General features: G+C 45.4%; 1 protein-coding gene across 2 annotated transcripts; it reads right to left on the reverse strand.

Moving 5' to 3' along the window:
• Window positions 1-28,010: 28,010 nt before the first annotated feature.
• On the reverse strand, window positions 28,011-213,146 carry EOGT (EGF domain specific O-linked N-acetylglucosamine transferase). 2 transcript variants are annotated; one of them, XM_068253834.1, is made up of 16 exons: window positions 213,104-213,146; window positions 89,310-89,519; window positions 72,828-72,928; window positions 70,865-70,973; window positions 70,690-70,784; window positions 62,700-62,804; window positions 52,844-52,950; window positions 47,667-47,770; window positions 39,533-39,625; window positions 37,881-37,952; window positions 37,688-37,774; window positions 36,952-37,020; window positions 32,583-32,644; window positions 31,638-31,757; window positions 28,924-29,026; window positions 28,011-28,261 (listed from the first exon to the last, which is right to left on the reverse strand). In XM_068253834.1, exons 2-16 carry the CDS (start codon window positions 89,502-89,504, stop codon window positions 28,115-28,117), a joined length of 1,569 nt encoding a protein of 522 aa, XP_068109935.1. In that variant the 5' UTR covers window positions 89,505-89,519; window positions 213,104-213,146; the 3' UTR covers window positions 28,011-28,114. The 2 variants fall into 2 exon arrangements, with proteins under 2 accessions (XP_068109935.1, XP_068109934.1); XM_068253833.1 differs by lacking the exon at window positions 213,104-213,146 and adding an exon at window positions 95,224-95,720.
• Window positions 213,147-270,687: the final 57,541 nt, after the last annotated feature.

Here is a 270,687-nt window from a genome sequence, read left to right on the forward strand (position 1 = left end):
CATAACTGAAGCAAGGAGGATATGGAGACTGACATAATTACTTTCTTTTAAGCAATACTAGTTGCCTGGCTATCCTGTTGATCCTCTGACACTAATATTTTTAGCTAAATTATTCTTTTTTATTTATATAGCACCAGCATCTTCCATAGCACTGTACGTAGTACAGAACAAATATTGGGGAACATGTGTACATGAGAAGTTCAAGACACTGTACAACCATGACATCCAGCAATCTTGCTGGATGTCATGTTTGGATGTTTGTTACTCAATCACACAACAATGGCTGAACGGATTTGAATGAAATTTGGCAGACATATAGTACATTACCTGGAATAACATATAGGATACTTTTTATCCCCATAACCAAAATTTGAGCGGAGACAAATACAAATTTCACTGGAAAATGTACACTGCAGCCATTCTTACACTGTTAATGGTAGGGTTCTCAAACTTTGCACAGTTGATCACTGGGTGACTGGGATTAATATTCTGAAAAGTGGGTGGAGCCTACATAAGCCAATCAAAATTCACCTATTGATTTTCAAGGGGAATATTTAATTGCTGCCATTCTTGCACCATAATGCTCTGCCAACAAGATGAAGCTGGTTATTCCCAGGATACACTTAACATTTGGTGCTCGGGCCTTTTCCTACGCAGCCCCTACTCTATGGAACTCACTTCCACAATCAGTACGAGAGGCTCCTTCTCTGGACAGCTTTAAAAAAAGGCTAAAAACTCACCTCTTTTCCCGAGCCTTTGAGACTGCATAATGCAGGGTCACAGCGCTTTGAGTCCCCAGGGAGAAAAGCGCTATATAAATATTATTGGTATTGTTATTAATGGCACAAGCCTCAAACCTGGTACAGTTAGGTGACTGGGGTTAAAAATTCAGAAAAGGGTGTGGAGCCGCAAACAGCCAATCAGATTTGTTTAATTTCAATGCAAATTATTGATGCCAAAGACTGCAAAGCTCACAAACTTGGTCATTGAGTAATTGAATAAATTGGGTGTTAGGGTTAGAAACAGTGGGCACGGCCAACGCCAGCCAAATATATACCTGGCCAATGCCGGGTCATCAGTGGGCAGAGACAAATACAAATATCGCTGGGAAAATGTAAACTCTAGCCATTCTTACACTGTTAATGGTAGGGTTCTCAAACTTGGCACAATTGGTCACTGGGTGATTAATATTCAGAAAAGTGGGTGGAGCCTACAAAAGCCAATCAAAATTCACCTATTGATTTTCAAGGGGAATATTTCATTGCTACCATTCTTGCACTGTTAATGGCACAAGACTCAAACCTGCTACAGATGGTCATTGGGTGACTGGGGTTCAAATTCAGAAAAGGGGGTGGAGCCACATACAGCCAATCAGATTTGTTTCATTTCAATGCAATGATGCCAAAGACCGCAAAGCTCACAAACTAAGTAATTGAGTAATTGTGTGTTAGGTTTAGAAAAAATGGGCAGAGCCAACACCAGCCAAATACATACCCGGGCAACGACGGGTCATCAGCTAGTATACTGTAAGTACAAATACATACATAGCTAATGTGTCTGAAATACCACTAGAATTGGTACATGTTCATATGGTAAATTACATCAAAATAAGAAACAATAGGAGGCAGTCCCTGCCTTTGCAAGCTTACAATCTAGAGTTATAGCCCCTGAGCAAGCATGCAGCAGATCAGGTATTTCTTACATTATTGTCAGATTTTACATTAGCTGCATGTTTTTTCTGGTGTGATTCAGACACTACTGCAGCCAAATAGATCAGCAGGATGCCAGGCACTGGTATTGTTTAAAAGGAAATACATATGGCAGGCTCCATATTCTTCTTACTTCAGTTGTCCTTGAGGCCCCTCTTACACTTGACTTCCAAGTGTGAATTGTGTTACCTTGTTTTTTTTTTTCATCAACCAAAAGTGTTTATTGAGAAAAGATTATTACAGTATAAAATACAAATGTACATGAAAGGAGAAAATAATGGACATTGTATGAAGGCAACCAGAGGGTATTTTACAGAGTAAGCCATCTACACATTGAACAGGTATGTATTAAGTGGACTTGTACAAAAGGGATATGAATTTTTGTGCCAAAACAAGGTTACACGCAATAGAGACAATAGCAGGTAAAAGACAATAGATTGGGTGGGTTTAGTGATTTAACCATTTATCCCATACTTGATTAAATTTATTTGGGCATTTTCTATGGGCATAAACCAGTTTCTTATAAGGCAAATGTTTACGCACTCTAGTTTTCCAAGCTTCAATGGTAGGAAGGATAGGAGATAGCCACCTGAAGGTAATACATTGCTTGGCAGCAAATAGGGATTCCATGATCAGAATTTTGTCAAATTTAGGGGTGTCTTCATGTAAAAGATTAAGGATACATGTCTTGATATCTGGGTCTACTGGAGATCCCATCAAGTCATGTAAGAAGTCAGTGACTTGTTTCCAAAAATCAGCGATGGGTGGGCATTGCCAAATAAGATGGAGAAAAGAAGGGTTGTGGGCTGAACATTTGGGGCATGTGGCGGATGCAGAGGGAGAGAATTTTATCAGTTGGGACGGGATTAAGTAGCTTTGATGTAGGGTATAGATTTGTGTTGCTCGCTAACGCATGGAGAGACCATTTTGGGGGTGGAAAGGCAATCATCCCATTCCTTCTCGTCCAATTGGACTCCCAATTGGGTCCATCTGGACAGGGAGTTCTGAATTGTAAGGGTAGACTGATGTTCCAGAAGCATCGAGTATACTATCCCTATATGGTGCTTCATTGGGCCCTCCTTAAGGGTCTCCATAATAAAGGAAACATTAGTGTGGGGTAGGCCCAGGGGGAACTGGGCTTTGAGAGCATGTTGAAGTTGTAAATACATAAATTTGAATATTGGTGGAAGGTCAAACTGTTTTTGGAGAGTATGGAATGATACCAGGTTAGCATTATGGATAACTTGGCCGAGATATATAATACCATTAGTTGGCCAGAGATTGGTGTTGTCAATGTGGGTCAGTTCAGGTAACTGGGGATTGTGCCAGAGGGGGGTGTAGAATTCTTTATTTGAGGAGGGGATTATTTTATTTGCTGCCCGCCAGACCCTAGAAGCTTGAAGAAGGATAGAGTTATTGGGAGAGTTTCCAGTTAGATTCTCTTTTAGAAGGGCAAATTGTTAGAAATGGAGCAGGGTGAAAAACCTAAGAGGTCAGGGGATTGGAGAGAGTTGGACACAAACCAGTGTGCCAGCTGTTCCAATTGAGAGGCAATATAGTAAAGGTAGGGATCTGGAAGGGCCAAGCCCCCAGAGGAAGTAGGACAATGCAGTATATTAAACTTGAGCCTCGCCCTGGACCTACCCCAAACCAGTGAAAGGAACATGGATCTAAGTTTTTTGAAAAAGGATTGGAGGATATAAATTGGAGAATTATGTATAATGTAGAGTACTTTGGGGAAGAGAACCATCTTGATCAGATTAACACGTCCCGACACTGAGAGAGGGAGTTTAGTCCAGGCCGAGGCTTTGGCCTGAGTAAGGGATAGAAGAGGGGCAACATTATTTTGATAGTACATTTGAGGATCCAGGGTTACAATCACCCCAAGGTAAGTAAAGGAGGTAACAATTCGTAAAGGACATGGCAGGGGGGATGTGGAAATCTCCGGATCATCTAGTCCTAAGATGACAGATTTGCTCCAGTTCACGGAAAGCCCGGAGCAGCATCCCATCTCGCTTATTAGGTCAAAGGCAACTTGGAGGGATTCATTAGGATCTGCAAGGAACAGAATGGTGTCATCTGCATATTGACTTATTTTTTCTTCTATATTGCCTATGCGTAGGCCTTTGATTCTTCTATCCGCCCTAATTTTACAAGCTAGTGGCTCTGCCGAAGGGGCATATAATAACGGGGATAGGGGGCAGCCCTGCCTGGTTCCTCTATTGATTAAGAAGGGGTTGGAGAAGGTTGAATTTGAGCAAACTTGGGCCATTGGTTGATTATAAAGAATGCTGACCCATTTAATGAAGTTATCCCCAAACCCAAATCGGGCCAATGTGGCTAAAGAAAAGGCCATTCAACAGCATCAAATGCCTTGGCGGCATCAAGAGATACCACCACTCTTTGACCTTTATTTGTATGGGAGGCTTGAAGATTGGCGAACAGGCGCCTACTATTCAAGGAGGTCTTTTTTCCCGGCATAAAACCTGTTTGATCATTATGGATGAGAGTAAGTATTACTTGGTTAAGCCGGTTGGCCAGGATTTTTGCTAATATTTTAACATCTTGTGGTAATAAGGAAATGGGTCTAAAAGAATCACAAAGTGTAGAATCCTTGCCGGGTTTAGGTAGGAGAATAATTTATGCAGTACGCATAGAGGTGGGGAGCATGCCTTTTTTAAAGGCGTGGTAAAAGGTTTGGAGTAACGAGGGTGCTAAGATGTCCGCAAACCGTTTATATATTTCACCTGGAAGGCCATCAATGCCAGAGGCCTTGCCATTGGGGAGAGAATGAATTGCGATCTCTATGTCTTCTAGTGTAATGGGGCCCTCTAGCATTTCCCTGTGTTCTGGAGCAAGTCTAGGGAGGTTAATTTCTGACAGGAAGATTTCAGCATCAGATTGATTAAAGGGAGATTTAGAAGCATACAGGTCCTTAAAGTATTCAGCAAATCTATCATTTATAGCAGAGGAACCGGTGAGGAGAACACCAGAGGAATCCCTGATGGCCGGGATAGAGCTCAAGGAGCTCTATCCCGGGCCATCCTGGCAAGAATTGTACCAGTTTTCTCACCTTGTTCGTAGAAAGATTGTTTATAAAAGAAATTCTTAGCGTGGAATTTTTCAGTGAGTATATCAGCTGAGTTTGTGCCCGTTTACAAGCATCGAAGTTCACCCCAGAGGGATCTGCCAGGTAGTTTTGTTCCAAGATAGGTATCTGTTGTTGGAGGGAAGAAATAGATGAGTTGGTTTCTTTTTTGAGATGTAATACCGCACTAATAAGAAGACCCCGCAGGTGGGCTTTAAAACAATCCCAGATAAGGGACCGGTTCACAGTATCTCGGTATATATGGAAGAAGGTTTGCAGTTTATCAACCAGCCAGTCCTCGGAGGTGAACAATGAGAGCCAGAAGGGGTTAAACTTCCATAGGAAGTGTTTGGGGGTGTCATACCATTGGATGAATACATAAACTGGGGAATGATCGGAGGTAATTCTGGGTAGGGAACCTATGGAACCCACTAGGGGGAGCACATTAGCTGATACTAAAAAGTAGTCTAGTCTTGACAGAACATTATAGGAGGTGGAAAAACATGTAAATTGGTTTTAGGAGGGGTTAAAGTATCTCCAGGCATCATATAGAGGAATTTCAGATAGGAGGTTGGCGAATGGAGTGTTCTTTGAAGAGGCTGGTGGGAATTTGTCTAAAGCAGGATCACATAATGAGTTAAAGTCTCCCATCCAGATATTGGGGCAGGAGGGTACTGTTGAGACAAAGTGGATGCCTTCTCTGAGTAAAACAGAGGAGTATGGAGGAGGGATGTAGAAAGCCAATATATTTATAAGCTTATTATCCAGAAGGCCATGAGTAAATACATATCTTCCATACTGGTCTGTCTTAACCTTAATTGGGTGGAATGAAAGAGAGCGGTTAAACAGTAGGGAGACTCCGCGGGAGTATTGTGAGAAAGATGAATGGTATGCTTTTCCCACCCAGCCTCTCTCCAAAGCCTTAACCTTATTTCCTGTTATATGAGTTTCTAGGAGGGCCAATATGTCAGGTTTTTGTTTTCGCATAAAGCTCATAACCAGGGAGCGCTTAATTTGGTCATTTAGACCACGAACATTCCAGCATATTATTTTAATACTTCTATCACTAGTTGCCATTCAAATACCAGAGAGAGATTTTGAAAGGTAGGATTCAAAAGACCAAGCATATAAAATACAATAGGCAGTAGGTACACATGAGGTTAATGAAAGTAACATAGTATAACACGGCTGTCAACATGGCAGCCATTCCCAAAAGAACACCCTGTTCCACAGCAACCAGCATGTGGAACTTTATACCCAACAATATAACGGAGAAGGAAGGAAGATAAACGAGCTGGAGCCAAAAGCCAGTCAGACTCGTTTATTTACACTGAGATCTTGATGATAAATACCAAAGTATATAGGTTCTTATTTTGGTGGGGTAGTGGCGGAACACTGCGGGAGAGACCCGTCCAGGTAGGGTACAGCAGCTGCTTAGCTTCAGCTAGGGTAACATGTGTAGGGAGGGGAAATTACGAGGTGTTTCCCTGTGGTAACTCTCATTGAGGTGAAGTACAGAATAGTCCATTTATAAATGGGGGGGGGGGTACACGAAGGATGTGGACGCCATGTTGGAGGCTTGCTTCTGAAAAAAAAAAAAATGAGAGGTAGGCAATAGGCATGTTCCTGGAGTTAGGTAACGGCGAAGGCTACCAGTCCAAAAAACTTATAGACTCAGGATGCAGTTGGAGCCTAATAAAGGTAGCATACTGTCGCTAGTGCAAATTCCCTATATAGAAGGTATTGAAGTTTTAGTCCATTTATAATACAAGCCCAGAAGAGAGCTGGTGACTGTAGACCGCAGCCTTATGCGGGCAGGGTAACATCAAACACGGCAGCCTACTGCGGCAGATAGAGCAACACGAGCCGTTAGTCCATATGTCACGAGAAACGAACATTCACCTTGGTGAGACCGTAAACACACAGTGCAATGTAGGATAATGAGAATACTTTAGGATAACTCAGCAGACCTTGACATTGGCACGATGATGTTGTTTTTCCCCCCGAAGAAGAGATGAGTAGGACAGTCTCACAAAAAACATGGCCACTGGCTGCAGGGTAGGGAAGAGTGTAGTTGGCGCCCAAACAGGCATGGGGGACTGTAGGAAGACATATGGCAGTAGGAGTTGCAAAGCAGAGAGAGGTTTAACAAATCACATGTGGGTCTAAGGCAATAAGGATCCGCGAAGATGGGGGTGGTGTTACAGTACCTTAGCGCGGTGGTGAAGCCGGGTCTCGATTCCTCGGGCGGTTTTCAAGCCAGCGGATTATTTCTTCTGGTTCAGAGAAAAAGTGAACTTTACCGTTATCGGTGATCCGGAGCTTTGCAGGGTATAACATGGCATAGGGGAGCTGAGCATCTCTCAGCTTCCTCTTTGCTGTGGCGAATTTGGCGCGCTGCTTTTGGACTTCTACCGAAAAGTCAGGGTAAAAGGAGATCTTAGTATTTTCATAGGTAATCGACTCCTTGACTCTTGCAGCTCTCAGTACCGCGTCCCTGTCGCGGTAATTCAGTAATTTAAAGATGAAAGTGCGCAGTGGAGCACCCGGAGGGGGAATCTTGGGGGATATTCAATAATAAAGGCCTTTGAGAAAGTGTCTTCTCCAAAGAGGGATGCTAGGAGTGATTCTGTAAACTACTCAGGGTCATTTCCCTCTACCTTTTCAGGGTGGCCCACGATGCGTAGGTTCGAGCGGCGCTGCCTGTTTTCTTGGTCCTCCTGTCGATCCATGACAGCTTTCAGGCCTTTCTGGGAGCAGCCCATCTCCACCTGTAATGGTCTGACGGAGTCTTCCAGGGCACTGATTCTACCTTCAGCATCGGAAACTTTGCTTTTCAGATTACGGAGGTCCTGCCGCAGAAAAGAGACATCCGTTTTCACCTCGTCCAGGGTGGAGGTGATTTGGGAGAGGCTTGACTGACAGGCTGTGATTACTTTTAGCACTTGGGACAGTGTCGGGCACTTCTGCTTAACTGAGGAAACAGAGTCATCGTCTGAGGCAGGTTGTGACACCGAGTCGGCGCCATCTTGGTCCTCATGGCGAAATTTTTGTAGCTTCTGGAGAGCTTCTGACGGCCGGGAAGTAGCCATGCTGCGCTCCTGCAGGGTCAGGGGAGCTTACAGGGTGCAGAGCGATCAAGAAGGAAAGAATCCGCCGCTGTTAAAATGGGTTTCAGGATGTTGGTGGACGGGAGCTCTGTCGCAGCACGTCCGCACGCCGTTAGGTTCAGGCCGCGCCCCCGTGTTACCTTGTTTGACCACAGGTTAACGCAACTACAATGCAAAGCAATGGGGCCTAGCACACTTAACGGGGCGTGTAGGTGGGAAGGGGGGAGGATGGCGCTATGCATATGACCCGGTCAGTGCACTCTGCTGCAGGGTCATATGAATGAAGATTTTTGCGTTGCAGTGTGATGGGGGTGGAGCATCTCAACGCGCCATGTGCTGGACACAGCCCTCCATAGCCCACAGGGAGAACAAGCCCACAGGGAGAACTCTTCTCTGTCATTTTTTATCACACAAATGAAAAGATGAAAAATAGCCTTTGTATTGCTATTTGCTAGTATTTACTGGAAATATCTGTGGCTTTTAGAATTTTAGCTAACTTTGATAGTTGTCCAGTCAGGGAAGCATGGAGGGGAGGGGGCAGAGGGAGAAAGGAAGGTGGTGTTTGGAGGGACTTGATCTACATGTAAAGAGAAACTAAAAAAATGGAAGGGTAAAGGGAGCAGTGAAGAGGATGAATAAACGAGGTGTAAAGAAAAAAGGAAAGAGTGGAGGATAAAGAAGGTAAGAAATGTAGAGGTACAAGGCAAAGTGGAAAAAAAAGATTGCTATGGTGGAAAAGGAGGGGGGGGGGGGGGAGGAATGTGTGGACAATGAGATAAAATGAGAAATGAAGATGGGGGAGCACCGATTTAAAAAGAAGGAATAAAGAAGAGGGGGGGGGGGGGGATATTGGGGAAGAGAAGGAAGTGATATGGAAAGTATGAGGAAATCATAAATACAGAAAGAGAGTGATGGGTTAGGTGTCAGATAGACCAGGAGGAGAGAAAATCTATAACAATATTTATATATACAGTACATAAAGTTTTCCTATGGCGAAAGTAATAAAATGCCACTGACCCAAATAGATGCAGCTTCCAATGCACCCAGCCAGGCTGGCATTTAACGCCGAGAGATTAACCCTGCGCTTCGTATTCCATGGAAGACAAGCCGGCGCATCGTTGTGCAGGTGGAAAACTCATTGCCTGGCCTCCTGCTAAGAAAAACTGAGAATCATCTCTCTCTGGGATGGATCTCACTCGCTTTAAAAGTCTAATGAAAGAATTTATTTCCCTCACTCTGAGCACCAGGCCTAATGGCCAGGAATAGGCCATCGCTTCATAAAATGGCTTTTCAGGACAACATCATCTCTGCAGCTAATTGGTGCAGCTCTCCCCTGAAATACATACAAGCCTGGCATGAAGAGAATTATGAACACGTCTGCTTTTCACAATGTGTTTACAACAGAACTCCTTCCTACCTCTCTCCATCACACATATCACTGGATCACTCTGCAAACTGCACACCACCCAAAGCGGAGTACATGTGCCTGTTTGTAATAGGTACAGTACAGTGTAAGCTCTTCTGGGTCAGGGACAAGTTTGAATTAATAAAAGCACACCTGAAGGGAGAGATATATGGAGGCTGACATTTATTTCCTTTTAAACCAGGGGTGTCCAGCTCAATCATATAAGGGGCTAAAATCTAAAATGTAGTTTAACCACCCTGGCGTTCTGATTAAATCGCCAGGGTGGCTGCGGGAGGGTTTTTTTTAAATAAAAAAAAAACTATTTCATGCAGCCAACTGAAAGTTGGCTGCATGAAAGCCCACTAGAGGGCGCTCCGGAGGCGATCTTCCGATCGCCTCCGGCGCCCAGAATAAACAAGGAAGGCCGCAATGAGCGGCCTTCCTTGTTTTGCTTATATCGTCGCCATAGCGACGAGCGGAGTGACGTCATCGACGTCAGCCGACGTCCTGACGTCAGCCGCCTCCGATCCAGCCCTTAGCGCTGGCCGGAACTTTTTGTTCCGGCTACGCTGGGCTCAGGCGGCTGGGGGGACCCTCTTTCGCCGCTGCTCGCGGCGAATCGCCGCAGAGCGGCGGCGATCAGGCAGCACACGCGGCTGGCAAAGTGCCGGCTGCGTGTGCTGCTTTTTATTTCATTCAAATCGGCCCAGCAGGGCCTGAGCGGCAGCCGCTGGCGGTGTTGGACGAGCTGAGCTCGTCCAGACCGCTCAGCTGGTTAAGTAGCGTTTCACATTGTTTATTAAAGGGAAGGTTCAGGGAGGGTGGTTAAAAAATACAAATCAATTTCCACTTACCTGGGGCTTCCTCCAGCCCGTGGCAGGCAGGAGGTGCCCTCGCTGCCGCTCCGCAGGCTCCCGGTACCCGACCTGGCCAGGCCGGCTGCCAGGTCGGGCTCTTCTGCGCTCCAAGGCCCGGCACTTCTGCGCCCCACACCGGTGGCCTGCGCAGTACAGCCCGGCGGACGTCCGATGACGTCAGCGCGCCGGCGTAGGACGCAGAAGTGCCGGGCCTTGGAGCGCAGAAGAGCCCGACCTAGCAGCCGGCCTGGCCAGGTCGGGTCGGCCACCGGGAGCCTGCGGAGCGGCGGCGAGGGCACCTCCTGCTTGCCACGGGCTGGAGGAAGCCCCAGGTAAGTGGAAATTGATTTTTATTTTTTAGCCACCCTCCCTGAACCTTCCCTTTAAGATTTATTAAACCATCTCAAACTAAGCAAAGTAACTATATTGACTGTGGGGGCCTGCTCCTCCCCCGTCTCCGGAGTAGCGCAATGGGGCAGTTTAATATTTATCGCTGGAGAGATACGTAGAGTGCACTTCCTCTTGTGCAGACTGGCCCCGACGGGCCGAACTAACGGGACCCGATACCGGAGCTGGAGGAAGCGGAGGACAGCAGTGCGGATGGGGCTAGAGGAGGCCATAGGTATGTATAAAGCGGTAAGTATGACTGATCTCTGGTACACTTTAAATATTTTTATGAAATAAAACTAATGACGGTATATAGGACCAGCAAGGTGTGGAAGATAAAATTACATGTTTTGCTTAGGAATTCCAACTGAAGTGAGAGGAATATGGAGACTGCCATATTTATTTTATTTCAAAAAATACCAGACGCCTGGCAGTTCTGATGATCTATTTGGCTACAGCAGTGTCTGAAAAACAACAGAAACAAGCATGCAGCTAATCTTGTCAGATCTGACAATAATGTTAGAAACACCTGATCTCCTCATGCTTGTTCAGGGGCTATGGCTAAAAGTATTAGAGGCAGAGAATCAGCAGGGCTGCCAGGCAACTGGCATTGCTTAAAAGGAAATAAATATGGCAGCCTCCATATTCCTCTCACTTCAGCTGTTCTTTAACGCCTACATAGACATGGAGAGTTTTTTTTACATACTCTTATCCTGATCAGTTTATGCCTGTAAACAGTTACATGTATGTTACCGAGAGGGGGGCACAGTTATTCCTGGGGGTGCCAGTGCCCCAGTGTAGCACTGCCACTGGACAGAGATGGATTAAGATGTAATGGGACCCTAGGCAAAGAGGTATGTTTGGGGCCCCCTTGTGGTCTTTTTGGTAAGCTATAGTGGAGAGAGGTCAGAGAAGGTGGCTGGTGGGCCCCTTGACACCCATTAGGCCCCAGGCGCCTAGGTTGCCTGGTGGATGACCCTGATCTGCCACTGGATACCAAATAAGATGCAAATATTTCAGCTTTGCATGCAGCTTGGAATGGAGCCAAGCAAATACAGCATCTGCATCTCATGTATTATCTCTACCACAGGACACTGTCAGAGGTCTCGTGGTGGAGTCCACGCCCTCAGCTGTTTTGGTGTCACAAAGGACATCGGCACAATATTATGCAGTTGGATTTAATGTTGTGGCTGGTCAGCTTATTCTTCTACAATAGAAATACAGCTGAAAGAAGAGAGAGGATAAGATTCCAGGGCATGATTACAGCCAGGCATTGATGGATGCTCACCTGAGGTATACGCAGTGTTTTCTGCTGACCTGGTTTCCGTGCAGCCAGTGCCAGCTACAGATCTCTGTCCCCAAACAGCGAATGCATGATTGATCAGGAGTGGGGACTCCCAGCATGGAACTGCACAGGAAATTCTTACAAATGTGAGAATGAATCAGGTTAGCGACTGACCACAATCTGTCATGGCTTCACAGGGCCTGCTGGGAAATTCCGCAGAGTGAAGTCTTTTTACACATTAATCAAGATTATTTAATAAAAGTGTTGGCGGCAAAGTGCTAAGCGGCACCCTTATCATCCATTAGCCAATCTAGTTTCAGTAAAGTGAACTGTAATTGGTTGTGAATGTATACTTCAGGTGCCATTAAAGGAGAACTCTGCAATGCATTAAATTAAAATATCATCTTGTTTATAGAACTAATGGCAACTAATATGTGAATATTTTTTTTTATTACTTCTAATATTCTTCAAAAAGTTTGAAAACTCAGATACAATTGAAAACAATTGTATTGATCCTCCTCTTAAAAATGATTTTATGTTTAAAAACTAGGTTCACAGTAGGATGTTGCATTGTAAAGTTGCAATGCAACATTTTCTTCTGAGAAAATTAAAAGAGGAGGGAAACTTACCATTGACCCGCTTAAATACTCTTTCTCATAATTGGATTCACCTGTGTATGTAGGTCAGGGGTCACTGAGCTTACCAAGCCAATTTGAGTTCCAATAATTAGTTCTAAAGGTTTTAGAATCAATAAAAAGTCAAGTGCCCATATTTATGCACCTGCCTAATTTTATTTCAACTATTATTGCGTACTCTCTGTAAGTCAAATAAACTTCATTTCACTTCTCAAATATCACCGTGTGTGTCTCCCATATGATATATTTAACTGACATTTTTTTTTATCATAACAACCAACGATTTATACAGGAAAATCATGACAATTAACAAGGTTTCCCAAACTTTTGCATCCCACTGTATATACACACATACACTAATACTGTATGTGTGCATGTACAGGGGTTGGACAAAATAATGAAAACACCTAACATTTTGGCATCATAATCTTTGAACATGTTTTAAGCAGTCAAAACATGACATGTTACATTGTTTTTTGTTTATTGTTTTTGTTATTTGATATGTTTAAATAATTGTGGGGTTTTTTACAGATATTTAAACAAAAGTTGGTAAAAATTTATAAAAATGGCAGATCTCTCAGACTTTCAAAAAGGCCAAATTGTTGGTGATCGTATGGCAGGCACTACTTTAACAGAAACTGCCCGAATGCTTGGCATTTCAAAAGGGACTGTCTCAAAAGTAATGACTGCCTTTGAAAGAGAAGGAAAAATGTACTCAGCAAAGCACAGTTGTAGCCGAAAGTCGAAGTTGTCTGAGAGAGCCCGTTGGACTCCAAATCGAATTGTTAGAAAAACTCGCAAGACCACGGCTCCTAAAATAACTGCAGAGCTGAATAAACACCTAGAGAACCCAGTTTCCACAAAAACTGTTCATTGGGAACTGCACAAATCTGGAGTCCACGGAAGAACTGCAATTAGAAAACCTCTGCTCTCAAAGACAAATGTTTCAAAGCGAGTGGTGTAGAAACCACTAGAATTGGTCCCTCGAGCAGTGGAAAAATGTGATTTTCTCTGACGAATCATCATTTACCTTATTTCCGACCTCTGGCTGAGTGTAGGTTTGGATGAAATGCTTCTTTCGGCTGTCTCCAGACTGCCTTCTCCCAACTGTAAAACATGGTGGGGGTTCTGTGATGATCTAGGGTGCTATTTTTGTGAAATTCACCAATGATTTCCCTTCATCGAAGAATTAAAAGCCATGACTATTTAGGAATTTTGGGCGACCAAGTTCATCCCATGGTTCAAGAACTGTTTCCGGAGGGGAATGCCATCTTTCAAGATGATAATGCCCTAATCCATACAGCTAGAATTGTTAAAGAATAGCACGAGGAACATTCGAATGAAGTTGAGCATCTCATCTGGCCAACGCAATCCCCAGACCTCAACATTATTGAGCATTTATGGTCATTATTAGAGATTCAATTAAGAAGTCGATTTCCGCCGCCATCGTCTCTAAAATAACTGGAGGGTGTTTTAACTGAAGAACGGGCTAAAATTCCTTTGGAAACAATTCACAATTTGTATGAATCAATACCTCGGAGAAGAGAATTGAGGCTGTAATTGCCGCAAAAGGTGGACCTACACCGTATTAAATATATTTTGTTGATTTTCAAGGTGTTTCCATTATTTTGTCCAACCCCAGTATATATATATATATATATATATATATATATATATATATAAATTACCAAGGGGTGAGCAGCACAAACCAATTTTTTTTATGCAATTCTATGCAAAGCATGCACGCAGCGCTGGAGGTCCCCAGACTCCATAAGAAATATATAAGTACAGAGGGGCTGCAGCACACAACAGGAAAACAGTGACAGGGGCTCTTGGTTACGCTTTAACGCGCTTAAGCTCACCAACTGCGCCAAAGTGTCCCCAATCTGGTGAGTCCTACTCTACCATGCAAAATGCCAGTTTTTATAAGCAGTCTAGTGGGAACTAAACCAAAAACCCTAAAATGTCAACTAGATGGGAAAAAAGGAAATTAAAAACACCTCACCCTTCACCTAGCTACCAAACGAACTCTCTTAACATGTGCAAAGCACTCATTTATATACTTAACTGTGCTAGAGGTGGGCGTGGTCATGCAGGCTCACAGGGGAAAATTATAAATAAATTACCAAGGGGTGAGCAGCACAAACCAATTTTTTTTTATGCAATTCTATGCAAAGCATGCACGCAGCGCTGGAGGTCCCCAGACTCCATAAGAAATATATAAGTACAGAGGGGCTGCAGCACACAACAGGAAAACAGTGACAGGGGCTCTTGGTTACGCTTTAACGCGCTTAAGCTCACCAACTGCGCCAAAGTGTCCCCAATCTGGTGAGTCCTACTCTACCATGCAAAATGCCAGTTTTTATAAGCAGTCTAGTGGGAACTAAACCAAAAACCCTAAAATGTCAACTAGATGGGAAAAAAGGAAATTAAAAACACCTCACCCTTCACCTAGCTACCAAACGAACTCTCTTAACATGTGCAAAGCACTCATTTATATACTTAACTGTGCTAGAGGTGGGCGTGGTCATGCAGGCTCACAGGGGAAAATTATAAATAAATTACCAAGGGGTGAGCAGCACAAACCAATTTTTTTTATGCAATTCTATGCAAAGCATGCACGCAGCGCTGGAGGTCCCCAGACTCCATAAGAAATATATAAGTACAGAGGGGCTGCAGCAAATTTATAATTTTCCCCTGTGAGCCTGCATGACCACGCCCACCTCTAGCACAGTTAAGTATATAAATGAGTGCTTTGCACATGTTAAGAGAGTTCGTTTGGTAGCTAGGTGAAGGGTGAGGTGTTTTTAATTTCCTTTTTTCCCATCTAGTTGACATTTTAGGGTTTTTGGTTTAGTTCCCACTAGACTGCTTATAAAAACTGGCATTTTGCATGGTAGAGTAGGACTCACCAGATTGAGGACACTTTGGCGCAGTTGGTGAGCTTAAGCGCGTTAAAGCGTAACCAAGAGCCCCTGTCACTGTTTTCCTGTTGTGTGCTGCAGCCCCTCTGTACTTATATATTTCTTATGGAGTCTGGGGACCTCCAGCGCTGCGTGCATGCTTTGCATAGAATTGCATAAAAAAAATTGGTTTGTGCTGCTCACCCCTTGGTAATTTATTTATAATTTTCCCCTGTGAGCCTGCATGACCACGCCCACCTCTAGCACAGTTAAGTATATAAATGAGTGCTTTGCACATGTTAAGAGAGTTCGTTTGGTAGCTAGGTGAAGGGTGAGGTGTTTTTAATTTCCTTTTTTCCCATCTAGTTGACATTTTAGGGTTTTTGGTTTAGTTCCCACTAGACTGCTTATAAAAACTGGCATTTTGCATGGTAGAGTAGGACTCACCAGATTGGGGACACTTTGGCGCAGTTGGTGAGCTTAAGCGCGTTAAAGCGTAACCAAGAGCCCCTGTCACTGTTTTCCTGTTGTGTGCTGCAGCCCCTCTGTACTTATATATTTCTTATGGAGTCTGGGGACCTCCAGCGCTGCGTGCATGCTTTGCATAGAATTGCATAAAAAAAATTGGTTTGTGCTGCTCACCCCTTGGTAATTTATTTATAATTTTCCCCTGTGAGCCTGCATGACCACGCCCACCTCTAGCACAGTTAAGTATATAAATGAGTGCTTTGCACATGTTAAGAGAGTTCGTTTGGTAGCTAGGTGAAGGGTGAGGTGTTTTTAATTTCCTTTTTTCCCATCTAGTTGACATTTTAGGGTTTTTGGTTTAGTTCCCACTAGACTGCTTATAAAAACTGGCATTTTGCATGGTAGAGTAGGACTCACCAGATTGGGGACACTTTGGCGCAGTTGGTGAGCTTAAGCGCGTTAAAGCGTAACCAAGAGCCCCTGTCACTGTTTTCCTGTTGTGTGCTGCAGCCCCTCTGTACTTATATATATATATATATATATATATATATATATATATTGCAGTATACTGCAAGTTTTTATTACATAGTGAATTATCTGCACTCCAGTCTGGGATTCTCACAGATTTTCAGCATGTGACAGGCAGCTCCCTCCGCCTCAGCCTCACAAACTGCATCACATACAAGCTGAAACTGAGAGCAGAGACGCTGTCTGTGAGGAGTAAACAAAGCACACAGAGCCTGCAGGGGGTGTGCATAACTTGTATTTATTACAACAGAGGCAGCTCCTTCCTCTCTGGGTCGACACAGTTTGACAAAGAAAAGAAGATATATTACAGAGACAGTGCAACTAGAAAAGGCTGCAGTAGTCCAGACCACATTAGAACAGGTATAGGAACTTATAGGATAGAATAAGGGTGACATTTTTGTTACAGAGTTTCTTTAACATTGGAAAAAGGGAAATTTGCAAAGATGGGCCGGTTCCTCCAGCTTTGATCAGATTTGCAATGGAAAATCAGTCAAAACCTGCTGCTCTGCATAGGTGCTTACTGCTGATTTAATTTTAACTGGACTATAGTAAATGGAGATTTTGCAAACTTGCCTGAAGCTGAGATTTTAACCACTTGCCGACCGCCCCCAGCCGATGGGCGGCGGCAAAGACTGGGCCTAAACGACCGCAATACGCGTGGTTATGCGGCGATCGCGTCATTCATGACCCGATCAGCCGCCGGCGACTGGCTCCGCCCCCCTCGCGCTGTATCCCGCCGGCCGTTCGGAAACGCCGGCGGGTTACTAGCACCCGGGATCGCCGCATGTAATATGTATAATAGTCTTTGTAATGTATACAAAGCCTATTATACTGGCTGCCTCCTGCCCTGGTGGTCCCAGTGTCCGAGGGACCACCAGGGCAGGCTGCAGCCACCCTAGTCTGCACCCAAGCACACTGATTTCCCCCCCCCCCTGCCCCCTGATCGCCCACAGCACCCCTCAGACCCCCCCCCCCCCCTGCCCACCCCCCCAGGCCACTGTTAGCACCCAATCACCCCCCTAATCACCCATCAATCACTTCCTGTCAATGCTATTTTTTTTAACCCTAAACTGCCCCCTGCTCCCTCCTGATCACCCCCCACCCCTCAGATTCTCCCCAGACCCCCCCCTCCTGTGTACTGTATGCATCTATCAGCCCCTAACCTGCCCCTTGCGGGCAATCTGATCACCCACCCACACCAATAGATCGCCCGCAGATCCGACGTCAGATCACCTCCCAAGTGCAGTGTTTACATCTGTTCTCTACCCTAAACACCCACTAATTACCCATCAATCACCCCCTATCACCACCTGTCACTGTTACCCATCAGATTAGACCCTAATCTGCCCCTTGCGGGCACCCAATCACCCGCCCACACGCTCAGATTGTCCTCAGACCCCCCCTTATCAATTCGCCAGTGCATTATTTACATCTGTTCTTCCCTGTAATAACCCACTGATCACCTGTCAATCACCTATCAATCACCCCCTGTCACTGCCACCCATCAATCAACCCCTGTCACTGCCACCCATCAATCAGCCCCTAACCTGCCCCTTGCGGGCAATCTGATCACCCACCCACACCATCAGATTGCCCCAGACCTACCCTCAGATCACCTCCAAAGTGCATTGTTTACATCTGTTCTGCCATCTAATCACCCACTGATCACCCATCAATCAGCCCGTCACTGATACCCATCAGATTAGACCCCCTAGGGCACCCAATCACCCGCCCACACCCTCAGAACGACCTCAGACCCCAGCCCTGATCACCTCGCCAGTGCATTGCTTGCATCCATTTCCCCCCTCTAATCACACCTTGAGACACCCATCAATCACCTCCTGTCACCACCTGTCACCCCCTAGCACACCTACCCATCAGATTAGGCCCTAATTTGCCCCGTGTGGGCTCTTGATCACTCGGCCAAAGCCTCAGACCCCCTTCCGATCACCTCCCCAGTGCATTGATTGCATCTATTTTCCCCTCTAACCACCCCCTGAGACACCCATCAATGACCTCCTGTCACCCCCCTAGCACTCCTATCCATCAGATCAGGCCCAATACAACCTGTCATCTAAGAGGCCACCCTGCTTATGACCGGTTCCACAAAATTTGCCCCCTCATAGACCACCTGTCCTCAAAATTTGCAGATGCTTATACCCCTGAACAGTCATTTTGAGAAATTTGGTTTCTAGACTACTCACGGTTTTGGGCCCGTAAAATGCCAGGGCAGTATAGGAACCCCACAAGTGACTCCATTTTAGAAAAAAGACACCCCAAGGTATTCTGTTAGGTGTATGATGAGTTCATAGAAGATTTTATTTTTTGTCACAAGTTAGCGGAAATTGATTTGTATTGGTTTTTTTTTTTTTCACAAAGTGTCATTTTCCGCTAACTTGTGCCAAAAAAAAAAAAATCTTCTATGAATTCACCATACTCCTAACAGAATACCTTGAGGTGTCTTCTTTCTAAAATGGGGTCACTTGTAGGGTTCCTATACTGCCCTGGCATTTTAGGGGCCCTAAACCATGAGGAGTCGTCTAGAATCCAAATGCTTCAAAATGACCTGTGAATAGGACGTTAGGCCCCTTAGCGCACCTAGGTTGCAAAAAAGTGTCACACGTGGTATCGCCGTACTCAGAAGAAGTAGTATAATGTGTTTTGGGGTGTATTTTTATACATACCCATGCTGGGTGGGAGAAATCTCTCTGTAAATGGACAATTGTGTGTAAAAAAAAATCAAACAATTGTCATCTACAGAGATATTTCTCCCACCCAGCATCTGTATGTGTAAAAAATACACCACAAAACACATTATACTACTTCTCCTGAGTACGGCGGTACCACATGTGTGGCACTTTTTTGCACCCTAACAGCGCTAAGGGGCCCAAAGTCCAATGAGTACCTTTAGGATTTCACAGGTCATTTTGCGACATTTGGTTTTAAGACTACTACTCACGGTTTAGTGCCCCTAAAATGCCAGGGCAGTATAGGAACCCCACAAATTACCCCATTTTAGAAAGAAGACACCCAAAGGTATACCGTACGGAGTATGGTGAGTTCATAGAAGATTTTATTTTTTGTCACAAGTTAGCGGAAAATGACACTTTGTGAAAAACACAATTAAAATCAATTTCCGCTAACTTGTGACAAAAAAAAAAATCTTCTATGAACTTACCATACTCCTAACGGAATACCAAAATGACCTGTGAAATCCTAAAGGTACTCATTGGACTTTGGGCCCCTTAGCGCAGTTAGGGTGCAAAAAAGTGCCACACATGTGGTATCGCCGTACTCAGGAGAAGTAGTTTAATGTGTTTAGGGGTGAGTGGGAGAAATATCTATGTGAATAGACAATTGTGTGTAAAAAAAAAAAAAAAAATTGTCATTTACGGAGATATTTCTCCCACCCAGCATGGGTATGTGTAAAAATACACCCCAAAACACATTATACTACTTCTCCCGAGTACGGCAATACCACTTTTTTGCAGCCTAACTGCGCTAAGGGGCCAAAAGTCCAATAAGCATCTTTAGGCTTTACAGGGGTGCTTACAATTAGGCCCCCCCAAAATGCCAGGACAGTGAACACACCCCACAAATGACCCCCATCTTGGAAAGTAGACACTTCAAGGTATTCAGAGAGGAGCATAGTGAGTCCGTGGCAGATTTCATTTTTTTTTTTGTCGCAAGTTAGAAGAAATGGAAACTTTTTTTTTTTTGTCACAAAGTATCATTTTCCGCTAACTTGTGACAAAAAAATAAAATCTATGAACTCACCATGCCTCTCACTGAATACTTTGGGATTTCTTCTTTCCGAAATGGGGTCATTTGGGGGGTATTTATACTATCCTGGAATTTTAGCACCTCATGAAACATGACAGGTGGTTAGAAAAGGCAGAGATGCTTCAAAATGGGAAAATTCACTTTTGGCACCATAGTTTGTAAACGCTATAACTTTTACCCAATCCAATAAATATACACTGAATGTTTTTTTTTTTATCAAAGACATGTAGCAGAATAACTTTTGCGCTAAAATGTATAGGAAATTTAACTTTATTTGAAAAATGTCAGCACAGAAAGTTAAAAAAGTCATTTTTTTGACAAAATTCATGTCTTTTTTGATGAATATAATAAAAAGTAAAACTCGCAGCAGCAATCAAATAGCACCAAAAGAAAGCTGTATTAGTGACAAGAAAAGGAGGTAAAATTCATTTAGGTGGTAGGTTGTATGAGCGAGCAATAAACCGTGAAAGCTGCAGTAGTCTGAATGGAAAAAAAAGGCTCTGGTCCTTAAGGGGCGAAAAGACTGTGGTCCTCAAGTGGTTAATTAGGGCTCTTTCACATCAGACAACCGTTCTCCTGCACGCGTTGTCTGCCTGCGGCGTGTCGTCGGGTATCTGCGGTGCAACGCAATCAGCGGCGGTAGCTGGTAATTAAACCCAACGGAAAACGCCGGCTCGCGGGTGCATTGGAGGAAAAACTGCACCCGGGTGCGTCGGAACCGCAACGCATCGAAACGCAGCGTCGAGTGTGAAAGGTAAAATGAAAGTCTATGGACTTTCATCTTACCTTGGTTAACGCAAACGGCTGCCGTTTGCGTTAACACACAAAGGCCTCAATTCACTAAGCTTATCTCCTGTCTTTAATAACTCTTCTAGAGTTGTTACCATGGTGATAAGGCATGTAGTATTCAGGGAACATTTTACCTCAGGCAAGCCTAAAGTTAACTCTTCTGTCTTTAAAGGGACTCCGAGCTCAGACTAAAAATAAAATTTTAACTTACCCGGGGCTTTCTCCATCCCAGCCCTGGTCGGGACGTCCCACGCCGGCCTCCTGGCTCTTCTCCCGGCGGCTGTCCGCATAGCGCGTACAGGCCGGTCCCCCGGGCGACACTGGCGAGTGTCGGGCCTTCTCCTTCCTTATACGTCACGAATGACGTCACACGCCGGCCGCCGCGCGTCATGACGGCGGCCGGCTGACAGCACGGTGCATGTGCGATTAAACCGCGCATGCGCCGTGCTGTCACGCCGGCCGCCGTCATGACGCGTTGCTGCCGGCGTGTGACGTCATTCGTGACGTATAAGGAAGGAGAAGGCCCGACACTGGCCAGTGTCGCCCGGGGGACCGGCCTGTACGCGCTATGCGGACAGCCGCCGGGAGAAGAGCCAGGAGGCCGGCGTGGGACGTCCCGACCAGGGCTGGGATGGAGAAAGCCCCGGGTAAGTTCAAATTTTATTTTTAGTCTGAGCTCGGAGTCACTTTAAGTTAACTCTTTAATCCTTAAAATAACTCCAGAGTTAAAGACAGGCTGTTCATTAACTGCGTGTGAAATTAACTACAGAGGAGGTAAATTAACTACAGAGGAGGTAAATTAACTACAGAAGAGGTAACGTAAGGAATGAAGAGATAAGATAACTCTCTTACTGTGTAGAGGTAAGTTTTCTCTTGCCTTATTATCTCCAGCATGATCTTAGTGAATTGAGGCCAAAGTCTGCCGTAATGTGAAAGAGCCCTTAGAAAATAATCTAAAATTTACCATCTCATAAACATGGCAGAAGTGTGCCTGCTTCCATGGAGATCTTCTGGAAGAGATCCTGGTTTCAGGAGATCTAGAGGTAAGTGATATGGCGACATCATCACGCTCGGGCCATATGCAATGAACTTTTTCTTCTGTGTTTTCTCCTAGGTGATATTTTTAAACTTCTCAATAAAATGCATTTTAAGCCACCAGAAAGCAACAAAATAAAACACTTTTTCACCTACTTTTTTAGTTGAAAAGTGCTGGAAAGTTATTTTTTAATTAAAGATGAAAAATTATCTTTTGGGAGAAAACTCAGGTGTAATATGGCCCTCTGTCTCTTGGCTCACAGGAACACTGCCCACAAGTAACTACAAATATTACCCAATATAAAATACCGGTACTTTATTTGTGCCTGAGGCTCATCTTCTCAAACCTCAAAAAATAACACCAGATGCTTAATCAAAGTTTTTATTTATTTAGTAGAAACAGATTTTGTCGGGACCTTAAGAAAGACAACATACATAATACAATTTTAGCAAAAATCAGAAATCCAGGAATTTATAAATGGTGTATCAAATATTCATCCTATAAAACCATAGTCATAAAAACACAAATGTAGAGATAAGACATATTTGGCCCCGTGAAAGTGAACTTACTTCATTGTTTGTGCCCACAAAAGCAAAGTTGACTTTTGCAGACTTACCCTCCTTTCTACAGTGCTTGTTTTAAAGAACGAAGCTGAAAAACTTTTTACTGCCTGGTCTTCATTTAAAAAGGTTACAGGAAACTACCAGGGCTATGCCCCTCCGTGCCCACCTGACCATACAGCAACCTCTGGACTGCAGCACAGGCTAACTTATAGTAAGGTGGGCAGGCAGGGGCTATCACCACACTCACAAAGCTACAGTCCCTACTGCTCACCTGGTCATACACTTATGGACAAGTGGGCCCAAATTTCCCGGCTCCAGGCATGCTTAAGATTTACGAATGTGGTCCTACTCTGTGTACCAAAATGAAGACGCTCTTGAACCTGTGACAGCTGTCTGCACATTCATGTTTCAAAACAAGTGCTGCTGAAAGGATGATAAAGCTGCATAGCATGCAGCCTTTCCTTCATTGGGTATTGTCATGTTTGGCCATGGTTCACTTCAAAGAAGTGCAAAGAATAGGCATTATGTGCAAACAAACCACCCACAGACACCAATCACATATTAGCCTTCAGCAGTTTAAAACAGCCAAAATTGTTAGAATTATATAATACTTGTTCTTACAGTGTCAGCAAGTTCCAGCACAAAGAAGGAATATAGCACTCAATCTCTCTCAGCACAGGGCATAGTGTGAAAGTGGACCTGTAGACACAATTAACAAAGTCAGCTACACAAGGTCTGTGTACATACCTTTGATGGATGTCGCCCGTCAGGGATCAGGACCCGATCCCCTTGGGTGACATCACTGGGCCAGGCTGCACAGATACGAGTTAGTTGTGCAGCTGACGACGCGCTGTAATGCTATGTGGGCAAGCGGAGAAACGATGGAACAGCACGTGCATGATGCCACGTGGTGAAGGGGAGTGGCACAGACAATAGGATCGGGCGTCGTGGGGGTGAGTTGATCCCCCGGGCAGATTCCTTGCGGTTTGGGAGTCACTATACACATGCCTTATTATCGGCCGAGGAGGTCGTTATCGGCCGCCTCAGCCTACTTTAGTCAAGCATGTGTACGAGCCTAAAGACCTTCTTTATTATCAACACAGGAACATCAGTGTTGTGTCAACATATTACACAGTGCTTCACAGTCATATATATTCCTGTTCTCCAGAAGGGTTCACAATCTAATCTCTTTCTATTGCCAAGTAATGGGAGCCAGTTAATCTATACATGTAGAAAGGCCAGAGTATTGCCCTGGACAACAGCAAATGATTGCCGACTGGCTGCTAGGATCTGCCACACTTTACCTCACTCTATATACCTTATTGAGTTTGCATTTATAAACAGGATAAACACTGCAACCGCTGTACACTTAACAGTGAAAATAATTGGCACTTGAATAATAAAGTTTCAAAATTTCCAACAAATGGGGTGATCAACCTTTTGATCCAATCATATTATCGAATCGGAGTAGAACTGATACTGCAACATGGCCTTTCTTTCAATCGATTTCTGACCGAACTCTCGGCTGCAAGGGCTAGATTGGTTGTGGAGAAGTAACAGCGTTTGATTTCCCGATGACTGGCTGACCCCCGGCGGGTGTGTGTTCCTTCTGACCGAGGTGAATGGTGAGTGTTAAAGGCTCATATTTTACACTGGCGTGAATCTTTGCCTCTTCCTTTTTTTCAGTCTTCCTAATTAGGGCTATGTCAGACCACCAATTTCAAAGCTTAAATTTGTAATGATTTCTGTATACAGCTACAAGGTTCTACTGATGTGACATACGATAGCTGTAAGCTGCAATGGATAACATTAGCAGCAACTGTCGCAGATTTGATGCTGCCACAGATCTGTGCGTGTGACACACACTTGGAGATCACAGAATGAGCCAACCGCGCATGTGGTTTATCAAAGCAAAAGGTGTAATAAAGCATTGCTGGGTTAATTTCAAACAACCAATCAGGTACTGAGAAAAGGTGCAGCCCATGACCGCATGTTCAAATTCTTCACAGTTAAATGCCACTGCTCTTTGCAGCACTTTTTCCTCAGCATCCACCTGCACTGTTAATCATTTTCTTAACTTACAGGCATAAGGGCTAGGACCCAGTGCTTTTCCAGCGAATGCCTATCAGCAGAGAGCTTCAACTGTGGAAGCCTATGGGGGTGATTCCACTTGAAGCATTGTGATCACAGAGCGATCATGGAGCGCTGCCTGCAGCATTTTGGGGGCAATCCCAAAGCCAGCTGGCTGCAGAGCTAAATCACTCCAGGGAATTGCAATTAAAATGTGTGGGACTTCCGAAATTAAGAAAGCGAAAGCATTTTTGCGCTTTTCTAAAAGCTATGGCAGTGGGTCACAGCTCTAAGACCTACAAATAAAAGGTCCGACTATGACTGGCACGCTGGAGTCAGTTTGGAATGAGCAGACTAAAATCGGCATTGCGACCTGATTCCTTGGCCGACATTGCAAGGCTGAGGCTGTACAGATGCATCGTTAGCCTTCAGGCTAGTGACTTGTTCTGTTGCTATGCTGGGGGATGGAAGAACGATGGAGTGATGCAGGTGTAACGACACGTGGAAGCTGAGTGAGTGCGGAGAACAATGGTCTTGGTCTAATCGATACGCCAGCCTGATCACAGGCCGAGCCGTCAGCAAGCATCGAGGATCACTGTACACACGCTAGATTCTTGGCAGAGGCAGTCATTGTCAGCTGCTCCAGCCGAGTTGTATCTAGCATGCATGAGGCTTAAAGGAGTTATCAGACGTTTTTAGGTGTCAAAAATCTCTTTATTTGGCACAATTAACAGCAGTTAAGCAAAAAATTACAAGAAGAGGAATATCAGACGTTTTTAAAGAAAGGGAGTGCTACTTACCCGGGGCTTTGTCCAGCCCCAAGCTCCCAGCCTGTCCCTCGCCGCAGCTCTGCCGTCAGCTGTTCGTCGCCGCTGCCTCCCGGTCTCCGGCAATGACATTAGGACAACCTCCAGATTTGCCTGTACTGCGCCTGCGCGAGTGGCGCTGTCAATCACCGCCACGTGGACCAGAGCATACTGCGCATGCGCAGAACTACTGCGCAGTACGTTCCGGTCCACGTGGCGGTGATTGACAGCGCCGTTCGAGCAGGCACAGTCGGCCTGACGTCATCGCCAGGGACCGGGAGGCAACAGTGGCGAACGGCTGATGGCAGGGCTGCTGAGGCGAGGTACACGCTGGGAGCTTGGAGCTGGACGAAACCACGGGTAAATAGCACTTATTTTCTTTAAAAACGCCTGATAACTCCTTTAAGGGAAGTTGATGTCATAAAGCTTGTACACGGAGGGAGGGGAGCATGGCACAAGAACATACCTGACAAGCTCTTGTTGAAAAGGAACAGTGAGGTTGTGCATGAATCAGGGAGCCTCTGGACGTCCTACTAAGGTACGTATCTAACATTTACCTTTGTTTTATTACAGGTTCACTTTAACCTAGGTATAGAAGCTAAACAATCGCTAAGTGATTGTTAAAGCAGCAGCTCTTGAAATGAGCCCTGTACAGAGACTGTGTACATCTACAAGTTAGTAGCCTGTTCTGCACTTGGAAGTGGAAAGAGGGATGACGAGTGTAATTAACATCTGTGACAAGAACAATAAAAAACAATATGTTCCTTGTCTAGTGATCCATCAAAATTAATCACCAAGCAAAATTGTGGGACCCGAGTCCGGATAGTAGATTTTTGAATGAAACGATCACAAATGCATAACAAAAATCTAACCTCTGTGTGTATGTGCTATCTTTTATTTAAGGTTATTTTTTCGATTTTCCTTTTGATGTGCTATCTGCCACTGTTAAAATAAACCTACCATTGAAATGATACTGTTCTGAGACTTTTCATTTCTTTGTCATTGGACAAACTTACAAAATCAGTGAGGGGTCAAATAATTATTTCCTCCACTGTATATATATATATATATATATATATATAATATATATATATATATATATAATGTATATGTATGTCTCGGCATATAAACATATAAATTGTATTTTTTGCATTAAACAAAAATTATTACAATAAGAATATCATCTACTGTAAACATGAAACCTACATTTTAGACCTCGTTCACATAATTTAGTGGAGATGGACATGCGATCGGAATGCAACGCGTATGATTGCACACCATCTATGCTACAGAATGCATCTCCGCTGCGATGCCCGAAAAAATGCATGCAGCAGTGCAATAGCGCATCGCGCTGCTGCGCAGCGCACACGGAGGGAACAGTAGAAGTGCTGTCTATGCCCTTCTACCGTTCTTACATGTCGCACACTATACACGCTGCCAAAATGAGCACAGCAGTGTATATAGTCTGAACGAGGCCTCAAGGACAAAGTGTCTGGCATCACAAGAGAAAAGCATGGGTGTCTGATAACTACCCCATACTGTTCCCTATGGAGTGAATTACAAAACTTGCCAGTCAAACCATCAGGTAGATCTCTAACATACATATACATTTAATTCATGATGTTTAACATTTTCCTGATTAAAAATGTATATATTGTTTTTTTTAAAAGCAAACCAGAAAACAAAATAACATTCTAATATGTGTTTTGCATGGCGTTGCTCTACCTTATATAAAGTAGTCACAGGAATATGTGGGCTTCAGGGTCCTCCATTCCCCATTACAGCTGCCAAGAATTATTCGAATGGCAGCCAGTCGACCATCAATGCCTGCGGGCTACAAAGGAGCTTATTTGAACTGGGCACACATGGGTTCATAAACTGCATATGCCCAGTAAAAGAAAGCGCTGATGCACAACTTGTAAACTTGCACATACCCAGTTCAAAATGTACTCATTCCCCTGCACTGCAAGTGCATGAACCTGTGTATGCCCAGTTCAAATGTGCACCTTCAAGGCTTGCCACACTTCCGGTCAACAGACTGCCAGTCTATTAACCATCAGCTGTAACCAAGAACCATGTTAACCCTGAAGAAACTACCATACATACTCCTGCATAGGCCCACCCACAGATAAGCTCATCCCCGATCCTTTGGCCCCTAAAACATAGGCCAAAAGCTGCCCATTAGCCGTCCCTCATTGTACCGCTGTGGCCCCCATGCAGACAATAAGTAGATACAGTATACAATACATGCACGTAAGCATTTCTACCTATCCTCGCTGCCACAAGTGTCAAGCTCACGTGTGTGTTTTTGGGGGGGAAGGTACCCTTTAAACATGGTTATCCGACGCATACGGATAAATAAACACCTTACTAGCAGAACTGATTCACTGCCAAAATTCAGAACTTCTTCATAAAGGTGGCTTATTACATTTCAGTTATGCAATAAGGCCTTTCAGCTGTTTACATCACAGCATCTGGGAAGCAGCAGTTCAAGTCACCAGCAGCTTGCTCTGTATGAGCGAGCCGAAGGAAGGTTTGGGATGGTGGCAAGGCATAAAGGTAAAAAAGAAAAAAAAATTCCCACGATATAGAATTCAATTCAATAACGGAACATTTAGAACACATATAAATAAATAAGTTACCGTTAAATAAAATAACAGACTTGCTTTCTTAAAATTGACAATGTCAGTGGTTAAAGTTCATCATGTTGCTTTCGAAATGGCCACTTTGGGTGATGAGAAACGTAATCTGCCGCCGAGCCCACCAATCGCATAAATTCTTCCACATCAAACGCATAGTTGGTGAATTTCGGGTGCTCTCCCAAAGTCGGGTGATGTCCCTTCATAGGACGGTATAACAAGATATGTCATTACATGAGATAACAAGTAATCATGTACACAGGAATAATGTAACTTCACTAAACAATCTGCTGATTGCTAGACCAACATAAAAATACCACTTTAGTTGAGGAAAAGCGATCCCATCAGAGGGAGGGAATAGCAGCCCTGGTCCCAAGCCTTACCACTAAATGAACCAAGAATATGAACTGCAGGCAGGGCCATAAGCCCTCTCAGAAGTGCAGGGTACTGACTCTAGAGGGGAGGGCAAGAAGGTGGAGACAGAAATATGGGATATATGAAACCGTGTGATAATGCATGCCATATGGAGTAAGGAGCGCAATCAGCTGGAGGGGGGCTTTAGGGAGAGATTTCACTCATATTGGGGAAAGAAGAAGATGCCTACTCAGTTAAAAATCTATACATCACAAGGGATTTTTCTGTTATTTAAAGGACACCTGGAGAGAGAAGTATTCCATATTTATTTACTTTTAAACAGCAAATTGCCTGGTTGCACCCCCCCCTCCCCCCCCCGGACTACACTGACACCTCACAGGCTGCACTGACTCCCCACAGGCACTGAGATTCCACAAACTGACACCCCCAAACTGCACTGTCTAGTCCTCCTACATTGTGTAAATGTCACAGCCAGTCCTGGATTTACCTTATCCTCAGGAAAAACCTTGTTGGCATTCTCCCATGTCATGTAGTGAACTCCGCGAAGCCTTGCCAAATCCAGGTAACACCTCTCATCTTCACAGTTATACCTGGAAAATTCATATAATCCACATAACTGGTCTACCCATCAAAAGCCTGCAAACTTAGCCAAAATGTAAAAATCCTTGGTTACAGATTAATGCAACTCTCATCCAAGTTGTCGCTGAATAATACAAAATGCATTAAAAAAAAGCGGAAAAAAACTGCGCAGTACTATTCTCCGCTGGAGAGAGATGGAGAGAGCGCACTGTGCTTGCTCAGACTGGCCGAAGTCACAGGACCCGGTACCACAGCTGGACTGAGGACGGCGGCGTGGGAGCGATCAGTGCAGATGGGTCTGGTGGAAGCCTCAGGTAGGTATAAAACTTTGAGTATTTTTCGTCTTTGGCACATTTTAGATGAGGAACATAACATTGCATTCCAGCATAATAACCTTATACTATCTGTGAAACATGGTGGTGTTCTGATTTGGGCATGTTTTGCTGCATCTGGGCCTGGACAGCATGCCATCATTGACAGAATAATTCTTAACTATAGCAAAGACTTCTAAAGGTTAATGTGAATACAGTACATCTGACTGAGAACTGAATTAGAAGAGACAGTCATGCAGAAAGACAACAATCCTAAACACACCAATTGATCTTCCAAAGAATGAGTAAATTAAAATACTGGGCAGGAATCCACAGATTTTCACTTTCACATGGTCACTTGATGCTGCCACTCATTTATAGAGAAACCGTGACCAAGAATTGAACTTTATCCCAATCAGTAGCTGATACTCCCTTTCCCATGTGAAATCTTTACATTTTCAAAAACGGATCATCAGGGGGCTCTGTATGGCTGATATTGTGGTGAAACCCCTCCCACAGTGCAATGTCAGGACAATGGTCCATACAGTTTCCTGTCTGTGAACCTCATTGCATTGTGGGATATGACAGCTGTTTACAGCTGGGTCCAACTGCCAAAAAAGCAAACAGCATCTCCTTCCACTGATATCTCTCCTTCCACTGAATGTCAGAATGTAAATCAGGGAGAGGAAAGATATTACAATGGGAAAACATTGACTAAATGATTTATACATAATTATTGAAAAAAATGAAGCAATTTTCTATTACATTATTTTCACTGGAGTTCCTCTTTAACTCTAAATCAGAGTAACCTAAGTGGGGCCTGATATTATAAATCATGTTCTCTTTTTATCCCGAAATTCTTCAAATCTCAATCTGGAAAAACAAGTCAGATCTATGGATGCTTTTGAGAAAGTATCAATGATGTGGCATTTTTATGATTTCTGAAGATCCCTTGGCCTGTCCACAGATCACAATCCATCTAGCTCCTTACTGCTTTGTGACATTGATTCAACTCAGAAATTATTGAACTTGACTCAATGTATCTCTTTTCTATCCCTTAAGGCCCTAAACGCCCATCAAACAAGATTGATAATGTAATACTATACCTGCACTACGTCAGGTTTACAAGAATTACTAATAGGGGTAAGGGACCCTGTCACTATGATTAATGCCTGTGGATTATCAGAAACTTCATAAGCAAACACACAGATCTGGTGTGCCTGCTATCCCGATGACCCTGAACACAGGGCTCATGGGAACTAAGCTCAGTGCTTTATTTTAGGAGTCTATAAATATGTATAAATCATTCCACTGAAAGGCGTCATGTTAAGCCACTTCCAGAAATATGAATATAACCAAAGACATATTTTAAGAAAGAATTGTACTAGAAGTTATTTCATTCTAATGTGCTCCTATAGAAAGTTTCTTGTTGAATTACTAAAGACTTCCAGGCCAAATGCCTATAATATTTTACTGTGGGACTGTGCATAAAGAGTTGTTTTTTCCCTTCAGCAGACTGGCTCCAAGAATCCCAGCCCAGCACAGCTGCAACAAAAATACATGTACTTAAACTTTTTACACTGAGAAAAATTCATGACCTTCCTTCACTACTTTCTGCCACTCACCCTCAGTCCCTTTGTTCCCAAAAGGCCACGTTAGCCTTGTTCACACGCAAGACTGTTCTCGGCTAAGAGGGGTCGCTTCTGCCAAGAATCTAGGTTGTGTACAGTGGGCCCCTAACCTCTTTGATTATAACATGTGCACAGTGGCCCTGACCTCCCAGACTCTAGCATGTGTACAGTGGCCCTACAGCCTGGGATGCTTTAGCCAAAAATCTTACAAGTGTACAAACACCTCAGCCACCCTTGGTGACTCGGCCAATGATCAGTATGGAGGATCGACTCAGCAGAGCACTGGCCAAGGGCTCTGTTCTCCCTACTCAACCTGCCCCCTCTGTGTCCTCTGTCATATGCCACTGAGGGCTCTCCCCCACCCCCTGCATAGCAACAGAATACACTGCTAGCCAAGAGGCTAGTGACATGTCTGTACAGCCTTTTCTCCCCCCTGCTATACAAGGGCTGTGATCTTTAGTGGGGAGTGTGGTCCAGAGAGGAGGGCAGCATCTGGACAGCAGGCTCTTGGAAAGTGCAAATGACATTTTGAATCCCACTCTGTACACAAGATATTCTAAGTTAGTATGTTTAGTCATTACCTCTCTGTACGAGTTCTACAACTTTCAGTAAGCACAGGTATTCGTAAAACCGTACAGGCATTCTTCTGTGGTATTTGCAATGCTGGTGAAAGTACTCACAGTTCAAACACAACAGCCCAGTCTGGTAAAAACAATAAATGTGTCAGCCCGGCTCCATGCATCCCAATAAATATATCAGAGTTATGTGTGATCTTCAGCTGTTCAAGGAATCCAAGAGACCTAATGAAAACAAATAACAGAGTGTAAGATAAATGTACGAGGAAGCAAGCTGTTATTAGTGATCCACAATCTGCTTGGTTCTCATCAACAATTTCTGGCTCATTCAGTGAAACACTCTATTCTAAATTCAATAATTATACTGACTCTTACATAAGCCCAGGTACATTTAAGATGCCCATACAGTTACTGTTTTTGCAGCCCGATCGACCACCCGATTTGATCATTTTATTAAATCGGGTGAAAATCTGTGCTGCAACATCTCTGCCTGATCGATGATTCGACTGATTTCAGGCCAAAATCCCTCAAATGCGTTGATCGGACATGAGTTCCCCTGCAAAAGTGCTCTATCGTGACATCACACACACATCACATGACACACGTGCCACGTGGATGTGCTCAATGGTGACATTGAAAGAGGCCATGAGTCACGGGAGCAGTTCAGATGAAATTTTACACAGAAAGGACTCCAGGGGGAACAGACATTTACTTTAGGGGAGTGGCCAGGCAAGCAGTGGAGGCGGCAGGGAATCGGTCTGCAGTGTATAGGCAGGCAAAAGATCTCTCTCTTATCAGATTCGATCAAAGAGACATTTGATTCTTGATCGATCTGCACCTTTAGATTTCTGTTTTTGACTATGCCATCTGAATCTACCTGGTTAGACATTCTGACTTTACCACTCCTGGCCAGCTTTATATGGCAGTTTCAAATGTTGTACAGAACCTTAGAAGAAGATCACTGTAAACAACATAAATCCTTCACCAATAACAGCGGTCTTGTCCCGCGCAGCCCCCCCCCCCCCCTCTCTCGACATCTCGGTGACGTACCTATACTTGTAATCCACAACTTGTACTTGATATAGGGGAACTGTCTTCAGTGCTTCAACTAGCTGGAAGAATAAAAGGGAATAAATTGCACACAAGCATATACCATATACTGTACACACAAACACACTAAAACAGTGAAAAGGTGCCACTGCTGTTTGCCGACAGGTATATTCTGGAACAAATAAGTGATTCTACTAGAGGACGTTCAGCAGATATATAACAATCAAAGCAATTATTCTTGTCAATAGATGATTTTGGCACGACGCTGGAAAATAGAATTGCCGCTTGGCTACGCCTTTTCCCAAAAGGCAATGCACTGCTACACTAGGAGAGTGGACTGCTTGGCACCTTCATAAGTCACACTTTTAAAAATATTACATAATTATTGTTTTTGTTTGTCAGTTGATTTTTTAGGTTGAGGCATGCAGGTGAGGAAACACTTTATTTTACTGGACATGGGAGCATTTTTTTTCCTGGATATGGACTTAAACAATACCTACACTGTAACACTGTTTCCGATCACTTGTGCACAACATCGATCAGAAAAACAATCGGTAATCAGATCGGACTTTTTGGAAATAATCGAATCAACCCATCTATCTGATGGGAAATTGCATGGTGTGCACCACCCTTAAGATTGTCAGCTAATTTCTTAATAAGGCCAGTTATTTATTATTTATTGTATTTATAAAGCGCCAAAATATTACGCAGAGCTGTTTACAATGTGTTTATTAAAGGACACCTGCGAGATTAATTTAAAAAAAAAAAAAATCAGATACTTACCACAAGCCTCTGGATACTAATGAGACTTCCCTCGTCCCCCTTTACAGCCCCGCACCAGCATTGGCTCCCCTGGAGCAACAGGCAGCATAATATTTACACAAGGGCAGTATCAGCTTCCTACTCAAGCGCTTGTGAAATTTGACAAGCCTGATCGGGTCCGCTCTAGAGTGGACACGATTGGGCTTGACTACTTCCGCTGGATCCCAATAGGGAAGTTGGTACTGCTCCTGTGCGAGGCTCCTGAAAAGGAGGTCTTTGGGGGGGCCCAGCGCTGGATCCCCTTAGGTGAGGAGGAAGGGGAAACCCCTTTAGGATCCAGAGGCTTCCTTCACCCGAGGCAAGTACCCCCCCGGGACACTTTTTTTCCCTTCAGGTACACTTTAAATGTCTTGCACCAATCTACATGTACCAAAGTCCACATCAGTTTGTAGGGATGTCAAATTGCAAATACATTTGAGATGATGATGGAGCATTATGCTAATTATTATGCTACATGCTAGGCCTGAACGATTTTAGGGAAAGATTGAGCATCGAGCGATTTCTGTCCGAAATCACGATTTCGATTCGATTCACAATTTTTTTCCAATCAAGCTTTGTTCCCCCTCTGAGCCTCTTTGTGCCCCCTCGTACCTCCTCTGTGCCCGCTCTGTGTCTCTCTGTGCCTCCTCTGTGTCTCTCTATGTGCCCCCTCGTGTCTCCTTTGTGTCTGCTCTGTCTCCTCTGTGCCTGCTCCGTGCCTCCTCTCTGTCTCTCTATGTGCTCCCTCGTGTCTTCTCTGTGTCTCCTCTGTGCCCACTCCGTGCCTCCTCTGTGTCTCTCTATGTGCCCCCTCTTGTCTCCTCTGTGTCTTTCTATGTGCCCCCTTGTGTCTCCTCTGTGTCAGCTCTGTCTCTTCTGTGTCTCTCTGTGCCCGCTCCGTGCCTCCTCGTGTCTCCTCTGTGTCTCTCTGTGACCGCTCTGTTTCTCTCTGAGCCTGCTCCGTGGTGGTGGAAATTTACAGTCCTGGCCCTGCATACCCCTGTGACCATGCTTACTACTTTAGCCCCTGGCTTACGGGCCTAGTCCAGTACTGGTGAACAGGAACCAAGTGGTCAGCTAGGGGTGGCCCAAAGGATGGGACAGTGATCAGTCCCCGGATACATAAAGGACTAAGCACCGTTGGTATGGTGGGACACAGGCAGGACACAGTGATGCTAGCAGCAGGGTTTCAGCCTTAGCAGGCCTGGAGGAGCTGTAGCCCAGCAGAAGTAGCAGTGCAGCGGCATCCTGATTTTCCATGGCCGCAGTGGTGGAGCATCGGTGTTCTGGTTCCCTGGGCAGCAGGGACAGCGGGACCCATAGATGGCATCGTCAGGGTGTCAGCCAGCAACAGCAGCTGCGGCATCCTGGCCGTGCTTGCTAGATTCCTGCACTGATCTGTAGTGGCAGGTTTGCAGTTCCAGATTCCTCCTGCGGCTGCGATGTGACAAGCAGGCAGCAGCGGAAAAGCGAGGGCATCCCTTGTGGTTCCCAGCAGAGGCAGAAGCAAAGCGTCCTGTATCACCTGGCGGCTGCGGGGAGCATCCAGCAGCGGTGTTGAGCGTGCACGTGGGCTTGATCAGCTGGCAGCCAGCAGCCATGGTGGCACCACATGACAGTGCGGCGGTGGGCGGAGCCGTACGGAGCAGCACAGCGGACGTCGGGGAAACCCGCAGGTGCTGACAATCTCTAGATCGTCTTGACAGGTACCGAGGTTTCGGTTGAAAACCGTGAAACCGTTCAGCCCTACTACATACTTATGCTAACTATTATGAAATTCTATTGTAAAATGAATCAAATCTTGCAGTGGAAGCATTTGGCTGGTCCATTTTCAAGCTGCATAGATTTGCAGTAACATTAGCATAATTCTGACTCATCTTTGAATCATTTGTATATTTCAAGTAAAGTTGGCCCTGACCCAAAACTTCGAACCAAACGCTTTTTTGATGTCCGTGGCACGGGTATATTGGGAAATAAAAATGCCTACAGACGTCTGCTGTAGGTGGAAGTAGTTCTCTACTAAAATGCCTTTAGATGTCCGTGGCGTACGGATGCAAAAACACTAAACACCTAAAGATGTCCGTGGCAGTCTAAGGGTTAATCACGGTGGCCGGCGTGACAGTACTGCGCATGCGCGATTAAACCGCGCATGCACAGTACTGTCATGCCGGCTGCCGTGATGATGCGAGGCGGCCGGCGTGGTGACGACAGCCGTGACGTTTAAGGAAGAGGAGCCCGACACTCGGGCCCAGTGTCGCCCGGGAGCTGCCGGGAAGCCATTTCTGGACAGGCCCAGGGAGAAGAGCAAGATGGACGCCGTGGGACCTCCCGACCTACGGTGGGCTACAGAAAGCCTCAGGTGAGTACCAATTTTTTTATTTAGAGGTCAGAGGTCTTTTAATCAGGAAGAAACATGCTTCTTATTTTGTTCTGTTTATATGTATTTTATAGGGAATTAGAGTATTAAAAAAAAGGATTTGGCTTGAGGAATGCCCTATAAACTATATGAAAGGAACACAACTATGTAATGAGTAAAAGTTTATTTCGGATCCACTTTAAAGGGAATCTGTGGCGAGTTGGATATGGAGGCTGACATGTTTTTTTCCTTTTAAATAATAACAGTTGCCTGGCTGTCCAGCTGATTCTCTGCCTCTACTTTAAGACATAGCCTCTGAACCAGTATGCAGTTCACAGGTCTATGACAAATCTGACAAGATTAGCTGCATGCTTTTTTCAGGTGTGTGATTCAGACCCTACTGACCAGAAAGATCAGCAGGACCGCCAGGCAACTGGTATTGCTTAAAAGGAAATAAATATGGGCAGCTTTCATAGGTCTTATACCTCAGGTTCCTTTTAAAATAGCAAAAGATGAGTCCTCAAAAATGGGAGTGGTTTCCCAAAAATGGTAGAGCAGACCACCATGTTTGACAGAGCAAGTTAGTACAAGGGACCTTAACGTTGTGAGGTGCAGGTCTCACTTAAATTACTAATAGAGAAAGTGTTTGCACCAGGGAAGGACAAGTGAGAGTGTCCTTGCTATTTTTGTCTGCATACGCTGGCAAAATACACCAACTGACTCATAATATAAATTCTAAAATTTCCTTCCAAATCTAATTCTTCAAAAACAAGAAGGAATGCTCCTGCTGATTGATGAAAACAGTGATTTTTTTGTCTCTTACTTAAAGTGAAAAAAACATTTGCCCATTTAATTACCTGGGGCTTCTACCAGCACCCTGAAGTCCCCCTGCTTCTGTGCCATTATTCTGTGCTCAGCCGTTCCTCCGCTGTCCCCCTCCAAAATCTGTCTGACTCCCGAGTTGCTGGGTATTCGTGGTACTGGCAGAGTGTGTCCGTAGTCGGGAGCGGTCTGCGCATGCATGGTAGCAATTTTTGCTTACTGTGCAGAGCTCGTCCGTCAATGGGAGCCCAATGGAGGTGGACAAGGAAGGGACGGAGAAGTGCGGGATGATGGCGAGGGAACAGGAAGGCTTCAGGGGGCTGGATGAAGCCTCAGGTAAGTAAATGGGCAATTAGCTTTAACAACCAAAAAGTAAAAATGAGTTCATACCTTGTCCAAATTTAGTATTTTCCGGAACTCTGTACTTCGTATTAGAATGGTAATCCGGACTTTTTCCTCCTATGGCCGAAAAGTTTTACTTGGTTAAAAATTAGACTTCTGGCAAATTACCATATTTTTCAAAACACAAGACATGTGGTGGCCCCTTGCAGCGATTGCAGTGGAGGAGACACAAGATGTAGGAGTGTGCCAGGAAGGGCTTCCTCTATGCTATTATTTTGCAATTGCCGCATGTTACAGAAAGCCTTGCGGGGGGTGGGGGGGCATAGGCGCCACTGGGATTCAGATGTGCTTTTACACAACAATTGCTTTGGGGTATACAGTTACAGGAGCCTTGGGGCGCACTAAGTTTAGTATATTTTTTCCCGTTTTTTGTCTCCTAAACCAAGGTGTGTTTTATGGCCAGGTGCGTCTTATGGTCCAAAAAATATGGTATAAATGTATATTTCAAATAGAGGTTTTATATGTTATAAAAACAGCATAAACACCAGGATTTAAGTCAACTGGTTGCCAGCCAAAACAACTGCTTTTAAAAAGTTCATTCAGAAATCAAGTGTCCCCTGATATAAATTGAGAATACTTTTAGTGATCCATGACCATTAATAACTGAACCTCTACAGTATTATTATTTCTGTACTATAATTTAGTGATGGAGAAGCTGAGAAGACTCAATAGGGAAGATATCACTTTCACTTCCTGCGCTAGAAAGGAAACTCCCACCTCATACCTTCATCACTTCCTGAGAGATGTTCAGCCGGTGAAGCACATGTTGGGAAAAAGCTTGGAATAATCCAGTGCCGCGACAGTGCGAGATCTATAAACACAAAACCTGCTCAGATTTATGGCCATATTAAAGCATGAATCCTCTCTCTTCAAACAATGAGTCTCTTGTCATCCATGATCACATGCAACCAGCTTACCAGTGGTGTGTTGTAAAAAAGGCCATATCTCATCCTTGGGAGAAGTGCGAACACCGCATCCTTGAAGCAGATCTTAAAAATTAAAAAATAATATGCATGAGTTCTAATTTTTTCACTTAGTGCATGTTCAGTGTGACTTAGGGCAAGACATGTAAACCAGTTGAGGGGTGCAGATTAGTTGGGGGGAGTTGAAAGTGAGGGGAAGATAAGAGAGCACAATGTAGGGTACTAGAAGAGGTGCATGGAGGGGGGAGTAGAAGAATAAGTGTGGTCTCCTAAAATCTTGCCTCTTGGAACCATCCCCACCCCACCTCTTTTCCTGCTTATATTGTTGGGCTTTGAGGAATTTGGCCAGTTGCCCGAACACCCAAAAAACATTAAGGGAACTATTTAATAGTGCTGCCGTTACTACATTAATTAACGTAGAAGCGGCTGCACTATTAAAGTATCATGGTCACTCTACATAGAATAAGCAAGTACTTCAAAGGAGCGCGCATCGCTGAAGAGCGCACACTGGGGGAGATTTATCAACACATTACCGACAGTTTTTTCTTCTTAATCTGTTCTAACCAGCAGGAAGAACAGTTCTGCATGATAATAAGAACCTTCTTAAATCCTTGGTAATAGTTGCAATTTAGCGTGGATTTCTAGAGCTGCACTACAGTTAAGGAAAGTGCAAATCCATCCCTAAACTGGCGCAGATTAAGAAGTGCTTTATAGTAGTTCTACAGATGTAGAATTGCAGGCTAGACATGATTTGTGTGGTGCTCCCCCCCCCCCCCCTTCCCCTGCTGAATTCCTCCTCAGAGCCTGCTGCTATCAATACAGCAGGTGTGTTGGTTACCTCAGCAACAGCAATTCCCCTCACACACTGCACTGTCTGAGAGACTCCACCTATTTTACAACAGTTTTAGAAGGAATCTGCACCATTTAGTGATTTCTGAGACCGTTCTGCATGGATTTCTAAAAACCTACTAATATTTTGTCTCAGACACTCTTGATAAATGTCCCCCACTATGCTGACAGCAGCGTGCGCTTGCTGGATTAACCTGCGCAGTTTAGCGCAGTAAATGTTCATGAATCAACCCCAATGCATATTACCTGGCTTTCCTGATCCTCTGCCTTTAATGCTTTTAGCCATAGACTCTAAACAAGCTTGCAGATCAGGTGCTCTGACTAAGGGCCTGTTTCCACTACACGCAGATTGGATGCAGAATGGATGCAGAAAAACTCCAATGAATGCCTATGGGCCTGTTTCCACCAAACGCGATTTTTCTGATGCAGATTTTCCCATAGACATTCATTGGAGTCAGTTTTTCTGCATCCAATCTGCGTGTAGTGGAAACGGGCCCTCAAGAGAGGGAAGCCTCAGTATCCTATTAAGGCTTTCCTCACTATTCCATTGTCCCCATCGCTGAGCTCGGCCCCACAAAAGATTAGCAACAATTGTCGCTAATCACATCAGGGCCGCGCAGCTCCAGATGAGAACCAACAAGCAAAAAAACATTCTTGGTCACCTTAGGAATCTGATTAATTGATTGCTTCTGTGGAAAGGTGATATGGGGCAAAATGTAACACTCTTCTAGACCACATGCAATCTTGGAGAAATTAAACATCAGTGATTTATAAATATGTGATTTAAAACTATTTACCCGTTTTGAATCGTATGCTTTCAAGTGAATGACCTCATGGTCAGTAAATGCTTTCCATGTCTCACCAAACAGATCTCCATAGCCATAGAAACTCTGCAATCAGATGAAGAGAACATTGATTTACAATTCTTTTCTGTGCATATGAAACAACCCAGCAGCCTGTGCCCTGTGGAATGCTTATGTACACACAATGCCAAATTATTATTTCAGATAGGCCTTGTGTGTGGCTGCCTGAAACTGGAATAAGGGAATGCCTATATATATATCTCAGTCCTCACTGACTACTCTTAGAAATGAACACCCCTGTTATTGTGCATCTACACCATACAATATTTTGTCCGATTCAATTCGATTAGATTCGATTCAATCTGACATGTCCGATCGGGATTCGATTCAATTTGCCATTGCAAAATAATGGCAAATTGTATCAAATCCTGATTGGACATGTCAGATTGAATTGAAATGAATTGAATCAAATCGGACAATAAATTGTATGGTGTAGATGGGGTTTTACACTGCGTGTATTCAATGTCACAAGCACATTATACCACTGCCAAGAACAATAAGGTACACCTTTATCAACTCATGACCTTCCGGGGGCAAATGAAGCAGGCGCTAGTACCTCGCAGACACCGCACTGATATGCGGAAGTGACGTCATATGTCACTTTTGCATCTGCAGCGCAGTGTCTACAGGGGTTACTATGCGCCCGCTTCTCACTGGTCGCTGGCTGATCGGAGTTCTGAGTAATGCTGCCTGTTACAAGATAGGCAGCGGGTACAGACAGGACAAAGCAAGCGGGCGGCGCTGATCTAAGGTCTGACACATCACGGTGAGTGGGGTGGGGGTCCCTGTAACTAACTAAACTGGGGGGCACCTGTCACCACTCAAAATGTTCTGCAGACGCCCATGGTAATGGTGCAAGCCAGAGAAGGGTCGAGGTAGGGTTAACATTTTTCTTTAAAATTGGTTAGTTTTGGACAAATGATGGTGAAAATCCGTTTTAGATACTGCATCAACATGGAGTAGGTTAGTGTTAGGTACAGGGATGGGGCAGGTCAGTGCTAGATATCAGTAAGGGGCATGTCAGTGCTGATATCAGTAAAGAGCAGGTCAGTGCTAGATATCAGTAAGGGGCATGTCAGTGCTAGATATCAGTAAGGGGCAGTTCAGTGCTAGATATCGGTAAGGGGCATGTCAGTGCTAGATATCAGTAAGGGGCAGGTCAGTGCTAGATATCAGTAAGGGGCATGTCAGTGCTAGATATCAGTAAGGGGGAAATCCGTGTTAGGTATCAGCAAAGGGCGTGTCAGTGTTAGGCCTCACGGAAGGGCAGGTCATGGATAGGCATTAGTAAAAGGCAGGTTAGAGTTAGTTATCAGGCAGGGGTAGGTAAGGTTTAGGAATCAGGAGGGAGTAGCTTAGTATTGGGTATAAAGAGAGGGTAGGTTTGTTTTTGAGGTCAGGAAGGGAAGCATAGTATTTGATATTGAGAGAAGGCAGTATTGTGTTAGGGTATGATAGAGGAAGATATCAGGAGGGAGTAGGTTAGGCTTAAGTATCAGGTGGGTACAGGTTAGTGATGGCTATCAGGAGAGGGCAGGTTAGTGATAGCTCTTAGGACAGGACAGGTTAGTGATAGCGATCAGGAGAGGGCAGATTGGTAATACCAATGAGAAGAGGGCAGATATCAGGAGAGGGAGGTTAGTTATCAGAAGGGGGAAGGTTAGTGTTAGCTATCAGGAGAGGGCAGGTTAGAATTAACTATCAGGAGAACACAGGTTAGTGTTAACCATCAGGCGTGGGCAGGTTAGTGCTAGCCATCAGGAGTGGGCAGGTTAGTGCTAGCCATCAGGAGTGGGCAGGTTAGTGCTAGCCATCAGGAGTGGGCAGGTTAGTGCTAGCCATCAGGAGTGGACAGGTTTGTGCTAGCCATCAGGAGTGGACAGGTTAGTGCTAGCCATCAGGAGTGGGCAGGTTAGTGCTAGCCATCAGGAGTGGGCAGGTTAGTGTTAGCCATCAGGAGTGGGCAAGTTAGTGTTAGCCATCAGGAGTAGCCAGGTTAGTGTTAGCTACTGTATCAGAAGTGGGCAGGTTAGTGTTAGCTACTGTATCAGAAGTGGGCAGGTTAGTGTTAGCTATTGGGAGAGGGCAGGTTAGTGTTAGCTATTGGGAGAGGGCAGGTTAGTGAACGCCATCAGCAGAGGGGATGTAAGTGTTCGGTATTTGTAGGGAGTAGGTAAGACTTCAGTATCATAAGGTAGCAGGTTAGTAGAACTTCGTCACCAAACTGGTGTATTTTTAATATGTAAGAATTTGAACTGCAATATTACACAGTGACTTTGCTGGAAGAAAGGCTGCTTTCTTCACCAGGCTTTAGTTTGCGCTACTAGATCTACACCTTGATTCTGAAAGCTGGAACTTTTTCTTTCATAGCTCTTTCTTAGCGCTTTGTCAAATATTATTATTTCCAGGTCTACTGTGCTTGCCAAATAACTAAAATATTTCTGCCGCCCCCACTCTCCATTAGGTTAGAGTTCGTTATCAGGCAGGGGTAGGTAAGGTTTAGGTATCAGGAGGGAGTAGCTTAGTATTGGGTATAAAGAGGGGGTAGGTTTGTTTTAGAGGTCAGGAAGGGAAGCATCGTATTTGATATTGAGAAGGCAGTATTGTGTTAGGGTATGATAGAGGAAGATATCAGGAGGGAGTAGGTTAGGCTTAAGTATCAGGTGAGTACAGGTTAGTGATGGCTATCAGGAGAGGGCAGGTTAGTGATAGCTCTTAGGACAGGACATGTTAGTGATAGCTATCAGGAGAGGGCAGATTGGTAATACCAATGAGAAGAGGGCAGATATCAGGAGAGGGAAGTTAGTTATCAGAAGGGGGAAGGTTAGTGTTAGCCATCAGGAGAGGGCAGGTTAGAATTAACTATCAGGAGAACACAGGTTAGTGTTAACCATCAGGAGTGGGCAGGTTAGTGTTAGCCATCAGGAGTAGCCAGGTTAGTGTTAGCTATCAGACGTAGCCAGGTTAGTGTTAGCTACTGTATCAGAAGTGGGCAGGTTAGTGTTAGCTATTGGGAGAGGGCAGGTTAGAATTAACTATCAGAACACAGGTTAGTGTTAGCCATCAGGAGTGGGCAGGTTAGTGTTAGCCATCAGGAGTAGCCAGGTTAGTGTTAGCTATCAGACGTAGCCAGGTTAGTGTTAGCTACTGTATTAGAAGTGGGCAGGTTAGTGTTAGCTATTGGGAGAGGGCAGGTTAGTGTTAGCTATTGGGAGAGGGCAGGTTAGTGAACGCCATCAGCAGAGGGGATGTAAGTGTTCGGTATTTGTAGGGAGTAGGTAAGACTTCAGTATCATAAGGTAGCAGGTTAGTAGAACTTCGTCACCAAACTGGTGTATTTTTAATATGTAAGAATTTGAACTGCAATATTACACAGTGACTTTGCTGGAAGCAAGGCTGCTTTCTTCATCAGGCTTTAGTTTGCGCTACTAGATCTACACCTTGATTCTGAAAGCTGGAACTTTTTCTTTCATAGCTCTTTCTTAGCGCTTTGTCAAATATTATTATTTCCAGGTCTACTGTGCTTGCCAAATAACTAAAATATGTCTGCCGCCCCCACTCTCCATTATTTCTGAACTGGCAGGCTGTCCCTCGGGACCTTGGGGTGCAGCTGGGGGGAGGTCCGGCAGGATATAGATGGACCTTATCACCAGCAGCCAGTTGGTTCTATGATGAGGAAGGATATCCACCCACTCAGCCTGCTGGGTACCATGCCAGATTGTATCAAAAGGAGCAATTTTGATTTACGCTCTGCAGCAATCTCCTGAATTATTGAGGTGTGCAGGCTGCTCTCCACACTGACTGGCTGCTGTGTGGGAGATACAATGACCACTATAGCAACGATGCCGGCTATTGTCATCTGCTAATGGCCATCAACTCCCACTCCCATACAAGCCGCACATGGCTTTGTTCCACCTGCCACACAACTTCACAAGTGATCTGCTCCGGCTCAGACATTTTACTGTGCTGTCACCTTTCCTCATCTGTCATGTGTTTGTTATGATAATCACATTTATTTATGCCCAGTGATAATGAGGCACATCGTATATATTGGTAGCTCTTCCAAGCAGTAAAACTGAACATTTGTCCATTTTACAACAGCATTGTGAAAATCACTTGCACTCCTCCTCAGACTAATGGCCACTTGTAACCCCTCTGGAATAACAAAATAACCATATAGTCATTAAAACCCAACTCTGGCAAGGTTTTAAATACACAATCTGACAGCTTAATAAGCAAAGGGCCCAAGTGTGTGCATCGAAGGACGTCTATGCTCTGCAGCTTGTAAATTTAGGCGTATGAGTCATTTATCTAAATAGCTTAAAGGACCACGATCATGAAAAATTGTAAAATTGAAAACATACATACAAAATGTACAATTCTCCCAGAGTAAAATGCACTATACATTACTTATACATTCCTATGTTGCAGTCACAGTAGGGAGTTCAAAAGGTGACAGATCTAACAGATTTTGAAATAATCAGTCTCCTCAATGGGGATTCTTAGAATTTCCTTTCTTTTTTTTACAAAAAGCACTCTCTGAAAAGGATCTATATAACGATACCAGCCATCTATCTACTCGTAGTACACTATTTTGGCAATTGGACTGAGCAACTGCAGTTCAGTAAATGCTTATATAAATACCAGAGAATCTCTTATTAGGAGATGGATTAGTCCGAAACCTGCCAGACGTCCATGATTACGCACCCGCTGCTGGGAGCATCAGGCGCAGTAGGCCCTTACTGCGAATGCGCAGGATACTCCCAGTGGCGGGAGCAATATCGAGGGCGTCCCTGTCATCTCGCCGCCAGGAAACTTGGGCGCAGGATACAGCTGGTATATGGCTGTATATGGGTATCCTGCTGCTGCAAAAGTTCCCAGCGGCATAAATACTATTCCCCCTCTAGGTCCACGTGGAGAGTGGGAAATTATGTAATTCAGCTTCCAGCTATTGCTGGAGGCCGAATTACAGGGTCTTCTGACGGCGCCAAAGTTACTCACTGTGCGCCGCTATAGCCGTAATTGCTATTATGGTCTATGGTGGCGCAGGCTGCGGCCAAATCTCCTGTGCTGTTATTACAGCGCTTGTGATCGAAGTCGCAAGCGGACAGTGACCGGAGTGGAAACTAAACTAAGACAGCGGTGGACCGGCGGATCGTTCCAGGATGCAGGATGACACAGGCACAGGGTGGCTGCAGGGGACTGGTGGAAGCCTCAGGTAAGTTAAACTTTTTTTTTCGTTTGGTTAAGGTTAAGTACATCTGTACTGAGAGGGATATGGGAGCGGACACACCGTATATACTCGCATATAAGCCGACCCGCGTATAAATAGAGGTACCCACTTTTCCCCCAGAAACCAGGCAAAAAGTGATTGACTCACATATAAGTCCCTTTCCCAAGTATAGCCCCCTCCACAGCAGCCAGACGTGCCCCCAGTCATTCCTTTTCCCCATAGCCAAAAGTGCCCCAAGGATAATACAGCCGTTTCAAGACGCCACCAGATGACATCAAAGATATGAGACACAGCGACTGCCACACAGGAAGAACACCCAATCAATGCACCGCTAACATGTTGCTTGCTCACTCCACTCCACAAGCCATGGGACATAGGTAGTCTTGAGCAGTGCACTCTGCACACTATGTTGCAGGGGATGGGGGCACGGACACAGCAGGGAGCCAGCTGGCAAGAGCAGGATCATTAGTGCAAGATCCTTTCACTCCTCTGCCAGTAACAAAACCTGCTCCACCATCCGTTCTGCTCCACTGACTCACATATAAGCCGAGGGGGTAACTTTTTAGATTATTTTGTTGTGCTGAAAAATTGGACTTATACGCGAGTATATAAAGGTATATATTTCCTTTTAAACAATGCAGATTGCCTGGCTTCCTGCAAGGCATCTGTCTAGCCATAGACCCTGAACAAGCATGCAGACAAGAGGTTTCTGACTGAAGTCAGACTGGATTAGCCACATGATTATTTCAGGTGTGTCATTCAGACACTACTAATGTCAGAAAGTTCTGCTGGACTGCCATGCAACTGGTATTGTTTACAAGTAAATAAATATGGCAGCCTCCATATCCCTTTCAGTTCAGGCGTATTTTAACTTTTGTGAGATACTGTATATATTCATGACATGTCCTTTAAAATGGAATGCTCAAGATATTTCCATACTCCATTTTAAGAACACATGATTTTGTCAGTATCAAAAAAATGTTTGCCATAGTTATTCATTACGTCCTCAGTAACTGTAGCTATGGTTTTCAGTGCTATAACGTAGCTTGAATTGCACAGTGTGGCCCTGCTTCAAAAGCATTCCTCTCTCGCAGCAGTGAATCCAGTGGTACTGCATAGATTTGGCATCTTACCAGCCTGTGCGCTCTCGCTCTGATTAAGAATACCATCAGCTCATAACAAACAGGAGACTTTGCTTCCTGTTCTCACGCTTAAGAATAGGCAGACATATAACCCTCAAAAGTATTATTTCCTAAAATAGCTGCTTTATTCATAGCTACCTTCTAAGGAGAAATATTTGACAAGCATTAAAAGCATATTATCATCCTAAAAGGGGAACACTGACTCTCAACTCAGTCAGTACCTACAGTCTAAATAGCACACCCATTTTACCTAATTTGGGACCAATATGCTCTGGCCTCTTAAGGACCCTTTTTTTTTTAGTTTTAACTATTGGTGTTTCCGAAGTGGTTAACAGAGCAACTGAGGTTCAACCTTTCCCCTCTGAAGTCTCTATGCAGCAGCTGTTTAAATGGTACAACATTAAGTTCCTTCCACTGGCCTTTTCCAATACAACTTTCATTTACATTTTAGAAATCGCCCTAAAAGCACTTGTGCAATGTTTTCCTATAAGAGTGTATGTACCATTTTCTGAGCGCTTTGGCTCAATGGAAGGTATAGTGAAAATCTCAAAGCGCTTGAATAGCGATTTCCCGGGCGGTTTTATGAATAAATGCATTGTATTTATTCATTTCTGGGTCAAACAGTTCACTTCCTGACTAACGTCAGGAAGTTAAAAAATGTATTCGCTCAGCTGAAGTGCTTAGAAAGGTTTTCTAGGTGCAAAGCGCAGGGAAAAGTGCTTAAAAAAAGCTCAATAAATCGTTCAGCGCTTGCGATAGCGTTGGCAATTTATAATGGAAACAAGGCCTAAAAGGGACCTAAAAGGAAAAAAATATTGCAGCCTCCATATCCCTCTCACTTCAGGTGTCCTTTAAAGGATACCACAACTGACATGTGGCATAATAAGATAGACATGGGTATGTACAGTGCCTAGCACACAAATAACTATGCTGTGTTCCTTTTTTTCTTTCTCTGCCTGAAAGAGGTAAATATCAGGTATGTAAGTGGCTGACTCAGTCCTGACTCAGACAGGAAGTGACTACAGTGTGACCCTCACTGATAAGAATTTCCCCCTTTTTTTATCTCTTTCTTGCTCTCAGAAGCCATTTTCTTCTAGGAAAGTGTTTTATAGTTGGAATTTCTTATCAATGAAGGTCACACTGTAGTCACTTCCTGTCTGAGTCAGGACTGAGTCAGCCACTTACATACCTGATATTTACCTCTTTCAGGCAGAGAAAGAAAAAAAGGAACACAGCATAGTTATTTGTGTGCTAGGCACTGTACATACCCATGTCTATCTCATTATGCCACATGTCAGTTGTGGTATCCTATAAAGGAGAACTGTAGTGAGAGGGATATGGAGGCTGCCATATTTATTTCCTTTTAAGCAATACCAGTTGCCTGGCAGCCCTGATGGTCTATTTGCCTAAAAAAGTGTCTGAATCACACCAGAAACAAGCATGCAGCTAATCTTGTCATATCTGTCTAAATTTGTCAGAAACACCTGATCTGCTGCATGCTTGTTCAGGGCCTATGGCTGAAAGTATTAGAGGCAGAGGATTAGCTGAATAGCCAGGCAACTGGTATTGCTTAAAAGGAAATAAATATAGCAGCCTCCATATACCTCTCACTACAGTTCTCCTTTAAAGCAATTTACAATACTCTCCCCCCCTTCTGCAAGTTTGCCTCTAATCATTGTTTTGTGCTACTTACCGTGTCCCACATGACAACCTGAATGTCGGTACTGAATGAGTTGTTGACATGCTGAGTTAAGTAAAGATTGACAAAATCACAAAAATGGTGGTACATGTTTACACCTGCAATCAAAAAAAATATACAAAACATAAAACTACTAGAGAAACCATGTATATATCAAGTTATAGAAAAGATTTGATCCACAACATTCATATTCTAATATTAGAGGTAGTTTTCACATTGCTGAAGTTGTGAAAAAAGGACAATTGAAGTGAGTGATATGGAGGCTGCCATATTTATTTCCTTTTAAGAAATGCAGATTGCCTGGCTGTTCTGCTGATACTCTGCATCTAATACTTTTAGCCATAGACCCGGAACAAGCATGCAGATCAGATGTGTGACTTAAGTTTGACTGCATTTGCCACATGCTTGTTTCTGGTGTGTGATTCAGACACTACTGATGCACTGGCATTGTGCTTCTATATCCCTTTCACTTTAGTTGTCCTTTAAAACGTGCAACTCTACTTTTGTATAAAAATATATATATTGCATAGGTCATAGATACAAAAAAAATGAAGTATCATCATAGTTTAGTCTGTAGTCAACTATTATTTTATGTATGATTCACAGCAGTCATAGCACCAGTACAATGTTTGATGGACGTATCTATTCAAAGAGTTTTTAACATCCAAATTTCTTTCTGCAGTCAGAATATTCATGTAGCCAGTGCTAGTCACTTTCCCTGGGAATTCACAATGCTACATGCTTGCTCACGGCTACAGGATTACAACTTCCTAGAGCACAAGGCAAAGAGAGAAGTTAATGGTAATGGTTGCTCCAATCTCTGCATTACACAGTTGCCCTTGAGGGAATGGTACTGTATTTGATTTTTTTTTATGAAAATGGCATCCCATTTTAAAGAGAATGAATAGTGGTATCAGAGTACATTTGTTCTAATTGCATTTAGCACTAAAAAAATATATTTATTTGTAAATTAAAACATGAACTTGCATAATAAGGTTTTATTGAAAAGGACTTTATAATGATAAAAGTGTCAGCAGAACATAATGAAGAATGTCAGATACAAAAAAAAAAAAAAAAATTAAGTTAGCATGTTGCTTCGCTGTAAACACACTAGATTTCCCTCAGCTGAAATGATTACTGTTGATGCTTTAGTCGGAAAACAAAACAAGTGCCCCCTAATAGAGGTCCGTCCGGTCGGATCACTATTCCCAATACTTGTTGTTTCCTGTAGAACCTTAAAGCGGACCTGAACTCAGAATGTGCTCTCAGTTCTAAAAGAAACAACAGCATAATAACCTCTACAGAAAAATACTTTTTTGCTACAGCCGATACAAATCCTGCAATAAATCTGCAATCTATCTAATTACTGCTTTCATGGAGGCACACATAGGGTTAACATCCTGTATTTGTGTCAGGCAGCTGGTGGATCCAATTACAACTTATGCTTAGTCACAGATCAGGGGGAATTATGCTGGATCCACACGGTGCGTTCGCGCACTCGATTTCCTGCTTGATTCCCATCGATTCGTTTATTTCCAACATGTCCGATTTGGATTTCGATGGATTGCTAGGTCGATTCGCGTGCAGAGTATGCCAAATCAACCTAACGATCCATCGAAATCCAAATCGGACATATTGGAAATAAACGAATCGATGGGAATTGAGCGGGAAATCGAGTGCGCGAACTCACCGTGTGGATCCAGCTTAAGACAGGCTAAACTCTTGAAATACATACACAGGGTGCATTTCTATATGTGAAAGAATTTAGGTCCTTTAAAAAGAACGTTCAGCCTCACAAAGACACTCACCCTTCTCCCCCTCCCCTCTTTACTGTGCAGTACACGCTGCTCAGCCAGGGACAATTCTGTCTTTAGTACGATCATTTCCAAACTGCAGCCCATATGCATCTCCAAAAATCATTCTAGGTGACAAGACTGTTGAAGTGATTCTCAAGCACAGGAAGCATAGCATGTCAACAGGTGTCATGTTGTGCAGTTGTATGATATATTATTATTATTTATTTATAAAGCGCCAACATATTCCGTGGCGCTGTACAATGTAAGAAAACAAACAAGGGATACATAATGATACAGACAGTGATATACATCAAATATGAACACTGATACAAGATACAGCACTGCTGATTACAATTTGATTTAACATGAAGACTAAAATGTATATATGTCTAACAGTGTGCAAGCAATTAAATTAATAACATTCCATGACACAAAAGGGTGAGAGCCCTGCCCTTGCGAGCTTACAATCTAAAGGAATGGGGTGGAAACAAGAGGTGGGGAAGTATACAGTATATGTACAGGCAGTGCGTAATTAGGTTATTTAGTGGGTGCATGGCCAAAGCTAGAGAATATGCTTGTCGGAAAAGGTGGGTTTTGAGGGAGCGTTTAAAGATTTCAAAGGTGGGAGAGTGGCGGATGTGTTGTGGAAGGGCATTCCAGAGGAGGGGTGAGGCACGTGGGAAGTCTTGTACACGTGAATGTGAGGAGGTAATTGTAGCAAAAAAAGACTTGGAGGAAAGATACGGAGCACGTATACCCCAGGAAATGTAAATACAGACTGATTCAATGTAGAAGAGGATAGAAGAAGCTCGTGTGCAGACCTTAGATTGCGGTTGGGTTGGTATCTGGAGACTAGTGAGGAGATGTACAAGGGAGAGAGATTGTGGAGAGCTTTGTAGGTTAGGGTTAAGAGTTTTAACTGAATCCTCTTATTAATTGGTAGCCAGTGAAGAGCTTGACAGAGAGGGTCAGCAGAGGAAGAGCGAGAGATGAATGAGTCGAGCAGCAGAGTTCAGTACAGAATTGAGCGGTGCTAGTCGGTTAGTTGGAAGTCCACCAAGCAATATATTACAATAGTCCAATCGAGATATAATAAGAGCATGTACTAACATTTTGGTTATGTCATGGGAGAGAAAAGGTTGGATACGTGCTATGTTTTTCAGTTGGAAGTGGCAGGAGCTGGTTAGGGAGTTAAGGTCTGGGGCTGAGAGGTACAGTTGTGTATCATCTGCATATAGGTGGTATAAGTTACCAAGACCGTGCATGTAGATGGAGAAGAGGAGGGGCCCAGGTACAGAGCCTTGAGGTACCCCTACAGAGAGAGGATGTGAAGAGGAGGCCTGATCTGAATAAGAAACAGTGAAAGACCTTCCAGTGAGGTAGGAAGATATCCAGGAGAGAGTGAGGTCCTTTATTCCTATAAATGAAAGGATCTGTAGGAGTAGAGTGTGGTCGACAGTGTCGAATGCTGATGACAGATCTAGAAGGATGAGTATGGAATAATAGCCTTTGGATTTAGCTGTGAGGAGATCATTAGCTACTTTAGTGAGGGCTGTTTCCGTGGAGTGGTTTGGCCGGAAGCCAGACTGGAACTGATCAAGCAAGGAATTTGCAGATAAATACTGACTTAGTTCAGCATGAATGTGGCGTTCAAGTAATTTAGATGCAAATGGGAGAAGTGACACTGGGTGGTAGTTAGCAAGTTCGGTGGGGTCTAGAGATGGTTTTTTAAGTAGTGGTGTTACAACAGCCCTCTTGAGTGAGGATGGAAAAATTCCAGTGGAGAGGGATAGGTTAAACAGCGATGTTAGGGCAGGGATGAGGGATGTTGATAGCTGTGGAATGAGATGTGATGGGATAGGATCCAAAGAACAGGTGGTTAGATGGGATTTGGAGATAAGGGAAGAGAGCGAATGTTCGGAGAGTGGAGAGAAACTGGAAAGAGAGCAGTCAACAAGAGGAGTGGAGATGTCTATGTGGAAAACACACTACGGATTTTTGCAATTTTATCTGTAAAGTATGTTGCAAATTCTTCAGCTGACAAGCATGAAGGAGGAGGAGGAGGGGGTAAACGGAGAAGGGAGTTGAAAGTACTGAACAGGCGCTTTGGATTGTGCAAGTGGGAGGATATGAGGGAGGAGAAGTATGATTGTTTTGCAGAAGAGAGAGCGGTTTTAAACTTGTTCAACTCTTTTTTGTAAGTAATGAAATCCTCATTAGTATTAGTTTTTCTCCAACGGCGTTCAGCTACCCTAGAGCTCCCCTTTAGCGGTTTAGTAGCTTTGGTCAGGCAGGGTTGGCGACTGACACGGTGTGGGCGAACATTGGTGAGGGGTGCGATTGCATCCATGACTTGCGTGATTGAGCAGTATATAGGAACCAGATGACGCTTGTACCTTGGCAAGTCAGAACTGTGGAGGCATCTGTGTAAATGCAGCCTTATGATCTCCACACCAGCAAATAAGGCTCAGTGAGTCCCGTCTTTGCCGCCCTAAAAGACGCTCCAGAATATAAGACGTACACAGGTTTAGAGGGCAGAAACCAGGGGAAAAAAATATATACTAAACCTGGTGAGTCCATGTTCCAGGAGCATATTGTACATGTTATCCCCAAATGGTGTCCTCCTGTGTCCCCCATGTCTACCCATATGTCTTCCTGTGTGACTAATGTGTCCTGTGTGCCCCATGTCTCCATGTGTCCTCCTGCTTGCCCCGTCTCCCCCATGTGTTCTACTGTGTGCCCCGTCTCCACCATGTGTCCTTCTGTGTGCCCAACCTCCCCCATATGTCCTTCTGTGTGCCCCCCGCGTGCCTCCGCTATCTCCCTTGTATCTCATGCCCCCCCTCCATGTGTGCAATGGCAGCAGCTTACCTAATACATGCCGCCACGAAAACTGCAGACACCAGTTGTCTCCAGGCTGCTTCCTCTTGTGCGCGGCTACTGATGACGCAATCAGTACAAGCCGCGCACTAGAAGAAGTGGAATGGAGAAGATGAGCGTCTGCAGTCCTCATGGCACAATGTATTGGGTAATCCGCTGCACACATGGAGGGGGGACACGAGATACAAGGGGGATAGCGGAGGCACAGGCAAGGAATTCCCGACGTGGCGAGGGCCGTATCGGCGGGTGTTCGTAAGTCGGGGATTCCCTGCCTTTGAGGTATAAGATACAGGGACTTTTTCTCCCCATTTTGGGGTGGAGAAAAGTGTGTCTTATACGACGAAAAATACGGTATTTAACACTTATCTTAAGAACAAAGATCAAACACTGATATGAAGCCTGTAAATTCAGGCTAAAGAAACAAAAATATAACACAGAAGCCCTAACAAATAGCACAACGTTGACATTTACTTAGCTACCTTAGAGAAGGTTTACCTGCATCCAGCTTCATGAAATATGTTGGTTTATCAATTATAACATCACAGTGCCCATCTTCTATAGGCCTGAAGGGTAAAGAGCTGTACGTCTGCAATTCTGCAAACCTGGGATAAGAAAAAAAGACACATCTAAGTTGTGACTTCATTTACAGGACATGGGATAAGGCTTCCAATTCAATAAGCTCTAAGCAGACATCTAAATTAATCCTCATGATTTTCCTGTATAAATCGTTGATTGTTACGATAAAAAAAAAAATGTACGTTAAATATATCATATAGGAGACACACAGAGTGATATTTAAAAAGTGAAATGAAGTTTATTGGCTTTACAGAAAGTGTGCAATAATTGTTTAACCACTTTACCCCCGCCCGTACGAATTTCTCCGTCCCTTTTTCCATCCTTTAACCCCCAGGGACGGAGAAATCCGTACTTTGCGCACTCCCGCCGCTGCCCGCGCTCCCGCTCGTAAACACGCCGCCCGCCCCTAGTAAACACGCCGCCGCCCGCTCGCCCGGAGATCAATGAACGGGAAAATCCATTCCCGCTCGTTGATCTAAGCCCCGCAATGATCCGCTGCTCTCCGATGAGCAGCGCGATCATTGTGAAAAGTAAACACTTACCCAGCCTCCAAGTACTTCCTCCAAGCTTCCGGAAGGACGCTTGGAGGTCGCATTAAAACAAAAAGTTACTGTGGCCATCTTGTGGCCAAATAGTAAAACTACACCCTACACATTTTTCACATACAAATAAATTACTTTTACACAAAAAATTAACTCATTACCTCCCACACTCCCAAATTTTATTTTTTTTTTGTAATAAAAAAAAAATTAAAAAATGTACAATAAAAAAAAAATACATAAATAGTTACCTTAGGGACTGAACTTTTTAAATATTTATGTCAGGAGGGTACAACACAGTTACTTTATAAACTATGGGCTTGTAATTAGGGATGGACGCAAAACTGAAAAACCTTTATTTCCAAATAAAATATTGGCGCCAAACATTGTGATAGGGACATAATTTAAACGGTTTTATAACCGGGACAAAAGGGCAAATACATTTCATGGGTTTTAATAACAGTAGCATGCATTATTTAAAAACTATAATGGCCGAAAACTGAAAAATAATTAATTTTTTTCCCACATTTTTCCTATTTTCCCATTAAAACACATTTAGAATAAAATAATTCTTGGCATAATGTCCCACCTAAAGAAAGCCTAATTGGTGGTGGAAAAAACAAGATATAGATCGTTTAATTGTGATAAGTAATGATAAAGTTATAGACGAATGAATGGAAGAAGCGCTGAAAGGTGAAAATTACTCTGGTGGTCAGGGGGTAAACCCCCTCAGTGGTGAAGTGGTTAAATAAAATTAGGCAGGTGCATACATTTGGACACTCTTGTCATGTTATGGATTCCAAAACCTTTAGAACTACAGTGATGTGAAAAACTATTTGCCCCCTTCCTGATTTCTTATTCTTTTGCATGTTTGTCATACTTAAACATTTCTGCTCATCAAAAACCATTAACTATTAGTCAAAGATAACATAATTGAACACAAAATGCAGTTTTAAATGATGGTTTTTATTATTTAGTGAGAAAAAAAGCTCAAAACCTACATCACATCACTGTAATTGTTGGAACTCAAATTAGCTTGGTAAGCTCAGAGACCCCTGACCTACATACACAGGTGAATCCAATTAAAAGAAAGAGTATTTAAGGGGGTCAATTGTACGTTTCCCACCTCTTAATTTTATCTGAAGTGTAGCAACATGGGGGTCTCAAAACAACTCTCAAATGACCTGAAGACAAAGATTGTTCACCATCATGTTTTAGGGAAGGATACAGAAAGCTGTCTCAGACATTTCAATTGTCTGTTTCCACAGTTAACATATAGAGGAAATGGAAAACCATAGGCTCAGTTCAAGTTAAGGCTCGAAGTGGCAGACCAAGAAAAATCTTGGATAAACAGAAGCAACGAATGGTGGCAACAGTCAGAGTCAACCCACAAACCAGCACCAAAAACCTATCACATCATCTTGCTGCAGATGGAGTCACTGTGCTTCGTTCAACCATTCGGCACACTTTACACAAGGAGATGCTGTATGCAAGAGTGATGCAGAGGAAGCCTTTTCTCCGCCCACAGCACAAACAGAGCTGCTTGAGGTATGCTAAAGGACATTTGGACAAGCAAGCTTCATTTTGGAATAATGTGCTGTGGACTGATGAAACTAAAATTAAGTTATTTGGGCATAACAAGGGGAGTTATGCATGGAGGAAAAACAACACAGCATTCCAAGAAAAACACCCGCTAACTACAGTAAAATATGGTGGTGGTTCCATCATGCTTTGGGGCTGTGTGGCCAGTGCAGGGACTAGGAATCTTGTCAAAGTTGAGGGACGCATGGATTCCACTCAGTATCAGCAGATTCTGGAGACCAATGTCCAGGAATTGGTGACAAATCTGAAGCTGCGCCAGGGCTGGATCCTTCAAGAAGACAAAGACCCTAAACACTGCTTAAAATCCACTAAGACATTCATGCAGATGAACAAGTACAGCGTTATTAGAAAAAGAAGGAACACCGAGAACCCAATATAGTGTAGTAAGTAGAGTAATGGGTAAATGGAAAATTATATGACTGATATACTCACAAGTCAGGGTTACCGTATAGGCAACCACTGTATAGGCAGGTGAGGAGATTAGACCTGTCCTCGTTTAGGATTAAGATGTTGCTCTCTGTAGATTAGGAGAAGAAAAGGGGATTCGACCCCTCCACCAGGGGTGGAAACTGATATTATAAGGAGAACAGAGGCACCAAAAGAATAAAAACATATATCTAAAAGTTATAAAATTCCTCAGGAGGTGGTGGTGGACTAGCCTCCCCGAAGTAGACATGATACTGTCGATTTTAGTACAAACAAGTTTATTTATATACTCCAACATACAATGCAACGCATTTTGCAGGTACATCCCCACTTCTTCAGGCAATAACGAAAAGGAGTACACACAGTGCAGTCTTAAAGAGGAACTCCAGTGAAAATAATGTAGTAAAAAAAGTGCTTCATTTTTACAATAATTATGTATAAATGATTTAGTCAGTGTTTGCTCATTGTAAAATCTTTCCTCTCCCCGATTTACATTCTGACATTTATTACATGGTGACATTTTTACTGTGGGCAGGTTATGTAACTGCTCCTAGCTGTTCTGGCTGTTACAGACAGCTGTAAACAGCTAATTCCTGTCTGTGAACATTGTTACATTGTGGCAGTTTGCCCAGAGTACCGCGGCACTCAGAGCTTCTTGTGGGAGGGGTTTCAGCACAAAATCAGTCATACAGCGCCCCCTGATGGTCTGTTTGTGAAAAGCATCATATTTCTCATGTAAAAGGGGGTATCAGCTACTGATTGGGATAAAGTTCAATTCTAGGTTGGAGTTTCTCTTTAAGGTCACGATCATCAGAGGCGCTTATCGTGACCTTAAGACTGCCCTTTGTGTACTCCTTTTCGTTATTGCCTGAAGAAGCGGGGATATACCTGCGAAATGCGTTGCATTGTATGTTGGCGTATATAAATAAATTTGTTTGTACTAAAATCGACAGTATCATGTCTACTTCGGGGAGGCGAGTCCACCACCGCCTCCTGAGGAATTTTAAAACTTTTAGATATGTTTTTATTCTTTTGGTGCCTCTGTCCTCCTTACAAGTACAACGTTATGGAATGGCTATCTCAGTCCCCAGACCTGAATATCATTGAAAATCTGTGGTGTGAGTTAAAGAGAGCTGTCCATGCGTGGAAGCCATCAAACCTGAATGTACTAGAGATATTTTGTAAAGAGGACGGAGTGGTCCAAAATAACTTCAACCAGAATCTAGACTCTCATTGGAACCTACAGGAAGCGTTTAGAGGCTGTACATTTCTGCAAAAGGAGGATCTACTAAATATTTATTTCAATTCTTTTTTGTGGTGCCCAAATTTATGCACCAGACTAATTTTGTTTAAACAATTATTGCACACTTTCTGTAAATCCAATAAACTTCATTTCACTTCTCAAATATCACTGTGTGTGTCTCCTATATGATATATTTAACTGACATTTTTTATCTTAACAACCAACGATTTATAAAAGAAAATCATGACGATTAACAAGGTTGCCCAAACTTTAACATCCCGCTGTATAGGCAAGAATTACAACATACAGTAAAACTTCCGTTATCAATACTGGAGTTTCAGGATGCTTAAATCTACTATTACACTTCTTTATATTTATACAGTAATAAACATCTCTTACATTTTAAGTCTGTGACATTTTAAGTTAAACAGAACCTACGATAAGCAGTAAAAAAAAAAAAAATTCATACATACCTGGGGCTTCCTCTAGCCACCTTCGGCCTGATCGCTCCCTTACTGACCTTTGCCTTCTGGATGCTCCATTATCGGTTCCGATAACTTCGGCCAGTTGGCGCAAATTGTTTTTTACTGCTCATCTCAGGTCCACTTTAAAGAGACTCCGTAACAAAAATTGCATCCTGTTTTTTATCATCCTACAAGTTCCAAAAGCTATTCTAATATGTTCTGGCTTACTGCAGCACGTTCTACTATCACCATCTCTGTAATAAATCAACTTATCTCTCTCTTGTCAGACTTGTCAGCCTGTGTCTGGAAGGCTGCCAAGTTCTTCAGTGTTGTGGTTCTGTGATGCTTCCCCCCCCCCCCCCCCCCCCCAGGCCCCTCTCTGCACACTGCCTGTGTATTATCTAGATTAGGGAAGCTTCTCTCTTCTCTCTTATCTTTTACAAGCTGGATAAATCCTCCTCTGAGCTGGCTGGGCTTTCACATACTGAGGAATTACATACAGGCAGAGCTGTACTGCACTCTGCCGGAAGAAACAGCCTGACACTTCAGTGGAAGATAGCTGCAGGGGGAAAGAAACACACAAATGATCTCTTGAGATTCAAAAGGAAGGGTGTATACAGCCTGCTTGTGTATGAATGTATTTTCTATGTGTGGACATACTGTACATCAACCTACTTCCTGTTTTGGTGGCCATTTTGTTTGTTTATAAACAAACTTTTTAAAACTGTTTTTAACCACTTTTAATGCGGCGGGGAACGGCGAAATTGTGACAGAGGGTAATAGGAGATGTCCCCTAACGCACTGGTATGTTTACTTTTGTGCGATTTTAACAATACAGATTCTCTTTAAGCCTGACCTGTGTCTTAATTTGTTTTTAATTATTGTTTTTAACATTAATACAGAGTTTATGGGGAGTATAAAATGTGGGGTATAGTACTGTTTTTTTTAGCTAGGCTCTCTCAAGCAACCAGAAACTACACTTATCTGGAATCAGCCAATCTCTGTTGGTGGCGGAAATTGGGGTTTTAACTATTAGTGGAAAGTCAAGTTGTAATTTTGTCCAGCCTGCCCTCTGATTCAGGTGGCATTGAAGAAAGCTTCTAAACTCTCCAACTCAAACTAAAAAGACAGTAAGGCAGCATCTGAGTAGCATTACTGTCCCCAAATAGCCTCCCCAATACTTATACTTGTGAGGTGGCCACTCCATTTCCCTTTCTATTGCATCCCTAGAGTACCAAGCAGGAAACCCACCTAATGATGTCCTTGTGCAAACCATGCTAGGGAACAGCTAAGTGTATCAGGCTCTTCTGGCACTCCTGTTCCACCATTGTAACAATAAAAAGGCAATAGAGAGTGTATTAGAGCAGTGTTCCTCAACCCTGTCCTCAAGGCTCAACAACAGGGCATGTTTTGTGGAAATCCATAGAGGTAGTTAATTAGCTCTGGTGAGACACTAATTACGTCACTTGTGCATGTTTGTGGTTTTCTGCAAAACATGTACTGTTGGTGGGCCTTGAGGATATGTTTGGGGAACTCTGTATTAGAAGGGGGAATAGCCTATGTCGATCGACAGAGGAGAGGTGACTGTGTTTATATAGTGCTGACATCTTCCGAAGTGGTTACAAGGTATATATTCTTGTCACTAACCGTCCCTCAGAGGGGCTCACAATCAAATCTCTAGCATAGTCATACGTCCAGGGCCCATTTTTAGGGGAAGCCATTTAAAACTTATCAGTCTGGTTTTTTTTGGATGTGAGAGGAAACTGGAGTGCCCGGAAGAAAACCAGACAGACACAGAGAGAACATACAAACTCTGGCAGATAGTGCCCTGGGTTGAATTTGAACCAGGGAGCCAGTGCTGAAAAGCAAACGTGCTATCCACTACGTCCCTTTATGAACTATAGCAACTAGAATTCTGCACAAAGTGAAATCCTATAGGTTACTACAAGGTACTTCTTTTGTATAAACACAGGGATTTTGAGCCATCTTATTCCACAGCACAAACCTTTTTTAATTCATTCTCACAGCATCTAAACCTTTCCTCCACTCATTTAGCTTCTCGGAATTTCCAGGATTGGAGTCATGTTCCTGAAGCAGTATTATGTTGTATAAATTATAGTGTCTTCCAGCCAAGACAATCCAGCAAACCAATGGGAAACAAGAGCATCACCCAAGCAGGAAATACTTACTTCCTATTGGATGGCCCCACCAATGCTACTTTGTGTGTCAGTGAAAATGAATGCAGTTTCTCTTCCACACAGATAACAGTATTTGAGGCTTCCACTTAAAAAGTTCTCATGAAAATTCACACACCCTCCTGCAAGTGCAGCAGCCTGCAGCTCAAGCCGTTAATCAATTGCAGCTAAAATGGAACGGCAGTACTGACATTGGATTTCTGTCTGCAGCAGGTAAAAGAAATTAATTAGGACTTTTACAATCTGACTTTGATTTATACCTCAGGTGGTTAATTACAAAATGCTTCTTTGTTGGGAGAAAAAAACCTCCATCATATGAAGCAACACAAGGTTACAATTAGTTCAGCAGGGCTTTAAATGCTGTGAAAGTGACACTCCATGATGCACTGCATCTGTATGCAGCTGCCCCATCAGATGACCTGCGGTGGGGTCACATAATGACATCCTCACACTTTATTCAGCATGATCTACAACAGGCACGTCAGAGATTAAATCTGAGACATAAAAGTCCAGAGAAAAGCAGTATAATGACTGCTAGATACATTGGTGAGTAATAGTTTCAGTACTATTGAGTAATACCGAGAAGCTATATGTGAATGGGAAAGCTGTTCTGTTGCCTGGAACTGCTCTTTGAATTTGAATTCCAGGCACACTAAACTGTGGACACATGGTGGCCAGTGTGCAGCTCAAAAAGTCATATTTATATAGAGTGGCTAAACCTGTGGCACCCACCATTAATCTGGATTAAGGAGCCACACAAAAGCATTTCTCAGGGGAGACAACAAGAAGGTGCTGCTAAATTATCTGCTTAGGAAGGTTAGAGCAAATGTGGTGTTAGGCATTTGGTCAGTACACCTGCTGGATTGATATCGCCCAACAGGGATTGGGATTGCTAGGCCAAGGCTGTCCAGAGGCACAGTTAGCCTATGATGTGTTCTGTGGCAATGCAGGGGGCAGAGTGCCTAGCGAGTGGTGCAGACGTGAGTTTACCCGGCAGGTGCGGAGTAAAAAGCGATTGCCCATTGATCGGCCGAGATGATGGCTGGCTGGGTGTTACTGTAAACACAGGTGCCCCTGATGAGTCACGAGGGAGTGACGAAATAGATCGGGCGGGAGGTTGGACATACCAGGAAGTGAAAGGCCGGTGCAGGCGGTGGTGTCTGCAAGCTGAGTGGAGGGGGAGCTGGAGGACCCAATACAAGCGGAGCCCTAGCAGGCAACGTGGGAGAGCCCGTAAAACTCTATGTGTGCAATATCTTTGGAGAATGTGAGTGCAATTTTATAATTAAAGTTTTAAGTGTTATACGGAGTTACGCTATGCAGGCTATTTCTTTGAGGTAATATGCATGGATAATGTGGAGAATGATGGTAGCCTAAAGGGACAGCATTAAAGTGGTACCAGGATCCTGAAGTACTGAGGCTCCTGGATTTGTGCATGGTTGGCCAGTCTAGCAGTGGCCAATACATCTGGTGAGTCTGTTTACTGTTGGGTGTCCATGGTGATGGTGGCACGAGAAACCAAGATACTGCATAAGCGGACTTTTATGTGATTTTCATGTGGACTTTTATGTGAATTAGGATGTGCACTTAAACAATTGTGTACAAGTTTTCTAGGTTGTGCCTGACCTTGTGGTAGCGTACTCCGTCTGGACTTTTTATTTCTTTTTAGCTATAGCGTTTTGATACATTTTATATACTGTAAACACGCTGGATCATCAGCTGAGTCAGTCATTATTGACCGCCTCAGCTGACTTTAATCTAGCGTGTGTACGGGCCACTGGGGTAAGGTTATGGTAATCAGATGTTAATTGGTTAGATTAGGACCCATTTCCACTGAATGAGACTTGAGGCAAAATGTGAATGAGTTTCGCTCTAGAATGCATTTGGTAAAAACGCAGATGCAGCACAAACAGCCAATGGAAATGGGCCCTTAGTGATCATGGTAAATCAGGAAATAGGATAAGATTAGGCAGTGTTTTAAAAGCGTGGTTAGATTTTAAGTCCCTACTATTCTTACTACATTGAGGGGATCTTCACTATCCTTGTAATCTAGTTCTTGTAAAACTGTACTAAAAATAAAAAGCTTCTATATACATAACTTTTTGTTAAACAATGTCTGTAATGTGACAACCACTGCTCCTTCCTGTAGCCAAATCATGGTACACCTTCCATTTGCCAAATATGGAAAGCTGCAACGTGCTGATCTGCTGCTAATACTTTGTCCCCAGTGGAAGGGGGGTGTGTTGTGCAACAAATCTCCCTCCTGCATTCTGATTGAGAGGAGTGGCAGTTCAGCCGTGTCAGCCGTTCCAGAAGGCCTCAGAACACAGCCAACAAAGAGATTTGAAGCTATGGAGCTCAGCAGTGGTCATGTGACTCGGTTACCACTGAATTAATGCGCTTATGCAATTTTTTGTTGTATTGTGGCATTAATGCCAATATACAAGGAGACAGAGAAGGCCAACGAAAAAAAATTGGGTAAACAGCAGCTTTGAGTGTAAGTGAAAGGTCAGGTTAGGGATAAGTATTCGAGTGGGAAAGCATCAAGGTTAGGAACAAGGTGAAAGTTAGGACTGTAAAAAAACAGGGTTAGGGGGGTCAGGAAGGGAGTCAATGTTAGGGCTCAGCCCGAGAGACGGAGAAGGTAATGGTTAGGTATACAATTATCAGAGAGACTAGGAAGTAAGTGCGTATACACATGGGGAGGGGAGAGTTAGTTTGGAGACAGGTTACAAAAGCCTACATAAACTTAAAGTGTACCCTAGCCGAAGCTCGGGTACACAAATTAGATACTTACCTTCAGAGAGGGAAGCCTCAGGATTCTATTGAGGCTTCCCTCTGCATTCTAATATCCCGTCGCCAAGCACTGTCCCCCGGAAAATTTGCGACAAGGCATTGCCGCTAATAAGATTGGGGCCGCACAGCTCCTCTTCCTTATTCATGTCCATGCAATAACAGACCGAGCCCGTCCACGCATGCGCCGTGAGACGGACCCGCGGGCTCAGTGGTACTGCGCATGAGCAGGTGGGCTTGCATGGCTACAGCGCGGCCATGAATAAGGAAGTGGAGCTACATGGCCCCAATGTGGAGGGGGGCTGTGCTCTGCAACAGGGGGCTTTAGATATGCGAGGGAAGCCTCGATAGGATCCTGAGGCTTCCCACTCTTCAGTGTAAGATCTTGTTTTGAAACCAAGCTTCAGCTCGGATTCACTTTAAGATATTGCGGTTATGCTACCTTAGAGGGTATCCAAGGCATAAACAGTTCAAACATGTTCTGCATAGCTATTTAAGTAGGGGCACACTTACCAAGACTGTAGAGGACTCTTCCGATGACCCTGAGACTGCAACCTCTGAGAGTCCAACTCACAGTGGCCTCCAATCTCACCTTCCTGGATAAAATCCTCCTTAAATCTGGAGAAGTATAACATTATTATTATTATTATCACATTCTGCAGTTTTGTACAATATAGGGAATACACACAGCGTACATGGACAAACAAGGGAGGTGCAGGTAACATACAGTACAGAAATGAACCAAAGGGGTACCACATGGAGACCCACTGAGTGTTATCCTAGCAAAACTGGATAGAATTACGATTACAAATAATTACGTTTCAGGGGTGCATAATGTATATATGGGATGTATGGCCAGCTCCACCTTTAGATAGAGAGGGATTGATTGCCTGTGCCCACACACCGCACATTGATTTCAAACAGATTTCAGCATGAAGCCTATTGGAAACCGCCATGCTGCTGCCTGCCAGCCCCTCCCCCCCCCCAATGTATAAGTGTGCCCCCCGTGCTAAATGTTAGAGGCCAATGTGACTCCGGGCCTCCTCAGTTGTTCTGCATCATCACGAGTGCCTGTACTACATTACTCGACACGTGTAGGGACGCGGACGTCACAACATGTGCCTGTGTCACATGAAACAGGAGTTCACAGTGACAGGCAGCGGATGCGGGGACACTGCCATGGGGTCCATTGGCCACCGCTAATCCGTTATATCGAACTCCGTTACAGCCCCACACCTGATCAAGCCCTTGCGACCAAGGTTTTTCCATCATTTACAATTGACCCATTTGAGAGATTTTGGCCAGAAATGGATTGAAAGATCAATCGGGCAGTCATGTTGGGGCATCAATTCACTTCTGATTTGATAAACTTATCAAGTAATGTACAGGCATCCTTACTGTAGAGAGGACAAGACAATGATGGATACACAACTGGCTGGATACTCCTAGGTCAGATTATATGCTTGCTTAAACCTCCTTTAGAAGGATTTAAGGGTAGGTGAGTACTGATTACATTTTGGAAAGGAGTTGAGAGAAGAGACTGTATGCAGGAGTGAGAAAAGATAACTGTGGATGAATAAAAAAATGCCATTAGCAGATCAGCAGTAGCACTTTCAATAGTATTATACACTTTCTTTAAAACATAAAGAATCTCCAAGTATCAAATCCTTGTGCAAGAAGTGATGTCCACAATGCATCCTTTCATGGTATTAGGAGAAGTAGGCAATCAAATGATTCCTTTATGTCCTTGTAAGACAGTTTCAATTATAAAACTGATGGTCTACAGCACTTACTTTAAATTTTCATAAAACATGTTTTAACTCGAACTTCCCAACTGAATGTGAAAATTCTTTTTAGTTCCAGTGCATTTATAAAATTGTGGATGAGGGGGCGCATGCGCGGCGCTCACGAGGCATGACGTGTCTTGAGTGAGCTCCGTCGGCAGTCAGGAACAAAAGACCCTTTTCTATAGCTAACACGGATGCTTCGACCCTCTACCTGCACCCCGGCTTGCATGATATGACACAGAAGGGAAGCCGATCCTCAAAAGGCAAGAAAGCACGATCTCAAGGGACTTTTCCAGCTCTTACTTCCTCCCGGGCCTCCACGAGGAGTACAACCAAGATGGCGGACGTCACGCAATACCTCGCCTCCCTCTACCAAAACGAAGCAGTGCCAGACAGATGGTTCGTTACGAACGCCCCCTCGGAAAGTCCAGCAATCTCCCCCTTGGGACAGGCAGGAACTCTTGGCTGATATCGGCAAAATGCTCAAAACGGAGCTAGCCACAGCGGTAAAGGACATCTCGGCACAACTACACGAAGTAGGCCAGAGGGTAGGAGTCCTTGAGAACCGCATGGACAGATGCCCTTACTGATGACAAGCGACGTATTGCTGATCTCGAATCATGGGTTGAGGCTGCGGAGTCTAGGCTTGAGGATTACGAAAATCGAGCTAGACGCTCTAACCTGCGCATCCGCGGCCTCCCCGAATCTTTTGAGGCCCTCAGGGAAGTAGCTGTTAACTTGTTCTCTGCATTCCTTCCACAAGTTGACCCGGAGATGTGGCGGCTCGATCGCATACACAGAGCCCTGGGAAAACCGAAAACCCCGAACACCCCACGAGATGTTATTTTAAAATTACACTACGGGGAGATGAAGGAACAGATCATGACGGCTGCTAGAGACCTGGAGGACTTACCTGGGGTCCCTTCGTCTACATATCTATGCGGATCTGTCCCCGGTCACCCTACAAAGGAGAAGGCTGCTTAGACCGATCACTCTTTCACTTACCCGAGAAAGAATACGCTACCGATGGAATTTCCCCTTCGCTTTGACCTTTACCTTGGGAAATTGCCTTCACTCCATTAAAACCCTTGAGGAGGGCAAGTCTGTGCTTCAAGAGGCTAACATCCCAGTTGAAACTCTGGAAAATCTCTCACTACCGCAGCGGGGGCCCAGGACTCGGAGAGAGTGGTCTGAGGTGACCTGTCGGTCTCCTAGCACGTAACTTTTAACCTTAAACATTACTTCTATCACCACAAGTCACCTTTTGCCTTATGTCTCTAGACTTGAATCTCCTATCTGTAGCTTCCGGACCCTACATACCCGCTGAGGCCCACCGCGGCACTCCACGATGAGACTCCAGCTTTGCAACTGTCTCACCCCCGAGCCCCACCATGCTTCCTAAGGTATATACATGTGCTCTATCTTAACCTGGGAACCTCCAAGTTGTGCAGCTCCTCTCGCCATTAAGCTCAACTATGACTCTCTGCTATACTACGGCCATTCTATTTGGCACGTTATGGGCCCATGCGAGACTTACAGGGGTTGCTCCCCTTCTTTTGTGCTATCCCTAGGAAGCGACATTGGCTTTGTACATGATTGTTACCACAGCGTTGAACTATAGCCTTGCTTGTTTGTAGTCTGGGGTGGTGCCTGTAGCGGTTCGTGCCCCCCTGCCCCCCCCCCCCGGTGCCCTTCGGGCCCCTGGGCCTGGGCTCCTAGGTGGACGAAGGGAAGGATCTCTACTGTTTATGGGTACTTGTGGGCCCGGACTTTATTTACATTTCTCCAATTTCACTATGTTTGATTAAGGTTTCCTTTTCATGATGTTAACTGTTTTGACTTTTGTATAAAAATTGTTAGATCTCTTTGCTGGGGCTTGGCTGGAGACTCGACCCATACGCCCGATTCAGGCGGGCTGGCCCGTGCGGGGGGGGGGCGCCCTGGGGGGGGGGAGGGGGGGGGACTGGCCTCCCCCTCTCCCTTGCTTTTGTGGGCTTCCGCCCGGTACGGGCCCGCCCTGGTACATATCGCAGCTTCCACTGCTTTCTTTTGGCTCGGGTCTGGGCCATGCCCACGCTCCTTTGCTGAGGTTGATAAAATCCACAGTTTATTATATGGTTGGTCTATGTTCCTGACTGTCAGGCAATGTTGTCCCTCTGTAGAAGCCTTAAGGGGGATTATGTATCTCCTCTGGCTTTACATCATGTCACTAAGTGACATACTAGCGTGGCCTGTTGCGCAACAGGCTGCTCTAGATACTCCATACACCAGAATCCAGGGTAACTTACTGCACTCCTATCCCAACAGGGTTAACTACTCTATCACTCATGCTGTCTCATATACTCACTTCATTAATCTAGCATTATTCTCTCAATTTATCAATGGTTTTGACAATTCTGTCACATAATGTTAGGGGGTTTAATGTCCCACAGAAAAGGAAAAAAGCGTTTCTAGGCTACCAAAAACATAAACCTGACATAATCTGTTTACAGGAGACTCACTTCTCGGCATCATCTTTCCCTCAATATCTATCTCGCCATTATCCAAAATTCTACCTATCAAACGCCCCCTCTAAACGCCGGGGTGTAGTCATCCTGATTCATAATTCCCTTCCACTTGACATCTCAGAGTCAGTTATAGATCAAGAAGGCAGATTTATCATCATAAAAGCTACCCTCCACGGACAGCAAGTATATCTCATTAACAGCTATTCCCCCCCTAAGTCAGCTTTTAGAACCTTCCAGCTCATCCTTAACAAAATTGACCTGTCTATTAATGCACAAATAGTTTGGTGTGGAGACCTCAACTTGACCCTAAATGACTCTCTTGATAAATCCAATAAATCGCCTGGTAAACTCTCAAAATCTCAGCGGGCTTCCCTGAACTCATCTCTTCAAGCAGCATCTCTAGCTGACTCTTGGAGAGAGCTTTATGCTGCCAAACGAAGTTATACTTACTTTTCCCCACTTTTCCCCACCTCACGGCTCTATTTCCAAAATAGATCATATTATTGTTTCGACCGTACTAATCAGGGCCCTCCTGTTTCTTAGACACATCCACGTCCCATGGTCAGATCATGATATTTTGCTGCTTGGGATTGACCTGAACTCCTCTCTGAAGCTTCAACGCACTTGGAGATTAGACGAATCTTTATTATTGGACCCCTCAGTTGCATCAGACATAGCTGAAAAGATCCAATACTACTTCTCTGAAAATGACTCAGAAGAAATCTCTCCTCTTACTTGCTGGCTAGCCCACAAGGCAGTAATCAGGGGCCATTTAATTAAAGCAGCTAAAATACGGCATCGTAAAAATACTGAGTCTCAAGCTAATCTAGAACATAGGCTCCATAGACTTACCGTATACTCATAAATCAGCAGTCCCCCAGTAGATTTATCTCTAAACAGATTGCAGATCTCCGCCTTCAGCTAGATATCATCCTTTCTAGGCACGTGGAGAAAGCCCTTACCTGGACTAAGGCACGCTACTACAAATACATAAACAAACCAGATGCCTGGCTAGCTAGAAAATTAAGACAGCAGGAAAGGATTAATGCTATCCATAAGATCCAATTATCTAATGGGCAAATCTCTAGTGACCCCTCTAAAATTTACCAAACCTTTCATTCCTTCTACTCTAAGTTATATAATTCTCCTGTCAGTGACCACTTGGTAGAAACTACAAAATACTTAAGACAAATCGCCCTTCCCAGGCTGACTACGGAAGCTCTTAAGTCCCTTAACGCTAAGATCTCGGAAGAGGAAGTGTTCGAAACCATTAAATTCCTCAAGAAGGGTAAGGCTCCTGGCCCGGATGGCTACACCTCGACTTACTATAAAAAAAATTCAGAGATTTATTAGTAACCCCACTAACTAAATTACTAAATTTCCTAGCCAAATCATCTCATAACCCCCCCCCCCCCCCCCTGAATTTCTGGAAGCTAAAATTACTCTTATCCCCAAGCCAGGCAAAGACTCATTACAAGCTAAAAATTACCGACCCATATCATTGCTAAATCAAGACTACAAAATACCAACTGCAATTATGGCTGCCCGTCTTAATAAATTTCTGCCCGGGCTGGTGGGGAGGGACCAGGTGGGGTTCATACCAAACCGTCAGGCATCTGATAACATCAGGCGTACACTATTGTTAATCCAACATGCTAATCTTCACAAAAAACCTCTAGTTGTGCTTAGTCTAGATATTGAAAAAGAATTTGACAGCCTCACCTGGTCCTTCCTCCTAGCGACGGTCAGAACACTGGGCATTTCAGGCACCTTTCATAATCTGATCGAACAAGTGTACTCCCAACCCTCTGCAACTCTTAAACTGCCATGTGAGTCTCCCGCAACAATCAACATCTTTAGAGGAACCCGACAGGGATGCCCCCTGTCGCCAGCCTTGTTTGCGCTAGCCATGGAGCCTCTGGCCTCACACCTGCGCATGGATCCAACCATTCAGGGTTATGGCCTGGGCAAACTGCAACCCAAATTTAGCATGTTTGCTGATGACATTTTAATGACAATCCAAAATCCCTCCTCAACTATCCCCCACCTACTACAAGCCCTCAAGAAATTTGAAACAGTGTCCGGTCTAAAAGTAAATGTGGACAAGACAGAAATGATCTCATCCAATATCTCTCACAATGAGATTACACAAATTGCGTCCACATTTAAATTCCAATATCATCCACACTTCCTCAGATACCTGGGTGTTAACATATGCAACTCTAATTCCAAATTGTATGAATGGAATTATGTCCGGGTTATACCAGGTTTGATCAGAGATCTAGATGCTTGGCATACTTATAAGCTATCTTGGACAGGTCGTATAGCTGCGGTCAAGATGACCCTCCTCCCTAGACTAACTTATTATTTTAGAGTATTACCCATCCCTCTTATGCAGAGAGACCTAATCTTACTCCAAAAGAAAATCTTTGCCTTTATCTGGGATCACAAAAAAACACGCATTCCCAAATCGTGTATGTTTTTGCATAAGACTGATGGTGGCCTTTCCGTTCCTCACCTAAAAAAATACTTCATTGCCTCCCAAATTGCTCAAATTCCCCTAATCTATGGGGGAGATCAGATGCCTGCTTGGGTAGAAATTGAAAATGAAATGATCTTCCCATACTCTTGGAAGGGGTCCTTGTGGGCCTCAACCGCTGGCCACAAAAAATTGAGGGCTATTTCCCCCTTGACATATCACACTCTTCTTCTCTGGAATAAAGTTCGCTACCCGCTTAAGCTCCAAACCCTAGTGCCTCCACTTCTCTCCATCCTGCACAATCCTGATTTCCCTAGTGGTACTAATCAGAGTGCCTTCACCTGGTGGCTATCACACCATATACAGACCCTACAGGACTTTCTAATAGATGGTAAAATACCCACTGGCAGGCAGCTGATCTCTAGACACAACATTCCACCTTCAGAACATTTCAGGCTTTGCCAAATATTACACTACCTGCGTACTTTCTCAGTCCACAAGCCAGATAACCCCTTCACACACTTTGAAGTTACATGTAGATCTGACCCCTTCCAAAAAGGTCTAATCTCTCTACTTTACTCTATTTAAAACCAACCTAACCGGGAAGAAAAACCCCCCTTCATAACAAGATGGGAAACTGACTTGGGCTTTGAGCTAAATAATGAGGAATGGGAAGAATCCTTCACGACCCTAGCCAAAGGTAGCCTCTATAGCACCCACATCGAAGTCTCATTGAGAATTCTCCATAGGACATATTTTACCCCTCTTCGCCTCCATCAAATTGACTCTGCCAACTCTAGGTCTTGCTTCAGGGGCTGTCACGCAGATGGATCTATGGCCCACATTTTCTGGACTTGCCCTAGAGCTGACAGACTTTGGTCCAAAATTAACACCCTTCTCACAAGAGTCTTTAGCAGACCTATTTTTAAGGACTCTCGAACCCTACTATTAGGCCATAAACCCTCTCATATGACCCGACCAGAGCATAGACTCACGCAACATATTGCTAATGTCACTAAGGCTCATATTGCAGGCTCTTGGAGGACCCCACTTCTATCTTTTCAAAATGTTTTGAGAAATATAGACTCAACCATGGTCTCGGAACGTATTAATGCCAGGATAGATGACAAATTAGAAAACTTTGAGAAGACGTGGCTACCATGGATAGTCTTCAGGGGACTGTCTGCCTTTCTTGCCTAGACTCTTTCCCAGTAACTACCCCCTCCTCTTCCTGGGAACTGTAACACCCCTAACTCTCTCAAGCTCATACAATCCTCTATAGTTATTAATAGCGGTTCCTAAATCTACACACATGAGACTGTATCCTCACTTAACCCAGAGTCTTATTTGCACTATTTGACTGCTTATTTAGCAACAACTGGCACCCACACCCTGGATTCTAATCTCTACATTACCTTAATATGCTATTGATATAATACTTTTCTTGTTATTTTTCTCTGGCTCCTAATTCAATTTCTATTATTTATGACTCATATGATACATGGCTTTGTTCATCCTTTGGGACCTGCGTGTCCTATAGGATGTTTTTGTAATCTGTTTACCTATCTGTCGTTAATTTTGCTAAATAAAGAGATTTTTGACACCTAATAAAATTGTGGATAATTCTTTGATTTTAGCCTGGCCAAACTGAAAGCTGGACGGTCCCATGTCTGCAACTGGAACATTTAAAAGCACATACACACAGTAATTGAAAGGAAAAGAACGTTGACCTGTCTGGGCCTCTTCTTGGCTTCCTCAGGTCCAGGTATAGGTTGGTGGCTCTGCAGTGCTGGAGGAACGTGGAACAGGCCAACAGTGAGTCACCCTAGGAAAGAATTGTGGCAGTGATTAAATATTTTGTACTACGGTTATCAGTGACGGAACAAGCCACAGAAGGATACTAACCTGTACATGAGGATGACACAGGACCTGAGTTTCTTCAATTCTCTCCTTAACATATCCAAAGTCTGCCTGTTTCCAAAACACTTCCTGTGCTTCCTCGAGGTTCTTGGCCCTTAAAGAGAATCTGTACTCTGAAATTCTTACAATAAAAAGCATACCATTCTATTCATTATGTGCTCCTGGTCCCCTCTGTGCTGTTTCTGCCATTCTCTGCTGCAAACCTGGCTTGTAATTGCCAGTTTTAGGCAGTGTTTACAAACAAACTAACCAGCTTCTAATAGGCTCAGCTAAGCAGAGTGTGTTAGTCACACAGAGCCTGCAGGGGGTGTGTACAGCTTCTAGCTAATCACAAGCAGCCCTGCACATTCCAGTCTGACTGCCTCAGCCTGACTGTGCCGACTATAGAGAGAAGATTAGATCATATAACAGAGATAACACAGCTACTGTGCAATTAGGAAAAGCTGCAGTAAGCCAGACCACATTAGAAAAGGCATAGGAACTTATAGCATAGAAGAAATAAAGATAAACAATTTGTTACAGAGTCTCTTTAAGAAACAATCAGACATTTAAGTACACATGCAAACGTCATGCATGATATTAATGTGTAGGACCTGTTATACGTTGAAATTTGAGAGAGACATAATAAAAGAAGCACAATATGATTGGACTAATAAAAATGAATCTCAACTCACTTGCACTGAAAAATGATACTGCATGAAAACTGCTCGGCAATCTATCATCCTAAAAAATTAGTAAATTGCTGAGTACTAAAAGTACCTATGGTATCTCATGTCACATGCCAATTCAAGTACGGTTTATATAAAGCCTTAGATAGTTATGTATCTTAAAAGTGATGAGTGGTGTCAATGAAATTTGGGTGCGAAACTGGGAAAGGAAAAATAAAATACCAGGAGCGCCAGATACTGTAGCATTTCTAGGCAATGAATATGAGAAAAAAATACTACAGTACTTACAAACCTGGGTTGCTATAAGGGCCCTTTCTCACTAGGGGGATTAGCGACTCCAGCTAATCGCTGAAGCGCTGGCGCTTTTTTAAGCGCTTGAGCAATAATAACTATATGGCAGTGATCTCACTGCTGCGATTGCCGCCAATCGCAGGCGTTCTGGGATTAACGGCAATCGCAAAACATGTTGCCTGCAACATTTTGCCGCAATTCTTGAGCAATTGCAGTACAGTGCTTAAACAAGCGCTGATCACAATCGCTCTGAATCGCGAGTGTCCAGTGATTTTACCGCGCTAATCGCAGTAAAATTGCCCACGCAAAACGATAGGTTTTTCTACTTTGTAGTGAGAACGGGCCAACCACAGAATCAGGCAGGTAGAGAACTCCTTCTCCACATAGATTGGGTATCCTTTTCAGCATAGGTTGGGTCGCACCCCAGAAAAAGGACCAAAAGTGACATCCAGGTGTGTGTGTGGGGGGGAGGGCCTTGGGAGGAAGCGTCCCAATGTAGTATGCAATGGGTAAACGTGGGTAATGAAACATTCTTACCTCAGGTAGGAGGTTTAATGATCATTTTATTGGACACAGCAAAAGACGTTTTGTGGGAGCTGCCCGCTTACTTAGGTCTACAGTTGTGTCTTATGCATGCACAGACTGGGAGTGCCTATAGCTGTCGCTCCATACTTCACTGTGCTACTCATAGTTTAGAAAGGCTGGGGAAGACAAGACATCACATAATTGACCTGAATGGGTGGAAGTGTCAGTGTGGCCATGCTGAGGAAGAGCAGACACTGGTACATACACTGTAATGAATGTATCTTAAAAGGTTATACTGTGTTATAGAAAACCACAACTCCCATTAAAATAGGTGTATAAAGACAAATATAAAACAAAAGAAAACAGAGGCAGCTGCCTATCCTGGAGAACGTTTAGGATCTCCAGTTTTGTATTAAACTGAATGTACTGTATATAAAACCCGTCTTGGGCTATAGAATACATACCAACCAAAGTCAACTCCATAGCATTCCGGAAAGTTAGGCCTTTGATCCTTTCTGCAGAACTTTTCATAGCCCCAGCAAGATTCCTGATGTGTCAGCACTTTCTAGAAACACAATGAATATCTTATTTATATGTACAGTAGAATTTCAATGAAAATACACTGAGGTGATCATCTAAAACATGCAGATGTTGTATGCATATTGTTTTATTGCTGAATGTCATACAAAGATCTCTCTCTTTAGACGCTTCCATTAATCTTGTTTAACCACTTCACAACTGAGGGGTTTTACCCCTTGAGCACCAGAGCAATTTTCACCTTTCAGCTCCTTCCATTCATTCGTCTATGACTTTATCATTACGTATCGCAATGAAATGAACTATATCTTGTTTTTTTCGCCACCAATTAAGCTTTCTTTAGGTGGGACATTATGCCAATAATTATTTTATTCTAAATGTGTTTTAATGGGAAAATAGGAAAACATGTGGGAAAAAAATCATTATTTTTCAGTTTTCGGCCATTATAGTTTTCAAATAATGCATGCTTCTGTAAATAAAACCCATGAAATGTATTTGCCCATTTGTCCCGGTTATAAAACCGTTTAAATTATGTCCCTATCACAATGTTTGGCGCCAATATTTTATTTGGAAATAAAGGTGCATGTTTTTCAGTTTTGCATCCATCCCTAATTACAAGCCCATAGTTTATAAAGTAACAGTGTTATACCCTCTTGACATATATATTTAAAAAGTTCAGTCCCTAAGGTAACTATTTATTTTTCAAACAATTTTATTGATAACAAAGTAAGGCATCCAGTCCACAATCGCATTGCATCATGATCAGGCAATGAACAAAATACAAAAAATGCAATATACATCTAATAGAGCTTCTTTTAGAGTCTTAATCAGGCTATTTACTTGTTCGAAACAGAAACAAAGAGAGGAAAAAACATATCTTATGATACATTGCAGAACTCATTAAAGAGTAACATTTTAATCATAATGCAAGTGAGCGGAGAAGAGATTATAAGAAGGTTATTGATGCCAAATTTATATCTTATATCTTGAGTTAAAAAGTTCAAGGTAGATAGGTAAATGGGGTTGCCAGTTATATGAAACATAACACTTTATAGCCTTATACAGAGGAAGGGAGGAAATAACACAAATCACTCTCTAGAATGGTGGTTAGCCAGGAGATGTGTAAGTCCTAGAAGGACCCATACTAGTGCTGGCGGAAGGGGTAGGCCGTATAGGTGAGGGCATAGCAATGGATCGATAGGTGTCACTTTCCTGGAAAGCAAACCACTGCGTCCACATGATAAAGAATTTCTCTGATTTCTCCTCTTTGGAGTGTATCAGCTCCTCCATTTTGGCAATATACCGTAATCGATTTTCTGGAACCAGTGGGAGAGTGGGGGTGGATCAGGATCTTTTTTACATTTCAGAGGGATACATGCTTTAGCGGCATTTAGGATTTTTTGTAAGATCGGAGACTTTCTTTAGATAAATGTAAAAGAAACACTTCTGGTTTCCATCAAGACATTCAGAGGCAATTTCCTTGATGAGAGCATGTATCTGTCTCCAGAATGGAATGACTGCCACCAAATGTGGAGCAGATCACCTTTTAGCTCACCACATCTCCAACAGAGATCTGATATTGAGGGGAAGAACCGGTGTAGAAGAACTGGTGTCCTATACCAATGGGATAGTAGTTTGAAATTCGTTTCTTGTATTACTACACTAAGGGAGCTTTTATGTGTCATGATACATACTTTCTCCCAGTCTTCATCCTTAATCGTAATCTGTAACCTAGTCTCCCAGTCATCTTTAAAAAGTACATTTTGTCCCTGGGATAAGTCTAGGAGTAGACGGTACATTTCCGAAACTACATGAGTTTGCTGAGATTGACGGAAGATTATTTTTTCAAAATCTGTCAATTTCCTATTTAGGATAAATGATTTGCTCAGGGAGAGGAGAAAGCTTTTGAGTTGTAAATATTGCCAAAATGGGGGACGCTGTGAGGAGTCTTGAGATAGTGTATCAAACCTTATCACTCTATTATTGACCCACAAATCCTTTATCAAGAGATCCTGTAAGTTTAGGATATTTTGGAGAAAGTTCGAGTCATTCCCAGGTGGAAAAGCTTTCCTAAACCTTATGGAAGAAAGAGGACCGATCACAGAGGAAAGATTAGTTTCTTTACAACACCTTCCAAACCCAGAGAGGGTGGGCCAAATTGTAGGATGTGTTTTAAGATCAGAGTAATAGGAAGCTGTTCTGTCTAGGTCTGAGTTCCAAGGCAACCAAGACATGTCACATGTGCAAAATTGTTTCTCCAATGTCACCCAATCTTTATTAGCTTCGTTACAGTGCCAGTCAATTATTCTAGTCAAGTGAGTTGCTTGATAATATCTCCAAAAATCTGGAAGACCTGCCCCCCCCCCCCCCCCCCCCTATCTTTGGGGTATGTCAGCCTAATTCTTTTGAGCCGAGGGGGTTTACTTCCCCATATGAACTTGGACACAAGACCCTGGAGGGAAAGGAACCATTTTTTTGGGAATGTAGATTGGTTGAGTAGCTAGGTAGTAGAGTATCCGAGGAAGTGTGGTCATTTTAATACTGGCCAAACCAGAAGAGGGGTTTATCAATCCAATGTTCCAGGGTGTGTTTCGTAGAGCGTATGAGTTTCTCAAAGTTTAGTCGGAATACCTCTGAAAATTTGGAGGGGATCTAAATTCCCAAGTATCTAAAGCTCTCTGATGCCCATTTAAAGGGGAAATTTTGCTTGCAAAGGGAGTACACATTCTGAGGAAGGGTGACGTTCAGTCCAAAAGACTTACTAAAGTTAATTTTTAAGTTTGAGATGACCGCAAAGTCTGCGAACTCTATTAATAGATTAGGTAGTGAGATTAAGGGTTGAGTGATGAAAAATATCATCAGCAAAAGCTGCAGTCTTATATTCTTTTCTCCCAATGAGTACTCCATGAATGGAAGTGTTGGCTCTTATTGCATTTAAAAAAGGCTCTAGAGAAAGAATGAAAATGAGGGGGGACAGGGTACATCCCTGCCTTGTCCCGTTTTTAAGACTGAATTTCTCTGAGAGGGTACAGTTGACTTTGACCTAGGCAGAGGGATCACTATATAATAAACCAATCCAACTTCGCATGTTTATACCCAGGCCCAAATCAGCCAAAAGGCTAGAAATGTAGTCCCATGAGACACGATCAAAGGCCTTCTCAGCATCGGTGGAAAGAAACATCCCTTCCATCCGACGAAGAGAAAGCCAATGTTGGACATTTAAGACTTTAATAGTGTTGTCCCTTGCTTCGCGTCCAGGGACAAAACCAACCTGGTCTACTGTAATCAGGGATGGTATATGAGGAAGTAATCTGTTGGCCAATATCTTTGCAAACAGCTTGATGTCAACGTCTAGCAGAGATATTGGCCTATAACTTTCACATGCTAAAGGATCCTTTCCCTCTTTGGGTATTACCGTGATATGGGCAGCCAAAAGTTCTGAGGAATGTTTCTTATCTTTGGTAATGTTGTTAAAAGCGTCAATAAAGTGGGGAGCTAGGATGCCTTGGAAAGTCTAATATTGTGTCGTGAAGCCGCCTGGACCCGGGCTTTTCCCTGTAGCTGTTTGCTTCAGGGCTAAGGTAACTATTTATGTATTTATGTATTTTTTTTATTTAAATTTTGGTTTTTTATTACAAAAAAAAAAAAAATGGGGAGTGTGGGAGGTAATGAGTTAATTTTTAGTGTAAAACTAATGTATTTGTATATGAAAAATGCTTTAGGGTGTAGTTTTACTATTTGGCCACAAGATGGCCACAGTAAATTTTTGTTTATGCGACCTGCAAGTGTAGGAAGTACGCTTGCAGTGTTAAGAGGCTGGGAAATTTTTTTTTTCACAATGATCGCTGCTTCTCATGGAAGCAGCCGATCATTGCAGGGGGCTTAGATCAACGAACGGGAACGGTTTTTCCCGTTCATTGATCTCCGGGCGAGCGGGCGGCGGCGTGCACGAGAGCGCGCGCACGAGCGAGGGCAGCGGCGGGAGCGCGGAAGGTGCGGATATCCCCATCCCCGGGGGTGAAAGGATGGAAAAAGGGACAGAGATATCCGCACCGATGGGGGTAAAGTGGTTAAAGAGGAATGATAGTGAGAATAACATAATGAATAAAAATGGCATCAATATTCATTTATAAAATTACTTAATATAGGTAAAAGGCTGCGCATCCCTGACCCAATACTGTACAATTGAATGGTTAATCGCTGTGGCGCACACCGCCCCCCCTGGACTAAAATGTACGCCCGCATCCAAACAATGCATTACTGGTCTATGGAGAAATTTTAGCTTCCATCATAGTTTTGCATGCAAAAATATAGATATACTGGACATCTGCACCAACGTTGAGGTAAATCTCAAAGTGAGCGCTTGCTTTGTTTCCTGCTGTCTGTATTGAATGTACCGTATTTCGCGCCGTATAAGACGCTCCGGAATATAAGACGCACCCAAGTTTAGAGGGCAAAAACCTGGGAAAAAATATATATATTAAATCTGGTGCGTCTATATTCCAGGAGCGTCTTTGTACATGTTGTGTCCTCCCGTGTACCTTATCTCTCCACCTGTGTGCCCCATCTGTCCTTCTGTGTGCCATCTCCCACATGTGTCCTCCTGTGTCCTCTCCCCCATGTGTCCTGTGTGCCCCTTCTCCCCATGTGTCCTGTCTTCCACATGTGTCCTCCTGTGTCCTGGCTCCATGTGTCCTCCTGTGTCCTGGCTGGCTCCATGTGTCCTCCTGTGTCCTGGCTGGCTCCATGTGTCCTCCTGTGTCCTGTCTCCATGTGTCCTCCTGTGTCCTGTCTCCATGTGTCCTGGCTGGCTCCATGTGTCTTAACTGGCTCCATGTGTCCTGGCTGGCTCCATGTGTCCTGGCTGGCTCCATGTGTCCTGGCTGGCTCCATGTGTCCTGGCTGGCTCCATGTGTCCTGGCTGGCTCCATGTGTCCTGGCTGGCTCCATGTGTCCTGACTGGCTCCATGTGTCCTGGCTGGCTCCATGTGTCCTCCTGTGTCCTGTCTCCATGTGTCCTCCTGTGTCCTGTCTCCATGTGTCCTGGCTGGCTCCATGTGTCTTAACTGGCTCCATGTGTCCTGGCTGGCTCCATGTGTCCTGGCTGGCTCCATGTGTCCTGGCTGGCTCCATGTGTCCTGGCTGGCTCCATGTGTCCTGGCTGGCTCCATGTGTCCTGGCTGGCTCCATGTGTCCTGGCTGGCTCCATGTGTCCTGACTGGCTCCATGTGTCCTGGCTGGCTCCATGTGTCCTGGCTGGCTCCATGTGTCCTGGCTGGCTCCATGTGTCCTGGCTGGCTCCATGTGTCCTGGCTGGCTCCATGTGTCCTGACTGGCTCCATGTGTCCTGGCTGGCTCCATGTGTCCTCCTGTGTCCTGTCTCCATGTGTCCTCCTGTGTCCTGTCTCCATGTGTCCTGGCTGGCTCCATGTGTCTTAACTGGCTCCATGTGTCCTGGCTGGCTCCATGTGTCCTGGCTGGCTCCATGTGTCCTGGCTGGCTCCATGTGTCCTGGCTGGCTCCATGTGTCCTGGCTGGCTCCATGTGTCCTGGCTGGCTCCATGTGTCCTGACTGGCTCCATGTGTCCTGGCTGGCTCCATGTGTCCTGGCTGGCTCCATGTGTCCTGGCTGGCTCCATGTGTCCTGGCTGGCTCCATGTGTCCTGACTGGCTCCATGTGTCCTCCTGTGTCCTGGCTCCCCCACGTGTCATTCTTTGACTGCCTCCCCGCATGCCTCAGCTTTTCCCCTCTATTTTCCTCCCTCCATGTGCGCATCTCAACCCGCCCCCCGCGTCTCAGATATGCCCGCTGTAAATCCTTCCCCCCTGTGTGGGCAATCACTGTGCCTGGCTCCCCCGCGTGCCTTAGCGTTTCCCCTCTATTTACCTCCTGCCCCCCTCCATGTGCGCATCTTCCCGTTCCCCCCCCCCCCCCCCGTGTCTCCGATGTGCCCGATGTAAATATTTCCCCCCTCCGGGTCTGTAGCTACAGCGGCTTACCTAATACATGCCGCCGCGAAGTCTGCAGACAGCCGGCTACTCCATATGTTTCCTCTACTGCGCGGCTACTGATGACGCAATCAGTACAGGCCGCGCAGTAGAGGAAACATATGGAGTAGCCGGCTGTCTGCAGACTTCGCGGCGGCATGTATTAGGTAAGCCGCTGTAGCTGCAGACCCGGAGGGGGGAAATATTTACATCGGGCACATCGGAGACACGGGGGGGGGGGGGAGATGCGCACATGGAGGGGGGCAGGAGGTAAATAGAGGGGAAACGCTAAGGCACGCGGGGGAGCCAGGCACAGTGATTCCCCACACAGGCAGGGAATCCCCAATGGCGGCGGGGCGGCGGTTTATAGCGGCGGGCGTTCGCAAGTTGGGGATTCCCTGCCTTTGCCGTATAAGACGCAGGGACTTTTTCTCCCCATTTTTTGGGGAGAAAAAGTGCGTCTTATACGGCGGAAAATACGGTAAGTTACACATTTTAGCATAGCAGCTGCCAGGGTAAAGACATTTGCTTTTAACTTAGGTCAGTTTAGTGTTAGGACATCTGCTCTGGAGATTTACCTCAACATTGGTGCAGATGTCCAGTATATCTATATTTTTGCATGCAAAACTATGATGGAAGCTAAAATTTCTCCATAGACCAGTAATGCATTGTTTGGATGCGGGCGTACATTTTAGTCCAGGGGGGGCGGTGTGCGCCACAGCGATTAACCATTCAATTGTACAGTATTGGGTCAGGGATGCGCAGCCTTTTACCTATATTTTGTATCCACAGTTCTGTAACTACCAGGCTAGCAGCACCCATTGTGCTATCCTGTTTTGCATGGTAAGTATTTAGTTTAGTTTTGCATATGTTTTGCATCTGTCTGATTGCTGAGTGTGTATTTGAGCTATTTAAGCGGTGCATATGAGGTGGTGAGTCATTCAGATGCGGCCCATATTGGTGAGCGCTTGCTTTGTTTCCTGCTATAAAATTACTTAGTCAAGGTTTGCCCATTCTAAAATATTTCCTTTTCCCGATTTACATTCTGAAATGTATCTCAGGTGGTGACATCTTTACTCCTGTGAGGTGCAGCTCTCCAGAATGTTTGTTTCTGAGAATTCCGAAACCAGTGAAAATAATGCCTGGTCTCCCAGAATGCTTTGGGAGGAGAATTCCCCATAGCTAAACAGCCTAGGCTAAGCATCACTGGCAGGGCGGGGCTACATACAAGTATACTGCAATATATAGACAGAGGAAGTGTTTCTGATGCTGAAACCAGGAAAATTGCTGAAAAAGTGGGTATCCTGTATAATTTACTACATTCCACAATACAGTATGTCACTACAGTGCCTCTTTAAAAGTACTCCTGATATGAGCAGTAGTGTACCATTTATACTTACCTGGAGCTTATTCCAGCCACATGCAGACCACCCTCCGTGGCTCCTCCGTTGTCCCTTGGTCAGCTTCAGAAATTTTGGCAGTCACGGCCCATCGCACATCCGTGGCCAGGAGCTTCTATGCCTGTGCGATAGTATTAATAATCCTATGTAATAATTTGCAAGTGTCCCTGCATCCTGCTTTGTCCCTGTGTCAGTGCTTTTTTGCACTGCGCATGTGCAGGGACGCAGAGACACCAAAGGCTTGCAGGAGAGGACGGGGCCAGAAGCGGCGGGCTAGTGCGGGCGCTTGCTCAGCAGGCGCGCATGTGCTGTGACAGATCTAGCCTATTTTTAAGCGTGCTAAGGTCTAGTAGTCTTATAATAGAAGTATTGCACAGACGCAGAAGCTTGCACAACAGACCTCAACTGGCAAAATTTCTGATGCTGACCACAGGACAACAGCAAGAGAGCTGAAGGAAGCCCCATGTAAGTATAACTGGTGCACTTCTGTTCATCTCTGGTGCACTTTAAAGCGGGATTAGCACCACAAAAGTCAAATTTCAAGAGCAACTGGTCTGAGTGTATTAAGTGACAAAGATGCTAATCCTGCATTCAAAACTTTACTGCTGTTATGGTCTGGAGTTATCACATATGTTAGGAGCACTGGCCCTTCAATTGCCGTTGCATGCGGGGGGGAGGGGGGGTTCTTTTGATCTATAATATATTCCTCCTCTTCCCTTTATTGGGACATAATGACATAATGCTGGGTATACAAAGTTCGTTTCTGCTCTTGATCATTTTTGCCGCTCGATTCTGATTTCTGAAGTCGATTTTCTTATCTTCTGCTCGTTTTTCTTATCTTTTTCCATTCACTTCTATCAGAAACCGAGCAGCAACAGAATCGAAAGGGAGATCAGACATATCGGAAATTATCTGTCGAACCATCTAATCACCTAAAAAACTAATCGTGTATTCCCAGCATTAGACAGTGCACTACCTAGTATAGACCTCAGTGGGAGTGTCTGAAGACTCTGGGAGGAGGGCGGGTAATAGATACACAATTAGTAAGAGGAGAAAAAAAAAAGTGAGAGAGGAAATTATGTCAGGAGGTCAATGGTAACCAATATGGAAACTGTCTAGAATAGGATTCGGTACTTACGTATTATACCGTCTGAAGAGTTTGGCAGTTCCTTGTTTAAAGGGAACCTGAGAGGGAGAGGGATATGGATGTTTCCTTTTAAACAATACCAGCTGCTTGGCAGTCCTGCTGATCTCTTTGGCTGTAGTAGTAGCGGAATCACACACCTGAAACACGCATGCAGCTTAATCCAGTCTGACTTCAGTCAGAGCACTTGATCTGCATGCTTGTTGAGGGGCTGTGGCTAAAAGTATTAGAGATGCAGGATCAACAGGAGAGTCAGGAAACTGGTATTATTTTAAAAGGAAAAATCCATATCCTTCTCAGTTTAGGTTCCCTTTAAGTTATTTTTGCTCCATTACCAAGATTTAACCCTTTTTGAAAAGCTGAAAGTCCTGGCTTTTCATTACACCAGGTCCCGTGTCAATGCAATGCTCCGTTGCCAAGTTAAAGGGCTTTGAAGGAGGGTGTGTCCTGCATCTTGAGAGGTGAAGAGGGTGTATAACTGGTCTCCATCTTAATAGAGTCTCCAGCCCCGGCCAGTAACACACAGAGAGAGGTCAGGAGGGTGTATAGCTTGTTTGCTCCTTTGTCTTCTGTAATGCGACCCTTCCGACAGCGGGCAACATTTTAGGGGTGCTGCTGATCATCAATGTCGGGTTTGTCCGGTACTTCTGCAAACACGCATTGTGCAACCAAGATGCAGGGGAACACTCCTCCTTCAAAACCCTTTAACTTGCGTTACACTGACACGGGACCTGGTGTAATGGAAAGCCAGGACTTTCAGCTTTTCAAAAAGGGTTAAATCTTGGTAGTGGAGCAAACAAAACTTAAACAAGGAACTGCCAAACTCCTCAGACGGTATAACACGTAAGTACCTAGCATTCTCTGCTTTTCCTTTATAAAATTCACAGGAATCATAACGTATACAGTGCAATACATGTTATGTAAGTAGAACTAGTATTTATCTACTTTTATACAGTGGGATGCGAAAGTTTGGGCAACCGTGTTACTCGTCATGATTTTCCTGTATAAATCATTGGTTGTTATGATAAAAAATGTCAGTTAAATATATCATATAGGAGACACACACAGTGATATTTGAGAAGTGAAATTAAGTTTACAGGATTTACAGAAAGTGTGCAATAATTGTTTAAATAAAATTAGGCCGGTGCATACATTTGGGCACTGTTGTCATTTTATTGATTCCAAAACCTTTACAACTAATTATTGGAACTCAAATTGGCTTGGTAAGCTCAGTGACCCCTGACCTACATACACAGGTGAATCCAATTATGAGAAAGGTCAATTGTAAGTTTCCCTCCTCTTAATTTTTTCTGAAGAGTAGCAACATGAGGGTCTCAAAACAACTCTCAAATGACCTGAAGACAAAGATTGTTCACCATCATAGTTTAGGGGAAGGATACAGAAAGCTGTCTCAGAGATTTCAGCTGTCTGTTTCTACAGTTAGGAACATATTGAGGAAATGGAAGACCATAGGCTCAGTTCAAGTTAAGGCTCAAAGTGGCAGACCAAGAAAAATCTTGGCTAGGCAGAAGCGACGAATGGTGAGAACAGTCAGAGTCAACCCACAGACCAGCACCAAACACCTACAACATCGTCTTGCTGCAGATGGAGTCACTGTGCATCATTCAACCATTCAGCGCACTTTATACAAGGAGATGCTGTATGCGAGAGAAAGCCTTTACTCCGCCCACAGCACAAACAAAGCCGCTTGAGGTATGCTAAAGCACATTTGGACAAGCAAGCTTCATTTTGGAATAAGGTGCTGTGGACTGATGAAACCAAAATTGAGTTACTTGGGCATAACAAGGGGCGTTATGCATAAGGGAAAAGAACACAGCATTCCAAAAAAAACACCTGCTACCTACAGTAAAATATTGTGGTGGTTCCATCATGCTGTGGGGCTGTGTGGCCAGTACAGGGGCTGGGAATCTTGTCATAGTTGAAGTACATATGGATTCCACTCAGTATCAGCAGATTCTGGAGACCAATGTCCAAGAATCAGTGACAAAGCTGAAGCTGCGCCGGGGCTGGATTATTCAACGAGACAACGACCCTAAACACTACTCAAAATCCACTTAGGCATTCATGCAGAGGAACAAGTACAGCATTCTGGAATGGCCATCTCAGTCCCAAGACCTGAATATAATTGAAAATCTGTGGTGTGAGTTAAACAGAGCTGTCCATGCTCAGAAGCTATCAAACCTGAATGAACCAGAGATGTTTTGTAAAGAGGAATGGTTCAAAATACCTTCAACCAGAATCCAGACTCTCATTGGAACCTACAGGAAGCATTTAGAGGCTGTAATTTCTGCAAAAGAAGGATCTACTAAATATTGATTTCATTTCTTTTTATGCACCTGCCTAATTTTGTTTACCGAATATACTCGAGTACAAGTCGACCTCGTGTATAAGTCGATTCTAATATTCAACCCTCTTAAGCTGTAAATGTTTTATTTACTTAAGTATAAGTCTACCCAGCAAAGTTAATGGCTGCACTTGAGGCTCAGGAGGGGTTAATGACTGCACTGCATACAGTATTGCAGCCATAAACTCCTCCTGTCCCTTAAGTGCAGCCAATACCTCCTCCAGGCCCCCAAGTGCTGCAATTATTCACTTCCTTTTATGCAGCCCAGTATTTCCCTCTGCCCTTTCCTTGTCAATGGTTGTGGCCAGGACATTCACACCTGTGTTTTCTTGGCATTTCCTTTCCTCAAAGTATCACTTACCACAGGGTAAATTGCTGCAAATGGGAATGTCACTAATAGTATACACATTTCTTAACACTCTCAGTGTTACTTGTGACTCATGTACAAGTCGACCCCTATACTTTTATGAAGTGAATCAGACCTAAATTTCTAGACTTTTACTCGAGTATATACAGTAACCTCCTTAGCGGTAACCCCAAGTCAGGCTCAGGACAGAAATCTGCAGCTCAGAGCGGTAATCCCGAGTTGGATCCATCTGAGAGTTGGAACGCGCAGGGATTCCGCAGATCTATCTGTCAGTATGGTTTTTAGGGTCTAAAAGCTTGAGAAAAAATTGCAATGACAATAAAATCTGGAAATAATCATACCGCCAGGGAGGTTAACCACTTGAGGACCCACCCTTTACCCCCCCTTAAGGACCAGCGCTAGTTTGATTGATCTGTGCTGGGTGGGCTCTGCAGCCCCCAGCACAGATCAGGGTGCAGGCAGGGAGATCAGATTGCCCCCCTTTTTTCCCCCCTATGGGGATGATGTGCTGGGGGGGTCTGATCTCTGCTGCCTGCGAGTGGCTGGCGGGGGGGGCACCTCAAAGCCCCCCTCCGCGGCGAAATGCTCCCCCTCCCTCTCCTACCTGGCCCCCTGTGGTAAGCCGGGCTGCACAGGACGCTATCCGTCCTGTGCAGCCAGTGACAGGCTGTCTCCTGTCACATGGCGGCGATCCCCGGCCGCTGATTGGCCGGGGATCGCCGATCTGCCTTACGGCGCTGCTGCGCAGCAGCGCCGTACAAATGTAAACAAAGCGGATTATTTCCGCTTGTGTTTACATCTAGCCTGCGAGCCGCCATCGGCGGCCCGCAGGCTATTCACGGAGCCCCCCGCCGTGATTTGACAGGAAGCAGCCGCTCGCACGAGCGGCTGCTTCCTGATTAATTAGGCTGCAGCTGGCGACGCAGTACTGCGTCGCTGGTCCTGCAGCTGCCACTTTGCCGACGCACGTTATGAGTGTGCGGTCGGCAAGTGGTTAAACAATTGTTGCACACTTTCTGTAAATCCAATAAACTTCATTTCACTTCTCAAATATCACTGTGTGTCTCCTATATGATATATTTAACTGACATCTTTTATAGTAACAACCAACGATTTATACAGGAAAATCATGACGAACAAGGTTGCCCAAACTTTCGCGTGTTTTTTTATTTATAGGTTAGCATGGGTGTCACTTGTTCTTTAAAGATAGCAAGGATATACAGATTACACATCACTTGACTGCATATCAAGATTTGTAATGGAACTGAGTTAGCATGCTGTCATTTTTTTAATCAGTTCCCACTACTTTACAGAGTTACCAGGGCAATGCCGACTTTGACTTGTTCACACAAGGAGTGTTTTTTCTCAGGCATGACACTAGTTCTACAGGCCTATAATACATACAGACCAAACAAACAATGGATATATTTTACATTCTTTACTTTCAAAACAGCCAGGCTTCATGTGTTTTGTCAACAGTGAGGGGAAGACACACCCTGAAGTGAAACTGAAATGTACCTGCATTTCCCATTAAGACAGGCTGCATCTCCCCAGCCTTATTGTCTGATTTCTGCACCACAGCACAGATCCGCAACAAGGTTCTCCAGCACCCAAGGCTGAGACACCAAAGTGCGCCCCTCCATCCCCCCCACCTCAGCCGTCACTCCCTGATTGATATTAGAATAAGATTGGCCCCCAGGGCACCCCAGCCAGAGAATGGGTGTGGCCAAGCACCAGAATGTGGGTGTGGTCATGGATAGAGCCAAAATTTACATAAACTTAACAGCGGTCAAAGTAGGCCTGCCAAGCAAAATGTTGGATGAAGCCCCTTCTCCTTTAATACAAAAAACAAAATGCAGCATATCACATAAATAGGTTGTGTCACTTAAACGTAACTAGGCAGAGTTAACTGGCTTTCACCTGGGCAGGCTGGTCTGCTGTAGCGTTATCTGGCAGTCCCCCCCTCCCCTCATAACATTCCCTGACCTTCTAGTGGACCCCATGCTCCCATGGGCACCACAACTCCCAGCATGCCCCCAAAGCAGGACCACAACTCCCAGCACGCCCCCATAAATGTATCACAGCACCCAGCATGGCACCACAGCACCCAGTATGCCTACACAGAGGCACCACAGCACCCAGCATATCCCTGATTGATGCACCACAGCTCCCAGCATACCCGCCATTGAGGCACCACAGCTGACTCTGCCAGGGAGACATTAGGGGCACCCCAGAAAAGATCCGGGGCACGTGCCACTGATCTTTGGGGCTAGCAAAGCCCCTGCCACAAGGCATCTAGGCAGGTGTCTGGGGCCTAATAAGACGATGTACAAGAGGCATTATTGTGGGGAAAAAAACATTTCTCAGCTTTTATTTCCATTTGAGCAAAGAGTGTGCAGTCCAAAATTATTCATACCCTACACAAACTGTCACAATCTGTGGGAAAATCCAAAGTTCTATACCATTCCAAATAGTCCAAGCTGTTCTAAAGCATCCTAATTACCCTGCTTAATTAGGAACAGCTGTTTAATCAACTCAGCAGGTGAAAAACAGCAGCTCTCTGCAGTTGGTTTGTGGACAGTCATGGCTAAGACAAAAGAGCTCAGTGAGGACCTGCAGCTGCACGTTGTGGCTGCTCACAAGTCAGGAAAAGGCTACAAGGTAATTTCTAGTTATTTTCAAGTTCCAGTGGCTACAGTGCAAAGTATTACTAAAAAATACAAGATGTTCCGCACTGTGGAAAATCTCAGAGGACGTGGTCAGAAGCCAAACGTGACACCTCTGCTGGCCAGGAGGATAGTGAGACAGGTGAAAAAGAATCCAAGGATCACCACCAAGGCCATCCTGGTGAATCTGGGCTCTGCTGCTGGTAATGTCTCAAGGCAAACAATTCAATGGACACTGCACACTGCTGGGTTCCACAGATGCAGACCAAGGAGGATGTCACTTTTTTCAAATAAGGCACACAAAAGCTCGCTTGGCCTTTGCAAATTGCTCATCTGGGCAAAGAAGAAGACTTCTGGTCTTCCATGTTATGTCAGATGAAACAAAAATAGAATTGTATGATCACAATGATGTTTCCTTCATCTGGAATAAAAAGGAGAAGCCTTCAACCCAAAGAACACCATCCCCACTGTCAAACATGGTGGTGGGAACCTAATGCTTTGGGGGAGTTTTTCAGCCAATGGACCAGGAAACCTAATCACAGTAAGCGGCACCATTAAAAAAGAGCAATACATGAGGATTCTCAACGACAACATCAGGCAGTCTGCAGAGAAACTTGGCCTTGGGCACCAGTGGAGATTTCAGCATCACAATGACCCAAAACACACAGCAAAAGTGGTGAAGAAATGGGTAGCAGACAACAACATTAATGTTTTGGAGTAGCCCAGCCAGATTCCTGACTTGAAACCAATTGAGAATCTGTGGAGAGAGCTAAAGATCAGGGTGACGGCTAGAAGACCTTCCAACCTGAAAGATTTGGAGCTCATTGTTGAAGATGAATGGGCAGAAATACCTGTGGAGACATGCAAATTATAGGAAGCATTTGATTGCTGTAATAGCCAATAAAGACTTTTCTATTGATTATTGAGAGGGGTATGAATACTTTTGGACTCGACACTTTTTGCTCAAATGTAAATAATGCCTCTTGTACATCATCTAGTCTTTTGGGAGACACCTATGTTATTTCCCATCAAAAAATTACTTGCTGGTTGAATAAAAGTAACTTTAAGTCAAAATTTGCCAGGGGTATGAATAATTATGGGAAGCACTGTAGCGGGTGTGAAGGGGCTCAAATGCCACCTTCTCTGACTCCACTCCCACCTTAGCTTACCAAAAAAAACTATCAGAATGAGCCAAAGGTAGTACCTTGCCTTGAGCCCCATTTTTTTCTTAATCCTTCTCTGATCACAGACAAGGATCTACAGAGACACCATAAATTCTTTATCCTAAAAAAACGTTATTTGCTGCTAAACAATGTATAGCTTCTAAGGTGGCTACAGGCGTTACAATAAAAAAGATCTGATTTTACAGCAATTCAATTAATATAATTCTGTTGTACAGAGGAATCGAAAGCAAATTTCCAGGGTTTTTCTCTAATCAAACTCAACAGTGGCGTAGCAATAGGGGGTGCAGATGTAGCGACCGCATCGGGGCTCTTGGGCTAGATGAGCCCATCCCTCAAACACAGTATTAGCTCTTCGCTGGTCCTGTGCTGATAATATTCACTCATATAGTTGATTTGAATAGTAGTGATCATTAACACACAGTTTCCCATTCCCTTCTTGCACCTCTGACACTATGGTTGTCCTTGATTGGTTTTGGTGTGTTGTATCAATTGTTATCTATAGCATGCTTGGGGGGCCCCAATGCTAAACTTGAACCGGGGGCCACAGCTTCTTAGCTATGCCACTGAAACTCAAGCAGGACTGGCAGAAATTTCTGTACAATGTTTTTAGAAGATTGAATGGTGTAGGATAAATTGTCAATACCTTTTTTTAAATAAACTCCTATGGTTAGGGGGAAAGAAAAACACTGGCTGGCCTGGTATGACAGTGACAATGGATAGCCCAGTACAACGTGGACATTGGTTGGTGGGTATGACATGGACACTGCCTGTCTAGGTACCAGGGCTGTGGAGTTGGAGTCGGAGCAATATATGGGTACTTGGGAGTCAGAGTTGTGGTTTCATAAACTGAGGAGTCGGAGTCAAATGATTTTTGTACCCACTGCATAGCCCTGCCAGGGATCTAGAGTCACAGTTGAGGGATCAGAGTTGGAGCAATTTTGGATACCTGGAGTCAGTGATTTCATAAACTAAGGAGTCAGATGATTTTGTATTGACTTCACTTCCCTGTTTGGTACGCTATGGACACTGGGCTGGCCTAGCATGACATATGACACTAGCTGTCTCTGCATGACCAATGGCACGGACACTCGCTGTCACTGTACAGCATAGAAATTGGCTGTTCCTGAATGACATGGACACTAGCTGCTACAGTACGACAGAGACTCCACGGGCACTGGCTTACTCTGCATCACCTATGACATGAATACTGGATGGCCCTGTATGACATGAAACACTGAGCTCTAGATAACATGAACATTAACATGCCTTGTATGTTTACACTATAAGGAACTTACTCTAAAGGGACAGCCTGGATCCTGTGCGCAGGCGGCAGCCACTTCCTTATTATTGTACAGGAAATACGGTATGTGACTTGATGGCAGATTAATATTCTTATAATCATGGGAGCCATTGGTGGCTGAGGACACAGACTCACAGGGGCTGGCAAGGCATACTACATGTACCAGCAATGCAGAGACTAGATTCAGCATGACAAGATGCAGTTTCTGAAAAATAAACATAAAATGCAGTTAGAGACCAATACAGATAGATCAATGGACAGGTAAATCATTCAGCCCAAAAAAATCCAATGCTGGCAACACAATGGCAGATGGACATTTAAATAGTCATCATATTGTTTTTTTCTCTACACCTAACTGGATGCTTGAAACCACTTGTTAGATTGGTACACTGCTAATCTGCCGAAAATATGAGCCAAAAAGTACCCACAGTGCAAGGGGTTTAAGGCAGCAATACACAACAACAACAAAACAACATTTGTAAAGCACTTTTTTTCCTGTAGGTCCCAAAGCACATAACCTTGTCTCAGATGTGTAAAAAAACAAGGGAAAAAAGGTTTTGCGATCATAAATGCCAGACTAAACAGGTGGCTTTTCAGTTTTGATTTAAACATGTCCAAGGTTGGAGTGGTCTTAAGTTTGGCAAGGCATTCCAAAGGGTAGGGGAAGCATGACAGAAAGCTTTGGCTCTAAAGGTTTTTAGTTGGACTTTTTGGGTGTTAAAGTTATTGGACCCTTTGATCCGAGGTTGTGGGAGGTGTCACGCAGTTGCATCCTACAGGTATCTGGGGCCTAGGTCGTGTAGTGATTTCAATAGTAACAAGCCAATTTTAAAAAGAATTCTCCATTTTATGGGGAGTCAGTGTAGTTAGCAAAGGATTGGTTTTATGTGGCAATTGCGGGATTGGCTTATAAACAGTCTTCCGGCATCATTCTATACTAGCTGCAGGCGGTGTTAGGGCTGGTGCACACCAGAGCGGTTCTGTAGTGTTTTTGTTACAGAAGCTGTTCAGTAACAGCTTTACTGTATCAATATATGAAATCTGCTACACAAATATGCTCCAAAAAATGCTAGGCATGTTTAGAAAATCCCTCTAAATATGCCTACAATCGCTCTGAAAATCTGCTTCAAAAACCTCAAGCGTTCCGCAGATCTGCTAGATGTTTTTGTTGTGCACTGGGCCTTAGTCTTTATTTGGAAGTCCTGCGTAGAGGGCATTGCAATAGTCCAGCTGCCGTGATGTGATGAAGGCATGAATGAATGAGGTGCTTAATTTTTGCAATATTCCTTAGGTGAAAAAAGGAATGTTTCACAACAGCTAAAATTTGATTCCTGAAGTTTAATTCAGTAGACTTACTTGCACACAGTATTGGAGCTAGTAAAGTCTGAGTTCTCTAACCTCAGTGGTGTTGAGCATGTCTGGAGTGGCTTTGCTGTTACGCTAGGTACACACCATACAATTTTGTGTTAGATGGTTCGATAGATAAATTCCTTCATGTCCTATATTATTTCAGATTGACTTTCTGATTGATTTCTCACAGAAGTGAATGGAAATTGATAAGAGAATCGAGCGCAAAATAGAACGGACGGAAAATCTAAAAAAAAACGCATCGTGTGTACCTAGCATAAGGCGTTCTCCTTTATCATCGGAGGTCAGCATACCAGAACTGATGTGACATGATGAGATAAAACAAGGAAGCTTATACCGGTAATACTATTCCTACTAAGAACTTGTCTGAGTCACCCTTTTTTTCATTGCAATGGACAGTCAAATAAATGCAGCAATTGCCCTATTTAAAATTAAAGGAACTCTATCAAACCAAGTGTTCTAACATGACAATGTACAAATAATGTCTAAGTAGCTGTGCAAACATTTTCCTACTTTTCATGTTAAATATCAGAGGCAAAAGCCGTAATTCATTGTGTGCAGATTTTAGCTACGTTTGGAATGTCTCATTTGCAGAGGTATGAATCTGTAAGAATCTCTGCAACCTGACATGCTAAGAACAGTGTAATATTGAAACAGATTACCTGACAGGCTTTTGTTTTCATATATCAGGTTTCACACACAGATGTTTATGTTGTACATAAGATATTTTTCCTGCTCTCTGTGAGAGAAAGCTCTGCCTGTCTCTGACGGAGCTCTCTGCACTCATATAGTTAATGATGCACTGTGAAGGGAATCCCCTCTTCCCTCATAGCTGAGTCTGCATTCAGAATTTCAACAGGCTGCCCTTAGAAAAGTGTGAAATGGATTAGATAACGCTAACAGAGAGATAAGGATTAGGATGTATATGTTACGGCCAGAACCCGAAGTCTGGCCACTTCGGGTTCTGGCCGGTCACAACGCAAAGTGGCCGGCTGATCCGGCCAATATACGAAATGCCTGGGAATTTCGGACTTTGGCCGGCCAGAAAGCGTTGTGACTTACCTTGGCCGGCCAAGTCCCGAAGTTCCCTGCACCGCTCCCCCGCCAGCTGCTCTCCTCTCCCCACCGCCAGCCAGGAAGCCCCGCTCCTCCCCCGCTGCCGTTCTAGACCTCAGATCAGGGCGACCGGCTGCGGAAGCAGAGAGAGACAGAGCAGCTCACGCGACCCGTCACCCGCAGGACGCATACACTTCAATGCAGAAGTTACATCATTGAACACTTCCGCATTGAAATGTACGGGTCCGGACGGGTAGCGCGCGCGCGCTGCTCTGCCTCTCTCCACCTCTCTGGTCGCCCTGATTGGAGGTCTGAGTACTAGTGCTGGCACTGGCAGCCTCCAGGAAAGCCCCCCCTCAGCCCAGCAAAGCACTCCAGCCTAAAAGGCACCCAGCAAAGCCCACCCCCAGCCATGCAAAGCTGCCTCCCCCCCACCATGGAAAGCACCCAGAAAAGACCCCCCAGCCATGCAAAGCTGCCCCCCACCATGCAAATCACCCAGCAAAGACCCCCCAGCCATGCAAAGCTGCCTCCCACCCACCATGCAAAGTGCACAGCAACAAAGCCCCCCCCCCAGACCATGCAAAGTGCACAGCAAAGCACCCCCAGCCATGCACAGCACCCTGCAAAGACCCTCCAGCCATGCAAAGCCCCCCCCCCCCCCCCCGACCATGCAAAGTGCACACCAAAGCACCCACAGCCATGCACAGCCCCCCAGAAAAGACCCCCCCCCACCATGCAAAGCGCCCCCAGCAATGCAATGCACCCCCAGCCATGCATCCCCCCTCATCTGTGACTAATCGCCACTGTAATTTGATCTCTCCCCCTGTCACCTGACTGCCACAGCAGAGCAGCTAATTTAAAAGCACAGGATGTTAACAATATGTCTGCTCCCAAGAAAGCAGGATGTAGACACACTGCAGATTTATTGCAGGATTTGCATCAGCTGTAACTAAGAAATGATTTTCTTTAAAAAGATTATTATGCTGTTGTGTGTATTTCGGAGCAGAGAGGACGTTCCGAGTGCCATTCATGGTGCTGGGCATGGTGCAGATTTCTTCCTTTTGGGCTTTGGCCGACTGACTTTGGCCGTTTCTAGAACTGGCCGGCCAATGTCAGAAATTCCCAGCATTTTGGACTTTGGCCGACGTCAAATCGGCCAGTTCTAGAAACGGCTGGCCAATTCTAGAATTGGCCGATTTCTGGTTTTGGCCGTAACATATAAACCAAATGCACTGCCCAAACATTTATTATCTCAAATGAAAAAAACATGTGGATCGATAGTGTCCCTTTAAACAGAAGTCAGAACACTTCTATTTGGCTAGGAAACATTGCTGATAACAGTTTAGGAATAAAAAGTTCCAAAGGTTTTGCAGCTGAATAAACCAGATTCTATCTCACACTGTCACAACTGCCTAGAACAGGCATGGGCAAACTCGGCCCTCCAGCTGTTACGGAACTGCAAGTCCCACAATGCATTTGCCTTTATGAGTCATGACTGTGGCTGTCAGACTCCTGCAATGCATTGTGGGACTTGTAGTTCCGTAACAGCTGGAGGGCCGAGTTTGCCCATGCCTGGCCTAGAATCCAGTCTTACAAACTCAGGTTAGATACATAAAGAATATGTTGGCGCTTTATAAATAAATAAATAATACCTATGCAGCAGGAAGGCTCTGAATACCATAGAGCAGTGATGGCTAACCTTGGCACTCCAGCTGTGACAAAACTACAAATCCTATCATGCCTCTGCCTTCCCGAGTTTTGCTTAGAGCTGGCAGAGTATTGCATTGCCTCATGGGACTTGTAGTTCCACCACAGCTGGAGTGCCAAGGTTAGCCATCACTGCCATAGAGCCTTCCCAGTCCTCAGTCTGTCATTCCTATGCCGTCCCCCATTGAAGTGAATCGACCCGCTCGGTCAAATAGCTCTTCGGCACTCCTCAGGCAGCCTTTGGAAGTACTTGTGTCCATGTGGACTTCCAAAGACGAGTGCAACCGGGCTCAGGCATGCTTAGCTCAGATGCTCTCTTCTTTGGGAGTAGTCGGGGGTCATCAGTACTTCTGAAGGCTGCCTGAGATGTACCGACGACTCAACCGGTCACATAACTTCCAACTGGGGACATGCTGGAATGACAAGGCGGACTGAGGACTGGAAGTTTTCTCACTACAGGTGTGCTTTAACCACTTGAGGATGGTGGGCTTACACCCCCTAGCGACCAGGCTAGTGTTTCCTAAATAGGCCACTGCAGCAATAAGGCTTTGCTGCAGGGCCGTACAACTCAGCACACAATTGATTCCCCCCCCCCCTTTTCTGCCCACCAACACAGCTTTCTGTTGGTGGGCTATGATCGCTCCCAGGATGTTTTTAGTTTTTTTTTTTTTATATATATATAAATACTTATTGTGGTTTTTGTAAAATAAATATAACTATTTTATTATTATTTTTATAATCCTCCCTTCCTCCCGCCGCCAGCCTATGACAGCTATCAGCTGTCATAGGCATCGCTCCTCTCTCTCACAGGGGGAAGCGCTGCCTTAGATCGCAGCGCTGTACAGTGTTATTAGATGGGGATTTCGCCGTGTTCGCCGCTGGGAGACTGATAGCGGAGCAGAGCTCCGTCATTCAAGTGGAGATGTGCGCGCATTGGCGTGTGCGATCTCCTGCAAGACCCCTCTCCAGGACTTGAAGCCAATTGGCGTTAGGCAGTCCTGGGGCTGCCCATCGACGTGACGCGGTCGTTATCAGGTTAAAGGATAAGCGAGGCAAGCAACTAAATCTATTTTTACTTACTTGGCGCTTCTTCCAATCCCTTGAAGTCATTTTGGTTCCTCTCCGCAGCTCCAGGCTTCTCCGGAGTGCCACTGGTAGCCTCTGAAGGTCAACGACCCCCAATGGTTTGGCATCTTCTACACATGTGCAGGTGTGCATCCGCACCACACGAGGACATGCCCACGTCACCGGGGAGTGTACTAAGCCTGTGCGGTCATACTGCGCAGCCACAGTACGCTCCCGATGATGTGGGCATGTTCGCTCACATGTGCCAAAGATGCCGACCCACAAGGGTTGGCGATCTTCAGAGGTTGGCAGTGGAACACCGAAGAAGACTGGAGCAACGAGGGACCTAAATGACTTCTAGGATCTGAAAGAAACTCTCTCTCCCCCCCCCCCCCCCTCAGCAGAAGAGTGCTTCTGTACAGTACTGAAAAGCAAGCACCGATTTACAGCAGCTCAGCATGGAACAAAGAATTTTTGCTTCCATACAAGTCAGTCATGTAGGAACTAATACATGTTCATTGCACATGCAGGCAGATATGGATGAGCAGCGAGCACAGCCACTGATACAGAGAGCTATAAGCGAGATCTTATACAGCAGGAAGATTGCATGGCAGTGATTGCTCCGTGCAGACAGCGCTGAAGCCATGGCTGTGATGAGGCTGTGCACATTGCAGGCAGGATAATCGGCTCTGCTCCCCATCCCCCCTCACCTGCTCCCGGCTCCTGCTCACTATACAGCAGCATCCCCCTCTTCCCGGTGGGTACAGACAGAGGAGGAAGGGCAATCCGGAAGCCCGAGGAGGAGACGAGGAGGCGGGGTGCTAAGAAGCGAGGGGCGGAGCTATGCCATGTGCAGAATGCCAGATGCTTGAGAGACCTGCACTGCAAGGAGTGGGTGAAGCGATTCAATCAACAGCGGCTGTAGGCAGAAAATAAGGGCTCTTTCACATTAGGGCAGACTTTCTGCGTTAACGCAAACGGAAGCCGTTTGCGTTAACCAAGGTAAGATGAAAGTCCATAGACTTTCATTTTACCTTTCACACTCGACGCTGCGTTTCGATGCGTTGCGGTTCCGACGCACCCCGGCGCAGTTTTTCCTCCAACGCACCCGCGAGCCGGCGGTTTCCGTCGGGTTTAATTACCAGCTACCGCCGCTGATTGCGTCGCACCGCAGATACCCGACGGCACGCCGCAGGCAGACAACGCGTGCAGGAGAACGGCTCCTGTTCGCGTTGTCAGATGTGAAAGAGCCCTTCACGCTTTGCAACAATGCTGATGATGATATGAGTGCTTTACACAATCTCCTCCAATGAAGCGTCTCTGCCTGTGTAATAAGAAAACTCCTATTGTTATTGAAGTGAACCCGAGCCGTTATTTTGCTTTGAAATTTAAGTAGGGAAAATCACAAAATAAAACTGAATGTATGTTCTACAAACCAATTAAACATTTTTGTTTTATCTAAACACAATAGGGTCAGGTGAGTATATCCAAAAGCGTCAATCAATGAGGGCTGATTCACGCTTGTTTTAAACATATCCGTAGGATTAGAGATGGTGGCTAACAGCTCGCCAGCGAACATCTATGGGCAGCCTGGCCCTGTACTACTTCCGAGTCACAATGTCCCGCAGTAGTACGCGTGTCCGCACGCGTCCATTAGTATGCATGCCCAGGCCCGCCGGTGCGCGTCCTTGACTGTGCGCCTGTGGCCAGGCACGCTTCGTGACATCATGCGCAAAGTGTGCCCGGCCACAGGAGCGCAATCAAGGAAGCGCACGGCATGCGTACTAATGGACGCGTGTGGACACGGGCATGCATACTACTGAGGGACATTGCGACACGGAAGTAGTACAGGGCCAGGCTGCCCATAGAAGTTTGCGGCGAGCAGCTCGCCTATGAGGGGAACTGTTCGCATACATCTCTACGTAGGATACATTTTTAAAGCTCTGCAGAAATGCAGGAAGTGGATCCAGAGGCGTAGCTAGGATTTTCAGCGCCCGGGGACAAAGACTATTAATGCGCCCCCCCAAAGTCAAGGTTGCGCCGTGCCAAAGAGGGGCGTGGTCACATAATAAATGTGGGCGTGGTTATGGGTGGAGCCAAATGTATATGGAGGTTAGCAGGCTCACGCTCACCCACCCTCCCTCAGTATGTACCTTCCAGCATGTTCCAAGACAAATTCAGCAATCATGAGCCCCCCCATCAAGACAAATTCAGCAATCATGAGGCCCCCAACATAACCAACTCAGCAATCATGAGGCCCCCAACAAGACAAATTTAGCAATCATGAGGCCCCCAACAAGACAAATTCAGCAATCATGAGGCCCCCAACAAGACAAATTCAGCGATCTTGAGGCCCCCAACAAATCATGAGGCCCCCAACAAGACAAATTCAGTAACCATGAGGCCCCCAAAAAGACAAATTCAGCAGTCATGAGTCACATAAATAGACAGCATTTCACATAAATAGGTAGAATGCCCCCTTAATATGGTAGACACCTCTTACCTGGCAGCAGTTCTCCAAAATACACTCAATCTGACGTGGTTCCCCAAAAATAGGTAGCCCCAGGTCTATAGTTGTCCCCAGAATAGGTGGCCAGCAGTATAGATGTCCCCAGAATAGGTGGCCAGCGGTATAGATGTCCCCAGAACAGGTAGCCAGGGGTAGAGATGTCCACAGAACAGGTAGCCAGGGGTATATGTGCCCAGTATATGTAGGCAGGGGTATGTGTGCCCAGTATATGTAGCCAGAGGTATATGTGCCCAGTATATGTAGCCAGAGGTATATGTGCCCAGTATATGTAGCCAGTGGTATATATGCCCAGTATATGTAGCCAGGAGAATAATATGTGCCCAGTATATATAGTCAGCTGTATATGTGCCCAGTATATGTAGCCAGGGGTATATATGCCCAGTATATGTAGCCAGGGGTATATATGCCCAGTATATGTAGCCAGGGGTATATATGCCCAGTATATGTAGGCAGGGGTATATGTGCCCAGAGTAGGTAGCCAGGGGTATATGTGCCCAGAGTAGGTAGCCAGGGGTATATGCCCAGTATATGTAGTTAGGGGTATATGTGCCCAATATATGTAGCCAGGGGTATATGTGCCCAGAGTAGGTAGCCAGGGGTATATGTGCCCAGAGTAGGTAGCCAGGGGTATATGTGCCCAGAGTAGGTAGCCAGAGGTATAGGTGCCCAGAGTAGGTAGCCAGGTGTCCCCCTCCCCAGCAGGAGGGGAGCAGCGCAGAGAAGAGGAAGAGCCGCTCTCTCTCCCTCGCTGTCCCCTCCAATGTCTGTCCGGTGGCTGGCAGCGGCGGGCGGAACTTACCTCCGTCTTGTCGCAGCGCCGGATGGATCTGCCGCTACTCTGGTCTGGTCCCGGAGCAGCGGCTGCGCACCCGAACTTCCGGCCGCCGCTGGAGCGAGACGGAGGTGAGTTCCGCCCGCTGCTGCCAGCCACCGGACAGACATTGGAGGGGACAGCGAGGGAGAGAGAGAGCACCTAAGGTGAGGGAAGGAGGGGGGAGATGGCCCCCCTTCCCCACAGCTCTCTCTCTTGTCTGCGCTGCTCCCCTCAGCCCCGCAAAAAAAAAAAAAAAACCCGAAGCTCAGCTGGGCGCCCTTGGGGACCCGGCGCCCTGGGGCACTTGTCCTACCCCGACCCCCCCTAGCTCCGCGCCTGAGTGGATCCTATGTTAAAAATACGACCCGCTTTCACTCGTGCAGAAACATGGATCGCAACACGAATCCGTGTTGCACAGGAAGAAAATGTAGTGGAGAGTCGTGATTTGACACTTTCTCCGGACTGGAAGGGAAACCGTGTCCAAAGCAAGCCTATGAGAATGGACACTGTCTGCTCTCACTAGGCTAGTCGCCACATCTGCATCGCCCGTTGTCTTCGCATCCACGCCGCTGCCGTGATGTAATACGTGTCCCGCTGCCTATCGCTGCCGCTAGTCCATTCTGAACTTCCTGGTGGTCGGGTATTTTCCATTGAGCTGCAGCAGACCAATGGGAATCCTCCGGAACATGGAGAATTCTCATTGGTTCATGTTGGATCAATGAGAATTCTTCCTGTTGTTAGGGAGACTTGGCCTGTTGCAGCCTATGCAGGGCCGGATTTGTACTTTCCAGTGCCCTAGGCCCGCTGTCACCGACCGACCGCTGGTTTGAATGGGCTCCCTTCTGTTTTGCTGCTTTGCCACCTGTTCAACAAAGAAGCAGTGCATGCTCTATCCACTCCATGTAATGTCACCCTCCTGCCTGGATGCACAGCAGTGTTCTGGGCTTGCATAGTTCAGAAATGATGCTCATGTATGAGCAGCACTTGTCAAGTATGCATAACCCATAACACTCCCAGCCTCAGCTGCTGTGCACATCTGTACAAGAGTGTGAAATTACAAGGAGCCCTTAGTGGACAGCGCTGCTTCTTTGGCCTCTGTGTGACTGCCTGCACTCAGAGCCACAAACAGGGGACAGTGCAGCTCAATGGAGAGAAGCCCATCCAAAACAGAGAACAGGTAAGTAGAAAGATCCTGAACTAAACACGCTGGCATAGATGTAGTGTAAAGCTAGGTACACATGATGCAATTTTCTGACAGATTTACTGTTAGATCAATTATTTCCTCAGGTCTGATCTTATTTCCGATCAAATTTTCAATCAATTTTCCTTTCACTTCTATGAAAAATCACTCAAAAAATCGATTGGAAAGCAGATTGGTCATGTTGGAAATAGTCGATCTGACAGTAAATCTGTCAGAAAATTGCATGGTGTGTACCTAGCATAAGCTCAGGTCTACTTTACACCGTGACCATTTAGCACTTAGGGCAAGTTAATACAGATCTTAAAATCAGTCAGTAGGAAGTTTTGAAGGTTTTTTTCTTTTTTTTTTTAAATAAATAAATTACTATTTATTGGCTAACCAAAAGAAAAACAGTGAGCCTTTGGCTAATAAGCCGTATTCAGACTTTGTTCCTGTACACAAGATGTTAGGGCACACAGCTATAAATACAGTCAACAGAAGATGCATAGATTGTTATGTAAATATAAATAAATGTAATACAGTTGTCATCCTGTTTCAAAACATTCCGCTTTCACTGAAGGCTAACACAGTACAATGCTTTGCTGCTACTAAAAAGTCAGGAAAGAGTTAAACTGTAGCACAAAGAATGTTGCAGTTTCCTAAGGAAAAAAACAAACCATACATTTAAAGGGGAACTGAAGAGAGAGGTATATGGAGGCTGCCATGTTTATTTCCTTTTAAGCAATACCAGTTGCCTGGCAGCCCTGCTGATCCTCTGCCTCTAATACTATTAGCCATAGCCCCTGAACAAGCATGCAGCAGATCAGGTGTTTCAGACTTTAAAGTCAGATCTGACAAGAATAGCTGCATGCTTGATTCTGGTGTTAAGCAGATACTACTGCAGAGAAATAGACCAGCAGGGCTTCCAGGCAACTGTTATTGATTAAAAGGAAATAAATATGGCAGCCTCCGTATACCTCTTACTTCAGTTCCCCTTTAACAGGTCTACTCTGAGGTCTTTAAGAGCACTGACCAGTAATAAATCTGACATCAGTCTAGGGAGAGGAGAGCTGATAATTTCTGTCCGTGAATGCGTGCATGAAGCAACTAATCCAAAATCAAAAGTTCACCTACTTGACCCCAAATATTTTCTTCTCACAGCAGCTAGTATGTCCTCACCCATCATATAGAGAACAGGATCATCAGGTGACAGCAGATGATGACTGTCATCACACACACTCTGCACAAGTGAGAGAGATGCAGGGATCTCGGGAATTCAGGCAGACCAGAGCAAAACAGGAGAGATGATTTACTTTGACATGTGACCTCTTATCTCTCCAAGTCCTGCGCCCTGCTGATTTTTATCACCATAGGCCATTGCCTGTATGGCCTTCCCAGAAATCCGGCCCTGAGCCTATGGAGAGCTATACTTCTGCTGGCCCCTGGGTTGCTGAAGGGACCGAGCGCGGGACAAGCGGCGGCGGCGAGACAGGTGAGCATCGATGCGCATGGGCCAATGTAGCGGTGCTGCGGACACGGAACAGACGCTGGTGTATTTGCGCAAAGTGGATGCAGAATGGACGGAATGCATCCGCCTCGCGGATGTGTGTTCCGTGTCCATTCTGGATCCGCACAAGTGTGGATCGAGCCTAATACAGTAATCATACCTCCCAACTTTTTGAGAAGAGAAAGAGGGACATTTAAGCCACACCCCTAATCACACCCCCAATACAATACAATAACATTTCTATAGTGCTTTTCTCCCATAGGACACAAAGCGCTTCGGCTCTCTTTTAGATTCATTAGTTGGTAGTTGGATGAAGTATTCACACAACAAAAGTTATATTTCTGCAAATGCCAAACTGAACAGGTGGGTTTTCAGTCTGGATTTGAACACGTCCAGAGATGGTACTGCCCTGATCTGTTGTGGTAAGGAGTTCCAAAACATAGGAGCAGCATGACAGAAGGCTCTGGGACCAAAAGTTTCCAAGTGGACTCTGGGTATGACTAGATGAACCTGTGGATCTGAGATTGCGGGGATTGCTACGCAGCTGCAACATTTCTTTCATATATCCAGGGCCCAGATTATTTAGTGATTTAAATGTCAGTAGGCCAATCTTGAATAGGACCCTCCATTCTATAGGTAGCCAGTGAAGGGAGTGCAGGACTGGCGTTATGTGGCAGTGACGGGGTTGGTTGGTAAATAGTCTGGCAGCAGTATTCTGTATCAGCTGTAGGCGGTACAAGTCCTTTTTTGGAAGGCCAGTGTAGAGAACATTTTAGTAGTCCAGTCGGGAGGTAATTAAGGCATGAACTAAGGTTGGTAGATCTTCTGGGGGGATGAGGTGCTTGATTTTTGCGATGTTCTTCAGGTGAAAATAGGATGATTTCACCACAGCAGAGATGTGAGTTCTGAAGTTTAAATCCCCATCAATTAGAACTCCCAGGCTACACACATGATCAGAGCTGTGTAGATCCATGCCTCCTATTCCCAGTGGTGAAGACTGCAAGTTAAATTGTTTTGTTGTCATGCGCTGTCCTCCGATCAGAAGGACTTCAGTTTTGTCTGCATTTAGTTTCAGCCAGTTGTCACTCATCCATTGCTGTAGTTCGCATAAGCAGGCGTTTATAGTTGGAGTTGGGTCTGTCACACCAGGCTTGAAGGAAATATATAGTTGGGTGTCGTCCGCATAGCAGTGGTATGTCAGGCCATGTTTTTGGATTCGTTTTCCAAGCGGTAAGATGTAAATAGTGAAAAGCAGGGGAGAAAGGATTGAGCCATGTGGCACCCCATACTTAAGTGGTACAGAGGTGAACAGGAAGGGCCCCATAGACACTTTTTGGGTTCTGCCACTCAAGAAGGATTGGAACCACTGAAGAACTATGCCATCAATGCCGCAGTATTCTTGTAGCCTGTTTATCAAGATGTCATGGTCAACTGTATCAAAGGCTGCAGAAAGGTCTGCTGAGATGTTTCCTGAAGCCAGACTGGAATTTGTCATAACTGTTGTTTTGTAGGATTTTGACTTCTAGCTGGAAGTATACAGCTTTTTCAATTAGCTTACCCAGAAAGGGAAGGTTAGAGACAGGTCTGTAGCTGGTCATTGCATCTGCGTCCAGGGAGGGTTTTTTGAGGAGAGGATTGTAAGGAACAGTTTAGAAGTTTGAGGAATACCGGTACAAATAGGTCAGGGCAGTTCAACATGAACTGTGTTGGGCTAGGACCCACGTCACAGGTAGTTTGACGGAGGTGAAGGAGGATGCTTGATGTGACTTCTTCATCAATTTCGTTGAAGTTTGACCAAGGTGATATGTTGTCTCTGCTAATGGTCTTCGGTGCTAAATTAGGCTCAGATGCTGTAAGTTGGATGGCGGACCTTATAGCGGAGACTTTGTCTGAGAAGAAATAGGCAAATTGGTCACAGAGGTCCTTAGAAGACTGGATATTACGTTTGCAGAGTTGCCGGGTTGCAGAGTTTTTCCACTGTGCGGAACAGTTGGGCTGGTTTGTTAACTGCGTTTGCTATCTCATGTGATAGAAAGGATGACTTTTTCTCAGTGATTACCTTTCGGTAGTTCTTCAAGTGGAGGATTAATGCATGTTTGTCTTCTGGGGACTGATATTTGCGCCACAGTCTTTCAAGCTTTCAGCCTTGTCTTTTCAGCTCTTTTATAGAGTTATCAAACCACTGTGCATGATGATGTGGAGTAAGATATTTGGTGCGCAGAGGAGCAATGGTCTCAAAGGTGGAGGACAAACATTTGTTGTATTTAAGCACCAGAGTATCAGGGTCCGAGCTGGAGTCAGTCAATTCATCAAAGCCGAGGTTATCTCAGATATGTTGTGGTGTTAGCCCTTTTAAGCGGCGATATTTTATTTGATTCTTGAACTGGTGTTTGACAGCTGGTGTTGAGAGGGACTGGAGAAGTGGATAGTGTGATGATATGACCAGGTAACAGGATTAATTTCCACACTGGCTATTGACAGCCCAGTATGGAATGTAAGGTCCAGAGTGTGACCTTTCTTGTGAGTGGCAGAAGCCCAGTTAATTTATGGCACAAGGTAGCTCTATTCCTAATTGCGAAGAGGGGTCATCCACCCATGTACTGAAATCTCCAAGAACAATCCATCTGGGGTGCTCCAGTATTAGGTTGCATAGGAGATCTACAAGTTCTTTAACCACCCTGGCGGTATGGACGAGCTGAGTTCGTCCAGGAAAAACATGCAAAAAGCGGTAATGACGAGCTGAGCTCATCCATGCCGCCAGGGAGATTTTCTGTTTCTCTGTACCGCCCGCTGCACTTTTTACTGATCAGAGGGATTCCCCAGGATGGCTGGATGCCTGTCTGCACACTGTGGTTAGCGATCTGTGCTACCCTCAGCGTGCAGAACAAGCATCCACCCACCCTGGGGAATCCCTGTGCAGCCAGCAGGGCAGAGAATGTGCTGGCTGCGTGCAGGATTCCTCTTTCTCTGTGGGCGGGTGGCAGGGTGTCCCTTCTATGGGGGGGTGGGGGTGGGATGTCCCCCTCCTGTTCAGGCTGGTTGGGGACTCCGTCTTTGTGTGTGTGTGTAGGGATGTCCCCCTTCTGTTCAGGCTGGTCTGGGACTCCTTCTGTGTGTGTGGGGGGGGGGGTTCCCCTTCTAAGCGGGCTCGTGGTGGCCAGTCGGGGACTCCCCCTTCTGTGCGGGGGGGGGGGGTGTCCCCTTCTATAGGGGCTGGGGGTGGCCTCTCCCTCCTCTTCCCCCCTCCCGACCTCCCGTGCTCCCCCCTCATTCCCCGTGCTCCCCCCCCTCCCCGGCAGAACCCCTGATCTACTCACCTGAGGGCTTTCTCCTGCGCTGGCCGTGATGGACACCCTTCTCCTCCCTTAGCGAAGTCCCGGTCTCTGTCGTTACACTTACGAGGTTCGGTGACGTCACCAAGCCTCGTAACTGTAATTACAGAGAACACGAGACTTCGCGATGGAGGAGGAAGTGCACCGCTTCCGCCGCAGGAGACAGCCCTCAGGTGAGTAGATCAGGGCTTCTGACAGGGGGGGGGAGGGATTGGGGGGAGAGGGGGGGCACGGGGGATCGGGAGGGAGGATGGAAGAGGAGGGAGAGGCCACCCACAGCCCCCATAGGAGGGGACACCCCACCACACACAAGAAGGGGGAGTCCCCGACCGGCCACCACCAGCCCGCATATAAGGGGGGTACGGGGATCGGGACGGGGGGGGGGGGGCAGAGACACCCACAAACCTGGCTCCCTATACATCTGCCTCCCTAGACCTGGCTGCACATCTGTCTCCGATATACCTGGCTGCACATCTGTCTCCTATATACCTGGCTGCACGTGTCTCCTATATACCTGGCTGCACATCTGTCTCCCGTATACATCTGGCTACACCTGGCTCCCCTATACATCTGGCTACACCTGGCTCCCCTATACATCTGGCTACACCTGGCTCACTATATACCTAGCAAAACATCTGGCTCACTATATACCTAGCAAAACATCTGGCTATCTATACCTGGCTAATACCTCTGGATAACTATACCTGGCTCCACATCTGGCTAATACATCTGGCTATACATCTGGGTCTTATACACACCATTGGCATGCTGATCCCTCATTGTGTACCTCTGATAGCTTCCCCAGTGCCTTCTTCCATGTCCCTTGGCAGATTTTGCTTCTCCCTCAGCGATCACATGTCCCCCGTCGATCGGCGTTGATGACACCAGGGTTACACAGCGTCATCAACATCTCACAGCAAACACTTTTTTTTTTTTTTATTGAATTCAATACAATAACCTGTATTGAATTCAATATACAAAAACAATTGATTGCAAAAAAAAAACTGTTTGAAAATTATTGGAAATTAATTGAACCACTTTTTGCATGGAAATTCTGGGGAAATAGAACGCCAGGGTGGCTACGGAATGCCGGATCCTTTTCTGGTGGGAGGTAGATCAGCAATATGTTTATTTTTTTATCAGCTTAAAGTTGCGCCCCCAAGCATTCAAACGAGTTGATAGGTTCTACAGTAAGTGGTCTGATTTTCAAAGCTGATCTAAAGCAAAGTGCAACCCCTCCACCCCTGCTTTCTTTCCTGTTGCAGTGTTTTACGGAATAGTTTGTTGGCACGGTGGCCTCCAGGGTTGGACCAACTGGTTCAGAAAGCCAGGTTTCAGTCAGGCAGGCCAGATCAGAAGACTACTAGATCATGTATGATTGCTGTTTTGTTGTTTATTGATCTGACGTTACAGAGAACAGCCTTGATGGTGCTACCCTGGGAGCTGAGGTCTGTGATTGAGGACTCCAGGAGGGAACAGTCTGCAGTGAAGAACGTCTTTTTCCACGTCCTCGGGACCCTCTTTTAGTCTTTCTGAGGATTCCAACAGACTTAAGTAGAATTATTGTTAATTCGTCAATTGGATACAGGGTCGGACTGGGCCACAGTAGTACAGTTTTTTCCCTCGGTGGGCCCCCCCCCCTCCAGGTCTCTGGTGGGTCCCCCCCTCCTTGTCTGACAGAGCTCCAATTGCTGCCTGCAGCTAGTGTTGGGCGAACAGTGTTCGCCACTGTTCGGGTTCTGCAGAACATCACCCTGTTCGGGTGATGTTCGAGTTCGGCCGAACACCTGATGGTGTTCGGCCTTTTAAGTTCGGGTTCGCCCCGAACTTCTGTATGCCCCCGAACAGGGCCGAACAGGGCCCCTGTTCGGGCGAACAGGGCCCTGTTCGGCCGAACAGGCCGCAATACGGCCCCCCTATGGGGTCGCAGGCATAAGGGGGGAGCATGCCCCGATCGCGGGGGGGGTCGGAAATTCCCCCCACCCCCTCCGCTAGCGCTCCCCCCTCTGCCCGCTTCCCCATAAAAAAAGTTTAAATCAAGTTCAATAGTAGTGTACCTGGGCTGGTGGCATTGGCTGGCAGTGGAGTGAGGAGGAGGAGGAGTCCGAGTAGCAGAGTGACGTTGAGGCCGGGCAGCGGGCGGTTCAGCGCTAGTACCCTTGTGGTACTTCCGCCCTTTCTCTGACCTCACGTCCTCTGCATACGAGGGTACGCATCACGCGTACCCTCGTATGCGTCATCACGCAGAATTTCCGACCCCCCCCCGCGACCGGGGCATGCTCCCCCCTTATGCCTGCGACCCCATAGGGCCCCCAAAATGGGCATGTTCGGGGGTCCCATTGACTCCCATTGAGTTCGGCGTTCGGGCCGAACATGCCGAACATCTGGCCCATGTTCGGCCTGTTCGGCCCGAACCCGAACATCCAGGTGTTCGCCCAACACTACCTGCAGCACAAAAATTCTATTCTCAGTGCTGTAATCACTCATGCTGAGAGCAGCTGCGTAGCTAAGGAGCTGTGGGCCCCGATGCAAGTTTTACAATGGGGCCCCCTAAGCACTCTATACATAACAATTGATACAGTGCACCAAAACCTGCCAAAGACAACCACAGTGTCAGAGGTGTAAGAAAAGGATGGGGGACAGCTTGTTAATGATTACCACTATTCAAAATATCTATAGAAATGATTATTACCAGCACAGGACCAATAGAGAGCTAATACTGTAGTTGAGGGAGGACACTTCGGGGCCCCTATGGCCCAAGGGCCCCGATGCGGTCGCAACCTCTGCGGTCGCAACCTCTGCAAAGTAGGACATTACTTTATATTGAAGGAGGGGACTCTATGCAAAGTTTTTCTGGGCAGCAGTGTCTCTGAATTACAATGCTGCTAAGATCATGTACATTTGGCTCTGTCCACAATACATCATGACCACGCCCACCTTCCGGCGCATGGTCACGCCCTTTTTTCACCGCAATCATGGGATGTGTGGGCTCCAGGTTGAAATTTCTTTGGTGGGCCCCCAGTGTCCCAGTCCGACCCTGATTGGATAAATATTTCTTGGTTGGTATACAGAGAGAAGTGTCTCTGCTTAATATTGATGTGTACACATTAGAGTGGACAAAAGAGACAGCTCACAGCTCCTGCTGAGATAGACTCTGTTTAGAGTCAAGGTGTGAACTTTTTCAGCTCCAGCTTTGGTATCCTGCAGAGATCAAAGGGCCTGTAAAGACTGAATTGTCCTTACACAGAGATGTATGGATGGGCAGCATGGATTTGAAAACACAGTCCCTTATTTAGGAGTTTGAAGATATTATATATAACATACATAGAAAAATAGTCTACTGAGCATAGATGCTGTGGAAAATCGATGAAAGTTACTCACAGGATGGATATACAGTGGAGAAAATAATTATTTGACCCCTCACTGATTTTGTAAGTTTGTCCAATGACAAAGAAATGAAAAGTCTCAGAACAGTATCATTTCAATGGTAGGTTTATTTTAACAGTGGCAGATAGCACATCAAAAGGAAAATCGAAAAAATAACCTTAAATAAAAGATAGCAACTGATTTGCATTTCATTGAGTGAAATAAGTTTTTGAACCCCTACCAACCATTAAGAGTTCTGGCTCCCACAGAGTGGTTAGACACTTCTACTCAATTAGTCACCCTCATTAAGGACACCTGTCTTAACTAGTCACCTGTATAAAAGACACCTGTCCACAGAATCAATCAATCAAGCAGACTCCAAACTCTCCAACATGGGAAAGACCAAAGAGCTGTCCAAGGATGTCAGAGACAAAATTGTAGACCTGCACAAGGCTGGAATGGGCTACAAAACCATTAGCAAGAAGCTGAGAGAGAAGGTGACAACTGTTGGTGCGATTGTTGAAAATGGAAGGAGCACAAAATGACCATCAATCGACCTCGCTCTGGGGCTCCACGCAAGATCTCACCTCGTGGGGTGTCAATGGTTCTGAGAAAGGTGAAAAAGCATGCTAGAACTACATGGGAGGAGTTAGTGAATGACCTCAAATTAGCAGGGACCACAGTCACCAAGAAAACCATTGGAAACACATTACACCGCAATGGATTAAAATCCTGCAGGGCTTGCAAGGTCCCCCTGCTCAAGAAGGCACATGTGCAGGCCCGTCTGAAGTTTGCCAATGAACACCTGAATGATTCTGTGAGTGACTAGGAGAAGGTGCAGTGGTCTGATGAGACCAAAATAGAGCTCTTTGGCATTAACTCAACTCGCTGTGTTTGGAGGAAGAAAAATGCTGCCTATGACCCCCAAAACACAGTCCCCACCGTCAAGCATGGGGGTGGAAACATTTTGCTTTGGGGGTGTTTTTCTGCTAAGGGCACAGGACAACTTAATCGCATTAACGGGAAAATGGACGGAGCCATGTATCGTGAAATCCTGAACGACAACCTCCTTCCCTCTGCCAGGAAACTGAAAATGGGTCGTGGATGGGTGTTCCAGCACGACAATGACCCAAAACATACAGCAAAGGCAACAAAGGAGTGGCTCAAGAAGAAGCACATTAAGGTCATGGAGTGGCCTAGTCAGTCTCTGGACCTTAATCCAATAGAAAACCTATGGAGGGAGCTCAAGCTCAGAGTTGCACAGAGACAGCCTTGAAACCTTAGGGATTTAGAGATGATCTGCAAAGAGGAGTGGACCAACATTCCTCCTAAAATGTGTGCAAACTTGGTCATTAATTACAAGAAACGTTTGACCTCTGTGCTTGCAAACAAGGGTTTTTCCACTAAGTATTAAGTCTTTTATTGTTAGAGGGTTCAAAAACTTATTTCACTCAATGAAATGCAAATCAGTTGCTATCTTTTATTTAAGGTTATTTTTTCGATTTTCCTTTTGATGTGCTATCTGCCACTGTTAAAATAAACCTACCATTGAAATGATACTGTTCTGAGACTTTTCATTTCTTTGTCATTGGACAAACTTACAAAATCAGTGAGGGGTCAAATAATTATTTCCTCCACTGTAGATGGCCCGAATGGTTCGCCGGCAAACGGTTCCTGGCGAACTTCCGGGGTTCGCGATCGCAGAGAACCGTGAACTTTTCCGGAAGTTCGGTTCGCCCCCATAGTGCATCATGAGGGTCAACTTTGACCCTCTACATCACAGTCAGCAAGCACATTGTAGCCAATCAGGCTACACTCCCTCCTGGAGACCCCCCCCCCCCTCCCCCTTATAAAAGGCAGGCAGCATCAGGCATTGGACTCACTCGTGTGCCTGCAGTAATTAGAGAAGGGAGAGCTGCTGTGCAGAGACTTATAGGGAAAGCTTAGTTAAGCTCTTGTAGGCTTCTTAGCTTGCTCCTTGCTAATTCTTATTGCTAAAAAAAAGCACTCCTCAACAGCTCTTTTGAGAGCTAATCTTGTTCTTGTGATCTATTTTTGTGTGTGTGTGTGTGTGTGTGTGTGGCCCACTTGCATTATATACAGCCCTGTTAGGCTAGGTTTTCATTTGTGCGGCGGCATGCGTCTTGCGAGACGTGATGCCGGCACAGCTGTTGCCTCTCGCAGCCGAATCCCTCTAGCCGTGCTATGCACGGCTATGGGATTCGGACAGCTACGGACGAAATTATGCTGCAGGGCCTCAGATTTTTCCTCGGCCACGAATTCGGATGGCTCTCATAGACTTCTATAGGCTGCTGAAATCCATCCGAATTCGTGGGCGGGGAATCGGCCTGGATTCGCAGCAGTGGAAACCCGGCCTAAGTCAGTCACGGCTGGCCTTTGGCCCCTTGGTGGTATAATTACTACTGTGCCAGTGCCAGGTGCACATTATTATACCCATCACTGCATATACCTACCAGTTGTTCACAGTGCACCCACCTACCTGTGCCTGTCCGGTACCTGTGTGTGTGTGACAGGTGCACATTGTAATACCCATCACTGCATATACCTACTACCTGTTGTTCACTTCAGTGCACCCACCTACCTACGTGAGCGCACGCAGTGTCACTGTGCCTGCCCGGTACCTGTCTGTGTGTGACAGTTGCACATTGTAAATGTAATACCCATCACTGCATATACCTACCTGTTGTGTTCAGTGCACCCACCTACCTACGTGAGTGCACGCAGTGTGATATACCACTCCGTGCATACCTGTTAACTGCACCTGTGTGACTGCACATTGTATTAGTCAAGTCAGTGCATACCTTTCACTTCATCCCCCTCAATAAGGACAAAACAAAAGGCAAAGGCAGGCCACCTGGCAGGTCTGTTCGAGGTTGCGCTGTCGTGATTTCGTGTGGCCCTCGACCAAAGTTTAGTGTTCAGAAGAAGGCACATGCCATCAACCCCCAATAATGTCAGGACATATTTGACTATTTAACACAGAACACCTCATCTTTCTCAGCTTCCGCACGGAAGTGACATTTCTTCCTCCTCCTGCCCTGATTCTGGCACCCCACTTAACACTTAGTTGGCCGCCACCACCAAAGTGCCATCACCCCAGGGCTCAGCGGTGTGGAAATGTTTGTGTGTGTCTGCCTCAGATGAGTGCAATGCCATCTGTACTCTCTGTCACCAAAAATTGAGCTGTGGAAAGACCAAGACCCGCGTAGGGACAATTACCTTACGAAGGCACATGATTACAAAGCACAAACTGCAATGGGATGACCACCTGAGGAAAAGCAGCACACAAAAGCAAAGCCACACACTGCAGTGGAAGATACCAGGCCGCAATTTTTTCTCAAAAAAGGCGATACCTAAACTGTACCGTGATGTTGAAAGGCAAGTGGTGACATCTCTGGCACACAGCGTTGGGTCAAGGGTCCATCTGACCACGGATGCCTGGTCTGCAAAGCACGCTCAGGCCTGCCCAAAGACTAAGTCAGTCCCCACACACAGCAGCTCTGCCTGTACACCGTATGACTGCCTGCCTCAAGACTAAGTCGCTCCCCACATAGCATCTCTGCCCGTAGGCCGCTTGACTGCCTTCTCCACCACCGCCAACAGGGTCCAGGACCCCAGGTGGATTCCTGAATTTTTAAGGCCCCGGCTAACAGCGGCCGCTATACTAATTTTTCTGGTGTGTGTACATGCCTGCCTAATTTTTTGGGCTGCACTGCAGCTGCAACAACAAAACAAAAGGCATGTACATGTGCCAATTCCCCTTCGTGATCAATACCTTGCCGCGGTGAAGGGGCTTGCGTATCACAATGAAGCAATGACCGACGGCTATATGAGTGTGTCGGGGGGGGGGGGGCACACCCACGATAATAAGGTCGTTGCTTCATTGTGGACAGACCAAATTTGATCAGCTGGACAGTCACTGTTCTGTCATTTAGCTACCTCAGCCTGGCGACCATATGGGCTGGAAAGCCACCATCACCTGCACTCTCGTCATGGTGCGCACCAGTCCAGCACGGCCGTCACTACACATACAGCTGTTTGCAGTCACTGCATACCTTTCACTGCATCTTTGAATGCACATTGTATTATACCTGACAGTCAGTGCATACCTTTCACTTGAATGGATGGCAGGCTTGCCCTCCATAACAGATTCTCGTTAAAGGATTCAAAGTCAATTCATCTCATATACAGCAGGGCCTCGAAAGTCCTCCTGTATTGTTACTTTTGGTCACTACCTTGGGACGTGCATGCCATGCCTGCTGCCTTCCTTGGATGTGTGGTAGCCGTTCCTGCTCCTTTGCCCACAGCGTGCCTGCTGCCTTCCTTGGATGTGTGGTGGTGGTAGCCTTTTCTTAGGCTCCCACTCCGGACCGGAATCGAACCAGGATTCCCCGGCCATTACCCATGGTCACCATGCTACTGAGAAAGTACCATTGAAAGTTTCACACAGTTGAATGAATGGCAGACTTGACCTCCATAACAGATTTTTGTTAAAGGCAAGTGGTGTCATCTCTGGCACACAGCGTTGGGCGAAGGGTCCATCTGACCACAGGTACATTACTTATACAGCAAATGGGTCCTTACTTGGATGTGTGGTGGTGGTAGCCAGTTCTCAGGCTCCCACTCCAGACCGGAATCGAATCCTGATTCCCCGGCAGCACGGTGGCGTAGTGGTTAGCACTCTCTCTTTGCAGCGCTGGGTCCCAGGTTTGAATCCCAGCCAGGTCAACATCTGCAAGGCATTTGCATGTTCTCCCTGTGTCTGCATGAGTTTCCTCTGGGCACTCCGTTTTCCTCCCACATCCCAAAAACATACAGACAAGTTCATTGGCTTCCTCCTAAATTGGCCCTAGACTATGATGCATACACCATATGACTATGGTAGGGACAGGGGTGGACTGACAACTCATGGGGCCCCTGGGCAATAGGAGATTATGGGGCTCCAATCCAGTGTTGCCAACCTTTCATGTTATTTACTGACAAAGGATATTTTTACTGTAAAAAAAAAAAAACTGCACCGCGTGCCGAAAAAATGGGTACGGTCACGCAACAGAATGTGGGCGTGGTCATGGGTGGGGCCAAATATACATGACCTTAGCAGTGGTGTAAAAGGTCTGCTTGGGAAGTTTGAGCTCTGCCATAGTGTTTCCCCCCAAAATACATGTAATCTGACAGCATTTCGCCAAAAATACACGTAATTTGGCAGAGGTTTCTCCAAAATACAGATAACATGGCAGTAGCGGTTCCCCCAACATACACACAATTTGGCAGCAGTTCCCCAAAATACGCATACTCTGGCAGCGGATCACCCAAAATACATGTAATCTGGCAGCAGTGGTTCCCCCAAAATACACATAATCCGGAAGTAGCATTTCTCCAACATACACATAATCTGGCAGCGGTTCCCCAAAAAACACTTAATCTTGCAGTAGTTCCCCAAAAAATATGTGCCCCCAGTATAGGCAACCAAGGTCTATAGGTATCCCCAGTGGAAGTAACCAGGTCTATAGGTATTCTCAGTATAGGTAGCCAGGTCTATAGGTGTCTCCAGTATAAGTAGCCAGGTCTATAGGTGTCCCCAGAATAGATAGCCAGGGTGTCCCCAGAATAGGTAGCCAGGTCTATAGGTGTCCCCAGTTTAAGTAGCCAGGTTTATAGGTGTCCCCAGTTTAGATAGCCAGGTCTATAGGTGTCCCCAGAATAGGTAGCCAGGTCTATAGGGTGTCCCCAGTATAAGTAGCCAGGTCTATAGGTGTCCCCAGTTTAGAAAGCCAGGTCTATAGGTGTCCCCAATATAAGTAGCCAGGTCTACAGGTGTCCCCAGTATAAGCATCCAAGTCCATAGGTGTCCCCAGTATAAGTAGCCAGGTCTATAGGTGTCCCCGGTTTAGATAGCCAGGTCTATAGGTGTCCCCAGAATAGGTAGCCAGGTTTATAGGGGTCTCCAGTTTAGATAGCCAGGTCTGTAGGTGTCTCCAGCATAGATAGCCAGGTCTGTATGTGTCCCCAGAATAGGTAGCTAGGTCTATGTCTCCAGGGGGTGGCAGCGCAGTGAAGGGGAAGCAGGGCACTGTACAGCACTGCGTAATATTTGGGCGCTATATAAATACGTAAAAGAAATCAATAATAACTGGTCCTTTCTATCCTGGTTAGTTTCAGAAAAATGACAGTTTAAAAAACATTTTTCTTTGTATTTTTAAAATCGATTTTCTCAAAAACCACAAGGTCTTTTTGAAGAATTTTTTTTTACCATGTGCCCACGATTATCCTTAACATATGTTGCAATTTTGGTAGGAATTGCATGTATGGGGGCTTTGCTATTCACTAGCAAATTTGGCACAAAATTATGCGTAAATTCATGCGTTAATTATGAATTCTTACAATTACGTACTAAATTAATTACGCTTTTCTCCAAAATTTTGCATTACAATGTGTAATTGTGAATTACGATGTGTAATTATGCATAGGTGTAATTTCTGCTCATCACTAGTTCCGAGGTGCTTTCGTCTTCTTTGCCAATACATATGATTAGCCAGTAAATGCAGTAATGAATTTCTCTGTGCTCGAAGGCAGGCTTGCCAGTGTAATTACCAATGCTGTATGTTGTTTCGATTCTGTATTTTGTCTCCAATTCTGTATTTTGTATATTGGTGTATACCATTTGTCTGTATTATTATGTACCCCATGTTAGTTTCTTACTTTGTGCCACGAAATATGTTGGTGCTTTATAAATCACTAATAGTAGACCCCAGTCTTTTGGTGGACAAAGTGTTTGCAATTTTGCAACCGATCAACCATCTGATTCGATAATAATTATTGGATGAAAATTGGTGCAGCAACAAGCATGCCTAATCGAGGCTGAAATTGGGCTGAAATCAATCAAATGTATCAATCGAACATGCTGGGAAATCTCGGGCCGATGTGATTGATCAGGTACACAGCGGTAACAGCGTGATATTTCACAACCTTTGAATATGACGGAACCCCTGGCCACTATCCCCAAATGTTATATGTGCCCCCAGTACCCATGCATTAAAATATCTCACTTGTCCGCTGCCACCAAGAGTTCAGCTGTAGTTCCGCATTCGCTCCCCACGTGCTGCCGGCTTATAGCACTGGCGCGTGTGAACAGCAACGGAGATGGCAACGCAGCGTCGCGAGGCTGTTTCCCAAGATATTTCATGCTGAAGTCTATTGGGAATCGACCTGCAGTGTATGGGCAGCCAACAGATCTGTCTCTGAAAGAGAGCTGTCTCCTGGTCAATTTGCCCTAACATCACTAAATGTATGGGCACCTTAAAGAAAACCTGTAATGAGAAAAAGTTTGCCTGGGGGGTACTCACCTCGGCTGGGGGAAGCCGGCAGATCCAATTGAGGCTTCCCCCGTCCTCCTGTGTCCCATGGCGGCAGTGAAAAAGCTCCTGGAACGGCAGAGATGTAAATATTTACCTTCCTGGCTCCAGCGCAGGTGCAGTATCGGCTCTCCGCTCGGAGATAGGCAGAAATAGCCGATCACTGTCGGGCCGCTCTACTGCGCAGGTGCACGTCTCCTGCACTTGCGTAGTAGAGCGGAACCGACAGAGATCGGCTATTTTCGCCTATCTCTGTGCTGAGTGCCTCAACAGCGCCCCCGCTGGAGCCAGGGAAGATAAATATATTAGCCTTGTCGAGCTTGTCAAGCCCAGATTGCGGGACACTTCGGGGGAGGCAGCGCTGGATTGCCGGAAGCCACAGCAGAGGGGGAAGCCTCATTGGGACCCTGAGACTTCCCCTTACCGAGGTGAGTACCCCCCAGGGGACTTTTTTTGTTACAGGTTCTCTTTAAGGACTCATTATATAGATCTTTAGTTGCATTTTGCCCAGATCTTTTGATTTCTCCTCAGACTTCTGAAAAATGTTCTCCGACCTGCTTTGCTTTTATGTGGCCCTTTCTTGCTTGTTATGCGATAAGTACTGTATATCTTTCTGTTACCTCTCCTGTTATTCTCTTGGTGGCTCTATTATTATGGGAACAGACCAACCAATTTTCATAGTTTCTTTGTGCATTCTTTCAAATAAAAGCTTGTTAAACAGAAAAAAATCTTGGCTCGTGTAAATCTGTTTTTTTTTTTTTGCCAAAGAATACACCCCATATTGGCAAATACTAACCAATACTTCATTTTTAGTGTGCACCCAGCTGTGGAGGGACAGTGAGAAGTCTGTGAAGCAAACAATGGTTAATACTGAGCTATTACCAGCCAGCAGATGTTGGTGTCATGTGGCACTCCAGCTGGTGGGGACTTGTAGCAGAGCTCCACACAATCTGACATCCTACTAAACTAAACTGGCATGGACATTACTACGTATTTAGGTTCCTATTATTTTCCGTACAGTTTTATATTGCATTATATTCTGCAGACTCAATAAAAAAATACTCGTCCCGTGCCAAAATAGAGGTTGTGTGTCTGCAGTCATATGGACAACACTGGCGGTGAGAACTTCAGTAACCTTTTTTTCTCCGTGGAGAGAGGGGAAGCGAGGCCAGACACTGGAAGTGGAGTGATGCATGGTCTTCGGGATGGCCTCGCGGGACAAGGCAGCGCAGGTAAATATAACTTTTCTTTACACCAAAGCTTGAGGATAGTGTTAATTAGGACGAGATCCACTTTAATAATAGAAGATATTTAAAGTGACTCCGTAACAAAAATTGCATCCTGTTTTTTATCATCCTACAAGTTCCAAAAGCTATTCTAATGTGTTCTGGCTAACTGCAGCACTTTATACTATCACAGTCTCTGTAATAAATCAATGTATCTTTCCCCTGTCAGACTTGTCGGCCTGTGTCTGGAAGGCTGCCAAGTTCTTCAGTGTTGTGGTTCTGCTATGAACTCCCCCTTCCAGGCCCCTCTATGCACACTGCCTGTGTATTATTTAGATTAGGGCAGCTTCTCTCTTCTCTCTTATCTTTTACAAGCTGGATAAATCGTCCTCTGAGCTGGCTGGGCTTTCACATACTGAGGAATTAGACAAGGGCAAAGCTGTTTGTAAGGAAGAAACGAGTAGCCTGAAACTTCAGTGCATGAGAACTGCAGGGGGAAAGAAACACACAATGATCTCTTGAGATTCAAAAGGAAGGGTGTATACAGCCTGCTTGTGTATGAATATATTTTCTATGTGTGGACATACTGTACATCAACCTACTTCCTGTTTTGTTTGTTTATAAACAAACTTTTTAAAACTGTTTTTAACCACTTTTAATGTGGCGGGGAGCGGTGAAATTGTGACAGAGGGGAATAGGAGATGTCCCCTAACGCACTGGTATGTTTACTTTTGTGCAATTTTAACAATACAGATTCTCTTTAATACATCCAGAGCAGTTTTGGAAGATCACTTATCATCACCAGCCTGGAAATGCCTTGGTAAATGTAACGAATAGCGGAAACGCCGCTGAGGCAGTGAGCGGTATGGCGGCGGTTTCCGCATCACAGGCGGCGGATTCCACCGCGCAGTTACATGCTGGTGTTTTGCCTGGTCCTTCACTGACTCACAGACTGAGGGCTACGCGCGCGCGTGCCAGGCGGCAGGACCTTTATGCGAATAGAAGGGGAGTCAGCTGATCGGCCGGTCAGCTGACTCCAGCAGTGCTGCTGATTGGCTGAGTGACTGGGGCGGCGCTGTGGAACGCTCTTAGTATATATAGTACCTGCCTGTCAGTTGCTCGGCGTCTGCTGTTGCAAATGCTGCGTGTTAGCACTCAGACCTAGTCAGATCCTAAAGTGTGCTAGAACCGGCAGGAGCTGGGGATCCACACTTAGTCAGACTTATTGATAGCTTAAAGTACTAATTGAATTGTATATTTGTAATGTAGAGTAAACACAGCGCACATATACTCTTCTTAAAGGTCGATAAACTTCTCCACTCCTCCACCTGTATGCACTCAAAGTGCAAAATAGAGCAGACAGGGAGGCTTTTAGTGGAGTATGCACAAGATTTATTGCTGGATAAAAGGTACAAACAGGCAACCCGAGGATATCATGTATCTTTGTTGCCCGCTCCTGTCCCGACAAGTTTCGGCTACTGCCGTCTTCAGGGGATAAAACTTTTATCCCCTGAAGACGGCAGTAGCCAAAACTAGTCGGGACAGGAGCGGGCAACAAAGATACAGGTTCGAGTAGAGGGGCCATAGTACCACATCAGGTGGGAAGCGATACCAGCCAGGGAGGGTCCTAAGTGGATTAGGACCCTCTTAAAGTAAGTGCCTATCCTCGGGTTGCCTGTTTGTACCTTTTATCCAGCAATAAATCTTGTGCATACTCCACTAAAAGCCTCTCTGTCTGCTCTATTTTGCACTTTGAGTGCATACAGGTGGAGGAGTGGAGAAGTTTATCGACCTTTAAGAAGAGTATATGTGCGCTGTGTTTACTCTACATTACTGACTGCTTGGATGCTAGGATTCGTCCTCACATAGCAGCACTGTACTGACTTTATTTGGGGCGCCACGGTTATTATTTTGAATTGTATATTTGTTATGACCTTCTGCTAGCCCTGACTACTCTTCTGCTTACTTAATCTGTACCTCTGCCTATCTGATCTTGTTGTCGACTCAGCCTGAACACTACTCTGATTTGGCCTTCTGTCTTTGTACTGTATCTGTCCGTCTGTTGCCGAACCTGCTTGCCTGACTCTCCTACCCTCACCAGTGAGTTAGTCTCTGGTGAGGGATTCTCACTACAGTTTGATCACCTGCTCCTCAGGTGATCAGTTGCTGCAGGATAGTCTTAGTCACCTGCTCCTCAGGTGATCAGTTGCTGCAGTATAGTCTTAATCACCTGCTCCTCAGGTGATCAGTAGCTGCAATACAGTCTTTATCACCTGCTCCTCAGGTGATCATTTATTTCAGCACAGTCGTCATCGCCTGCTCCTCAGGTGATCATTTGTTACAGCACAGTCGTCATCACCTGCTCCTCAGGTGATCATTTGTTACAGCACAGTCGTCATCACCTGCTCCTCAGGTGATCAGTTGTTGCAGTACAGTCTTTATCACCTGCTTCTCAGGTGATCAGTTGTTGCTATACAGTCTTATCACCTGCTCCTCAGGTGATCACTTACTGCTGTACAGTTTTAGTCACCTGCCCCTCAGGTGATCACTTGCTGCAGTATAGTCTGAATCACCCGCTCCACGGGTGAACTCTTTGCTAGTTGCATCTCCAGCGTGCTGGAGAATTTATCCCTATCTTCAATAAAGATATTCCCCACTACCAGCTCCTCTGGTAAAGTGGGTATTTGCATCTGTATTACTCTTGCACCAAGCACCTTTCTGTACATCTGGTTGTCCGGTGTCTAGCTATACTCGCATTATTGGTGATTCTGCAGATCACCACATAATCAGGTATAGCATCTGTATTATTGGTGATACTGCAGATCACCAATAATCAGAAATATCTGTTCTTGCTGACACCAATCGTTACAGTAAAATAAATGCAATCTATGGCAAAGGTCTAGAGTCAGATCAACCAAAAGGCAAACTAGGCAGATGACTAGGGCTCTGCAGGTTTTGAAAAGCCTAGCTGCAAACTTCTCAAAGGCTAGGTTCACAGTGGTCAGTTGCAGTCGCATGCATTATAATGCATTATAATGACTGTGAACTGCAATGTAGGCTGGACATAGACTTTAATACAAATCCTGCTTTCACCGAGCCAGAATAACATGATCAGAAGAGATTATTATTATTATTATTTATTGTATTTATAAAGCGGCAACATATTACGCAGCCCAGAGATAGCCCAAACCTCCGATTTTTGGTTCGCGAACCTCCCGCGGATGCTCGGTTCGCGCAAACTTTCGCGAACCGCAATAGACTTCATTGGGGAGGCGAACTTTGAAAACTAGAAAATTTATGCTGGCCACAAAAGTGATGGAAAAGATGTTTCAAGGGGTCTAACACCTGGAGAAGGGGAATGGTGGAGTGGGATACACGCCAAAAATCCCCAGGGAAAAATTCGGATTGGACGCAAAGCAGCGTTTTAAGGGCAGAAATCACATTAATTGCTAAGTTGCAGGCCTAAAGTGCTTTAAAACATCTTGCATGTGTATACATCAATCAGGGAGTGTAATTAGAATACTGCTTCACACTGACACACCAAACTCACTGTGTAACGCACCGCAAACAGCTGTTTGCATAGTGACAGCCGTGCTGGACTGGTGCGCACCATGGCCAGAGTGCAGGCCGTGGCGGTTTTCAAGCCCATATGGTCGCCGGGCTGTGGTAGCTCAATAATAGCACAACAGTGACTGTCATATAGCCGGCAGTCATTGCTTCATTGTGATACGCAAGCCCCTTCACCGCGGCAAGGTAATGAACACGAAGGGGAATGGGCACATGTACATGCCTTTTGTTTTGTTGTTGCAGCTGCAGTGCAGCCAGAAAAATTAGGCAGACATGTACACGCACCAGAAAAATTATTATAGCGGCTGCTAGCAGCGGTCTTAAAAATTCAGGAATCCGCCTGGAGTCCTGGACCCTGTTGGTGGTGGCGGAGAAGGCAGTCAAAGGCCTGCAGGGAGAGATGCTGTGTGGGGAGCGACTTAGTCTTGGAGCAGCCAGTCACACGGCGTGCAGGCAGAGGTGCTGTGTGTGGTGACTGACGTAGTCTTCGGACGGGCAGTAGCCCTCCGGGATCCATGCCTCATTCAATTTGATAAAGGTGAGGTACTGAACATTTTTGTGACTTAGGCGACTTCTCTTCTCAGTGACAAATTACAATGCCTCCAGCTGCGCTGAATGTCCTTTCTGACAGGACGCTTGAGACAGGGCAAGACAGAAGTTGGATCGCAAATTGGGACAGCTCTGGCCACAGGTCAAGCCTGCGCACCCAGTAGTCCAAGGTTTCATTGCTGCTCATAGTGTCTACTTCCACACTTACGGCCAGGTAGTCAGCTACCTGCCGGTCCAGGCGTTGGTGGAGGGTGGATCCGGAAGCGCTAAGGCGAGGCGCTGGACTAAAGAACGTCCGCATGTCTGACATCACCATGAGATCGTTGGAGCGTCCTGTCCTTGCCTGCATGGACATGGGAGAAGGATTACTGGCAGTGGTACCTTTATTGCGTTGTGCTGTGACCCTTAAATGCATTGTAAAGCATAGTTGCCAGCTTGTTCTGCATGTGCTGCATCCTTTCTGCCTTCCGGTGAGTTGGTAACATGTCCGCCACTTTGTGCCTATACCGAGGGTCTAGTAGCGTGGCCACCCAGTACAGCTCATTCCCCTTGAGTTTTTTCATACGGGGGTCCCTCAACAGGCTGGACAGCATGAAAGACGGAATCTGCACAAAGTTGGATGCACAAGTACTATCCATCTCCTCTTGCTCTTCCTCAGTGACGTCAGGTAAGTCCTCCTCCTCCCCCCAGCTACGAATAATACCACGTCGAGCAGCACAAGCCTCCTGCAATGCCTGCTGTGGTTGTTCTTCTGCGGCCGCCTCCTCCTCCTCCTCCTCCAAAGAAACACCTTCCTCATCATCTGAGTCTGACTCCTCTTCCCCACACGACTCTTCCTCCTTCTCCCCCCTCTGTGCTGCCGCAGGTGTTGAGGAAACATCTGATTTGGATGTAAATTGCTCCCACAACTGTTCCTGTCGTAACTGTTCCTCTTCACGCTCCTCCACAGCTTGATCCACCACTCTACGCACAGCACGCTCCAGGAAGTAAGCGTATGGGATCAAGTCGCTGATGGTGCCTTGACTGCGACTCACCAGGTTGATCACCTCCTCAAACGGCCGCATGAGCCTGCATGCATTTCGCATCAGTGTCCAGTTCGGGGGCCAGAACATCCCCATCTCGTGTCCTTCTACTGTAATTTTACAGGTACTGGGTGACGGCTTTCTCCTGTTCTAGCAGGTGAGAGAACATGACCAGGGTCGAATTCCAGCGAGTCAGGCTATCACATATCAAGCGTCTCACCGGCAAGTTGTTTCTCTGCTGAATGTCCGCAAAGTGTGCCATGGCCGTTTAAGACCGCCTGAAATGCTAACACAACTTCCTGGCCTGCTTCAGGACGTCCTCTAAGCCTGAGTACTTTGACACAAATCTTTGAATGACTAGATTCAGCACATGTGCCAGTACATGGGCCTGATTCACAAGCGGTGCAAACACTTTGCACGCCTGTGAAAAGCCCTTTATCACGCCTAAACCTAGTTTAGGCGTGATCTGAAGCAACTCGCGTGAAGCTCCCTTGCGCAAAGTTTTGCGTGCGCAGCGCACCGCGCTTTACGTACAGCGCCCATTAAGCCCTGCGCGCGGGAGCCTCGCGTGAGTTACAGCACAAAGCGCTGACGCTGACGGTGGTGACTTTAGGACTGCGTGTACTGGGTGTGATTCTTCATATCTTTACAGATTGGAATCTGTGGTCTCTATTTGGACTCACTTGTGATATACATATATACTGTATGCCTCTGAAGAAGCGATCTTTGATCGTGAAACACGTGTCAGGCAGTCGGTTTGGTTGTTATGTGGAATTCTGGAAAATTTTGTCTACTTGTGTGTCCGCAACTATGAAGACTCTTTGATATGAAGAAATAAAAAAGACAAATATTTGTTCATTTAAAGCCCCATTTTTTGCTGTGTTGGTTAAAATTGATATTTAATTAGGGGTGGAACTGTACTGTGGAGTTTTATCTGAAACGTGTTGTACAAAGCGCTGATAACTTTGCTAGTGCAAAGGTTATCACGCCTAAAGTCTTTTAGACGTGATAACTGAGTTATCACCGCTTTGTGAATCAGGCCCCATGTGTCAGCTTTCCCAAATTGTCACACACCACGTTGCCGATCTCCAGCTGGTGCGGAGTCAGCCACTGATCCACCTGTTTGTTAAAGTGTAACTGTCAGGCATAAAATCAAAAATCAATTCTTTATTTTTATCTGGTAAACAAGTAATAAGGATGCTAACAGCGCAATCCAAAAGTTAAAATCTCTATTACTTTTCTTGTTGATAAATGATCATTCCCCAGTTTACCTGACTCTTATTTGGTACACACAAAATTTGAGGGGGGCTCAGCGCACCTCTGATTGGTGGCCATTCGGAGGCGGCCTGGTGATGTGCTGATCCACCTTTGCACAATTTTGAATTTTTACTTGGTAGCACACCCAGGCTATGCATATGCATAATGTAGGATTAGTTAGTGTTAGGGCCCCTCCCATGGGGGATGACTTCTTTGCAGTGGGAGGGACGAGTACTTAATAAGTTGCATGCAAGCTATTACGGAAACCAACATCCTCCAATGGTAAACAGGTGCATTTTATTTGAATGCTGGGTGTGTATTTTATCCCACTAGTGGTGCTTGCACTCTCAAGCAGGTAGTCATAAGGATGCAATCTGTTTTTAAGTAGCGCTGTTCCTTTCCTCGCCATGTACAAATGTAACTAACTTTGGTCAGCTGCTCCCATTTAATAGCATTGCTTATTGATGTTTATGCAGAGCTTCTGTTTGGTTTCAAGGTGCGTTTGTAGTTTCTTGGGGGGGCTTAGCGCACCTCTGATTGTTGGCCATTCAGAGGCGGCCTGGTGATGCGCTGATCCACCTTTGCGGAATATGCAGTGATGAGGTGGGTGCACTGAACACAACAGGTAGGTATATGCAGTGATGGGTATTACAATGTGCACCTGTCACACATAGACAGGTAGCGGACAGGCACAGTGACACTGCGTGCGCTCAACTCACGTAGGTAGGTGGGTGCACTACTGCACTGTGAACAACAGGTAGGTAGATATATGCAGTAATGGGTATTACAATATGCACCTGTCACACACAGACAGGTAGCAGACAGGCACAGTGACACTGCATGCGCTCAACTCACGTAGGTAATTGGGTGGGTGCACTGTGAACAACAGGTAGGTAGGTATATGCAGTGATGGGTATTACAATGTGCACCAATCACACACAGACAGGTAGCGGACAGGCACAGTAACCCTGCGTGCGCTCAACTCACGTAGATAGGTGGGTGGGTGCACTGTGAACAACAGGTAGGTAGGTATACTGTATGCAGTAATGGGTATTACAATATGCACCTGTCACACACACAGGTAGTTACTGAATGTGATGGGCCTGGCAGTGGCACACACACACAGTATGAATTATCAAGGCTGTCTATGCAACACAAGTGTCAATGGGACACACAGAAAAAAAATAGATCACAAGAACAAAATTAGCTCTCAAAAGAGCTGTTGTGGGGTGCTATTTTAGCAATAAGAATCAGCAAGGAGCAAGCTAACAAGCCTACAAGAGCCTAACTAATCTTTTCCTATGAGAGTCTGCAGCAGCAGCAGCAGCAGCAGCTGTCCCTTCTTTATTTACTGCAGGCACACAAGTGAGCAAAATGGCCAGCGGTGCCTGCCTTTTATAAGGTGAGGAGTGGCTCCAGGAGGGAGTGTAGCTTGATTGGCTACAATGTGCCTGCTGACTGTGATGTAAAGGGTCAAAGTTGACACTAATGGTGCATTATGAGGGCAAACTGAACTTCTGGAAAAGTTTGTGGTTCTCTGCGAACGCGAACCACCGGAAGTTCGCCGGGAACCATTCGCCCGCGAACCGTTCGGGCCATCTCTAGTGATCAGTTGCATATGTATGGGCAGTGAGTTTACATGCAGAATCATTCTACAGTGCAATTGTCCACTGTGAACAGAGCCTTAGGCTAAATTCAAGGTGGTCTGTTGCATAATGCATGCGTTATATTGACTGATAACTGCAATAGAGACTGGACATGGATTTTAATACAAAGCCTGAATGCAGCGAGATAGAATAACGCAATTGAAACAGCGCAGTACTGTAAACAGCCCCACAGAATTGTATGGGCAGTAAGTTAACATGCAGAGGTATTCTGCAATGCAACTGAGCACTGTATACTAGCCTTAGCCATTGCTTCCATCTTGCTTTATCAAAAAGTACAGGTGGCAAGCAGAAGGAGCCTGCTATCCTGCCTAACACGCCATTTCACCTTCACCTGTCTCTGCTAGTGCCTCGCGGAAAATCCTCCTGTCTTATATTCTGAAAAATATAGTATGCATGTATGCATATTGATGGTAGCCATAATTACCGGTATGTTATAACGATGAGACAGAGGCACCAATCACGATACAACAATTTTAACCACTTCTGCCTACAGTGTTGTTAATTATGTATCTGAGCAACTTTCACGTCCCATTAATTCGCCAATAACTTTATCACTACTTATCACACTGAAATGATCTATATCTTGTTTTTTCCGCCACCATTTAGGCTTTCTTTGGGTGGTACATTTTGCTAAGAATTATTTTATTCTAAATCCATTTTAACAGGAAGATTAAGAAAGAAATGGAAAAAAATTCATATATAGTTTTTGGCCATTATAGTTTGAAATGAATAAATGCTACCGTAATTAAAACCCATGGTTTTTTTTGTCCATTTGTCCCACTTATTACACCATTTAAATTATTATATTACACCATTTAAATTTACACAATGTATGGCGCCGATATTTTATTTGGAAATAAAGGTGCATTTTTTCAATTTGCGTCCATCACTATTTACAAGCTTATAATTTAAAAAAATTATATTAATATACTCCTTTGACATGCATATTTAAAAAGTTCAGACCCTTAGGTAACTATGTTGTGTTTTTTTTTTTATTGTAATTTTTTTTTTTATTTTTTATTCGGCTAATTTTTGGTGTGGGAGGTAAACAGCTAACTTTAAATGTAAAATAATGTATGTGTTTGATAAAAAATGGATGTGGGTGTAGCTTTACTATTTGGCTGCAAGATGGCCACAGTCAAAAAGTCCTGGAAGCGATCGATCTCGCTTTCAGGAACTAGAAAGAAGAGGTTAAACATTTTTTTATGCAGAAGAGGCCGTCGGCTTTTCGGATATTTCCATTCATTGATCTGTGGGCTATCGGCAGGCAGCGGGAGCGCGCGTGGGAGCGCAGGATTGAGCGCCTCAGGCAGTCGCAGCAGCACAGCCTATCTGGACGAACATATTCATCCAGATAGGCTCAAGTGGTTACAATTAATAAAATAGGGGAAATAGTACTCATCTCCCCATAGAAGATTCAACATGAGATTAGCATCAAAAATTCTTTAATAATGTACTCCAAAATATGCAACGCCCACTTCCTCAGGCAGTAGAACAGGAGCAGCTGTTTTAGTAGCAGAGTGAGTGTGGTTTGAGTATAACTCTCTACACTACTCCCTTTGTTTGAAAGTACTACACTATAATGGGCTCTCGATTCTTCCAATATACTGTATCTTACAATTAGCAGTAGTTATGGCTGTAATCACGACCCGAAATCAAAATCATAATGTAATTTCTATTTGTAATTACTATTACGATTGTAATTACAGCAATTAAGACATTAACGAGGCGTAGTCGTAATTGATTGACCATTACGACCATCACTTGCAGATACCAATTCAATGGAGGGATCCTCAATGCTGGTAAATTGGTCTAGTACAAAATGCTGTTGTCATCCATTTTGGTAGCTGAGAGACTCGCTTTTTGCAACAAAATACAATTTAATTACCTATTTTCTTTTTTTTTATTAATACTAGAGTTCCAGGTGCTATATTTGTGTTTTGAGCAGAGGGTTAATGATTGTCTGAAATTAATTTAACAGTCTTGTAAAAGAGAAGAACATTCTGGCCTAGTCACTAAGCAAAATTATGAAGCAGGAAGCACAGCCTGAATATTCAAGCACAAACATATGTGAAAATTACTGTATATACTCAAGTACAAGCTGAGTTTTTGAGACCAAAAAAGTGGCTCAAAAGTGGGGGTCTCGGCTACTGGAGTCAACAACTCAACATGTGTGGTAGAGCCCTCCCTAGAGTGTCTCCCAGCATTTGTAGAGCAAGTACACTTCTCACAAGTGCCATCTTCTCCATATGTGGCCAGAAATATTGTGCGAGCGCAATCTCCGTGCAACATGTGGTGCGGGGTCTCCCCCCCCCCCCACCCTTCCCCTCCCCTCCAGATCTCAGCAGTATTTAAGCTGAGGCTGTGTCCTCTTCTCTCCGGCATATGCAACATGTGCTCAGCAGAGCAATTTAAGTGTGTGTTGTGTCTGCCCTCTCCTTCTCCCCAATCAGAGCAGTACCATCATTTATGCTGAGGCTGTGTCCCCTTTGCTCCCCGGCATATGCAACATGTGCACATTGGAGAAATTTCAGTGCCTGGTGTGTATTCTCTTCCCCCTGCCAGGTCAGAGCAGTATTTAAGCTCAGGCTGTGTCCCCCTGCTCTCCGGAATAGGCAGAGAGTGCACGGCAGAGCTTTAATTTACCAGTCCATGCCGCCGGGAGGAAGGGGCACTCACGGGAAGTAGACATGCTCTGCATATGCTTGGGAACATAATCTAGAGCTAAAGGTATAGAGTGGAAGGCATTTGCCACTCACACCCAGGCTACCTTGTTTTTAAGAGAAAGGTTTTTTTTTTTTGGGGGGGGGGGGCTTATACTAGAGTATATACAGTACGTTACGCAACGAAAGAAGGCTGTTGTAATAATAAAACATGTGCCCTGGTTACGGCCTTGTTCCTACTGGATACCAGTTTCCACCGAGTTCCACATCTGCAAGAAATTGCAAGTGTATGTGGTTCCCTACTGGAACCCATTTATTCCCTTCCCATCAGTGCATTAATGCTTTTGAAATGCAAATGCGCACATTTTCATGAAACAAAAAAAAACAATGCATGCAATTCAGTGCAAAGTTGATTACACAAAGAGTTAAAAAAAAAAAAAAATCATGAAAACTATATTCTGATAAAATACACCACACATATATATATATATATATATATATATATATATATATATATATATATATATATATATATATATATATATATATATATATATATATATATACATTGTAACTTTAAGCTATTTTCCAATCTTTCTTTCTATTCTGTTTTTTTATTCTATATTTCTTCTATCTTGATTGCAGTCATCTCACATTCAGTGTCACACTGACCAGGGACCCTGGTTTCAGCATGTTTAAATGTACTGCCCAAATTCAAATACCCACTTTACAACACTCGACGACCATAGGCTTACAGCCCCCTAAAGACCAGGCTATTTTTCACAATACAGGGCTGTGCAGCTTGGTCAGGGTGCTGCACAGCCCTGCAACTTAGCACACAGCTGCATCTTATCTCCTTTTAGTATCCCTGACAGGAAACTATGACGGAGGTCTCTAATCGCTGCTGCGATCTATGTTTTTTTTTATGCTGCTCTAAAGGGAGGCCTTTCCCTCCCTCCCCCTGTGCCTTCTTAATCGCCAATGGGCGGCGATTGGCACTTATCCCCGCCTCTCATAGGCACCAGCCTATGAGAGGGCGCCATCTGACAGCCAATCCGGGGACAGCCGTGTGCAGGAGATCGCAGCGCTGTACAAAAGGTAAACAAAGGGGAATTACTTCCCCTTTTCGGCGGAAAACAGCCTGCTAACCGTGATCGCGGCTAGCAGGCTGATTACGGAGACCCGTGCGCCATCGTTCCCTGGGAAACTGCAGCCCCAGGACTTGACGCCTATTGGCGTTAGGCGGTCCTGGGGCTGCCGCCGCGTTCACGCCCATTGGCGTGACGCGGTCGTTAGGTAGTTAAAGGACAGCTGAAATGAGAACAATATGGAGGCTGCCATATTTATTTCCTTTTAAACAACACTATTTGCCTGGCAGTCCTGCTGATCTATTTGGCTGCAGTGATGTCTGAATCACATCAGACACAAGCATGCAGCTAATCGTGTCAGATCTGACAATAATGTTCGAAACACCTGATATGCTGCATGCTTGTTCAGGGTCTATGGCTAAAAGTATTAGAGGCATAGGATCCGCAGGCTAGCCAGGCAACTGGTATTGCTTAAATGGAAATAAATATGGTAGCCTCCATATCCCTCTTGCTTCAGTTGTCCTTTAAGTGAAAATTTGGATTCATGTGACCCTTTTGATTTAATATATTTATGACGGAGAGTTTTTATGATAGCTGGTTAAGTCTGCTCACCACTGTAATAGTAAACTAGGCCCATGGTGATAGATTATTTGCCGTAATTGTCAGACCATAAGACGCACTTTTTCTCCCCCAAAAGTGTGAGTGTGTGTTTGTGTGTGTGTTTGTGTGTGTGGGGGGGGGGGGGGGGGGTTCAGTGCTTTACATGGTCCGAATAATACATATTTGGCTCGGTGCAACTGCCTTTTCAGCATCCGCCTCTAATGACCAAGGCAACTTTAAAGTAGGAGGCGCCTAAGCACGATGGAGTGAGGCTGTGAGAGCTCTGTCTGCAGCCCAGATAGCAGACATGCTACTGACCTGTCACTCACACCCACCTCCCAGGGGAGCTCCTACCATACAAGGCAGTCCTGCACCTGAGCCCGCCCTTTACCCACCACCTGTCCGACACTGGTGCATCACAGGCAATGGCCAGGATATCTTGGGCCTTTCTATGCACACTCCTCACCATTACACTCCTTCACCGTGCAGACACAGGGGCATCTCTACCCCGGGGAGATTGAGAGATGGGAGCTGAGCTGGGACAAGGTCTTCCAGCACCTAAGGCTGAGATACCAAAATGTACCCCTCCATTCCTCCCACCCCAGTCGTTACACACTGATTGCTATCAGACTATGAGGCACCCCAGGGCCCCCAACCCCCCCAACACCTTAATCTCTAGTTATCTGGCTTGCAGTCACTGCCATGTATCCCATTTTCTTATTTCTCTCTGCTTCCAGCACAATAGGGGAATGATAGCTGAGTGAGTTGTGTGCCCCCTCCTACACTGCGCCCGAGGCTGGAGCCTCTCTCGCCTCGGCCTGGCCCTGGATTGGAGATGTCTTGCAAGAGTAAGAATGCACCCAGCTGCCATCTGCATTTGGGATTCAGCGGAGGAAGAGTCTTTCACAATGGAGCCACCACGCTAGACTGACAGAGGGGGTGGAGGAGGAGTACCGCCAGCACTTTAGTGCTTGTCAAGTGCTACCGTGGCATCAAGGGTCAAAGAAGCACACGGCGTGGAGAGATACACTGGGGGAATACATTAACTGGGGGGATAACTTTAAGTAAAGGGAGATTACTCTAAGGCGGGGGTTACTTTAACTGGGTGCATTACTGTAACTGAGAGTGGTGTTACTTTAACTGGGGAGATTGCTGTAACTGGGGGGATTGCTGTAACTGGGGAGATTACTGTAACTGGGGAGATTACTGTAACTGGGGGGATTACTGCGACTGGGGGGAGGGTTATTTTAACTGGGGAAATTACTGTAACTGGAGGGATTACTGTGGCTGGGGGGATTTATGTGGCTGCGGGGGATTATGGAGGCAGTTTGGTGGGAGAAGCTCCACAAGACACCACTGCACCATGGACGCACCAGGTTTAGTATATTTTTTCCCTAGTTTTTGGCCTCTAAACCTTGTTAGTACAGTTCATGTTAGTGTGACAGACAATATTCACAGAAAAGTAAAAAAAAGTGTTACAGAGCATGTAGTGAGGTTACAGAGAGCCACAGAGATTTTCTGAATTAAGCCTACAAGCCTGACAGTGAGTCCACTGCAAAGTAAACCATTGCCTTCTTAAAACGGAAGGTGTTTTAACATATTATTACTTCCATGTGCCCTAAATGCATGGCCCACTAGCTATGTATGTCAGGTATAACAAAATATATAATGACTATTCAGTTCATTATGTTATTGATAAGCATGAGCCGTACAGAATTCAGTTTTAGCCAGTGAGATAACACTTTCTGTTGCGCCCACACCCACCAACATCGAGTTGCATACTCCCTGGTAATCCTTGCTTCTTGAAATACTCATCCATAAATGGGTTTAGGAGACAATGCAGAGAAGAAGCCACCTAATACATGATCTCTGGCCCCACCTAGTACTACCTGAGGTCATCATATCCAGTGTCACTGTGAATGGAGTGTTTAAGGTGAAATAAGATCTACCGGTAATATAGGGACATTCCTTTAGGGAAAAAGTAAACTTACTCTGGGAACTATGTATATTTCAGGAAATACTGCTACTCTATCTTTACTGCACCTCACTGTTCAAACTAAAAACTAAGAATTGATTCAGGGAAAGGGGTCGTGAAGCAGTTCATCATCTAGTGTATGGAGGAGTTATAGGAGAAAAATGTATTTGGCTCAGGCGATCAGTAGAAGTAACATTTGTATTTTATAACTAGCTAAAGTTTTTGTTTTCCCTTCAAAAGTTACCACTAGCAAAAGTGTTCACCTCCTTAGGTGCTTGATCAAACTGTGATATCTCAATGACATACAGGAGTGGAGAAATAAAGAGGGCAGAATTAACTTTAAAGACAATGCTGTATAAAAGTTGAATTTTGCCTGGAAGAAACTGCTTAATGTCAACACAGCAACACAGCAGGAGGTATAAAACACCTTCTAATGTTTCGTTGAAACTCAAACCAATACCAATTCTAAGCAAGGAAAAGTAAAATTAAAAAAAGTGTTTAACCACTTCAGTACTAGTGGTCTCTGCCCCCTTAAAGAAAACTTGTAACAAAAAAAAGTGCCCGGTGGGTACTTACCTCGGGAGGGGGAAGCCTTTGGATCCTATCGAGGCTTCCCCCATCCTCCTCCGTCCCACGGTGGTCTTGCTGTGCCCCTCCGAACAGCGAGCACGTAAATATTTACCTTCCTGGCTCCAGCGCAGGTGCAGTAGCGGCTCTCGGCTCAGGATAAGGCGGAAATAGCCAATTCCTGTTGGGTCCGCTCCACTGCTCAGACACAAGTTGCTGTGGCTGCGGCTGTTGCTTCGTAGGGGCCCAGCGAGACCACTGTGGGACGGAGGAGGACGGGGAAAGCCTTGATAGGATCCAGAGGCTTCCCCCTCCCGAGGTAATACTCCCCAGGGGCACTTTTTTTGTTACTGGGTCTCTTTAAGGACCAGAGACCGCTGGTACCAGAAACCGCCGAATCGCCGCACATACCCGCTGCTGCCACCATCTACGTTGAACATCCATTGCCTCAAGCCACCCACTCTGCCGTCTCTATGACGGCAGAGCTCTGTGAGCTGGTCAGAAGCCGCTTTCATTGCCTCCTGACCGTGATCAATGTAAGCCAATGGGAGTTGCTTACATTGATGACAGGGTCAGGAGCCAGTGAAATCGGCTCCTGACCAGCTCACAGAGCTCTGCTGTCATAGAGACGGTGGGGTAGAGTGATGCAACAGGGAGACAGCAACGAGATCGACGAGAGTGACGAGAGCGGTGAGAACGTGCGGCAGTAATGGGAAATCTACGCCCTGGCAGGTATAATAGCATAAAAACCGGGCATAGATTTCAATCACCACTGTCCGGTAGTGGTTAAAATAACTGATTGAGGCTGATTTCACATATGCGATTATCTTGGGGCATGAGAGCTCTGGGCAGGACAATCACACCACCAGTGAAGCTCGAATGTACCCAAATTCGTTTCGAGTACATTCGAATTCGGGTCCGGGTCAAATTCGGGTTCGGCTGTGATCACGACCAGTAGAATTCAATTTGAATTCGGACTGTGATCGATAGTTGAATTCGGGTTTTACCCCGAATTCGTGATCACGATTTCGGATGGCTTTAAAGCTATTTTTTTTAAAGGGAAATCACTATTAAATAGGTGTAATTAAAAAAAAAAAAAAAAAAGATGGAAAACTTTTTTTCTGCATTTCTTGTTTATTCTTCTTCACCTTCTTATTTTTCTTCTCTCCATCTTTTTCTTCACCGTCTTCTTTTTCTGTTTTACCATCTTCTTTCTCATCACCATCATTTTCATCATCTTCTTCTTCTTCACTGGCACCTGGTTCTTCTTCTGGGTTATCCTCACTTGGTTTTTCATCTTCTTCTTCACCTGGTTCTTCTTCGTCTTCTTCTTCATCATCATCGTCTGGTTCTTCTTCTTCTTCATTATCATCTGGTTCTTCTTCATCATCTGGTTCTACTTCTTCTTCTTCTTCATCATCATCTGGTTCTTCTTCACCTGGTTCTTCTTCTTCACCTGGATCTTCTTCTTCTTCCCCAGGTTGTTCTTCTTCTTCTTCACCAGGTTCTTCTTCTTCTTCTTCACCTGGTTCTTCTTCTTCTTCCCCAGGTTGTTCTTCTTCTTCACCAGGTTCCTCTTCTTCTTCTTCACCTGATTCTTCTTCTTCTTGTATTTCTTCACCTGATTCTTCTTCTTCACCTGGTTATTCTTCTTCTTCTTCTTCTTCACCACCATCTTTTTTGTGTGTGTTCATATTCTTCCACTTGTACCCAACTTAATATTTTTTTCCCTTACAGAACTGAACTGTTGTAAAATTTGTTCTTCAACAGCATAGCTAAATTTGTAGCGTAATAATAGCTAGTAGGGATGCTCATTCGGATTCCGCGGAAATGCAATTTCCGAAATTCCAATCGGAAATTGCATTTCCGCATCAGAATGCGGAAATCGGTAATGCTAGTGCATTAGGCGGATTTCCGCCGGAAATCGCGGAAATTCCACCCGACTTTAACATCGATTTTCTCAAAAACTATAAGGTCTTTTTTTTTGCATCTTGTTCAGGAGATTCTGTTTAACAAACACTGAAAATTTGGAGTTTCTAGGACTTACGGGGGCTTTGCTATTAACCGCTAAAGTCTGCGGATTTTTACTGTAATGTAAATGAGGAAAATAGGCAGATACAGATTTTCTGCATTTTACATTACAGTAAAAATCAAAGACCTTATAGTTTTTGAGAAAATCGATGTTAAAGTCGGGCGGAATTTCCGCGTTTTCCGGCGGAAATTCCACATCGGAATGCGGAAATTGGTAGCGGAAAGCGGAATCGGTATTTGGCAATGGCGGAATGCGGATTTACCGCGGAATCGGAAATTGGCATTTCCGACCATCCCTAATAGCTAGTGGCACATGGCAGCAGTGCATAATTCTGCAGACCCTGGCGACGGGAACACAGACAGCAGGAGGTGAAATGTGGCAGCAGGAGGAGTGACGTGTGGCAGCAGGCAATGCAACGGGCTATGGTACCTAGCGTTGGTACCATGGCTGTAATAATAAACACCATACAGCAGGAGGTTCCAGACAGCAGTCGTAAAGCCCACCTTGTGTCCAATACTCAACTGGGACAGCACAGTTTTCAACCCAGACATCTCAGTATTTTTTTTAAAATGTAGCTATTGTAGTGGCGTAATAACTATGGCACATTACAGCAGCGCATAAGTCTGTGGACTCTAGCGGTGGGAACACAGACAGCAGGAGGTTAAATACAGCAGCAGCAGGAGGAGTGACGTGTGGCAGCAGGCAGTGTAACGGGCCATGGTCCCTAGCGTTGGTACCACGGCTATAATAAACACCATACAGCAGGAGGTTCCGGACAGCAGTCGTGAAGCCCACATTGTGTTCAATACAGAAGTGGGACAGCACAGTTTTCAACCCAGACACCTCAGAATAATTTTTTTTCACACAAGAACAGAAATAGTAGCTGCTGGCTAGTGGCAGCCAGCAGCGCATAACGGCGTGGACCCTGGTAGTGATGGTGGGAACACAGACAGGAGGTTTAATGCAGCAGCAGAAGGACATACATGGCAGCAGGCAGCCTAGGCCATGGCACCTAGCAGTGGTACCAAAGCACCTAAAGAAAAAACAGGCCAAATTTGCAGGGGACTGAAGGTTGATGTTGTTCAAAAATAATTGCCAGGCACCTCATGTCCCCCTGTCGCTGACAACAGGTGCCTGGAACGTGCCTTCAATCCAGGCCTGGTTAATCTTCAGGAATGTGAGTCCGTCCACGGACTCTGTGGACAGACGAGAGCGCTTCTCAGTGACCACGCTACCGGCCGCACTGAAGCATCTCTCTGACAGCACGCTGGAAGGGGGGCGAGACAGGACTTCCAGGGCGTACTGCGCCAGCTCACTCCACATCTGCATGCGCTCGACCCAGTACTCCAAGGGGTCCACAGGCTCCTTGTCGCCGGTGTCAAGCCCGTTGAAGGACCCCATGTATTCGTCCACCATCCGGGTCAGGCGCTGACTGTGACTTTGAGAGGAGGATGCTGCTGCACGCACCTCCTCTCTTGGCTGCTCTACCATCAGGTAGAGTGCCTTTGTCAAGGCCCGCAGGTCTCCTGGGCGCCTGATGCTGCTGCTGCTGGCTGCAGGCACCGGCTGCTTTGCTGGCTGGACCGGGACAGAGGGGGTGGAAGGCTGGGGGAAGGCTTCTTCCAATCGCCGAACAAGGATCTCCTGCAAATCCCTTGTTCGCTGCTCACGGTCTCCAGCAAGCAGGAACTGAGCCACCCTCCCCCTCAGCCATGGGTCCAGGATCATGCTGCTGCAGGCGTCCTCCCTCGCTAGCATCTCCTTAACCATGGGGTCTGTGCGCAGGCACCGCAGCATGTGCCTTGCCATGGTGAACAGGGCGGTCCTTCCAGCAGAGACATCAGGGTCAGTGGCCTCAAGTTCGCTGTCCTCCTCCTCCTCTGGCCCCTGAGCCTCTTCCTCCTCTCTCCACCCTCTCACCACTGCTGCTGCGCTCCGTTGTTCCCCCTCAACAGCAACATCCAGCACCTCCAGCTCCTCCTCCAACAACTCAAATTCCTGCGCAGAAGTGGACTGCGCAGGCGGCTTCTGTTCCAGCTGCTTCAGGGCCTCCTCTCCCACATCCATCAAATCCCACAATGCCCTGTCCAGCAGACAAACAAAGGGCACCCACTGGCAGAGGGATGCCCTTGCTCGCTCACCAGGTTGGTTCCCTGCAGGAAGGGAGCCAACACCAAGCATACCTGCTGCATCTGCCCCCCCTGCACGTTGGAGATGAGCTGGAATTTGGTGGTGCCGGCGACAGTGGCCTTAACGATGTAGCAGTGGACAATGGACAGCCCTCCTCTGCTCAACCAGCCGCTCCAACATCGCCAGGGTGGAATTGCAGCGAGTTGCCACATCGATCACTAGCCGGTGTCGTGGCAGGCCATCGTGCTGCTGAATGTCAGCCAGGTTTGCTGCGGCAGCGGCTGAGCAGAATCAATTTTCCGAGCCGCTTCCAACAGATCATCCATCCCCTGGTAGGTGCGCATGAACTTCTGCACCACCAGGTTCAGGACATGGGCCAAGCAGGGGACGTGGCTCAAGTCTCCCCTGCTGATGGCAGCCAGCAGGTTTGCAGCATTGTCGGACACCAACAATCCGACTCTCAAGCCTCTGGGGGTCAGCCACGTGTTCTCCTGCTCCCTCAGGTAGCGGAGCATGTTGGCTGCTGTCAGGCTGTTTTTCCCCAGGCTGACCATCTCCAGCAGCGCTTGGCAGTGGCGGGCCTTAACGCTGCTGTTGATGCGGAGTCGCTTGGCGGTGGGAGCTGCTGCTTCTCCCCTGACCCCGCGTGGTGGCACCACATAGTGGACAACTGGTGCCGTTGCTGCTGCTGATGTGCCCGAAGATGGACCTGCTGCTTCCTCGCTGGCGCATTCCACCAGGCTGACCCAGTGAGCCATGAAGGACAGGTAGCGGTCTGTCCCAAAATGGCTGCTCCAGGAGTCCATGGTTATGTGGATCCGCTCACTCACGGCGTGATCGAGCGAGTGGCCCACGTTCGCCATAGCAAACCGGTGCAGTGCTGGGATCGCCGTGCAGGAGAAGTAGTGGCGGCTGGGGATTTGCCACTCCAGGATCCCATACTGCAGGAGCATTCTCATGTCACTCCCCTCCTGCATTAAGGAGTATGGCAGGAGCTGGGAGCACATGGCCCGGGCAAGCAACCCGTTCAGTACCCGGATGCGCCTGTTGGTGGGAGGCAGAACCTTGGTCACACCGGAAAAGGACTCACTGAGCAGGGTCTGGGGGCGTTTGCCTGCACGGGAGGATGAGGAGGCCACTGTGGAGGGAGCAGATGAGGCCACTGAGGACTGGCTGCCCGGGGGGGGGGCAGTGACTTTCTGTGTTTCTGCTGCTGATGCTGGATGAGCAGGAGGGTGGGATGCTGCTGCTGCTGCTGAAGTCTGTGCAGTGGCTGTCTGGCTCTGACCACTGCCTGCGCCAGTGTCCTTCACCTTCATATAGTCACTGTACTCCTCAAAATGTTTTGTCTCCAAGTGGGTCTGCAGGCACGAGGTACCCAACTTGTTGAGATCGCGACCTCTGCTCAGCCGGACTGTGGCAAACGGCACGGGTCTTGTCGTCTTCGCACTCTGAGCCCTCAACCAACTCCTCTGCCTCAACAACCCCTGCATCAGGCCCCTCCTCCTCCTCCTGAAATTCCACCTGTTGTGCGCCGCCAACAACAACCTCCTCCACCACAAACTCCTCCTCCTCCTTGCATCCCCCCAACATCTCCTCCTCAAGCTGGGCAACCACATCCATCAAGTCGCTCGCGGTCCCGGGTGTCAAGAGCGCACTCAGTGAGGGTAGGCTGTCCGCTGGGGTCGACGTGACTTCAAGCGGTGGTGGAGGGCGCCTGCTGCTGCGGACCGGAGTGCTGGTGGTGGCACTGGTGTCCCTGGCGCTGGAGGTCTGGCTGGAAACGGTGGCTTGCTGCTCCACCATCATTTCCACCACAGCCTGTGCCTGACTCTCCGCAATGGGCCGGGGACGACGACCCAAGGCAAAGATGGGCGCAACCTGCTGCTACTGCGCCCCTGCTCCCTCCTCCACAACTCTGCGGTCAGTGGCTGGCGACGGACCAGTCACAGACCTGCCGGCAGTGGCTTTGGCAATGGCATTTCCTGCTGGGGCCTCTGCCAGTCATCGTACAATTATACAAATACAGCAAGAAAAACAAAAAAAATATACCTGTATATTACCAGAAAATGCCATTTTCACAACAAAGACATGGTATGGGAGCTCATAGTAAAATAGTTTCTTATTTTATGCAGAAAAGTAAAACTTCAATAAAATAATGAAAAAATAAACAACACAGATGACCCACTTTTCCTTAGGCTCTTTTCACACTGGGGCACTGTATTACTGCACAACAAGATCACAGCGCACCTGAGAGGAAATGTTGCATCGTTTGGTATGCGCGTGTTGTAACACATCCAGTAAAGCATATACCGTAAGCATTAATTCACGAAGCTGCGCCCAAGCAACGCAACTTAAATTGAGCAGCGTGAGTTAAAAATCCTGTGCGCAAGCATCGTAGCATGCGCTGCTTACGCCAGCTCCTTTAATCTCACCCTCAGCCATGTTGGGTCCAGTGTCTTTGTAGGATGTGATCCCCGCACTTTGATTGACACAATAGGCTGCCTGTCACGTGTCAGCAGCACTACAGTGCACAGGTTTTTTAGTTTGCGCTGTTCAATTAAAGTTGCGCTGCTTTAGCAGCATGATCGCGCAGGCGCAGTAGCTGCTGGCCTCGCCAGGAACAACGGAGGGAATCCGTGGTCACCAGAGCTGCAGCGGGGGACAGATAGGCTGCCAGGGGCTGGAGGAGGCCCCAGGTAAGTAGATCTTGTTTTTTTTTTCTTTTTGCTCGGATGTATCCTTTAACCACTTGACCACTGAGTGTTTTTACCCCTTTAGGACCAGAGCAATTTTCACCTGTCAGCGCTCCTCCCATTCTTTCGCCAATAACTTAATCACAACGACTTGATCTATATCTTGTTTTTTTCGCCACCAATTAGGCATTCTTTGGGAGGTACATTATGCTAAGAATTATTTTATTCTTAACACATTTTAATTTGAATAATTAGAAAAAAATGGAAAAAATTCAGTACAATGTATGGCGCCAATATTTTATTTGGAAATAAAAGTGCATTTTTTTCAGTTTTGCGTCCAGCACTAATTATAAGCCCGCAAATTTAAAAAAAAATCACAGTTTTGTACCCTCTCCACACACCTATTAAAAAAGTTCAGTCCCTAAGGCAACTATTTATGTATTTTTATGTAATATATATATATATATATATATATATATATATATATATATATATATATATATATATATATATATATATACACACACAATACAGACCAAAGTTTGGACACACCTTCTCATTCAAGTTTTCTTCATTTTTATGACTATGAACATTGTAGATTCCCCCTGAAGGCATCCAAACTATGAATTAACACATGTGGAAGTATAGTACATAACCAAAAAGTGTGAAACAACTGAAAATACATCATATTCTAGGTTCTTCAAAGTAGCCACCTTTTGCTTTGATTGATATAAATGTTTGGGTACTATGGGGGAGTGTGGGAGGGAAATTGTTAATTTTAGATGTAAATGTAGGTATTTTTATTGAATAAAATGCTTTTTGATGTAGTTTTACTATTTGGACACAAGATGTCCTCAGTCATAATTTCCAATTCACATACATAAGGACGTGAATCGGAAATTATGCATGCACAGTAACAACAGAAAGATACAATGAATGCAGGCGTCTCATAGACACCGGCATTCATTGAATTGGGGACTTAGATTAATGAATGGGAACTGCGTTCCCATTCATTGATGTCCCCGATAACCGGCGGGAACGGTAGCAAGCGCGGCTGTGCGGAAGCGTGCAGTGGCTGCCCGCTCCCATTGACTAACTTTCACGGCCCTGGTACTTCAGATGAAGTTTGCCAGGCCGTAATTATACTGCACCTGCTGCAGTAAGTAGTTAAAGAAGATCTGTGATGAATTTACAGCACATTAAAATAAACATATTACTGTTTCCTCCATTATTCCCATCTTCATTTCTCCTATTTTCGCTGCTCCCTGCTGCCAATAAATAACGTAATTAACCCATTCGCGTTCCGTCGTTTTCACTTGAGAAATGTTCACCTCCCATTCATTAGCCTATAACTTTATCACTACTTATCACAATAAACTGATCTGTTTTTTCCGCCACCAATTAGACTTTCTTTGGGGGGTACATTTTGCTAAGAGCCACTTTACTGTAAATGCATTTTAACAGGAAGAATAAGAAAAAAACGGAAAAAATCATTATTTCTCAGTTTTCAGCCATTATAGTTTTAAAATAATACATGCCTCCATAGTTAAAACTTACGTATTGTATTTGCCCATATGTCCCGGTTATTACACCGTTAAAATTATGTCCCTATCACAATGTATGGCGACAATATTTTATTTGGAAATAAAGGTGCATTTTTTTCCATTTTGCATCTATCACTATTTACAAGTTTAAAATAAAAAAAATATAGAAATATATCATCTTTACATTGATATTTAAAAAGTTTAGACCCTTAGGTAAATATTTACATGTTTTTTTTTATTGTAATGTTTTTTGTTTTTTATATTAAACATTTTATTTGGGTAGTTTTGGGAGGGTGGGATGTAAACTATAGGTTTATAATGTAAATGTGTGTTGATTTTTTTTTTTTTTTACTTTTAGTTGTAGTTTTACTTTTTGGCCACAAGATGGCGGCCATGATATTGTAATGTTTTTTGTTTTTTATATTAAACATTTTATTTGGGTAGTTTTGGGAGGGTGGGATGTAAACTATAGGTTTATAATGTAAATGTATGTTGATTTTTTTTTTTTTTACTTTTAGTTGTAGTTTGTGTTTACATGACGTCACTCTAAGCGTAACATACGCTTAGAGCGACGCATGGGGGAGGTAACAGCCAGAAAAGGCGCAGCTTCCGAGAGAAACTGTCGCTTTTTCAGCGGGGGAGAGGAATCAGTGATCGGGCACCATAGCCCGATTCACTGATTGCCTGGCTAACGAACTGCAGGCCGGGAGCGCGATCGGCCGCGGGAGTGCGCGGCAGCGCGCATGGTTCCTGGACGTAGTTTCTACGTCCAGGAACCAAAATAGGTTAATAAAATATAACTTTTAAACCTTTGGGCAAGATGGGTGCGATGTAAAGTGCTTCCGGGTCATCACATTCCACACAGTCTCCCTGTACTGCTGTGCACGAGAGCTGAAGCCACCGGAGGCAGATCTCCTCCCTGCTGTGAGCCTCACTGGAGTGAGACAGATCTTCCCCCTGCTAGCTGGAGCACACAGAAAGGTCAGTGATGACTCATCAGATGACGTGCAGCAGGGGGAGGGAGAAGCAGATAGCAGGAAGGAACAGCTGCTGTATTGTCTGACTCTTCCTGCAGCACAATATTAGTCTACTTGACACATAATTAGAAAGGAGCAGGAGAGAGACAGCACAGCTGTTTCTAAACAAGACAAGGGAAAAAAGATTTGTACTTATAAAAGGAACATATCTCTTCATTTAAATTGCATTTTGAAAAAGGGCCACAGAACCCCTTTGCCTGTACATTGCACATCTAACACACTATCAGGGCAGTTTCTAGGCTAAATTTCACCCAGGGCGAGGGTGTAACCCCCCCCCCCCCCCCCCATGGAGCCCGGCATAGGTGCCCTCAGTATAGGTTAGCTACGTAGGTGCCTCCAGTATAGGGTAGCCTGTATAGTTGTCCCCATTATAGGTTAGATAGGTAGTTGCCCCAGTATAGGTTAGATAGGTAGGCGCCTGCAGTATAGGTTATCTACGTAGGTGCCTCCAGTATAGGGTAGCCCATATAGTTGCCACCAGTATGAGTAAGATAGGTAGGTGCCCCCAGTATAGTTTAGATAGGTAGGTGCCCGCAGTATAGGTTAGATAGGTAGGTTCCTGCAGTATAGGTTAGATAGGTAGGTTCCCCCAGTATGAGTTAGATAGGTAGGTTCCCCCCAGTATGGGTTAGATAGGTAAGTTCCTGCAGTTTAGGTTAGATAGGTAGGTTCCCGCAGTATAGGTTAGTTAGGTAGGTTCCCGCAGTATAGTTTAGTTAGGTAGGTTTCCCGTAGTATAGGTTAGATAGGTAAGTTCCCGCAGTATAGGTTAGTTAGGTAGGTTGCCGCAGTATAGGTTAGTTAGGTAGGTGCCCGCAGTATAGGTTAGATAGGTAGGTTCTCCTAGTAAAGGTTAGTTAGGTAGGTTCCCGCAGTATAGGTTAGTTAGCTAGGTTCCCGCAGTATGGGTTAGTTAGGTAGGTTCCCACAGTTTAGGTTAGATAGGCAGGATCCCGCAATATAGGTTAGTTATGTAGGTTCCCGCAGTTTAGGTTAAATAGGTAGGTTCCCGCAGTTTAGGTTAAATAGGTAGGTTCCTGCAGTTTAGGTTAAATAGATAGGTTCCCGCAGTTTAGGTTAAATAGGCAGGTTCCCGCAGTTTAGGATAAATAGGTAGGTTCCCGCAGTTTAGGTTAGTTAGGTAGGATCCCGCAGTTTAGGTTAAATAGGTAGGTTCCCGCAGTTTAGGTTAGTTAGGTAGGTTCCAGCAGTTTAGGTTAGTTAGGTAGGTTCCAGCAGTTTAGGTTAGTTAGGTAGGTTCCCGCAGTTGTGTGGCAGGCTGGGGGAGCGGACATAATAGTTACAGCTCACCTCCTTCCGTCGAACCCGCGCTGCTTCAATGTCCTTCCTTTCCCGGCATCTGTCTCAGTAACAGCGCTCCCTGTGATGACATGCGGTACGTCATCACAGGGGGCGCTGTTACCAGGCGACGGACGCCGGGAGAGGAAAGACATTGAAACTGCGGGGGAACGGCTGGAGAAGGTGAGTTGTAACTATTATGTCTGTTCCCCCCGCTCCTGCGCCCCCCTCCTGCCGCAAAATAAAGCGCCCCGGGCGATGGCACGTGTCGCACGCCCATAGAAACGGGGCTACACACAATGCAAGTTATTCCCCTGTGTTTTTACAGGATGTGCAATGCAATTCCCAGTGTGAAACTAGCCTTATTGTCTCAGAGACACATTTCTACATCTCAGCCATGTGCACTATTGATTATACCAGTACTGTGCATGAAGGCTACTAGTGTTGCATGTAGGCTGTTTAATGTGTACACTGTTTATGTCAGTTCATTATTACCTTGTTTTTCAACATATTTCCAGCTTCATATAGTTATATGGTACATACTATATAGTGGTCCTATCTACTGCTTATATTCCTTTCACAGTTAGATATAATACTGCAGTGCACTTACAGTAATAGGTGCATTCTGTTCTGTCTGCACACTCTTCCCAGTAACAGGGCCGGCGCTTCAATAGGGGCAAACTGGGCATTTTCAGGATCCTAGCCCCTGACAAAATGGAAAAGTGACCTAACACAGCTGTGCCCAACCTACGGCCCGCGGGCCATTTGTGGCCCGCGAAGCCAGTTTCTGTGGCCCGCGCGGTGTCTGCCTGCGGAGGGGGAGAGGATCGGGTGGTATTGCGTTGTATCAGCACTCGGCGGGACGCGCATACACCAGCGTGTGCTCGTATTCAGCCCCGGGTAGCGCTGGGATAGTCAGAAAGCCTAACTCATTGGTTACTGCAGGAACCTTCCTCCAATAGGAATTAGCCTAATTCCTATTGGAGGAAGGCTCCTGCAGTAACCAATGAGCGAGGCTTTCTAACTATCCCAGCGCTACCCGGGGCTGAATACGAGCGCACGCTGGTGTATGCGCGTCCCGCCGAGTGCCATACTACGCAATACCACCCGATCCTCTCCCCCTCCGCAGGACACTGCGGGCAGACACCGGGGCACACGCTGTGCCAGCCTCCTCAGCCCCAAACACAGAGCTGCCAGCCTCCTCAGCCCCAAACACAGAGCTGCCAGCCTCCTCAGCCCCAAACACAGAGCTGCCAGCCTCCTCAGCCCCAAACACAGAGCTGCCAGCCTCCTCAGCCCCAAACACAGAGCTGCCAGCCTCCTCAGCCCCAAACACAGAGCTGCCAGCCTCCTCAGCCCCAAACACAGAGCTGCCAGCCTCCTCAGCCCCAAACACAGAGCTGCCAGCCTCCTCAGCCCCAAACACAGAGCTGCCAGCCTCCTCAGCCCCAAACACAGAGCTGCCAGCCTCCTCAGCCCCAAACACAGAGCTGCCAGCCTCCTCAGCCCCACACACAGAGCTGCCAGCCTCCTCAGCCAGCACACTACAGGCCACTCTGATACCATTGCTGCATTAATCTGCCCTGTGCATACACCCAGGTACCGTACTGGACTCTGATACCATTGCTGCATTAATCTGCCGCAAACTTCTCATTAAGAAAATGTGCATCAAATGGTGAGTACAACAATTCTTGTCGTTTTCTTCCCATTTCCAACACCATGTTAACTGTTACTAGAAAAACGTTAAAAGTTTTTTACATCGAAATTTTGTATGCATGTGTTCCGGCCCTCGAGATTTTTCTTGATTTGAAGTTCGGCCCTCGGGCCAAAAAAGGTTGAGCACCACTGACCTAACATGTTTCATACAAAGACCCGTATCCTATTCACTTTTTCCTAAATCTTCTCCAAGGAGATATTTTTTACACCTTATCAATAAAATAAATGTAAAGTTCCCACCAAGCAAGAAATTACTCAAGACAAGTTTGATATTACTTTTACACCTACTTTTTAGTTCATATTCGATTGCTAAGTGCTGAAATCTTATATTTTAGATAAGATGAAAATGTATCTCCTGGGAGAAAACCCTTAAGAAAATGTTATTGGATGTGGGTAAAAGTGTCCTTATTCACAGCCAGTAAGTGGCCTTATTCAGGAGAAACCAGACACAAGCACATAAAGAACATATACACTCCACATAGATAAAGTCCAGGCTGGGAACTGAAACCAGGACTCTAGTGCAGTAAGACAAGAATGGTTTTCTTGTCTTACTGCTGTATATAATTATCTTTATACATTTTTATTTATATTAAACTCCATTGCTTATAACAAATGAGTATTACATTCCTGTCCACACAAACATTTCATGGACTATAGCACCATCTTGTGGCCAAAACCAATAACATACTTCATACCGTAAATAAAAGGTTCGCATACAGTATGTGACACTTTCTCTTATGTACACAGCCTATCAGTTCAACTATAGCTTGATTACAGATGAAAGCAAATTTTTTTTTCAATTATCAATATTTATAATTCTCCTTCACTTTTAAATCCTTACATCAGCATGAGTTTGAGGCCCTTATTCAATTCACTCTTTCCCTTAAAGGATACCAGACCCCAACCGGCTCTGCTAAAAAAAAACATATTGTGCTGGTGGAAGGGGGTTCGTGGTCAATCGCCGCTGCGTCCCTCCGTTCTCCTGTACTAAGGACCGCGACTCATAGCAACCTTTGACCCGGACATACTGCGGCGTCCTTGTGCAGTATGTCCTTTCTGCTCCTCTGTGACCACGTTTTTTTGACTTTCCCTATAGACGCGTACGCAAGCTCCTGTCTTGCTGGCGACCCTCATGTGCACTCCACAGCCCTCTGCAGTTCTTGCACGGCGCAGTATTTCAATACTGGTTGGATGGGTCAGGAGCTAGAATGGATCCAGGAACGGGGAGAACGGAGGCACACAGCTGCGAACGGAGGGAGCGGTAAGTGACCACAACCCCCCTCCCACCAGCACAATATGTTTTTATAGCAGAACCGGTTGGGCTCTGGTATCCTTTAAGTTTTCTCCTAGGAGATACATTTTTCCTCTTCTGTTTTAAATAACTTTTTAGCACTCTGCAATTGAAAAAATACCAAATAGTAGGTGAAAAAGTACTGTCAAGACTTCCGGTTCTGGCGCCCGCGCATGAGGAGGTAGAAGAGAGAGCTCCGGCCAGCCGAACCCCAAATCAGCCACATACAGCAGTTAAACGCCCACCCGGAGCGCACACTAATTCTCCGGAGACACCGGAGGTAACAGGCGCACGTTTCAGCCGGTGAATGTAGCGATTTCTCACTCGCTCCAGCAGCAACACCGCAGACGGTGCGCCTTCCAACATGGCGGGTGGGCACTCTAAGAACAGGCCTGAAAATCCTCCTAAGTCAGACAGCCGCAAACAGGATCAGAGACCAGCAGAATAAAACTGGGACTCAGATGATGACGGATCCTCGGCGGAGGGTAAGAGACACACTGCGCAGATAGATTATAAGAAGCTGGCAGCTGAGATGAGAAGGGTATTGCTCCCGGACATCAATGACACTATTCAGGAGGCCATTACAATCTCCCTTAAGAAAATCCATAAGGAGCAGCAATCGCAGGGGAGAAGACTTGTGGAGGCAGAGAAGAGAATATCTGATTGCGAGCAACAGCTAGCAGTTGCAAATGAAGATATAAAGACCCTCACTAAAGCAAACTCAGAAGCGCACCCTAGAATAGAAGATCTAGAAAATAGGTCGAGACGTAGCAATGTCCGCATTGTAGGTCTCCCAGAAGATATTACGCAGACTGAGCTGAATGCCATCTGTACAACGGAGATCCCAGCGCAACTAGGCCTTGCAACTCCTATAAAAGTAGAAAGAGCCCACAGAGTAGACCCTCTAAAGCCTAAATAGCAAGCTAAGCTACCGCGTATGGTTATGGTTAAATACCTGGACTTTGCGGACAAGGCAACCATCATGATGGCATATAGGGCCTCGCACCAGGACCTGTTGATACAGTCGCATCCCATTAAGTTGTTCAACGACTATTCAGCAGAGGTCTCACGCAAGCGTCAAGCATTTACTAAGGTTTGCAGCGAGCTCTTTGATAAAAAATTTAAGTTTACTTTGGCATATCCTGCTGTGCTCAGAGTCACTGACTCCAACAGTAAAGTGCATACCTTTCATGCCCCTGACCAAGCCCTCTCCTTTCTAAAACACATGGCGACGCAAGAGCAAGATGGCGATGACTCACACAATGACTGAACTTAGCAATGCCTCCTTGAGAGTTCATATTTGCAGTGTTTTCTCTTTATCTTAACCGATATTCTTATCTTCATCAAAAAGTTTTAGTGTTATATTCTGTTTAACTGTGGCTGTTTGAGGTGTATATCACAATGTTAAAAGGCCTTTTTCCAACTTAGCAAATTAGTGTGATACTGGGGTTCGTGGAAAAGGGAGTAATGAAAGCTCGGGGAAGAAGTGAAGTTATCTACAGTTGGTTATGGGGGGTATGGGTTTTGGGGGGAGGTTTTTTTACAGAGGGAGGGAGTTTTTGTTGGGGTGTTTACTCTTGGTCTCTCCACAATTCAAAAGTAAATGTTTATAAAACAAATCTGGTTCTTACTATCCTGCACCTGGTAAAACTTTTATCTGCAAACGAAAAGATCACATGAAGGTGGTGTCTTGGAATGTAAAGGGGCTGAGGTCCCCAAATAAAAGGTCTAGAGTCTTGAAGCATTTGAAAAAGCTAGGTACTGACATTGGATTGCTACAAGAGACACATTTGTCTGGCGATCAGTTTCAGTACATGAGAAAACATTAGGTAGGTGCAACGTATGGCTCCGCAGCCGTACAAAAGAAAGCAGGGGTAATGATTGTGTTGGGAAAACGCTTACAACATCAAGTAGTTTCAACTGAATGAGACGCCAATGGTAGATGGATTAGACTGGAAATTCAGGTAGTTGATCAAAAATGGGTGATATACAATATTTATGGCCCTAATGGTGAAAATAGGGAATTTTTTAAAGAGCTCCTTCAAAAAATAAACAATGAAACTACACGTTACCTAATAATAGCGGGAGACATGAACTCAGTGATAAATTCTAGAGAAGACAGGAGTCCCCCAATCTTACGTACTAGAGAGTTTCAGACACTAGGCTTCCACCTTTGCTGGAGGCTACAGGCTTGATAGACATATGGAAATATTATCACCCTTTTGATAAACACTTCAGTTTCTATTCGCCATCTACAAAATCTTTTTCTCGTATAGATATGTTTCTGGTACATGACACTGTTAGAGATAAAGTCAAGGAAACAGAAGTGGAGGACATATTGATATCAGACCATGCCCCAATTACTTTGACGTTGTTAGATACCCTGACAAGACCAAAACAAACAACCTGGAGATTCCCATCCCAATTGTATGGTGATGAAGCCTTTGAAGCCAATCTGAAAAATTGGTGGCAAGAATTTTATTGTGACAATAGACAACACAAAGATACTCCTTTCCTCATGTGGGAGACTGCTAAAGCGGTAATTAGAGGCAGAATCACAGCCTACCAAGCTACAAAAAAAAAGATGTTATATAATACTTATCACGCTGTGATGGTAAAAGCCAAAGAAGCATATCAAAGATATACAGAGACCCCTACAGAATTAAATAGAAAAGCATGGCTCAAAGAGAAACTAACGGCAGATATGTGGTTCAAGGCAAAGGCTGATGTCAATAGGTCTTATATGGAGCTAAAGTGGTTTAGACAAGGTGAGAAATCAGGTAAAATTCTAGCAAATATAGCGAAAGCTCAGGATATTATAAATAGAAAGCCCATTACTCTTAAAAACGCTAAAGGTCAATTACTAACAAATCCCCAGGAAGTCTCCAATGTCTTTTCGACATACTTCCAAAAAGTATTCTCCAAATCCAGACAGACAGTGGAAGGACTAGAGGATTTTGTAAAACAACTGAAGCTCCCTAAAATTAGTCAAGACGATCAAAACTATCTCAATGCCCCCATTACCGAAGCAGAAGTCCTAGCTACCATCAAAACCCTTAAAAACTTTAAAGCCCCGGGCCCTGATGGATATACTGCAGAATTTTTTAAGATTCTTAAGGGAAAATTTGTTCAGCCTTTAACTGGGGTTTTCAACAAGATTTTAAAAGATAAGCAATACCTACCCACTGGAACACGTGCCTATATTAGGCTTATTCCTAAGGAGGGAAAAGATCCAATGGACCCCGCATCTTATAGACTGATATCCCTGTTAAATCAAGATACAAAAATTTTCTCGAAGATCCTTGCATAGAGGCTGGCCATGATCCTCCTAGCATTAATACATCCCAACCAAGTAGGCTTCATCAAGGGAAGAGCAGCGGTTACCAATGTTAGAAAGATGATGGTACTGTTGGAGCATGTCAGGGCATTCCCCAAATCCAATAAACATGCAGCAATACTTTCATTGGATGCTGAGAAAGCATTTGACAATGTGGAGTGGGACTGGCTTGACATGCTCCTCCGGGCTCAGGGATTTCAAGGGGCCTTCCTTAAAGAGAATCTGTATTGTTAAAATCGCACAAAAGTAAACATACCAGTGCGTTAGGGGACATCTCCTATTACCCTCTGTCACAATTTCGCCGCTCCTCGCCGCATTAAAAGTGGTTAAAAACAGTTTTAAAAAGTTTGTTTATAAACAAACAAAATGGCCACCAAAACAGGAAGTAGGTTGATGTACAGTATGTCCACACATAGAAAATACATCCATACACAAGCAGGCTGTATACAGCCTTCCTTTTGAATCTCAAGAGATCATTTGTGTGTTTCTTTCCCCCTGCAGTTCTCATGCACTGAAGTTTCAGGCTGCTCTTTTTTCTCCTGCAAACAGCTTTGCCCTTGTCTGTAATTCTTCAGTGTGTGTAAGCCCAGCCAGCTCAGAGGACGATTTATCCAGCTTGTAAAAGATAAGAGAGAAGAGAGAAGCTGCTCTAATCTAAATAATACACAGGCAGTGTGCATAGAGGGGCCTGGAAGGGGGAATTCATAGCAGAACCACAACACTGAAGAACTTGGCAGCCTTCCAGACACAGGCTGACAAGTCTGACAAGGGAAAGATACATTGATTTATTACAGAGACTGTGATAGCAGAAAGTGCTGCAGTAAGCCAGAACACATTGGAATAGCTTTTGGAACTTGTAGGATGATAAAAAACAGGATGCAATTTTTGTTACAGAGTCTCTTTAATGCAATACAAGCTATATAAGCATCACCGAAAGCCCAAACTTTGGGACAAGGATGCATGTCTAACCCCTTTCCCTTGGAGAAGGGGACAAGACAAGGCTGCCCTCTATCGCCACTTTTATTTAATCTGGCATTGGAGCCTCTAGCAAGAGCATTGAGGAGGGCCACAGCAGGGGTAAAATTGGGGGATAAGGAAATTCAACAGTGCCTATTTGCAGATGACATAGTCTTGTTTCTTGTCGACCCTTTGAAACAGGTTGCTTAAATTTTCAGTCTAATCCTTAAAATAGGATATTGGTCGGGCTTTAAGGTGAACAAAATGAAAAGCATACTTATGCCACTTTCCAAGCTGGCTGATACTAGAGCTTGGGGATCCCTAGGTATAAACGTAAGTCATACCAGCATTAGGTACCTTGGACTTAACATTACCAGAGACCCAACCCAGATCTATACAGCAAATATCGCTCCCTTAGTCAAAGATGTTATTGCCCAATTAAACAGATGGAATCAGCTACCCCTGGGCTTGGCAGGTAGGGCGACTTTAATAAAAATGTTCTCAATGGGCAGATTACTGTATCCATTACAGACTCTTCCTCTATTATTTAAACATAAGGATATACAGGATATTAATACTGCTTTCGGAAAATTCTTATGGAAAAATAAAAAGCCTAGAATTGCTCTTCAAAAGTTAAGGGCGGGGAAAGACCTGGGGGGCCTAAATTTGCCTGACCTAAGACTATATAATCTAGCCACCCTGCTACGCCATGTCCAGGACTGGCTATTCAGAACTAGCAATTTTTCTAATTATGCCCTCGAGGCTGAAATGGCCTTACCATGGAATCCAGTGGGTTTGCTCCACTCAAAATTCCCTACTATACCGCCTTGACTTAAATATAATAGAGTGTCTTCAGAGACACCATACAAGCCTGGAGGGCAGTCAGGAAATTACTCAAACTACCCTGCTTAGTATCTAAGCACATGCCTCTATGGGATTGGGGAAACCCAAATTACCCACCAAGTACACAACAGTCAACATTTTATCAGTAGGAGAATAAGGGACTCTCAAAAGTAGGGGGTATGTTTCACTCGGATAAGGGTTCCTGGTTAACCTTTTCAGAACTAAAAAGCAAATATGGGATACCAAAGGGGGATTTCTTGGCCCACCTACAGGTTAAGTCTATGGTCAACGGGCAGGTACAAAATATTAAGTCTATAGCCATTCCTAATGCTTTTGATCAGTTATTCGGACCTCAAACGCCTCACAAAACGCTCTCAGATATTTATGCAGATCTTATTATTATCGGATTATTATTAAAAGTGTGGTTTTTAAATATGCTAAAGAACAACTTTGCAAGCCATGGAGAAAGGATCGTCTGGGAGAGGGCTTAGCGGAAAAACTTCTAAAGGGCCATGAAAGATTCAAATCACTGATTACGTCGGAAGCCTGGAGAACCTCTAATCTTCTTCTCATTCATAAAGCCAAGTATGCATTCAACATAAAATACGGACATCCTCCCTCACACTATCATCCATGGTGCCCAAAATGTAAAGCACCAGAAACGAATCTACTACACTGCTTATGGGGTTGCCCTTTTATCGAACACTTCTGGGACAAAGTTTTCAGGTATGCAAACATACTTTGCAAAAGAGAATTTACCAAACAAAGGGACGCATGTATTTTCAACTATTCTGAAACCACAGAACGCAACCCAAAACGTATCCCTTCGGATCTCTTCCAGATAATTTTAATAGTGGCAAAAAGACTCATATTTCAAAAATGGATCAGCCCACATCCCCCCTCAGTTACTAATCTCAAAGAAGAGCTCCTAAAACTCTTTCTTATGGAAAAACTGCACACTCTACAGCAGTGGTCCTCAAACTAAGGCCCGCAGGCCGAATGTGGCCCCTTAAGGCTTTTTTACTGGCCCCCACACAAATAAATATATTATAGATGCAGTCAGCTACATCTTTAAATATTGGTGGTCTGCATATAGAATGAAGCCAGAAATCAGTAATTCGCTGGTTTCCAATTAAGTTCCACATCAGGTGACACTGTTGTTCAATTGGACTGCAGGTTGTCAGCTGGGTATGCTTCACTGTCTGACCCACGAAGACTTCTACATAATTGTATGTATACTCCGGCCCCCCAGCAGTCTGAAGTATGTTGACCTGGCCCTCGACCCAAAACGTTTGGGGACCCCTGCTCTACAGGATAAAGAAAAAAGATCAAACAAATTTTTCAAGATTTGGAAATGTTTTATTCAGCAAACTTTCACACAGCAAGAAATAAATTTGTTGATGGAACACTTCAAATACTCCACGTGGTACTGCACAAATCAACTGATGGGTACATTAGGGGCACTACAAATTTCAAATACTTCAAGTATGTGATCTAGCGTTTATAACTATAAGACTAGCTTGTGCTGCTTTGAATGACTGTGTTAAGCAAGATATCTGTCAGGATAGTTTTTCCTCAACTTCATTTAATGTCAAACCTTCTTTTTGTGTTTGAGTGGAGAGGCCAGGGGTGAATATTTAGGGGGGTAAGGGGGGAGGGTATGAGGTGAGGGACAGGGTTAAAATATTGTGTATCATATCTGACAACTTGTTACCTGCGGTTTTTATTATGCACTTCTGTATGTTTCAACATATGCATAGACATGTCGCTTGGGAGTTGGGCGTATTGACATACTATGCAAAAGTCTTTTGTAAAAATATGTTTGACAATATTTAATAAAACATGTTTAAAAAAAAAAAAAAAAAAGTACTGTCAAAATTATTCAAAGTATTTTTTTTTTTTGCTTGTTGGTGGCTTAAAGTAAACCAGAGACTTAAAAATAGGTAGAATCGATACTTACCCGGGGCTTCCTCCAGCCCCATAAGCACGTGCGAGTCCCTCGCCGTCCTCCCACGGTCTGCCGTTCAGCCGGGATCAGCCCCTGTGACTGGCTTAGTCGCGTCAGTCTGGGTCTACTGCACATGCCATTGGCGTGGGCAATTGGGCCATATGCAATTAGCCAAACTCGCCATCAATATGCACTGGTGGGTTCTTAATAACCATTTCAGCCCGCGGGGATTTTTCACCTTATGCATCAGAGCAATTTTCACCTCCCATTCATTCGCTAATAACTTTATCACTACTTATCACAATTTAGTGATCTATATCTTGTTTTCTCCGCCACTAATTAGGCTTTCTTTGAGTGGTACAATTTACTAAGAATTATTTTTTTATACATGCATTTTAACAGAATTAATAAGAAAAAAATGGAAAACATTCATTATTTCTCAGTTTTTGGCCATTATAGCTTTAAAATAATCCATGATACCATAAATAAAACCTATGTATTTTATTTGCCCGTTTGTCTCAGTTATTATACCATTTAAATTTTGTCCCTATCACAATGTATGGTGCCAATATTTTATTTGGAAATAAAGGTGCATTGTTTCCGTTTTGCGTCCAACACTATTTACAAGCTTATAATTTAAAAAATCTTCGTAGTATACCACCTTCAAATGCATATTTAAAAAGTTCAGACCCTTAGGTAACTATTTATGTCTTTTTTTTTTTTTTTATAGTAATTTTTTTTTCCATTAAAAATTTTATTTGGGTAATATATAGGTGTTGGAAATAAACAGTTAATTTTTAATGTTGTTATATTTGTAAATTGTAATGTAAAAAATATGTAGATGTAGTTTTACTATTTGGCCACAAGATGGCCACCTTCATTTTTTTTCCCTCCTTGTGCTTCTCGCTAAGCGGTACAAGTGGGATGCGGAAATGTTGGCGCGGGAGTGTGCAGAAGCGCGGCACCGCAGCAGAGCAGCCGCCCGGACGTGAGCTTCACGTCCGGGTGGCAGAAATGGTTAAATTAGACAACGGGAGTTGCAATTGAAGTCAACAAACACCTCCAGGCAGTAAAGTACTCGCTTGGGTGATAAATATAAGGAAAGACGCCGACAGCCCAGTATAGTGTAGTATGTACTGTAAATTGTGTATGGCAGGTAAGTATAGGTAGGTTATACTCACAAACGAGGGTTACCGTCCAGGTAACCACTATGAAGGCAGGTGAGGAGATTAGACCTGTCCCCACTCAGGATTGAGAAGTCGCTCTCTGTAGATCGGGAAAAAAGAAGAATTCCCCTCCACCAGGGGTGGAAAATGGGTGATAAAAATGCCCAGTGAGTTCCCTGCGACCCCTCCCCCCCCGGAAGCAAAAATACTTCCCGTTACCCATATGTTTACATTTTTCCTCTGCTCTGAGCAGATAAATAGTCCTCTGGGAGCATCTGGGAGCCTCTTTTACTAGAGACCTCAGATGCAAGAGATTTAAATAGGTAAAGGGAGTCGGTTCTGATTTACCTATTTAAAATGAAAACACATACCTCCATCAGTCCCGTCTTGCTGCATGTCCCATGATGCTCCTCTGCTCCATCTACCGTGGGCTCTCTGTATATAGTTGTCACGGAGCCCCGGCAAAGCACCTTTGAGCCTCCCACAGCCCCTGTGCACAAAGCACATTTGAGCCTCCTGCCGGGGCACCCCATTGGTCTTTAGGTTAAACTAATAGAAATCCTCCTTGAGGAGGTTTTTCATTGGTTTAGTTTAACCTTAAAGGAAACGTCCAATGTAACGGAAAAACAAAAATCCACTTACCTGGGGCTTCCTCCAAGCTCTAGCCCCTGGTAGCTGTCGTGTGCCCTCGCCACAGCTCCGTGGTTCCCGGTCTCCTCCAGTGCAGATACCTCACCAGGTCAGCTTCCAGGTCGGCTTCTTCTGCTCTCCAGTGTGTGGCTCACGTGGTCACGCTTTAGAGATAAAAAAAACGCACACCTTAATCCAGTGGTTGCTGGTGTGGGATCCTCAGTAATTGTAATCCACAGAAAAGAAGTATGGATCTGCACACAGACTTATGCAGGAACAGTAAAACCTTTATTGTCCCATCACGCATGTACAATAATCGGACCGTATGTCTGTCCTAGCTTTGACAAAGAGGACCTCTCTGGCTCCGAAACGATCATAATACAGTCAGATCATTGTACGTGTGTGATGGGACAATAAAGGTTTCACTGTTCCTGCATAAGTCTGTGTGCAGATCCATACTTCTCTTCTGTGGATCAAGTGGTCGCGCTGACGTCATCCAGACTGGATAACGTCAATGCGACCACGTGAGCTGCACACTGGAGAGCAGAAGAGGTCGGCATCTGCACTGGAGGAGACCGGGAGCCACCGGAGCTGTGGCAAGGGCACATGACGGCTGCCAGGGGCTGGAGGAAGTCCAAGGTAAGTGGATTTTTGTTTTTCAGTTACCTTGGATGTATTCTTTAAAGAGACTCCGTAACAAAAATTGCATCCTGTTTTTTATCATCCTACAAGTTCCAAAAGCTATTCTAATCCTTTCTGGCTTACTTCAGCACTTTCTGCTATCACCATCTCTGTAATAAATCAACTTATCTCTCTCTTGTCAGACTTGTCAGGCCTGTGTCTGGAAGGCTGCCAAGTTCTTCAGTGTTGTGGTTCTGTGATGCATCTCCCCCATCCAGGCCCCTCTCTGCACACTGCCTGTGTATTTTTTAGATTAGAGCAGCTTCTCTCTTCTCTCTTATCTTTTACAAGCTGGATAAATCCTCCTCTGAGCTGGCTGGGCTTTCACATACAGAGGAATTACAGACAAAGGCAAAGCTGTTTGCTGGAAGAAACGAGCAGCCTGAAACTTCAGTGCATGAGAACAGGGGGAAAGAAACACACAAATGATCTCTTGAGATTCAAAAGGAAGGCTGTATACAGCCTGCTTGTGTATGGATGTATTTTCTATGTGTGGACATACTGTACATCAACCTACTTCCTGTTTTGGTGGCCATTTTGTTTGTTTATAAACAAACTTTTTAAAACTGTTTTTAACCACTTTTAATGCGGCGAGGAGCGGCAAAATTGTGACAGAGGGTAATAGGAGATGTCCCCTAACGCACTGGTATGTTTACTTTTGTGCGATTTTAACAATACAGATTCTTTTTAAGACCAATGGGGAGCCACAGTGGGAAGCTTAAAGATACTTTGCCCGTGACAACTATATACAGAGAGGCAGAAGATGGAGCGGAGGAGCAGCATGGGACGTGCGGTGAGACGGGATCATTCAAACAAGATTTAAAGGAGAAGAAAGAAAAAAGAAGTGACAGATGAATTAAAGGGGAAGAAAGAGGAAAGCAAAAAGAAGTTCCTAACAAATTTTTCTGTAATTCTTTCTCTTTTTGTTCGTGTCTATTGCGGTAATAGATTCAAATTTAATAATGTTCATTTTATTAGTTCATAAAGGAATTGATAATTGCTAAAAAGAAGAGAAAAGAAACAAGATAGGGGAGCAGAGATCATTAGGCTGGCAGAGAGGTTGTTTGGCAGATTTGAGCTTTCCAACTTTCATCCTTAGCCATACTTCATACATCACAGTCACATTTATGTCTGAGAGGCCCAGCTCTGTGGCCCACCTATGTGGGGTTTCAGTTAGGCCTCTTCCTCCAGAAACTTCATATTCCTCAAGGGATTACTTCCAAAAATCCCATTATCCAGTATACTTTGACCACCTGTCAGGTCTATTTGTCTGTAGAGATGGCCCGAACGGTTCGCCAGTGAACTTCCGGGGTTCGCGATCGCGGAGAACCGCAAACTTTTCCGGAAGTTCGGTTTGCCCCCATAGTGCATCATGAGGGTCAACTTTGACCCTCTACATCACAGTCAGCAGGCACATTGTAGCCAATCAGGCTACACTCCCTCCTGGAGCCCCAACCCCCCCCCCCCCCCCCTTATAAAAGACAGGCAGTGTCAGGCATTGGACTCACTTGTGTGCCTGCAGTAATTAGAGAAGGGACAGCTGCTGTGCAGAGACTTATAGCGAAAGCTTAGTTAGGCTCTTGTAGGCTTCTTAGCTTGCTCCTTGCTGATTCTTATTGCTAAAAAAGCAACCCTCAACAGCTCTTTTGAGAGCTAATCTTGTGATCAATTTTTGTGTGTGTGTGTCCCACAGACACTTGTGTTGCATAGACAGCCTTGGTAATTCCTACTGTGTGTGCTACTGCCAGGCCCAGCACATTCAGTGACTACCTGTGTGTGTGACAGGTGCACATTGTAATACCCATCACTGCATATACCTACCTGTTGTTCACTTCAGTCCACCAACCTACCTACCTGAGCGCACGCAGTGTCACTGCGCCTGTCCGGTACCTGTCTGTGTGTGACAGGTGCATATTGTAATACCCATCACTGCATATACCTACTACCTGTTGTTCACTTCAGTGCACCCACCTACCTACGTGAGCGCACGCAGTGTTACTGTGCCTGTCCAGTACCTGTCTGTGTGTGACAGGTGCACATTGTAATACCCATCACTGCACATACCTACGTGTTGTTCACAGTGCACCCACCCAACTACGTGAGCGCACGCAGTGTCAGTGTGCCTGTCCAGTACCTGTCTGTGTGTGACAGGTGCACATTGTAATACCCATCACTGCATATATCTACCTGTTGTTCACAGTGCACCCACCTACCTAGGTGAGTGCACGCAGTGTGATATACCACTCCGTGCATACCTGTTAACAGCACCTGTGTGACTGCACATTGTATTAGTCAAGTCAGTGCATACCTTTCACTTCATCCCCCCTGATCTGGACAAAACAGGTAGAGGCAGAGGCAGGTGCAGATCCAGAGGAAGGCCACCCGGCAGGTCTGTGCGAGGTCGTGCTGATGTGATGTTGTGCGGCCCTGGACCAAAGTACAGTGCTCAGAAGAAGGCACATCCCATCAACTCTCAAAATTTTAAGGATGTGGTTGACTATTTAATACAGAACGCCTCATCTTCCGCAGCCACCAGCGCTACTACAAGCACCACATCCGCTGCATTTGACAGTTCGCAGGAGTTATTTGGTGGGGAAATCACTGATGCACAGGCATTATTGTTACAACCAGATGAAGGCGCTAAGCAAGTTACACCACCTCATATGTCTGAGTTAGGCGACACTATGGACGTAACATGTGAAGAGGAGGATGATGAAGTACCTGCTGTTGGTGCAGTTTTGGAGGTGTCTGAGGCAAGTGAAGCTGGGCAGGATGATTATGATGATGACGATGATACGGATGCAACATATGTTCCCAATAGAGGAGATGAACAGGGGGACAGTTCAGAGGGGGAGTCAGAGAGGAATAGGAGGAGACGAGTTCCTGAAAGAAGCAGGGGGAGCTCGTCATCAGAAACAGCTGGTGGCAGTGTCTAGCGCCATGTATCGCCACCTATCGACAGCCAGCCAACATGCCCTTCAACGTCAGCTGCTGATGCCACCATAGTGCCATCACCCCAGGGGGGCTCAGCGGTTTGGAAATTTTTTAATGTGTCTGCCATAGATCAGAGCAATGCCATCTGTTCTCTCTGCCTCCAAAAATTGAGCCGAAAGGCCAACACCCACGTAGGGACAACTGCCTTACAAAGGCACATGGAGAAAAGGCACAAACTGCAATGGGAAGAGCACCAGAGGAAAATCAGCACACAAAAGAAAAGCCATCCTCCTTCTCCTCTTCCTCCTTCAGGTGCAGCATCTTCAGCCGCTTTCTCCCTTGCACCTTCACAGCCACCCTCCTCTACTCCACCTTGAGCGGTTCCGGCTCCTCTGCCCAAAGCAGCCAGGTGTCTGTGAAGGAAATCTTTGAGCAGAAGAAGCCAATTTCTGCCAATCACCCCCTTGCCCGGCATCTGACAGCTGGCTTGGCGAAACTGTTAGCTAGCCAGCTGTTACCATACCAGCTGGCTTTCCGTAAATTTGTGGCCATTGGGACACCGGAGTGGAAGATACCAGGCCACAATTACTTCTCTAAAAAGGCGATACCCAAACTGTCTTTAGTGTATATGGATAAGCGCTCAAAGACTTGCTTGCACATCAATGATAAGTGAAGTTGCAGAGAAGATAGCCCCCCTTCGGGTAAGGACTCACCAGATGTCGCGGCCTTCAGGGCCCGTATTCACTTCTGGGGTATTGGCCACCCCGCAACCTCACTGGCACTCCACTGACTGCTATTCCAGATCTGTTTGGGCAAATAAAGTGCTCCACATAGCGTAAAAGCGTAAAGGATTTATTCAAAAATCTAAAAGCTCTGCCAGCTAAGGCAGGCAAATCCAAAAGTAAAAGTACAATCAGCAGCCAGTCGCCTTACATAGAAAACCGTCACTAGAGCGGGTCAGGGGGAGCAGGGATCGAACTGTGCTTACCTAGCGGAAAGGCGTACACCTCTGCCGCCTCGTTCACCCTCAGTGTCTATAGGGGATCCCCGCTGGCTAATGCTGATAAAAAGCTCCTCGCACATACAAACAGCCGCGTCCGGCTGGCGCTGTGCGTGTGACGGCACTCCGTAGCTCCGCCCAACGTTTCGTTGCCTTAGCAACTCATCAGGGGTATGGAGCTATGGCGAGTGACGTTCTTATATGGCTATTGCGCATGCGTCCGCCCTTCTGCATCAGCTTCAGGGAAAAGGAGCATTGCTCCTACGTTATCTCCAACCTCGGAGCCTGCAAATGTATTAATTTAAATCGTGCGCTTGCGCACTCTACACTGAGGGTGAGCGAGGCGGCAGAGGTGTACGCCTTGCCGCTAGCTAAGCACAGTTTGATCCCTGCACCCCCTGACCTGCTCTAGTGGCGGTTTTCTATGTAAGGGGACTGGCTGCTGATTGTACTTTTGCTTTTGGATTTGCCTGCCTTAGCTGGCAGAGCTTTTAGATTTTTGAATAAATCCTTTACGCTTTTACGCTAAGTGGAGCACTTTATTTGCCCAAACAGATCTGGAATAGCAGTCGGTGAAGTGCCAGTGAGGTTGCGAGGTGGCCAATACCCCGGAAGTGAATACGGGCCCTGAAGGCCGCGACATCTGGTGAGTCTTTCCCCGAAGGGGGGGCTATCTTCTCTGCAACTTCACTTATCATTGATGTGCAAGCAAGTCTTTGAGCGCTTATCCATGTACACTAAAGACTTTTGATCGATGGCACACGCATCTGGGAAGAGCGCTTCCACTATCTTAATCTTGTCCATATTAGACTGATTAGTGGTGTTTTTGCTTGCCAACTTGGACCGTTTTAGTCTTATATGAGCGCAGTATCGGGGTGTTTACTGTTCTGACGATATATGTTTATTGATACAGCTGCACATATATGTTATGGAGATTTTTGATTTTAGATCCCACAGGGATATTGATCTGGATGGATCCTATTTTCGGTAAAGAGACTGAAACTAGGGGAGTACTAGATCAGAATTTCAGGAAGTTACAGAATGTAATGAGTAAGGAATTGACCACTTGGTGGGATATTGCCACTTTAAATAGATATCACAAAAAGGGTATCATCCCCAAAACAATTAGATGGGAGCTGGAACTTAATAATGGTGAAAGTAACTCAGAAAACGATCAGGAGTGGGAGGAGTATGCCAACAAGTGCAGGCTGGGAGCAATTGAAATTATGATTAAAAAAGAAAAGCAAGAGATTGGATAGGATTGGATGTGAAATAGAGGAGCTTAAAGCGGTATTGGAACCTTTTAAGAATACTGAAGAGTTTAAAGAAAAATCAAAAGGCCTGCATGATTATCTCAAGAAAAATGAGAGATCATTGATTCTTGATAAGCAGCGGAAGTTTGCACAGGACTGCAAGCTTTTCAAGAACCATATGGCCTATAGGTGGCAGATACGCAAAAGGGATAAGGTGAACTCTGTGCCTGATAACTCACAACATACTAATATTGTTCCCCACAATACACCTAGGGGTGGGGCTATTCCCAAATGACCTGCCCCTAACCAACCGTTACCCCCGGTCCAAAGAGGAGGAGGGAGACCCTATTATAACCCAGTAGCCCCAACTTGGCCGCAGGGGGGAACCCCAAACAGGAAACCTAAATATCCAAGACATCCAGGTGGTGGACCACCACCGCGATCCTATTACCCCAATCATACTCAATTTGACCTGTGAACGCAGGGCATGGGTACCATAGGCCCCAAAGGCCTAATTTGAGGCCTCACTATGGGGAAATACCTGCACCTAGCCAGCATGGGTATGCTATCCCAGTGCATAACAGATTTGAATCTATTGGTGAACAAACAGATGATCCTTTTCCGTGGGTTTACCCGAGGCCCAGATATCGGGATGTATCAGAGGGGGGAGTGGGGGATACCCCGAGGAATACCAACAAAAGAAGAGCCGAAGAGGATGCAGAGGGGGGAGAAGGGAAGCGAGAAAGACGACAGTAGGTCAAGGGATCTTTAACTTGAGTGGGACCATCTTGACATCGCAGCAGGTCAAACTAATTGATAGAGGATTAAAAAATGCCCCCACCCGTAATATGGACAAATTTAATGCCTATATTGATGTACATAGGTTCACCAGAAAGCTCAACATTAACAAATATTTCCTCAAAAAAGAGGGACCAACAACTAGACTCAACTAGACTCAACCCCCCACAAGAATACAGACATACCAACCTGAGAAACAGGTCCGTCTTCAATCTTCCTGACTATGATACGGCCAGTACAGTAGAGACCTTTAAAACCATGGTGCTGAGTGACCTTGAAGGGATCAGAATCCCCAAACATGATGATACCATTAATGCCATGGTTAAGGACATACTTAAAGATAAACAGCTAGTGGTGCGTCCAGCTGACAAGGGGGGAGAGGTAGTTATACTGAGTAGGGACCAATACTCCACTGAACTCAATCGGTTGGTTGGTGATGAGCAAACATATTCTAAATTAAGAGGGGACCCCACCAGAAAGTATTATGAGGAACTAAGAGACATATTAAAAAAAGGACTGGGGGAGGGGATACTTAAGGATAAAGAATATGAGTATTTGCTGCCCTCTGCCCCAAGAATCCCCGTGATCTACTATACCCCTAAGGTACATAAGGACGCATTGAATCCGCCAGGACGTCCCATAATTAGTGGGATGGGTTCGATTACCCACCGACTTGGACAGTATTTGGACGACATGTTACAAGTAGCAGTTAAAATGATACCGAATCTGCTGAGAGACAGTAAACACACTTTGCAAGTACTTGAGAGCCTACAGATCACTGAACAAACGCTGTTGGGTACGGCGGACGTCTCGTCATTATATACTTGCATTCCACACGAACCAGGACTGTCGGCAGTTAGGAAATACTTGACTAGAACTGACATGAAAAATGAACAGTGCAATTTTATCCCGTGTTTGCTGGAATATGCACTTAAAGAGTAACTGTTAGCCCCAAAACTGAAAATGAAATCTCTCTTGCAATCTTTTATTTACTATTTAAATGAGCCAAAAAGGCATTGTAGAAGTTAAAAATCAATATAATTATTTTACTATGTATCCTTTTACCCCAGCTCCGGACGCAAAGCCGCATAGCAGATACTGCTGAGCATGCATAGCATGCCTAGCTCTGCCCGACCCCCCTCTCCCCCCCAGGTCCAGGTGCCGATATATGCTCACTCCAAACAGCTGACCGCTCTGACACGGAGAGAGAGCGGGAGCACTTCCAGCGCAGCCACCGCAGAGCAGCCACCGCCGAGTCACATGTGAGAGATGCACGTGCATCTCTCACATGTGACTCGGCGGCGGCTGCTATGCTGACGATACCCAAACTGTACCGTGAAGTTGAGAGGCAAGTGGTGTCATCTCTGGCACACAGCATTGGGTCAAGGGTCCACCTGACCACGGATGCCTGGTCTGCCAAGCATGGTCAGGGCAGGTACATTACTTACACAGCCCATTGGGTCAACCTGGTGACCGATGGCAAGCAGGGAGTATGTGGCTGTGCAGCGGACCAACTTGTGACACCTCCACGGCTTGCAGGCAGGGCTCCTGCCACCTCCTTGGCTGAATGGCAGTTCAACTCTACTCGTGCTGCAATCTCCTCTCCAGCTACACAGCCCCAACTCCCCAGGGCCTATGCTGCATGCCAGGTACGACGGTGTCACGCCATCTTAGACATGTCTTGCTTCAAAGCGGAGAGTCACACTGGAGCAGCTCTCCTGGCTGCCCTTAACAAACAGGTGGATCAATGGCTGACCCCGCACAAGCTGGAGATCGGCAATGTGGTGTATGACAACATCAGCAATCTCATTTCCGCTTTGAATTTGGGAAAGCTGACGCATGTACCCTGCATGGCACATGTGCTGAATCTAGTCATTCAAAGATTTGTGTCAAAGTACCCAGGCTTAGAGGAAGTCCTGAAGCAGGCCAGGAAGTCGTGTGGGCATTTCAGGCGGTCTTACACGGCCATGGCACGCTTTGCGGACATTCAGCGGAGAAACAACTTGCCGGTGAGACGCTTGATATGTAATAGCCCGACTCGCTGGGATTCGAAACTGGTCATGTTCTCTCGCCTGCTAGAACAGGAAAAAGCCGTCACCCAGTACCTCTACAATTTCAGTAGAAGGACACAATCTGGGGAGATGGGGATGTTCTGGCCCCCGAACTGGACACTGATGCGAAATGGATGCAGGCTCATGCGGCCGTTTAAGGAGGTGACCAACCTGGTGAGTCGCAGTGAAGGCACCATCCGCGACTTGATCCCGTACGCTTACTTCCTGGAGTGTGCCATGCATAGAGTGGTGGATCAAGCTGTGGAAGAGCGTGAAGAGGAACAGTTATGGCAGGAACAGTTGTGGGAGCAATTTTCATCAGAATCAGATGTTTCCTCAACACCTGCGGCAGCACAGAGGGGGGAGGAGGAAGAGTCGTGTGGGGAAGAGGAGTCAGACTCGGATGATGAGAAAGGAGTTTCTTTGGAGGAGGAGGCGGCGGCAGAAGAACAACCGCAGCAGGCGTCGCAGGGGGCTTGTGCTGCTTGACGTGCCCGTGGTATTGTTCGTAGCTGGTGGGAGGAGGAGGACTTACCTGACGTAACTGAGGAAGAGCAAGAGGAGATGGAGAGTACGTCTGGATCCAACTTTGTGCAGATGGCGTCTTTCATGCTGTCCAGCCTGTAGAGGGACCCCCATATAAAAAAACTCAAGGGGAATGACCTGTACTGGGTGGCCACGTTACTAGACCCTCGGTATAGGCACAAAGTGGCGAACATGTTACCAACTCACCAGAAGACAGAAAGGATGCAGCACATGCAGAACAAGCTGGCAACTATGCTTTACAATGCATTTAAGGGTGATGTCACAGCACAACGAAATAAAGATACCACTGCCAGTAATCCTCCTCCCATGTCCACGCAGGCAAGGACAGGACAATCCAGCGATCTCACGGTGATGTCGGACATGTGGACATTCTTCAGTCCAACGCCTTGCCTTAGCGCTTCCGGATCGACCCTCCACCAACGCCTGGACCGGTAGGTAGCCGACTACCTGGCCTTAACTGTGGATGTAGACACTGTGAGCAGCGATGAACCCTTGCACTACCGGGTGCGCAGGCTTGACCTGTGGCCAGAGCTGTCCCAATTTGCGATCCAACTTCTGTCTTGCCCTGCCTCATGCGTCCTGTCAGAAAGGACCTTCAGCGCAGCTGGAGGCATTGTCACTGAGAAGAGAAGTTGCCTAAGTCACAAAAGTGTTCAGTACCTCACCTTTATCAAAATGAATGAGGCATGGATCCCGGAGGGCTACTGCTTGCCCGAAGACTAAGTCAGTCCCTACACACAGCATCTCTGCCTGCACGCCGTGTGACTGGCTGCCTGCCCCAAGACTAAGTCGCTCCCCCAACACAGCACCTCGGCCCGCAGGCCGCTTGACTGTCTTCTCCGCTACCACCAACAGGGTCCAGGACTCCAGGCGGATTCCTGAATTTTGAAGGCCGCTGCTAGCAGCTAGTGTTGGGCGAACATCTAGATGTTCGGGTTCGGGCCGAACAGGCCGAACATGGCCGCGATGTTCGGGTGTTCGACCCGAACTCCGAACATAATGGAAGTCAATGGGGACCCGAACTTTTGTGGTTTGTAAAGCCTCCTTACATGCTACATACCCCAAATTTACAGGGTATGTGCACCTTGGGAGTGGGTACAAGAGGAAAAAAAATTTAGCAAAAAGAGCTTATAGTTTTTGAGAAAATCGATTTTAAAGTTTCAAAGGGAAAACTGTCTTTTAAATGCGGGAAATGTCTGTTTTCTTTGCACAGGTAACATGCTTTTTGTCGGCATGCAGTCATAAATGTAATACATATAAGAGGTTCCAGGAAAAGGGACCGGTAATGCTAACCCAGCAGCAGCACACGTGATGGAACAGGAGGAGGGTGGCGCAGGAGGAGAAGGCCACACTTTGTGAGACACAACAACCCAGGCCTTGCATGAGGACAAAAAGCGTGCGGATAGCATGCTTTGTACCGCCATGTAGTCATAAATGTAATAAAGATAAGAGGTTCCATAAACAGGGACCGGCAACGGTAACCCAGCAGCAGCAGCAGCAGCAGCAGCACACGTGATGGAACAGGAGGAGGCGCAGGAGGAGAAGGCCACGCTTTGTGAGACACAACAACCCAGGCCTTGCATGAGGACAAAAAGCGTGCGGATAGCATGCTTTGTACCGCCATGTAGTCATAAATGTAATAAAGATAAGAGGTTCCATAAACAGGGACCGGCAACGGTAACCCAGCAGCAGCAGCAGCAGCAGCAGCACACGTGATGAAACAGGAGGAGGCGCAGGAGGAGAAGGCCACGCTTTGTGAGACACAACAACCCAGGCCTTGCATGAGGACAAAAAGCGTGCGGATATAGCAGCAATGCTTTTTGCCGCCATGCAGTCATAAATGTAATACAGATGAGAGGTTCAATAAACAGGGACCGGAAACGCTAAACCATCCCAGATGTTCATCGGTCATGTTACTTGGTTGGGGTCCAGGAGTGTTGCGTAGTCGTTTCCAATCCAGGATTGATTCATTTTAATTTGAGTCAGACGGTCTGCATTTTCTGTGGAGAGGCGGATACGCCGATCTGTGATGATGCCTCCGGCAGCACTGAAACAGCGTTCCGACATAACGCTGGCTGCCGGGCAAGCCAGCACCTCTATTGCGTACATTGCCAGTTCGTGCCAGGTGTCTAGCTTCATGCCCGGTTTCAGGTCCAGCGGTGCCAGCCACAAATCCGTCTGTTCCTTTATTCCCCTCCAAATTTCCTCCCCTGTGTGCCGCTTATCCCCAAGGCAGATCAGCTTCAGCAACGCTTGCTGACGCATGCCAACAGCTGTGCTGCACTGCTTCCACGATCCTACTGCTGCTGGTGCTGGGTTAGCATTTCCGGATGAGGTACAGCTTTGAGATGCGTTGGAGGAGAAGGAGTCAGAGAGGTAGGTGCTGCTGTTGTTATCCAGCTGTTTGCGGCGTGGGCAACACCCGCGCCGTAGCAGGTGAGGAATCGCTGCCAGGCTCCACAAGGTTCACCCAGTGCGCGGTAAGGGAGATGTATCGACCCTGGCCGAACGCACTCGTCCAGGTGTCAGTGGTGAGGTGAACCTTGCAGGCAACGGCATTCTTCAAGCTTCGGGTTATTTAGCTGACCACGTGCTCATGCAACTCAGGCACTGCAGAGCGCGCAAAGTGGTAGCGGCTGGGAACCACGTAACGTGGGATGGCCACTGACATCATGCCCTTGAAGCTGTTTGTCTCCACCACTCGATATGGCAGCATTTCGCAGGCCAGAAGCTTGGCTATGCTGGCTGGCTGTTACTGCCACGGCCCGGGGGTCATTTGCTGGCAATTTCCTCTTGTGCTCAAACATCTCAGAGACAGACAACTCAACCGTAGCGCTGCACACCGAAGGGCTGTTGGTTGTTGTGTTTGATGAACACTGGGAGACCTCAAGAGCACTAGTCCGGAAAGTGACAGTGTCAGCATCGTCTGATGTTTGTGAATGTTGTGAACCACGCAATGGCTGGGCTACTGCTGCTGCTGAGGCGGGTCTGGTGGTGAGTCTGGTGAACCCAAGGGAGGCAGTGTTGCTGGTGGTACCCTGTCCTGCCGCGTTTGCCCACAGAGTGGGATGTTTGGATAGAATGTGGCGGCTCATGCTGGTGGTGGAGAGGTTGTTAATACTTTTCCCCCTGCTCAGGCGGGTCTTGCACACCTTGCAAATCGCCATGGTAACATCCTCAGTGCAGTCTTCAAAGAAAGCCCAGACTTTAACTGGCTGAGGACTCGGACCTCGTGCGTGATGTGCTGGTGCTGCTTAACCCACTGCTGGACGCTTGAGAGGTCATCCAAGTAATTATCTGGTCCTGTTCTTTTGGATCTGTGAGGGTTGTTGTCCTGGACAACATGGGCAGTATTGAGTGGGTTTTCTTGGGTGCTCCCCTGTGGCCTGTACGTGAACCGTCAGGGGAAACACCTCTTCCCTTGCCCCTCCCTCTTTCACCGGATTTCTTCCTCATTTCACTTATCCTTAAAGTACACGCTGACTGGCAGCAGTACAGTGGCAGTACAGAAATGCTATACAGTGGTGGGTGAGCGGTGTACCACTATTGTCAGCAGTGACACAGAGCACAATGCTATACAGTGGCGGGTGAGCGGTGTACTACTGTTCCCAGCAGACACAGAGTGGAAGTAAACACAATGCTATATAGTGTGGCTGAGCCGTGTACACAGAGTGGCATTAAACACAATGCTATATAGTCTGCTATATAGTCACCCCGAACAGGGTGATGTTCTGCAGAACCCAAACAGTGGCAAACACTGTTCGCCCAACACTACTGGGAGGGAACGCAGATTTTAGTACCTAAACACACGATACAACATGTTTTCCGGGGTCGGACTCTGAGGCACATACAGATGGTCCCGATCATCATCCTCATCATACAACTCTTCTCCTGAGTCTGACCCACCCACCACCTCTGCCACCCCAACATCCCCAGACACAGACCCCTCATCGTCCTCAACATTAACTTGGGATGCTGGCCTGAGCCAGACCTCCTCCTCCACATCAGGCCCCATCATCTCCTCAATGGCAGCCCTCATTAATCGCTCTGGCGACGGACTGATGGACACAACGTTCTCCTCCGGGGAGGGCTGCTGCTGACCACTGGCTGCTGGGGTGGATGTTATAGCTTGCGTGGGGCGTTGGCTGTTGCTGTTGTTGGGAGTGCTGCTCACAGCGGAGGTCTCTGGGGAACTCATGTTGAGCTCATATAGTGGTTGACGGTGAGTGGAGTATTACTGATCCCAGCAATATACACACTGACTGGCAGAGTACGCAATGCTATATAGTGTGGCTGAGCGGTGTACACAGAGTGGCAGTAAACACAATGCTATATAGTCTGGCTGAGCGAGCGGTGTACTACTGTTCCCAGCAGAATCAGAGTGGCAGTAAACAATGGTATATAGTCTGGCTGAGCGGTGTACACAGAGTGTCAGTAAACAATGGTATATAGTCTGGCTGAGCGAGCGGTGTACTACTGTTCCCAGCAGAATCAGAGTGGCAGTAAACAATGGTATATAGTCTGGCTGAGCGAGCGGTGTACTACTGTTCCCAGCAGAATCAGAGTGGCAGTAAACAATGGTATATAGTCTGGCTGAGCGGTGTACACAGAGTGTCAGTAAACAATGGTATATAGTCTGGCTGAGCGAGCGGTGTACTACTGTTCCCAGCAGAATCAGAGTGGCAGTAAACAATGGTATATAGTCTGGCTGAGCGGTGTACACAGAGTGTCAGTAAACAATGGTATATAGTCTGGCTGAGCGGTGTACACACAATGCTATATAGTCTGCTATATAGTGTCAGTAAACAATGGTATATAGTCTGGCTGAGCGAGCGGTGTACTACTGTTCCCAGCAGAATCAGAGTGGCAGTAAACAATGGTATATAGTCTGGCTGAGCGGTGTACACAGAGTTTCAGTAAACAATGGTATATAGTCTGGCTGAGCGGTGTACACAGAGTGTCAGTAAACAATGGTATATAGTCTGGCTGAGCGGTGTACACAGAGTGGCAGTAAACACAATGCTATATAGTCTGGCTGAGCGAGCGGTGTACTACTGTTCCCAGCAGAATCAGAGTGGCAGTAAACAATGGTATATAGTCTGGCTGAGCGGTGTACACAGAGTGTCAGTAAACAATGGTATATAGTCTGGCTGAGCGGTGTACACAGAGTGTCAGTAAACAATGGTATATAGTCTGGCTGAGCGGTGTACACAGAGTGTCAGTAAACACAATGCTATATACTCTGGCTGAGCGAGCGGTGTACTACTGTTCCCAGCAGACACAGAACAGTAAACAGAATGCTATATAGTGTGGCTGAGCGAGCGGTGTACCACTATTCCCAGCAGACACAGAACAGTAAACAGAATGCTATATAGTGTGGCTGAGCGAGCGGTGTACCACTATTCCCAGCAGACACAGAACAGTAAACAGAATGCTATATAGTGTGGCTGAGCGAGCGGTGTACCACTATTCCAAACAGACACAGAACAGTGAACAGAATGCTATATAGTGTGGCTGAGCGAGCGGTGTACCACTATTCCCAGCAGACACAGAGTGGCAGTAAACAGAATGCTATATAGTGTGGCTGAGCGAGGTACACAGAGTGGCAGTAAACAGAATGCTATATAGTGTGGCTGAGCAAGCGGTGTACTACTATTCCCAGCAGACACAGAGTGGCAGTAAACAGAATGCTATATAGTGTGGCTGAGCGAGGTACACAGAGTGGCAGTAAACAGAATGCTATATAGTGTGGCTGAGCAAGCGGTGTACTACTGTTCCCAGCAGTGACACAATGACAGGGGGGACCCTGGCTAGCGTGGCTGGAGCGCGAACTACCCTGCCTGCCTACCCAAAGCTAAACCCACAGACAAATGGCGGAGATATGACGTGGTTCGGGTATTTATTTACCCGAACCACGTGACCGTTCGGCCAATCAGAGCGCGTTCGGGTCCGAACCACGTGACCCGTTCGGCCAATCACAGCGCTAGCCGAACGTTCGGGGAACGTTCGGTCATGCGCTCTTAGTTCGGCCATGTGGCCGAACGGTTTGGCCGAGCACCGTCAGGTGTTCGGCCGAACTCGAACATCACCCGAACAGGGTGATGTTCTGCAGAACCCGAACAGTGGCGAACACTGTTCGCCCAACACTACTAGCAGCGGCCGCTATAATAATTTTTCTGGTGCGTGTACATGCCTGCCTAATTTTTCTGGCTGCACTGCACTGCAGCTGCAACAACAAAACAAAAGGCATGTACATGTGCTCATTCCCCTTCGTGATCATTACCTTGCCATGGTGAAGGGGCTTGCGTATCACAACGAAGCAATGACCGACGGCTATATGAGTGTCTCAGGGGTGGCACACGAAAGATAGTAAGGTCGTTGCTTCATTGTGGACAGACCAAATTTGATCAGCTGGACAGTCACTATGGGCTTGAAAGCCGCCATCACCTGCACTCTCGTCATGATGCGCACCACTCCAGCACGGCCATCACTACACAAACAGCTGTTTGCAGTCACTGCATACCTTTCACTGCATCTTTGTGTTATGCCTGGCAGTCAGTGCATACCTTTCACTTGAATGGATGGCAGACTTGCCCCGTTAAAGGTAGTAAAGTCTATCAGTGTCATATACAGCAGGGCCTCGAAAGTCCTCCTGTATTGTTATTTTTGGTCACTAACTTGGGACGTGCATGCCATGCCTGCTGCCTTCCTTGGATGTGTGGTGGTGGTAGCCGTTTCTTAGGCTCCCACTCCGGACCGGAATCGAACCAGGATTCCCCGGCCATTACCCGTGGTCACTCGCAATGGCAGACTTGCCCTCCATAAAGGATTCTCGTTGCAGGTACTGAACAGTAAGCAGAACAAGTATTAAAAAAAAATAGATGTAAGCTTTAAAGGGAAGGTTCAGGGACAGTTGGTAAAAAATAAAAATCCGAATCCACTTACCTGGGGCTTCCTCCAGCCCGTGGCAGGCAGGAGGTGCCCTCGGCGCCGCTCCGCAGGCTCCCGGTGGTCTCCGGTGGCCGACCCGACCTGGCCGGCGGCCAGGTCGGGCCTCTTCTGCGCTCCATTGTGCGTTCCACGCCGGCGCGCTGACGTCATCGGACGTCCTCCGGGCTGTACTGCGCAGGCTCAGAACTACTGAGCCTGCGAAGTACAGCCCGGAGGACGTCCGATGACGTCAGCGCGCCGGCGTGGAACGCACAATGGAGCGTAGAAGAGGCCCGACCTGGCCGCCGGCCTGGCCAGGTCGGGTCAGCCACCGGGAGCCTGCGGAGCGGCGCCGAGGGCACCTCCTGCCTGCCACGGGCTGGAGGAAGCTCCAGGTAAGTGGATTCGGATTTTTATTTTTTACCAACTGTCCCTGAACCTTCCCTTTAACAATGGTAGAGAAAGAACCATCGAAAGTTGATAAGGCAGTCAGACATTACCTGACATCACTGAGTGAGGAAGAGCAATCTCGCCATGGTGCGCACCAGTCCAGCATGACCGTCACTACGCAAACAGCTGTTTGCGGTGCGTTACACAGTGAGTTTGGTGTGTCAGTGTAAAGCAGTACTCTAATTACACTCCCTGATTGATGTATACACATGCAAGATGTTTTAAAGCACTTTAGGCCTGCAATTTAGCATTCAATGTGATTTCTGCCCTTAAAACGCTGCTTTGCGTCCAATCCAGATTTTTCCTCTGGACTTTTGGAGTGTATCCCACTCCGCCATGCCCCCTCCAGGTGTTAGACCCCTTGAAACATCTTTTCCCTCACTTTTGTGGCCAGCATAAATTTTTCTAGTTTTCAAAGTTCGCCTCCCCATTGAAGTCTATTGCAGTTTGCGAAAGTTCGCGCGAACTGAACTTTCGCGGGAGGTTTGCGAACCAAAAATCGGAGGTTCAGGCCATCTCTAATCCTATCTACACTGGAGCAAATCCATCAAATGTCAGAAACGTTACATCTGTGCAGGGGGTGATCCATTGGTGACAAAGTATTGTTACTATTTTTTTTTCTTTAGGTGGGGGGAGTGGGGGGATTGGTATTATGCAGGCTGCATTGATTTAGTGAGTGAGATTAATTAAGATGGCAATGTTTTTTCTTGTGCTAGGGAGCGGGGGGGGGGGGGGGGGGGGTATGGGCGGGGGTGCGGATGAAGTGGGGGGGGGGGTGCGGAAGAAGTTGCAAGTGCTATAATTATTAAGTGTGTTTGTTCTTGGGGGGGGGGAGGGGGTGGATATTATGCAGGCAGCATTGAGTTTGTTTTGAAGGGAACATTTTTTCTAAATTGTGTGTGAAACAGTACAAGTAGGCACTGGGAAATTTGGGCGCAGCATGTGTTGCCATAAGCCGTAATGGGAATTATGGCTATAACGGCGCTCAGACAGTTATTGACCACTGTCAAATTACGAACCCCAAATTAGTTATTTAAAAACAGCATAATTCAGCCGCCAGCAATAGCTGGATGCCGATTTACGCCTTAACCTGGTGTCCATGGCAACCTAGAGGGGGAATCTATATATATATAATAGGCTAAATCCCTAACCTTCAAGGAAGAAGAATTAGCACCCTGCCCCCAGGGCCTGTCCAAGCAAGAAGAAGGGGCCGGTCCAAGCTAGAAGAAGAAGTAGCGCCCTGCCCCCAGGGGAGGTCCTACACTTGCTGCCGAGCTGGAGGGGGTAGCGGGCCAGAAGGGGGTATTGGGCACAGCAGCAGGGAGGGGGGTCGGACCCCCCCACTCACTGGGTCCCCCCTCTGCGAGGGAATGGGCGGGGATGACTCACCTCTTACGCGTTCCAGTGTGCGTTCCACTGTCGTCACTTCCTGCAATGCCGTCCACTTACAATACAGTACATTGCAGGAAGTGACGACAGTGGAATGCGGAAGAGGGGAGTCATCCCCACCCGCTGCCTCTTACTAATAGCGGCAGCTGCAGAAGAGCTTAAGCTAGAGGGGGAGCGCAGATGGGGGACCCGCCGCTGTGCCCAATACCCCCTTCCTGCCCGCTACCCTCTTATGCAGCGTATGCTACGCCCAGGGTCCGCTAGTAGTAAATGCTGCAGGGACTTTCGCAGGGGCAGACTGAGCTGTTTATTTTTTTAAGCAATACCTGTTGCCTGGCTATCCTGCTGATCTATAGCCTCTAATACTTTAAGCCATAGACCCTGAACAAGCATGCAGATCAGATTGTCTGACTGGATTGGTCATATGCTTGATTCTGGTGGGATTCAGACACTATTGCAGCCAAATAGACCAAAATGGCTGCCAGGCAATTGGTGTTGTTTAAAAGAAAATAAATATGGAAGCCTCCATATACTACGTGCTTCAGGTTTCCTTTAAGGGAGGGGATTTAAGCATTAAAGGGCAACTGTAGCAAGAGATATATGGAGGCTGCCATATTTATTTTCTTTTAAACAATACCAGTTGCCTGGCAGCCCTGCTGATCTATTTGGCTGCAGTAGTGTCTGAATAACACCAGAAACAAGCATGCAGCTAATCTTGTCAGTTCTGACAATAATGTCAGAAACACCTGATCTGCTGCATGCTTGTTTAGGGTCCATATGGCTAAGGTCGCATTCACAGTGCCGCATTGCGGAGCTGCATTAGGCTTCTTGCACACTGCAAGCGATTCCGATTCAGATTCCGCTTTTTAATCAGTTTTTACCTCCGATTCAGATTCAGATTTTCAGTGTGCAAGGAGCAAACTGCTAATCTGAATCTGAATCGGAAGTAAAAACAGATTAAAAAGCGGAATCTGAATCTGAATTGCTTGCAGTGTGCAAGAGACCTTATAAAGTCTTATAACGCAGCTTACCGCACTGCAATGCTAATCCTATGGGCCGTTCACAGTGCGACGTTAAAATCACGTTGAAAAATGTTGCGTTTTGGTAACTCACTGCCTGCAGTGCATTACCTCTTAACGCAGACCCGCTGCGACTTTAATGTCGCATTAAAACGCAACGTCCCACTGTGAATGCGACCTCAGTGTATTAGAGGCAGAGGTTCAGCAGGATAGCAAGGTAACTAGTATTGCCTAAAAGGAAATAAATATGGCTCCATATACCTCTTGCTTCAGTTGTCCTTTAAAGTGGACCTGACCTCTTGCACAGGACAGAAGGAACACAGAGAGAAATGCACCCTGTATGTATTTAGAGAGTTTAGCCTCTCTAATTCCCCCTCATTTGTGTCTAATTACAAGTTGTGTTTTGATCTCTCCCAGTGTCACCTGACTGTCATGGCAGATAAGCTCATTTAAAAGCACATGGTGTTAACAATATGTCTGCTTCCATGAAAGCAGAAAGTAGACACACTGCAGATTTATTACATGATTTGTATCAGCTGTAAGAAAGAAATGTTTTTCTTTAAAGGTTATTATGCTGTTGCATATCTTTTAGGTCAGAGAGGAAGTTCTGTGTTCAGGTCCGCTTTAATTACCTTCAAGGGGCTGCTCTCTAGATCCTCATTTAAACAGGCAGCTCCATCTTCTGAAAGTGCAGCTTATAGCTGCAACAATGGTAGTGTTGCCCTGACTGCCGCAATGCACACTGGGGGATGTAGTACATTAACCTCTTGACGACCAGCTAACGCCGATTGGCGTAAACTGGTCGTCTGTGGGTTACCATGGAAACGGCCGCTCGATCGAGCGGCCTTTCCATGTCAGTTCACGGAGGGTGTCTCCGTGAACAGCCGGAGAGCCGCCGCTCGCGGCTCGCCGGCATTATGTAAACAGGCGGGGAAGAAATCCCCGCTGTTTACATCATACGGCGCTGTTGCGCAGCAGCGCCGTAAGGCAGATCGGCGATCCCCGGCCTCTGATTGGCCGGGGATCGCCGCATTCTCATTCGCCGGCATCTGTTGTAGGCGGCGCAGGACGGATCTCCGTCCTGCGCTGCCCATAGGAGGAAGGGAAACGCCGGAGGGGGACGGAGGCGGAAAATGGCTGCGGAGGGGGGCTTTGAGGAGCCCCCCCCCCCGGCGAACGAACAGAGCCGGCGGCGATCAGACCCCCCCAGCAGGACATCCCCCTAGTGGGGAAAAAAGGGGGGTAGTCTGATCGCCCTGGCTCACTCCTGATCGGTGCTGCGGGCTGGAGAGCCCAAGCAGCACCGATCATTGCAGGAAGCCCTGGTCGGCAAGTGGTTAATGTACTACATCCCCTGGCATGCATTGGGGCGGCCAGGGCGACACTTTCACCTCTGCAGCACTTTCAAAAGACAGAGTAGACACTGAATCCAGGCTCATATAAACTATTTCCATATGTAAAGGTGCATACACACACACAACCTAATTTTACCACTTCCATGTAGTATGAGGGACAGATTTTGAATATTAAAACATTTTAAATACTTTCAACAGAATTTGAAGGTAATCTCTCATACTTTATGAAAGTGGTAAAATTGGCCAATCAATCATGAGTGTGTGTGTGTGTGTGTGTGTGTGTGTGTGTGTGTGTGTGTGTGTGTGTGTGTGTGTGTGTGTGTGTGTGTCACCCTAAAAACAAGTACTTCTGTTAGAACCTTTATTTGTTAATGCTGACTATTGCTGAATGAAGGGTCTTGGTAGATGTTTCTGTGCAAAAAATTGCAGGCTTGAGAAAATGCATTTTTATGTGCCAAAATGAACTTATCGTTCCAACTTTGGGTTCAGAGTGGGTGTTGGGTGGTGCCCGCAGTGTAGGTTAGCCAGGTCTAGTAGCCCCCAGTCTAGGTAGCCAGCTATAGGTACCACTCAGTATAGTTAGCCAGGCATAGTTGCCTTCAGTGTAGGTTAGATATGTAGGTGTCCCTAGTATAAGTCAGCCAGTATAGTTGCCTCCAGTATAGGTTAGATAGGTAGGTGCCCCCAGTATAAGTTAGCCATGTAGGTGCATCCAGTATAGGTTAGATAGGTAGGTGCACCCAGTATAGGTTAGATAGGTAGCTGCCCACAATATAGGTTAGTTAGGTAGGTGCCTCCAGTAAAGGTTAGCTAGGCAGGTACTCCCAGTATAGTCTAGAAAAGTAGGTTCCTCCAGTATAGGTCAGATATGTAATTGCACCAGTATAGATTAGATAGGTAGGTGCCTCCAGTATAGGTTAGATAGGTAGGTGCCCTGCCCCCAGCATAGGTTACATAGGTAGGTGCCTGCAGTATAGGCTTGATAGGTAGGTGCCCCCAGTATACGTTAGGTAGGTAGGTACCTCCAATATAGGTTAGATAGGTAGGTGCCCCCTTATGTGGCAGGGGATAGCGGGCATAGCGAAGTTACAACTCACCTTCTGCGATCTCACGCAGCCTCTTTCTTCCTGCCCAAGGCACCCTTCTCGTTGCTAACAGTGTCCCCTGTGATGACATGCTGTTAAGTCATCACAGGGGGTGCTATTACCAACAAGATGGACGCCTGGGACAGGAAGAAGAAAGAGGCTTTGGGGGATCGTGGAAAGTGAGAAAAGCTTTATGGAGATGAAGATTTCATTTTTCAGCATGACCTGGCACCTGCTCACAGTGCCAAAACCACTGGTAAATGGTTTACTGACCATAGTATTACTGTGCTCAATTGGCCTGCCAACTCTCCTGACCTGAACCCCATAGAGAATCTGTGGGATATTGTGAAGAGAGAGTTGAGAGACGCAAGACCCAACACTCTGGATGAGCTTAAGGCCACTATCGATGCATCCTGGGCCTCCATAATACCTGAGCACTGCCACAGGCTGATTGCCTCCATGCCACGCCACATTGAAGCAGTCATTTCTGCAAAAGGATTCCCGATCATGTATTGAGTGCATAACTGAACATAATTATTTGAAGGTTGGCTTTTTTTGTTTTAAAAACACTTTTCTTTTATTGGTCGGATGAAATATGCTAATTTTTTGAAATAGGAAATTTGGGTTTTCATGAGCTGTATGCCAAAATCATCAATATTAAAACAATAAAAGGCTTGAACTACTTCAGTTGTGTGTATTTGAATCTAAAATATATGAAAGTCTAAGGTTTATAAGTACATTACAGAAATTAATGAACTTTATCGCAATATGCTAATTTTTTGAGAAGATCCTGTATAAGGACTATTATCCAGCTGAATTTTGAAGATATATGTTCATGACCTAAATCCATGAGTGATCTAATTTTGTACACGCCACTGTATGAGACCATTGCATTTAGCTGTACATTATGTTGCTTTAATATATGATATTGATTGCTTTGTATATTGATTAGCCTGTATATTGATTTGTAATCCTACTAGATAACCTAAACACACTGCCACCACCTCCTGTCCCCCCATTTCCTTATATTGTAAGCCCGCAAGGGCCGGGCTCTCTCACCCTTTTCTGTCTTAAAATTTGGTACATTTTTATTCATAATCATTTTGACACTGTCATTACCAATTCTGTGTTTTGTACCAACTCTGTATTTCGTATATGGCTGTATACCGTTGTCTGTATTATTTTATACCCCATGATTGTTTCTTACTTTGTGCAACGCTATGGAATATGTTGGCGCTAAATGATTCAATGATAATAAGAATAAGAATAATAATTCCGATGACTACAGCTTCCAGAGGTGCACCACAGCACAAAGACAGCTCCGGAGTAATCCTGGTGAAATCACAACATGGCATTGACTCTTCTAAGAGCGGTGCTCAAACTGCAGTGGTGCACCTGTGGGACCCCTGGAAGAGGTGATGTCCTCCACCCAGCTCCTCAATCACAGAGGGGTCTACAGAGGAGGTGGGCAGTCGAGGTAGCCTAACAGACAGTCACCTCTCCTCGCTGTAGGCCATCAGAGCAAAGTGGATGACTCCAAATTTTTACTGCAGCAAGAAGCTCGCACATCTTTATTTGATTTCATTCAAACTAAATATATAAAAAAATGACCAGTGCACCATATATAGAGGCACTCAAATATATTGTGATCAGCTTTCGTCAGCAAATTGTGAGAACAGAGAAGCATACAGCATCAGGCTAATCAATATACAAAGCAATCGATATCATATAATAAAGCAACATAACGTACAGCTATATACAATGGTCTCATACAGTGTTGTATACAAAATTAGATCACTCATAGATGTGGCTCATGAACATATATCTTCAAAGAGCAGCAGGATAATATGGTAGTCTTTATATTAGTACACAAGGAGCCAGTGTGAACAAAGCATAAATATCCAATCATGAACCAGGCAGAGTGATCAGTCAATCATGCAATCCAAGTACCCTGACAGCACGGTTTTGGATTACTACCTTTTACAAAGGGTAAAGGATTCTCCTCTTTGGCTGCTGCTTGGATTGCATTATTGACTGATCATTCTGCTTTGTTCATGATTGGACATTTATGCTTTGTTCGCACTGGCTCCTTGTTTACTAATTGTAATGAATAGCGGAGATGCCGCAGCAGGGGCAAGCAGCATGGCGGCTATCTTCGCGTCCCAGCCAGCGGCTTCTGCCGCGCAGCAACATGATGCTGGTTCACCTGGTCCTTCTAGTGCACACAGATGGAGAGCTACGTGCGCGCGTGCCAGGCGACAGGACCTTTATGCTAGTAGAAGGGGAGTCAGCTGATCAGGCCGATCAGCTGACTCCAGCTATGCTTTGTATTGGCTGAGTGACTGGGGTGGCGCTGTGGAGCACTTTTGGTATAAATAGGACTTGCCTGTCACTTGCAAGTTGTCTGCTGTTGCGAACATTTACGTGAGCGCTCAGACCTGAGTCAGATCCTACAGTGTGTTAGAACCAGCCGGAGCTGGGAATTCACACTGAGTCAGATTCCGTTGATAGCTTTAAAGTACTATTGCTTTATTACTGTTTATGTGTTAGACTAGTTCCCAGGTGTTGAGACCAAGGAACTCACACCTAAGACTAGGAGATTGCTACATTGCTACTGTTTATGTGTTAGACTAGTTCCCAGGTGTTGAGACCAAGGACCTCACACCTAAGACTAGGAGATTGCTACTGTTTATCTGTTAGACTAGATCCCAGGTATTGAGACCAAGGACCTCACACCTAAGACTAGGATTGAGATATATCACTGTTACCTGTTATGACCTTTGGATTTCCTGACTACTCTTCTGTCCTCTGATTCGGTACTTCCGCGCATCTGATTATCTGTTGCCAACATTGCCTGTACCTGGATACCGAATCAGTCTTCCGCCTCTGTACCTTATCTGTCCGTGTGTTGCCGACCTGGCTTGTCTGACCTTTCTGGCTGTCACCTAGCCCTTGGGTGATCAGCCTTACTGTACTATCTGTGACACTTGCTCTTCAAGTGTTTACTAGCTGCAAGATCAAGCCTATGGTCACCGGCTCCTCTGGAGACCATCTTGCAGCACAGTCAGTGGGTCTCTACCTCTCTAAGATCCACTGGCTGCTGTACAGTCTGATTCCCTGCCTCTCAGGAAATCCTTGGCTGCAGTACAGTCTGATTCCCTGCTCCTCAGGGAATCCCTAGCTGCAGACCAATCATTATCCTATTACTCCAGTCAGTGATCCCTGCTCCTCAGGTATCCACTGGCTGCAGTACAGTCTGATTTCCTGCTCCTCAGTAAATCCTCGGCTGCAGGTCTATCAGAATCACTCATTCCATTACACATCATTATCTGGCAGCACAGTCAGTGGGACTCTGCCCCTCGGAGGTCCACTGGCTGCAGTGCAGTCTGATTCCCTGCTCCTCAGGGAATCCTTGGCTGCAGTAGTGTCTGTATCTCCCGCTTCTCGGGAGATAACCTCTCCGATTACTGTTGCACCAAACACTACACCACATTGGGTGTCCTGTGTCTAGCTATACTAGTATTATTGGTGATACTGCAGATCACCAATAATCAGAAAAATCTGTGTTGCTGACACCAATCGTTACAGAACAGCAGACCAAAAAACAATATGGACGCACTACACAGCCGAGTTGACGGATTAGCCACTTCGGTGGATAATCTCATCAGGGTGCTTGATGGCCAACAGACTCAGATCACAGCTTTGTCTGGGTCAATACAGGTCCTTCAAATGGCTGTGAATGCAGTGCGATCCCCTCCAGTTACAGATCTTCGCATGTCTGTACCTGAAAAGTTTTCTGGACATAGATCTGACTTTTAGAATTTCAGAAATCGAGTGCTATCATATTTTGAGTTGAGGCCTACCCTGTCGGGAACTGAAACTCAGAGAGTTACATTTATAAAGACCCTTTTATCAGGGGATTCACAAACATGGGCATATAGTCTTCATACAGGGCATGAGGCTCTGTCATCAGTTCAGGAATTTTTTAAGGCCATGACCATTATATATAATGATCCGGATATTGCTTACATTCCTGAACGGAAGCTAAAGACCCTGCGTCAGGGCCGAGATCCGGTAGAGGTTTACGCAGCAGAATTCAGGAAGTGGGCTGTTTCAGCTAGATGGGGAACATATGCACTGTTGGACTGTTTTTTGTCAGGTTTATCTGATGCAGTTTCTGACTTGATGTTGGGACATCCTGAGCCCTAGTCCATTGACGAGGCAATCACTTTAGCTGTATGGGTAGATCGCCGCTTACGCTATCAAAAACAGTCCCGGGGTAGAAATGCTGTAAGATATGTCTCCTACGCCTCCTCTCCAACCTCGTCACCTCCGCCAGAGCCGATGCAAATCGGACACTCTAGATTGACGCAGGTGGAAAAGAATCACAGGAAATCAGAAAAACTCTGTTTATACTGTGCTGAGGAGGGTCACAGGGTTCAGGATTGTCCTAAGAAGTCGGGAAACGCTGCCGCCTAGGTGTAGTCAGAGGTAATACCCTAGGCGAGCAGTCTTTACCTCTAAACAATAATCGTCTGCTCCTTCCCTGCTCCATCACGTGGGAAGGTCAGACTGTTCCCACAGAAGCCTTTGTAGACTCTGGCTCTGCAGCCAACTTCATAGATTATGACTTTGCTAAGAAATTGGGAATTCCCTTACTTCCGTTAGACCGACAGATTCTGGTTACTGCAGTCGATGACTCTCCATTACAGAGTAGACAACCTCTTTCTCAGACCCCCTTGTTGGTGTGTAATGTAGGTGTGTTACATAAAGAGAGTTTACAGTTCCTGGTCCTGCAGATGGCAACCTCTACCATCATTCTTGGTATGCCTTGGTTGCAACTTCACTCCCCTCAGATTGACTGAGCTTCAGGTCAGCTAAAGAGCTGGTCGACCCATTGTCATCATCATTGTTTAGAGAAAGTTGCTGTTTGCGCTACCAAGATTCAGGTTAAAGGGGTGCCAGTACAGTATACGGAATTCGCTGATGTTTTCTGTCCCAAGTCTGCAGATAGACTCCCGCCTCACCGTAGTTCCGATTGTCCCATCGATTTAAGATCTGGTTGTATGCCTCCTAGGGGTCACCTTTATAATCTGCCAGGACCTGAGAAAGTGGCAATGCAGGATTACATCAAAGAGAATTTGGCCAAAGGCTTCATCCGCCCTTCTCGCTCACCAGCTGGGGCTGGATTCTTTTTCGGACAAAAAAAAGATGGAGGCCTCCGACCCTGCATTGACTACCGAGGTTTAAATAAGATTACAGTAAAAAATCATTACCCTTTGCCTTTGACGATTTATTCGCTCAGGTGACCAATGCCAGTATTTTTTCCAAATTGGATTTACGAGGTGCATACAACCTGGTACGGATTAGAGATGGTGACGAATGGAAGACGGCGTTCAATACACCCGACGGGCACTACGAGTATCTGGTTATGCCCTTCTGGTTGTGTAAAGCCTCTGCTGTCTTCCAGGAGTTGATCAATGAGGTTTTTAGGAAGGTACTGGGGAAATTCGTGCTAGTGTATCTAGACGACATACTGATTTTTTCTCCTAATCTGACGGAACATCGTAAACATGTCAAGTTCGTTTTGAAGAAATTAAGACAGAACTCACTGTATGCCAAGTTAGAAAAGTGCATCTTCGAGGTCACTTCCGTTCCTTTTTTGGGTTAAATTATCTCTACATCTGGTCTCTCCATTGATCCAGAAAAAGTCTCGGCTGTTTTGGAGTGGCCACAACCTGTGGGTTTGAAGGCACTCCAAAGATTTTTGGGCTTTGCCAATTACTACAGGAGATTCATCAAGGGTTTCTCCTCGGTAGTGTCACCCCTCACCAGTCTTACCAAGAAAGGTGCTGACACATACCACTGGTCAGCAGAGGCACATTCTGCCTTCTCCACATTGAAAAAACTGTTCTGTTCTGCTCCCATTTTGAGACATGTGGATGTCACCTTTCCCTTCATAGTAGAGGTCGATGCCTCAGAGGTCGGGGTTGGGGCTGTACTGTCTCAACGCTCTGGTTTGCAGGGCAAACTTCACTCCTGTGCTTACTTTTCCCGTAGGTTCTCTCCTGCTGAGAACAACTACGATATTGGCAATCGAGAGCTTTTGGCCATTAAATTAGCTTTCGAGGAATGGTGACATTGGCTAGAAGGGGCAGAGCATACGATTACAGTTTATACGGATCATAAGAACTTGGAGTACATAGAAGGGGCCTGTAACAATCGGTGTAACACAGAGAGGATCTGATTACCGGTGATCTGCAGTATCACTGGGAATACAGATATATACCAGATTATTGATGATCTGCAGTATCACCGATAATCAGATATATATGCTAACCTCTGGACACCTGAGTAGAGTAGTAATGTTTGGTGCAACAGTAATACCTAGAGGACTAGGCCTCAGGGCAGTAAGGAGTACTGCACAAATTCCTTCCGGAGACCTGAACTCTCCCGGAGGGAGGAGTCAGGCTGAGAGTAGGAAGGACAACCTAGAGTGACACTCAGGAGGGAGTGTCACTACCAGGACGGGGAACCGCCTCTGACAGTAAGGTCGGTTCTCGAGGTCGAACAAACCAGGTCGTAACCACACAGACAGATACAGTACAGATTCAGAAGGCAGATGCGGGGTCTAATAAACAAGCAGGGTACGGCAACAGGGTATCAGAAATATCGAGGTACAGAATCAGGAGGCAGATGCAGAGTCTTAGGGCGAGCCGGAATTCGGCAACAGAGTATCAGACTAGCAAGGTACAGGATTAGAGTACAGAAGAATAGTCAGGCAAGCAGAAGGTCATAACAAATAATACAGTATCATTTCCTAACGCTAAGGTGTGAGATCCGTGGCCGTCAACACCTTTGGAAACTATGCTAGAACACAGATACAGACAGGTCTGAGTGCTACCACGAAGTGTTCGCAACGCCAGACAACTAGCAACTGAACAGCCAGCAGTATATATACACAGATACTCTCCAGCACCTCCCTAAGTGCTGGACCAATGAGAAGGAGCAGAGTTGTCAGCTGACCGAGCAGGTCAGCTGACCTTTTTCTGGCTGCCATATAAGCTCTGCCTCTCCGGGCGCACGCGCGTCATTCTGAACCTAGAGGGACTATGAGTCCCAGCTACACAAACACCGTCTTGCAACGTTCCTGCTGCCCCATGCTCGGGGTTGGTCGCACCGCTGGCAGCACTGGCGGCGGCCTCCCCGCGCTGGGACAAAGTATCGGTAGCAGGGTCATGCACGCGTTCCGCCATGCCCTTCCCGGAAACAGCCGCCTCACGCTGTACAGAGGCGGCTGTCTTTCCGCGTTTCCTCACAGTACCCCCCCCCCCCCTCGAGGAGTGGCCTCCGGACAGCTCCTTCCAGGTTTTTCTGGATGTAAAGTGTGGAACTACCTCTTCAACTTATCAGCATGCATGTGGCCCTCAGGTACCCACATTCTTTCCTCAATACCATACCCCCTCCAGTGCACTAGATATTGTACTGAGTTCTGCACAATACGTGAGTCCAAAATTTTCTCTACTTCATACTCAGGTTGACTATCCACCATCACAGGAGGAGGAGTAGGACCCACATGGACTGCAGGCTTGAGCAGGGACACATGAAAGGACCTTACCCCACGCATGCTGGTGGGAAGATCAACGGTATAAGTAACATTGTTGATGTTTTTTGCTACCGGGAACGGACCCACAAACGTGGGACCAAGCTTGTCTGAGGGTTGTCTCAGGGTCAAGTGATGTGTGGATACCCACACCAAGTCTCCTGGCTGGAACCTCCACTCCAAAGAACGTCTCTTGTCAGCTTGACCCTTTTGACTTTGAAATGCCTTTTTCAAATTATTTTTCACCGTCCACCACCATCTTTAAATTACCTCTGCCAGGCCTCCAGAGCCGGAAACGGAGTGGAGGCCACTGACAATGGGGAGAACTTGGGCGATCTCCCTGTCACTATCTGGAACGGGGAAAATCCAGAAGAAGAACTCTTCAAATTATTTTGTGCGAATTCTGCGAAGGGCAGAAATGTTACCCAGTCATTCTGTGCCTCCGCAACGTAACATCTTAAAAACTGTGCCAAAGATCGATTGATCCGTTCAGTCTGCCCATTTGTCTGTGGGCGGTAGCCTGACGAGAAAGACAGCTTCATGCCCATTTGGTGACAAAATGCACTCCAGAATCTAGAGACAAATTGGACTCCCCGATCTGACACTATGTTTTCCGGAATGCCATGCAGCCGGAAAATGTGGACGATGAATAGGTCGGCCAATTCCTGGGCCGAGGGGAGTCCTTTTAAGGGCACGAAATGGGCCATCTTGCTGAAGCGGTCGACTACCACCCAGATGACCGACATGCCTTCAGACTTGGGGAGCTCACCCACAAAATCCATGGACAAGTGGGTCCACGGTTCACTCGGGGTGGGCAAAGGCTGCAAAGTACCGACAGGTGCCAGCCGGGAGGGTTTACTTTTAGCACATATTGCACATTCCCTAACAAACTCCTTGCAATCTGCTGACAGGGAAGGCCACCAGGCACACCTGGCCACAAGATCCTGTGTTCTGGCTGCTCCGGGATGTCCAGCATTCTTGTGCGCATGGAACATCTCTAAGATCTGGAGACGGAAGGGCAGAGGAATGAACATAACCCCTTCAGGCTTCCCTTCCGGGATGTCCTGCTGAAAGGGACTTAAAGTCTCCTTCCAGTCTTCCCAAGTATCGATTGCAGCCAGCACTAATTTCCATGGAACAATAGTCTCAGGGATGGAGGGCTGTGCTGTCTCTGGCTCAAAGCACCTGGACAACGCATCTGCCTTAACATTCTTGCTCCCGGGAGTATACGTAATAATAAACCTGAATCGAGAAAAAAACAAAGACCATCGAGCCTGACGGGGGCTCAACCTCTTAGCCCCCTTGATGTATTCCAGGTTCTTGTGATCAGTGTAAACCGTAATCATGTGTTCTGCTCCCTCTAACCAATGTCGCCATTCTTCAAAAGCCAACTTAATGGCCAGGAGCTCCCTGTTGCCTATATCGTAGTTTCTCTCAGCTGGGGAGAACCTACGAGAGAAGTAGGCACAGGGGTGCATACGACCCTGCAAACCTGACCGCTGAGACAGCACAGCCCCCAAACCGACCTCTGAGGCGTCTACCTCCACAATGAAAGGGAATGAGGTGTCCACGTGTCTAAGGATCGGTGCAGAACAAAAGAGATCCTTTAGAGTGGAGAATGCCTGAAAAGCTTCTGGAGACCAATGAGTGGTATCTGCCCCTTTTTTGGTGAGGCTGGTGAGGGGTGCAATAACAGTGGAGTACCCTTTAATGAACCTTCTGTAGTAATTTACGAAGCCTAAAAATCGCTGAAGTGACTTCAACCCAACCGGCTGAGGCCATTCCAGAACTGCGGAAACCTTGGCAGGGTCCATGGACAGGCCTGTGGTGGAGATAATGTATCCCAGAAAGGTGACAGAGGTAACTTCAAAGATACATTTCTCCAGCTTGGCGTACAATGAGTTCCGCCTCAGTTTTTCCAATACAAATTTTACATGACTCCTATGCTCAGAGAGGTTGTTGGAAAATATAAGTATATCATCTATATATACTAGAACGAACCCCCCCAACACCTCCCTGAAGACCTCATTGATGAGCTCTTGGAAAACGGCTGGGGCATTACATAACCCGAAGGGCATCACCAGGTATTCGTAATGCCCGTCGGGTGTATTAAAGGCCGTCTTCCACTCATCGCCCTTTCTTATCCGTATCAGGTTGTACGCACCCCGTAAGTTTAGTTTCGAAAAGACCTTGGCGTTGGTGGCCTGTGTGAATAAGTCGTCTATCAGGGGCAACGGATAGCGATTCTTCACCGTAATCTTATTTAAGCCCCGGTAATCAATGCAGGCCTCCGTCTTTTTTCTTAACAAAAAAGAAACCTGCCCCAACAGGCGACCGGGACGGGCGAATGAAACCCTTGGCCAAATTTTCACGGATGTATTCCTGCATGGCCATTTTTTCAGGCCCAGATAAATTGTACAAATGGCCCCGGGGGGGCATACAACCTGAACGGAGATCGATGGGACAGTCGAAAGGGCGATGTGGGGGTAACTTGTCTGCTGCCTTGGGACAAAATACGTCAGAATACTCTGAATACTGCTCAGGAACCCCCTCCACCTGAATCCTGGTTTGGCCCAAAGTCACCTTCCCTAAACATTGTTGGAAACAATGATCTGACCAGGAAATTAATTGGCCGGTGGCCCAAACAATGTGCGGAGAATAAAGGCGTAGCCATGGCATACCAAGTATAATAGTGGACGTAGACATATGTAACACAAAAAGCTGTAATGTTTCCCAATGCAGAACCCCCACAGTGATTCCTACCTCTGGTGTCTGAGACAGCGGATGATTCCTCTGCAGAGGAGAATCATCCACTGCCGTAACCTGAATGGGTGGTTCCACCGTAGTGAGCGGAATACCCAATTTTTTAGCAAACTCGAAGTTCATAAAATTAGCCGCGGAGCCTGAATCAATGAAGGCTTCCGTGGCCTCGGTCTTATCTTCCCATGTAACAGTACAGGGAAAAAGCAACCGTTTTTCTTCTAGGGGTATGAGTTGGGCGCCTAGGGGAATACCCCCTACAACTCCTAGGCGGTAGCGTTTCCCGGCTTATTAGGACAGTTTCGTACTCTATGCCCCCCTTCAGCACAATGCAAACATAGCTGTTCGGTCATTCTCCGTCTCCGCTCCACCTGGGTTAACTTTGATCGACCAATCTGCATCGGTTCGGTTGGAGGCAAAACCGGAGGAGATGAGACAGTAGGAGGTGGGGTCACGGGGGCTGTGGCGTAAGACACCACTCTGACCCGGGAACTACCTCTGGTCTGTTTTTGGTAGCGCAGCCTGCGGTCGATACGGATGGCCGCTGAGATGGCCTCATCGACTGTTCTGGGCTCGGGCTGACTAAGCATCATATCAGAGACCTCATCAGACAGCCCTGACAAGAAAGAATCTAACAGGGCATAAGTGTCCCACCTGGCTGTAACTGACCATCTCCTAAATTCAGCTGCGTAATCCTCGACCGGACCTTTGCCTTGACGCAACAGCAGTCGAGGCAAGATCCGGGTCGTCGTAAACTACTGCCATAGCCTTGAAAAATTCTTCTACGGAGGTAAGGGCTAGGTCTCCGGTGGGCAAACTGTATGCCCATGTCTGAGAGTCGCCCGATAACAAGGTTTTTATAAATGTGACCTTTTGGGCCTCAGTTCCTGAAGATCGGGGTCTCAATTCGAAATAGGATAACACTCTACTCCTAAAATTACGAAAGTCAGATCTGTGACCAGAAAATCGTTCAGTTACGGGCATACGTATATCAACGCTAGGAGGGGATCGCACCTCATCCACTGACGTCTGGAGGGCTTGTACAGACCCTGATAGGGCATTAATTAATGCTTGATGACTACCCAGCACTTGATTGATGTTATCCACTGAAGTGGGAAGTGCGCCCAGACGGTCAGTGCGTGCGTCCATATTGTTTTTTGGTCTGGCGTTCTGTAACGATCGGTGTAACACAGAGAGGATCTGATTACCGGTGATCTGCAGTATCACTGGGAATACAGATATATACCAGATTATTGATGATCTGCAGTATCACCGATAATCAGATATATATGCTAACCTCTGGACACCTGAGTAGAGTAGTAATGTTTGGTGCAACAGTAATACCTAGAGGACTAGGCCTCAGGGCAGTAAGGAGTACTGCACAAATTCCTTCCAGAGACCTGAACTCTCCCAGAGGGAGGAGTCAGGCTGAGAGTAGGAAGGACAACCTAGAGTGACACTCAGGAGGGAGTGTCACTACCAGGACTGGGAACCGCCTCTGACAGTAAGGTCGGTTCTCGAGGTCGAACAAACCAGGTCGTAACCACACAGACAGATACAGTACAGATTCAGAAGGCAGATGCGGGGTCTAATAAACAAGTAGGGTACGGCAACAGGGTATCAGAAATATCGAGGTACAGAATCAGGAGGCAGATGCAGAGTCTTAGGGCGAGCTGGGATTCGGCAACAGAGTATCAGACTAGCAAGGTACAGGATCAGAGTACAGAAGAATAGTCAGGCAAGCAGAAGGTCATAACAAATAATACAGTATAATTTCCTAACGCTAAGGTGTGAGATCCGTGGCCGTCAACACCTTTGGAAACTATGCTAGAACACAGATACAGACAGGTCTGAGTGCTACCACGAAGTGTTCGCAACGCCAGACAACCAGCAACTGAACAGCCAGCAGTATATATACACAGATACTCTCCAGCACCTCCCTAAGTGCTGGACCAATGAGAAGGAGCAGAGTTGTCAGCTGACCGAGCAGGTCAGCTGACCTTTTTCTGGCTGCCATAAAAGCTCTGCCTCTCCGCGCGCACGCGCGTCATTCTGAACCTAGAGGGACTATGAGTCCCAGCTACACAAACACCATCTTGCAACGTTCCTGCTACCCCATGCGCGGGGTTGGTCGCACCGCTGGCAGCACTGGCGGCGGCCTCCCCGCGCTGGGACAAAGTATTGAGCAAAAAGAAATGGTCCGCACTTGTCAATGAAGGTTTCCTTTATTGTTGGACATATCCAAAACATCCGAGGCAAACATCAGATAGCTGACATGTTTCGGACTAACTGTCCTTAATCATAGCTAACAGAGTAATGACCATCTGGACATATAAATAGTGTCTGCACAAGGTTACCGCCCTAAGGTCTCACCCGCACGGGCGGAGTCACCTGGGCAGGTGCAGAATAAAAACACGTATGCAAATATACAAAAATAAAATTACATGAAATGTAAAGTGAAAACTATTTATAAAACAAGGAACAGCGTTCTCAGATTTAAGACAAACAAATAATGAGGGGTATACATGCAGAGAGCAAGGAGAGAAAAAAAATCATGTAATAGTGGTGAGGTCCCATCTGGCATTTAAGCCATGTGGGATTCTAGTATTTAGTTCAAATATCCACTCGGCTTCTCTCCGCAATAATTTTTTGCGCAGGTCGCCGCCTCTTATGGACGGCATGACTCTCTCTATACCACAATATGAAAAATTAGTCATATCCCCCCCGTGGACTTCCCGAAAATGTTTCGCCACATTGTGGTGACGTCATCCCGCCCCGTCGCCATGGCAACCGGGGAAGCCCAGCAGTAAATCCCGTTCTGAACGGGATTTCCTGCTTACTCTGATCGCCGCTAGGCTAGCTACATGATTTAAAAAAGAAATACAAATTTAAAAAAGTGCTGCGCTGCCCCCTTGCCGCAAGAATTGGACCGGCAAGGGGGTTAAAGCGGACCTGAACTCAAAACGTTCTCTCTGGTCTAAAAGACACACAACAGCATAATAACCTTTATAGAAAAAAACTTTATGTTACAGCTGATAGAAATCCTAAAATAAAACTGCACTGTTTCTACTTCCTGCTTTCATGGAAGCAAGCATTGTTAACATCCTACACTTTCAAATGAACTTATCTGCCTTTAGTAGTCAGCTGACACAGGGGAGAGGTCAAATTACAACTTGTGATTAGACACAGATAAGGGGGAATTAGGCTAAACTCTTTAAATAATGTACAGGGGTGCGTTTCTATGTTTTCCTTGTGTCCTGTGCAAGAGTTCAGGTCCACTTTAAGGTGTAAACTCCTGAGGTCAGTGAGGCCTGAGAAGCACTCCGGGTGCTTTGTAGCAATCAGAAAGTGCCCACAATTTGCTGAATTTTGGAAGTGCATGGATAAGTGATCGTGATTTGGCTATAGCCACTGATGCAATCATTCCAGGATCACATTCCAACATGCTGCAAGCAGCATTCTGCAATCGCTCTGCTGCTAGTGGGACCACCCCCATAGAGATCCACTGTTTTACTGCTTTGCCAATCGCTGCTAATCACAAGCGCTGGAAAGCTCTCCTAGTGGGTCCCAGGCCTTATGAAGCAGGGATTGGACTGTAAGCTTCAGAGGTAAATGTTTGTGAATTGAAAGATTTAATGCGGTAATTAAAGCGGACCTGAACTCAGAACTTCTTCTCTGCTCTAAGAGATAGGCAACAGCATAATAACCTTTAAAGAAATTTTTTTTTGTCACAGCTGATACAAATCCTGCAGTAATTCTGCAGTGTATCTACTTCCTGCTTTCATGGAAGTAGACATATTGTTAACATCCTGTGATATCAAATGGGCTTATCAACCGTGGTAGTCAGCTGACACAGGGGAGAGATCAAATTACAACATGTGATTTAGACACAGATGAGGGTGGAATTAGACAGGCTAAACTCTTTACATACATACAGGGTGCATTTTTTCCTTCTGTCCTGTGCAAGAGTTCAGGTCCACTTTAAAGGTTGCCTAAACTGAAATGAATCTGGCCAGTTAAACTTACATTGGGTGTCTCTCAGTCCGCTGTAGTCCTTCAGGTTCCTCATTGTCGTTGTGCTCTCATCCTTTTAGCAGCTGTGCCCCTCTGAAAGTTGGTCCACTGAGTAAGCACTGAACGCCTCCAGCCACAGGAGCACGATCGATGGGGCGCACTGCCCAGGGCCGTGCATGCAGGTTTCGGATGGGACAGCTGCTGAGTGGATCACAGCGAGGGACCAGCAGGACAACGGGGCTAGAAGAAATTCTAGGTAAGCTACATTGGCCAGATTTGTTTCACTTTAGGTTTATTTTAGGGTACTTTTACACTTGTGCGCTGTGGTAGTGGTGTGATTTGGAACAATCGCACTGCACCCACAAAGTTGCACTGCGCGTTATAGCCATGGTGCGACCGATGATAAAATAACACAAGTAACACAGCTCTTCAATGAGTCACAGGGTAACACACGGCAGCTTGTGCGTTACTTATGCGGGGCCCGGAACACTTTTATCGCATTGTGTCACACTGCAGGCAGTGTGTTATGCTTTATTGACTTAAATGGCCACTGGGACAATCTGTGTTCAGGGAGAGTACGGGGACGTGATGTGGTAAGTGACACTGTCACTTTAAAGGACAACTGAAGTGAGAAAAATATGGAGGCTGCCATATTTATTTCCTTTTAAACAATACCAGTTTCCTGGCAGGCCTGTAAATCTGTTTGGCTGCAGTAGCGTTTGAATCACACCAGAAACATTCATGCAGCTAATCTTATCAAATCTGACAATAATGTCCAGAACACCTGATCTGCTGCATGCTTGTTCAGGGTCTATGGCTAATTTTATTAGAAGCAGAGGTTCAGCAAGCTAGCCAGGCAACTGATATTGCTTAAAAGGAAATAAATATGGCAGCTTCCGTATGCCTCTCGCTTCAGTTGTCCTTCACACTTGTAATGAATGATTGTGACTATACAACAATCATTCACTGTTATACTGGTGCATGAGCGGCAGTGACGGGGGAGCACACATGCGCGCGTGGAATGCTGCGTGTATGCGCACAAGCGTGCAGTGGTATCAAGTGCAGGATGTGAGTCTGGCGTCCTGGAATCTTTAGGAGCATAGATTACCATGTGAGAGTCACGTCCAAGAATCTTAAATGGTACAATAGCCCCTTTTCTCCTAAGAAATACATTTTCATCTTGTGTTTACAATAACTTCTCAGCACACTGCAATTGAAAGTACCAAAAAGTAGGTGAAAAAGTAGTGTCAACATTGTTCTGAGTATTTTCTTGCTTGCTGGTGAGTTAAAAGGCATTTTATGATATGATGTGAAAATATAACTTAGGAGAAAACCTAGGAAAAAAAATAAATAGTAAATTGGATCAGGCCCAATGTGCGTTTAGGCGGCTTACCAGAAGTAGAGCATTGGGCCAAATACCCATAGAGCAGCAGTATCAGAAGGGCTCCAGTGCATTGTAAGTAGTGTTGTCTGGATCATGAACGATTCGGATCTTTGATCCGAATCTATTTTGTGAGTCGAATAATCTGAATCATCAAAATGAGTGATTCGGATCGCGAAGGGGGCGGAGCCAGGAGCGACACGCCCCCCTCTCAGCGGGCAGCGGGTTCCTGGAAGCAGAGCAGAGATGGATCGCTCTGTTGAAGGGGAGGCAGCCTTGCACAGCCACAGGTAGATGAGAGAGAAGGGACATGGGTGCCACTGCCAGATATGTTTAGAGCACACATACTGGCTGAAATGTGCTGCTCATTATAGGCTGTCTGTTCCAGTTGTGCATTGATGCGCTTTGAGTCCTATGGGAGAAAAGCGCTTTACAAATGTTATTGTATTGTATTGTATAGTGAACACATTGGAAACTTTTGGCACAGCTCAGTAACGTTACAGGCAGCATGCTGGGCTAGGACAGGGCAGGCACTGTTATTGCTGTGCAATGTGATCCTCCTTCACTGCTCTAAACAGCTGCACTTTACTTCTGGGAATGCTTTGGGGAATGGGAGTTGGGAGTATACAGATGAACATATAGGTGAAATCAGTGGCGGACACAGCCAGCAGTGGGCCCCTGTGCAAAATTGTAAGTGTGGGCCCCCTATGACCTGCGGCATGCCAAAATATGGGCGTGGCTAAAATAGTGGATAGAACCTGCGGCGCTTAGCGCCGCGGCAAAAAATGGGCGTGGCAATGACCGGATGAGGGCGGAGCTAACTGTAACTTAAAGCGAACCCGGGGTGAGGGTTTATTTCCTTTTAAACAATACTAGTTGCCTGGCGGCCCTGCTGATCTATTTGGCTGCAGTAATAAACTGAATTACACCAGCAACAAGCATGCAGCTAATCTTCTCAGTTCTGACAATATTGTCAGAAACCCCTGACCTGCTGCATGCTTGTTCAGGGTCTATGGTTGAAAGAATAAGAGGCAGAGGACCAGCACGGCAGCCAGGCAACTGGTATTGCTTAAAAGGAGAGAAATATGTCAGCCTCAATATTATTCTCACCTCAGGTTCCCTTGAAAAGTGCAACGCAAAGACAGTGGGCCCAAGTTTTGGTGACCCTTTCCCCAGAAAATTCACATAATTGTGCAGGTTTTCTCAAGAAAATACACATATATGCCCAGAAAATACGTGCAATCATGTCGGCAGATATGCCCAGAAAATACGTGCAATCATGTCGGCAGATATGCCCAGAAAATACGTGCAATCAAGTCGGCAGATATGCCCAGAAAATACATGCAATCAAGTCGGCAGATATGCCCAGAAAATACGTGCAAACAAGTCGGCAGATATGCCCAGAAAATACATGCAATCAAGTCGGCAGATATGCCCAGAAAATACGTGCAAACAAGTCGGCAGATATGCCCAGAAAATACGTGCAATCATGTCGGCAGATATGCCCAGAAAATACATGCAATCATGTGGCAGACCTGCCCAGAACATACACCTGCTAATATAAATAAAACAAAAACATTTACTCACCTGCAGCAGCAGACCTCCTGTCCCAGCCTCCATCCGGCGCGCAGCTCCCATGGGTGGTTGGGTGGATAGGTAGCCTAGTGGGTGGGTGGGTGGGTAGGTAGCCTGGTGGGTGGGTGGGTAACTAGCCCGGTAGGTAGGTAGGTAGCCCGGTGGGTGGGTAGGTAGGTAGCCTGGTGGGTGGGTTGGTAACTAGCCCGGTAGGTAGCCGGGTGGGTGGTTAGGTAGGTAGCCTGGTGGGTGGGTAGGTAGGTAGCCTGGTGGGTGGGTTGGTAACTAGCCCGGTAGGTAGCCGGGTGGGTGGTTAGGTAGGTAGCCGGGTGGGTGGTTAGGTAGGTAGCCTGGTGGGTGGGTAGCCTGGTGGGTGGGTAGGTAGCCTGGTGGGTGGGTTGGTAACTAGCCCGGTAGGTAGCCGGGTGGGTGGTTAGGTAGGTAGCCGGGTGGGTAGGTAGGAAGCCTGGTGGGTGGGTAGGTAGCCGGGTGGGTAGGTAGGTAGCCGGGTGGGTAGGTAGGTAGCCGGGTGGGTAGGTAGGAAGCCTGGTGGGTGGGTAGGTAGTCTGGTGGGTGGGTGGGTAGGTAGGTAGCCTGGTGGGTGGGTAGGTAGCCTGGTGGGTGGGTTGGTAACTAGCCCGGTAGGTAGCCGGGTGGGTGGTTAGGTAGGTAGCCGGGTGGGTGGTTAGGTAGGTAGCCGGGTGGGTAGGTAGGTAGGTAGCCTGGTGGGTGGGTGGGTAGCCGGGTGGGTGGGTAGGTAGCCTGGTGGGTGGGTTGGTAACTAGCCCGGTAGGTAGCCGGGTGGGTGGTTAGGTAGGTAGCCGGGTGGGTGGTTAGGTAGGTAGCCGGGTGGGTGGTTAGGTAGGCAGGTAGCCGGGTGGGTAGGTAGGTAGGTAGCCGGGTGGGTGGTTAGGTAGTTGGGTGGGTGGTTAGGTAGGAAGCCTGGTGGGTGGGTAGGTAGCCGGGTGGGTAGGTAGCCGGGTGGGTGGTTAGGTAGTTGGGTGGGTGGTTAGGTAGGAAGCCTGGTGGGTGGGTAGGTAGGTAGGAAGCCTGGTGGGTGGTTAGGTAGTCGGGTGGGTAGGTAGGAAGCCTGGTGGGTGGGTAGGTAGGTAGCCGGGTGGGTAGGTGGTTAGGTAGCCGGGTGGGTAGCTATCCGGGTGGGGGGCCCGACTCCTATCCTCCCTCCCTCCCTTCCTTCCTCACCTCGGGGGGCCCCCTCCCGATATGCGCGGCGGGAGAGCGAGCGGCAAATGCAGGAAGTCTTCAGGGCTCTCCACGCATCCGCTAGAGGCCCAGCCGCTGAGTCTCCAATATGTCTCCAACTGGAGACATATTGGAGACTGAGACTAAGCGGCTGGGCCTCTAGCGGATGCCTGGAGAGCCCTGAAGACTTCCTGCATTTGCCGCTCGCTCTCCCGCCGCGCATATCGGGAGGGGGGCCCCCCGAGGTGAGGGAGGGAGGGAGGATAGGAATCGGGGGGCCCTCCGGGGAATAAAATAATAAAAAAAAAAAAAAAAAAATACTTAATGGGCCCCTGAAGAAAACGGAACTTCAGGGGCCCTCGTGCGGCGGCACGGCCTGCACGGCCGTATGTCCGCCACTGGGTGAAATATATGTAAAGCATATGATTGCAGCATGTGGGTATTGTGTGCAAACAAACATTTCTGCTCTCTGCTCGTCCCTCCTCCCTTCTCTGTCCACTCCCTGCCCTCTGTCCATCTTCTCCCCTTCCCTGTGTGTCCACCCCCCTCCCTTTCTCCTGTCCTGCTAGTCATTTCACCCCCAAATGCTTCCCTTGTAAAATGATCCGAGATTCGGATCAAAGATCCGGATCTTTTCAATGATCCGATTTGAATCATCCGGATCATTAAAAAGATCCGAACTTCGCATCTCTAATTGTAAGCACACTCAGGGCTAGTGCACACCAGAAGATCTTTTCTGAGCGCTTTGTGATTTTAAAAGCTCCTGCTAATGTTATCCTATGTGAGTGTGCACACTGGAGCAATGGGCATTGCATTAGCAAGAGCTTTTAAAAGCTCATTGGAAAAAGAAGGTCATTCTGTCATCTAAAACATATCTATTTTATTAAATCCATACAGTATACAGTATCATAACAGTGCATATCATATACAATTCTTTAAAAAAAACAAATAGGAGTTCATAGTGGGTTCCATACAAATATTGTAAATACGTATATGGCCTATACTGATACAAATAAACCCCTCAAATTATTAGGAGGTATTTTTAAAGCTTTAGTTCCTGGGTCACACAGAACATGACCACTCCGCAGTGGCTCTAAATCACTCCAACATGGGTGCAATGTCACAGCCCTGTTAAATTTGGCCTTAAAGGATACCAGATGTGAAACAAGCTAGAGAAAAGGGGGGGGGGGGGCATATACTGTCACATGTGCTGATGCCTGTCACTCCCCCTGTTCTCCTTTCTTCCCCCGCATTCAACCTAAATGCCAATCTGGCAGCCTCTTCGTGGTCGCCGGCACTACTGCGCAGGCGCTGACTGGGCATCATGCCTCCTGCAGCACGCAACCATGGCCAGGAGCACACTGCGCATGCGTATGACGTTGTGCATATGACGTACTGATGTCATAAGCATGCGCAGTGTGCTCCCGCACATGGGTGGGCACTGTAGGATGCGCGCAGCCCGGCATGTGCACTAGTGCCAAACTAGGACAACCCGGAAGAGGGGCATTTAGATTGAATGCGGGAGCAGAAAGAACGGAGGGAGCGGTAGACATCAGCACAGGTGACAGTATATGCCTGCTCCCCCTGATTCTCTAGCTTGTTTTACATCTGGTATCCTTTAACATATGTTTGATTTTGGTCATCCAAGGTTATTGTTTTTTTATGCTCTTTGATGCAGTTGATGCACTGGGAATATATGAAGCGGCCTCAGCTTTGAAACTTGCATTATGGCCTCTTTTTGATGGGCAGTTGAACTGTGTGCTCAGCAAGCAGTTGTCATTTAGCAGTGAGCAGTTGCCAGGCAGCAAAAAGCAGTTCTGAGAGTTTGAGAGACATTTCACTGCCTATCAACTGCCCATGGAAAAGGAGCTTTAGTCTGGTACACATTTTCAATTATGATTGACCAATCACTGACCAATTTTACCACCTCCATGTAGTATGAGGGCCTACCCACACAATCTGCTCATAGCATTCAATATCTGATGACCCTCATACTACATGGGAGTGGTGACATTGGTCAGTAATTGGCCAATCATAATCTAAAGTGTGTGCCAGCCTCTAGGATTTAACCAGATTATGCAAATTGATCTCAGACAATTTTTTTTTATGTAATTAACGGAACTTTGCACACATTGCAAAGAAGGTTTTTTTTTGGCACCTTGTCAAAGAATTGAAAAAAACATGATATAAAGTAGAATACTTCTTCAAGCTTACTTTTATATTGCAGAATCTGTCTGTTCATTGTGACTCCCTTCTAGCATTTTGAGACCTTGCCTGCAAGGCTGATGCTTGAGTGAGGTCTGATGGGTTACTTGGGACAGTAAAAGGTTATCACTGCTTCTGCAGTTTGCTTACATTACAGCTCAAGGCTGGACACTCAGGCAGCCTTGTAGATGTCTTTGTAGAGCTCACAGAGAGTACAATGGATTAATATCTCTTGGAAGGAGGTACATAACTGCAAACAAAAAATAGGAATGGAAGGACTTTGCAAACAAAAGCAGTGGCCATGTTCTCCTCACAAATGAGGTTCAAAGCTAAGCTATATCATAAGTGGCTTCCACCACAAATTAGTGTGGTAGGGAAAAACATTATGAGCCATTTTAAGAGACTTGAGCTATAAAAAGGGAACCTGTCTGTAAAAGTATAAAGAAAAACTGCACACATGTGATGACCTATGTGGGTATGATTCACAAAGCTTTTTCACCTGTTTTCACCTTATCTATGTTACATTTTTAAGCTCAGAAAGAGCAAAAATATAATATAATTAAAGAGACTCTTTAACTTTAAAGAGTAACTGTCAGGCTGCAGAAGCTAATTTAAACCTCTATTCTCCTGTGTTAAACAGTTTAGAAGGAAGCTCAAAAGCCATTAGTGAAGATAAACATTTCAGTTACCTTTGATGTGTGCTTATCTTAAAGTCTGTTATAGACCCATAAAGACGCAAGCCGCAGCTAAACTGCAAAGCATTCTGGGGCCCTCCCCTCGGCTGCTAATGAGACGGTACAGCAGCTTGTGTAATCAGTCCAGAGCGTAGCACTGATAAATCTCCGGGCAGACTACACTGCAGGAGTCAGCTATTGTTCCTAGCCACATGGCTCATTAATATTCACTGCACACCGTGTTGTTCAAGAACGAGCTTATCTGTGATCAGAAGCAGGCAGGACATGACGACACATTTGGCTTCACAAACATGGAGCCTGCCATGAGCTGTCAGGAGCATCTATCTCTGCATATACTATATACAAATTCTGTGAAATCCAAACGTGGACAGTGAAATGCATATGTAATGTAAGTACAGCCAATCTTTAGCTACTGATATATGTGTTTATTTTCTCTGAGACCCTATACCTAACAGCTCCTCTTTAAAAAAAAACCCTCTGGGGGATACTTACCTCAGGAGGGGGAAGCCTCAGGGTCTCAATGAGGTTTCCCCAACCACTGAAGACAGCAGGAATTCAGGCTGGCTTCCCCGAAACCCCCCACCCCCACAAGCTAAGATTTATTTACATCTCCGGGATCCAGCGCAGTCCCAGTAGCGACTCTTCCTTCAGGTGAGGCGGAAATAGCCAAACCCCATCGGATCCGCTCTACTACGCAGACGCAAAAGACTCGCGCCTGCTCAGTAGAGCGGATCCGATCTGGTTCGGCTATTTTCGCCTTAACTCAAACAGAAAGCCGCTAGTGCACCTGCGCAGGATCGCGGTAAGGAAATATTTACCTCTGGCCAAGTTGTACTCCAACTAGATAACCTAAACACACTGCTACTAGGTATGAATGTTGTATACTACCCCACCTCTTGTCCCCCCTCCCCCCATTCCTTATATTGTAAGCTTGCAATGGTCGGGCTCTCTCACTCTTTTCTGTCTTGAAATTTGGTACACATTTATTCATATTAATTTTGACACTGTCATTACCAATTCTGTGTTTTGTACCAACTCTGTATTTCATATATGGCTGTTGTAACGATTGGTGTAGCAACACAGATGTCTGATTATGTGTGATCTGCAGAATCACCAATAATACAGACGTTATACCTGATTATGTGGTGATCTGCAGTATCACCAATAATACAAGTATAGCTAGTAACCAATGAGGAATGTAGTGCTTGGTGTAACAGTAACAGACTATTTCAACTGGATCTCACCAGAGGAGCTGGTGAGTATAATAACACCGTAACAGATAAGTTATGACTTAACCTCACCAGAGGAGCTGGTGGGTACAATGGTAACAACTAGTAACTAGAACTCACCAGAGGAGCTGGTGGGTACAATGGTAACAACTAGTAACTAGAACTCACCAGAGGAGCTGGTGGGTACAATGGTAACAACTAGTAACTAGAACTCACCAGAGGAGCTGGTGAGTACTATTGAACACTGTAGCTGATTAGTTTGGCGTAACCTCACCAGAGGAGCTGGTGGGTACTATCAGGACACAATAACTGATAGTTTGGCGTAACCTCACCAGAGGAGCTGGTGGGCACTATCAGAGGAACACCTCACCAGTGACAAGGGCTCCCTGGTGAGTAGCGAGGTCAGACAGGCTAAGATCAGTAACGGGAACGAGCAGGCACAGTACAGAATCAACAGGCAAGAGAATAGTATAATATCAGGCAGGGTTCAGCAACAGAGTCAGATGGGCAGATGTACAGAAACGATAAGCAAGAGCAGAGTCGGTGGGTAGCAAGAGTCATACACAGAATATCAATAACAGTATACAATATATCCTAGTCTTGTGTGAAATCCCTGGTTTCCTCCCAGATCAAAGCACACCAGATACTATCTAAGGTCTGAGCGCTAGCACATAAGTATTCGCAACAGCAGACAAGTTGCGAGTGAACAGAGAAGGCTTATGAAGCAGGGGAGACCCACGGCGGCGCTCACCACAATCAGCCAATCCGGAAAGCCGTGCGTCTTCCTCTGATGTCAGCCGACCAGCTGGTCAGCTGACGCGCCTCCTCCCCGCATAAAGGTCCTGTCTCCGCGAGCGCCCGCGCGATACAGCAACTCTATGTGCAAATGGCAGCTACGTCCTCGGCGTACTAGACGCCAGAGACACGAGCGATGTCACCGAACAAAAAGGCAAGGCGGCTGCGGAAACACCCTACGTGTCCGCAGCCGCCATAACTGCGAATGTTACAGCTGTACACTGTTGTCTGTATTATTTTATACCCCATGATTGTTTCTTACTTACTGTGCAACGCTATGGAATATGTTGGCGCTAAATGATTCAATGATAATAATAATCTATCTAAAATAATAATTCTGATGACTACAGCCTCCAGAGATGCACCACAGCACAAAGACAGCTCCGGAGTAATCCTGGTGAAATCACAACATGGCATTGACTCTTCTAAGAGCGGTGTTCAAACTGCAGTGGTGCACCTGTGGGACCCCTGGAAGAGGTGATGTCCTCCACCCAGCTCCTCAATCACAGAGGGGTCTACAGAGGAGGTGGGCAGTCGAGGTAGCCTAACAGACGGTCACCTCTCCTCGCTGTAGGCCATCAGAGGAAAGTGGATGACTCCACATTTTTACAGCAGCAGGAAGCTCACACATTTTTATTTGATTTCATTCAAACTAAATATATAAATGACCAGTGCACCATGTATAGATGCAATCAAATATATTGTGATTAGCTTTCGTCAGCAAATTGTGAGAACAGAGAAGTCTACAGCATCAGGCTAATTAATATACAAAGCAATTGATATCATATAATAAAGCAACATAATGTAGAGCTATATACAATGGTCTCATACAGTGGTGTATATCTTACGGCAAGCAGGCGATGTTTGGCCACTTCGCGATCTGGCTGGCCACTTGTTAGAAATGACATTTATTCCTGAAAGATTAATGTCTTTTCCTGCAGGCACATATAACAGAACTTAGTGAATTGAATGGAATTAAGCCGGCGGCAATCTAACAGATCAAGCCGCCGGCTTCTGCTCTGCCTCCTCTCCTCCCCCCTGCCTCCCTCTCTCCTACGAGCAGCCGGGGGGGGGGGGGACATGCGTGTCCCAGAGAGTCGTTCGTGGCTGCAGGGAAAGCAGAGCGGGGAGGCTGCAGACATCGCTTCTGCCAGCACCCGCTCTGCAGGAACGAACGGCAGGATTCCCTGCCGCGATGAACGACTCTGGGGGGAGACGCATGTCCCCGCCGGCTGCCCAGTATAGGAGAAAGGCAGGGGGGAGGAGAGCGAGCTGAAGCCGGCGGCTTGATCTGTTACATTGCCGCCGGCTTAATTCCATTCAATTCACTAAGTTTTGTTACATTTGCCCGCAGGAAAAAGACATTAATCTTTCAGGAATAAATGTCATTTCTAACATTGGCCGCCGCGCTGCGGCCACTTCGCACATTGGCTGGCCAGAACCCAAGATGGCCAGCCAGAATGCGAAGTGGCCAAACTTCGGGTCCTGGCTGTAACATATACAAAATTAGATCACTCATAGATGTGGCTTATGAACATATATCTTCAAAGAGCAGCAGGATAATACGGTAGTCCTTATATTAGTACACAAGGAGCCAGTGTGAACAAAGCATAAATGTCCAATCATGAACCAGGCAGAGTGATCATTCAATAATGCAATCCAAGCACCCTGACAGCACTGTTTCGGATTACTACCTTTTTCAAAGGGTAAAGGATTCTCCTCTGGCTGCTGATTGGATTGCATTATTGACTGATCATTCTGCTTTGTTCATGATTGGACATTTATGCTTTGTGCTTTGTTCGCACTGGCTCCTTGTGTACTAATATAAGGACTATTATCCAGCTGCTCTTTGAAGATATATGTTCATGAGCCAAATCTATGAGTGATCTAATTTTGTATACACCACTGTATGAGACCATTGCATATAGCTGAACATTATGTTGCTTTAATATATATTGATTGCTTTGTATATTTTTTTTAAGCCTGTATATTGATTTGTACTCCTACTAGATAAACTAAACACACTGCTACTAGGTATGAATGTTGTATATACTACCCCACCTCTTGTCCCCCCTCCCCCCATTTCCTTATATTGTAAGCTTGCAAGGGCCGGGCTCTCTCACCCTTTTGCTGTCTTGAAATTTGGTACACATTTATTCATATTAACTGTTAAGCTTGGAGGTGTAATCTCCACAGTCAGCATGCAACACATAAGCTGACGTGAAGGAGGTACACACACCAGCACAAGGAATCAGGATATCCCCAGTTTAGTGGAGGAGAGGACTGACTCCAATAGGAGATTGTGGTGCACAGAGCCGGTGCAGATCCGAACAGCCACAAACAACACTTTCGTAATAACGTCTCAGCGCAAAGTAGCGCTGAGCGCATAAACCAGGACTGAGGAGATCAGGACAGGTAGACAGAATGAACGCTTGCTTAACTAGCCACTACTTAGTGACAGCAAGCGTCCACAATAAGACAGACTGGAATGAGGCAGCCAATGCGTTTGCAGCGATGGCGTGCCTCACAAAGACAGGACAAGATAGTCAGGAAATAGCATGATCAAGATAGATGAACGTAACACAGACAAATATACAATAAGTATGTTTTCCTAGCGTATTACAATTACAGCTATCAATGAAACTATTTGTAACGTCTGACTAACATATGTATATATCGGCAATGAACCGATATATGACATAAGCAGAAACACTGACTAGCACTGGAGCAATACAGGGAACAGGACTCAGAAGGATTCGCTATCTCTTCGCAGAGATGAACGCAATCCACAAACGGTAACAGGACAGAATTCAGAAGGATTCGTTATCTCCTCGCAGAGATGAACGCAATCCACAAACAGGACCAGGAGCAGGATACTAGCTCAGCACGGGTGCTCACGATACGCGCAAACTACCAAAACGTGCTGGAAGGCTGACTAACTGAACACAGGAAATAAACAGTTCGTGTACGTATATATCAGCGACACTGATGTATCAACGTAACACGAATACAAGGAAAATAACAAAAATGCGCAAGTATGCGTATATATTGGCGATGAACCAATATATGACACAAGACAAGCAGAGTAACAACTTCTAGAACAAGAGCAGAACTAGGAGGACTCGCTGACCCCTTCGCAGGAGTCAGCGCAGTCCACACGGACTAGGAACGAGGTGGGGCACGAGCAGAGTAACAGACAGAATCTGAGACTATGGTAGCCCATCAAGCATTGCAGGAAGCAGTTCTTTATACTGAGGTCATCCAATGGGAGCAGACCTGCAGATTCCCACACAAGTGAATGGTAATTAATCACAGGCTGACTGCAGGAAAAGGCAGACAATGATATGCAGCCTGCAGGAAAGGGATTGCCCCTCCATTGCAGCAGACAATGTTTGTTTACACAAAAGCATATTAAACTGTCATTAACTTCAGAGCGACTGCAGATGGAATCAGCAACTAGTTTAAGTGCAAACCAAACTATGCAAGAAAATGCATGTAATGACATCAGAACTGCTTGGGTTGCAATACCACTGCAGCCAGCAGTAAACGCTGCAGACATGATCATAACATTACCCCCCCCCCCCCCCCCCTTAAAAGCGGATACCAGACGCTTTTCAAAACTGAAATTCCCAACAAAACAATCTGACTGATAATTCATGATGACCGGGACAGCCCGGCAAGACCAAATTCCAGAATCAGTTCCCCCCAAGACTGGACCCATCAGAACCAGAACCTACAGAACCATGCCCGTCAGCACTACAAGCTTCAGTGTGACACCCATCAGAACCACGACTTCCAGAAAAAAAAAACCAGAAACTCTCTGAGCGATACCCACCGCCTTCCAGGGACTGTCCAAAAACGCCAAAGCCTTTGCAATGCCCACCGGAACTGTCCTTACCAACACAAAACCCACTGTTGAACCAGTCCAAGGTACCAGGACAAGTTTCCTCAGAGATCTCCCAGAACACTTGGAAGCTCCAAAGAGATCCCCACAGGTCAGAACGCCCCTTAGGCTCACATGGAGAACTATCAAGAACCCCTATGGAACCCAGGGCAACACTAGAGTCAGGGTCACAAGGACAAACATCAAGATCAGGGCTTTTAGGGACCAGAACCATCTCCGGGCATGCAGGCCAACCGGCAACATCAGAACATGTCTCCACTAGGGAAGCATGTGAGCACGCTAACACAGACACACTTGGGCACTCTGGCATACGAAGCACATCTGGGCACACCGGCACAAGAGAGACTTCTGGGCATGTCAAGGAACTGCGAACCTCAAAGTCAGTCAAGACAGGACCGAAACCAGGACTGGGCAAAAAAAAAATCATCATGACTAAACTTCAAAGTTACTGCATTCTCACTAAAAAATGCAGGATCAGACTTAGATGTCTCTGATTCCAGCAAGGTTATTAACAAATCATGTTCAGGGGCATTTACAAGACAGGACAAATCTTCTGATGTATGCACCGAACTAGACAGGGTTCCCATAACTTCTTCCGGACTAGACAGAGACTCATCAAATACACTGGATTGGAGCTCATGAAGGTCAGCAAAACAAGTCAGTATTGCAGCAATCCCCACTGAACTAGGCAAAACTGAGGAACTCACTGGACAGGAAGGGGACTCTGGAACTTCTGCCACACCGGCCAGAGAACCAGAATTTTCCAGGATACAGGGCTGGGTTTCAGAAACGCTCATTAACCTGGACTGAAATTCTGAGATTTCTATTATTTTTTCCAGCGAGTCAGAATTATCCATGTTACAGGGCAATACTTCTGAAACATTCAGAGGACAGGGCTGAAGTTCCCTGACTACTGTGATATCAGAGAGGGACTCAACATCTTTAGCTAAATCAGACTGTGTACAGGGCAAGGTATCAAAAACGCTTGCTGACAACGACAATGTTTCAATAGCTTCTGCTTCATTGGGCAGAGATTCATCAAGTTTTATTAGAGCAGACTGTAATTCCAAAACAGCTGCTAAACAAGTGAATACTACTGCAACACCCACTGAAGTAAGCAGTGTCTCAGACTCCTCTATTAGAGGATCTGAAGTATCCAAAGTACTGGGTGAAGCATAAGACTCTGCGACCACAGCTTCACTGGACAGGATCACTGAACAGGCCATATCGCAGGGCAAAACCATGGAAGCACCTGCTGGACAGCATAATGATTCTGTGACCTGAGCTTCATTGGGAAGATCTACTGCACAATTCATGGTACAGGGCAAATTTACTGGAACATTTTCTGAACAAGGTAATAATTCTACGATTTCAGGTTCACATAGCAGATGCTCTGAGCTATTCACGAAACTAGAGCGAGGTGTAGGGACAGGAAGATCAAGACACAATGTTTGTGCATCTAAATCCCTATTCAATTGTAAAATTGGGAAATTCAGATGCTGGGGTTCTGAGGTTTCTAGACAGGATTGCTGGGACTCAGAAACTAATGTAGTGCATCTATTGGCATCTGCTGGATCAGACAGGAGTTGAACTTTATTAACACAGGTAAATTCTACAGAAGTGTTTGCAGAGGCAGGCAAAGATTTTCTAATGTCTGTTTCACTGAACAAAGACTCATGAGTACTGGCTAGGCTGGACTCAGAAGTCAGCAGGACCTCTGGGTCCTCTGCTGAGAAATTTGTGCAGGGCAAGGTTAAGGAAGTATTAGTAATTTCTGTCTTACTGGGAAGTAACACTGAGTTATCCATGGTACAGGGTGGAATTACAGGAACTTCAATTTCACACAACAGGAGCTCTGAATCACTCGCTGAATCAGCCAAAGGTGCTGAAACAGGCGAGTCCTCAAGAACTGAGGAAGTGGAATAATTTCCAATTGACAGTGTGTCTTCCCTGGTATCAACTGATTGAATCGCATAAAAATCGTCCAAAATCATTCTCCACACATCGATCAATGGAGCCACAAAGTCATACCCACACACACCAGTCTTTATTAGGTTATAAGCCGACTTAATGCATGCATTCAATACTAATTCACTTTTTGCACTGTAAAACTGACAAAATGAACCTGCATCTTTCTTCCATTCATAGACCAGGGCTTCCATCTCTCCTTTCTCAAATGGAGGATCCCATGCATATTTAACAGCTGAGCATTCAGGTTGATCCCAGTTTGCAAATGTGTTAGTGGCAGAAACATACATTGGGTTATTTAGCAGGCGATTGGCCGATTTCTTATTCCTAAGGATCTCCAATACCTGTAGCAAGTGTTGAACTGTAGTGTAGGCAAATTTCCCTTGCTGCACGAATAAATTGATCTGTTCAATACTCTGTAATATATCTTCATAATCATATTCAGATAATTCATTTAAACAAGAACTTTTATTTTCCCTGGCTAGCAATGAAAGTTCATTAGTAGTTTCATAGGTCCATTTGACTCCCCTGAATGGTGACTGAATTTCATTATCTGCTAATGGCGGAGTCTCATTACAGATCTGATGCGCAGTCGCTAAGGGCAACGACTCCACTGATTGTAACGCTTTTCTTTTGGAGCGCTTACGTTTGGCTTTAGACCCTGCTGCCTTAGGTGATTTATTCAAAGCAGAAGAAAAGTTATCAGAACAATTATCTGCTTGCTGATTATTTTTGTAAGCAGTAGAAGGAGCAGCTGATTGGCAAGCTGCTAGGAGCTTATCAAAAGGGCTAGGCGAATCGGTTTTGCACAGCCAGTTATGGATCACAAACGCTAGAAATTCCAGTGGTCTCTCTTTTAAATTGGTATGGTTCAAGACATCGTAGGCCCACTGGAACAATCTTCCCTTAAACAAAACATACTAGCTGGGGGGCCCACGTTGAAACAGGAGTATCCTGGAGCTCGGGATTGGCCAGGAACCTGGTACATTCAGAAAAAAACTCATTTTCTGTTTCAGAATTAAGTTTCTCAAATTTCTTAAAGGAACAGGAACCATAACAAACAGTGTCATTTTTGCTGGACACCCCCCCCCCCCCCCTACAATGGGGATCGGTTCAGGGGCTACCATAATGTTAAGCTTGGAGGTGTAATCTCCACAGTCAGCATGCAACACATAAGCTGACGTGAAGGAGGTACACACACCAGCACAAGGAATCAGGATATCCCCAGTTTAGTGGAGGAGAGGACTGACTCCAATAGGAGATTGTGGTGCACAGAGCCGGTGCAGATCCGAACAGCCACAAACAACACTTTCGTAATAACGTCTCAGCGCAAAGTAGCGCTGAGCGCATAAACCAGGACTGAGGAGATCAGGACAGGTAGACAGAATGAACGCTTGCTTAACTAGCCACTACTTAGTGACAGCAAGCGTCCACAATAAGACAGACTGGAATGAGGCAGCCAATGCGTTTGCAGCGATGGCGTGCCTCACAAAGACAGGACAAGATAGTCAGGAAATAGCATGATCAAGATAGATGAACGTAACACAGACAAATATACAATAAGTATGTTTTCCTAGCGTATTACAATTACAGCTATCAATGAAACTATTTGTAACGTCTGACTAACATATGTATATATCGGCAATGAACCGATATATGACATAAGCAGAAACACTGACTAGCACTGGAGCAATACAGGGAACAGGACTCAGAAGGATTCGCTATCTCTTCGCAGAGATGAACGCAATCCACAAACGGTAACAGGACAGGATTCAGAAGGATTCGTTATCTCCTCGCAGAGATGAACGCAATCCACAAACAGGACCAGGAGCAGGATACTAGCTCAGCACGGGTGCTCACGATACGCGCAAACTACCAAAACGTGCTGGAAGGCTGACTAACTGAACACAGGAAATAAACAGTTCGTGTACGTATATATCAGCGACACTGATGTATCAACGTAACACGAATACAAGGAAAATAACAAAAATGCGCAAGTATGCGTATATATTGGCGATGAACCAATATATGACACAAGACAAGCAGAGTAACAACTTCTAGAACAAGAGCAGAACTAGGAGGACTCGCTGACCCCTTCGCAGGAGTCAGCGCAGTCCACACGGACTAGGAACGAGGTGGGGCACGAGCAGAGTAACAGACAGAATCTGAGACTATGGTAGCCCATCAAGCATTGCAGGAAGCAGTTCTTTATACTGAGGTCATCCAATGGGAGCAGACCTGCAGATTCCCACACAAGTGAATGGTAATTAATCACAGGCTGACAGCAGGAAAAGGCAGACAATGATATGCAGCCTGCAGGAAAGGGATTGCCCCTCCATTGCAGCAGACAATGTTTGTTTACACAAAAGCATATTAAACTGTCATTGGGCTCTATTCATAAAAAAGTTGTGGCGAAAAAACTCCTGGAGGGAAAATACCGCAGCGGTATTTTACACTTCTGGGTGGTCATTCAAAAAAATCTTGCCAGCTGCGATGCAAGAGCGGAGATCTCCCGCTGAAAGCTCTCGGTAAGCTGTCGGAAGGCATGCGGAAACACTTCAGCCGGCAGAGTCCCTCCGTGCACTGCTCTCTCTGGGAGGTCTGTCCCATTCACTTGTATGTAATCCGCAAAATCAGAGGAAGCTGTATTTCCCGTCCACATACCGCTTCCTCTAAACTTCATGAATGGCCATTTTGTTACTTTTTTCTAGATAAATCTAGAAAAACACTGGAGAGGGCGGAAATTTCTCGCTCTGCTGGGGGATTGTAGATTTTCATCCGGGAACAGCTTTTATGAATGCCCACTTTGCTAAATGGACGGGAAAATCCGCTGTTTTGAGCGGAAAACGTGCGGTAAGGTTTTATGAATAGAGCCCATTAACTTCAGAGCGACTGCAGATGGAATCAGCAACTAGTTTAAGTGCAAACCAAACTATGCAAGAAAATGCATGTAATGACATCAGAACTGCTTGGGTTGCAATACCACTGCAGCCAGCAGTAAACGCTGCAGACATGATCATAACATTAACTATTTGACATTCCTGGACGTAAAACTCACATCCAGGAAGCCATGTGCGCTCCTGCGCGTTCCCGCGGCCGATCGCGCGCGTGCTCGTGCGCTCCCGGCCCGCGGTTTGTTAGCCAGCGAATCAGTGAATCGGGCAACGGTGCCCGATCACTGATTCCTCTCCCCCGCAGAAAAAGCGACAGCTTCTCTCGGAAGCCTAGCTTTTTCTGCTTCCTATTTCCCCTACGTCGCTCTAAGCGTACGTGTTACGCTTAGAGTGACGTCACTGTAAACAAACTCATGGCTGCCATCTTGTGGCCAAAAAGTAAACTACAGCTAAATGTTAAATAAAAATACACATATTTACTAAAAAAAATACAATTTAAATCCCACCCTCCCAAAAATACCCACATAAAATGTTTAATTGAAAAAAAAAACAAAAAAACATTACAATTAAAAAAAAAAAAAAAAAACACAAATATTTACCTAAGGGTCTAAACTTTTTAAATATCTATGTAAAGATGAAATATTTCCATTTTTTTTAAATTATTAGCTTGTAAATAGTGATGAATGCAAAACGGAAAAAAATGCACTTTTATTTCCAAATAAAATATTGTCGCCATACATTATGATAGGGACATAATTTAAACGGTGTAATAACCGGGACATATGGGCATATACAATACGTGAGCTTTAATTATGGAGGCATGTTTTAATTTAAAACTATAATTGCCGAAAAGTGAGAAATAATGATTTTTTGCCGTTTTTTTCTTATACTTCCTTTTAAAATGCATTTACAGTAAAGTGGCTCTTAGTAAAATGTACTCCCCAAAGAAAGCCTAATTGGTGGCGGAAAAAACAAGATATAGATCAGTTCATTGTGATAAGTAGTAATAAAGTTATAGGCTAATGAATGGGAGGTGAACATTGCTCGGACGCATAAAGTGAAAAACGACTGCATGCGAACTGGCTAATTTTGACACTGTAATTACCAATTCTGTATTTTGTACCAACTCTGTATTTCATATATGGCTGTACACTGTTGTCTGTATTATTTTATACCCCATGATTGTCTATGGTCTACAGAGGAGGTGGGCAGTCGAGGTAGCCTAACAGACGGCCACCTCTCCTCGCAGTAGGCCATCAGAGCAAAGTGGATGACTCCACATTTTTACTGCAGTAGGAAGCTCACACATCTTTATTTGATTTCATTCAAACTAAATATATAAAAAACAATGACCAGTGCACCATGTATAGATGCAATCAAATATATTGTGATCAGCTTTCGTCAGCAAATTGTGAGAACAGAGAAGCATACAGCATCAGGCTAATCAATATACAAAGCAATTGATATCATTTAATAAAGCAACATAACGTACAGCTATATACAATGGTCTCATACAGTGGTGTATACAAAATTAGATCACTCACAGATGTGACTCATGAACATATATCTTCAAAGAGCAGCAGGATAATACGGTAGTCCTTATATTAGTACACAACGAGCCAGTGTGAACAAACCATATATGTCCAATCATGAACCAGGCAGAGTGATCAGTCAATAATGCAATCCAAGTACCCTGACAGCACTGTTTCGGATTACTATCTTTTTCAAAGGGTAAAGGATTATCCTCTTTGGCTGCTGATTGGATTGCATTATTGGCTGATCATTCTGCTTTGTTCATGATTGGACATTTATGCTTTGTGCTTTGTTCGCACTTGCTCCTTGTGTACTAATATAAGGACTTTTATCCAGCTGAATTTTGAAGATATATGTTCATGAGCCAAATCTATGAGTGATCTAATTTTGTATACACAACTGTATGAGACCATTGCATATAGCTGTACATTATGTTGCTTTAATATATGATATTGATTGCTTTGTATATTGATTAGCCTGTATATTGATTTGTACTCCTTCTAGATAACCTAAACACACTGCTACTAGGTATGAATGTTGTATACTACCCCATCTCTTGTCCCCCCTCCCCCCATTTCCTTATATTGTAAGCTCGCAAGGGCCGGGCTCTCTCACCCTTTTCTGTCTTGAAATTTGGTACACATTTATTCATATTAATTTTGACATTGTCATTACCAATTCTGTGTTTTTTACCAACTCTGTATTTCGTATATGGCTGTATACCGTTGTCTGTATTATTTTATACCCCATGATTGTTTCTTACTTTGTGCAACGCTATGGAATATGTTGGCGCTAAATTATTAAATGATAATAATAATAATAATAATCTATCTAAAATAAAAATTCTGATGACTACAGCTCCCAGAGGTGCACCACAGCACAAAGACAGCTCCGGAGTAATCCTGGTGAAATCACAACATGGCATTGACTCTTCTAAGAGCGGTGCTCAAACTGCAGTGGTGCACCTGTGGGACCCCTGGAAGAGGTGATGTCTTCCACCCAGCTCCTCAATCACAGAGGGGTCTACAGAGGAGGTGGGCAGTCGAGGTAGCCTAACAGACGGTCACCTCTCCTCGCTGTAGGCCATCAGAGCAAAGTGGATGACTCCACATTTTTACTGCAGCCGGAAGCTCACACATCTTTATTTCATTTCATTCAAACTAAATATATAAATGACCAGTGCACCATGTATAGATGCAATCAAATATATTGTGATTAGCTATCGTCAGCAAATTGTGAGAACAGAGAAGCGTACAGCATCAGGCTAATCTATATACAAAGCAATCGATATCATATAATAAAGCAACATAATGTACAGCTATATACAATGGTCTCATACAGTGGTGTATACAAAATTAGATCAATCATAGATGTGGCTCATGAACATATATCTTCAAAGAGCAGCAGGATAATACGGTAGTCCTAATATTAGTACACAAGGAGCCAGTGTGAACAAAGCATAAAAGTCCAATCATGAACCAGGCAGAGTGATCAGTCAATAATGCAATCCAAGTACCCTGACAGCACTGTTTCGGATTACTACCTTTTTCAAAGGGTAAAGGATTCTCCTCTGGCTGCTGATTGGATTGCATTATTGACTGATCATTCTGCTTTGTTCATGATTGAACATTTATGCTTTGTGCTTTGTTCGCACTGGCTCCTTGTGTACTAATATAAGGACTATTATCCAGCTGCTCTTTGAAGATATATGTTCATGAGCCAAATCTATGAGTGATCTAATTTTGTATACACAACTGTATGAGACCATTGCATATAGCTGTACATTATGTTGCTTTAATATATGATATTGATTGCTTTGTATATTGATTAGCCTGATGCTGTACGCTTCTCTGCTCTCACACTTTGCTGAAGAAAGCTGATCACATTTTTTGCATCTATACATGGTGTGCTGGTCTTTATTTTTTATATATTTCTGGCATACTAGGACCCTTGATGGTCTGGTTTACTAGATCAAGCACCCATTTTTGCTATTATTCCTGTTGTTATTCCAGGTGTGCAGACTTTTTTTCTGATTGATTGCTATTCATTCAAACTAAACACATACATTGATTTAGCTTACTTTAAGTTACAAAGCTCTCCACAATCTCTCTCCTTTTTACATCTCCTCACTAGTTTCCAGATACCAACCCAACCACAATCTCAGATCTGCACATGACCCTCTTTTTTTCTCCTCTAGAATCACCTCCTTGCATTCACATATACAAGATTTTTCACATGCTTCACCCCTCCTCTGGAATTCCCTGCCACAACACATCTGTCACTCTCCAACCTGTGATATCTTTAAACGTGTCCTCAAAACTCACTTTTTTCATCAAGTATACACTCTACCTTAGGCCAGTTCTCTTTTGACCTCTGGACAAAATGTACTCCTAATAGATAACCTAAACACACTTCCACTAGGTATGAATGTTGTATTCCCCAAATCTGTTCTCAAGGCCCAGCAACAGTGCATGTTTTGTGGAAATCCACAGGTAAGTAATCAGCTCTGCTGAGACACTAATTACTCCACCTGTGCATGTTTGTGGTTTTCTGCAAAACATGTACTGTTGGTGGGCCTTGAGGACAGGCAGGGGTGCAGCTAAGGTTTTTGTGGCCCCAAGCGGACTGCAGGAAGTGGCCTTATGGGCGTGGCTATTCCGCAGAAAGTGGGCATGGCCATGACATGTGGGTGGAGCGAAAGGGGGGGACGGAGGGTGTTTGAGGCGCGCATAGTGTGCTGTGCCGAAAAATGGGCATGGCCATGACATTGTATGGGCGGAGCGTAACTGTAACCCCACATCAGCAAATATAGCCAACTATGACCATTAAATAATAAATGCAGCAACAGTTACCCCAGACACCAGAAAATAAGCGCAATGTGGGCGACATTTCACCAGAAAACAAACGCAATTTGGGCAACATTTCAGCAGAAAACAAACGCAATTTGGGCAACATTTCAGCAGAAAATGCACGCAATTTGGGCCACGTTTCAGCAAAAAACAAATGCAATTTGGGCAACATTTCAGCAGAAAATAAACGCAATTTGGGCCACATTTTAGCAGAAAACAAACGCAATTTGGGGCACATTCAAGCAGAAAGCAAACACAATTTGGTCCACATTTTAGCAGAAAACAAACGCAATTTGGGCCACATTTTAGCAGAAAGCAAACGCAATTTGGGCCACATTTTAGCAGAAAACAAAAGCAATTTGGGCCACATTTCACCTGCAAAAAAGAATTTACTCACCTGACAGAAGTTCCCTCACCCGGCCGGCCTCTGGGGTGCAGCTCCCCAGACAATCCTCCTTCCTGCATATCTCCCGCGCTGAATTGCATAGCAGGGCTACGGGAAGATGGCGCCCGAAGCCCTGTACTGGAGACACAAATAGTCTCCAGTCCAGGGCTTCGGACGCCATCCTCCCGTAGCCCTGCTCTGCCTGCTGGAAGACTATGCAGGCAGGCTGGAGCGGGGCTGCGGCGCGGACAACAGTGTGACGTCACAATGACGTCATGGAGCTTATGAGGCCCCAAGTGGCTGCTTGGTCTGCTTGGTGCCTGGCGGCGCCCCTGGGAACAGGATTGGGGAGCTCTGTTGTATAATACCCAATAGGCCTGTACGATTTTAGGAAGAATTTAAATTGAGAGATTTCTGTATGAAATCACAATTTCAATTCACGATATCCTTCAAATAAAGCTCTGTTTTCCCTCTGTGCCTGTTTGTTCCCCCTCTGGGTTTCTCTGTACCCCTGTCTCTATTTGTGCACCCTCTGTCACTCTTTGTGCCTCCTTTGTCTTTATCTGTGTCCCCTTTGTGTCTCTCTGTACGCCTGTCTCTCTTTGTGCACCCTCTGTGTCTCTCTCTGTGCCCCCTCTGTGTCTCTCTTTGTGCCTGCTCTGTTTCTCTCTGTGTCTGCTCTGTGCCCTCTCTGTGTCTCTCTAAGTGCCCGCTCTGTGTCTCCTCTGTACTTCTCTATGTGCCCCCTCTGTCCCCCAAACGGCGGCAGTGCTGGACATACCATCCAGCACGAATCCAGCATTGCCCGTCTATCCACTTTGCCTCCTGCATGCCCGGCATACCAGAAAGTATGCCGTGCACAAGATCCAGCAGATGGCGAGAGGACAGACAGCGTTTGACTTGTGTCAGAAGGTATGTTCAACGCTGCAATGAATCCACGTGATTGTAATAATTAGAATAAATTCTGATCACATATCAGGGGTAGGGGTGTCATAAATCCTGTGAAAAATACATAGCACCACAATCCATGTGGCAAAAACCAATAAGGTGCAGAAAAACAGGTGATGGCTATGAAGTAATGACAATACACGCCTTTAATATACATAAATAAAATATATCGCTAACTATCCCTAATTTGTATCTATTTTACGTGTAGGTAATAATGATATCTCATAATCCGCCGATAGGGGTGCCTACCTAATAATGTTTTTCACAGACGTGTCATATCTCTAACGGCCACAAGGTGGAGCTCCAGACACAGTTTCATGTCTCAGATGCGAGCTCATCGCTCTGCTCCGTGATATGCCTGTAGGGAGTAGGCGGGGTCTTGCTGCTATACAGGAATGCCTGGGTAAGGCGGGACAGTGCGGTAGTGATGGGAATTTCGGCTCTTCTCAGAGAATCGGCTCTTCTGAATCGGCTCCCATTAAAGAGCCGGCTCTTACGGCTCTGAATCTTCATTAAATATCACTAGACAGCACTCAGAATCGGAGTAAAAGCCCCGCCCCCGTCTCCATGACAACTCCAAACTGCTTCTCTGAATAGGGCAATCCCTCCTGCTACTGCTCTGCTCCGGCTCATACACTCCTACAAGCTGGAAGAGGAGGACTACATCTCCCAGCATGCCTCAGCGCCCTTTATTACAGCGCAAAGCAGAGTTCTGTGGGGCAGCTGAGGCATCGGCTCTTTTAAAACTGAGAGCCGGCTCTTTCGCGAACGACCCATCACTACAGTGCGGAGAGCTGTCCAGCTCTTGTGCTCAGCAATGTGCTGCCGCCGCTGCTGGTCCTTCCACAGAAATTGTTTACAGTTACCACAGCAACTGGGGTGACACGTGGCTGATGATGCAGTCAGATGATGTACGGCATCCCATCCCCGCGCCCAAAGTGCTGTATCTCGTATTATATATATATATTTCCCGATGCCGATTCTCTGCACCAGGCGGACGTCGACGTCGCTATGTATCTACACATTCAAAAAAAAACAAAACAACATAAACCACTTAGCACACAATAAGGTTAACTCTACCACGGCCACAAGGGGGTGCTGCGGACACAAGTAATGACGTCCTCTTGGCTAACAAACGGGCTGCTGGGCTCCTCGATGCTGCGTGTGATGCTTTAATCGTCCCCGTCTTCTGCCCACAAATGTCGCCGGAGTAGAGACCAGACCAGAAACACATTCATCACCTTCGCCCGCCTGTCGCTCGTGTGTCCGCGGAGGATGTGTTTCCGGCCGGGTAGCTGCCATGCTGTGGATGCCTCGAGCTGGTGACATATGGACACGTGCAGCCTTCTGTGCTGCTCACTGTGGCTCTCACTATTCATGTCAGTTCTCCTATAACTATGCTGCTGACAGTCTAGGATTGTTATATTACTGTGTGTAAACACGTATATAGGGCTTGGATTCTCTTGATGCACTTGTTTTATACTGACCGACCACGACGCTCATAATAAAGTTATTTATAATAGACTGGCACGGCGGGGTAACCTCTTTTTGGACAGTGCAGTGTATCCTGAGAACAACAGTTGTGCATTATATATTAGGGAATTAATTTTATGATTTCTATGCCAGGCATCAATATATATTCTCCCATCTGGTTAAATCTAGAGATCCTGTAGCCACACCTTGATTTGTATTGTACTGTAGGTTTTTGAAATAAAGTAAAGTTTTGCTCAAGATACATCATAGACAGTATATAATTACTGAATCTCTTGTTCATTAAGTAGGGATATTGTCCCTGCGTACACTGCCTCAGTGTCTCTGGGTTTGTGCTTCTGCGCATGTGTGCAGCACTGACCGTTGGGACAGGAGGACGGGGCCAGTCAGCGGGCGGCTGTGTGCACGGGCGGACTGCTGCGCGAATGCTCATGCGGCGGTTGCAAGCGCATGCGACGGTAATACACTAGAGCCCGTTTTTAAACGGGCTAAGGTGGCTAGTATATTATAGAACACATTTATTGGATATGATTTATTTGCTCCTTTTTTTCCCTTTAATTTCTTAGCTTAATTTGCGTGAAAACACACTTTTTAAATAAGTGTGCTAAGGGTAAAAACAGACACTTACCTGGGGCTTCTATCAGCCCCCTGTAGCAGTAATGTCCCCCGCTGTCCTCCGATCTGCCGTTCCCTGCCGCCGGCACCGGGCAATTGTTCGTCTAACACAGACGAACAATGCGTGCTCCCGTTTGCGTCATCGGAAGCTTACTGCGCAGTACGGAGGTTTCTTGTACTGCTCCTGCACAGTACGCTTCTGATGACGCGAGCGGAAGCTACAGGTGCATGGATGCGCAGCCGCAGTTGGAAAGCATGCCGCGCTAGACCGGAGAACAGCGGATCTGAGGAGGGTGGCGTGGGACATGACTGCTACAGGGGGCTGATAGAAGTCCTAGGTAAGTGTCTGTTTTTACCCTCAGCACCCACACACAGAACCCCTTTAAATTGTGTCGCATTGTAGTGATTGTGATTTCTATTGGATGGGAGGGGGGGCATTTTACTGTCATTAGCATCTTAAGGTGGCCACTAGCGTTACAATTTGCAGAACAATCGTTTACAAACGATTCTTTGTATGAATGATCGGAAATGATTGTTGGGACCACTAATGGACAAACCCCATACAAAGAATCTGATCAGATTGATGGGACCAATCCAAAAAACAGATGGATTTTACTAACCTGATTGGTTAGGAGATTTTTTCCTTCAGCGTACGTTTCCACTAGAGCAAATCTGCATGCGTTTCCTGCATGCAGATTCGCATAGACAATACAAGTGGATGGGACTGTTGCGGGATACTGTGTAGTTTGTCGTGGAGAAAAAATCTGCACGGCAGAACCATCAGAATTCGCACGCGATTCATCGGTAATGTAACTAAATAGGAAAACCGCAAGCATTTTAGTCTTGCGGTTTTCCCGCCGTTTCCGTGTGCGTTTCCTCTTAAAAACCCATGTCAATGCTTGCCAGCATTGACATGGTTAAAATCGCGTTGTGTAAACCGCGAGTGATTCCGCGTGAAAATCCGCATCGAAATGGCAACGAAACCACAATCACATGCGGATTCGTTGTCGCGATTTTCCCGTCGAAATCGCACAGCAGTAGTGGAAATGTACCCTCAGTAGTCACAAACGATCATTTCTAATTGTTCATAAAAGATCGATCAGCAAATTGTATTGTTAGTGGCCACCTTTGCACTCTAATCACTCTCATGTCATCCTTAATGACAGGAGACAATGATTAAAGCGGACCTGAACTCAAAACTCTGGTCTAAAAGAAACGCAACAGCATAATAGCCTTTATAGAAAAAACTTTCTTTGTTACAGCTGATAGAAATCCTAACATAAAACTGCACTGTTTCTACTTCCTGCTTTCATGGAAGCAGGCATTGTTAGCATCCTACACTTTCAAATGAGCTTATCTGCCTTTAGTAGTCAGCTGACACAGGGGAGAGGTCAAATTACAACTTGTGATTAGACACAGATAAGGGGGAATTAGGCTAAACTCTCTAAATAATGTACAGTGTGCATTTCTATGTTTTCCTTGTGTCCTGTGTAAGAGTTCAGGTCCACTTTAAGGTGTAATCACAAGCGCTGGAAAGCTCTCCTAGTGGGTCCCAGGCCTTATGAAGCAGGGATTGGACTGTAAGCTTTGGAGGTAAATGTTTGTGAATTGAAGGATTTAATGCGGAAATTAAAGCGGACCTGAACTCAGAACTTCTTCTCTGCTCTAAGAGATAGGCAACAGCATAATAACCTTTAAAGAAAAACATTTTTGTCACAGCTGATACAAATCCTGCAGTAAATCTGCAGTGTATCTACTTCCAGCTTTCATGGAAGTAAACATATTGTTAACATCCTGTGATTTCAAATGGGCTTATCAACCGTGGTAGTCAGCTGACACAGGGGAGAGATCAAATTACAACATGTGATTTAGACACAGATGAGGGTGGAATTAGACAGCCTAAACTCTTTAAATACATACAGGGTGCATTTTTCCCTTCTGTCCTGTGCAAGAGTTCAGGTCCACTTTAAAGGTTGCCTAAACTGAAATGAATCTAGCCAGTTAAACTTACTTTGGGTGTCTCTCAGTCCGCTGTAGTCCTTCAGGTTCCTCATTGTCGTTGTGCTCTCATCCTTTTAGCAGCTGTGCCCCTCTGAAAGTTGGTCCACTGAGTAAGCACAGAACACCTCCAGCCACAGGAGCACGATCGATGGGGCACACTGCCCAGGGCCGTGCATGCAGGTTTCGGATGGGACAGCTGCTGAGTGGATCACAGCGAGGGACCAGCAGGACAACGGGGCTAGAAGAAATTCTAGGTAAGCTACATTGGCCAGATTTGTTTCACTTTAGGTTTATTTTAGGGTACTTTTACACTTGTGCGCTGTGGTAGTGGTGTGATTTGGAACAATCGCACTGCACCCACAAAGTTGCACTGCGCGTTATAGCCATGGTGCGACCGATGATAAAATAACACAAGTAACACAGCTCTTCAATGAGTCACAGGGTAACACACGGCAGCTTGTGCGTTACTTATGCGGGGCCCGGAACACTTTTATCGCATTGTGTCACACTGCAGGCAGTGTGTTATGCTTTATTGACTTAAATGGCCACTGGGACAATCTGTGTTCAGGGAGAGTACGGGGACGTGATGTGGTAAGTGACACTGTCACTTTAAAGGACAACTGAAGTGAGAAAAATATGGAGGCTGCCATATTTATTTCCTTTTAAACAATACCAGTTTCCTGGCAGGCCTGTAAATCTGTTTGGCTGCAGTAGCGTTTGAATCACACCAGAAACATTCATGCAGCTAATCTTATCAAATCTGACAATAATGTCCAGAACACCTGATCTGCTGCATGCTTGTTCAGGGTCTATGGCTAATTTTATTAGAAGCAGAGGTTCAGCAAGCTAGCCAGGCAACTGATATTGCTTAAAAGGAAATAAATATGGCAGCTTCCGTATGCCTCTCGCTTCAGTTGTCCTTCACACTTGTAATGAATGATTGTGACTATACAACAATCATTCACTGTTATACTGGTGCATGAGCGGCAGTGACGGGGGAGCACACATGCGCGCGTGGAATGCTGCGTGTATGCGCACAAGCGTGCAGTGGTATCAAGTGCAGGATGTGAGTCTGGCGTCCTGGAATCTTTAGGAGCATAGATTACCATGTGAGAGTCACGTCCAAGAATCTTAAATGGTACAATAGCCCCTTTTCTCCTAAGAAATACATTTTCATCTTGTGTTTACAATAACTTCTCAGCACACTGCAATTGAAAGTACCAAAAAGTAGGTGAAAAAGTAGTGTCAACATTGTTCTGAGTATTTTCTTGCTTGCTGGTGAGTTAAAAGGCATTTTATGATATGATGTGAAAATATAACTTAGGAGAAAACCTAGGAAAAAAAATAAATAGTAAATTGGATCAGGCCCAATGTGCGTTTAGGCGGCTTACCAGAAGTAGAGCATTGGGCCAAATACCCATAGAGCAGCAGTATCAGAAGGGCTCCAGTGCATTGTAAGTAGTGTTGTCTGGATCATGAACGATTCGGATCTTTGATCCGAATCTATTTTGTGAGTCGAATAATCTGAATCATCAAAATGAGTGATTCGGATCGCGAAGGGGGCGGAGCCAGGAGCGACACGCCCCCCTCTCAGCGGGCAGCGGGTTCCTGGAAGCAGAGCAGAGATGGATCGCTCTGTTGAAGGGGAGGCAGCCTTGCACAGCCACAGGTAGATGAGAGAGAAGGGACATGGGTGCCACTGCCAGATATGTTTAGAGCACACATACTGGCTGAAATGTGCTGCTCATTATAGGCTGTCTGTTCCAGTTGTGCATTGATGCGCTTTGAGTCCTATGGGAGAAAAGCGCTTTACAAATGTTATTGTATTGTATTGTATAGTGAACACATTGGAAACTTTTGGCACAGCTCAGTAACGTTACAGGCAGCATGCTGGGCTAGGACAGGGCAGGCACTGTTATTGCTGTGCAATGTGATCCTCCTTCACTGCTCTAAACAGCTGCACTTTACTTCTGGGAATGCTTTGGGGAATGGGAGTTGGGAGTATACAGATGAACATATAGGTGAAATCAGTGGCGGACACAGCCAGCAGTGGGCCCCTGTGCAAAATTGTAAGTGTGGGCCCCCTATGACCTGCGGCATGCCAAAATATGGGCGTGGCTAAAATAGTGGATAGAACCTGCGGCGCTTAGCGCCGCGGCAAAAAATGGGCGTGGCAATGACCGGATGAGGGCGGAGCTAACTGTAACTTAAAGCGAACCCGGGGTGAGGGTTTATTTCCTTTTAAACAATACTAGTTGCCTGGCGGCCCTGCTGATCTATTTGGCTGCAGTAATAAACTGAATTACACCAGCAACAAGCATGCAGCTAATCTTCTCAGTTCTGACAATATTGTCAGAAACCCCTGACCTGCTGCATGCTTGTTCAGGGTCTATGGTTGAAAGAATAAGAGGCAGAGGACCAGCACGGCAGCCAGGCAACTGGTATTGCTTAAAAGGAGAGAAATATGTCAGCCTCAATATTATTCTCACCTCAGGTTCCCTTGAAAAGTGCAACGCAAAGACAGTGGGCCCAAGTTTTGGTGACCCTTTCCCCAGAAAATTCACATAATTGTGCAGGTTTTCTCAAGAAAATACACATATATGCCCAGAAAATACGTGCAATCATGTCGGCAGATATGCCCAGAAAATACGTGCAATCATGTCGGCAGATATGCCCAGAAAATACGTGCAATCAAGTCGGCAGATATGCCCAGAAAATACATGCAATCAAGTCGGCAGATATGCCCAGAAAATACGTGCAAACAAGTCGGCAGATATGCCCAGAAAATACATGCAATCAAGTCGGCAGATATGCCCAGAAAATACGTGCAAACAAGTCGGCAGATATGCCCAGAAAATACGTGCAATCATGTCGGCAGATATGCCCAGAAAATACATGCAATCATGTGGCAGACCTGCCCAGAACATACACCTGCTAATATAAATAAAACAAAAACATTTACTCACCTGCAGCAGCAGACCTCCTGTCCCAGCCTCCATCCGGCGCGCAGCTCCCATGGGTGGTTGGGTGGATAGGTAGCCTAGTGGGTGGGTGGGTGGGTAGGTAGCCTGGTGGGTGGGTGGGTAACTAGCCCGGTAGGTAGGTAGGTAGCCCGGTGGGTGGGTAGGTAGGTAGCCTGGTGGGTGGGTTGGTAACTAGCCCGGTAGGTAGCCGGGTGGGTGGTTAGGTAGGTAGCCTGGTGGGTGGGTAGGTAGGTAGCCTGGTGGGTGGGTTGGTAACTAGCCCGGTAGGTAGCCGGGTGGGTGGTTAGGTAGGTAGCCGGGTGGGTGGTTAGGTAGGTAGCCTGGTGGGTGGGTAGCCTGGTGGGTGGGTAGGTAGCCTGGTGGGTGGGTTGGTAACTAGCCCGGTAGGTAGCCGGGTGGGTGGTTAGGTAGGTAGCCGGGTGGGTAGGTAGGAAGCCTGGTGGGTGGGTAGGTAGCCGGGTGGGTAGGTAGGTAGCCGGGTGGGTAGGTAGGTAGCCGGGTGGGTAGGTAGGAAGCCTGGTGGGTGGGTAGGTAGTCTGGTGGGTGGGTGGGTAGGTAGGTAGCCTGGTGGGTGGGTAGGTAGCCTGGTGGGTGGGTTGGTAACTAGCCCGGTAGGTAGCCGGGTGGGTGGTTAGGTAGGTAGCCGGGTGGGTGGTTAGGTAGGTAGCCGGGTGGGTAGGTAGGTAGGTAGCCTGGTGGGTGGGTGGGTAGCCGGGTGGGTGGGTAGGTAGCCTGGTGGGTGGGTTGGTAACTAGCCCGGTAGGTAGCCGGGTGGGTGGTTAGGTAGGTAGCCGGGTGGGTGGTTAGGTAGGTAGCCGGGTGGGTGGTTAGGTAGGCAGGTAGCCGGGTGGGTAGGTAGGTAGGTAGCCGGGTGGGTGGTTAGGTAGTTGGGTGGGTGGTTAGGTAGGAAGCCTGGTGGGTGGGTAGGTAGCCGGGTGGGTAGGTAGCCGGGTGGGTGGTTAGGTAGTTGGGTGGGTGGTTAGGTAGGAAGCCTGGTGGGTGGGTAGGTAGGTAGGAAGCCTGGTGGGTGGTTAGGTAGTCGGGTGGGTAGGTAGGAAGCCTGGTGGGTGGGTAGGTAGGTAGCCGGGTGGGTAGGTGGTTAGGTAGCCGGGTGGGTAGCTATCCGGGTGGGGGGCCCGACTCCTATCCTCCCTCCCTCCCTTCCTTCCTCACCTCGGGGGGCCCCCTCCCGATATGCGCGGCGGGAGAGCGAGCGGCAAATGCAGGAAGTCTTCAGGGCTCTCCACGCATCCGCTAGAGGCCCAGCCGCTGAGTCTCCAATATGTCTCCAACTGGAGACATATTGGAGACTGAGACTAAGCGGCTGGGCCTCTAGCGGATGCCTGGAGAGCCCTGAAGACTTCCTGCATTTGCCGCTCGCTCTCCCGCCGCGCATATCGGGAGGGGGGCCCCCCGAGGTGAGGGAGGGAGGGAGGATAGGAATCGGGGGGCCCTCCGGGGAATAAAATAATAAAAAAAAAAAAAAAAAAATACTTAATGGGCCCCTGAAGAAAACGGAACTTCAGGGGCCCTCGTGCGGCGGCACGGCCTGCACGGCCGTATGTCCGCCACTGGGTGAAATATATGTAAAGCATATGATTGCAGCATGTGGGTATTGTGTGCAAACAAACATTTCTGCTCTCTGCTCGTCCCTCCTCCCTTCTCTGTCCACTCCCTGCCCTCTGTCCATCTTCTCCCCTTCCCTGTGTGTCCACCCCCCTCCCTTTCTCCTGTCCTGCTAGTCATTTCACCCCCAAATGCTTCCCTTGTAAAATGATCCGAGATTCGGATCAAAGATCCGGATCTTTTCAATGATCCGATTTGAATCATCCGGATCATTAAAAAGATCCGAACTTCGCATCTCTAATTGTAAGCACACTCAGGGCTAGTGCACACCAGAAGATCTTTTCTGAGCGCTTTGTGATTTTAAAAGCTCCTGCTAATGTTATCCTATGTGAGTGTGCACACTGGAGCAATGGGCATTGCATTAGCAAGAGCTTTTAAAAGCTCATTGGAAAAAGAAGGTCATTCTGTCATCTAAAACATATCTATTTTATTAAATCCATACAGTATACAGTATCATAACAGTGCATATCATATACAATTCTTTAAAAAAAACAAATAGGAGTTCATAGTGGGTTCCATACAAATATTGTAAATACGTATATGGCCTATACTGATACAAATAAACCCCTCAAATTATTAGGAGGTATTTTTAAAGCTTTAGTTCCTGGGTCACACAGAACATGACCACTCCGCAGTGGCTCTAAATCACTCCAACATGGGTGCAATGTCACAGCCCTGTTAAATTTGGCCTTAAAGGATACCAGATGTGAAACAAGCTAGAGAAAAGGGGGGGGGGGGGGGGCATATACTGTCACATGTGCTGATGCCTGTCACTCCCCCTGTTCTCCTTTCTTCCCCCGCATTCAACCTAAATGCCAATCTGGCAGCCTCTTCGTGGTCGCCGGCACTACTGCGCAGGCGCTGACTGGGCATCATGCCTCCTGCAGCACGCAACCATGGCCAGGAGCACACTGCGCATGCGTATGACGTTGTGCATATGACGTACTGATGTCATAAGCATGCGCAGTGTGCTCCCGCACATGGGTGGGCACTGTAGGATGCGCGCAGCCCGGCATGTGCACTAGTGCCAAACTAGGACAACCCGGAAGAGGGGCATTTAGATTGAATGCGGGAGCAGAAAGAACGGAGGGAGCGGTAGACATCAGCACAGGTGACAGTATATGCCTGCTCCCCCTGATTCTCTAGCTTGTTTTACATCTGGTATCCTTTAACATATGTTTGATTTTGGTCATCCAAGGTTATTGTTTTTTTATGCTCTTTGATGCAGTTGATGCACTGGGAATATATGAAGCGGCCTCAGCTTTGAAACTTGCATTATGGCCTCTTTTTGATGGGCAGTTGAACTGTGTGCTCAGCAAGCAGTTGTCATTTAGCAGTGAGCAGTTGCCAGGCAGCAAAAAGCAGTTCTGAGAGTTTGAGAGACATTTCACTGCCTATCAACTGCCCATGGAAAAGGAGCTTTAGTCTGGTACACATTTTCAATTATGATTGACCAATCACTGACCAATTTTACCACCTCCATGTAGTATGAGGGCCTACCCACACAATCTGCTCATAGCATTCAATATCTGATGACCCTCATACTACATGGGAGTGGTGACATTGGTCAGTAATTGGCCAATCATAATCTAAAGTGTGTGCCAGCCTCTAGGATTTAACCAGATTATGCAAATTGATCTCAGACAATTTTTTTTTATGTAATTAACGGAACTTTGCACACATTGCAAAGAAGGTTTTTTTTTGGCACCTTGTCAAAGAATTGAAAAAAACATGATATAAAGTAGAATACTTCTTCAAGCTTACTTTTATATTGCAGAATCTGTCTGTTCATTGTGACTCCCTTCTAGCATTTTGAGACCTTGCCTGCAAGGCTGATGCTTGAGTGAGGTCTGATGGGTTACTTGGGACAGTAAAAGGTTATCACTGCTTCTGCAGTTTGCTTACATTACAGCTCAAGGCTGGACACTCAGGCAGCCTTGTAGATGTCTTTGTAGAGCTCACAGAGAGTACAATGGATTAATATCTCTTGGAAGGAGGTACATAACTGCAAACAAAAAATAGGAATGGAAGGACTTTGCAAACAAAAGCAGTGGCCATGTTCTCCTCACAAATGAGGTTCAAAGCTAAGCTATATCATAAGTGGCTTCCACCACAAATTAGTGTGGTAGGGAAAAACATTATGAGCCATTTTAAGAGACTTGAGCTATAAAAAGGGAACCTGTCTGTAAAAGTATAAAGAAAAACTGCACACATGTGATGACCTATGTGGGTATGATTCACAAAGCTTTTTCACCTGTTTTCACCTTATCTATGTTACATTTTTAAGCTCAGAAAGAGCAAAAATATAATATAATTAAAGAGACTCTTTAACTTTAAAGAGTAACTGTCAGGCTGCAGAAGCTAATTTAAACCTCTATTCTCCTGTGTTAAACAGTTTAGAAGGAAGCTCAAAAGCCATTAGTGAAGATAAACATTTCAGTTACCTTTGATGTGTGCTTATCTTAAAGTCTGTTATAGACCCATAAAGACGCAAGCCGCAGCTAAACTGCAAAGCATTCTGGGGCCCTCCCCTCGGCTGCTAATGAGACGGTACAGCAGCTTGTGTAATCAGTCCAGAGCGTAGCACTGATAAATCTCCGGGCAGACTACACTGCAGGAGTCAGCTATTGTTCCTAGCCACATGGCTCATTAATATTCACTGCACACCGTGTTGTTCAAGAACGAGCTTATCTGTGATCAGAAGCAGGCAGGACATGACGACACATTTGGCTTCACAAACATGGAGCCTGCCATGAGCTGTCAGGAGCATCTATCTCTGCATATACTATATACAAATTCTGTGAAATCCAAACGTGGACAGTGAAATGCATATGTAATGTAAGTACAGCCAATCTTTAGCTACTGATATATGTGTTTATTTTCTCTGAGACCCTATACCTAACAGCTCCTCTTTAAAAAAAAACCCTCTGGGGGATACTTACCTCAGGAGGGGGAAGCCTCAGGGTCTCAATGAGGTTTCCCCGACCACTGAAGACAGCAGGAATTCAGGCTGGCTTCCCCGAAACCCCCCACCCCCACAAGCTAAGATTTATTTACATCTCCGGGATCCAGCGCAGTCCCAGTAGCGACTCTTCCTTCAGGTGAGGCGGAAATAGCCAAACCCCATCGGATCCGCTCTACTACGCAGACGCAAAAGACTCGCGCCTGCTCAGTAGAGCGGATCCGATCTGGTTCGGCTATTTTCGCCTTAACTCAAACAGAAAGCCGCTAGTGCACCTGCGCAGGATCGCGGTAAGGAAATATTTACCTCTGGCCAAGTTGTACTCCAACTAGATAACCTAAACACACTGCTACTAGGTATGAATGTTGTATACTACCCCACCTCTTGTCCCCCCTCCCCCCATTCCTTATATTGTAAGCTTGCAATGGTCGGGCTCTCTCACTCTTTTCTGTCTTGAAATTTGGTACACATTTATTCATATTAATTTTGACACTGTCATTACCAATTCTGTGTTTTGTACCAACTCTGTATTTCATATATGGCTGTTGTAACGATTGGTGTAGCAACACAGATGTCTGATTATGTGTGATCTGCAGAATCACCAATAATACAGACGTTATACCTGATTATGTGGTGATCTGCAGTATCACCAATAATACAAGTATAGCTAGTAACCAATGAGGAATGTAGTGCTTGGTGTAACAGTAACAGACTATTTCAACTGGATCTCACCAGAGGAGCTGGTGAGTATAATAACACCGTAACAGATAAGTTATGACTTAACCTCACCAGAGGAGCTGGTGGGTACAATGGTAACAACTAGTAACTAGAACTCACCAGAGGAGCTGGTGGGTACAATGGTAACAACTAGTAACTAGAACTCACCAGAGGAGCTGGTGGGTACAATGGTAACAACTAGTAACTAGAACTCACCAGAGGAGCTGGTGAGTACTATTGAACACTGTAGCTGATTAGTTTGGCGTAACCTCACCAGAGGAGCTGGTGGGTACTATCAGGACACAATAACTGATAGTTTGGCGTAACCTCACCAGAGGAGCTGGTGGGCACTATCAGAGGAACACCTCACCAGTGACAAGGGCTCCCTGGTGAGTAGCGAGGTCAGACAGGCTAAGATCAGTAACGGGAACGAGCAGGCACAGTACAGAATCAACAGGCAAGAGAATAGTATAATATCAGGCAGGGTTCAGCAACAGAGTCAGATGGGCAGATGTACAGAAACGATAAGCAAGAGCAGAGTCGGTGGGTAGCAAGAGTCATACACAGAATATCAATAACAGTATACAATATATCCTAGTCTTGTGTGAAATCCCTGGTTTCCTCCCAGATCAAAGCACACCAGATACTATCTAAGGTCTGAGCGCTAGCACATAAGTATTCGCAACAGCAGACAAGTTGCGAGTGAACAGAGAAGGCTTATGAAGCAGGGGAGACCCACGGCGGCGCTCACCACAATCAGCCAATCCGGAAAGCCGTGCGTCTTCCTCTGATGTCAGCCGACCAGCTGGTCAGCTGACGCGCCTCCTCCCCGCATAAAGGTCCTGTCTCCGCGAGCGCCCGCGCGATACAGCAACTCTATGTGCAAATGGCAGCTACGTCCTCGGCGTACTAGACGCCAGAGACACGAGCGATGTCACCGAACAAAAAGGCAAGGCGGCTGCGGAAACACCCTACGTGTCCGCAGCCGCCATAACTGCGAATGTTACAGCTGTACACTGTTGTCTGTATTATTTTATACCCCATGATTGTTTCTTACTTACTGTGCAACGCTATGGAATATGTTGGCGCTAAATGATTCAATGATAATAATAATCTATCTAAAATAATAATTCTGATGACTACAGCCTCCAGAGATGCACCACAGCACAAAGACAGCTCCGGAGTAATCCTGGTGAAATCACAACATGGCATTGACTCTTCTAAGAGCGGTGTTCAAACTGCAGTGGTGCACCTGTGGGACCCCTGGAAGAGGTGATGTCCTCCACCCAGCTCCTCAATCACAGAGGGGTCTACAGAGGAGGTGGGCAGTCGAGGTAGCCTAACAGACGGTCACCTCTCCTCGCTGTAGGCCATCAGAGGAAAGTGGATGACTCCACATTTTTACAGCAGCAGGAAGCTCACACATTTTTATTTGATTTCATTCAAACTAAATATATAAATGACCAGTGCACCATGTATAGATGCAATCAAATATATTGTGATTAGCTTTCGTCAGCAAATTGTGAGAACAGAGAAGTCTACAGCATCAGGCTAATTAATATACAAAGCAATTGATATCATATAATAAAGCAACATAATGTAGAGCTATATACAATGGTCTCATACAGTGGTGTATATCTTACGGCAAGCAGGCGATGTTTGGCCACTTCGCGATCTGGCTGGCCACTTGTTAGAAATGACATTTATTCCTGAAAGATTAATGTCTTTTCCTGCAGGCACATATAACAGAACTTAGTGAATTGAATGGAATTAAGCCGGCGGCAATCTAACAGATCAAGCCGCCGGCTTCTGCTCTGCCTCCTCTCCTCCCCCCTGCCTCCCTCTCTCCTACGAGCAGCCGGGGGGGGGGGGGACATGCGTGTCCCAGAGAGTCGTTCGTGGCTGCAGGGAAAGCAGAGCGGGGAGGCTGCAGACATCGCTTCTGCCAGCACCCGCTCTGCAGGAACGAACGGCAGGATTCCCTGCCGCGATGAACGACTCTGGGGGGAGACGCATGTCCCCGCCGGCTGCCCAGTATAGGAGAAAGGCAGGGGGGAGGAGAGCGAGCTGAAGCCGGCGGCTTGATCTGTTACATTGCCGCCGGCTTAATTCCATTCAATTCACTAAGTTTTGTTACATTTGCCCGCAGGAAAAAGACATTAATCTTTCAGGAATAAATGTCATTTCTAACATTGGCCGCCGCGCTGCGGCCACTTCGCACATTGGCTGGCCAGAACCCAAGATGGCCAGCCAGAATGCGAAGTGGCCAAACTTCGGGTCCTGGCTGTAACATATACAAAATTAGATCACTCATAGATGTGGCTTATGAACATATATCTTCAAAGAGCAGCAGGATAATACGGTAGTCCTTATATTAGTACACAAGGAGCCAGTGTGAACAAAGCATAAATGTCCAATCATGAACCAGGCAGAGTGATCATTCAATAATGCAATCCAAGCACCCTGACAGCACTGTTTCGGATTACTACCTTTTTCAAAGGGTAAAGGATTCTCCTCTGGCTGCTGATTGGATTGCATTATTGACTGATCATTCTGCTTTGTTCATGATTGGACATTTATGCTTTGTGCTTTGTTCGCACTGGCTCCTTGTGTACTAATATAAGGACTATTATCCAGCTGCTCTTTGAAGATATATGTTCATGAGCCAAATCTATGAGTGATCTAATTTTGTATACACCACTGTATGAGACCATTGCATATAGCTGAACATTATGTTGCTTTAATATATATTGATTGCTTTGTATATTTTTTTTAAGCCTGTATATTGATTTGTACTCCTACTAGATAAACTAAACACACTGCTACTAGGTATGAATGTTGTATATACTACCCCACCTCTTGTCCCCCCTCCCCCCATTTCCTTATATTGTAAGCTTGCAAGGGCCGGGCTCTCTCACCCTTTTGCTGTCTTGAAATTTGGTACACATTTATTCATATTAACTGTTAAGCTTGGAGGTGTAATCTCCACAGTCAGCATGCAACACATAAGCTGACGTGAAGGAGGTACACACACCAGCACAAGGAATCAGGATATCCCCAGTTTAGTGGAGGAGAGGACTGACTCCAATAGGAGATTGTGGTGCACAGAGCCGGTGCAGATCCGAACAGCCACAAACAACACTTTCGTAATAACGTCTCAGCGCAAAGTAGCGCTGAGCGCATAAACCAGGACTGAGGAGATCAGGACAGGTAGACAGAATGAACGCTTGCTTAACTAGCCACTACTTAGTGACAGCAAGCGTCCACAATAAGACAGACTGGAATGAGGCAGCCAATGCGTTTGCAGCGATGGCGTGCCTCACAAAGACAGGACAAGATAGTCAGGAAATAGCATGATCAAGATAGATGAACGTAACACAGACAAATATACAATAAGTATGTTTTCCTAGCGTATTACAATTACAGCTATCAATGAAACTATTTGTAACGTCTGACTAACATATGTATATATCGGCAATGAACCGATATATGACATAAGCAGAAACACTGACTAGCACTGGAGCAATACAGGGAACAGGACTCAGAAGGATTCGCTATCTCTTCGCAGAGATGAACGCAATCCACAAACGGTAACAGGACAGAATTCAGAAGGATTCGTTATCTCCTCGCAGAGATGAACGCAATCCACAAACAGGACCAGGAGCAGGATACTAGCTCAGCACGGGTGCTCACGATACGCGCAAACTACCAAAACGTGCTGGAAGGCTGACTAACTGAACACAGGAAATAAACAGTTCGTGTACGTATATATCAGCGACACTGATGTATCAACGTAACACGAATACAAGGAAAATAACAAAAATGCGCAAGTATGCGTATATATTGGCGATGAACCAATATATGACACAAGACAAGCAGAGTAACAACTTCTAGAACAAGAGCAGAACTAGGAGGACTCGCTGACCCCTTCGCAGGAGTCAGCGCAGTCCACACGGACTAGGAACGAGGTGGGGCACGAGCAGAGTAACAGACAGAATCTGAGACTATGGTAGCCCATCAAGCATTGCAGGAAGCAGTTCTTTATACTGAGGTCATCCAATGGGAGCAGACCTGCAGATTCCCACACAAGTGAATGGTAATTAATCACAGGCTGACTGCAGGAAAAGGCAGACAATGATATGCAGCCTGCAGGAAAGGGATTGCCCCTCCATTGCAGCAGACAATGTTTGTTTACACAAAAGCATATTAAACTGTCATTAACTTCAGAGCGACTGCAGATGGAATCAGCAACTAGTTTAAGTGCAAACCAAACTATGCAAGAAAATGCATGTAATGACATCAGAACTGCTTGGGTTGCAATACCACTGCAGCCAGCAGTAAACGCTGCAGACATGATCATAACATTACCCCCCCCCCCCCCCCCCCTTAAAAGCGGATACCAGACGCTTTTCAAAACTGAAATTCCCAACAAAACAATCTGACTGATAATTCATGATGACCGGGACAGCCCGGCAAGACCAAATTCCAGAATCAGTTCCCCCCAAGACTGGACCCATCAGAACCAGAACCTACAGAACCATGCCCGTCAGCACTACAAGCTTCAGTGTGACACCCATCAGAACCACGACTTCCAGAAAAAAAAAACCAGAAACTCTCTGAGCGATACCCACCGCCTTCCAGGGACTGTCCAAAAACGCCAAAGCCTTTGCAATGCCCACCGGAACTGTCCTTACCAACACAAAACCCACTGTTGAACCAGTCCAAGGTACCAGGACAAGTTTCCTCAGAGATCTCCCAGAACACTTGGAAGCTCCAAAGAGATCCCCACAGGTCAGAACGCCCCTTAGGCTCACATGGAGAACTATCAAGAACCCCTATGGAACCCAGGGCAACACTAGAGTCAGGGTCACAAGGACAAACATCAAGATCAGGGCTTTTAGGGACCAGAACCATCTCCGGGCATGCAGGCCAACCGGCAACATCAGAACATGTCTCCACTAGGGAAGCATGTGAGCACGCTAACACAGACACACTTGGGCACTCTGGCATACGAAGCACATCTGGGCACACCGGCACAAGAGAGACTTCTGGGCATGTCAAGGAACTGCGAACCTCAAAGTCAGTCAAGACAGGACCGAAACCAGGACTGGGCAAAAAAAAAATCATCATGACTAAACTTCAAAGTTACTGCATTCTCACTAAAAAATGCAGGATCAGACTTAGATGTCTCTGATTCCAGCAAGGTTATTAACAAATCATGTTCAGGGGCATTTACAAGACAGGACAAATCTTCTGATGTATGCACCGAACTAGACAGGGTTCCCATAACTTCTTCCGGACTAGACAGAGACTCATCAAATACACTGGATTGGAGCTCATGAAGGTCAGCAAAACAAGTCAGTATTGCAGCAATCCCCACTGAACTAGGCAAAACTGAGGAACTCACTGGACAGGAAGGGGACTCTGGAACTTCTGCCACACCGGCCAGAGAACCAGAATTTTCCAGGATACAGGGCTGGGTTTCAGAAACGCTCATTAACCTGGACTGAAATTCTGAGATTTCTATTATTTTTTCCAGCGAGTCAGAATTATCCATGTTACAGGGCAATACTTCTGAAACATTCAGAGGACAGGGCTGAAGTTCCCTGACTACTGTGATATCAGAGAGGGACTCAACATCTTTAGCTAAATCAGACTGTGTACAGGGCAAGGTATCAAAAACGCTTGCTGACAACGACAATGTTTCAATAGCTTCTGCTTCATTGGGCAGAGATTCATCAAGTTTTATTAGAGCAGACTGTAATTCCAAAACAGCTGCTAAACAAGTGAATACTACTGCAACACCCACTGAAGTAAGCAGTGTCTCAGACTCCTCTATTAGAGGATCTGAAGTATCCAAAGTACTGGGTGAAGCATAAGACTCTGCGACCACAGCTTCACTGGACAGGATCACTGAACAGGCCATATCGCAGGGCAAAACCATGGAAGCACCTGCTGGACAGCATAATGATTCTGTGACCTGAGCTTCATTGGGAAGATCTACTGCACAATTCATGGTACAGGGCAAATTTACTGGAACATTTTCTGAACAAGGTAATAATTCTACGATTTCAGGTTCACATAGCAGATGCTCTGAGCTATTCACGAAACTAGAGCGAGGTGTAGGGACAGGAAGATCAAGACACAATGTTTGTGCATCTAAATCCCTATTCAATTGTAAAATTGGGAAATTCAGATGCTGGGGTTCTGAGGTTTCTAGACAGGATTGCTGGGACTCAGAAACTAATGTAGTGCATCTATTGGCATCTGCTGGATCAGACAGGAGTTGAACTTTATTAACACAGGTAAATTCTACAGAAGTGTTTGCAGAGGCAGGCAAAGATTTTCTAATGTCTGTTTCACTGAACAAAGACTCATGAGTACTGGCTAGGCTGGACTCAGAAGTCAGCAGGACCTCTGGGTCCTCTGCTGAGAAATTTGTGCAGGGCAAGGTTAAGGAAGTATTAGTAATTTCTGTCTTACTGGGAAGTAACACTGAGTTATCCATGGTACAGGGTGGAATTACAGGAACTTCAATTTCACACAACAGGAGCTCTGAATCACTCGCTGAATCAGCCAAAGGTGCTGAAACAGGCGAGTCCTCAAGAACTGAGGAAGTGGAATAATTTCCAATTGACAGTGTGTCTTCCCTGGTATCAACTGATTGAATCGCATAAAAATCGTCCAAAATCATTCTCCACACATCGATCAATGGAGCCACAAAGTCATACCCACACACACCAGTCTTTATTAGGTTATAAGCCGACTTAATGCATGCATTCAATACTAATTCACTTTTTGCACTGTAAAACTGACAAAATGAACCTGCATCTTTCTTCCATTCATAGACCAGGGCTTCCATCTCTCCTTTCTCAAATGGAGGATCCCATGCATATTTAACAGCTGAGCATTCAGGTTGATCCCAGTTTGCAAATGTGTTAGTGGCAGAAACATACATTGGGTTATTTAGCAGGCGATTGGCCGATTTCTTATTCCTAAGGATCTCCAATACCTGTAGCAAGTGTTGAACTGTAGTGTAGGCAAATTTCCCTTGCTGCACGAATAAATTGATCTGTTCAATACTCTGTAATATATCTTCATAATCATATTCAGATAATTCATTTAAACAAGAACTTTTATTTTCCCTGGCTAGCAATGAAAGTTCATTAGTAGTTTCATAGGTCCATTTGACTCCCCTGAATGGTGACTGAATTTCATTATCTGCTAATGGCGGAGTCTCATTACAGATCTGATGCGCAGTCGCTAAGGGCAACGACTCCACTGATTGTAACGCTTTTCTTTTGGAGCGCTTACGTTTGGCTTTAGACCCTGCTGCCTTAGGTGATTTATTCAAAGCAGAAGAAAAGTTATCAGAACAATTATCTGCTTGCTGATTATTTTTGTAAGCAGTAGAAGGAGCAGCTGATTGGCAAGCTGCTAGGAGCTTATCAAAAGGGCTAGGCGAATCGGTTTTGCACAGCCAGTTATGGATCACAAACGCTAGAAATTCCAGTGGTCTCTCTTTTAAATTGGTATGGTTCAAGACATCGTAGGCCCACTGGAACAATCTTCCCTTAAACAAAACATACTAGCTGGGGGGCCCACGTTGAAACAGGAGTATCCTGGAGCTCGGGATTGGCCAGGAACCTGGTACATTCAGAAAAAAACTCATTTTCTGTTTCAGAATTAAGTTTCTCAAATTTCTTAAAGGAACAGGAACCATAACAAACAGTGTCATTTTTGCTGGACACCCCCCCCCCCCCCCTACAATGGGGATCGGTTCAGGGGCTACCATAATGTTAAGCTTGGAGGTGTAATCTCCACAGTCAGCATGCAACACATAAGCTGACGTGAAGGAGGTACACACACCAGCACAAGGAATCAGGATATCCCCAGTTTAGTGGAGGAGAGGACTGACTCCAATAGGAGATTGTGGTGCACAGAGCCGGTGCAGATCCGAACAGCCACAAACAACACTTTCGTAATAACGTCTCAGCGCAAAGTAGCGCTGAGCGCATAAACCAGGACTGAGGAGATCAGGACAGGTAGACAGAATGAACGCTTGCTTAACTAGCCACTACTTAGTGACAGCAAGCGTCCACAATAAGACAGACTGGAATGAGGCAGCCAATGCGTTTGCAGCGATGGCGTGCCTCACAAAGACAGGACAAGATAGTCAGGAAATAGCATGATCAAGATAGATGAACGTAACACAGACAAATATACAATAAGTATGTTTTCCTAGCGTATTACAATTACAGCTATCAATGAAACTATTTGTAACGTCTGACTAACATATGTATATATCGGCAATGAACCGATATATGACATAAGCAGAAACACTGACTAGCACTGGAGCAATACAGGGAACAGGACTCAGAAGGATTCGCTATCTCTTCGCAGAGATGAACGCAATCCACAAACGGTAACAGGACAGGATTCAGAAGGATTCGTTATCTCCTCGCAGAGATGAACGCAATCCACAAACAGGACCAGGAGCAGGATACTAGCTCAGCACGGGTGCTCACGATACGCGCAAACTACCAAAACGTGCTGGAAGGCTGACTAACTGAACACAGGAAATAAACAGTTTGTGTACGTATATATCAGCGACACTGATGTATCAACGTAACACGAATACAAGGAAAATAACAAAAATGCGCAAGTATGCGTATATATTGGCGATGAACCAATATATGACACAAGACAAGCAGAGTAACAACTTCTAGAACAAGAGCAGAACTAGGAGGACTCGCTGACCCCTTCGCAGGAGTCAGCGCAGTCCACACGGACTAGGAACGAGGTGGGGCACGAGCAGAGTAACAGACAGAATCTGAGACTATGGTAGCCCATCAAGCATTGCAGGAAGCAGTTCTTTATACTGAGGTCATCCAATGGGAGCAGACCTGCAGATTCCCACACAAGTGAATGGTAATTAATCACAGGCTGACAGCAGGAAAAGGCAGACAATGATATGCAGCCTGCAGGAAAGGGATTGCCCCTCCATTGCAGCAGACAATGTTTGTTTACACAAAAGCATATTAAACTGTCATTGGGCTCTATTCATAAAAAAGTTGTGGCGAAAAAACTCCTGGAGGGAAAATACCGCAGCGGTATTTTACACTTCTGGGTGGTCATTCAAAAAAATCTTGCCAGCTGCGATGCAAGAGCGGAGATCTCCCGCTGAAAGCTGGCGGTAAGCTGTCGGAAGGCATGCGGAAACACTTCAGCCGGCAGAGTCCCTCCGTGCACTGCTCTCTCTGGGAGGTCTGTCCCATTCACTTGTATGTAATCCGCAAAATCAGAGGAAGCTGTATTTCCCGTCCACATACCGCTTCCTCTAAACTTCATGAATGGCCATTTTGTTACTTTTTTCTAGATAAATCTAGAAAAACACTGGAGAGGGCGGAAATTTCTCGCTCTGCTGGGGGATTGTAGATTTTCATCCGGGAACAGCTTTTATGAATGCCCACTTTGCTAAATGGACGGGAAAATCCGCTGTTTTGAGCGGAAAACGTGCGGTAAGGTTTTATGAATAGAGCCCATTAACTTCAGAGCGACTGCAGATGGAATCAGCAACTAGTTTAAGTGCAAACCAAACTATGCAAGAAAATGCATGTAATGACATCAGAACTGCTTGGGTTGCAATACCACTGCAGCCAGCAGTAAACGCTGCAGACATGATCATAACATTAACTATTTGACATTCCTGGACGTAAAACTCACATCCAGGAAGCCATGTGCGCTCCTGCGCGTTCCCGCGGCCGATCGCGCGCGTGCTCGTGCGCTCCCGGCCCGCGGTTTGTTAGCCAGCGAATCAGTGAATCGGGCAACGGTGCCCGATCACTGATTCCTCTCCCCCGCAGAAAAAGCGACAGCTTCTCTCGGAAGCCTAGCTTTTTCTGCTTCCTATTTCCCCTACGTCGCTCTAAGCGTACGTGTTACGCTTAGAGTGACGTCACTGTAAACAAACTCATGGCTGCCATCTTGTGGCCAAAAAGTAAACTACAGCTAAATGTTAAATAAAAATACACATATTTACTAAAAAAAATACAATTTAAATCCCACCCTCCCAAAATACCCACATAAAATGTTTAATTGAAAAAAAAACAAAAAAACATTACAATTAAAAAAAAAAAAAAAAACACAAATATTTACCTAAGGGTCTAAACTTTTAAATATCTATGTAAAGATGAAATATTTCCATTTTTTTTAAATTATTAGCTTGTAAATAGTGATGAATGCAAAACGGAAAAAAATGCACTTTTATTTCCAAATAAAATATTGTCGCCATACATTATGATAGGGACATAATTTAAACGGTGTAATAACCGGGACATATGGGCATATACAATACGTGAGCTTTAATTATGGAGGCATGTTTTAATTTAAAACTATAATTGCCGAAAAGTGAGAAATAATGATTTTTGCCGTTTTTTTCTTATACTTCCTTTTAAAATGCATTTACAGTAAAGTGGCTCTTAGTAAAATGTACTCCCCAAAGAAAGCCTAATTGGTGGCGGAAAAAACAAGATATAGATCAGTTCATTGTGATAAGTAGTAATAAAGTTATAGGCTAATGAATGGGAGGTGAACATTGCTCGGACGCATAAAGTGAAAAACGACTGCATGCGAACTGGCTAATTTTGACACTGTAATTACCAATCTGTATTTTGTACCAACTCTGTATTTCATATATGGCTGTACACTGTTGTCTGTATTATTTTATACCCCATGATTGTCTATGGTCTACAGAGGAGGTGGGCAGTCGAGGTAGCCTAACAGACGGCCACCTCTCCTCGCAGTAGGCCATCAGAGCAAAGTGGATGACTCCACATTTTTACTGCAGTAGGAAGCTCACACATCTTTATTTGATTTCATTCAAACTAAATATATAAAAAACAATGACCAGTGCACCATGTATAGATGCAATCAAATATATTGTGATCAGCTTTCGTCAGCAAATTGTGAGAACAGAGAAGCATACAGCATCAGGCTAATCAATATACAAAGCAATTGATATCATTTAATAAAGCAACATAACGTACAGCTATATACAATGGTCTCATACAGTGGTGTATACAAAATTAGATCACTCACAGATGTGACTCATGAACATATATCTTCAAAGAGCAGCAGGATAATACGGTAGTCCTTATATTAGTACACAACGAGCCAGTGTGAACAAACCATATATGTCCAATCATGAACCAGGCAGAGTGATCAGTCAATAATGCAATCCAAGTACCCTGACAGCACTGTTTCGGATTACTATCTTTTTCAAAGGGTAAAGGATTATCCTCTTTGGCTGCTGATTGGATTGCATTATTGGCTGATCATTCTGCTTTGTTCATGATTGGACATTTATGCTTTGTGCTTTGTTCGCACTTGCTCCTTGTGTACTAATATAAGGACTTTTATCCAGCTGAATTTTGAAGATATATGTTCATGAGCCAAATCTATGAGTGATCTAATTTTGTATACACAACTGTATGAGACCATTGCATATAGCTGTACATTATGTTGCTTTAATATATGATATTGATTGCTTTGTATATTGATTAGCCTGTATATTGATTTGTACTCCTTCTAGATAACCTAAACACACTGCTACTAGGTATGAATGTTGTATACTACCCCATCTCTTGTCCCCCCTCCCCCCATTTCCTTATATTGTAAGCTCGCAAGGGCCGGGCTCTCTCACCCTTTTCTGTCTTGAAATTTGGTACACATTTATTCATATTAATTTTGACATTGTCATTACCAATTCTGTGTTTTTTACCAACTCTGTATTTCGTATATGGCTGTATACCGTTGTCTGTATTATTTTATACCCCATGATTGTTTCTTACTTTGTGCAACGCTATGGAATATGTTGGCGCTAAATTATTAAATGATAATAATAATAATAATAATCTATCTAAAATAAAAATTCTGATGACTACAGCTCCCAGAGGTGCACCACAGCACAAAGACAGCTCCGGAGTAATCCTGGTGAAATCACAACATGGCATTGACTCTTCTAAGAGCGGTGCTCAAACTGCAGTGGTGCACCTGTGGGACCCCTGGAAGAGGTGATGTCTTCCACCCAGCTCCTCAATCACAGAGGGGTCTACAGAGGAGGTGGGCAGTCGAGGTAGCCTAACAGACGGTCACCTCTCCTCGCTGTAGGCCATCAGAGCAAAGTGGATGACTCCACATTTTTACTGCAGCGGAAGCTCACACATCTTTATTTCATTTCATTCAAACTAAATATATAAATGACCAGTGCACCATGTATAGATGCAATCAAATATATTGTGATTAGCTATCGTCAGCAAATTGTGAGAACAGACAAATAATTATTTCCTCCACTGTATATATATATATATATATATATTATATATATATATATATGTATATATATATATATGTATGTATATATATATGTATGTATGTATATATATATATGTATGTATGTATATATATATGTATGTATGTATATATATATATGTATGTATGTATATATATGTATGTATGTATATATATATATGTATGTATATATATATATGTATGTATATATATATATGTATGTATATATATATATATATATATATATATATATATATATATATATATATATATATATATATATGTATATATATGTATATGTATATATATATATATATGTATATATATATATATATATATATATATATATGTATATATATATATATATATGTATATATGTATATATACAGTGGTGTGAAAAACTATTTGCCCCCTTCCTGATTTCTTATTCTTTTGCATGTTTGTCACACTTAAATGTTTCTGCTCATCAAAAAACGTTAACTATTACACAACTGTATGAGACCATTGCATATAGCTGTACATTATGTTGCTTTAATATATGATATTGATTGCTTTGTATATTGATTAGCCTGATGCTGTACGCTTCTCTGCTCTCACACTTTGCTGAAGAAAGCTGATCACATTTTTTGCATCTATACATGGTGTGCTGGTCTTTATTTTTTATATATTTCTGGCATACTAGGACCCTTGATGGTCTGGTTTACTAGATCAAGCACCCATTTTTGCTATTATTCCTGTTGTTATTCCAGGTGTGCAGACTTTTTTTCTGATTGATTGCTATTCATTCAAACTAAACACATACATTGATTTAGCTTACTTTAAGTTACAAAGCTCTCCACAATCTCTCTCCTTTTTACATCTCCTCACTAGTTTCCAGATACCAACCCAACCACAATCTCAGATCTGCACATGACCCTCTTTTTTTCTCCTCTAGAATCACCTCCTTGCATTCACATATACAAGATTTTTCACATGCTTCACCCCTCCTCTGGAATTCCCTGCCACAACACATCTGTCACTCTCCAACCTGTGATATCTTTAAACGTGTCCTCAAAACTCACTTTTTTCATCAAGTATACACTCTACCTTAGGCCAGTTCTCTTTTGACCTCTGGACAAAATGTACTCCTAATAGATAACCTAAACACACTTCCACTAGGTATGAATGTTGTATTCCCCAAATCTGTTCTCAAGGCCCAGCAACAGTGCATGTTTTGTGGAAATCCACAGGTAAGTAATCAGCTCTGCTGAGACACTAATTACTCCACCTGTGCATGTTTGTGGTTTTCTGCAAAACATGTACTGTTGGTGGGCCTTGAGGACAGGCAGGGGTGCAGCTAAGGTTTTTGTGGCCCCAAGCGGACTGCAGGAAGTGGCCTTATGGGCGTGGCTATTCCGCAGAAAGTGGGCATGGCCATGACATGTGGGTGGAGCGAAAGGGGGGGACGGAGGGTGTTTGAGGCGCGCATAGTGTGCTGTGCCGAAAAATGGGCATGGCCATGACATTGTATGGGCGGAGCGTAACTGTAACCCCACATCAGCAAATATAGCCAACTATGACCATTAAATAATAAATGCAGCAACAGTTACCCCAGACACCAGAAAATAAGCGCAATGTGGGCGACATTTCACCAGAAAACAAACGCAATTTGGGCAACATTTCAGCAGAAAACAAACGCAATTTGGGCAACATTTCAGCAGAAAATGCACGCAATTTGGGCCACGTTTCAGCAAAAAACAAATGCAATTTGGGCAACATTTCAGCAGAAAATAAACGCAATTTGGGCCACATTTTAGCAGAAAACAAACGCAATTTGGGGCACATTCAAGCAGAAAGCAAACACAATTTGGTCCACATTTTAGCAGAAAACAAACGCAATTTGGGCCACATTTTAGCAGAAAGCAAACGCAATTTGGGCCACATTTTAGCAGAAAACAAAAGCAATTTGGGCCACATTTCACCTGCAAAAAAGAATTTACTCACCTGACAGAAGTTCCCTCACCCGGCCGGCCTCTGGGGTGCAGCTCCCCAGACAATCCTCCTTCCTGCATATCTCCCGCGCTGAATTGCATAGCAGGGCTACGGGAAGATGGCGCCCGAAGCCCTGTACTGGAGACACAAATAGTCTCCAGTCCAGGGCTTCGGACGCCATCCTCCCGTAGCCCTGCTCTGCCTGCTGGAAGACTATGCAGGCAGGCTGGAGCGGGGCTGCGGCGCGGACAACAGTGTGACGTCACAATGACGTCATGGAGCTTATGAGGCCCCAAGTGGCTGCTTGGTCTGCTTGGTGCCTGGCGGCGCCCCTGGGAACAGGATTGGGGAGCTCTGTTGTATAATACCCAATAGGCCTGTACGATTTTAGGAAGAATTTAAATTGAGAGATTTCTGTATGAAATCACAATTTCAATTCACGATATCCTTCAAATAAAGCTCTGTTTTCCCTCTGTGCCTGTTTGTTCCCCCTCTGGGTTTCTCTGTACCCCTGTCTCTATTTGTGCACCCTCTGTCACTCTTTGTGCCTCCTTTGTCTTTATCTGTGTCCCCTTTGTGTCTCTCTGTACGCCTGTCTCTCTTTGTGCACCCTCTGTGTCTCTCTCTGTGCCCCCTCTGTGTCTCTCTTTGTGCCTGCTCTGTTTCTCTCTGTGTCTGCTCTGTGCCCTCTCTGTGTCTCTCTAAGTGCCCGCTCTGTGTCTCCTCTGTACTTCTCTATGTGCCCCCTCTGTCCCCCAAACGGCGGCAGTGCTGGACATACCATCCAGCACGAATCCAGCATTGCCCGTCTATCCACTTTGCCTCCTGCATGCCCGGCATACCAGAAAGTATGCCGTGCACAAGATCCAGCAGATGGCGAGAGGACAGACAGCGTTTGACTTGTGTCAGAAGGTATGTTCAACGCTGCAATGAATCCACGTGATTGTAATAATTAGAATAAATTCTGATCACATATCAGGGGTAGGGGTGTCATAAATCCTGTGAAAAATACATAGCACCACAATCCATGTGGCAAAAACCAATAAGGTGCAGAAAAACAGGTGATGGCTATGAAGTAATGACAATACACGCCTTTAATATACATAAATAAAATATATCGCTAACTATCCCTAATTTGTATCTATTTTACGTGTAGGTAATAATGATATCTCATAATCCGCCGATAGGGGTGCCTACCTAATAATGTTTTTCACAGACGTGTCATATCTCTAACGGCCACAAGGTGGAGCTCCAGACACAGTTTCATGTCTCAGATGCGAGCTCAACGCTCTGCTCCGTGATATGCCTGTAGGGAGTAGGCGGGGTCTTGCTGCTATACAGGAATGCCTGGGTAAGGCGGGACAGTGCGGTAGTGATGGGAATTTCGGCTCTTCTCAGAGAATCGGCTCTTCTGAATCGGCTCCCATTAAAGAGCCGGCTCTTACGGCTCTGAATCTTCATTAAATATCACTAGACAGCACTCAGAATCGGAGTAAAAGCCCCGCCCCCGTCTCCATGACAACTCCAAACTGCTTCTCTGAATAGGGCAATCCCTCCTGCTACTGCTCTGCTCCGGCTCATACACTCCTACAAGCTGGAAGAGGAGGACTACATCTCCCAGCATGCCTCAGCGCCCTTTATTACAGCGCAAAGCAGAGTTCTGTGGGGCAGCTGAGGCATCGGCTCTTTTAAAACTGAGAGCCGGCTCTTTCGCGAACGACCCATCACTACAGTGCGGAGAGCTGTCCAGCTCTTGTGCTCAGCAATGTGCTGCCGCCGCTGCTGGTCCTTCCACAGAAATTGTTTACAGTTACCACAGCAACTGGGGTGACACGTGGCTGATGATGCAGTCAGATGATGTACGGCATCCCATCCCCGCGCCCAAAGTGCTGTATCTCGTATTATATATATATATTTCCCGATGCCGATTCTCTGCACCAGGCGGACGTCGACGTCGCTATGTATCTACACATTCAAAAAAAAACAAAACAACATAAACCACTTAGCACACAATAAGGTTAACTCTACCACGGCCACAAGGGGGTGCTGCGGACACAAGTAATGACGTCCTCTTGGCTAACAAACGGGCTGCTGGGCTCCTCGATGCTGCGTGTGATGCTTTAATCGTCCCCGTCTTCTGCCCACAAATGTCGCCGGAGTAGAGACCAGACCAGAAACACATTCATCACCTTCGCCCGCCTGTCGCTCGTGTGTCCGCGGAGGATGTGTTTCCGGCCGGGTAGCTGCCATGCTGTGGATGCCTCGAGCTGGTGACATATGGACACGTGCAGCCTTCTGTGCTGCTCACTGTGGCTCTCACTATTCATGTCAGTTCTCCTATAACTATGCTGCTGACAGTCTAGGATTGTTATATTACTGTGTGTAAACACGTATATAGGGCTTGGATTCTCTTGATGCACTTGTTTTATACTGACCGACCACGACGCTCATAATAAAGTTATTTATAATAGACTGGCACGGCGGGGTAACCTCTTTTTGGACAGTGCAGTGTATCCTGAGAACAACAGTTGTGCATTATATATTAGGGAATTAATTTTATGATTTCTATGCCAGGCATCAATATATATTCTCCCATCTGGTTAAATCTAGAGATCCTGTAGCCACACCTTGATTTGTATTGTACTGTAGGTTTTTGAAATAAAGTAAAGTTTTGCTCAAGATACATCATATACAGTATATAATTACTGAATCTCTTGTTCATTAAGTAGGGATATTGTCCCTGCGTACACTGCCTCAGTGTCTCTGGGTTTGTGCTTCTGCGCATGTGTGCAGCACTGACCGTTGGGACAGGAGGACGGGGCCAGTCAGCGGGCGGCTGTGTGCACGGGCGGACTGCTGCGCGAATGCTCATGCGGCGGTTGCAAGCGCATGCGACGGTAATACACTAGAGCCCGTTTTTAAACGGGCTAAGGTGGCTAGTATATTATAGAACACATTTATTGGATATGATTTATTTGCTCCTTTTTTTCCCTTTAATTTCTTAGCTTAATTTGCGTGAAAACACACTTTTTAAATAAGTGTGCTAAGGGTAAAAACAGACACTTACCTGGGGCTTCTATCAGCCCCCTGTAGCAGTAATGTCCCCCGCTGTCCTCCGATCTGCCGTTCCCTGCCGCCGGCACCGGGCAATTGTTCGTCTAACACAGACGAACAATGCGTGCTCCCGTTTGCGTCATCGGAAGCTTACTGCGCAGTACGGAGGTTTCTTGTACTGCTCCTGCACAGTACGCTTCTGATGACGCGAGCGGAAGCTACAGGTGCATGGATGCGCAGCCGCAGTTGGAAAGCATGCCGCGCTAGACCGGAGAACAGCGGATCTGAGGAGGGTGGCGTGGGACATGACTGCTACAGGGGGCTGATAGAAGTCCTAGGTAAGTGTCTGTTTTTACCCTCAGCACCCACACACAGAACCCCTTTAAATTGTGTCGCATTGTAGTGATTGTGATTTCTATTGGATGGGAGGGGGGGCATTTTACTGTCATTAGCATCTTAAGGTGGCCACTAGCGTTACAATTTGCAGAACAATCGTTTACAAACGATTCTTTGTATGAATGATCGGAAATGATTGTTGGGACCACTAATGGACAAACCCCATACAAAGAATCTGATCAGATTGATGGGACCAATCCAAAAAACAGATGGATTTTACTAACCTGATTGGTTAGGAGATTTTTTCCTTCAGCGTACGTTTCCACTAGAGCAAATCTGCATGCGTTTCCTGCATGCAGATTCGCATAGACAATACAAGTGGATGGGACTGTTGCGGGATACTGTGTAGTTTGTCGTGGAGAAAAAATCTGCACGGCAGAACCATCAGAATTCGCACGCGATTCATCGGTAATGTAACTAAATAGGAAAACCGCAAGCATTTTAGTCTTGCGGTTTTCCCGCCGTTTCCGTGTGCGTTTCCTCTTAAAAACCCATGTCAATGCTTGCCAGCATTGACATGGTTAAAATCGCGTTGTGTAAACCGCGAGTGATTCCGCGTGAAAATCCGCATCGAAATGGCAACGAAACCACAATCACATGCGGATTCGTTGTCGCGATTTTCCCGTCGAAATCGCACAGCAGTAGTGGAAATGTACCCTCAGTAGTCACAAACGATCATTTCTAATTGTTCATAAAAGATCGATCAGCAAATTGTATTGTTAGTGGCCACCTTTGCACTCTAATCACTCTCATGTCATCCTTAATGACAGGAGACAATGATTAAAGCGGACCTGAACTCAAAACTCTGGTCTAAAAGAAACGCAACAGCATAATAGCCTTTATAGAAAAAACTTTCTTTGTTACAGCTGATAGAAATCCTAACATAAAACTGCACTGTTTCTACTTCCTGCTTTCATGGAAGCAGGCATTGTTAGCATCCTACACTTTCAAATGAGCTTATCTGCCTTTAGTAGTCAGCTGACACAGGGGAGAGGTCAAATTACAACTTGTGATTAGACACAGATAAGGGGGAATTAGGCTAAACTCTCTAAATAATGTACAGTGTGCATTTCTATGTTTTCCTTGTGTCCTGTGTAAGAGTTCAGGTCCACTTTAAGGTGTAATCACAAGCGCTGGAAAGCTCTCCTAGTGGGTCCCAGGCCTTATGAAGCAGGGATTGGACTGTAAGCTTTGGAGGTAAATGTTTGTGAATTGAAGGATTTAATGCGGAAATTAAAGCGGACCTGAACTCAGAACTTCTTCTCTGCTCTAAGAGATAGGCAACAGCATAATAACCTTTAAAGAAAAACATTTTTGTCACAGCTGATACAAATCCTGCAGTAAATCTGCAGTGTATCTACTTCCAGCTTTCATGGAAGTAAACATATTGTTAACATCCTGTGATTTCAAATGGGCTTATCAACCGTGGTAGTCAGCTGACACAGGGGAGAGATCAAATTACAACATGTGATTTAGACACAGATGAGGGTGGAATTAGACAGCCTAAACTCTTTAAATACATACAGGGTGCATTTTTCCCTTCTGTCCTGTGCAAGAGTTCAGGTCCACTTTAAAGGTTGCCTAAACTGAAATGAATCTAGCCAGTTAAACTTACTTTGGGTGTCTCTCAGTCCGCTGTAGTCCTTCAGGTTCCTCATTGTCGTTGTGCTCTCATCCTTTTAGCAGCTGTGCCCCTCTGAAAGTTGGTCCACTGAGTAAGCACAGAACACCTCCAGCCACAGGAGCACGATCGATGGGGCACACTGCCCAGGGCCGTGCATGCAGGTTTCGGATGGGACAGCTGCTGAGTGGATCACAGCGAGGGACCAGCAGGACAACGGGGCTAGAAGAAATTCTAGGTAAGCTACATTGGCCAGATTTGTTTCACTTTAGTTTTCTTTTAGGATACTTTTACACTTGTGTGCTGTAGTAGTGGTGTGATTTGGAACAATCGCACTGCACCCAAAAAGTTGCACTGCGCGTTATAGCCATGGTGCAACCGATGATAAAATAACACAAATAACACAGCTCTTCAATGAGTCACAGCGTAACACACGGCAGCTTGTGCGTTACTTATGCGGTGCCCGGAACACTTTCATCGCATTTAGTCACACCGCAGGCAGTGTGTTATGCTTTATTGACTTAAATGGCCACTGGGGCGATCTGTGGTCAGGGAGAGTACGGGCACGTAATGTCAGGGCAGCCATCAGGGGGGACCACTGACACTGCAGTGAGGGGCCCAGGGCTTCTGGGGGCCCTGGGCCCCCCAAAGCACTGGAAGGGCCGCATGTGCTGGCTGCGGGCCTGTGGCTCACTAACCAGCACACCACGTTCCAGCACTGAGAGAAGAGTGACATCAATTATATATATGAAGTGGCCTAAGCTTTGAAACCTGCATTATGGCCTCTTTTTCATGGGCAGTTGAACTGTGTGCTCAGCAAGCAGTTGTCAGGTAGCAGGAAGCAGTTCTGAGAGTTTGAGAGACATTTCACTGCCTATCAACTGCCCATGGAAAAAAAGCCTTAAGCCTGGTACACACTTTCAATTATGATTGACCAATCACTGACCAATTTTACCTCCTCCATGTAGTATGAGGATCAACAGATATTGAATAAGATGAGCAGATTTTAGTTAAACTCTCGTACTACATGGGGGTGGTAACATTGGTCAACGATTGGCCCATCATAATTGAAAGTGTGTATCAAGCTTTAGTCTGGTACACATTTTCAATTATGATTGACCAATCACTGACCAATTTTACCACCTCCATGTAGTATGAGGGCCTACCGACACAATCTGCTCATAGCATTTAACATCTGATGACCCTCATACTACATGGGAGTGGTGACATTGGTCAGTAATTGGCCAATCATAATCGAAAGTGTGTACCAGCCTGTAGGATTTAACCAAATTATGCAAATTGATCTCAGACAATGTTTTTTTTTTTAAATGTAATTAACGGAAGTTTGCACACATTGCAAAGAAGGTTTTTTTTGGCACCTTGTCAAAGAATTGAAAAAAACATGATACAAAGTAGAATTCTTCTTCAAGCTTACTTTTATATTGCAGAATCTGTCTGTTCATTGTGACTCCCTTCTAGCATTTTGAGACCTTGCCTGCAAGGCTGATGCTTGAGTGAGGTCTGATGGGTTACTTGGGACAGTAAAAGGTTATCACTGCTTCTGCAGTTTGCTTACATTACAGCTCAAGGCTGGACACTCAGGCAGCCTTGTAGATGTCTTTGTAGAGCTCACAGAGAGTACAATGGATTAATATCTCTTGGAAGGAGGTACATAACTGCAAACAAAAATAGGAATGGAAGGACTTTGCAAACAAAAGCAGTGGCCATGTTCTGCTCACAAATGAGGTTCAAAGCTAAGCTATATCATAAGTGGCTTCCACCACAAATTAGTGTGGTAGGGAAAAACATTATGAGCCATTTTAAGAGACTTGAACTATAAAAAAAAATGTTATAAAGAATGAAAAGGGAACCTGTCTGTAAAAGTATAAAGAAAAACTGCCCACATGTGATGACCTATGTGGGTATGATTCACAAAGCTTTTTCACCTGTTTTAACATTTTTAAGCTCCGAAAGAGCAAAAATATAATATAATTAAAGAGACTCTTTAACTTTAAAAAAAAAAACCCTCTGGGGAATACCTACCTCAGGAGGGGGAAGCCTCAGGGTCTCAATGAGGTTTCCCCGACCACTGAAGACAGCAGGAATTCAGGCTGGCTTCCCCGAAACCCCCCACCCCCACAATCTAAGATTTATTTACATCTCCGGGATCCAGCGCAGGCCCAGTAGCGACTCTTCCTTCAGGTGAGGAGGAAATAGCCAAATCCCATCGGATCCGCTCTACTACGCAGACGCAAAAGACTCGCGCCTGCACAGTAGAGCGGATCCGATCTGGTTCTGCTATTTTTGCCTTAAACCAAACAGAAAGCCGCTAGTGCACCTGTGCAGGATGGCGGTAAGGAAATATTTACCTCTGGCCAGGTTGTACTCCAACTAGATAACCTAAACACACTGCTACTTGGTATGAATGTTGTATACTACCCCACCTCTTGTCCCCTCTCCCCCCATTTCCTTATATTGTAATCTCGCAAGGGCCGGGCTCTCTCACTCTTTTCTGTCTTGAAATTTGGTACACATTTATTTATATTAATTTTGACACTGTCATTACCAATTCTGTGTTTTGTACCAACTCTGTATTTCGTATATGCCTGTATACCGTTGTCTGTATTATTTTATACCCCATGATTGTTTCTTACTTTGTGCAACGCTATGGAATATGTTGGCGCTAAACGATTCAATGATAATAATAATAATAATAATCTATCTAAAATAATAATTCTGATGACTACAGCTTCCAGAGGTGCACCACAGCACAAAGACAGCTCCGGAGTAATCCTGGTGAAATCACAACATGGCATTGACTCTTCTAAGAGCGGTGCTCAAACTGCAGTGGTGCACCTGTGGGACCCCTGGAAGAGGTGATGTCCTCCACCCATCTCCTCAATCACAGAGGGGTCTACAGAGGAGGTGGGCAGTCGAGGTAGCCTAACAGACGTTCACCTCTCCTCGCTGTAGGCCATCAGAGCAAAGTGGATGACTCCATATTTTTACTGCAGCAGTAAGCTCACACAGCTTTATTTGATTTCATTCAAACTAAATATATAAAAAACAATGACCAGTGCACCATGTATAGATGCAATCAAATATATTGTGATCAGCTTTCGTCAGCAAATTGTGAGAACAGAGAAGCGTACAGCATCAGGCTAATCAATATACAAAGCAATCGATATCATATAATAAAGCAACATAACGTACAGCTACATACAATGGTCTCATACAGTGGTGTATACAACATTAGATCACTCATAGATGTGGCTCATGAACATATATCTTCAAAGAGCAGCAGGATAATACGGTAGTCCTTATATTAGTACACAAGGAGCCAATGTGAACAAAGCATAAATGTCCAATCATGAACCAGGCAGAGTGATCAGTCAATAATGCAATCCAAGCACCCTGACAGCACTGTTTCGGATTACTACCTTTTTCAAAGGGTAAAGGATTCTCCTCTTTGGCTGCTGATTGGATTGCATTATTGACTGATCATTCTGCTTTGTTCATGATTGGACATTTGTGCTTTGTTCGCACTTGCTCCTTGTGTACTAATATAAGGACTTTTATCCAGCTTATCTTTGAAGATATATGTTCATGAGCCAAATCTATGAGTGATCTAATTTTATATACAGCACTGTATGAGACCATTGCATATAGCTGTACATTATGTTGCTGTAATATATGATATTGATTGCTTTGTATATTGATTAGCCTGTATATTGATTTGTACTCCTACTAGATAACCTAAACACACTGCTACTAGGTATGAATGTTGTATATACTACCCTACCTCTTGTCCCCCCTCCCCCCATTTCCTTATATTGTAAGCTCGCAATGGTCGGGCTCTCTCACCCTTTTCTGTCTTGAAATTTGGTACACATTTATTAACCACTTTACCCCCAGCGGTACGAATTTCTCCGTCCCTTTTTTCCCCCCTAAAAAAACAGGGACGGAGAAATCTGTACCTTCCGCGCTACCGCCGCTGTCTGCGCGCACCCGCCGCTCGTGCACGCCGCCGCCCGCTCGCCCGGAGATCAATGAACGGGAAAATCCATTCCCGTTCGTTGATCTAGCCCCCGCAATGATCTGCTGCTTCTTTCAGAAACAGCGAGATCATTGTGAGTCTCCCAGCCTCCTACTGCTTCCTGTAAGCGTCCTTCCGGACGCTTACAGGTCGCATGTAAACAAACACTCTGTGGCCATCTTGTGGCCAAATAGTAAACTACACCCTAAAAGCATTTTACATATACAAACATTACATTTACACAATAAATTAACTCATTACCTCCCACACTCCCCAATTTTTTTTTTTTTTTTGTAATTTAAAAAAAAAAAAAAAATACAATAAAAAAAAAACATAAATAGTTACCTTAGGGACTGAACTTTTTAAATATTTATGTCAAGAGGGTATAACACTGTTACTTTATAAACTGCGGGCTTGTAATTAGGGATGGATGCAAAACTGAAAAAAATGCACCTTTATTATCAAATAAAATATTGTCGCCAAACATTGTGATAGGGACATCATTTAAATGGTTTTATAACCGGGACAAATGGGTTAATACATTTCATGGGTTTTAAACTAAAAACTATAATGGCCGAAAACTGAAAAATAATAATTTTTTCCCACATTTTTTCCTATTTCCCCATTAAAACACATTTAGAATAAAATAATTCTTGGCATAATGTCCCACCTAAAGAAAGCCTAATTGGTGGCGAAAAAAACAAGATATAGTTCATTTCATTGGGATAAGTAATAATAAAGTTATAGACGAATGAATGGAAGGAGCGCTGAAAGGTGAAAATTGCTCTGGTGGTCAGGGGGTAAAACCCCTCAGTGGTGAAGTGGTTAATATTAATTTTGACACTGTCATTACCAATTCTGTGTTTTGTACCAACTCTGTATTTCGTATATGGCTGTATACCGTTGTCTATATTATTTTTTGCCCCATGATTGTTTCTTACTTTGTGCAACGTTATGGAATATGTTGGCGCTAAATTATTAAATGATAATAATAATAATTATCTATCTAAAATAATAATTCTGATGGCTACAGCTTCCAGAGGTGCACCACAGCACAAAGACAGCTCCGGAGTAATCCTGGTGAAATCACAACATGGCATTGACTCTTCTAAGAGCGGTGCTCAAACTGCAGTGGTGCACCTGTGGGACCCCTGGAAGAGGTGATGTCCTCCACCCAGCTCCTCAATCACAGAGGGGTCTACAGAGGAGGTGGGCAGTCGAGGTAGCCTAACAGACGGTCACCTCTCCTCGCTGTAGGCCATCAGAGCAAAGTGGATGACTCCACATTTTTACTGCAGCAGGAAGCTCACACAGCTTTATTTGATTTCATTCAAACTAAATATATAAATGACCAGTGCACCATGTATAGATACAATCAATAATATTGTGATTAGCTTTCGTCAGCAAATTGTGAGAACAGAGAAGCGTACAGCATCAGGCTAATCTATATACAAAGCAATCGATATCATATAATAAAGCAACATAATGTACAGCTATATACAATGGTCTCATACAGTGGTGTATACAACATTAGATCAATCATAGATGTGGCTCATGAACATATATCTTCAAAGAGCAGCAGGATAATACGGTAGTCCTTATATTTGCACACAAGGAGCCAGTGTGAACAAAGCATAAATGTCCAATCATGAACCAGGCAGAGTGATCAGTCAATAATGCAATCCAAGTACCCTGACAGCACTGTTTCGGATTACTACCTTTTTCAAAGGGTAAAGGATTCTCCTCTGGCTGCTGATTGGATTGCATTATTGACTGATCATTCTGCTTTGTTCCTGATTGGACATTTATGCTTTGTGCTTTGTTCGCACTGGCTCCTTGTGTACTAATAAAAGGACTATTATCCAGCTGCTCTTTGAAGATATATGTTCATGAGCCAAATCTATGAATGATCTAATTTTGTATACACCACTGTATGAGACCATTGCATATAGCTGTACATTATGTTGCTTTAATATATGATATTGATTGCTTTGTATATTGATTAGCCTGATGCTGTACGCTTCTCTGTTCTCACAATTTGCTGATGAAAGCTGATCACAATTTTTGCATCTATACATGGTGTGCTGGTCATTATTTTTTATATATTTCTGGCATACTAGGACCCTTGATGGTCCGGTTTACTAGATCAAGCACCCATTTTTGCTATTGTTCCTGTTGTTATTCCAGGTGTGCAGACTTTTTTTCTGATGGATTGCTATTCATTCAAACTAAACACATACATTGATTTAGCTTACTTTAAGTTACAAAGCTCTCCACAATCTCACTCCTTTTTACATCTCCTCACTAGTTTCCAGATACCAACCCAACCACAATCTCAGATCTGCACATGGCCCTCTTTTTTTCTCCTCTAGAATCACCTCCTTGCATTCACATATACAAGATTTTTCACATGCTTTACCCCTCCTCTGGAATCCCCTGCCACAACACATCTGTCACTCTCCAACCTGTGATATCTTTAAACGTGCCCTCAAAACTAACTTTTTTCATCAAGTATACACTCTACCTTAGGCCAGTTCTCTTTTGACCTCTGGGCAAAATGTACTCCTACTAGATAACCTAAACACACTTCCACTAGGTATGAATGTTGTATTCCGCAAATCTGTTCTCAAGGCCCAGCAACAGTGCATGTTTTGTGGAAATCCACAGGTAAGTAATCAGCTCTGCTGAGACACTAATTACTCCACCTGTGCATGTTTGTGGTTTTCTGCAAAACATGTACTGTTGGTGGGCCTTGAGGACAGGCAGGGGTGCAGCTAAGGTTTTTGTGGCCCCAAGCGGACTGCAGGAAGTGGCCTTATGGGCGTGGCTATTCCGCAGAAAGTGGGCATGGCCATGACATGTGGGTGGAGCGAAAGGGGGGATGGAGGGTGTTTGAGGCGCGCGTAGTGTGCTGCGCCGAAAAATGGGCATGGCCATGACATTGTATGGGCGGAGCGTAACTGTAACCCCACATCAGCAAATATAGCCAACTATGACCATTAAATAATAAATGCAGCAACAGTTACCCCAGACACCAGAAAATAAGCGCAATGTGGGCAACATTTCACCTGAAAAAAAACGCAATTTGGGCAACATTTCAGCAGAAAACAAACGCAATTTGGGCAACATTTCAGCAGAAAATGCACGCAATTTGGGCCACATTTCAGCAAAAAAAACAAATGCAATTTGGGCAACATTTCAGCAGAAAATAAACGCAATTTGGGCCACATTTTAGCAGAAAACAAACGCAATTTGGGCCATATTTTAGCAGAAAACAAGCGCAATGTAGGCAAAATTTTAGCAGAAAACAAGCGCAATTTGGGCCACATTTTAGCAGAAAGCAAACACAATTTGGGCCACATTTTAGCAGAAAACAAACGCAATTTGGGCCACATTTCAGCAGAAAGCAAACACAATTTGGGCCACATTTTAGCAGAAAACAAATGCAATTTGGGCCACATTTTAGCAGAAAGCAAACGCAATTTGGGCCACATTTTAGCAGAAAACAAACGCAATTTGGGCCACATTTTAGCAGAAAACAAAAGCAATTTGGGCCACATTTCACCTGCAAAAAAGAATTTAATCAATTGACAGAAGTCCCCTCACCCGGCCGGCCTCTGAGGTGCAGCTGCCCAGACGATCCTCCTTCCTGCATATCTCCCGCGCTGAATTGCATAGCAGGGCTACGGGAAGATGGCGCCCGAAGCCCTGTACAAATAGTCTCCAGTACAGGGCTTTGGGCGCCATCCTCCCGTAGCCCTGCTCTGCCTGCTGGAAGACTATGCAGGCAGGCTGGAGCGGGGCTGCGGCGCGGACAACAGTGTGACGTCACAATGACGTCATGGAGCCTATGAGGCCCCAAGTGGCTGCTTGGTCTGCTTGGTGCCTGGCGGCGCCCCTGGGAACAGGATTGGGGAGCTCTGTTGTATAATACCCAATAGGCCTGTACGATTTTAGGAAGAATTTAAATCGAGAGATTTCTGTATGAAATCACAATTTCAATTCACGATATCCTTCAAATAAAGCTGTTTTCCCTCTGTGCCTGTTTGTTCCCCCTCTGGGTTTCTCTGTCCCCCTGTCTCTCTTTGTGCACCCTCTGTCTCTTTTTGTGCCTCCTTTGTCTTTATCTGTGTCCCCTTTGTGTCTCTCTGTACGCCTGTCTCTCTTTGTGCACCCTCTGTGTCTCTCTCTGTGCCCCTTCTGTGTCTCTCTTTGTGCCTGCTCTGTGTCTGCTCTGTGCCCTCTCTGTGTCTCTCTAAGTGCCCGCTCTGTGTCTCCTCTCTACCTCTCTATGTGCCCCCTCTATGTCTCTCTGTACCCGCTCTGTGTCTCTCTATGTGCCCCCTCTGTCCCCCAAACGGCGGCAGTGCTGGACATACCATCCAGCACGCATCCAGCATTGCCCATCTATCCACTTTGCCTCCTGCATGCCCGGCATACCAGAAAGTATGTCGTGCACAAGATCCAGCAGATGGCGAGAGGACAGACAGGATAGCGTTTGACTTGTGTCAGAAGGTATGTTCAACACTGCCGATACTGCGGGACGCACACACCGGGGCTTGTGGGAAGTTTGACGCCACTTCTTCGAACTTCCCCATGTGGTAATGACGTCATAGCATAAATCGCCGCTTTGACGGTTATGAAATTGTGATCTTGGTGATAGTGATTTTGGTTTACATTCGATTTATCGTTCAGGCCAACTGTACAATCTTTATTAACTCCAAAATCAACAAGTAAAATAAAAATATCTGACAACAAAGCACCAGCAATGAATCCACGTGATTGTAATAATTAGGATCAATTCTGGTCACATATCAGGGGTAGGGGTGTCATAAATCCTGTGAAAAATACATAGCACCACAATCCATGTGGCAAAAACCAATAAGGTGCAGAAAAACAGGTGATGGCTATGAAGCAATGACAATACACGCCTTTAATATACATAAATAAAATATATCGCTAACTATCCCTAATTTGTATCTATTTTACGTGTAGGTAATGATATCTCATAATCCGCCGATAGGGGTGCCTACCTAATAATGTTTTTCACAGACGTGTCATATCTCTGACGGCCACAAGGTGGAGCTCCAGACACAGTTTCATGTCTGAGATGCGAGCTCATAGCTCTCTGCTCCGTGAGATGCCTGTAGGGAGTAGGCGGGGTCTTCTTGCTATACAGGAATGCCTGGGTAAGTCGGGACAGTGCGGACCGCGTCCAGCTCTTGTGCTCAGCAATGTGTTGCCACCGCTGCTTGTCCTTCCACAGAAATTGTTTACAGTTACCACAGCAACTGGTGTGACACGTGGCTGATGATGCAGTCAGGTGATGTACAGCATCCCATCCCCCGCGCCCAAAGTGCTGTATCTCACATTATATATATATATATATATTTCCCGATGCCGATTCTCTGCACCAGGCGGACGTCGACGTCGCTATGTATCTACACATTCAAAAAAAAAACAAAACAACATAAACCACTTAGCACACAATCAGGTTACTCTACCACGGCCACAAGGGGGTGCTGCGGACACAAGTAATGACGTCCTCTTGGCTAACAAACGGGCTGCTGGGCTCCTCGATGCTGCGTGTGATGCTTTAATCGTCCCCGTCTTCTGCCCACAAATGTCGCCGGAGTAGAGACCAGACCAGAAACACGTTCATCACCTTCGCCCGCCTGTCGCTCGTGTGTCCGCGGAGGATGTGTTTCCGGCCGGGTAGCTGCCATGCTGTGGATGCCTCAAGCTGGTGACATATGGACACGTGCAGCCTTCTGTGCTGCTCACTGTGGCTCTCACTATTCATGTCAGTTCTCCTATAACTATGCTGCTGACAGTCTAGGATTGTTATATTACTGTGTGTAACACGTATATAGGGCTTGGATTCTCTTGATGCACTTGTTTTATACTGACCGACCACGACGCTCATAATAAAGTTATTTATAATAGACTGGCACGGCGGGGTAACCTCTTTTTGGATAGTGCAGTGTATCCTGAGAACAACAGTTGTGCATTATATATTAGGGAATTAATTTTATGATTTCTATGCCAGGCATCAATATATATTCTCCCATCTGGTTAAATCTAGAGATCCTGTAGCCACACCTTGATTTGTATTGTACTGTAGGTTTTTGAAATAAAGTAAAGTTTTGCTCAAGATACATCATATACAGTATATAATTACTGAATCTCTTGTTCATTAAGTAGGGATATTGTCCCTGCGTACACTGCCTCAGTGTCTCTGGGTTTGTGCTTCTGCGCATGTGTGCAGCACTGACCGTTGGGACAGGAGGACGGGGCCAGTCAGCGGGCGGGTGTGTGCACGGGCGGACTGCTGCGCGAATGCTCATGCGGCGGTTGCAAGCGCATGCGACGGTAATACACTAGAGCCCGTTTTTAAACGGGCTAAGGTGGCTAGTATATTATAGAACACATTTATTGGATATGATTTATTTGCTCCTTTTTTTCCCTTTAATTTCTTAGCTTAATTTGCGTGAAAACACACTTTTTAAATAAAGAAAATTTAAAGAGGTTCTGTGGGGGTGTGCTAAGGGTAAAAACAGACACTTACCTGGGGCTTCTATCAGCCCCCTGTAGCAGTAATGTCCCCCGCTGTCCTCCGATCTGCCGTTCCCTGCCGCCGGCACCGGGCAATTGTTCGTCTAACACAGACGAACAATGCGTGCTCCCGTTTGCGTCATCGGAAGCTTACTGCGCAGTACGGAGGTTTCTTGTACTGCTCCTGCACAGTACGCTTCTGATGACGCGAGCGGAAGCTACAGGTGCATGGATGCGCAGCCGCAGTTGAAAAGCATGCCGCGCTAGACCGGAGAACAGCGGATCTGAGGAGGGTGGCGTGGGACATGACTGCTACAGGGGGCTGATAGAAGTCCTAGGTAAGTGTCTGTTTTTACCCTCAGCACCCACACACAGAACCCCTTTAAATTGTGTCGCATTGTAGTGATTGTGATTTCTATTGGATGGGAAGGGGGGGGGGGCATTTTACTGTCATTAGCATCTTAAGGTGGCCACTAGCGTTATAATTTGCAGAACAATCGTTTACAAACGATTCTTTGTATGAATGATCGGAAATGATTGTTGGGACCACTAATGGACAAACCCCATACAAAGAATCTGATCAGATTGATGGGACCAATCCAAAAAACAGATGGATTTTACTAACCTGATTGGTTAGGAGATTTTTTCCTTCAGCGTACGTTTCCACTAGAGCAAATCTGCATGCGTTTCCTGCATGCAGATTCGCATAGACAATACAAGTGGATGGGACTGTTGCGGGATACTGTGTAGTTTGTCGTGGAGAAAAAATCTGCACGGCAGAACCATCAGAATTCGCACGCCGCACACCCGCACGCGATTCATCGGTAATGTAACTAAATAGGAAAACCGCAAGCATTTTAGTCTTGCGGTTTTCCCGCCGTTTCCGTGTGCGTTTCCTCTTAAAAACCCATGTCAATGCTTGCCAGCATTGACATGGTTAAAATCGCGTTGTGTAAACCGCGAGTGATTCCGCGTGAAAATCCGCATCGAAATGGCAACGAAACCACAATCACATGCGGATTCGTTGCCGCGATTTTCCCGTCGAAATCGCACAGCAGTAGTGGAAACGTACCCTCAGTAGTCACAAACGATCATTTCTAATCGTTCATAAAAGATCGTTCAGCAAATTGTATTGTTAGTGGCCACCTTTGCACTCTAATCACTCTCATGTCATCCTTAATGACAGGAGACAATGATTAAAGCGGACCTGAACTCAAAACTCTGGTCTAAAAGAAACGCAACAGCATAATAGCCTTTATAGAAAAAACTTTCTTTGTTACAGCTGATAGAAATCCTAACATAAAACTGCACTGTTTCTACTTCCTGCTTTCATGGAAGCAGGCATTGTTAGCATCCTACACTTTCAAATGAGCTTATCTGCCTTTAGTAGTCAGCTGACACAGGGGAGAGGTCAAATTACAACTTGTGATTAGACACAGATAAGGGGGAATTAGGCTAAACTCTCTAAATAATGTACAGTGTGCATTTCTATGTTTTCCTTGTGTCCTGTGTAAGAGTTCAGGTCCACTTTAAGGTGTAATCACAAGCGCTGGAAAGCTCTCCCAGTGGGTCCCAGGCCTTATGAAGCAGGGATTGGACTGTAAGCTTTGGAGGTAAATGTTTGTGAATTGAAGGATTTAATGCGGAAATTAAAGCGGACCTGAACTCAGAACTTCTTCTCTGCTCTAAGAGATAGGCAACAGCATAATAACCTTTAAAGAAAAACATTTTTGTCACAGCTGATACAAATCCTGCAGTAAATCTGCAGTGTATCTACTTCCTGCTTTCATGGAAGTAAACATATTGTTAACATCCTGTGATTTCAAATGGGCTTATCAACCGTGGTAGTCAGCTGACACAGGGGAGAGATCAAATTACAACATGTGATTTAGACACAGATGAGGGTGGAATTAGACAGCCTAAACTCTTTAAATACATACAGGGTGCATTTTTCCCTTCTGTCCTGTGCAAGAGTTCAGGTCCACTTTAAAGGTTGCCTAAACTGAAATGAATCTAGCCAGTTAAACTTACTTTGGGTGTCTCTCAGTCCGCTGTAGTCCTTCAGGTTCCTCATTGTCGTTGTGCTCTCATCCTTTTAGCAGCTGTGCCCCTCTGAAAGTTGGTCCACTGAGTAAGCACAGAACACCTCCAGCCACAGGAGCACGATCGATGGGGCACACTGCCCAGGGCCGTGCATGCAGGTTTTGGATGAGACAGCTGCTGAGTGGATCACAGCGAGGGACCAGCAGGACAACGGGGCTAGAAGAAATTCTAGGTAAGCTACATTGGCCAGATTTGTTTCACTTTAGTTTTCTTTTAGGATACTTTTACACTTGTGTGCTGTAGTAGTGGTGTGATTTGGAACAATCGCACTGCACCCAAAAAGTTGCACTGCGCGTTATAGCCATGGTGCAACCGATGATAAAATAACACAGCTCTTCAATGAGTCACAGCGTAACACACGGCAGCTTGTGCGTTACTTATGCGGTGCCCGGAACACTTTCATGGCATTTAGTCACACCGCAGGCAGTGTGTTATGCTTTATTGACTTAAATGGCCACTGGGGCGATCTGTGGTCAGGGAGAGTACGGGCACGTAATGTCAGGGCAGCCATCAGGGGGGACCACTGACACTGCAGTGAGGGGCCCAGGGCTTCTGGGGGCCCTGGGCCCCCCAAAGCACTGGAAGGGCCGCATGTGCTGGCTGCGGGCCTGTGGCTCACTAACCAGCACACCACGTTCCAGCACTGAGAGAAGAGTGACATCAATTATATATATGAAGTGGCCTAAGCTTTGAAACCTGCATTATGGCCTCTTTTTCATGGGCAGTTGAACTGTGTGCTCAGCAAGCAGTTGTCAGGTAGCAGGAAGCAGTTCTGAGAGTTTGAGAGACATTTCACTGCCTATCAACTGCCCATGGAAAAAAAGCCTTAAGCCTGGTACACACTTTCAATTATGATTGACCAATCACTTACCAATTTTACCTCCTCCATGTAGTATGAGGATCAACAGATATTGAATAAGATGAGCAGATTTTAGTTAAACTCTCGTACTACATGGGGGTGGTAACATTGGTCAACGATTGGCCCATCATAATTGAAAGTGTGTATCAAGCTTTAGTCTGGTACACATTTTCAATTATGATTGACCAATCACTGACCAATTTTACCACCTCCATGTAGTATGAGGGCCTACCGACACAATCTGCTCATAGCATTTAACATCTGATAACCCTCATACTACATGGGAGTGGTGACATTGGTCAGTAATTGGCCAATCATAATCGAAAGTGTGTACCAGCCTGTAGGATTTAACCAAATTATGCAAATTGATCTCAGACAATGTTTTTTTTTTAAATGTAATTAACGGAAGTTTGCACACATTGCAAAGAAGGGTTTTTTTGGCACCTTGTCAAAGAATTGAAAAAAACATGATACAAAGTAGAATTCTTCTTCAAGCTTACTTTTATATTGCAGAATCTGTCTGTTCATTGTGACTCCCTTCTAGCATTTTGAGACCTTGCCTGCAAGGCTGATGCTTGAGTGAGGTCTGATGGGTTACTTGGGACAGTAAAAGGTTATCACTGCTTCTGCAGTTTGCTTACATTACAGCTCAAGGCCGGACACTCAGGCAGCCTTGTAGATGTCTTTGTAGAGCTCACAGAGAGTACAATGGATTAATATCTCTTGGAAGGAGGTACATAACTGCAAACAAAAAATAGGAATGGAAGGACTTTGCAAACAAAAGCAGTGGCCATGTTCTCCTCACAAATGAGGTTCAAAGCTAAGCTATATCATAAGTGGCTTCCACCACAAATTAGTGTGGTAGGGAAAAACATTATGAGCCATTTTAAGAGACTTGAACTATAAAAAAAAATGTTATAAAGAATGAAAAGGGAACCTGTCTGTAAAAGTATAAAGAAAAACTGCACACATGTGATGACCTATGTGGGTATGATTCACAAAGCTTTTTCACCTGTTTTAACATTTTTAAGCTCCGAAAGAGCAAAAATATAATATAATTAAAGAGACTCTTTAACTTTAAAAAAAAAAAACCCTCTGGGGAATACTTACCTCAGGAGGGGGAAGCCTCAGGGTCTCAATGAGGTTTCCCCGACCACTGAAGACAGCAGGAATTCAGGCTGGCTTCCCCGAAACCCCCCACCCCCACAAGCTAAGATTTATTTACATCTCCGGGATCCAGCGCAGGCCCAGTAGCGACTCTTCCTTCAGGTGAGGCGGAAATAGCCAAACCCCATTGGATCCGCTCTACTACGCAGACGCAAAAGACTCGCGCCTGCACAGTAGAGCGGATCCGATCTGGTTCTGCTATTTTTGCCTTAACCCAAACAGAAAGCCGCTAGTGCACCTGTGCAGGATGGCGGTAAGGAAATATTTACCTCTGGCCAGGTTGTACTCCAACTAGATAACCTAAACACACTGCTACTTGGTATGAATGTTGTATACTACCCCACCTCTTGTCCCCTCTCCCCCCATTTCCTTATATTGTAATCTCGCAAGGGCCGGGCTCTCTCACTCTTTTCTGTCTTGAAATTTGGTACACATTTATTTATATTAATTTTGACACTGTCATTACCAATTCTGTGTTTTGTACCAAATCTGTATTTCGTATATGCCTGTATACCGTTGTCTGTATTATTTTATACCCCATGATTGTTTCTTACTTTGTGCAACGCTATGGAATATGTTGGCGCTAAACGATTCAATGATAATAATAATAATAATAATCTATCTAAAATAATAATTCTGATGACTACAGCTTCCAGAGGTGCACCACAGCACAAAGACAGCTCCGGAGTAATCCTGGTGAAATCACAACATGGCATTGACTCTTCTAAGAGCGGTGCTCAAACTGCAGTGGTGCACCTGTGGGACCCCTGGAAGAGGTGATGTCCTCCACCCATCTCCTCAATCACAGAGGGGTCTACAGAGGAGGTGGGCAGTCGAGGTAGCCTAACAGACGGTCACCTCTCCTCGCTGTAGGCCATCAGAGCAAAGTGGATGACTCCATATTTTTACTGCAGCAGTAAGCTCACACAGCTTTATTTGATTTCATTCAAACTAAATATATAAAAAACAATGACCAGTGCACCATGTATAGATGCAATCAAATATATTGTGATCAGCTTTCGTCAGCAAATTGTGAGAACAGAGAAGCGTACAGCATCAGGCTAATCAATATACAAAGCAATCGATATCATATAATAAAGCAACATAACGTACAGCTATATACAATGGTCTCATACAGTGGTGTATACAACATTAGATCACTCATAGATGTGGCTCATGAACATATATCTTCAAAGAGCAGCAGGATAATACGGTAGTCCTTATATTAGTACACAAGGAGCCAATGTGAACAAAGCATAAATGTCCAATCATGAACCAGGCAGAGTGATCAGTCAATAATGCAATCCAAGCACCCTGACAGCACTGTTTCGGATTACTACCTTTTTCAAAGGGTAAAGGATTCTCCTCTTTGGCTGCTGATTGGATTGCATTATTGACTGATCATTCTGCTTTGTTCATGATTGGACATTTGTGCTTTGTTCGCACTTGCTCCTTGTGTACTAATATAAGGACTTTTATCCAGCTTATCTTTGAAGATATATGTTCATGAGCCAAATCTATGAGTGATCTAATTTTATATACAGCACTGTATGAGACCATTGCATATAGCTGTACATTATGTTGCTGTAATATATGATATTGATTGCTTTGTATATTGATTAGCCTGTATATTGATTTGTACTCCTACTAGATAACCTAAACACACTGCTACTAGGTATGAATGTTGTATATACTACCCTACCTCTTGTCCCCCCTCCCCCCATTTCCTTATATTGTAAGCTCGCAATGGTCGGGCTCTCTCACCCTTTTCTGTCTTGAAATTTGGTACACATTTATTAACCACTTTACCCCCAGCGGTACGAATTTCTCCGTCCCTTTTTTCCCCCCTAAAAAAACAGGGACGGAGAAATCTGTACCTTCCGCGCTACCGCCGCTGTCTGCGCGCATCCGCCGCTCGCGCAAGCCGCCGCCCGCTCGCCCGGAGATCAATGAACGGGAAAATCCATTCCCGTTCGTTGATCTAGCCCCCGCAATGATCTGCTGCTTCTTTCAGAAACAGCGAGATCATTGTGAGTCTCCCAGCCTCCTACTGCTTCCTGTAAGCGTCCTTCCGGACGCTTACAGGTCGCATGTAAACAAACACTCTGTGGCCATCTTGTGGCCAAATAGTAAACTACACCCTAAAAGCATTTTACATATACAAACATTACATTTACACAATAAATTAACTCATTACCTCCCACACTCCCCAATTTTTATTTTTTTTTTGTAATTAAAAAAAAAAAAAAATACAATAAAAAAAAAACATAAATAGTTACCTTAGGGACTGAACTTTTTAAATATTTATGTCAAGAGGGTATAACACTGTTACTTTATAAACTGCGGGCTTGTAATTAGGGATGGATGCAAAACTGAAAAAAATGCACCTTTATTATCAAATAAAATATTGTCGCCAAACATTGTGATAGGGACATCATTTAAATGGTTTTATAACCGGGACAAATGGGTTAATACATTTCATGGGTTTTAAACTAAAAACTATAATGGCCGAAAACTGAAAAATAATAATTTTTTCCCACATTTTTTCCTATTTCCCCATTAAAACACATTTAGAATAAAATAATTCTTGGCATAATGTCCCACCTAAAGAAAGCCTAATTGGTGGCGAAAAAAACAAGATATAGTTCATTTCATTGGGATAAGTAATAATAAAGTTATAGACGAATGAATGGAAGGAGCGCTGAAAGGTGAAAATTGCTCTGGTGGTCAGGGGGTAAAACCCCTCAGTGGTGAAGTGGTTAATATTAATTTTGACACTGTCATTACCAATTCTGTGTTTTGTACCAACTCTGTATTTCGTATATGGCTGTATACCGTTGTCTATATTATTTTTTGCCCCATGATTGTTTCTTACTTTGTGCAACGTTATGGAATATGTTGGCGCTAAATTATTAAATGATAATAATAATAATTATCTATCTAAAATAATAATTCTGATGGCTACAGCTTCCAGAGGTGCACCACAGCACAAAGACAGCTCCGGAGTAATCCTGGTGAAATCACAACATGGCATTGACTCTTCTAAGAGCGGTGCTCAAACTGCAGTGGTGCACCTGTGGGACCCCTGGAAGAGGTGATGTCCTCCACCCAGCTCCTCAATCACAGAGGGGTCTACAGAGGAGGTGGGCAGTCGAGGTAGCCTAACAGACGGTCACCTCTCCTCGCTGTAGGCCATCAGAGCAAAGTGGATGACTCCACATTTTTACTGCAGCAGGAAGCTCACACAGCTTTATTTGATTTCATTCAAACTAAATATATAAATGACCAGTGCACCATGTATAGATACAATCAATAATATTGTGATTAGCTTTCGTCAGCAAATCGTGAGAACAGAGAAGCGTACAGCATCAGGCTAATCTATATACAAAGCAATCGATATCATATAATAAAGCAACATAATGTACAGCTATATACAATGGTCTCATACAGTGGTGTATACAACATTAGATCAATCATAGATGTGGCTCATGAACATATATCTTCAAAGAGCAGCAGGATAATACGGTAGTCCTTATATTTGCACACAAGGAGCCAGTGTGAACAAAGCATAAATGTCCAATCATGAACCAGGCAGAGTGATCAGTCAATAATGCAATCCAAGTACCCTGACAGCACTGTTTCGGATTACTACCTTTTTCAAAGGGTAAGGGCCCGTTTCCACTCTCGCGGAAACGGCCGCGAATCCGCAGAGTTTCCCCGCAGGCAAATCGCGCGGGGAAACTCTGCCATAGGGGATAACGGCGCCGCCGGCCGAATCGCTTGCAGTAGCGATTCGGCCGGAAACCCCCACAGAATTCGCGGCGGAGGCTGCGATTCCCATAGCCGTGCATGGCACGGCTGATGGGAATCGCCTGCGATCCCGCCCACCCGCTCAGTGCCGGCGTGCGTCTCGCAGACGCACGCCGCACTAGTGGAAACGAGCCCTAAAGGATTCTCCTCTGGCTGCTGATTGGATTGCATTATTGACTGATCATTCTGCTTTGTTCCTGATTGGACATTTATGCTTTGTGCTTTGTTCGCACTGGCTCCTTGTGTACTAATATAAGGACTATTATCCAGCTGCTCTTTGAAGATATATGTTCATGAGCCAAATCTATGAATGATCTAATTTTGTATACACCACTGTATGAGACCATTGCATATAGCTGTACATTATGTTGCTTTAATATATGATATTGATTGCTTTGTATATTGATTAGCCTGATGCTGTACGCTTCTTTGTTCTCACAATTTGCTGATGAAAGCTGATCACAATTTTTGCATCTATACATGGTGTGCTGGTCATTATTTTTTATATATTTCTGGCATACTAGGACCCTTGATGGTCCGGTTTACTAGATCAAGCACCCATTTTTGCTATTGTTCCTGTTGTTATTCCAGGTGTGCAGACTTTTTTTCTGATGGATTGCTATTCATTCAAACTAAACACATACATTGATTTAGCTTACTTTAAGTTACAAAGCTCTCCACAATCTCACTCCTTTTTACATCTCCTCACTAGTTTCCAGATACCAACCCAACCACAATCTCAGATCTGCACATGACCCTCTTTTTTTCTCCTCTAGAATCACCTCCTTGCATTCACATATACAAGATTTTTCACATGCTTTACCCCTCCTCTGGAATCCCCTGCCACAACACATCTGTCACTCTCCAACCTGTGATATCTTTAAACGTGCCCTCAAAACTAACTTTTTTCATCAAGTATACACTCTACCTTAGGCCAGTTCTCTTTTGACCTCTGGGCAAAATGTACTCCTACTAGATAACCTAAACACACTTCCACTAGGTATGAATGTTGTATTCCGCAAATCTGTTCTCAAGGCCCAGCAACAGTGCATGTTTTGTGGAAATCCACAGGTAAGTAATCAGCTCTGCTGAGACACTAATTACTCCACCTGTGCATGTTTGTGGTTTTCTGCAAAACATGTACTGTTGGTGGGCCTTGAGGACAGGCAGGGGTGCAGCTAAGGTTTTTGTGGCCCCAAGCGGACTGCAGGAAGTGGCCTTATGGGCGTGGCTATTCCGCAGAAAGTGGGCATGGCCATGACATGTGGGTGGAGCGAAAGGGGGGATGGAGGGTGTTTGAGGCGCGCGTAGTGTGCTGCGCCGAAAAATGGGCATGGCCATGACATTGTATGGGCGGAGCGTAACTGTAACCCCACATCAGCAAATATAGCCAACTATGACCATTAAATAATAAATGCAGCAACAGTTACCCCAGACACCAGAAAATAAGCGCAATGTGGGCAACATTTCACCAGAAAAAAAACGCAATTTGGGCAACATTTCAGCAGAAAACAAACGCAATTTGGGCAACATTTCAGCAGAAAATGCACGCAATTTGGGCCACATTTCAGCAAAAAAAAAAACAAATGCAATTTGGGCAACATTTCAGCAGAAAATAAACGCAATTTGGGCCACATTTTAGCAGAAAACAAACGCAATTTGGGCCATATTTTAGCAGAAAACAAGCGCAATGTAGGCAAAATTTTAGCAGAAAACAAGCGCAATTTGGGCCACATTTTAGCAGAAAGCAAACACAATTTGGGCCACATTTTAGCAGAAAACAAACACAATTTGGGCCACATTTCAGCAGAAAGCAAACACAATTTGGGCCACATTTTAGCAGAAAACAAATGCAATTTGGGCCACATTTTAGCAGAAAGCAAACGCAATTTGGGCCACATTTTAGCAGAAAACAAACGCAATTTGGGCCACATTTTAGCAGAAAACAAAAGCAATTTGGGCCACATTTCACCTGCAAAAAAGAATTTAATCAATTGACAGAAGTCCCCTCACCCGGCCGGCCTCTGAGGTGCAGCTGCCCAGACGATCCTCCTTCCTGCATATCTCCCGCGCTGAATTGCATAGCAGGGCTACGGGAAGATGGCGCCCGAAGCCCTGTACAAATAGTCTCCAGTACAGGGCTTTGGACGCCATCCTCCCGTAGCCCTGCTCTGCCTGCTGGAAGACTATGCAGGCAGGCTGGAGCGGGGCTGCGGCGCGGACAACAGTGTGACGTCACAATGACGTCATGGAGCCTATGAGGCCCCAAGTGGCTGCTTGGTGCCTGGCGGCGCCCCTGGGAACAGGATTGGGGAGCTCTGTTGTATAATACCCAATAGGCCTGTACGATTTTAGGAAGAATTTAAATCGAGAGATTTCTGTATGAAATCACAATTTCAATTCACGATATCCTTCAAATAAAGCTGTTTTCCCTCTGTGCCTGTTTGTTCCCCCTCTGGGTTTCTCTGTCCCCCTGTCTCTCTTTGTGCACCCTCTGTCTCTCTTTGTGCACCCTCTGTCTCTTTTTGTGCCTCCTTTGTCTTTATCTGTGTCCCCTTTGTGTCTCTCTGTACGCCTGTCTCTCTTTGTGCACCCTCTGTGTCTCTCTCTGTGCCCCTTCTGTGTCTCTCTTTGTGCCTGCTCTGTGTCTGCTCTGTGCCCTCTCTGTGTCTCTCTAAGTGCCCGCTCTGTGTCTCCTCTCTACCTCTCTATGTGCCCCCTCTATGTCTCTCTGTACCCGCTCTGTGTCTCTCTATGTGCCCCCTCTGTCCCCCAAACGGCGGCAGTGCTGGACATACCATCCAGCACGCATCCAGCATTGCCCATCTATCCACTTTGCCTCCTGCATGCCCGGCATACCAGAAAGTATGTCGTGCACAAGATCCAGCAGATGGCGAGAGGACAGACAGGATAGCGTTTGACTTGTGTCAGAAGGTATGTTCAACACTGCCGATACTGCGGGACGCACACACCGGGGCTTGTGGGAAGTTTGACGCCACTTCTTCGAACTTCCCCATGCGGTAATGATGTCATAGCATAAATCGCCGCTTTGACGGTTATGAAATTGTGATCTTGGTGATAGTGATTTTGGTTTACATTCGATTTATCGTTCAGGCCACCTGTACAATCTTTATTAACTCCAAAATCAACAAGTAAAATAAAAATATCTGACAACAAAGCACCAGCAATGAATCCACGTGATTGTAATAATTAGGATCAATTCTGGTCACATATCAGGGGTAGGGGTGTCATAAATCCTGTGAAAAATACATAGCACCACAATCCATGTGGCAAAAACCAATAAGGTGCAGAAAAACAGGTGATGGCTATGAAGCAATGACAATACACGCCTTTAATATACATAAATAAAATATATCGCTAACTATCCCTAATTTGTATCTATTTTACGTGTAGGTAATGATATCTCATAATCCGCCGATAGGGGTGCCTACCTAATAATGTTTTTCACAGACGTGTCATATCTCTGACGGCCACAAGGTGGAGCTCCAGACACAGTTTCATGTCTGAGATGCGAGCTCATAGCTCTCTGCTCCGTGAGATGCCTGTAGGGAGTAGGCGGGGTCTTCTTGCTATACAGGAATGCCTGGGTAAGTCGGGACAGTGCGGAGACCCGTCCAGCTCTTGTGCTCAGCAATGTGTTGCCACCGCTGCTTGTCCTTCCACAGAAATTGTTTACAGTTACCAGAGCAACTGGGGTGACACGTGGCTGATGATGCAGTCAGGTGATGTACGGCATCCCATCCCCCACGCCCAAAGTGCTGTATCTCACATTATATATATATCTATTTCCCGATGCCGATTCTCTGCACCAGGCGGACGTCGACGTCGCTATGTATCTACACATTCAAAAAAAAACAAAACAACATAAACCACTTAGCACACAATCAGGTTACTCTACCACGGCCACAAGGGGGTGCTGCGGACACAAGTAATGACGTCCTCTTGGCTAACAAACGGGCTGCTGGGCTCCTCGATGCTGCGTGTGATGCTTTAATCGTCCCCGTCTTCTGCCCACAAATGTCGCCGGAGTAGAGACCAGACCAGAAACACGTTCATCACCTTCGCCCGCCTGTCGCTCGTGTGTCCGCGGAGGATGTGTTTCCGGCCGGGTAGCTGCCATGCTGTGGATGCCTCGAGCTGGTGACATATGGACACGTGCAGCCTTCTGTGCTGCTCACTGTGGCTCTCACTATTCATGTCAGTTCTCCTATAACTATGCTGCTGACAGTCTAGGATTGTTATATTACTGTGTGTAACACGTATATAGGGCTTGGATTCTCTTGATGCACTTGTTTTATACTGACCGACCACGACGCTCATAATAAAGTTATTTATAATAGACTGGCACGGCGGGGTAACCTCTTTTTGGATAGTGCAGTGTATCCTGAGAACAACAGTTGTGCATTATATATTAGGGAATTAATTTTATGATTTCTATGCCAGGCATCAATATATATTCTCCCATCTGGTTAAATCTAGAGATCCTGTAGCCACACCTTGATTTGTATTGTACTGTAGGTTTTTGAAATAAAGTAAAGTTTTGCTCAAGATACATCATGTACAGTATATAATTACTGAATCTCTTGTTCATTAAGTAGGGATATTGTCCCTGCGTACACTGCCTCAGTGTATCTGGGTTTGTGCTTCTGCGCATGTGTGCAGCACTGACCGTTGGGACAGGAGGAGGACGGGGCCAGTCAGCGGGCGGCTGTGTGCACGGGCGGACTGCTGCGCGAATGCTCATGCGGCGGTTGCAAGCGCATGCGACGGTAATACACTAGAGCCCGTTTTTAAACGGGCTAAGGTGGCTAGTATATTATAGAACACATTTATTGGATATGATTTATTTGCTCCTTTTTTCCCCTTTAATTTCTTAGCTTAATTTGCGTGAAAACACACTTTTTAAATAAAGAAAATTTAAAGAGGTTCTGTGGGGGTGTGCTAAGGGTAAAAACAGACACTTACCTGGGGCTTCTATCAGCCCCCTGTAGCAGTAATGTCCCCCGCTGTCCTCCGATCTGCCGTTCCCTGCCGCCGGCACCGGGCAATTGTTCGTCTAACACAGACGAACAATGCGTGCTCCCGTTTGCGTCATCGGAAGCTTACTGCGCAGTACGGAGGTTTCTTGTACTGCTCCTGCACAGTACGCTTCTGATGACGCGAGCGGAAGCTACAGGTGCATGGATGCGCAGCCGCAGTTGAAAAGCATGCCGCGCTAGACCGGAGAACAGCGGATCTGAGGAGGGTGGCGTGGGACATGACTGCTACAGGGGGCTGATAGAAGTCCTAGGTAAGTGTCTGTTTTTACCCTCAGCACCCACACACAGAACCCCTTTAAATTGTGTCGCATTGTAGTGATTGTGATTTCTATTGGATGGGAGGGGGGGGGGGGGCATTTTACTGTCATTAGCATCTTAAGGTGGCCACTAGCGTTATAATTTGCAGAACAATCGTTTACAAACGATTCTTTGTATGAATGATCGGAAATGATTGTTGGGACCACTAATGGACAAACCCCATACAAAGAATCTGATCAGATTGATGGGACCAATCCAAAAAACAGATGGATTTTACTAACCTGATTGGTTAGGAGATTTTTTCCTTCAGCGTACGTTTCCACCAGAGCAAATCTGCATGCGTTTCCTGCATGCAGATTCGCATAGACAATACAAGTGGATGGGACTGTTGCGGGATACTGTGTAGTTTGTCGTGGAGAAAAAATCTGCACGGCAGAACCATCAGAATTCGCACGCCGCACACCCGCACGCGATTCATCGGTAATGTAACTAAATAGGAAAACCGCAAGCATTTTAGTCTTGCGGTTTTCCCGCCGTTTCCGTGTGCGTTTCCTCTTAAAAACCCATGTCAATGCTTGCCAGCATTGACATGGTTAAAATCGCGTTGTGTAAACCGCGAGTGATTCCGCGTGAAAATCCGCATCGAAATGGCAACGAAACCACAATCACATGCGGATTCGTTGCCGCGATTTTCCCGTCGAAATCGCACAGCAGTAGTGGAAACGTACCCTCAGTAGTCACAAACGATCATTTCTAATCGTTCATAAAAGATCGTTCAGCAAATTGTATTGTTAGTGGCCACCTTTGCACTCTAATCACTCTCATGTCATCCTTAATGACAGGAGACAATGATTAAAGCGGACCTGAACTCAAAACTCTGGTCTAAAAGAAACGCAACAGCATAATAGCCTTTATAGAAAAAACTTTCTTTGTTACAGCTGATAGAAATCCTAACATAAAACTGCACTGTTTCTACTTCCTGCTTTCATGGAAGCAGGCATTGTTAGCATCCTACACTTTCAAATGAGCTTATCTGCCTTTAGTAGTCAGCTGACACAGGGGAGAGGTCAAATTACAACTTGTGATTAGACACAGATAAGGGGGAATTAGGCTAAACTCTCTAAATAATGTACAGTGTGCATTTCTATGTTTTCCTTGTGTCCTGTGTAAGAGTTCAGGTCCACTTTAAGGTGTAATCACAAGCGCTGGAAAGCTCTCCTAGTGGGTCCCAGGCCTTATGAAGCAGGGATTGGACTGTAAGCTTTGGAGGTAAATGTTTGTGAATTGAAGGATTTAATGCGGAAATTAAAGCGGACCTGAACTCAGAACTTCTTCTCTGCTCTAAGAGATAGGCAACAGCATAATAACCTTTAAAGAAAAACATTTTTGTCACAGCTGATACAAATCCTGCAGTAAATCTGCAGTGTATCTACTTCCTGCTTTCATGGAAGTAAACATATTGTTAACATCCTGTGATTTCAAATGGGCTTATCAACCGTGGTAGTCAGCTGACACAGGGGAGAGATCAAATTACAACATGTGATTTAGACACAGATGAGGGTGGAATTAGACAGCCTAAACTCTTTAAATACATACAGGGTGCATTTTTCCCTTCTGTCCTGTGCAAGAGTTCAGGTCCACTTTAAAGGTTGCCTAAACTGAAATGAATCTAGCCAGTTAAACTTACTTTGGGTGTCTCTCAGTCCGCTGTAGTCCTTCAGGTTCCTCATTGTCGTTGTGCTCTCATCCTTTTAGCAGCTGTGCCCCTCTGAAAGTTGGTCCACTGAGTAAGCACAGAACACCTCCAGCCACAGGAGCACGATCGATGGGGCACACTGCCCAGGGCCGTGCATGCAGGTTTTGGATGAGACAGCTGCTGAGTGGATCACAGCGAGGGACCAGCAGGACAACGGGGCTAGAAGAAATTCTAGGTAAGCTACATTGGCCAGATTTGTTTCACTTTAGTTTTCTTTTAGGATACTTTTACACTTGTGTGCTGTAGTAGTGGTGTGATTTAGAACAATCACACTGCACCCAAAAAGTTGCACTGCGCGTTATAGCCATGGTGCAACCGATGATAAAATAACACAAATAACACAGCTCTTCAATGAGTCACAGCGTAACACACGGCAGCTTGTGCGTTACTTATGCGGTGCCCGGAACACTTTCATCGCATTTAGTCACACCGCAGGCAGT

The sequence above is a fragment of the Hyperolius riggenbachi genome, chromosome 9 (assembly GCF_040937935.1).
Source record: "Hyperolius riggenbachi isolate aHypRig1 chromosome 9, aHypRig1.pri, whole genome shotgun sequence".
Taxonomy (NCBI): domain Eukaryota; kingdom Metazoa; phylum Chordata; class Amphibia; order Anura; family Hyperoliidae; genus Hyperolius; species Hyperolius riggenbachi.

Excerpts from the sequence above, each read along its gene's own strand:
- EOGT (XM_068253834.1), bottom strand. The coding sequence starts at position 89,504 with ATGCTGAATCTAGTCTCTGCATTGCTGGTACATGTAGTATGCCTTGCC. Across the intron at positions 70,974-72,827 it reads TATGGAGTTGACTTTGGTTG|GGCCAAGAACCTCGAGGAAG; the intron begins GTATGTATTCTA and ends ATTCTCTTTAAG. Across the intron at positions 37,953-39,532 it reads AAGCATACGATTCAAAACGG|ATCTGCTTCAAGGATGCGGT; the intron begins GTAAATAGTTTT and ends TTAATTTTTAAG.